Source organism: Neolamprologus multifasciatus, chromosome 9 (genome assembly GCF_963576455.1).
Source record: "Neolamprologus multifasciatus chromosome 9, fNeoMul1.2, whole genome shotgun sequence".
In the NCBI taxonomy this organism is placed as follows: domain Eukaryota; kingdom Metazoa; phylum Chordata; class Actinopteri; order Cichliformes; family Cichlidae; genus Neolamprologus; species Neolamprologus multifasciatus.
Window position 1 is genome coordinate 24,546,544 of NC_140447.1, and position 288,358 is coordinate 24,834,901.

Here is a 288,358-nt window from a genome sequence, read left to right on the forward strand (position 1 = left end):
GGGGCAATAAAATGTCCCCAAGCTCTAAAAACTCTATATTTGGACAATTTCCTCTGTGTGTTCCTCAGTCTGTTCCTCTCAATCTTTTCCTGACCTAAAATGTAAAACAAACAAAAAAATGTAAAAACAGAAAGAAATGAGAAAAAATACACATTTTGGTTATGAATGAATGAAAAGCATTTAATATTTTCTGCAGTATTTCTGTCTTTATTTCAGTGACACAGTGGTGCAGAAGGTAACAGCAAAAATATTCTGGAGTTGAACTTTCATGAGATCTTCAGTCTCCCTGCGACCCTATGCATGTCCAAAGCCTTGCATGGTATGCATACTCAAGACATCACTGAATGCACACATTAATAAGGCAGGTAGACACACCTATCATTCGCATTGGCATGCAGTAGAATCAAATGTGAGATCAGAAAACCTTTGAAGCTTTGGTTAAAATTAAAGAAGTGCTACGCAAATACCAGTTCACATCTGAATAAATAACAAATATATGTAATACATAGATTAATGTGTCCCCCTGCCTCTAATTTTCACCACTTTTTAAGAGCATTGAATATGGTACAAAATTTCCACCAGAGGTTCAAGTGCAAATAAGCATCCTACAATAGTAGTGCTTTAGCATGTAACACCCCAGCTGCATCTCTAAATATATAATTAGGTGCTTCATTTTATGAGAGAATAAGTTATCTTTTTTTGCAACATATTGTTTTTTTTTCTATAAATTCTAATAAAAACTAGTGTTAGACATGTAAAAGTGCACTAACAGATGTGGGATTTTACTACACAGGAAAAAGAGGAACATGATGAGTTTTTTTATGTTATCTCCAATCCCTCTTCTTATCAGTTGATGCTCTTACATACACCCACACTCTCTCCATCTCTGCCTTCGTCCTGGGTGTAGGGCCATCTCATGTCATGCTGTGCAGCCCAGAGGCATCTCGCCTAGGAAGCAGGGCGAGGGAAGACAGGCATGACGGAGGGTGACAGAGCTGTGCAGCAGCCATGAAAGATGCAGAAAGTTAAAACCAGAAGACTTTTCTTTTTTTTTTTGGGGGGGGGGGGGGGGGGGGTTAAGTTCTACTTAGAGTAAAGCTGAATCCAAGGCTCCTTACTTCTCTTCCTCTTTGTTAAACTCTTCATATCTGCAAGTAAAGAGCCGACAGCAAGACACCGGCAGCTACCGTTGCAGCACCGCTGTACACAAAACACTTGATCCTAAGCAACCTGATTAGCATTCACTCTGCATTACCCTAGAGTGGAAAAAGCAGTAAGAACCACTTTATTCAGTTTATCTGTCCCAATTCAGTGTGTTGTTTTATTCTTTGGAAAGTCTTCAAATAAGAATACTCACAATTTACATTCTAATATTTAAAGTCTATATGCACACTAAATGTTAACCTATCTACAGCAACAAGCATAAAGCATATCTATAATGAAGTTATTATTATTATTTCCTTTCTGTTTTCCTTTAGAAGGTCTCCAGCGGTTTATAGTTCTGTGCAAAATGCTACAAATGAATGCAACTGAAACAATAGAAAAATTCTAAACATCAGTCATGATCACAAGGATGGTGGTGGTAGCTTTGGTGGACATAACGCTTCCTTTTGAGGTGTGAGCCATCTGTATGGGTTCTTGTTTTTAATGCGCTGCCAGTTGGAGGCCATTATGATGAATATGCCACCAACACCACTTCCTGAAACTGAGAAATTGTGGTGCAGCTTAATTATGGACAGTTTGGAATAATGTGACATTTGAATGGCAGCTTTGCAATTGTTTTTGAGTCCCGATTGCTTCTGAAATCTATGTAATGGTATTTTAGGGCACTACTCAAAGCCACATACTGGCAGCGGTGGCTCAGGAGTTAGAGTCATCCACTAATCAGCTCCTCCAGTCTGCATGGTGAAGTTTCCTGAAGCAAGAAACTAAACCCCAGATTGTCCGTGATGTATCTATCGATGTGTGAGTGTGATAAATAAAGGTCTGTATGAATGAGTGGGTGAAAGGGGCTTGTAGTATAAAGCCCTTCGAGTGGTTAATAAGAGGGAAAAAGCACAATATAAATGCCACTCGTTATTGTCTAACCAGGCAGTGATAAAAAGAGTAGAAAATAGACATTCACGTTAGTAATTCATAAACATTCATTTAACTTTTGCAGCGATTTATCCAGATAAAAGCCATCTTATCTCTCTGATTATCTTAATGCAAATAATGGCATTAAGATAACTATCAGGATTTCCTTAACTGGTAGATTTTAGACAACATCATACATTCACCTGCCTTAATTCTTCATGGCATATTCAAGGTGCTGGAAACATTCCTTGGAGACTTTGGTCCATACTGACATGATATCATAATACAGTTTGATTTGCTGGCTGCGTATGATCCATCATAGAACTCTTCTATTCCTTTACATCCCAAACAAGTGTCTTTGTGAGTTACTTTTGCCTTCCTCAATTTTAGACAAACCATAAACAATGCAAAGTTTTTGTCTCAAGATTTTTTTTAAATTACATCTTCTCACTAAATGCAGCAAACATATTTTAAAAAAAAACATAAAACTAGTTTGGTTTATCAATTAGTAAAATTACAAAAATAAAATAGTCTCTATAATGACGTTTCTAACGTAAAATAACTCTTCTATGGAAACATTTTATTTACTTTTACACAGAAAAAAATGTAAACATAATATGCTGAGATGCCTTCTTTATTTAAAAGATATAACTACTGAAAACTAGCTTTATGCTGTACAAACATATCAAAAATGTGATGAAATTAGTGTAAAATAACACAAAAAATGACAGAAGAAAAAGGAATTTTACTGTAATTTTACATTGGTTTGTTTATTCATTAACAGACATGTTGTGAAATTACAGAGGTTATCACCACAAAAATGGTGGAAAAATTGTATCAATGTTTTTTTATGAGTGTATAAAATCTGCAAGTATCGTATCAAAAGCTATCATTACCCTAATTTCACAGTTGATGTATTTCATATTACCAAAATTGGTAAAAGTTTAGTAAAATAATAACAATAGAAACTACTGAACCAAATCTTCCCTCTCATGATATTAAGAGGCGAGCGGACTTGCTAGCAATGCTAATGGCTGTGGTGATGTTAGCAGTTTTAGCTTTTCAGCTACCTGTACAAAATAATTAGCATTAAGTAGTATGCCTCTTTGGATTTAGACAGATTTATCTATTTACCTATTTAAGTGCCCCCTGTTCCCACATTTGTTATTCTTTCTCTCGGCAGATTCATTATGAATTGTTGAGAGCTAGTGAAAAGGTGAGTTTGCACCATATGCGTTTTAGGGATGTTCAGAAATTACACTTATATTTACATGAAAACCCTGAAAGATTTTATATATATATATAAAATGAAATTTGAAAATATAGAATGAAACACTTGAATATATAGAATGAATGAACCTCATGTTTAGAGTTGAGGTTTTTCTGAATTTTCTGCCTTTACAAAATGGCATCAGCTGAACTATTTCAGTATTTTGTAGATTTTGAGTCTATATTGCGTCAACTTGAAGATCATATTTTCATTATTGCAACATTTCTAGCTCCCAGAATATTTTTTAAGGATTTTTTTGTTAAATCTTTTTTTTTCTTTTTTTTTTTACGGTGCACATTGTGAGATTTTGTTTTAATAGTTCAAGACCTTATTATGCAGGGGGGTGGCTGTGGCTCAGGTAGAGCAGTTTGTGTGCTAATTGGAAGGTTGGCGGTTCAGTCGCTGCTGCTCCAGATACTGAACCCCGAGTTGTACCCGATGCATACACAGCAGTGTGAATGTGTGTGAATGTTAGACAGAAGGCACTTGGACATAAAATAACATGCTTGCGTGAATGGGTGTGTGAATGGATGAATCCGATATGTTGTATTAAGCGCTTTAAGCGCTCAAGTAGACATAAAAGTGCGAAGAAAAGCATTATATTAGAACCAGTCTGTTCACCATTTATCATGCACCCAACAGTAGTGAGATGCATACTGTTTGCTGGAATGTGCACGCATGGGACACTGTAACAGCATAAGGATCCCACAATGCAATGCAGACAAAACACATAATGCACTGAAAAATATTCACTGTAGCTGAGATCCAATGTCAATAAGACTTTAGTTTAAGTGTTCATACTTGATTTATTGTTTACATTTGTCAATAAATCAGTGGAGCATCTCGGTTGTTTTAGCCACTGGCAATGTGTCTAAAACAAGAATAAATAAACTGGGAGGGGCACTGTGTCAGATTTTGGAGTTCTAATTTAGACAATACAACACATTCATAAATGAATATCTTACATCATAAAGTCTAAATTATTTTCACTTGTAAGGTTGTTATTTAAATAAATCTAACTTATACTCACTTACTTTCAAAGCAGCTGTTCTAATATCATCTAAAATTGAATCTGACTAAAAGTCCTTACTGTAGCCCCTTTGGTTATAGTTTGGTGACTTTCATAGTGTTCTCTTTGCTCTTATCCTTTTCTGACCTGCGTGTGAATATTGTCAGGATTACTGGGATGAAAACAAGGCCGTGAACCATCCCGATAAACACGACAAGAAAAAAAATCTTAAAAAATGTTCTAAAGGTGTTAAACTTTGATACAGACAACACTGACACCCCAAAGATGGTGGACAAGCCACCTTGGAGGACGGGGAACCCCAGATGTGTGAGAGCATCCACAGCCTTTGCATTAGGGTCCGTCTTTTTGCTGGAGACGAAGGCGTAAGACACGTGAGCGGAGAAATCGACAGTGAAGCCAATGCAGACGGTGAAAATGATCACGGATATGGAATCCAGGCTGATGTCCCAGAGCGCCATGAAGCCGATCACGCCTACAGTCACTGAACCAATCGAACAAGTCAACAGAAATGAGCAGACAGGGTTAGGAATGAGGAGGAGAGAGACGATGAACATCACACCTGCGATCACACCAACATTTTTGATCGTGCTGCTCACTACAACATCATACTGGTCAAAGAAGATGAATTTCTGGTTATAGACTAATAAAGAAGCTGCTCTGCAATCAGCTGAGGTGGACTGAAGTGCTTTAAGTGCATAAAGTTCCATGCTGCCACTGTCAATATCAACCATCTGTACGAAAACTCGGGAGGTGTGGATGACATCTCCGGTGATGTTCACATCTTGCTGGTAGAAAGGGAATAATTCAAAAAAATGAGGGAGATTTTTGAGGAAGGCATCTTTATCATTAAGGGTTAAATTATTTGCCTGCCCATACAACAAATAAGAGTCCAGCCAGGATGAAAAAATGTCTTTATCCACAATGTGGAGCCCTTTAAAGTCCTCAATGCATGCCTGGAGTTCGTGCCGCTTGGTTTCATCCCAGTATGGAAAAGGCTCACTGATAATAACCATCACAGATGGGCCATAATCATAGAAATAATGCCGATCCATCCTGTTGAATGTGTTGACAAGGGAGTCATCAGCTGCCAGGTCGTGAAGCTCAAACCCCTGCTGTACATGGAGGCATCCATAAATGCTTACAGCTAAATATGCCACAAAGAAGATGATTACCATTCCCTTGACCCAGGGTTTGATCAAAAACGGGCCGTAGTAATCCTTAAAGATATAGCTGACTGGTTGCATCTTCTCTGCTCCAGTGCTCTTATCAAAGTCACCTCCCACGCAGCAGATGCTGTATAGCTCAGAGCGATTTTTAGGTCTGTCTGATGGGATTTGCTTGCAGGTCAGCCAGTGCCTGTTGCTGCCTTCCCGCCGCCCATTTAAAGCCAAGAAGGCTCCAAAGAAGGTGATGGTGTAGATGTAACAGAATATGATTGAGGTGCTGGTGTACAAGCAGAAGGCCTGCATGGATGGGAAGTAAGACTTGACACCTATGAAGAACTTGAGAACATCGGTCACAGCGGTGATGGTGATGGGCATGATGGCTTCTTTGTAAGTGTGAGCCATCCTCTTTGGGACCGGGTCATTCACATGTGTGTGCTGCCAGTCAGACACCATTATGAACATGTTGTTCAGACCAATTCCTGGAAAAAAGTGATAACAGTTCGTGATAGTTTTACGGTACTCACATGACTCACATGCTTATAAATGAATGAAGTCACCACCTTATAAAACACCACTGAAACATTTTTATGTTGTCACCTTTATTACTTTTATTACACTTTTAATTACTTGGCTGGTTTTGCACTTCCAGCTAAAAGCTAAAACTAAAGTGTGGAAAGAAAGAAGCCAAGAGTGAATTTTTCTCACCAAGTAAAAGGAAAACAGCGTTTGTGACGGTGATAACAAACGGCACTCCGATGTAAAGCAGCAGGCCAAAGCCAGACAGAACTGCCAGCACAGCGGAGAGGATACCGAAGACAGCCACCCACACCTTGTTCCTCACATTGTCCAGTCTGCCAAGGAGAAATAAATTGTATTTAATTCCATACAGATGATAAAGATAACAGTGAACTGAGGGCAAGGTCCAGTTTTTCTGAGCAGCCGGTAAAGGATCATTGTTGGATGTTTTATAACAAAACAACTTCCTAAATATGACCTTTTATTGTGGATGTTCTTACAATTTGTAAAGTGAAGCTTGTAAAAAAAAAAGCCTCTTGTTCATAGTTAATACAGAGGTAGCAACAGCTGACACAATCTGAGCCATAAACCTGATAAACAATAGCTATCACACGTTCTGAAAATGTCCCGTCATAAAAAGAGAAACAGAAGGTAAATATATTGACCCGATTGTTAATTATTATCTTTCCCTGTTACCCAAGTTATATGTTATATTCCCTGTTGTTAATTATTACCTGGTTAAATATCCAAGAAAAAAGATATGTGCCGCCTTAAAAATCTGTGGAATAAGATTATAAAAAATCTACATTTAAGCTAAATATAGAAATGTAGTTTTTTTAAGAAAAATATGGAGGATTTGGACAGTTGTGTGTTAACCTAACATGTAAGTTTGTTCTAATAATATTTTTATGTAAATTGAAAAGTAAGTAAGAATTTTACGGATTAAGTGCACAGCGTGTTGTTGATTAATTGAAGTTGTTAGTGATAATAAGTCAAGAAACTTTTAAAGACTCTACAATAATACAGAGAAAATCCCTTTGAGAAGGCACTTGGTGACAGTGGGAAGAAAAAACTCCCTTTTCACAGAAAGAAACCTCTGACAGAACCAGGATGAGGGAGGGGAGGCCATCTGCTGTTACCAGATGGGGGTGATGGGAAGAAGACAAAGACGAACTGCGGAAGAGAGTCAGAGTAATATTACCAATGATTAAATGCAGTGTTGTGTATAAACACAGAGTGATTGAGTAAAGATTAAATATTTGGATGCATCATGGGAGCCTAGAACTATTGCAGTGTGACTAAAGGAGGATTCAGGGACACCTGATCAAGTCCTGCCTATACGTGTTGTCAAAAAGGAAAGTTATAACCTAATCTTAAAAGTGGGGAGGGTGTCAGGCTCAGAAAATAGACGACATTTCATGTGACATGAACTGTTTTTAAAAGCACTGTTCACCATACGTTCGTCTGTCTTCAAACAGTTTGAAGATAGAGGCATCAGCTGCTTTAAAAATGAAAAATGGAAACAATGTTTGGCTCTGATAAAGGTAAAAAAAAAATGCCTCCGATGTGTAACTCTGAAGCTCTTGAGCTCAGTAATTGAGATTGTGTTTCTTCAGTTGGATCATAAATCAAAGCGCAATAACAACTTTTCCAAGTACAAAAGATTTAAGTGAGATATTATTACTCTTTACCTCAAGACAAAACTAGGCCAGCAGCTTCTCTCTTTGTCTAAGCTTCTGGCTGTAGCTTGATTTTCAACAACAAAAGCATGTGAGTCTTATCAGTGTTTAATAGGAGTGGTGATAATTTCCACTTGTTTTACAGCAACAGGAGCTCGGCACCTTGTAGTAATCGACTCAGTCATTAACTCCTCTATATAACGAAAGTATTCTAGAGTCAAACGTGAGGCCATCTAACAGCTAAAACTGAAACTAGATCAGGAGACATCCAGATCCAGGCCTCAACCTGACTGAAATGGTGGGACTGAGCTGAAGCAACGCTGTAAAACATTGCTCACGTTACTTCAGATTATTAAGGCTAAAGGTGGTTTTACAAGCTTCTGAATCATGGGGGTGTAGTTAGGTTTCCACACATTGCTTCAGATTCAACTTCAGCTTTTTGTTTGTTAAATTAATGAAGACACTGTTATACATTGATATAGATCCTCGTTATTCTTCACCTCAGGCTGTATTTCAATAACTTTTAAGGACCAGATTAGTTTTATTGTCCTTAGAATTTAAAGAAGGTCTATTTCTTTTTACTAGAACTGTACCTATGAATTCAAACTTCTTAATCTACATGAAAATAGCTCAAAACAAAAAAAAAGTTAATTGTACTGCACTACATGTAACCTGACCTGGGTCAGACAAGCACTCTGCATCCTGGATTTTGCCACTTACTGCGTGCCGGTTGCTGATCACTTCTTACCTCAGGCAGGCTATCACAGAGACGATGACAGCACAGGCATAAGCGATGAGGAATAGGGGGAAGCCATCTGTGGTGTGGCTGTCAATCTCATCCTGCTTGGATTTCGAGGTGTAGTAAGACACCTACAAAAGAGCACAGCAGAAGGAAGTCAGCTTGAGCGTTTAAGTCACAAAAAATGATTGCACATGGAAGTCCTGGCAGCTGTTACATCAGTGTTACTCAACAGTTTGGATTTAAAAGGGCAGTTCACCCATAAAAGTCAAATATTTAGATGTTTCCTCTGGCCTGTAATGCTTGCCTGTTCCTCCACTTAGACTTTTCTACAGTTTACTTCCAAAAATTGGGCAATTCAATCCAAACCGTCTATCTTCTCATGAATATAATGGCGCTATGTGATAGCAGTACAGTACTTTTAAAAGAAACCCAGCAGAAATGTTTCTTGTTCTTCAAATCATACAATGTTAGTTCAACAAGGAAATCTTCAGACTATGTTATGAGCATGTTTAATGTTGGAACACATCTGCCAACTAAAAGAAATGTGTGCATACTTCACATTACAACCATTTTCAGGTTATAAATGACTCTATTATTCAGGAATACTTTCTTAATGGCTCAGTTTGTGATTATTCCATTTTTGTAGTTTCCTTTCATCATGAGATCAAGAGCTTGGTCCGCATAGCCGGCAATAAGTCAGACTCGTTTCCAGTGCATGATGGACTCTGCCAGGGCTGCCTCTTTGTCACTGATTCTGTTAGTAAATTTTATGGACAGAATTTCTAGGCCTATCCAAGTGGTGGGAGGCTTTCACTTGGGTGGTCTGAGAATCTCATCTCTGCTTTTCGCAGATGATGTGGTTCTGTTGGCTTTATCGGGTGATGGCCTCCAGCTCACACTGGAATGGTTCGTGGCCAAGTGTGAAACGGTGGGAATGAGAATAAACACCTCCAAATCTGAGGCGATGGTCCTCAGGTGGAGTGCCCACTCCGGGTCAAGGATGAGATCCTGCCCCAAGTGGAGGAGTTTAAATATCTCAGGGTCTTGTTCATGAGTGACAGGAGAAGGAAGCGGGAGATTGACAGATGGATTGGTGCTCCGGCTGCAGTGACGCTGTACCGGTCCGTTGTGGTGAAGAGAGAGAACCCAAAGTAAAAGCAATGCTCTCAATTTACCAGTCAATCTACGTCCCTACCCTCACCTATTGTCACGAGCTGTGGGTAGTGACCGAAAGAACGAGATCACAGATACAAGCAGCAGAAAAGGGCTTCATCTAAGAGAGGACTCCGCTTGGCCCACTGAAGATTTAAAAAGTTATTTTCCCAAAAAATACAGGGGGAAGACATGAACTAGTTTGTGCATAAAGTTAGAGAATATCAGTGTCAAACAACATAAAAGTAAAGTAGTTATTCCTAAATCATATTTTGTTTAACTAAATAAAATGAGGCTTAAAACTAGAATTACATTACAATAAGCTGTTAAACCATCACTGTAACGTGAAGTTTTGTGGGGGTGTTTTTGCATGACTTTGGTATTTTTATGGAGTTTTTCCATGCTGTTGGTAAAGAGAACAAACAACATAAAAAAGGACAATAAAAAAAGAAACAACCACTCAGTGTGGCTGGTAGTTTTCCACTGCTGATGGCACGTACTTGACCTTCATCCAAATTGTCTTTAACTCAAGTAGAACATTAAACCGCACAATGCTTCCAAAATTTACAACTGACTCCGAGCTTTTTTGTCAAAAAGCTTTTGGTGGCACATTCCAATGAAGAAAATGTTTGTAGATTCAAACTCCTTTGAAATCTTTCTGTAGTTGGTCTGTGGTCAAATGTATCTTTCTGTGATCATTTTATGTCGTTTTATTTTTGTGATTGAGGTCATTGTTTTTGCCCCAATTCTTGCAACCGGGTGACTAGAAGAGTTTGGGCTAGAAGCACAAGTCTGCTAACACATTTACTGCAAAAACTTTATGAAAGATTTATTAAAAAATAATAATACTCATTATCAAACACAAAAAGCATCATTTGATGGCATTGTTAAAAGCATTTGTGACTTTTGCAAAGCATTTCATCAGTCATGTGAAAAACAGTTAATCGTAAATGCACATCGAATAAATACACCCAAGAATCTCTGTTTGCATTCAAGCATTCAAAGAGGTTATGTTACTTGCTTCAACTTTAAAGTTTAAAAAAGAAAATGAATAATAAAAACATGAGTAATGATGTGATACTCACATAAATGTGTTCGCTGTCTGTGTTGTCTGATAGGAGCTTTTTAAATTCTCTCAGCCATAATTTTGAGGCTTCAGCTGTGTTTTCCCGATCATCTAAGTAGTAGAAAAGTTTGACAGCTTCAGCATTTCTGACTGAGTCGCTATCATCTGTAATAACACCACCCAGCTCTGCACCTAGAAAGAGTGGAGTAGCTTTGTGCATGTGGACTGGATAGGTGATGCTGGTCTGATTGGTTAGACTGTAGCTGAGGATTTCCAGGATGATGTTTGAAACACACTCTCCGTTGGCTCTGGCACACAGTTCATTGAAGCCCAGTCTCCTATTGTCCACAGTGATATCAAGGATCTTATTGTTAAGTGAGATGATGTCCTCGAAAACAAGTGTGTCCAGTAGATTACGGCTGTTCCTGGCCACAGCAATGAGGGATGCAAAGCTGCCCTTGTCATACTGCCTGTCTTCAGAAAACATGGAGTAATCGTAGGGAAAGTTTTTTTTCACAAAGGCTCTGGTTGCCTTTGAGGGTCCTTTAGTTGGTGTAAACTGGTGCTCAAGACTATTGTCCTGTCTTACCTCGAGAAAAATGAAGCCCCCGCTGAGTGCTGCTGAGAGTAACACAGGAACAATGAAAAAATATAATGGATAGGATCCTACTTTTGATCCAAGATTTTCAAAAAGCCGTGACAGAGGCTTTGTCAGGCTGCCAGTGTGTCTAGAATCCATCCTTAGTGTTGCAGGGCAGTGACACGGATCTGGTGTGACTGCACACTTATAAAGGGTGTCAAGATAAGCTTAATCCTAATACTTATTGCTTCTGGGAAGAGCTACCCTTATTCCAGGAAAAACAAGATGACATGCAAATTATTCAGTGTTCGGTTTTTATTCTGCGACAGTAAAACGATAAGGCAAGCTTTTAAAATGATAAAAGGAAACAAGCTAATTAGTGACCCTAGACAAGGATTACCAAATGCTGACCTTGCTCTGACTTAATGAAAATAACAAGGGCGGTGAAAAATCCGATTTTATGACATTATGTTGCAACTATACCTGTAAAACTGTGTTATAGCTATGTGACTTTATAACTAAATTACTTTGTAGTTGTGTCATGTCACTAAAATTACTTAAGAAGGCTCAATGCTGAAGACAAACAAGCTTATAAAAAATTAGATTACTTCTTAAATTAGTTAGTCATATTAAGGATCAAAGTATCCCTTTCTGTGAAGACTCTTTTGACATTTTGGAATTTAAAAGGAGTGGTCAAAGCATTTCTGTTACCAAGCTGTAGCATGTAGCTCCTCTCCCTTAGCTTCCCTGCTTAGCCTCTTATGTCCTTGTCTAGTCTCGTGTTTTTTGTATTACTTTTCCCTGGAACACTCTCTCACAGTCTGTTCTCTAAAACCTAAAAGAGAATTATGGATTTGATCAACTGGTCCCTGAATGCAATTGACACCCCTTTCTCAACAAGAAGTTTGGGCTTGGGTGAGCCTGAGTGCTGAAGATATCGACCTATTCGGAACCATGGTAACAGGGTTCTTGCTGATCGGAGCTGGCTTGGCCCTGACTTATCGAAGAATTAAGAAAGCGGAACTGGCTGTTCAAACCCCCACAAGGCTGCCCGCTGGGATTGAAACGATGGGAAGAGGTGAATAAAGCCTTGATTGATTTGATTGATTAAAGTTAACTCCCTGTGAACTACTTGGACCTTCCATTGCTGCTGCTATGATGCAACCTGAATCTCCTGTTATGACCATTTGTACCCACTGACCTTAGGGAACATCAACTTCTATGTCAAACTGTCCAGATGCTGGAAATCCCCAGAATTATATTCTCACTGAAATGTTGCAATTTTGCCACATTGGAGAAAATCCAGATCATTGCAAGCACCTCCAGGTAGTCAGAACAGGACATTCAGAGAGGGTATAAAAGTAGTAGAAGAGCTGTCAGAGACCAGAAGTTAAGCCTTTCTTAAGCTTATACACAGTTACAGGTAAAATGTTGTGTTTAGTCTGTTTAGATCTAACTCTGGTTCATTTTGCCCCTTGGTGCGGTTTGTTTCTCCAGGTATGAACACAATGACAGCACTCTGGTTTGTGGTACTCTGGTCTATAGTACACTTCTACAATACATTTTGTATCTCAAAATGTACTATAGGTGTATGAAGGCTTGCAATTAGCTGTGAAATTAACATAAATTCACACTTTTCTCACACAGTACCTTTGTCATGTACTTACATTTGTTGCTCCCAACCCAAACACATCTGGCCAGTGACCAGACTGAATATTATCACGTGGTTTGTAGTGACACATTTTGGTTCACTTGGAGTTTTTGTGACCACACAGACTCGTTCTCTGAGAATTTTTAATTGATTGTAATTCATTATAATATATTTATAATTCAACTGCACGTGCACCCCCGGCAGTGTACTTCAAGTCAACATCATAGAACTATAACAGGAATGACTATTCGGTCATTGGATCTCCAGCTAACCACACCTGATTGTAACCTAAGCTTCACACTAAATTTACTGTCTTTGCCTACAGAGAGTAATTCTCAACCAATGCAAACATGCTTCCATGCAGTCCAAATGCACGTCACTCGACGTGGATGGCACTGGGCATCAGTCAACAGGAAACAGTTAAGGAATTGACAATGAAGTTCACCAGGAATCGGAAAATTGTAAAAAAAAAACCCAAACAATTGATGGTCAAAAATGTTCTGCGAACAACGTGCAGGCAGTGTTTCAGTCAGTTTCCTTCCGGCTCTTTGTGTCTTCTAACCTTGCTCTTCTCCATGATGGACCAACAACAGCACTTAAATTCAATAGTTGCACCATAAACAGTGTTTTAGATGCTGCCTTCATCTGACAACAGATGTTCAGCAGGTAGACAGGCAGTTCCTAGCTGGGCACAAAATGCCGTGGACTGCCAACGTGCTACCACCACTGAACTATAATTTCCCCCATAATGTTTCAAGGGACAACTGAAGGTCAGTTAGAAAAATGTGTTTGGACTTTAGCAACACTTGGGCTCTACAAGGTGTGAAAATCCAGGAGGATTAGTTTTACACTTCCAAGCTTGTCTCCATTGATATCATTTAACCCCTGTCATTCAGCTGTCAGTCAGAGCCCTGCCTTCGAGCCACAGCTCATATCTCATCTTGCAGAGGTCCTTCATGGGGTCGTCAATTTCTCATTCTCTTGGTGATTCTAGCAGACAGCTGGCAGAAGACTGGTGGAGACATCGGTTAAGTCAAATCTTTTCTTCAATTTGCCTTTTGTCTTTAAGGCTATTAAAGACCGTAAACAATAGACAAACACTGGTGTCTGTTCTTTAGCTCTCAGTTTGCATCAGCATGCAAATGAGTTCCACTCCAAAAGCTACCATCTTCAGGTGTGTGAGTAAAAGTTGACACTTTCATTAGCTTTTCTCTCCCTCCTGTGTTAGGGAATGTGTTGTAGAAAACCAGGAAAACCTGGCTTCATTTGATGTTGACGAGCAATGGTTCTACTCTGAGCTCCTCACCCTACCTCTAAGGGAGAGCACAGGCACCCTTCAAAGAAAAAACATTTCTAAACCAGTCATGACGACCTTTGTAATATCATAATCGTATCATTGACGAAAATCAAATGACGAAGATGAAAACCCAAACCTCCTAAACCCATACAATGTTTATATTAAACTTTATTATTAACGGCTTTCCACCCAAACACTCTCACCAAAGCACGCGGCCAGCTGCCAAGAATTTAACTCAGATCTTTGCAATGGTGGGCGAGTGTTTTTACCTTTGCTTCAGTACCAATATTTAGTGCCAGAATTATATGCCAATGCTTTCCTTTTTTTAATGTGCCAAGATGGACAAGGATTAACTGTTCCCCCTGTGGGCTTTATTCTTGGCAGAGTGGAGAAGACTCTGAAATAGCATTTATTCAAAGCATCAAGGGACAGTAAAATGACGCTGAACCAATGCTAATGACTTTCTGTGGGGATGTTTGAAGCTGCAGTTCATTTATACAACAAATGAGTGTAAAATTTGAAAAGACAGGGGAAACATTCTATATTTTTACACACATTAAACTTAACCACAGAAAGGCTTGCAGTTTTAATTTGACTGTGCCACATTGCCAGCCACTTCATTAGAATTGCTATTGTAAATATCATATCAGCCAATTACATGGCCTCAAGAGAACATGCTAAAGTTCAAACCAAGCATCAGAATGTGGAAGAAGGATCTCTTAACTGGCTTTGAACCTGGCATGGTTGCTGAATCCAGATGGGCTGGTCTGAATATTTCAGGAACTGCTGATCTACTGGAATTTTTTACACGCAATACTTTCTATGGTTTACAGGGAATGGTCATAAAAAGAGAAAACACTCAGTGGGTGGTAAAAACACCTTGTTGATGCAGTAGGTCAGGAGAGAGTGACTAGATAGCTCACAGCTGACAGTAAGGCAACAGTAACTGAAATAAACACTTGTTACAGCAAAGGTATGCAGAAGAGCATCTCTGAATGCACAACATGTTGATCCTTGATGCAGAAGACCACACAGAGTGTCACTTCTGTCACCTAAGAACAGAAAACTGAGCCTACAATTTGCACCATCTTACTTGAATTAAATTGAATTAGCTGAATATTATTGCTGACCACAGTGTACACATCTTCTGATCGCTGTGTCAGACTGGTTTCTTAAACATAAGAATGAGTTCACTCTATTCAGATGACCTCAACAGTCATCAGATAGCAATCCAACAGAGCACCTTTGGGATGTCTGGGAAAGGAAGATTTGAATCGTAGATGTGGAGCCGACAAAGCAGCGACTGTGTGATACTGATCACGTGAAAAGGGAACAAATGTCTGAGGAAGGTTTTTAACACCTCGTTGAGTCTGTGCCATTAAGAATTCAGGCAGCTCTGAAGGCAAAAGGACAACATCACTGCTGATCTGTCTGGCCTGGCCCTGCTGAGATCCTCCTTGAAGTGTTTTTTTTTTTTTTTTAGTAGCTCCAGTGCTTCACCAATCGTATTCTATCGTTTTTAGTTGTGTTTAGTTTAGTATGTATTCTTTTTTTTGGTGGGGAAAAATCCCAGTTCTCAAACTGAATACAGCTGACTGCAGTCGTACAACACTTCTTCATAAACACCACAGGTTAATAAATTACCTGGCAGTGCTGTTGTTTTATAGGTTATATAAAGAATCTTTATAAAAGCAAGCAGCTAAAAGCAGAAGCACAATCTCAACATGGTCCACTGGATTTTCTTTTTAAACTCCTGCGATGCATTCATTTCTTCTTCTCTTTTCTATTTCCTTTCACTGTTAAAGAGGAGTTTCCATTATGCCAGTGGTTCACATTAAGGAGATGGGAACAGGCTGCTACCTGCAATTATCCTTGCTCACCCAGCCGTGGGTCACTAGGTGCTGAGCGACAGCTGGCTGTCTCGTTCCCTCCACCACTCACACACACTAACAGTCACACACCTGCACACCACACTCATGTGGTTCCAGACTCCTTCCCACCCATTCTTTACATTCACCTGCCAAGCAGCTTGATTTATAAGGCCAATGTTCAGAGCGATACAAACCGCAGACACATAGGTGACGCACAGAATCAGTGCAGTGTGTTCTGTAATATATTCATGCATAGAAAAGCGATCAGTCATCCTGTAAGTGTGGAAGAACAAACACACACAATGTAAGCAGCGACAAAGTGATTGTTAAGGAACAATACTGACTCAGTTAGACTTTTCTGATTGAAAAACAGTGGGATCAAGTTAGGAACTCCAATGCAAGACTAAATGTTCTAATAATGAATTACGACATTCCCTTAAATAACAAAAGAATAAATAAAAATAAAGGTTTTATTGATGTATGATGTTTGATACAAATTTGAATGGGGAATACAGTTAGGGCCTTTAAATTTGTGTGTTTTGCCCCTTTTTTTATACACTCTCAAAGTAGGAGTGTAGGAAGTACAAGACAGAGTCATAAACATGACTGTGCTAAAAAATACAAACAATAGCAACTACAGTTAATGGATAATAAAAAGGCAATCAAATGAGCTGATAAACCTTAGATCTAGAAGACCTAATAGGTACTACACAGCCACCTGTGATATTAAAGTGTTAACCAGATTACCAGTTACTATTACAGAAAACACTTCTTCTCACTTCCTGCAAAGAGAGAAAGTGATCCAGATCAGAGGGCATGCTAGCAAAGTGCTTTGTCAAATCCGGCCTGACTTTCCATCTATTTTAACAACTGCAGCCATAAGCAATCCTGCAGATCTATGAAACGTATCTTCCCCCTTCCTCTTGCCACAGCTGCTGAGGCAGCACCTGGATTTAAATTACTAGACTCCTTTCTGAATGCCTGATGGTGACAGCTGAGGATGGAGAAATTACCCACAGACCTGTTTTTATTCTTTCTCATGTGAGAGGCATCTGGGAAGAATAACTGTAAATTGTTTAATTCCTACATAACCAGCACCTTAACAAGTTCACGTGCTAATTCTTATCATGGAAATCCACAACGATACCATACAGTACAAAAGTCTTTGACCACTTGTAGTTTGGTGATATTTTGTTAAGGAAATAGGAAACTTTAGGTAACTTTAGGCCTTCATGAATAGTTCACAAGGACATTCGCAGCTCTTCTTTGGATGTTGGCTGCCTTTTGTTTCTGTTCTCAGTCAAGATGATTGGGCCCTGAGGACACCAGTTAATGATTGATGGCGCTCCATTGTTCTTTCTTCTGTCCAGGTACGTTTTTACTGCACTGGCAGTGTGTTTGGGACCAATGTCGTGCTGATAAATTAAGCCGTTGATAATTAGACACTATTCAGATCCATGGTGGATCAAAATCTGAGAAAATCTGACAAATCAGTTTTGACAAGTGGCCACCTTTGACTGAAATGCTAACTCCAAACCATGACAGAGCCACCATCATGTTTTACAGATGCCTGTAGACATTCTGAAAAGGGTCATGTTCAAGGACTGGACTGAAAATGGGTGAAAAAGCAGTCAATTACCAAAGATCTTAGAAAGCCCTTCAGAAAGGTTGGAGGACTATTGCTCAAGACCACTTTTAAAACAACTGCAAAAAAGTCTAGCTCCTTGGAATTAACAAATTTAAGAATCAAGCAATGGATTAAGACTTTTACACGGTGCTATGTATGTCAGAAGTCTGGTTTTTATGACAAAAAAAGCATTTTCTAGCTTATCGAGCAACTATTAAACTCCTCCAGGTTTACACGGTCAATACTGGAAAAAACGCAAATTACTAAGAAAAGATGAGGTGAATAAAACATCACTTTATAATTAAAAAGTGATTTAACAGTCAGATTTTATTACTGCAGAAATGTGTGATTAAAGTAACAATATTGACTTTACACCATATTTTACACCATATTTTACTTATTTTACTTCCCCCTGCATCTACATCCATATACTGTTAATGAAACGCAGCAGTAGCCAAGGGGTAGACATCCCCAACTAGTGAGCTTGTTGCATAATCAATAAAATGAGTAATAAAGCTGTTTAAAGCTCTATTAGAGTATAATTTGTGTAAAATATGTTCATTTTTCTCAATCCTGGGGGCTCAGACAGATTTACCTTTTTAATTTGTCTTTAAATGCATTTTCACGAGGTTGCTCGCTCATTTCTTTCCCTTTTTTGACATGTTAATCAAGATTTTAGGTTTTTTCTTTTGTAATGTGCAGGGGTGCACATAAGTGGTCCGCAGGTGCGCATTTGCTGTCAAAATAAAAGACGCGCACCAGATAAGAAGTTGCAACGCGTGTTTGCGTACATATAAAAGGCACTGTTTTTGTCCGCTAGAGTGGGATTTTCACGGCATATTCTGCACCACATCTCTGTGCGTTCATCATTTGTTTGAAGCCAGCTCACCTTCTGCAACCACTTTTCCGAGAATACGCGCTTCTTTTTCGGTTCGGACTCCTGACATTTCTTTGGAGGTGGAGGAACACCAATGTATTTGCTTAAAGGAGCTTGCTTCTTCAACATCTTTAAGAGTTCGAAACAAACGTCTGTCCTCCTCCAGAAAATCTTATGTACGCAAATGCATGTTGCAACTTCTTATTTGGTGCGCGTCTTTTATTTTGACAGCGAATGCGCACCTGCAGACCACTTATGTGCAGCCCTGGTAATGTGTTCTGTTTGCAGTAAAAATCAAGTGGATGAAACAACAAGGACAAAGAAAAAGAGTACTTTTGTAATTTCTGGCTAATTATTTGAAGCTGGACATCAACAAAAGCTGGGATCATTTTACATAACTTTTAAGAAGGAGTCCTGTATCATGCTCTCCACCTGGTCTACCAGCACACTGTACTCTGCTTCACAAATGCTGTGTTTCCTCTTGGCACTTTCTTTCAGGCATTTTATCATCTCTCTGTGCATTTCTGGTCTGGATGCAATAAATTCCAGCTTCTTGAGCTGCTCACCGGGATCCTCTGGAATATTTGGGATTTGCAAAGCTTTGAACACAGCGGGAGCAAATTTCCCATAGTGAGCCGTGGAACAAAACACTACGGGACACGAGCCATCCTGCAGCCTATCAGCGACGACTTTAGCCACAGCCGTGTGTGTGTCCATGACGTAGCCCGTCTGTGCGTGAACACTCTGGATGGCGGCCAAGCAGTCATCCTCAGAGCACCAGCCAGACAGCACTTCCTGCTGAATCGTGCCAAGAAGAGGCTCGGGAACCTGAAAGTGCTGCTGTCTGTCTAAGCGTGTGAAAAGGTCCTTGACAAGATGGCTGTTTCCGTCGGAGACGTGGTAGATAAATCTCTCGAGGTTGGAGGACTTCAGGATATCTATAGCGGGGGAGTGGGAGAGCATCAGAGACCGTCCCCGAAGATCGTACTGGCCTGTCTTGATAAAGTCAGTGATGACACGGTTGTGGTTGGATGCACAGATAACTTTTCTTATCGGGATGCCCATTTGTTTGGCGTACACAGCTGACATGGCATTGCCAAAGTTGCCAGTAGGGATGCAAACATCAATGGGATCGCCGAATTTGATGACACCATCCCTGCACAGATCCAGATAGGCTGATGAATGATAGACCACCTGAAAGAGGAAAAAAAGTTTGCTTAGTGTTGCAAAATAATACTGCCCTTGTGACTGACTAAAAATCACAGACTTTTAGCAAGTAAGTGAATTCCTGAAGGACAGCAAAACACCTGGATCAAACGTTTGGTGTTTTCACAACAACAGAATGGGAAACACAATAAAATTTCACTTTACAATAACGTTGTATTCCTGTTTCTGCATTTTAAAGAAAGACTGCTTCGTTCACAAACATACTGGGGTCATAGTTTGAAGTTTAGTTCCACTTCCTTGCAGCACAAACCAGAAATGGACACCACTCACCTTCAAAATAAAAGTTTTTTAAAACATGTTGGCTGCAGCTCTGAAACAACTTTTTTTTGGTAACCATGGAAGTCTGCTGGCAACCAAAGCAATCACAATGTTGGCTACAAAAAAAGCTTATTAAATTGTAATGTTATAATTAAATGCTTATATTTACAAAAATCTTGCAGCAACACTCTGTGATCATCAACCTACCTGTGGCAACAGCCGTGCCCAGTTGATGGAGTTGCCGGTGCTGAGGACTGTGCCGTACTCTACAGCGAGATGCCCTGTCAGCCCCGCCTGCCCAAACATCCTCTTGATATTTCTCTGGCAGAAGTCAAAGTCTGACAGGACGCTGACAGCCCTGGCATTGCCCTCCCTGTAGCTCATCATCTGGAGCTTCTGAATCTCACTCACTCCTCCCTCCGGATAGAACACCAGGACGCCGGTACGGTGTCTGTCAGTGCCGCTCAGCCTGCTGAAGCCACTGAGCACTGCACTGCCAGTGTCTCCAGATGTGGCTACCAGGATGAGGAAGTTGCACATGGGTGGGAGGCAGTAGGCGAAGAGCTGAGGCATCAGCTGCAAAGCGAGGTCCTTGAAGGAGGCGGTGGGGCCGTGAAAAAGCTCCTGAATGTACTGATTGTGGGCGAGGTGTTTTACAGGTGCGACAGCCTTGCTGGCAAAGTTTGACCCATATGCCTTGAATATCATTGTTCTGAGATCCAAAGCAGAGACGTCCAGAGGGTGGATGCACTTTTCAAGTAAAACTAACGCTCGCTCTGGGTATGACATCTCAACTAACCTCTGCCATTCGCGTGTGCCTATCTTTGGGAAGCCATTTTTGGGAACATAAAGCCCTCCATCTGGAGCCAGACCCTCCACAACCACATCACTAAAGTATATTTTCTGCTTGGACAATCCTGCGCTATCACATCGGGTTGAAATGAATGTTTCTTCATCACTTTTCTGGTATCTCTCCACAGCTTTCAGCACCTTCTCTGCTACCTCCTCCACTGTGTCTCCTGTTCCACACAGCACCCTCACATCAGGCCATTTCTCATAAAACTGTTTCCTGTAAACCAAAATGTCCCTCATGGATACCCCTTCCTCCTGGCCCACTATCCTGTTCACCTTCATGCTGGTGAGTCTCTGTAAGATGTCCTCACTGTCCACATCCAGGTAGAAGACCAGCCCGCTCTGTTTGACATGCTGCATTGCTTCAGCATGAAGAGGATTAGAGCCCGTCAGGGAAACAACACACCCAGAGGCAGAGAAGTTACACAAAGCTCGACCTTCTTCCTCCAAGAAACACCTTCCGCCAACTGCTGCCAACTTAGCGGCAACAGGCATCTTCCATGCCGTCTCCAAGACGTCATCATCAACATCTATGACAGGGAGTCCTAGTTTGTGGGCTACTATCTTCCCCACCGTAGATTTTCCTGCTCCCGGAGGACCCATGAGCAGGATGTTCTTGTCTCCCAGGCAGGTGGATCTGGCGGAAAGCCATGATTTTTGTGTAGACAGTGAACTCAGGCACCATTTGGCAGCTCTTATTGGAAGCTGGCTTGTATTCAGTAAACCCATTCAGGAATTAAATGACAACTGCCCTTACCCCTGTGAAAAAGAACATATTTCAGTTTTCTTTCTTTTTTTTAGAACAATGGTATTCTAAGATTATAGTACACCTAAATTTACAAGTCAGCATGTTAGCTTTTTGACAGACCTTGAAAAGTATTATATAATCTTGTCACACACCCTAACATCTTAAAGATAAGAAGACACTGTTCTAAAATCATTATCTCTACCATTTAGACAATAACTCTTGTTGCTTTTAGATTGGCCCTAAAAAGCCATACCAAAGCTGTAAATATAAACAGAATTTTTTCCAATTACATAAGATGGGTAATAATAGACCTATCAAGCATATATGCAGTTACATGGCAAGTACATTTAAGTGCACTGACAGGCACACCTCCCCTTTTTTAGTCACATGCACTGATGTCCAAATATGGTGAAAACTGTCCCACTTTAGGCACAGCATTTCTATGCCTTCTCCCTCATTGTACACAGCGAGAGGCTCCAATTTACACTGGCAGGGAGATGATTATCAGGCAGAAGAAAAGATAATATCTGCTGAAGATATCAGTATCTGACTACTGGGAAGGTGGGGTTAACAAAATATCAGGTAACATCATAAAAACAAACCTCCGCTTTGATTTTATACAAGTTGGTAAGCTTGTATAAAACAAGATCAAGTGCATCTGTCCTTCAGATGCCTGATGTGAGAGTTTTAACCTTCAAACTTCACACGCAAACATGTGCTTTACCCCATATGCAGTCTGAGGGGGACAAACTAGAAAACTCGAATTCATTGCAAGGACTTTTTTTTTACATAATTCGTACAGTTCAATAGTGTTCAACAGCAGCATAAAAAGTTTTTTTTTTTTTAACGTAGGTCAGTTTGTTTCATTTAAATTGACCGTTAAGGTATAATTACAGATATCAGTAGCATGATTTCTGCTTTCGAAGTTTAGAGAGGAAGTTAGCCGAGGAATTTAAAGTCAGCTGCAGTTGTAATTACCAAGCTCATAAGCTTTGATAAAATATCGTAAAAGGCTGGGATAACTTCTCGGCTTATTCAGGACACTCACAGATGACCGTAAATGAAATTGAATGAGCAATACACTTACGCAAATAACGACTTTCCATAAGCTCCACCTGCTAATAAATGACTTTGTAAATTACGTAATTATGTGATTTTGTTAGTTCACACAAGAAAATGAACTCTTTACGGCAACAGTCTCCACTACAGTCGCCATAAATAACTACGGTGAGCCTAAAGGGACAAAATTATATTTATCACTGGAAGCAAAAAAAAGAAAAAGAGAAAAATTGCTTAACTATATATAAATTCAGCGACATTTTAAACTGTAACCAAATAGCTTAGCAGTTGTAACAATGAATGCGAAGTTCTAGCAAACATCTAGAAAAATCGACAAAACAAAGAGAAAATCTGAAGGCAAAGCAGAACTCTTTGCTGCTTTCAAGTCTGCCTCGAAAATCCCTACCTCTAAACGCCAAACAAACTTCACGCGAAAATACCATATAGCCCTAGTAATCTTAAAGCAAGAAGACAAGAATATATTTTTGCAATTTAATGGATAACGGGAAACATTTTACATTTGCAACTTTCAAAAATAACAAGATGTAACCCTAAATGTGACACTTTCCGACCGCTCATGAACGCAACATCTGCTGTTCTTGTTTCCTAGCAACCAGCCGGTGTCAAACAAATTTGGAGAATTTAAGGCTATTAGCCTTCAAAAGAAGCTACGGCACTCTTTCGTTAATCGCCTCTTTATTCATGATGTCTGAATATGTTCATCTTCCAGAAAGTGCCTTCAATCTCCTTCCAGTGGAAGACAAAAAGAAGGAAAAAGCGCCCAGGTAAATTGCTTCAACTTAGCTCAAAGTACGCAGTTAGCTTTAAACTATTATTTGGGGTAAACAAAACAAAACCACGACATCAGTTTGACATTTTACAAAGTCATTGGTGTTTTTGTTTGTTTGTTTGCTTGTTTTGTTTTCCAGAAATAACTAATAAACTTGGGGTAAATAGTAAATTGTAGTTTTACAGAGAATTTTTTATTAAAATAAAGAGAAAAGAAAAACAATCCTATAGCTTTGTTTTTATTTGCGTTTTTAAATGTTTGCTTTTAGTTTTATTGAGATTGTTTTTAGAGTATGTTTGCTCATTTTTATTGAAACGTTTTGGTGTCTGTTAAAGGTTTCTTTTTTTCCTTTTAGGTATGTAAAGAGTTAATTAGAGAGATTTTATACTTGTTTGATGTTTTAGTAAAGACCCTGGATTCGTTCCTTGTAAGCTTTTACTGTGTGTAACTGAGGAGACATTACATGCAAGTAGCTTGACTCCGGGGGTGGGAACCCATTCCTGTGTTAGACATTTTTACTGCGTGCATGCGCAGTGAACTGTTCGCTTCGAACAGGTATGGTAAACCCCCACTGATCACGAGAACACTAGTCAGATGTTCTACACTACTGCAAATTTAGATTAGGTCGTAAAACAGATACGCAGCTTTTGGACGGTATTTTAAAAAATAGTATAGGGGGAAAAAATCTAGAATTGTGTAATAATGTAGTTGATTTAATGTTCTTTCAATTTGTTATGTAAATTAAAATGAAAAACTAAAAAAACTCATCACTACCTATTTTGTTGACGAGTTTGACTTAAAAATAACAGCAGAAAAGACTAAAAATAGTGATTTATAATATTACATTTTGTGAGTACAGTATATCAATTCAGTTTTCTTTTATTGTAAAGCATGGTTTTCATTTGTTTTTAATTAAAAAATAATAATTTTGTTTTTAATTTTTTTTTAGTGATTGCTTCAACTAATGTGTTGCTTTTTCTTTTTTTCAAGGTATGTATCAAAATTCAGGCCTGCAGTTGTGTTGGAGAGAAAACTGGTGAAGGAGCCGATAAGGACAATGGGACCTGCCAGAGTGGAGTTGCCATCTCCAGAGAATTTCCTCAAGAAGCATTCGAAAGAGCCCAAACTGCCTGAACGTGAGTTCATCTGTCAGACCGTTTTATTAGCGTGTGGGTTTGCCTTGAGATGGTAAATATGAGCTTCTTGGAATTGCATGTTTCAGAGACGCAGAGCGCCAAAGATGTTCATAAAACCTGCTCTTTCACTGAGAGGAAACCTCCGGTCCCCAGAAGGAATGACAAACCACTGATGGGAATTTACACCAAGAGGGACTTTGTAAAGGATACACCTGAACTGGTGCCAATGAAACCACAGCCTGCATGCGTAGACACCAGCAAGGGGCACAAACAGGTGCTGGAAAACTCAGGGCTTGTCCCAAAGTTCATCACACGAAAGGTATTTTCCTACAGTTGCTACTTTCAGTCTTTTAAATATCAAAATAAAGCATGCTAGAATAATATCATGTTTATATTTGCTCATAAAACACACCCTGCATGAAGGACTTTGGTAGAGTACCAGCGTACCTCCAGCAGCGCAGCGAAGCAGAGAGGAGGGCTCGAGAGGAGTATGAAAACTTTGTAAGAGCAGAGCGGGAGCAGAGGGCCATGAAACACATGACAGAGGAGGAGAGACAAGCCATCCTGAAGGTAAATAAATGCAGGGGAACCATGCTGGATCTTACAATTTAGTGGATTTAACTTGAGTTATACAGGGTTTTGAACTTCAGTTACTCACATGCATTAACACAGTGAAGCTGTAGGATGACAGTTAGATTGTTCTCAGTTAAAGTAAATGTTGACGGTTCTTTGTCAGAGTACAGTTTTTCATTTAAACTTGATTTTTCTATATAAGGACTTACAGTAAGAAGTCAGAAGACTAGCGGGACCATCGATATTTAACTTTAGATCCTTGATTTCTCAATGTGGGCATCATTATTTTGTGTTTAAGCTTTGCCTCGTGTGAATGGGTGATATGGTATCCAGTGATTCATATGGCACAGAACAATGTTAATGTTTAGCCATTAACACAACACAGTGTCTGTCCCTGTGCGGGATATGAGGCACAAAAACTGAGATCTCTGAGATCATTCCAGCAACATTTTCTGAGTTTACTTATAAAAATGTTCACAACTAAACTTGTATAAAGTGCATGTAACATCAAATTAATTAGAGCTCTCATACTTGTGTATACTGTTTTTTAGTTCAAGAGATTTCTCCTCCTTAACTGCTGCACATGCAAAAATGTACAACAATACACCAAAGCCAACTCTGGCTGCAAAATACCAGTTTTCCTTCCTTACTCAGCAGGATTTCTTAGATAATTACCCTCTGTAACATCTCTGACTGATGCCTGTTTACTCAGAAAAGCCTTGAATACAGATAGTCTGTCTTGTGGCATTGATGCATTTCCTTCCCCAAATCTTCTGTCCAGCGCCTGAAGGAAACCTGGGATAAGCTGCATCACGAGTACCAGGCCCTTCCCCTCATCATCGACACTATGTCACAGAGGGCCACCAAGGACTGCCTCGAAAAGCAAATGAAGCAGCTGGAGGACGACATCGATTTATTCGAGAGGTTCAAAATCATCTACATACCTAAAGATGATTAAACTCAGCAGTGATGAGATGCAGTGTAGTGAATGTTGTTATTTGCCCCATTCATGAGGAAAATAAACTGGTTGATTTACTGTATTTTTTTTTGCAGTGTCAGTTCATTTTTTTTACAAAGCTAATACAAAATACAACTTTTTTTTTCAGACAAACAACACTCACATGAATTTATGACTTGGGCCACTTCCATATGTAGTCCAAAAACATAAATTTGTTGTGCTGTGTCATGACATGAGAGAAAGTTTTGGCTGATGATGACGAACCCTGCTGTTTAGTTCCCTTGAGATTTTAACAGAGGAAGAAAAGCTCAAAACATAAATCAGGTTACAAGCTCAACACAGACTTCCTTTAACCCTCTTGCTCTTTTAAAGCTATCAGGGGAAAGTAGATTACAAGGTTGTTGTTGTTTTCCAGCACGATCTCAGTTTAAACTGAGTTTTGTGGATGAGTGCTGGCAGAAGATCAACCCTTAAAATACTGAAACTATGACTGTTACCTCCTGCGCTCATGTCCCCTCCAACGGTTGGCCTTTTGAGTTTGAAGGTTGTTTCATGACTAAAGCCCAAATGATGCAGGATTTTTAAGAGCAATACTAAATTCACTATTTTGGCCATTTAAAATTCTGATATATCAGCCAATACATTTTTTTTCTTTCAGTCACATGTAAGATAAACATCTTTTTCTTTCATTTGTTGTTTAGCTGCCAAGAGGGAACTTGCAGAGTGTCCTCTTTGGGGGAAATGATGCAATGTCAACACTCATATCATGGTTGAACGGTGTTTCTCTGATGTTGTCATTACTTTCTAAATTTTCACTTGTCGCCCATTATAAATAGCTAATATCCAAAACCTTCAGACTCTATTCACAAGTTTTCTTTCATGTTATTTCCATTACTCACAGTTCCAGTTAAATTACTGGAGGACAGTCGACAGTTACAACGTGACACTTTAATACAAATGAAAGTGTTAAATAAGTCAAAGTGGCACATGAATTTGCAAAATAAATGGAAAATATTTTACAATAAATCTAAATGTTTGCTTTCGTCTGCCATGTTTTTGAGCCTGATGTGACGTCAAAAAACTTGGCAAGTCATGTACTAAAATTTTCCTCAGACTTTCTGATTTGTTTTTCAGACTTGAGCTGACACTTGTGCAGGACTGTGCTGTTAACCGAAGTTTTTATTTCAGTTACAATTTTGGCTCCTGGGCAGCACAGCAGTGGAGTGGCTAGAACAGTTTTTTCATAGCAAGGAGGTCTCGAGTTTAAATCTATCAGTCACTTGGTGCCTTTCTGTGTGGGTTTTCTTTGGTTCTCCAGCTTCCTCCCACAGTCCAATGACATGCTTGTTAAATGAAATTTGGCCTTCATTTGAATGGTGATCTGTCTCTTGCTGTTAGCCTTTTGATGGATTGGCAAGCTGTTCAAGGTGCACCCCAAATTTAACTTTATATAGGCTGTGGCTGTGTTTACTTCAAGTCACAGTTCTCATTTTGTTTTTTTCTGATGAATTACCCACTATTTTCCAAAAGTAATCACATTACATTGTTGTGATCTCAATATCGACCAAAGTAATTGCAATTACATTTTTTGCTGTCACTGAGCAGCCCTTCATTCAAGTGGATTTTCAAGTCTAGCTCTTCTTTTCTCTTTCTGTGAATACATAAATCCAGAGCTAAAATTTAAGCATTTATTAAATGACAAATAATTTCTTCTTGTGTTCCTTAAAAAGTATAATCCCTCAGAAAACTGAATAAAATTTACTGCTTACATACTGAACCAATCATTTGTTGTTAGATTTCTTTCCCCCTTCCCCCGTCCGCAGTGGCCTGCGATGCGGCCACGAGCCAGCACAGCATCACATGAAGCTGATTATCCATGTAAATCTCCACAACCAAAACAACGCTTTCCTTTTGCACAAATGACTCAAGCGTGATCGCGCGGCCCATGAGGCTGGCCGGGACTCGTCTGGATGCCTCGCCTTCCTATTTTCCCTCTTTGCTTTGTGAGTGGGCGCTGAAAAGAAGGCAACAGTAACAGTAAGTGATGATTTGTTAACAACAGATTAGAGATGTTGCTCTGGATGTTAGTGAAGTTCGTATTTGAAGAAATGTTTCTTTACGTGTTACCGCTTTTGTCTTATTCAGAAGGAAGTAAGCTGTTTTTGTGTGTTTCCACTTAAGGTCACTTTCACGTGAATTCGCCTATAAGTTGTGTCACAATGTCAGCACTGCTACAGATGGACAATGCAGGGATAAAAAGAAGAATTGTGGTATGTTTAACACCACGTTTAAACATCTATGCTAAAGTAGTGTTTGGTAGTTACTTTTACGGCTATTAGAGGCTATTATTCCCCTTTTTGCTACTTAATATCTTTTGTGGTTTTGTAATAAAGCAGTAAAGACAACTGCCTGCTTTCAATTTTAGTTGTTTTTTTTTAAATTCAGAGATTTAAAAAAATATATAACTTCCAAAGTTTTTTGTTTATCAACACACACACAAGTCAACTAAATGAAACTAGAATGAAAAAGCAAAGAAATTTTATAGTAATGTAAATTAAATAAATATAAATAATTGATTAAAACAAACATCATTACACTATAATGATTGTAGCATATGCATGTATGTATTTTTGTATCTTCCCAGCATATGTTTATACTGCCAATAATCAGTCCTGACAATAATTTGTCTGTCCTAGATAAAAGATGATTGGCCAGGCTACAGTCTGGACCTGTTCACCTACCCCGAGCACTACCATGATGACATCGAGAGTATTTACATTCCACATGGGGTAATCATGAATAGGTAAGAAAGGCCTACAACATCACAATGATGTCATAAAATTTTGTAAAATCACACGCTGCGTGAATATATGTTAAAATGTCACGTTTTTACAGCTTATTGACAACAAAAGATTTCTGCCACTTCTGCTCCAATCGTATGGTAAATGGCCTGTATTTGTATAGCTCTTTTCAAGTCCCTAAGGACCCCAAAGCCCTTTACACAACCAGTCATCCACTCATTCACACACTGTTGATGGCAAGCTACATTGTAGCCACAGCCACTCATATGAGTAAAGAAAATAAAATACACTATTTCAGAATGTAGCGTTCAACATCACAGGTCAAAGGAGGACAATCTTTGTTTGAGCTTATTATTTTCCCAATACAACATTATGTTACTTTACAATGACAAGAAAACATTATATGCTATCCTAGATTTCTATATTTACAATGCTGACAGCATAAAACATCAAACTAAAAGGCATGAAACATCAAAGGGCTCTTGCCCTTAGGAGGGGGTTGCGATCTCCGAGTGTTCTCATTAGTAGTATGATTTGATTTGCTCTTGCAGGACAGAACGCCTGGCCCACTACATCATGGATGACTTTCGGGATGACAACATAATGGTCCTGTGTGTTTTGAAGGGAGGCTACAAATTCTGTGCAGATCTGGTGGAGTTCATCAAGATTCTCGGCCGGAACTCCAACAAGTACCTGGAGACTCGAGTAGAGTTCATCCGTCTGAAGAGCTACCTGGTGGGTAGTGCAGAAAAACTTTGAAAAAAACTTTCATAAATTGCCTCAAAGGGCATTTTGCCCAGCATCTCCACCCTATGGTGTGACAGGTACGCTGTTAGATTTTTACATTTAATTAATGCTTTAAGTTAGGAATGTTTCACGTAGCTTTAAGCTCTCCATCAAGTCTCAGAACTGGACCTCTTAATTTTAATTGAGGTGTAGGTGCCTATTGGAGTAATTATCTGCCAAATCATGTGGCAAGAAGTCTGTAAATGAGTAAAGGTGTAGTATTTTAGCCATATGCTGCTATCACAAATGACAAGACATCTCTGTCTGTGCAATGAACCCATAACGTTTATGGATGCACCTTGTTAACCAAGCTTGCCACTGTGGGCTGATAAATTGGAACTCCATCATTTCATCCAGATGTGGTCACTTCTGAAAAACAACATAGCAGTAGGTAAACTGAGGATTTACAAACTAATGAACACATGGCAAATGTCAAAACATTACAAAATATTACATGCTTTAATCACATCGTCCCGTTTTTCTCCTTCTTATACACTCCAGCTCAAATATTAGTGAAATATTCTTGGTTCTAGCTTTCCACCTGGGAGGACTTCCTTTGCAGTTTTATATCAGTCAATTGACTGAATATGTTGTGTAAACAGACGAAGGTAGCAATGTGAGGATTCCAATCTCCTATCAGGAAGTGGGACATGCATTTTTACTGTGCTTTTATGTTATTTTAACCTTAAATAAAAGTAAAACAAAATCTTAAATGATAATGACCGCAATTTTTGCTGAAGCCCTGCTTTCAACGCAGACTTTAGCCAGAGCCACCAGATGTCACTGTTGTTCATGTATAATGTGAAACATTCACACAGGGCAACTCAAGGACGACTCAATGTGGAGTGACTGCATAGCTCAGGTCAAGAAAATAGCAGTCTGCTAATTGGTGCAGCTGTTGCTGCCAAGAAAAACTGCTCATGTCATGATGGAGTCCAACACCTGGAATGCATAAACTGTGGAACGACACAGCAATGGTAACAATTATATCAACTGTCGGCAAAGTCACTTGTTTTATTGTGGTGTGTTTTGGCAAGCAGCACATCTGAAAGGATGTGATTTGTTTTTCTCTACATGTGGTCACATTTTTTTAGTCCCTTTTGAGCACGGGGGAGGATTCACTGGCTTTCGTGGAGGTTAAAGCAGCGAGGACAGCCTAACGATGCTGTGATGTTCCACGATATTAAGAAAAGAAGGTTTTTATTTTTAGGGCAAGGTTGAATGAGTTATTTAAATAATACCAAAATAAGTTCAACTAGAGCTTTATTTAACTCTGTGAAGGCTACAGAAAATTAAGACAAAATTTAAAAAACTGGCAGAAATCAACCTTAAATCTGAAAAGATATGATGACAAGTATAGTCTTATATTAAAGTTCATCTGATTCCTGATGATTGTATTTTGATGTCAACAACATGGCGTGGGGTAGCGGTTGCTGTTACTGCACTGTAGGACTGTGTGTTTGAGTGATAATGTTGTTAGTCAATCTCGCAGCTCATGATGGAGACATGTGACCTGCCCCAGGCCAGGATTTTGTCCACGTCACTGCTGCTCTTATCCGAGTGATGAATCTATAGCAGCCCAAGTTTAACTTCAAAGCCTTCATTCTTAAAAGCTTTAAATACCATGCTTCCTCAGAGTTCATGTCTTTGTTTATGTTCAGGACATTTTATCTCAAAGACTTTGTGAAATATGTCTCCCTATGTGCAGTTATGTTCCACATAGTGGTAACTATATATATATATATATATATATATATATATATATATATATATATATATACCCCTGTATCACTATATCTTCTTTTCTGATGTTCCCATGGTGGCCTGTCTGATGAAGTAAAAACACCTTCATGTTTAAATCCAAGTTCAGCCAGTTCGAGTTCAACCGATCTTGGATTACAATTGAAATTTTTGAAACCACCCATAGCGTTCCTATTATATTGGCAAGAACAGTATTTTCTTTTTAGTGTTCTTACTTCCCTGTTTTTGCAGGTGCTTCATATAATAGTGATACATTTCATTAAGCTTACTGATCAAGCATTCATTATTTTCTTTCCTAACAATTTTGTTTGTAGCATTAGCTAGCAATTTTAGCTGTTGATTCATACCATTAGCTAGCAGTTAGCTGTTGATTCATACCATTAGTTAGCATATAGCTGCTAGTCTATTTAGAAAAAAAGCTTTTTATTCATAGTTTTAAGAAATTACTGCATTTCAAACATCTGTGTGAATGTTTAGATAATTTTTTACCTAGTGTTAGCTGTTAGCTAATAATTATAACTGTTAGCAAAATATTTAGTGAGATTTTACAATCATTTAATCACTTTAATATACCATATAATTTTATCATTAATGTTTATTTCTTTTCGATGGATATTCTCTACTGCTTATCCATTACTTTTACTAAATTTTTATATTTTCTGACCCTTTTTCAAGCCTGTCAGGATCTGTTTGCTTTTTTAACACAGTGGTTCCTAAATAGTGTGCCTTAGATTTTGTGTCAACTAATCATTTGTGTTGTCACTGTACAAAAAGTAACAAATGTAATTTAGATGCACTATATTAGAACACATAAAATTCCCTGATTAGAGGCCCTGGTTATTGAAGTCAAATAATCACTATCATGTGTGGAGAAAACCCCGCAAAAGAAACTGTCAAAAGAAACTACTGCAAAAGCTATGCTTCACCTTGACCGGGGTTGACAGCCTTCTGCTCAAGTGTATCATTTGCTGAGAGGAGTTATTAAGATACACTCATTCACGCATTCAGACACCAAAAAAGTGTCTGATAACAAGATGGATGCAAGTTATATACAAGTGGAGTTTATTGCAGATGTAAGGATCTGTATTCCTGCAAGTTCCTTCATCTGACAATAGCAGCAAATGAAGAACTGCTGATATTCCAGATGACTTAGAGGCCATTTTCTGCAATTATGAGAATGGGTGTGCCTTGAAATTTTGGATTGAACTTCAGTGTGGCTTGAGCAAAAACAAATTTTGAAAACCAATGCAGTTAACTGAGGTTGCTGCACATATCCCTGACTGTAAATCACAGTTAAAGGCAATTTATTGTAATTAACAGAAACCATGGAGTAACAAAAAGGGCAAAAATTACAATTGCTGGGTTGCAAAATAAAAATTAACTGCCCTCTTTTCATCCTTTCACCAGAATGACCAGTCAACAGAGGACCTGCACATCATAGGATGCCAAGATCTGTCTTTTCTGCGTGGAAAGGTGTGTGTTTGTAATTAAGCAAAGTCAGGATAATGACATGGGATAAGGATATTCTTACATGCTGTTTTAAAAGAAACTACCCTAGCCTCAAGAGGGAGCTGTCAGCTAATCTGTCTTTAGGTAGAATTTTTTCCCAAGTGATCAAAGTCACACAGTTACATTTGTTAGACTTAGTCTTAGACAAGACCACACCGTTATGCTCTGACTTTTGAGGCTTGCTCACCATATCGTCCTACAGTCTCCAGGCTGGCCATGAATCAGAGATTTCAGGCAAATGAAGAAGGCAGATTTATTGACTGTTTGTCCCTGCTAATCCCTGGCAGGGAGGACTGAGGAGCCTGTAAGGACAGTCTGTGGCATTGTGAGGAATTACCCTGGAGTAAAAAAAAACACTGATGTTGAATTCTTTAAAGTTAGCTGTCAAAATGTGCTTTAGCTACAATGTATTTTCACTTCGGTTAAGAAGGTCAGAGGGAATGAAAACAGAAAATCTGACAGGCACCTTACACAGAAAGCATGAATCATTTGGGGGGAAAAAAAATGTTGGTGCTCTTGTCATAATTCTTCCTCTGGATGGAAATGTTACACACCAGCCTCCCACAAGTCTCATACATTATCAACAAAACTAATCATGAGTCATCATCATTTCCTCGGCGAAATGTTTCTGAGGCTCAGTTCCAATTCGAGTATGAGTTTCTTCGTGATGATGCCAGCACAATGTCAGCTCAGTGATGTAAATGTTATGTTAATCTGTGAGGTGACATGAACACAGAGCTGTGCCTGAGATGACCATATTAATGATACTACTACTACTCTGATTCGCATCACAGGGGGAATCTGCACAAAGTTTGGTGCACAGGATGACTCACAGCCAATTAAGTTTCTGAATTTTCCTCTGGCGCCATCACCGGGTCACTATTTCAGTGATAAATTAACATTTATTCCTTCTAGTGGTAATTAAAAGGTGTTACAATATTTAAAGAGTAAACTAAGAAAGGTAAAATTGCAGTGGGTCTAAATCAGGAAAATATAGCTCTCCTCCTTCAGGTTAAATCGGGGATGTCAAACTAATTTTTTTATCTTGAGTCACATACAGCTCAGTTTGATCTTAAGTGGATCGTACAAGTGGAATACCTCTTTTGTCACACATTTAATCCCTGAGATATCGAAATATAAGAAAAGGCACAATTTCAACAGCATATCTCAGTTTTTCAAAACCAAAAAGTATAAAAATATAAAAATACCTTAAAAGTTCAAAAGTGTATGCCCTCTTTCACATTTTCCAAAGCCATCCAGTGGGCAAAATTGGAGTCTTTGCACGGCCAGTCAAGGTCCACGGGCCGTATGTTTGACACAACTGGGATGGATTTTCAAAAGCCTGAAAACAGAGACTTGAGGAGGTGCAGACAACTAGTTCCCTCTTAGATCACTCGAATCACAAAACGTTAAAAGTTGGATAACCTGAAAGCCTCGTTTGTCCCAACTGACCATGTACTGAATGCATGCCTCACTGTAGTAAAACAAAAACAAACCTTCTAATGTTTACCAGCTTTAATGTGGTAAACATTACAAGTGATTCCCAAGGTTCCCAAAAATGTAATTACAAAAACAAGTCAAAACATCTCATTTGCAGATCCTAGGAGAATCATAAAATCCCAGCCAATGATGCCATACACAGTGAAATAATTGCCAGTGCATATTTGTTGCCCAACTGGCTCCATAGTTTGCAGCAGGCAGTAAGACAGGTTTGTTGTGCAGTAGTTCTTGTGTTCTTTACTTGTTCCTATTAAGCGTTATGCAAGAGTGTTCAGGTGTAGACAGGGAACACTGGCCAGGCGCCCGCATTCTCTGCGATCACTCTCCCCAAAACCATAGATACTCTCCACCGCTCTCACAAAGAGTCCCATACACCCAGCCAAGGAAACAAGAATTCATTTGAAAGTGTGCAGCAGTGAAAGTGTGCAGCCACGAAGTGACTTTTGCTCACTGTAGACACAGATGTTCATTACTGAAGAGAAGAGAATGAGTCGTCTGTGTTTTTGTTCAGGCGCTAAAGATACTGCCAACATCGCTGCTATAGATACCATCTCTATGAAATTCAAAGACACAACACCACCTTTATTTTTGCTTTGCTTGAACAGTATTAAAATTCAAAGGTGACCGTTCTCTAATCTTTTTCTTTCCTTGTTTTTCACATGTTACCAAGAGTGTGCTCATTGTTGAGGTGAGTGTGTGTGTATGTTTTTCTATGTTTGTCGGATAAATCCCTTCAATTAGAACCATTTTTGCCCCCTTTGAGACATCATTTACTTTTGAAAAGTCGTTGTTGTTGTTGTTGTGGTTTATGTCAACGCAGGGGGAAAAACTCATTCTGTTCCTCTTTATGATCATGTTCCAGTTGTGAAGGTTTCTGGACTAGGTTCAGACACGCATAAGAACATAGTTACATGGGCCATGCAGGATAAAAAGCATGCTCTGATAGCTTCAGATGCAAAACAACGAACAGCTGCTCAAGCTCAATGTAATCTTTCTCAGTTATACGATGTCTTAGCTCTTAAATGAATGTAACAGAAAAGTTTTAAGTAACTGGAAATCCTCTCTCAGATGCCACTCGTGCATTCATTAATCGCATTTACCTATTTCAGTTGATCAATATCTGTGCAAAAGTCTTGAGCAACCCCTCATTCCTTTTTATATTTCTGGGAAAATGGGAAATAGGTGCAGAAATCTATTGAGATTTGTGTAAGCATAAATAAAAAATACACAAAAACAGTCTTTGTACAGTTCTAACAAGCTTGAAAGTCAATATTTGTTTTTCATTCTTCAACACAGTCTGAACTTTCTTGAGCAAGCTTTCTTTTCATTTCTTTAAGTAGTCTTCAAGAATATTTCTCCAGGCTTCGGGAAGCTATTCAAAGACCCCACACTGCTTCTATAATATTGCTAGTGTTCCCCATTCAACCAAGACCATTTCTGACAAGGTTTTAACAAACGCATGGATCAATAGAAGGGTCACATGGATCTCTAAGGTCTTGTGTCAGGTCTTTGCTGGATTTTCTTCCTAATTCTTAATAACATGACTTTCAGATTCTGTCCATCTGCTGAATATAGCTTTTTGAGACCTGCTTCTTCTTCTTTTGTCCACTTATCAGGTTGGTGTCCTCCTAAGAGTTCTTTGGGAAACACCTCAATTGCATTAGCTTTGGCATTTTTCATAGTGAAAAGTGTTTTTGTGACAGGCTGCTCATAAATTGTCTCAGAATTCCTCTGATGGACGGGTGCAAGGACTGAACACATGAAAACCAGTCAATGTCCAAAGGCAAAGTTTAAAAGACCTTCATAAAGCCTGAAAAACTTTAAAAGTACAAAAAAAAAAAATCTGCCTCCTCCTGGCAAGCAAAATATAAAGAAATCAGTTGTGGCTCAAGACTTTTGCATAGTACTGTATCTTGATCTTTTTTTTCTCTCATATATCCCACGTTCTTTCCTCCAAATCTCTTCCTCTCTTCCTTTGCTCTTCCCTCCCCTCAGGCCATAGTTGACACAGGAAAGACCATGAAGTCCCTTCTGAAGCATGTGGAGACCTTTGAACCCAAGATGGTCAAGGTCGCAGGGTGAGCCAGTTTTTTAGTCGTCTGTGTTTTCCCCTGTAAAGGAAATGCCAAGCGTGTGACAAGCACAAGAAGATATCACTTGTCCACAGTCGCTGCTATCTCGTGTCTGTGGGCTGTTCCTATGCATTCCCGAGATCACAGAAACACGATAAACATCTCTCACACATGGTTCATGTTGAAAGTTTATTTCCTCTGGATTGTGAAAACACTCCAAAAATGTACATTTTTAAAAATATTCAAGTCTTTGTCTTATCACCATGGTTTTTGGACCAATAAATGTCTTGAAATTAAACTGAAAAAGTCAACTTTTTGATATTGCATACATAATTTAACATTTGAGGGTAATTAACGTTATTATTTTGTATTTCAGGCTGCTTGTGAAGAGGCTCCCTAACATGGCTGAAAGTCTGACAGACTGTAACTATGCTCTTTCTTTTAACCTTCGTAGCACCCACACCGTACCCTACTTGCCAGTCTTTTTCATTCATTCTTATTCTTTCACTTTTTTCAAAGTTGAGATAATTTAGCAAATTGTTTGTTATTAGGGAAGTGTCCTGACCTGATAGTCCTCCCATAATTAATCCCAAAATACAAAAGAAGTGTGTATTCAAGGTGCCTTGCCACATGACACAAGTAAGTGACCTCCTGGAGTTCAGGAAGTCAGTTTTTGAACAAATTAAACAAACAAGATATAGCTTTAGGTTACAAATATTAACTACTGGCTGCAGACATGGGAAAAAGAAAGTATACTCTTGTTGAACTCTGAAGCCTTGCATATCAGGACGTAATCAAAATGATCTAGTCTTTAGCAGGTTCTGAAATGACCTAAATACAACCTCATATGAACAATCATACATGATCTACATGATCTTTATGTGTAATAGAAAAACTAAGCCAAAATGCAGCAACAGTAGGTTAAAACTAAGTACACTCCATGATTTTTTAGCTTGTAAAACCATCTTTAGCAAGTTATCATTTTATGTGGGATTTTATCAGTCTTTTACTTTGTTGTGGAGGAATTTCAACCCACTCTTCTTTACAGTGTTGCTAATGTTGTTTATTAGGATTCGCAGTAATTCGCTTATGCACAGCTCTCTTAAGGTTCTATCGCAGCAAAACATGCTTTACTACATGCCTCATTCACATGCATATTCATATAAGCACTTTTTCCTATACCTAAGCGCTGTGTCTAACATTCTCACACACACACTAACACACTAAAATAGAAGCACTGGAAACACAAAAAGCATCAAAGACAGTCCTTTTATGTCCAACTCAAATGAAAAAACAATTTTTTGAACCAAGCTTTGAACTGTGAACTGGCCTCCTGTGGCTAGTGGAGCAGATTTTCTCACATCATCTTTAGCTTAACTTTTCAGCTCTAGATACTGGCATTTTAAAAAAAAAAAAGTTTACAGCAGCTTACAGCAGGGTACTCAGAAGTATTAGCACAAATTTAAAAGTCTGCTACATTAAAAAAGTCACATACCTAGTTTTCTCTTTTCATTTAAATTTATCTTTGAGTTTAAGCTCTGGGTGTTAGATTTTCCTCCTAACACGTGTCACTTGTTTCTCTTGTTCGCTTAATCAGATGTGATGATTCAGGTGAGACTGCTTCATCAACACCTATCAGTCATCTTTAATTTGAGCTGAAATTTATTTGTCACACCTCATATAATTAGTTCAAATAAAGGCATCAAAATGTGTATTTCTAGCTCATATGTACAATATCACAGCCACTCACTCCTGGTTTATTCAAAAGACTAACATGGAATTTTTGTTTAATGTTAAACAAATCAGGATACTTAACATTCATGTCTGTGTTTGCATTGTCAGATGTTGGATTTGAAATTCCCAACCGGTTTGTTGTTGGCTATGCCCTTGACTACAATGAATACTTCCGTGACCTGAATGTAAGTCTGACACTCCAAAGAGCTGAGAGAAAGGGATGAAAGAGACAGGAGGGGAGAGTAAACATAGTAAATCAAAGACGACATTTCTTTTGCCTGAAACCTAAACTCACCCAACAGGTATGCTCCCCACCACGAGGAGATTTTACATGTAGGCAAAGTAGCTCAGAGCAGGTGGTTTCTGTCTGTGTTCACAAGGAGGTCTGTATCACCCAGGACAGGAGTCACTGAATGATATAGATAATAGATTTTTTTACATGTAAGATAAAAATGAATGAAGTATTGTGTCTATTTTTCCAGTTCCTGATAAACCATAAATGGTGAGTTTACTGGGTTGTATGAAGATGTAGCCAACAGACTTGATGTACTAACCCCCCAAAATCATCTCAAACAACGCTCATTAACCAATTTGTGAGGTACATTAGTTCAACTGCTTGTTAAAACAAATATCTAATTCGCCAATCACATGGTGGCAACTTAGTGCATTTAGCCATGAAGCCATGGTCAAGACAACCCGTTCAAACCAAATCGGGAGGAAAGTGTTCTTAGGTGACTTCGAACATGAACATTTTTTCTTGGCACACTTTGGCCCACAGCTCTTTTCTGACACAGTGTACCCACCTTGTGATGACTCCTTTCAGCAGGATAAAATCACCATAGTATAGAGTTTAAATCACATCAAACTTGTTTCATGAACATGACAGTGACCTCACTGTACTCAAGTAGCCTCCACAGTCACCAAATCTGAATCCAAGTTTTGGATTTGGTGGAACGCAATAGCGTCCACATGGAAGTGCAGCTGTCTAGTTCTGGAGCAACTGTGTAATGCTATCATGCCAGTACGGCCCCAAATCTCTGAGGAATGTTTCCAGGAACTTGTTGAATCTGTGTCATGAAGAATCAAGGCACTTCTAAAGGCAAAAGAGGTCCAACCCAGTACTAGCAAGAGGTACCAAATACAGTGTACAGTGAGCGTACGTTGTTGTTGAGTCAAGATTCAAACTGTAGCACAAATATTAATCTGAAAAATTGTTCTAAAGTGCTTTAAGTTGAACAAAAAAACACAGATTTATCCACTGCTTCTAAATGTTAGGATTAAGAAGACTGCTGTTTTATTTTAAGCTAAGTAAAAGTTCCTCTGGAGAATAGAGTGGACTGCACAGCACCAATGGCAGCAGTTATTACCAATGAACTAATATCACAGTGCTTCACTTTACGCAGGGGATCTAGGCAAGGATAGCTTCTTTGCCCTCCTTTGTTTGCCATTATTATTTGCATTAAAATGAGCGCTATACCTGCAAAGCCTTCCTCTTCAACATCCAAATCCATACACTATTCACACTTTACAAATATCATCTATCTTTTGCACATTGTTAAATGCACATTTTTAATAGTCACCAAACTACAACCCAGTCTTAATCCTTAATGTTGAATTAGTCTATACCTATGATAAACTACCTATTTCCAAGCCCCCATCCACTTGGTTCAAATTCCAAGAAACTCCAACCTCCAAATGGCATTACACCACTAAGAGCAGGACACATGGTTACTTATGTTTAAAAAAAAGACAATGGCAACTTTGTTCGTCTTGCACATTTCATCACATGTAAGCACAATGTGCTTAACACAGAAGGTAAAAAATATTAAACCCTGTGTAGGTAACAATGCGTTAAGGTAGTGAAATAAGCAAAATAAATAAGCACTGGTCAGAACTCAAATAATAATGTACATGCATTTTATTTTTGTTCCATGTTTTAATTTGAGAAGGATTACCTCTTCCTGTGCTTTTATATCATTATTCTTTCTGCTGAAGCTCAGCACATGACTCACAATTTATAACTACTCTGTATTTTCCTTGCTTTTTTAAAATTACTACACAAGCATTTGCGCAATCTTTTTCTATCGGTTTATTTCTGTTTACTTTTAGTGGAACTATAGCAAAACATATGGATTATTTAGATTAGTTTTTTTTTATTTAGGCTGTTGTTCCTCTGTAAATATTCTCACTTTCTTTTTGATATGAATTCAGTTTAATTCAAGTCTTTCTGAAAGCGATAAGTTCAAATCTATATGGACCCTGCTGTTTTTAATCTGTGAAACGTGACCTCGAATTTACCTCTTACTCATGTGAAACACTAAGCTTGACTCCCACAGTCACGTACAGTATGTGCAGCACGCACTGTTTGTACTGTATGGTTGTGTGTGTGGCTCTTGTCCATGTTTGAGGGGGGTGGTATTCGTTATGAAAGTTTGAAGGCGTGTGACCTGTGGAATGTAGAGGTTAGGCTCTGATAATCAGACAGAGTTAAAGCTTACCCTCTTATCTGTCCTCATCCCACAGAAGAAATATGAGTTGAATCCCCAGGACACCCGAAGCTAGATTAATGAATGAGTCATATCTTTGGAGATTACTTTCTTCTCTTTTCAAATTTGCTGGTTTTTATGGTTTCGTGCTGCAAGTGGAATTTAAAGTTTGTAAAAATGATCGCAAAGCTAATAGTTTTGTTTTTTTTATCACCCCTTCTCATTTCAGCATATCTGTGTCCTCAGCAGAACAGGAAAGATGAAGTACAAGATATGAGAAGACATGAAGCCATTAGTTATACTCAGTTTTACAGCAGCACATATTTCTCTCCCATTGCTGTAACAATTTGGAGGGTTTTTTTTGGTCTTCATTACAATTCAGTGCTGGATGGACACTGTGAAATGTTTTTATGTGTGAATTAAAAGGCATTTAATTCAGTTATTGCCTCATTCTTTATTTACGTGTTGATGAGATTCACACAGCAACAAAGAAAGTGTTAAATAAAAGAAAGACAAGCCGCCCACCAGGACAGGACGCTGGTGACAGATGGAGAGAGCTTATGGACGTTGGCATCCTCGTACCCGGATGACGCCCACAGCACACAGTGGGTACTGCATCTCCACACCACGCTGTATCTGCTCGTTTCTGTCAGCGTGGGGTTTTTTTCCTTTGTAAGTTTGACCTTCTCTATATAGGATGATGTATGTGTAGCGTTTGACAGTAGATGATTTTACTTTCACTTGCTAAAAGCTGCAATACCTTTGAGCGTAAGGCAAAGATGCACAAGCCTGACTAATTAGAAAAAATAATTGTGGGAGTCCACGTGGCCTTGACAAAAGTGCCGTGAAAGCTGGAAACTACAAAATTGTAATTTCAGTGTTACGTTACTTGAGTGACTTTTAAAACAAAAATTCTTTAGCTAAAAGAAAAAATAATTTTTGTTTTCTTAATCTATAAGTAAATATGTGTATTTGTATTTAAGTCATATCTGACATTTACATTACTCTCAAGCCAAAACACATTAGCGGGAAACTGTATGTGGCCAACACCAATGAGAAATTTGACCTAACCACATAAAGATTACAGTACCATAACATGTGGAATATTTGTGCTAAAATACTAAAACCATTCAATTCATTTTGATTTGTATAGCGCCATATCACAACCAAAGTCACCTCGAGGTGCTTGATATTGTAAGGTAAAGGTCCTACAATGATAGAGAGAAAACCCCAACAATTATTGATGACCCCCTGTGAGCAAACACTTGGCAACAGTGGGAAGAAAAAAATACCTTTTAACAGGAAGAAACCTCCAACAGAAGCAGGTTCAGAGAGGGTTTGCCATCTCCCTTGACCGGTTGGGCGTGAGAGAAGGCAAACAGGACAGAAGACACAAGGGGAAGAGAGCCCAAGATGAATTATAACTAATGAATAACTACAATAATAAATGAGGAGTGGTGTATAAACTCATAGTAAGTCAAAGAGAAACACACAGTGCATCATGGGAAGCCACCAGCACTCTCATTTTAAATAAAGTAAATTTTAGTAAAAAAAAAAAAAATATATATATATATATAATATATATATAATATATATATAAATTATATATATATATATATATATATATATATATATTATATATATATATATATATATATATATATATATATATTATATATATATATATATATATATTATATATATATATATTATATATATATATATATATATATATTATATATATATATATATATTATATATATATATATATATATATTATATATATATATATATATTATATATATATATATATATATATATATATATTATATATATATAATATATATATATATATATATATATATATATATATATATATAATATATATAAAATATATATAATATATATAAAATATATATAATATATATATAATATATATAATATATATATATATATATAGGAAATGCCCTTAGCTTTAGTGTTTAGTAGCTTGGTCAAATTAAAAAAAAAAGCTAAACTAAACTAAAAGGAGCAACACACTCAGGAAACGAACTGAGACAAACCTGAATTGAAAGCAAAAGTTCAAAACTAAAGAATAACAAGTCATAAAAAATAGTCCTCAGCCAGTCATAGTTGAAGTGCAAAGCAGCCTTGCTTTCATAAAGGAATTTAACCAAATTATAACCATTTGGCAACCAGATGAGTCGAGTCCCTTACTGAAAAGAGACTCAAATTGTTGTGTTGGGAATCCACCTGCATTTAAAAATGAGACAACAATTATTTGCAAACCTTTGCCACTCTGTCTGAGAATGATTGCAGTCAGTCTGAGTCATACCATAATCAATGGAGACACTTTGTCTCTCACCAGGCAAACTCTGTAATCACCTTCTGATTGAAACTGGTTGCCCAGAAGTTGAACGACCAACAAGCTCAACATCTGGGCAACGCGGGTACTTGTAATCGATGTCTGACGTCTGACATCAAAAATAAAATCAGGTAACCATCAATTTTTCCTACTCATGTGGCCTTTTACTTTAGTGTAATTGAGCCGCAAAGAATCACTGCATATTTATATTATGTATGTATGTTGACTGTCTGAGCTCCTGATTTCTGGGAAAAAGGCTTGCTCTACACTCGCCACATTAAAATACCTGCAGTCTAGAGGAACCTTCTCTACAAACAAACACGCACTCATAGTGAGGTTTAAGTCTAAGGTAGTCAATTGTGCGTATCGACAGACAGACCAGAGCACACTTCACTGCATAGCAAGCACTCGGGGAGTGTTATCATGTGGCTAAGCGCTCTTGATTCTCAATCACCTGAAACTGCAAACAGCCGTCACATCACATAACAGGAATGCATGTATACACGGAGGTATCATTCGAAAGATCTGAAAAGATTTCTTGAAAAAACCGTGGTGGGGTCGCATCTCAGCTAAAAGAAGATGAAATAATTAGTGTGTTTATGTTTACTCTTAGTCTGTGTCTTCATCACTTAATGCCGATAACTTGTGACTGCGTTCGCTGTTTCACGTAGAGGCCACCAAGATGTGAAGTGATTCTTGGCTTGAAATAATATATTAAAATGAAATTCATTTTTTTCTCATCGTCTCTCTGTAGTAATTCAAAAATCAAATGTGTGTTTTTCTCACATTTTAAAAACATGTTTCCAAGCCAAAGGTAATGATGCGTCTCCAGCTACAAGGCCTCTCCGCATTAAATGACCTGTTAAATGAGTTGCTATTTGGATAATATGAATGAGTGCAAACAAAGGAGTTCTGGGAGGTTTGGAGCACTCAGCTCCTGCATTAGAAAACACTCTCAGGTTTCACAGCACCTTAGCTATTATATTTAGGGGAACCCTGGATTTAGTCAGATTTCAGCTCTTGTTTGTGAATCTTGCAGAGGTGTGAGATAAGAAATAGGAAAAACTTACAAATAAATCACACAGCTGTCTGGTTTTGAGCTCTGTGCAGTCTGAGCTACAAATACCCCCATTGTACTGCCGTGTATCCTTATCATAAGACATCAGCACTTGGAGGTAGTTGTTAACTTATCCCAGCGCTAATGCCCCCCTGTGCTGCCCTGGGAACTCGCAGGCCATTGTCCTTCACCTCCATGCAGAGTTTGGTGAAAGGAAGAAGGGACAAAAAGCCTTGTAGGGTTCACATGCTGCAGCTTTGTAGCGCTTCGTCGAGGGAACAGAGGTTGGGGACGACCGCAGAAAGTAGGCTACAGGTAAACTGCGATCAGTACAAAAGGAACAAAATGGGAATTGTGTGTTTGAATGGCCACACATCCCTGCATCTGACATATGAAGCCTGTAGTTAGAAACAGCCAGCTGGATAGATTTACATCTCACCAGCACAGCAGATGAGGCATATTTTTTTCCTGATGGCAATTATTTGGCTCTTCTACCATTAGAGGAGAGGTTGACATTTCATGTCTGTTAAATAGATAAATACACAGGCAGCAGTCTGTTAGACTAGCTCTGCATAGGGAATGGAAGAACACAAACATATGCTAATTTTGATGACAAATAAATAAGATACCAGAATTTAACTCACCAAAACCAGAGTACAAGCTTCTCTGTATCATTTTTAGCACATTTAAACAAACAAAAAAGCATTTTATTTATGATAATAATAACATGTAGCCAATAATGCACAGCAGTAAGCATTATGTACATTTAAACAGGTAAGTCATAAAAAAAACCCTGCACAGTTGTGATTACACACCTAACATGTTTCTTATTGAGGATGGTGTGTCTTGGCTGACTTAGCTGGGTATCTCTGCTAAAGCGTAATTTGTGGTCCTGTACCCCACAACCATTTTTTTTTTAATGAAATCAGACAGCAAGGAGAGGGGTTTCCACCCACCATTTCCACCCACTATCCAACATATGCTCACATGTAGTCCTCCAAAATCCCAAGTGCACATTGCCAAGTAGGCCAGAAAAGGGAAGCAAGTGACACCAGACACATAACTTGACCCTCAAGAGTGTTTTTTCCACATACGTTGTACACTGCCTCCATCAACAACAAAGCTCTCCTCAGGTAGATGGACTGTACCTGGACTGCCAGCAGACTGCAAACACACAACCTCCCTAATGAACAATAAATCCACTTTAGATAGCAACCCCGTGGACCTGGATAAGTGGCAGAACACAGATGAGCAGAAAATTGTAATTACGGCTAAAATTACAGGCTTTAAAGGTGTTTATTTCTGCTGTAAAGTTGGGTATTTTAACACAGGAGTCAGTGGAGCCCGACTCACTTTTGAAACCAACGTCAAGTGGCCATTAGATGAATTGCAGTTTTTGGCTCTGCCACACTGTCTTCATTTTTTTCACACATCAGCTTTGGCTTAACAAAAAACCAAAAGAGAACAGAAATTTTGTGAAATACAATCATTGCACAACCTTCTGTTTCTGAGAGCTTGATTAGAAAAATATGTTTGAAACTTTCAATTTCACTAATTAACACAAAAATCTTGTTATTTCTTTATGTTTGCAGATTCAGCTTTAAAATAAATTATTATGTACTACCCATTTATTATATATATGCATAATATTAATTAACAGAATTTGGATCTTAATAAAATACTGCTTCACTTTTACTGACGTGTCTCAGTACACAAATAGAAAGAACATCCTCTCCGCTTCTGTATTCCACTCAGTGACTGGCTGTCCAGTGTGCTTCATAGATTGACTGCCGCTGACTTTCGTCCAGTCATCAAACTATGTGCCAGATCCACTTACACAACCTGGAGTAGGGAGTGATCCTCATCCTCTTAAACTCTCAAACTCTGCTACAGCTTAAAAAAATTCTTAATGAAGTTATATATGCCATGTCTGATGAATGTAAACCTTGCCCAAAGATTGTTTATGCCGCATGGGTTGTTGAGAACCTATTTTACATACACTCAGCATGGTGTGCTGGAAAGGCGTTTCCACCTGTCCTAATCCTAACGCTGCTGGGCTTTGAACTTGGGCTTCATGTGATGTACTAATCCAGCCAAGCATTTTGCTTCCACGAGAGAGCTGGTAATCTCCTCTCTGCTGAATGTCTGAGTCAGTCTGACTCTGCAGTGTTTGGCACGATGGAATCAGCAGTGAAAGTATTTTCGAATGTTTAAACAAAGTTTGAAACCCTGGAAAAATGCAGGGGAGATTTGTCTGCTTCAGTGAGATATGAAAGAGGTTTCACCCACTCAAATACAGCAGCCTGCAGACTTTCTACAAGCTCTCAATGAGCTTTGTTCATTGATCTAAAATCCTCTGTCCTCACCATTCATAAAAACAGAACTGCGTGCACTCAATGTGTTGTGAACATCAAAGTCTGCAGTGTTGAAGTAACTGAAGTGGAGGGAAAGCCCCACGTAAACAGAAACCAGTAAAACGTTTTATTTTATAGTTTTCTGGAGAATTTTTATGCACACGTGTGATTCATGGAGAAGCAGATTGTGGGTTGTTTGTGTGGGAAAATACTCCACCTCCAGCTGAGTTTTGTCTCTGATGCAGAATAACACTTGATGTCAACTGCATTGAATAATGTGGCACGGGTTCAGTAAACAAATTAAATGAATATGAACCTCATGTTTACCATCACATAATGCAAGAGTCTCACTTGAATCATTTTAAAGTTCCCCATTGTCTGAATGAGGGTGCACCGGCTCTTTAGACAATAGAGATGCTCTCTGAAACCGGGGAAACCTCACCACGGTATGGGTGAAAAGAGTCCTATTGTCCTATCTTCTATTGTGCTGCTGGAGTAGCCTGCAAACAGAACACTGTCAGTCTTTGTCTTTGTCCGGATCAGCTGGGCATCACTGTTTTTTCATGCTCTGCGGAGCCCCATGTGGCTGCCATGCCCTACATGTCACCGTAATAAAGTTAAGGACACTGCTGTTACAGTTGATAATGGAAAGGCAAATATGTTTCACCGGCTGAATGTTAGAAGCTCGGCATATGTGTAGCCCTTAAGGCTTTTTTCCCCCCCTCAGTATTTACAATGATGTTCTTGTGATTTCATTTGCTGGCTTTAAAAGGCTTAAATGGCTTATTGACACAGTATAGGAATAAAGTGCTGATTAGCAAATGACTAGCTGTTTATTCTGTGAGTGTATAGTTGTCCCTGTCATTGTCACGAATGCCGATCATTAGTCATCAGTATTGGAAGATGAATTTAAAAAGGGGTGGGAGGGTAAGGAGTTCAGTACTTCAGTAATTTTCAGATAAGCAGATTTACAATACGTATAAAGCACTAAAGCAAAAATAAAGTGCTAAAGTACTTAAGATTAGGAAACCACTTGAGAAGCCCCTCTTTTATTTATTGATTCATTTATTTATTTAAATTTTCCATTACTGAATTTAAAAGGACAATCTCAGTCATGTAAAAACATGAAGCTGTATTTGAATATAAAAGTGGTAACATAGTACACAGCAAATTCAAAAGTGTTAAATGTTTTGGTGTTAGTAGTCTTAGAGTTAATTTTACTCTAAGTAGAGTCACATTATTTTAATGTAACTCTGAGGTGTAAAATAATAGTAGTTAAAATCGAGTGTTAAAAATGAGTGTTTCTATTTCAAATCTGGAGGTGTTACAATGGAAACATTAACTCTTGACCTCTTAACTCTGAACTCCTACAGGGGCTATGACACCAATAGAGTAAATTCACAGACTCCGCCCCCAGCACGGCTCCAATCGAAGCTGAAGTGAAGCCGTTTCAGAACATTTTGCTCTACATATTTGAGTTGTTTGCCATGCTTGGTAAGTCATGTTTTCAAAGATTGTTTCAATTATTGTTATTAGCTTTTACTTCTGTGGCTCTTTGGAGTTGAGACAAAGCTGTGTGAAAGGCATTAGCCATGTTGCTCGGTGATAGCATAATATTCTGTTTTAGCTAGCTGAAAGGTATTGTTTGCGGGCAAATACCACAGCCTTGAAAAAAAGCTTGCATGTGAATTTTCAGTCAAATTTCTTGGTCAAATACACTTAAAACAATGTCTAGAATGTGAAATGTTGATATAATGGTGCTACTTGAAGCCTGAAAACGATCTCCCATAAAAAACGAGCAAACAGCAGTAGCAGATGTCCTGAGTCCCGACTGAGTTCTACGTTAGCACTTAGATTCCTCCAGAGTTTTGTGCACACGGTTTAGGTAAAAATGAAAAAGGTTGAGGTTTTACATTTAGTTCAGTATTACCTGTTGTCTGTGTCCTTGTCTTTTGGGAAAATACTTTACACAAGTAATGGCTCAAAGGATTCCTTTTTTTTTTTTTACTGTGCTGCAATTGATTTGTGCCATTAATTAGTGTCAACTAATTTTTATTCAATCTCCACATAGGATATGCTTGTGAAGATGGAATATGGGGGAGAGCAGAAGTGCATTGAAGTTCCACAAAGTGATGAATGAAGGACATGCATATTGTATTTTGTATTTATTGAAATAAGTGATGAGAATGCTGTTATTTGCATTTACCAGCTCACCTATGTCAGACCTTTTGATAAACGAAATTCTAATGAAAGTGAGAACATGTACACTGTTACATCTTTCAGAAAATGTTTTGAAATTGTGGTGCACAGTTCAGAATAAATGTTTTTCAAAAACCATTGCGTCTTTTTAGTAAATGTTTATTTCCAAAAGAAATTTCTAGAAGTTCAGAACAGTAAAATTCCCGTTTTTTAGAATTAATTAGAAGATAACTCTTATGTAGTTAAACTAAAATACTCTTTGAGAGTTAATATATAAACTCTTAACACCAAGTGTTAAATTATCAACTCCAGAGAGATTTGGTGTTTAACACTAAATCAGAGTTAACATACCAACTCTCCAAAAAGAGTTAAATTAACACTCTCTGGTGTGGACCCATATAGACACTTTAAAAGTGTTGAAATCAAATCTGACAGTGTTAATTTGGACATGCTGGATTTGCTGTGTAACAAGCCTATTCTAACAAAGAGTAAAGCTTCTGCTCTCAAATTTATTTTGAGTTTAAATGAAAAAGTGTTATCAGAAAAACTACATCAGAAGATTTATAAGGAGTATGTATAGTACTTTGAAATTATTTTTCAGTGTGTACAACATGTTATGCTTTAAAAAAAATTAACTGGAAAATTAATTAGAAAAAAATTATATGGGTAAAAAATATATTTTGTTCATAGACTGGGGTAAGAAATACCGTACATACCGGAATATAAACTTAGTGTAACATAAAATACTATAGTAACAATGTAGCAAATAATAGTTTTCATCCAGTAACCAGAATGAACCAGCTTCTACCTTTTACTGAAATTGTTATGTAACAATGCTTTCCATTGGCCCGCTTTAAAATTCCAAATTTAAACTGATCACCTGATTGGGTTTCCACCAGCGGGAAGGCATGCCAAGGGGCGGAGCTTTGTGCTGGTCCGGAGATTCGTCAATCTATGTACAGATTGTCGCGCCGCCAACCGGGACCACATAGGAGTACACGTTACTTTTTTGTCTGTATTTGGAGAAATTTAACATCGAAGTGAAACACGCAAATGAGTGGAAATGAATGAGGTTTAATTTCGTCAGGTCTCCCTGACGGAGAAATGTACACTGAAGGGCGTTTTCCGTATTTTTTCCAGCGTGTTTTTCCTAACAGGTAGTGAGCCTGAGCGCTCAGTCAGTGCAGCTCTGTAAGGAGACTGAATATCCCGCTTTGTAATCTCTTGACAGCCTTTTTAACCCATCTTTGGCTCGACGGAGGCTTATCTACTATCAACAGAAATATGGACTGTGTGTTTTTTTTGGATATTTTTGGGCGTTATTTTCTGAATTTGTAATAGGTATGGGTTTCTTCTTTTTCTCTTTTTTTCCCAATGTTCGCATTTATGGCAACAACCTGTCGTCCGCCTGGTTAGTATTTGGCAACAGGGAACCGTATTCATAGCCACAGGGGAGGATTTTGTTGTTTAAAGTAGCCGAAAAATAACAAAAATGTTGCCTTTTCTGCAGCCTTTGTGTCATGTGTGAGAGAGAGTGAGCAGCGTATAGTATTATACACGGTGGCTGATGTATTGCCTTTACACCGCAGTGGCATACGTGGGGCTTGATGTGCACTTTCCTCCCCATGGAGTCACGAATGACGCTTTTATTTAACGCGCATATATTTGTGCAGATTATTATTTCAGGTGTGTCTTTAATTAAAAGCATTCGTATAAAGAAAACAAACCCACTCCCCCTATGCACCTGCCACCGCTCACTTTTAGTTCTCCCTCAATTGAACTAGAGCTAGATCTTAGACAGGTGCTGACTGATTTCCCACTTTGGCATCTGTGTGCTACGATATCACTGTCATATTACTAATTCTGTAAGAATTTAAGGCGGTATAAAGTCTATTAGAGACGTGTTGTTTTCTATCAATAATAATGCAAGGATGTGGCGTTCAGTGGCTGTAGTAATTTTCTAAAGGCTTGCAAAAGTCTGCAAAAGCTTGACTTAGTTTAACTTTTTTTTTAAAAATCATTTGTGTGTAGGTTTGAGCCACTGATGGACATGAAGAAGGAAGACGGTGTGGATTAGGATCTTCCCCTACCCATTTTTTCTTTTCTTTTTCCTTTCTTTCTTTCTTTCTTTCTATCTTTCTTTCTTTGGTTTAATCCCCCCTCCTCTCGTCCTAAATGTGGGCTCTAAAGGACTTCTTCCCCCTCTGCGGTTTGGAATGAAATGATGGCAGCACGTTGGAGTGATTCACCCCAGGACAATGAGGAGCGTAAACACAGAGCCATAACTCCATGTGGCAAGGTAGGACTAGCTGCAGGATGGTGGCAGCTGATCATATAACTGTTTATTGAGTGCATCAGAGTTCATTTAGGGCATTTTTTTCCTTCCATATGGACCATCTGTTTTTGACACAATGTGAGTTCTGTTGTGCAAGGTGCTTGCATGTGGATTCACTTGTCAGAACTCATCACCTAAAACCTCCAAAGTACCTAACATCATCAGCGCTGTCATATAGAGGTATCATCACTTGCACAAAACCTGGGGCAAAATTTAAGAAGAGGGCAAACAAGGGAGTGTGAGCGCACAGCCCATCTTTCAGTGTTCGGGCTGACAGGGTTCATCTTTTTTTCTTCACTCTTGCAACTGTTTAAGTGCACAAAGAGAGTTTTATACTTGCGGCACTAATCTTACTGGGTCCTTTGTGTGTCTGCATGCCAAACTCTGATAAATGGCACATTGTGGAGCTCATCCTTTTCCTCTTGTGCGCCAGAGCTTCAGCGGTTACATCATCATAATCATCATCTCGGACCAGCTAGGCTTGAAGCATGTCATAACAGCATTGGACTGGTGGCATGTTTTGGATTAATCCATCATCAGAAAATGGCAACAGCGCTCTCTCTCTCTCTGTTTGTGTGTGTGTGTGACTCTAATCCTCTTACTGTGTCAGTACTAGCTGAGGATGGAGGACATAAATCTTTGGGAATGGAGTAACTCAGCATCCTAGCAGAGCTGGACTGTTTTTGCAGTGGTTGATGGGGTTAAAAAGGAGGTGTCTGCTAATGCTTTTGGTTTAAAGTGAATCTTAATGAGGCCATCAGGCTGGATTGTCAGCAAACATAGTTTCATGTTGTCTGTAAAAACAAACTGCCATGAGGCAAAACCTTTTCCTTGTGTCTCAGCGGTGAAGTTTTCCACTTGCCTGTTTCTGCAATCTAATAAATGCTTGCCACAACATCACTTAACTCTCCCACACTGCGGAAAACTCCAATCACCATATCCCAGCAAGCTCCCAGCTTCCTTTTTCACTGGAAGTCCGATACTTTGAGCTTTTAATCAGCTGAGAACCACAGCTGATACTCGTAACATGCTCAGGGACAGCCCACTGAATCTGCAGGTTGATACAATTGAAATCTGACTCTCCATCACACCTCTGCTTCGCTGCCGAAGCCGTGACTCACCCATGAGTCAGTGCCTGTGTTTAACCTGAATATTTGCAGCCCGGGGCCTCACATATGAGCGAAGCAGGTGTTTTTATCCACCTGATGCCTGCCGCAGACAAACGCCCAATTTTAAAGCTTGGCTGCTTATGAACTGCTGTCTCCCCCCAGGGGTCTAGTGAGAGTGCTCCCGCTCTTCCTTCTCCAGCTTCCCACCCCCACCTCCATCATCTTGGCTTGTTAATGAGGGAGAATCCAGGGGGTGGCTTCTCTAAACCTGCCCCCACCAAACCCCATCCTGCTACTGCCAAAGCAATGGCAGCAACTCTGTGATAATTTAGACACAGCTGCCTGGGTCATTAGGAGAAAAACACCCCACACTGTCTGTCTGTCTTATTTGTGTTCTTTTCCTTAGTCGACCTACTGTCACGTTCAGGCTAGCAGGGCAGCTATAAGGCAGCTGAGGCCCGGAGTTGTTTACATCTCAAAGTTCCAGTAAAAATATATTGAAAACCAAAAGCTACACTATCTGTGAATGTTGTTTTTTTACTATGGAGTCAGAGTGTGTGTCCTAAATAACCTTTTGTTTGAAGAACAAAACATATCAGACCAAAAAGAATATAAGCAGGTTAGCTCTTGGTTGCAGCTCATGTGTGCATGCATTATTAAATAATACCATATTAGATGCTTCTGTTATGTCCTGTGGACAGACAAATGAAGCAGTTCTCCACCTGTTGTGGGTTCTGGTTAGACCCTCCAGTTTGTGGTGGATCTCTAGAGCAGAACAAGGACTACTGTTCAAAGACCATCTGTATCCATCTGTAGAGTGTGAGCCTCACAGTCAGCACATGAGCGTCTCTGGGCATTGACTTACTTTTGCTCCCAACCTCAATTGTCCACCATAACAGGTTTTTGGCACTACTGTGCTGACTTTTATTCGGACTCAGAGGTTGCTGTCTGATTAGCAACAACCGAACTTTCAAACTAAGAACGAAGGGGTTGTGCTGTAGACGATTAGTCATGGATGGCCTTGCTTTTCTGGGACACATGAGGCAAAAAAGGGAAGAAAGGCTAAAATGGCCATTTTTGTATAATTGGTCCACACGATGACTACTACTGGGAAAAACCTTTCTCTCTCCAAAGCCCTAAATTTCGGTTTCATTGTTACTTTTGGTGAAGAAAGAATTTGGGTTTCCAAACTAAAGGAGAATGAGAAATTGTTTGTAAAGGATTGGAAACATGTATGAAACTCTCCAGCTCTCCATTGATCGCATCCCTTGTTGAGGAGGAGGAGACCAGTGATGGTGCTCTAAGCAGTGGTGATGCTCTCTTTCTTGGACTAAATATAGCCCTTACTAATTCTGTAAACCCCTGCGCTTTTTTTTCTTCTTCCTCACCCGTCCACATGCTTGTCTTTCACCCGTCCTCTATTCCCGCGTGTTTTCTACGATGCTATATTTAACCCGTGGAAAGACGAATGCTGAGAGGGGAAAAATGGAGTCACTGTACTGGAATCGCTGCCTTTTTTCTCCCGAATGCCGTTAAAAGCAGCAAACACGTGAATGTTGGTCAGCACAGTATCATTTTAGGGTTTAGGGAATGCGACACTGATCAGTTTCTGTGGAAATTACAGAAAGAGTCAGGGTTTTTTTTTTTCCAAACAGATACCCAGCTGGACACGTCTTCAGTGTCACCTCCCAACCCTAATATAATTTCATGAAAATGACATATCTAGCTATGGAGTGCAAAGTCTCCAAAGGATCTAACCGTGTTTGGGCCGTGATGTTTTATCAGTCAAAGCAGCGACAAAGGGATGTCGATTTACATACATCTGAAAAGCAAATGTGTCTCGTTGCAGTACATCAGGCCGCTTTTATGTTCTGCAAACAAGGCATTGACTTGGACATGACCTGGCTTCTGATTTAGCACACACATGCACGCACACACACGCACGCACACACAGAAGGTGTCATGGGAATAACCAGGAGCACGCTCTTTGAAGGGTTTTCCCATTTGAGAACGCCACTTCTCCCTCGCTCTGGCGATCAAACTGAAAGTGGAGTGCATGTGTGTATATTTTGGCATCTCTTATCGGAATCAAGCTTCCCAGCTATTTTTTTTTTCCTGGAAAAGACAAAAAAGGAAATCTGCATGCATGCTGCACTCAAATCAAGGTCACCCGGGATATGTGTGCATATGTGTGTCGGACCGCACCCGTATCTTTTCCTCTCGTGGAGGGGGTGACATTAACGCTCGGTAAGGCTTCTCCGCTCGGCCACACAGGCCGCAGTCACGCTGGACGCTATTTTTCCATTAGTTAGAAGCACAGACAGATGATTGATGGATGTGTAGGGGGGAAACAAATGGGTGGGAGCAGGAAGCGGGAAGATGAGAGTTTATCCAGTGGAAAAAAAAATACCCCCCTTTCCTCATCTTTTATTTATTTATTTATTTTTTGTTGTTGTTGCCAATTGGCTCAGTGTCACAGCCTCTTCTGCCTGGATGCCCCCGCCCCTATGTAAGATTAAGGGAGGGCAGGGGGTAGGGGGTGGTAGGAGTTTGGGTGGGGGGGTTGCACATGTAGGCAAACAGGCAGAGCAGAACCAGTCTAATGCTCACTGAGCATGATACACTATCCATTACACATGCCCAAGGCACCTCCATCAACACTTGCCCCCTATCTGGCTCTGTCTTTGGCTCCCAGGGCATGACATACACTGCTCAGATGTGTGCTCAGTTGATCTGCATAGCACATTTCTTAAGGCGGTATTCACACTCCTCCTCCTTCATCCTGTCATATTCTACACCCTGCACGCTTCATGAACCACAGATTATGTAATGCACTGCGCTGTGGCTGCTGGTAGATAATGAATATGTGGAACACATACATCGAAAAAGGGCAAACATTTCATATGACCTTTTCTTACATTTATTATTTATTTTGGAAGTGAAGCATATACTATATAGCTGTTATGCATTAGCAGTGTCTGCGTAGGTTCTCAGTCATCCAGGTCATGGTAATCTAATGAGCTTGAAGTTTCTTGAAGACGTTTCACCTCTCATCTGAGAAACTTCTTCAGTTCAGCGCATTAGCAGTGTTTGTTTTTGAAAGGACCTTATGTAACAGGCTGTTATCAGAATACATATCGTAACCTGTGGTGTTAGTCTGGATTCTGAGGTCTTGGCAGGAAACCACATTATTTCCTGTTAGCATCAGCAGTGGAAGTGAACAAGGGCACTCTGATGAAGGAATGATTTCATGAATGGATGGCAGAGAAGCCGCTGGAAGCTTTTGGAGGTTTATTTAATATGGCCTTTAAAGTGTACAACACCAAACTGAACACAGCTTCTTGATCGCAGTCTGGCAGTTGTTCACAGAAAAATAAGTGGAGCTGGTGAGGTCAGCGTGAGTATATTTAATGTTGCACATACTGGAGCGCTCTCGATCTGCTATAATGCTAACTGAGTGACACAAGACAAATAGGTGAGCTGTGCAAGTGCTGTTCTGCATGCACATGGTGGGTGAGAGGAGAGACATGGAAGCATGTCAACTGAACAGGCAAATAAGTATGAAGTCATAATATTTGCCTGTTGTTTTCTATGTTTTTTTTAAAGTTTCTTTATAGTTCTTTTGAGTTATTGTTGCAGGTGATCAGGCCTGCCAGACTGTCGGGATGCACGCTGCTGGTAGAAACTCTTGACCACAGTTACTAAATGACAAGCTAACAGTTAATGCTAGAAAACCTCTGCGATTTAATACTCTAATTTACAGTTGGGGTAATATGGGATGTTTTTGATTTGTTGAAGCCTTAAATATAATTTTAATCAGAGCTAGGCCACACGGGAACCTTTTACACCATGGGTCTTTGGTGGAAAAAAGTGGTCCCAGTGGGTTGTGGCATCCCCAGGTGAAGCTGGGAATGACCCTTTGGCTGCTGGGGATGCCTTAGTCATGACTGATGAAAAGGTGGAGCATGAGCTGGGCTGGCGGATTGGTGTAATGTCATCATTAATAAAAGCATTGTACCGGACTGTTTTAGTTAAGAGAGGATTGAACGGAACGTGTCTTTTTCGATTTTACCAGAGTTCCAGCCGTCACCTATGTTTGTGAGAGCTGAGTGATGACCGAAAGCATAAAGTTGCAAATACAAAGGTCCGAAGTTTGGCTAGCCTTTGCCTTAGAGACAGGGTGGGGAGGTCAGATAGAAGTCTCAGAGCAGAGCTCAGGCCCTTCATGTTGAAAGGAGATAGTAAGGTGGTTAAGGCATCTGGTTTGGATGCCTCCTGGGCACCTCCTTTTGGAAGTTTTCCAGGCACGCCCAACTGGGAGGAGACCCCGGGGTAGACCCAGAACCTACTGAAGAGATTATATATATATATATCATTTGACCTGAGAACGCCTCAAGTTCCCCTGGTGGAACTGGAAAGTGTTGCTGGGGAATAGGATGTCAGGAATACCCTGCTAAGCTTGCTGCCACCATGACCTGGCTTCAGAAAGGGAAAGAGGACAGCTGGATGGATTTTTAGGTAGCAAGATAGTGGATTGATCAGCTATTTGTTTTGACAAAAATGTAATAATAATCAATGAAACCATTTTTCACATTATACAAACAAACAATAGCAAATGTATTTCTAAATTAGTCTTAAAACGTTAGGTTGACAGAACAAGCAGTCTGAAGTCATTACACAGGGTAAAATCGGCTGCATTTAGGCAGTGCTTTTCCAGACTTATTCATTTCTCACAGCACAAGTCATAATCCGATTATTCTGGTCACCATTGACGTCATGTTTATTTAACACAATAACTCAATAACTTTTGAAAGAGCTTAACAAAACAAATTGATTTGCAGCTGTTTTTTCTTGTTTGGCTTCTTGAAACTAAGGTTACCAAATGGCTTAATTTGTCGTAGCCTTCTTGTTCAATAATGACTTTCTTACTGTCATCTTGGTCCAAGCAGAACTAAACCTGAGCCAGCATGCTGGCGTCTGAGGTTTGAGTTTGAACACATAGTACAGAAAGTACAGTTTTCAAATATCACTCACATACACAAATTAATGACACATAGCGCAAAGGCACTTCCACCTATTTTCCTATTAGCGGATCGCCGGCTCCACCTCCTTGGGATTTCTTTACCTGCATTTTCTGTTGAGCAGTTATAAAAATTAGCTATCTGGATGGATTTGGACTGAATAAAAATGCTAATTTTGATGTGTATTAACTCTTCTCCACTGATGTTAATAACCCACCTCATCCATCTGCTGTCTCAATAAGCCTCATGTCCTTTCGTGACTTTCATGGCGTTCTCTTCCTGATGGCCTCATCTATTTTCCGTCAGTGAACTGAGGTAACGTGGACATCCGTGGAACACACATGCGCTGTGTGTTGTTTTGAACGCGAGGTCGTGTGGCACTGCCTGCGCGAGAGCGCCACGAGATCCATAACTCACAATTGATTGGATTATATTGGCTTCATCGTGGGGGGAGGGCACATGCTTTTGCTCTTTACCAGACTATTCCTGGCGTGTGACGGAGGGAGTTTTGGAGCCACATGGTGCTGCATGATGTCACAGCGGTTTACTGTCTAGATGTTATGTAGACAGTTGTGTGTCAGTAATTCAGCATTTTATGCTTTAAATTATTCCAGCATGAGATAATTTGGATTTACGTGATGTCTTTAATTTCCAGAAATCTAAAACAAATTCTGCTATTATAAGGAAACCTGAACTGATGCAAAGTCCTCTCTCACAAACTGCTTTCAGAATATTTTTCAGAAACATTTTGATGCCTTTTAAGAGGTAATTTCACTTTTTTGAAATATCGTCAAGGAATGACGCACTTTATTAGATTTGCCTGGCCTAGATTTAGATATTGTGGGAACAGTGAGTTCTTGTTGAAGATATTGGTTGAAGATTTGTTTGTATTAATCCCCCTGACTTCTTAAGCATTTTGTTGTGTTTTGTTTTAAATGTAAGATGTCAAAACATCGGCTTTGACGTGCTTAATCTCGCCAGGAAGTCTGCAGACAGCTGGACGGTTTGACCGACATCATGTTTTGACTTATTCTATGTGATGTTTTGGCTTGTCTTGCTGAGCATCTTGACAGAAGCCCCCTCCACCCATGTGGTTATTTTTTTAAGCTAATCAGACATATTTGGTGTCTATCCTCTGGAGGTAAAGTTAGCCGTAAGTTTAAAGAAGCAATTTCACAGTAAAATCAAATATGCATGTTTTAATTCCAGTCTGCAGGCTTCACACCAAACATCTACATTTACATCTTGTCACTCCCATGAATGTCAGCCTCTCCTCACAGCTATATGCCATCGACTGCCTATAAAAGATAGAGATAGCCACTGTGACTTCATCCTTATTTACAGATTAGCTTTTTGTTCTGAAAGTGACCATATTTGGATGAGAGGGTGAGGTACTAAGTTAACTACTAGAGTCACTGCAACTGGTTAAAAATGTACATTTATAAATAGTACGGGTGCAGTGTATAGACACAGATAGAGGTCATTAATGGTAAGTAACAGACTAAGAAATTCACGGGAACTGAAGCAAATTTTTTTGGATGAATGTTACGACTCAAGAAGCTGTAATGTTTGTCACATAATTACAATAAAATTCTCTAAAAGGCACAGACTGTGCAAACACAGTGTACTGAGACCTAGGACACTGTGCTGGCACACACTGGCCACACTTTATAAATGCTTAAAGCTAGGCTTAAAATCCACATGGATTATTATAAGTAAATTCACATGTTGCATAGTTGTTACAGTACGGAGCTATCCATATAGATCTAAACAGTTTTTCATACATGCTTTGGTGTAACGTTGAGCATTTTAACATGCGAGACCATAGTGACTGAAGCAAGCATCAAGTGGCCAGGTGAGGAACTGCAGTTTCAGGTACTTACTGTGTCTGCACTGTGGTACAGGTTGATTTTGTAGTTTGATTGAATGAAAATAGTTCCTATATGAAATTGCTCACCACAAGCTCCCACAGTGAACACCCCTTTAGACATCTCTATAGATGATATCCCTGAAAAAGGGAAACTCATATCAGAGCAATCTAGGTGGGTAAATAGCACTACAGCCCAGAGAAGAGCCAGTGAGTGTTCATCTCCCGAGCTGGTGAGCACTGAGTTTTGGGTAGCCATGTCTGGTCTCCGGTCAAGTTTGGGGACTTGGCTGACCTTTTGGGCCAGACTGTGTTTGTAGCCTCCTGACCTGACACAGTCTCATGTCTGCATGATTACTCAAGCTGTCTCACTCTTCTTTTAAAAATATGAAAGGAGTAAAATGGTAAATGGTAAATGACCTGTATTTATATAGCGCTTTACTAGTCTCTAAGGACCCCAAAGCGCTTTACATATCCAGTCATCCACCCATTCACACACACATTCACACACTGGTGATGGTAAGCTACATTGTAGCCACAGCCACCCTGGGGCGCACTGACAGAGTACTGCTGCTGTTGGTGCCAGTTCACTGTTGTCCCCTTGTGTGTGTGCAGATGTCACTCAAAAGTTGAACATTTTCAAATTAGGGCACGATAATTTTATGGATTACATATTCTAAATTTTGCACACGTTTAATTACAATTCCTGCTCAGGCTTTGCAATCTTTAGAGAAGGAAAAAAACAGGAGCTTTTATTAAAAATGTATCAGTATTTTAAATCCCACCTCAGGCTGCTTTGTAGTTATGGCGTTTCTCATTTGAAGTGGATTTAATGCATCTCCCTGATGAAGCAGGCTGTCACAGTCACAAGCATCTGGACATCATAGAGCATCAAAGGAGTGGAAGAAACATAAGTAGTCCCAGGCAGCTGTTTACTGGCATCCAGTAGTTTGCAGATTCTGTCTTCTCACATATTAAAATGATTCACTGCATACTTTTTCTTTCTTTTAAAAGCTTGATTTCTTTGATATCCCACAGCGAGAGGAAGTCTTAAACTGGACGCTCATTTACTTAAGAGAGCAAGGTGGGACTTTGCTCTGTGATGGTGGGGGCTGCGGCACTCCTCTTGGCTTTTGTCAGGGAGTCTGAAGAGTTTTTTGCAGAGTAATGAAATAAATAACTCAGGCTGCACAGCGTCCCGCATTGCCGGCAAAGTGCAGCATCACTCAGGTTTTCAGATTGAGGCAGAGCGCCTGCATAGCGCCTCCCTACTATACTTTCTTGCAGGATATCTTGAGCCCCGTTTAGGTATTACAAGCATTTAATTGAGCTCCAGTATGAGACTGCAGAGGAAGATATGGATCAAGTCAAAGACAGAGACTTTTAAGGAGGCAGAGGAAGAGAGGAGGGTAATCATTTGGTTGTCCTGCATTGTGGCCTGATGCATGTAGATTAAGAGTGATCCTGTGCCGCTCTCAATCTCAAGCTGCCTGTGCCTGGTACCACTGCAGAGACGAGCACCGGGAGGCACAGCCAGCCTGGAAGAGAGACAGAGAACATCAAAAAGAGCCTAGCAAAACGCAGAGGCGCATAGCAAGGAGAGGCGCATCCTTCTGCGTTGTCTTTTAGGCGTCGCCGCTGCCGGTCAGCATGCTGTTAACTCCTCTCTCTTTTTTCTTTCTTTTAAATGCTAAGATAATCCCCCGAGTTTCTGTGCAGCCTGAATCATTAACATATTGTTCATTAAGCGTGTCTGGGGCGATGGCCACAGCTGACAGGGTACCTGCTGGGCTTGCAGATGGGCACGTGGACGTACCCTTCTGCTGATGCTTCTCTCTCGCCTCCTCGAACTCGTCTCTCCGGGGTGGAGAAGAAGTAGCGACGGTGCCAGCAGGGTGCCGCTGGGCACAGCGGGGTATGGTACACACAGCTGAGGGGCAGGTGTCTGGGCGGCTCATGTTTCTTCAGTGATAATGGCTCATCTTAAAGTTCTCGACTGTATGATTAACAACAACTGGAGTTTGATCTGTGATCTGTACTGCGCCTGGAGCAATCAGGTCAGTCTTCTCTTTTCTTTTTTCTTTGGTATTATAACAATATTTAGAGCCATCTTGCTGTAAGGCTGTTTTTAGCTATCAGACTAACATAGTTCCCTTACGCGAGTCATTCCTATTGCAGCAGTCATGCAGCAGCATTACTTTGACCTGCAGATATCAGTCACCTCTCCTTACTCTTCTTTACCAACTCGCCTTCCTCCCTGGCCCCTGTTTCTCTCTGGAGTTCTCCAGCAAAGGCATCCCTGACATTTCGGGTATTAATAGCCAGCATTCATTCAGAAGTGCAGTGTGGAATTAGAGACTGTGGAGTGCTTGGCATGCTGACCTCTGAGTGTCCCCGTTCTTGCAGACAGAGTGCCTCGTGTAGCCTCAGGTGGCTCGACGCTAAACTTGATTTTATAAAATCAGTCTTACAAAGTGATTTAATAAGAAGTATTCTCTGTCCAGCACAACTTACTGGAAGGACTGGAGGAGAAACTAGATTGAATACGATAAGAGCGATAAGAGAAATACTGACCCAGTTGGGAGCAGTGGTACATTTTTTGCATCAATTAGTGTTTGGCTAGCTATGATGATGAGTGTTTTTTTGCATTGGTTTGCATTTTTTTTTTTTAAATTTAATTTTTGTAGATTCTATAAATTCAGGTGGAAAGATAATGCTGCACATATTTTAAAGCAAAGGTGTTGGGATAATGTGAATATCACTGTTATATAGCTATTGGGGAAAGCAAAATAACCTTAAAATTATAGGAAAAGACTGAAAAAATGCTGAACAACTTTTTTTTGATACTTTTTTTTTTTTTAAATTAGCTTGAAGCAGCAAATGAAACAGGCATTTTTCAAATTTATGGCAACGTTATCATGCAGACTGAGCTTACAAGCTATCTGAGAGAACATGCCAGGTGTTTAGCTGCGTCTGTGTGCTGCTAGCTCTGTCGGCAGTTACCGTTGGGCGGTGGCCATCGATTCGGGCTCATTTGTAAATGCAAAAAATACTCTTGATTGGTGTTCAAAAGTGAAGAATAAACTTATCGGGTTAGCTTAGGATCAAAGCCTGGCTGCTGAAATCTAGAGGAAGTTGTACTTTTACTCTTTAATGGGGGTGGGATGTCTAGTAAAGGGTGAAATCGTCCTATGTTGAGAGAATGATGTAAGCGCCAGGACATCCAAGTATATGAATATGGATGTCTCGTCCATACAATGCTGTTTTCTGTGTTATCTAGTTTGGATCCATCTGTCTTTACATGCAGAGAAGTCAACTTGGCACCATAACAAACCCTTCATATCTCTGACATGCCTCTTAGGCTTTTTCACTGGATACCCACACAGACAGCTCATTGTTTCATGCATTTTTCCCCTCTCCCTTTTTTCATTTTGCCATGGAATGCCTGATGTGAGGACTAAAGAAGTCTTGCCGTGTTGAGCAATGTGGCAGCTCTGCTCTCTGGCTTGCCCCTTCCCCTAATTTAATTTTAGCTGCGCTGAAAATTGTTTGCGTCCCAAGCCGAACTGATAGGCCTCTGTTTCCAGAGAGCCGCTGCTGTCCAGAGCGCTGAAAACAGCCTTTGTGTGCCAGTAGCACAGCACCGAGGCTCCATAAAATATTTACAGGCTCACACCTGGTGTGAAACTACGAGAGAGAGGCCAGGGAATCAACAACACTGCCACCAATAACTGCGAGGCCCTGGCACTATTAATATTCAAGTTAAACAAATAATCAAAGACTATCTCAAAGTTATTATTTGGTTGGGGGATTGCTTTATTCTTAACAGGTTTGAATTAAACACTTGTACATCAGATAACACTTGAAATTAATGTCATGTTGTTTAAACATTGTGTTTTATCAGTCACATGTCTAAATAAAGAAGTGAAAGGAAGTTTTTCAGGCACCAGATGGGGTTAAGTTAAAGCTGTTAGATCTACTCATAATTTTGGAAACTCCTTCAACCTCCCCTCTATACTGCATTGGATACGGGAGCGACATCTGTAACCCTCTGAAACCAACGGTTGACCAGCTGTGTGACAGTGAGAGTAGTTGGTAATATAGCCTACTTTTGGTTCTTTTTGTTTCCATATATTACTTATTACTGGAGTGTTATGTATATGAAAACCCCCTGAGAGGCCATTACTTGGACCTTTGTACAAGTGCTGTAACCTTTGTGATGGACATTTAGAAATAGAATTTCTCCAGCAGATCTATGGTTGTTTGCCGTTTTTATTCCACGAATGCCATTTTTTTCACCAAACAATGCACCTTAACTCCAACTAGGACTAGGCCAATTAATCACATTTTATTTTCACATTACAATTGGCTTCCTGGGGTCCAACTATCATGGAAAAAAGATTGATTACTCTCCTTCGTGAGGCCCGCCCTTTTGAGATTCACTTCAGCCAAGATGAAGAAAAGAGAGTCTTTGGTTATCAGAGCTGTTAGAAGATTAAAAAGTTGTATCAGTGTTTTTGAAGATGAACATAATCACTGCTGCTGTAAACCTTCTGTGGCTCGCAAGATGCAAGATTCACAGTAAAAAACACATCCTGGTTTTGGCCAAACTCCCATTTGTATCCCGGGAGTGTCCCACTGTCCATCTGTCCACAGTTCACATGCATTGCTACTCCTCCTACAGTATTGGGAAGGATTTAGTCAAACTTGCATGCAAAGATCACCCAGTGGGTCCTCATCCAGATTGGACTCTAGGTCAAGGTCATATATGTTGTTTTGAGATTATGTTTTTTTTATACTACTAGAAAAAAATCTGATGCCTAACAAATATGTTTCATGCAGCACTGTAATAAAATCATTTCCAGATTTTTTTAAGCACGGTTTAATTTTTCTGTCATCTTTGCATGCATAATTATACCCCAAAGGCCAATTAGGCAACAGAAAGAAACCTTCATTATAATTTTCTTTTGTTCTGAGCAGCCTCACCTCCAATAGTTAAATCAAAGATTTACTGTAGCTTGTGTTATGCTAATAGTGGCTAACAGACTGGTAGATTATTAGCATCATGCAGATGTGTTGATGTTGATAAAAAAGCAAAACAAAACAAAAAACTTCATCAAACAGCATAGTGTTATTTTTTTATGTGTTTTCAGTTTCACTGTTTTAAAAACTTGTTATGAGTAAAAACTGTTACTCTTGTCTTTGGGTTTAAGTCTCTTTTAATATGCATACAAACTAAAGCAACTACCAGTCGTAGGTAGCATCAGTTCCACCTTGGCTGGTTGGATGTTTCACCTCACTTTGGTCTGAGGAGTACTTCTGACATGGCACTCAGGGGTTAAACATGAGAGTGTATGTGTCATGGGGGCACACTGTCACGACCTTACGCTGTCAAAAGACCTCAAAGAGCAACTAGAATTAATAATTCATCGATGAGGAAAGCAATTATACAGGGCCTTGCTTGCATCGGGGGGTGGGGGGACCCTGGGGACTCTAATTGGCCCACCTGCTCTCTTTTCTCTAAGGGGTTGGTGAGGTGGTTGGCTGGATGTAAGGGCGCTGTGTGTATCTGCACTGTCTTTGTTTGGATGCCTCTGGCTCTGAGCTGTACACGTGGGGGGATGGCTTTTCTTGTTGGTGTGTTGGAAGCTATCTCTGGCATCCCCATATTGATGGACCACACCCAAAACCAGAGGAAGGGCTTCCCAAGTGCTCCATGAAGCTTTATTAGTATTTTTATTGTTATTTTAGTAGTATTAGTAAAATGATTTTCCTAAACAGTAGATCCTTGTGTATATTGATAATAAGTTAAATGCGATGGTTTATTTCAAAGTGTTGGGCATGTTAATGCACTTTGACTACTTCTTGGGGCTGAGGTTTTAATTAATTAATGGCAGCAGGAAGCTGCAGATTAGTTAATAGCTCTAAACATAATTAAACTGGCATACACTTGAGCAGAAAACCTTTTTTTTTGGCTTCGTGTGGTCTTGCAGTAAACCCCTTTTCAGCGTCTGATGTGTGTCGGCCCACTGTCGGCTGGTCTTTCTCTCTGTCCGTCTGTCCCTTTCTCTCCTTTCTCCTTCCATCTCCATTTCTCCTTTGTGGAGAGGAATTCCAGGCTGTTGGCCCGCACAATTGCCCGTCCATTAGCATATGAAAGCAGCCGAGGGGCAGTGAGATGAGGCGGGAAAAAGGGAGGGAAGGGGAGTCATAAAACTTTCAAATCAGTTCCGAGCAGACTTCAGAACTTTAATCAGCCCCATGCTAGCACATGTGCCTCTGTGGCATGCATTTTCCTCGGGGAAATCTTTATGTTTGTTAATGAAAAAGCGCATAGTTGTCTGCTCATTTGGTTTGATGCTTGAGGTTTTACTCTTGAATTATGTTGAACTGTTATGCTTGACAATTTGAGCATGTCAGTAAAAAAAAAGAAGAAAAAAAAAGAGAGACTTGTTTATCTGTTAAACTACGTTTTTTCAGCCTGAAATGTCCAAACACTCATGATGATATAGTCTGATCATGTGCTTGTCTCAGGCATAAAATCAGTCATTCATAAGAATTTGATTCCTTGAACTTAGATCACAAGGTGGAGGATACATCTAATCACTTGTTTTCTGAGACTTTCTAGCATTCTGTCATCAACACTAGAAGAAGAAAATACTTTGAAGATGTGAAAATATTGACATTTTCAGTATTTGATGATTTTTATATAATTTCTGTTTTTTGGAAGTGATACAGATTTGATTGACAGAGAATCCATAAATCACTGGTGTGTGTCGGTCCCCCTCTCCATGAAACCCTTGTTCCTCAGTGGCTCATTTAGATAAGATGGATTGATGAATAAGTTGAGATGATTTTTTTTCCTCTTAGTAAGTAATTTAAAGAATTAAAACCTCCATCATGGGGTATCTAGGGTTTCCAGCACCTGGGCTGCATTCAGTCTCAAGAAAAAAAAATAGGAAAACATTAAATTAAATTAAACAGCACTTAAGTTATGCAAACAAGGCTCTACTGGGAGCTAATCCCCTTTACTTCTAGGTTAATATCTGTGGGTTTATATATATATATATATATGTGTGTGTGTGTGTATACGTCGCTGCCGATTGGGTAACACTTCTGACACTCCCACGAAAGAAGAAAAAAATAAATCCTCAAATGTTGCTGCACAGCATTGCAACACATTTGAAGGAAACATGTTGTTCAACCAAAGTTTTTTGTTTTGAATGTGCCCTTCTGTGGTGGACTGACTGTACTTGGTATTCATAATAACACTAAAAGAGAGGGTGGGAGGGTTGTTGACATTACTGCTACACATAATTTTGTAAGAGTGGATTTTCATACTCATCCCCAGCAGAGAACATTTTTCATGGCTCTAACTGAGGAGCTAGAAGCTAGAAAAGGAAAATATTCTGGTAGTAGGCTGTAGCAGCACTCAGGCAGAACTGTACACCACAAAAATGCTTTGTTTTTGTCTTATTAAACTGATATAAATGTCAGTTCAATTAATTTCAATTATATTCTTTTATAGCACAATATCACCTCAAGGCGCTTTATACTGTAAGTTAAAGACCCTACAAAAGTAGAGAGAAAACCCCAACAATCAGATGACCACCTATGAGCAAGTACTTGGAGACAGTGAGAAGGAAAAACTCCCCTTTATAGGAAGAAACATCCAGCAGATTCAGGCTCATGGAGGGGCAATCATCTTGTGGATGGAAGATAGGATAAAAGACACTGTGGAAGACAACATCGTGTATTAAAGTGATGTGTTTAGCCTAGTGCAGTCCACATGCCACCATAGGAGTCTCTGCTGGGGTTTCAATAGTCCGCTGAGCTCAGTGAGCTGTGAAAGATGTTGACTTGAAGTGGTAAAACATGTTGCTTTTTCTGTTTGATAAAGGTGAGCAAGCTGAAACTGACAGTTTTGTGCTTTGAAAAAGTTAGGGCCAAAAGGGTAATATTTCAAACTATTGCTTAAATCAATAATTAATCAACAGTAAGTGCTGCTCAACAAGTGGTAGTGGACATTTCCAGTAAAAAAATCAGATTTGATTTTCACTGAAAACTATTCAGCTATTCTTCAAAGATTACCTCCAACCCCAAACTGCTCACTTATAGTTTTGGACCACATTGGGCATACTGAGGCATGAAACCATTAGGCAATGCCTCCCACTGAGACAGGTTAATGTTCACATACTATAAGCCACTTTTGGCTGTTTCCTTATTCACAAGGGGTTGCCATAGCAGGTAGTTCTGGGTGTGTGATTTAACAGAGGATGCCCTTCCTGAAACAACCCCAAAGGGATATGTGTCTCCTCCCAGAACTGAAGCGAGGATCTTTTGCTTGTTAGGCAAATGTGTAAACCACTATACTATGGAGCCACTTGGTTAATGTTTACATGCAAAGGGCACTGCTTGTAACAAAACCCTGTGTGTGAAAATAGTTTATCTATGGGTGCATGGACCTTGGAGATGACACTAGAAGCATTTTAACAGGGTTTTGTTACGAGCAGTGCTCGCTGGAGGCACACAATTGTGCTCATTTGAGCACAAAACACAGCTAAACAGCCTAGCAACATCAAATCATTCCTAAAGTAACAGAATATCATGAATCGACTTATACTTTTTTTGTTCTCGCACAAAATTAGGTCACGTTTGATACCAAGAAAGGAAACATTTGCATCCTTTGGTGTTACTCCTGCTGCATCAAACTGCCGCAAATTTGGTTTTGAGTCCTCAGCAGCTGTAGTGAAAAGCGGCGTGAACAGAATGCTGATTCACCCCTTACTGCCACAATAACCCCCTCACTCACTCCCCCTCCGCACGCAACCACACAGACGCATAATCCTGCCGACATATGTACTTAGTGCTGCCGTAAAAACAAACAGGGATGCTGTTTCTACGGGTCTCTGCGGAGCTGAAAAAAATCAGCAAAACCAGCAAACGCCTCATCCTTGAAAGCGTAGACCATTTTTCTTCTTTTGAGTTTAATCAAGAGCAACAGTCTCCTAGAGGCAGAGTGCAGGATGCGAATAGGACGTGTTTGGATGCTGCTAAAACTCCTTGGCTTGGGTGAAAAACCTGCTTGGACAAGATGCAGCTCTCTTTGGTGCAATGCAGACAGGGCTGGGAGGAGCGTCGCCAGTGGGTGGAGCTGTGTGAGCATGCATGTATGTGCGATCGTGTGATTGTGGGAAGGTGTTGTTTTGTTTACACACTGCACACTGGCCTTTTTGCCCGCCCCTCAGGATCTGTTGAGGTGATGTTGTTAATATCACCCATATAATGGAGAAAAAATGCTGAAATACTGATTTTTATTTGTGTGGGTTTGTTTTCTGTAAATGCACACTGTATATTTAAACTCAGGCAGCCTGCTAAGAGCAGTTACGTCATACAAGACGGGCAGAGGAAGAGTGATAATCCATCTGACAGAGAATCTATAGATCACTGGTGTGTGTCGGTCACCCTCTCCATGAAACCCTTGTTCCTCAGTGGCTGATTTAGCTGAGATGGATAAATTAATAAGTTGAGATGATTTTTTTCCTTCTCAGTATGTAATTTAAAACATTAAAACCCCCACCATGTCCTCCTTCTCTCCTCTTCCATAAAATGGTGAGCCCAGCATATTTTTGTGTTTTCCTCACACAACCCTGAGGCATCGCAGTAAACGAAGCGCTAATTGGCTGCCGGTCCAAAGCCAGAGCACGTGATTGGCAGGCAGCACAAACAGTGCAGGCTTTACAGTGATAATGATGCCCTCTGTCCCCTATCACTCAGCCTGTGAGCACAGCTTTGTTCTCATGCTGATGAGATGATACTGCATTAGCATTCAGAGCACTTCCACACCTATGGTCATTTTGATAGCATGTCAGAGATTGGCTGATCCCTGATTTATTAATCAGCAGTGATGAATTGCAACCAAAACCAATTTGACAGTGTCATAGGGGAGGTCACAAGAGGAAGATGGGGCTAAATTTGCTATTTTCTGGCAGTCTGAAATCTATTTCACTGCCATTGTTTGTCTTCATCGCGCAAACGACATCCATCTGTTTCTCGCTCTGTGTTTTCTTTTCTTTTTCTTTTTTTTAAAGAGGCCTGTGCATGCCAGAGAGGGTGGCTCACTGGTTGACTATGTGTTTACTGTGGTGATGGAGAATGCAGTGGACACTCCCGCTCTGTAATATGGGGCCCACAAATGATTGGAAAACCATCCGATGCGAGCAGACAAAAGGAATGGAAGTGCAAAGGGAAAGAGACACAAAATTAGAGATTGAGATCTAAAGTTGCTGTCAGGAGCAGCGAGAAGGGGCAATAATACAGGACCAGAGATGGAGTGAAAGAGATGAGGAGCACGAGGCTTTATCGTTTCCAGCTGGGCCCGGGTGTGGCCATCATGGCCTGGAGACCTGCTGCGTTTACTTCTGCTCCTTCACAGTCCCTGATCCATCTGCCAAATGGCTTCTCTGTGTGTTGTTTTGTTGCTGCAGATGATCCTGCATGTGTTTGACCTAATAGTGATTTAATTCCGCTGTTGTGTGACATTATTTCTCATTGAAATTGTTGAATTTTAGGGATTTACGTGCAGATTGTAAACGTGCAGCAGCAGTGTTTGGCTGCAGTCGGTGCCGGTTCTTTGACAGAGTGATTTGTTGAAATGCACGGAAACCCAGGAACTCCAGATATGTGTCTGCAGCCTGTAAATCAAACTAGATGCTGCTGTGACATGTTTTATTATTTGTTCAGGGTCAGCTGAGGTAAAAACTGACAAGGCTGCAACTTTGTCAGCACTTCCTGTCCTGTCAGGTTACTGTGTATTCTCATTGTCATCACTGTTGTCTTGTCTTTCATGACAGGTTGATAGACTATTATATGTACATGAATACTGTACATTGTATACGAGGTAGTGTTTTCCCACCATAGTTTACTTAGCCAGGCCTTTGAGGTGTATTAGTGGCTGCCTAAATAGATTTTGCAAGTCACTTTGTTGTGATTTGGCCCTATATAAATAAAATTGAATCGAAATTGAATTGAATTGAAAAAAATGTAAGCATCTCAGTGTCTTGTTCACAAGTGAAGGGAGACTGACAAGTGGATTGGTGCAGTGTAAGTTGTGTGCCTGTTTGTTGTGGTGGGGTTGCAAAAGGCAAACTGTTAATTTACTGGTTAATCTGCGTTGCTATCCTCACCTGTGGCTACGAGCTCTGGTAGTCACTAGAAGGATGAGTTTGTGGGTAGAAGACGCAGAAATAAGCTTTCTTTTAAGCACAATGTAGGTCTCCCTCAGAGTTAGGTTGAAGAGACTCAGAATACAGCTGCTACTCCTCGACATCAACATGAGCCAGTTTAGGTGGTTCAGGCATCTGATTAGGATGCGTCCTGGAAAACCCTGGACATGAGTGAGGCATTATATGTCTCCGTTGGCTTGGGAATGCCTCTGTCTCCTCTGAGGAGGTGGAGGCGGCCATGGAGAGGGAAACCTGGGCTTTTCTGCTTAGACTGCTCCCCCCTGTAACCTGGACCAGGTAAGTGGTAGAAAATGGATGGATAGATGGGTAAATTTTAGCATTTTAAATAAATTTTCCATTTGGTCCAAAAGAGTGACCCACAATTCAGTTGCTGCTAAATGCTAACCAGGTAGCACCTGCTAGCAGCCTGACTTGGTTGCTGTTTTACTGGGTTCCTTGATGTTGGTAGTAACAGTCATTTTCTTAGAGTATCTTGATCCTGGTTGCATGAACTCCTACTCCAGTGTCATGGAGTGCAGCTGGTGAGGGCGATCCTCAATTTGCTCTGGAGTCTCTTTAACCATAGCATGCAAAAAATCAAATAGGATTTTGCATTTCACATCACATTTTTCTTTTCCTTTTTTGTAGTTTATGTTATATATTAAGCAGACCCCTCTTGTTTATGCTGGCATGCTTTTGCTTCTCACTCAGCAGCCAGACCCTGAACTTCAACAGGTAACAAACTGATGAACAATCAGGCTGCAGCCTCCATTTCCACCTATTCAAGTCGAATCATTGTGGCGATTGCTTTAAAGTCTCTCTGTGCTGGTTTTCATTTTTGCTTTTTGCTGTTGTCTTTGGGTTCTTACCAATGTACCAGGACAAAGATCATATGCATGTCCTCATTAGCATAGGGACTTATGTTGATTTGTGGAACTGTAGCCTAGATGTTTATATTGTTAAATGGTAATTGTGAGACAATGCTTTTTGTGTCATTTTATGGAGAAACATGAAAGTAACATAACTTTTGCATTACTTTTAAGAAAATCGTTCTGTGTAATGTGCATAATACATTATTTAATGTAATGGCCACAACACTGATCACAACAAACAGGGACAATAACTCCAACTTGCCCAAACCATTATCTTTTAATGGTTAGTGATGATTAATTAAACATTTTCCAATTTTATTTATATAGCATGAAATCACAATACCAGTTTCCTCTAGGTGCTTTATATTGGAAGGTAAAGACTGTTCAATAATATAAAGAAAAGAGAGAAAACTGCAACAAGCATATGACCCCCTATGATAAAGCGCTTTGGCAACAGTGGGAAGGAAAAACTCCCTTTTAACAGGAAGAATAGCTCTGTTTTATGTTGTTATGATATATGCTTTATTCAGCATTTGATATTTAATTTAAAAATGCATGATTGGGCTTCATCCTGCTACCATAAATGAAATTTTAATCTATGTGAAACACTGACGAGGAATGTTTTCATTAGAGTGAAAAATGCTTTGGTTTTCTGTGTTCCAGTTTCCAGAAAAGTTAAGAAACACCTGCAGCTTCATTGTTTCATTATTCACTGAAAATTGTGTGGAGACACTGTGTACAGATAGGATGGAAAAAAAAAAGAAAAGAAAGTCAAGCATCCAAACAGTTACGGGAAGAAAACAGGCAGCCAGATGGACGGTAAAAAAAACCCATTAGCGAAAAACATGGCTTGAATTGACTTATATTAGGCAAACTAAATTAGAAAGCATGGATTCAATTAAATATCATAATGGAAGACTTAAAACAGTTGCTTTTGTGATCACTTTGATGGATGGCCTGTGACAGAGGGCTGTGGGGTGGTCAGTTTTGGTGCTCTGTGCAGGATTCAGTTTTAGTGAGATAATGAAAGTGTCGCTGACAAGTCGTACAGCCACAGCGGTTATGAAAACACCGCTTTTAAACCAAAGTATTCGTCTCTCACCGCACAATCCTCCTCTGGCAGCTTTTTGGTGCAGATCTCGGTCGTGTGGTTTTTCCTCCTCTCTCATCGCTTCATTATTCAATTAAGCCGTAAAACACATGTTAAGCTTGACATTAACCGCATGGAGGAGCCCCTATTGGGACGAGAGCAGTAAAGCTCAACCGTGGGCTCTTATATCATGCTCTAGCGGCTGCCATGAGACTCTCGGCCTGGTTTCCATTTCGACTAGGGTGATGCTGCTCAACGGGTGCTGCTAGTAAATGCTCGTGGCTTGAAGGGTGTAGAAAGCCAGGTTGGCAGGTCTGGGGTGGATGAGGAGCAGATGGTTAGGTAGAAAAAGTGAATGCAGAGGCAGGAAAAACACTTCAGTCTATGTGGAAGGAGACTTTTAGTTTCTGTTGATGGAGGTCAATGGACATAATCCTAAACACTGGATGTGCAGGAGCCATTATGTGTAGGCTAACAGGGTCAAGGAACAGTAAGGCACAGAGCTGTGATTCTGGTGCAGAGATGCTCCCATTCAGCCAGCCCATCAGTCCCAGAGGGGCATCCATCCATCAGCTGAGCTCAGGGCCCCTTCGTCTCAGATTTGATTGATTGCTGTTGACTGGCACTAATGGACGCAAGGCTGCTCACAGATGTGTGATTCAAATGTTCTAATGGATGCATAGACACACAGAAAGCACATTGAATATCACATACACATTTTTATGAATTTACACACCTCTTAGACACACTTATTCTGGGCCTTTTCTACAGTCTCCACATTCCACTGACCGTATCTCACTGAAGGCCCCAACTGCTTTTAATCAGCCAGGTCACGAGGCACTCCAGATGGGCCTCAGCGTTGGGTGGGACCGCCGCGGACGTGGTGGAGAAGCAGGAGGAGGGGAGGGGGTTTCAGCTCGTAATAGTCAACATACTTCAGCCCCCTCTCCTCTCTCCTCAACATCCCCTCCCGTCCTGTATTGCGTCACCCTCCTCAGAGACCTGTGTTGGACAGCACGCACTACACTGGCCCTACGGTCTTCAGCTCATGTATTTCTAAGGCTCACACTTTTCCAGCGGTTTAAAAGCAAACATTTTCCATCATCAGACTGCATGTTCAGAGTGTTTTGAAAGGAGCACTGTGTGCCTTTGGAGAACATCATCACAGGATTTGCTTTTATAGCCTCAGCAATGATGTAGGTGTACATTGAAATGTAGTTGCTGAGTTCAATGAGTGCAGAATATCTTGATTTTGAAGACAGAATATGTGCAGAATGTGGCTTGAGTCTCTTTAGTCCAGGAATCCGTGTCCTTCGTTAGCTCAATATCAAATAAAGTTCTGTCTGTCTGTCTCTTTTTTTTCTTTGCACAGTCGAGGAGCGTATCAGGTCACATTTCACTGCGTGTTATACCTGTTATAACCATGCACGTGACAAATAAAGAATCTTGAGTCTTGAATTGAATGAATATCAAAGGAAGAAGTTGGCTAAAGAACTTTTGTGAAGCAAAGTGCAGATCAGTAGCCAAAAAGTGGCTGAATGAACGATTCTACTGGCAGGTGTAATATTCACTTTCCGCCTAGCAGACGAGCCATAACGACATACAGCAAAGCACGCAAACACAGTGAGTAATTTTATCCATTCAGTTGGTTAACTACCACAAAAGCTGGTCTTTGTCAGCGTATCATTATGCGGTCCAGGGCTTTGATTCGCTCCGAGTTCAGTTGTGCTTTGGCACTGTTTATGACTGTTACCTGGATACTGTAGTACTAATCTCCCATTTCCTCTCTCCCTTGATGTTGAGGTGTCACGTTACGGGGACTGTTGTTGTCTCATTCTCAGCTCAGGCCTATCGGGCTGAAGACGTGCACTCTGGCTGAAGGTCACAACACATCCGCGCTACAGGAAACGTCTGGGACGGTCACACACACACAGGTTGTTCCTCAAAGCTCACCCCAAGCAGAGCAGTTCATAACCTCATACAGAGAATGTGGGTTCAATTTACAAAATGTGGTGTGACACTGAGCTCAGTAGCAGTGATTGTTACCCTTCACTTTATGTAATTTTTGCCAACTTAGCAACTTTGTCACTGATATTTCCCAATTTTCACACGCCTTCAGTGGTTTAAAAAATGTCTGAGGGATTAGGATTAGTCTTTGTTGTGTTTTTTGAGGGACAGAGCAAGCAATGTTTTTATTTTCCTGGCCTAAAATAGACCTTTTTATGTAGTCGGGTCACTACACAAATATGCGTGAATCGTCCATGTGTGATTAAAGCAGTCATTCAACATTTTATTTTAAGCTTGAGTAAATTAAAAGCCCACGTGTAAGAAATTTTACATTTTTGAGGAAAGCCCAAAGCTCTTTGGTGCTCTTCATCAAAATCCTTTACATGCAGGAAGAAGACTTCTGACTTGTATGGTGATTGTTGTCTGACTCTTTGTTGCTCACCCCACTTGGTTAGGTGATGTTTTGATCATTAGCTATTGTCTGCAAACGAAGTTTTGGGAGTTAAAAGTGGTATTTTCCCGGCAAGTGACAAAGCCATATGGCTATTGTATAATTAGGGCAGATGCAAACAGGGAAGTCCATTTACGCAGAAATGCAGAATGTTAAAAAACCCCCTAAAACATCCCACTTCCAACCATGAACATAATTGTTTTCTTACCTTATTTAAACATAATAATTATGATGGTGCAAAAGAGCATCTAACCTTATGTCATAAAGTAATGCAGTACTTGTTCACTCTCTGGCCCTTTGATTGGAGAATGGTTGCTTCAGCTTTTGCAGCCAGTTTATTGCAGTAAAGTCCTGACGCAGCAACGCAGGGCTATAAAGTGTCTCCTGCCACTATTCCTGATGTGATTGGTGGAACATTCCTGTCAATGGGATTGACTGGGTGAGGTTTACTCTGTTTAGCAGCTGATCTCAGCTCTCCTAAATGGATTAGGAGTTGTTGTGCGTACAGAGTAGATGTTAGGTATTCTTTGACGGCTGATACTGTTACTTAAAGTTATCTGTGGCTGTATTGCTGCCAGTCTTATCTCACTCTTACCTGCTCGATTGGTCCATGCCAATTTAGATGTCCAAGGTGCTAAATTAATGAGGTCTGGATTTAGCTGCTTTGCCTTTGTCTTTGCACTTCTTCCTTGAGAGCTATTTAATTGTAGCTTTTTGCTTTTACAGCAATCCACAGCCCTGTTAGTATCACTACGTGGCAGTTTCCTACTATAAACAGGTTAAGGGTACCATTGCTACGTTTTGAACTACTTTCTCTGCTTTTCCCTTTTCTTTTTCCTCCAGAGATTAACCTTAGATTTTTTTTCTCATGTCAGTTTAGATGGATTAAGCTTCCCGTAAGCTTTTTTGCATTTGCATTAATGTAAAAAATAACCTCCAGACAGAAGACTACCACAACAATGACCCGTTTAAGTTGTTGTTTAAGTATCAAAACACTGTAGGTTTGTGAAATAAACAAAGACTGTCTGAAGCCTTCCCACCTCGCTTGACTCGGTGCCTTTGTCTCTCGGCGTCTCCACTAAGACTAAGTGTCTTGTGTGCTGCTCTCCTATAACCCTTGACCTTTAGCCTTAACCTTGAAACCTTACACCATTTTACATGCCAGTGAAAGCTCAGTGTGTTTGTATATGTCAGTGTTTTCGGCACTGTTTTCTCTTTAGTTTTAATATGTGTGAGAGCTGCACAAAAGTCCTCTCTGTCTCCTATAGAAATCACCCGCCAGCAGATTAGAAACAGATTTAATACTTAATCACTTAACCACCATCACTGACTTCTTCTTGTACATACAAACACACCCGTACACACACATACACACAGGCCCTCTCCCTCCTCCCATGGTGGTGGCACAAGCAAGTGGCAGTCAGAGTGGTTTGCTTGTGAAGCCGTCTGGCCTTCAATCTGGACATGCAGTAGCACCAACAGCCCTTTCTCTTTCCCTTTTACAGTAGCACATAAGCTCACACATGTGCCTTATCCAAGTATAAACAATGGATGCTGCTGAGTCACAGTTTTTGACACCTTTTATTCATGTGGACATGCAATTGTTTGTATTGTTGGGCCCCTCTTTTATATTCTTGAGTTTCGTTTTCCTTCCACTAATTCTGCTAGCCTGCTAGTCCTTTTTTTTCAGGAATGGTTTATGCTCATTTGTATATATTTGTACACATTATTTATGCATGGCATGTTTGGTTGAATATTTTATGGTTGCTGCAAACCGAGTTTTCTTTGAGGGGAGATAGTTAATAAGCACAAAGGAGACTCTCCCTGAACTGGTTGTAAATACTAAGGATGTTGACACGAGAAGAACGCAGCTGAAATAATGATGCTCACAAATAAATTAACCAAAATGCCAGTTTTAAAATAACTAGGCAGCAGTGTTTGCTATTATAAGCTTTAGTTGAAAGCTAAAAATGCAGAGTAACAAGCACTGATCTATTTTAATTCATGTTTCGATTGTATATTAATGCTTAGGTCGTGTGAACAGCCCCAAGTGGAGAGTAAGGAAATTTGTGACAGTGAGACAATATATTTAGATTTTAAGTTCTACGACTGTGCATGGCAGCTGGCACATATGTTAACAATTACTGTTGATCCACACTTTCTTCCTCAGTCGTTCTGGTTAGCAGTCACACTTCAGATCCTTTAGATAATCTGAGTATGAGCCAACAGATGAGGACTCTGAGCACAACTGTCAGAGCAGCTGGATGTTTTCCTCTAAAGTTTAGTAAAGTGAGTATAAAACTGACATCTCATTTTATGCCAAAAGAAAACTGTAACAAGCTTAACAGGCTACAAACCACAATTTGCTAAGAGAACATCCTGAAACCTTTTGTGATCCAGGCTCCTCTACGTGGCCATGTTGAAGGGATTTTACAAAGCTTCTTCAGGAACTTGAGTTGTTTGATCAGTGTGATATGTCCAAATTATTATAGAAAATGTGCAACGTTGTTCCTTTATTTCATAAATGGCTACATTCATTATTTTAGCAGAGGAGGAGTCACGGTTAGAAGATAAGCCTTGTATCAAAGTGCAGGTAGAAATGAGATGACTTGCTTCAAGACTCTCAGAAATGTACCAAAAACAGACTTATTCAGTTCAGTTGAATAAGTTTAAATAATTCCAAATTCAATTAAAAGTAGTGCTGTCAGCGTTAATCTCATGAGATTAACGTTGACAGCACTAGTTAAAAGTAAAATTAGAATTGCATCATGCTTGATATTCATTTTGCTACCAAAACAAAATTAGTATCACATATGCTTAAATTTTAAATCCCGAACATAGTGGCATTAGACAGTTTATTTGAAATGTTAACATTGACTGAAATTGTAGGATGGTTGCGAAGTAGTCTGCATAACGTTATTAAAAAGGTAGTTGCATGAGCATAACCTTTTATTTGCAAACATTTTATCTTGTGCACGGATAGTATAAAACATTTTCATCTGGGTCAGAAAAAAAAGTGTCTTTAACATGCATTTTACATGGAGGCCACCAGATGGCGATAGCTGTGGTTGCAAAAATTGTTCCGGGTCCTTTAGAAGTCTGCGGGAAAACGACTTTCTGTCTTTACCTCCGTAAACACTTTCTTGATAAGCTCACTCACTCATTTGAGGTAAATTTGAATTAAAATGGTGATGGTGATTACAGAAGTTCTTATCTTAAGGCTTCAAAATGGGACTTCAGTAAGAAATAGATGACATCAAAGTAGCCACCTCCGTGTTTTCTACTGTCTGTGAGTCAATGCTAGTTGTTCTTAAGCAAAATGGTAACATGGAGAAGGATGTAAAGTACTTCCACACCAAATTTTTACTGCACTAGTCACCATCTTTCCATTTTGCTGGAAATCTTCTGCTTCTTCTTCTTCAGCAGGTAAGACTTAACACTTATAGGTGTCTGCTGCCTCCGGAAGAATTGTATCCTAGGTATGTACACTGCTTACAGTACCAGCAGTGCTTCAGAAAACCAAGTACTGGCATGTTTTCTGGGTTTATTAGAAAGATCTCTTATTGTTTCCTAGTGTCATTCCTATTCTGATCCACTACATCCTTGACATTAAAATAACCCAATTTTTGTTGAAACTATGATATTAATTTTGATATAAAGAAGAAACTAACAAAAAAACCCCTTCTAAGTTCTTGGGGGATTTGCCCACATAACTCATTATCATAGACTCTGGACATGTTTGATATGAGCAAGGCAGATTAAAAAGTGTTTAAACATGTCTAAGAAAAGCTATTGTTTAAGTGGTTCCTGTAAAAGGTTACTCATCAGTCAGAGTGGTCTCATTTACTCCAGATTAAAAAAGGACAGTCACACAAACATACGTGGTGCTGATTTGTCGACTGTGTGGCTTCAGAGCTTTTGTCCTTCTGGACAAACATGGGAGGAAAACATTCCACTGAATAATGGCTTGAGCTGCTCCGTGCTGTAGGGAGGGAGGTGGAAAGCTAAATAGTCTTTTCTTCAGCTCAGCTGGCCTAGGTCCTTATTACATAACTGGGTTTTGTTGGATAGACTCACAGAGAGCAGAATAGAACAGGTCTAAGAAAAGCAGGGACCTGTGTAGCTGCAAAGAGCCTGTGATGTCAGCTGAATACATGGATGCTGTTTGTGTAAATACTCTGCATTAAAAGAATGCTTTGATTCAGTATTTGTGTGGTGGTCCTTCTTTGAATGAAACGAGACAACCTTTAGACTCGAGCGGATGCGAGATGTTGGTCAATAATTCAAACGCGCTTGTTAAAACCCAGACGGACATCAAACAGCATCAGTCAGGGAACTGTTCTCCTCCAGGTGACGTCAGCGCTCAGCTGAAAGACAACATTCTTGTCTCCACAGCTAATACAGGACATTACTGTTCGGCCACACCTGCCCCGCCCCGTACAAATCCAATGTCTGTCTCTCTTTCTGCAGCAGGTCACACGAACCCTCATGAACTCCACCCTGAGCGGCAGTGCTGGCTGACGTTAGCAACAGCTATGCACGGTCCAGACCATTTTTCAGTTGAGTCCATCATCTCTTGGGGCTCTTAGTTTATCTGCAATCCCTTATTTCACCCTGAATTCATGGCCTTATCTCACTGATGTCTCCTGGCCCTCCTTTTTCTTCCGAAGACACTAACTTGGAACGTCCAGTTTCTGAACTGTTCCCTCTGTTTTTCACTGCCGCTTACGTCACATCCTCATTCCGATCTTTTCTGGAATGACATTGCAAGAAGTAAGTCCTGACTTCCACCTGTGATTAAAGTCATGGCAAAATCAGACAAAAATCACATTTGATCTTTCAAAACACTGGCAGAAATCCCTAGGAGATACAAAACTACTACATCCATTCATCCATCCGCCCACTTCCTTTCACTTATCTGACAGACTGGCCTAAAAGAGTGCAGTAAAAAACAAAAAGAACCAGACAGATGTTATGACTTAATTCTGCTCATTCACTTCCAGTTGTTCAGCTCATATCACTCCATTTATATTTCCAAATTACACTAGGTTAATTCAATCTGTTCTCTCCTGCTTTCTCCCTCCTAGCAGGAGGCAGTTTATCCAGACTGTCAAATTCATAGACTTCACAACTGCTGGCATGCAATGCTCTTTGGGTTCACATAACCTGTGACCAACACACCAAACATAAACCATTGCCATGTGGCTGTTCCTAACTTGCAACAACATATGTGGTAATGCAAATACAAAGTGATCAATTAACCCCAGCAGCGCTTTGTCTAACAATGTTTCTGGTGCTGATGTAGCTTTAGGTCTTGTGCCATTAAGGAGACAAAATATTGAATTTGTTTTAATATTTGATTATATAATTGAATCTGGAATATTTGTTGCTTTAATGTTGATCCATCATAAATCAGACCCGGATCATATGCCACCCAGCGAGCTGAGAAGCAATACTTTTTCCCAGCACCTGAACCCAATCAGCTATTAATACATATATATGTTTTCTCATAAAGCTGAAATTAGACAGTATAATTCTGTCCCAGAGATTCTGTTTGTTTGTTTGTTTTTTTTTGTTTTATTTTTACATATTACATCACATCTTCATAGTGGCACAGGCTCATGTGCTATGTCGGACTGTTACTGTGCAACAACTGTGGTTTTGCAGAGCGGTCATTTTGATTGAATGCAACATGATGTCACTGAGTGACTTGCTGGGCGTGCATGTCAACGTTTAAACTGATGAAGCTTCTGCGGCTAAACTCGGCGGTCTGATGAAGTGCAGCAAAGGGCGTCCGGAGAAGAGGACACGCCCGTTGGCAGAAAAATGAGGGATGAAAGGAAGTGGATGAAGGAGGAGGGGAGATCTGCAGTACTGTATGTTCTCCAAGTCAGGCCATGTGTATGCAGGGAAAGCACCATGGTGTTTTCCAAGGACCATCATTCCTTTCTCACACACTCTGGGCTTCCACACTCAGAGTGCTCATTTTCTTTAACTCTTCCTCTCTGTTTCTCTCATATTCTGTCTCACCATTCTCCATCACACAGTCCCTCGCTTCCTGGGTCTTAATAGTGGTGTAATTTACAGCTCTTGGTCAGACCAGCACTGTGTGTGTGTGTTTTAAAGGGCGTGTCCCACAGCCCTCATCAGTGTTGGCTCGAGTTCAGAGTGCCTCTTGTCATAACCAGTACCAGATCTGTCACATACCAGATCTATTACAGTCCACCAAATGCAGAAATGCATTACAGATTAAATTATCTTTTATATGTTGGCGTTAGCATTAGCCAAATACCCATAAATGTTTTGTTACCAGGACGCATCTATTAGTGAAAAGAAGCCCCTCAGCTGTTATTTTCATTATTAGGTAATGAATTCAATGTTAAATTACTAAAATGACAGGGCATCAGGGCTGGGTATTAATATTATTTAAATCTCAAGTATGATTTTGGTTTCCAGTGATTATGAAAACACGATAATTGAGATAAAATGAACTAATTTCTGTTATAAAGCTCTCATTTTGCCTGGTGTTATAATTCAAGCACACGCCTTTACTTTACAGAGGTATGCCAAAATTATGGAAATTCAACCTTTAGTCTATGTGGTCTGTCCAGTGCCATGTAGATGAACCTATGGAAAGCTGTCTTAGTCTCCAATCACCAATGGTTTCTGCTGTCAGTTGGCTGACATTGCTCCATTGCTCTACTGGTTGCTGCTGCCTGAGAGTCTTTTTGCACCCATCTGAACCTGCAGACTTCCTGCAATGGAGCCTCGGGCTATACAGTCCTCGCAGCAGGAACAGTGAGGCATTTTATTTGATAAAATTGGAATTAATGACTAATTTTCACATTTTACAAACCCATCCAGTGGGCTGGATCAAGCCTTTAGCAGGCCACTTTGACGATCCTCCTTTAGCAAGTGAATTGAAATTGTATTTGTAACTACATGTTAAACATGTCATAGTTGGTTACATTTCAAAGAAAACATGAAAAATTCATATTAGGAAGCCAAAAGCCTGAAAAGTAGTGACACAATCCTGTATGCAGGCTCACTCCTGTTCTGCAGAGCTGTGTGGCAGTCTTCTCTAAAGTAGATGGCTCTCAGCAGTAATAATTGCAATCAAGAGAATATTTTCTGCTGCTTTCAGCAATGTGCTGCACGTGACAGAAGTAAACATGAGACATTGCCAGACAAGCTGAAAGTGTTCATATCAAGATGAATATTTCATATTCTGTTATGTAGTAAAGGGTATTTTTAGAGCTTGATAGCATCTCTCCAGTAGCTTATGAATTTTGAATGGCAGCTTTGAATATTTCACCAGTCGACTAGAATAGCCGGGGCTGCATGCAAGATATGACAGGCTGGGTATTTACTGAGTGGTGCAGTGACAGGTGATCACGCGCTTCATTCTGCCTTGTCTTCTTATTAATGGTTGTCTTCTCCAATCATTCACTAATCGTCTTCCTGTAGCAGTTAAGTGTTGTTTTGATGGCATCACATGATATGATTTGCTCTAAATTAAATAACAGATGAGTTGTAGATTAAATGTAAAGCATGCGATTAGAGCTGAAAAGAATATCAAATTTATCAATTAGCCAATTAACAAGAAAAACTATTTGGCAACTTTTCAGTTACCAGTATTTGTTGTAGTGATTTTAACAAATAAAAAAGTAAAATATTCTCTGGCTCTAGTGTCTTTGGATGTGAGGATTTGATGTTACTTGATGTTACTTAGTAAGGATGGTCTGAATTAGGTATGCACCAATCAGGTCCAATCAATTCTGGGCTTATATGAATAGTGATTAAAATGGTAATTTGGATGGTTAGTGCTGCACATTATTTTTTTTTTTACATTGGTTAATCTCTCAAATTGTGCCAGGATAACAAAAAAATCTTCAATGTGCATCCATTCTGAAGTATTTCAGCTCTTCATTGCGCCATAAAATTGATAATATTAGCTAAATACGCTCACACTTTGTTAGGCATACCTTTCTAATTCCAGCTTGGATCCTCGTTTGCCTCTTGAATTGCCTCAGTTCTTCTTTGCATAAGTTCAACATGGTGCTGGAAGGATTCCTGAGAGATTTTGGTTCGTACATATGATAGCTTCAAACAGTTGCTGAAGTTTTGTCAGCTCCACATTCATGATGCCAATCTCCTGGTCCACCATATCCCAAAGGTGCTCTTTTTTCACACCATTGTCTGTAAACCCCAGAGATGATTATGTGGGAAAATCCAGGTAGATCAGCAATTTCTGAAATACTCAGACCAGCCTGTCTGACACCAACAAACCAATGCCATTTGACAGTTAACATTTGAATTGGTATACCTGATAAAGTAGCCAGTGACTATAGGTTGATAGTCATTATTTCATTTCCTATAGTAATGACAAACACACATGTGAAACAGGGTTTTGAAATCCCGATAATCCCTTATTTAATTATTAAAGTAGTTTTAAAAAGGTGCTAAGTCGGGCATTCTGCTCCCATTCTCACAGGCCGTCATCAGCCCCCTGTTAATCCTACATGGTTTATGTGTCATTATACGCCGCTTGAACTCCTGCTGCACCAGTTAAACCACAGTGACAGCCTGCACTACATTATCTTTGCTTTAATGAATCAACATTTTATTAAATGAAATTTCTTTATGCTGAGCCAAGTGTGTCTGCCTGGCTGGGCGCTGTTCTCCATGTGTTGTCACCCATTACACCATCATTATGCATCCATTAGGCATGCGTCTGGAATGAGTGGACCCTCCACTCCTATCCTCCCTCCAGCAGTGTAGCCTCAAACCTCAGCTTTTGGAATTCCAAGATCAGCTTACACCGTTACTATATGCTCTCTTTATGAAGCGCATGGTGGCAAATAGGAGTGATACAACTTCTCAAAGGAGCCTTTCAGACAGCTCCAAAGCCAGAGTTTACATTCAGGGTGGACAGCTTAGCCTATGTACCATATTCCCACATTTCTGACTCAGGTGTTTGTCTGCACGTGCCAGTGACTGATTGATGATGTCTGTGCTCAGTTTCCACATGCGGGTGGGTTATGGCATTCTGGATGAATAGTGGTATCTTAAGTACGATGAATCCTGTTTCATTTTCATCTGGTTTTTTTTGGTTTCTGAAGCTTAAACAGACCCTATAGAACCGCATTTAATCACAAATCCTGTGTATGATGTGTTAAATCTGACCCAGTCACATCAAACTGCTCCCACAGTTAATCCCTGGCAGCATCTGCTACTGCTGTGGAGTCATTCACACCTTTGCCATGCTACATGGTTAAAAATATATTGCTTAAATGAGATTTCTTCATGTCAGGTTCATCAGTACTGGTTGCAGTTGTACTGGAAATGGAACAAAGCAGATATGTGTGAGGTGGTGCATTATTCTGCATTATCCATCCATAATCTATATCCTCTTTGCCCTCCAGTGGGTCACGGGGGGTTAGTAGAAATCCCAGGTGACATTGGAATTATGTGTAGGTATTTATTTATTTATTTTAAGGAATTTTGAGAATCACGTGGTTTGAGGACCATCTGTCCCAAAATCAGTGACAGAATGGTCATTGTTAAGGATAACAGGACAAACTGGGTTGACTGTGAATGAACATCCAGTCTTCTCACAATTCACTTTTTAGTTCTTTAGAAGCAAATGTCAGCTGCATGTTATGGATTTTTTGCAAGCAATTTGAACAGCTGCAACTTGCGAATGTTTAGCGGCTCTGCATGATTATTTATCACTGCAAACAAATTCTGCACATTCATCTGCAACTGGAAGCTTTTTGCTTTCTGTCTGAAGGCCTCGAGTAGTACGAGTTCTGTTCAACACTTAGATTTGAGTAGATTTTCTTTGCACAAATGAAAACTTATGATGGTTTAGCTCTTTATTAGCCCATTAATAGTTTTTGGCTACACAGGAAGTCTTGAAAAATTGACCAGTGTCCACAGAGGCAGTCAGCAGGCTCCCATGTTGCTTGAAACATTAGCTGATCTGTCTGATCATTTTAACGCTTTTTTGTTATTGTCCCAACTCGTTAAGATCATCACCTTGGTGCTCAACTCGTATTCTGTAAATCTGGATAGTCCTAGACTGAAAAAAGCAATAGTATAGTGTCAAGAGTTGAGAAACCCACCCTTTTATTATTTGCAGATAGTCAGCCTTAAAATCTTTATGATAATGCAACACAAAAACAGGGTTGTCAGAATCTGTAGATGTAGCTGTTACTTTCTGGGATCTTATTATTGCGGTGTTGTGTATGACTTTCAGCTGGAGCTAAGAGGCTCAGAAGAGAGCTTGACGCACACATTGTCTGTTTCAGCTGTGTCTAATTGGTAGATATGTGTGTCCTTCTGCATTTTGTGTGAAGCTTGTAGTGATTACTGTGCGCCTGTCTGATAAATTATTAAGTTATAACCAGTCAACCTTCTCATCCCAGTCCCTTTAACTGGTGAGCTCCACAAACCCAGTGGAAAACACCCAGTGGTCTACCCATCTGCTTGTCTTTATTGCTTTATAGCTTTTATTGCAACCAAGTGACGTGACTGAAACACATATCCTGATTGCCCTGATTTTCCTAAAAAATAAAAAGTATATAGCTTGATTGTGTCTTACACGCTTGAGGTTACACAATCATTTACAAACGTGGAATTCAGAAGAGCCAAAAATAGGGACATAAGTCTGAGATATCTGAGAGCTAAGCAGGGCCATGTCAGACCTGCTTTGTTTGCATAGTAGCAGCGGCGGGTAAGATGATGCATGTTGACCCAGTGAGGCGGACTTCAAACAAAGGTTTATCGCACATCTCTGTCAGTCCGACAGGAGCATTGCTGTGTCTTCATTAACGCTCTGAGATGATCTGGGCCTCTTTGTCATCTCACCTCTCCTGAACCATATGGTTTCTCCCTGAGAGAAACTGCCTGAGTGAGAAGGAGAGATGCAATAATTAAACATCGGCAGCGATTTTTCTTTTTCATTCGAGAGGTGTGGGTCGGGCTGTCATCAGAAACATATTTGCTGCTTTTCTTGCTGTGTGAGAGCAGCTGCTGAGGAGTGAATGTGCAGACTACTGAATGCTTGATTGGCAGAAACATTTGTCTGAAGGTGCCTGGGGACAATTGTCCAGATCAAGCAGGGCTCCTTCACAGGGGAGCTTGCTAATACACCAAGCTTATGCAAAGCCCCCCACCCACACCCCTGCCACCCTCCTCCTCCTCCTCCTGGACCCAGGCTTTTGTCTTCAACTGTTAGTTTTTCCGTGAGTGTCCAACACATACTTCTCACTGCAGCCGACCTGAAGGAAATCCCCTCTGTTTTTTTTTCTTTCCTGGAAGTTTGAGGCTGTCATGCCATTTCTTCTCTGCTCCACACAGATGGTCTCCATAGCAAACTGTGGATTTTGATAATTGTTTTTGCCAGTGGAAGAGACGCGATGCACTGGTTCATAAATACGTCGTCGGCATGACTCACAGGGAGTTGGACTGGTAGATTTTGAGATGTTGCATCATGGCTTATGTTTGAGTTGGATGCTTTTTAACATGAAAAGAAAGAAAGCTTGTGCTAACTTCCTCCTCATGACCAAAGCATGCATGAGAAAAGTCCGCTGTTGTGTTTTTAGAGGAATTTTTTAGCTTGAGGCTTCTGACTTTTGAAAATCGATTGCAAATGTATCGGCTTTTTAGCAGTCATGGACATGAATTGCCAGGTATTTATCATGTCAGTAAGCTCAAATTCACACATAATGTTTTTTGATAGGAAGTGGGTAGAAGTGAGGCGTTACCATGGCAAACAAGGAAACAAAGATTAACAAAATGCATCTATTGATGTATGTGAACACAAACTTAAGCAATAAAAAGACGCTTATTTATGTTTTTGTGCAAGCTTCTCCTATTGTATGTTCTTATTTAACTCACTAAAGTATTTCTGATTTTTACTGCTTTAAGGACACTGTTTATACTATTTCTAACTGCAACAGCTTCCCTCAATTTCTTGCTTTGTCTTTATTTACTATCCCTTCCCTCCAGGAGAAAGAGGCTGGTTGTGCATGTACACCCAAACTCTGTCCTCCCTGGAGGATAGAGTGCAGTAAAATTATATTATAACCCCTTATAAACAATTATGGCCTCATACACTCAGATTTGGGTACTTAACTGAGCTTAAAACAAGCTCAGTCTGCTTGGATATCTGCCTGAGCAGCTGAGCAGCCTGTTACCTCCCCACAGTAGCAACTTGCAGGGTTCATACCCCTTCTGTACCCCTCTGAGAGCATTATGAAGAAGGGCTTTATGGGTGTGCAACAGTGTGGCTGCAGTCTGTCCCCTGTCCCTCATTAGCCAGTCCTTTGTTACAGTAAGCCATACCGCACGGATCCCAGATGCAGCATGTCCAGATTAGATCTTACACCCGCCAGGAGTCTTGAAAAGCTACCCCTGAATCGAGCCTAATCCTCCTGCAAGACTTTCTCTTTTTTCTGGCTCTCTGCACCACACACAGACACAAAAACACACACATTCGCAGCCACAGATACATAATGGGTAACACGCACACATACACACACCAATTGGAGACTTCAAAATTACTTATTGTAGTTTTTGGAGCCTGGTCGGTGCCTTGTGTCTTTAATCCCCATCCAGAGATCCTGTCAGCTGCGCACAGACCACAGGCCTTTTCTCCTTTGTTATACAAATAAGAGCTGCAGATAATCATCTAATAAATCCGAGACTCCAAGATTTGAGTGGATTAAAATGAAGCAGCAATTCGTTTCCATTGTGTTGTGTCCCTTAGAAATATAAACATCTGATATGAGTTTAACAACCGACAAAACACAACTTTGGCTGTTAGATTTTGAGGATATTTCTGTTGTAAGAGCTAGCGTATTCCTTTACAAGTAAAAGAACAGGACGAGCTCCAGCTTGTTTTAGGCTATCCAAATCCAGAAATCCAAACTGGACTTGATCTGGTCTGGTCTGGTGTATAAGCATGTCACTACCTCATAAGACTCATAAGTGGTCTTTAAAAATCCAGCACTAGTCCCTAAAACGCTTGGTTGTTTCTTCATCTATGCCTTTATTTCACCACAGCTGCAGTCTTTGAGTTGTCTTTGGCCTTACAAGTGATGTTGTGTGACACCACAAGGCCATTTGTAGAATTATCAGCAGGGGAGACTCCAGTACCTAATTTTCACCAGTATGGTGCCACTGCCAATGGTGAGCCAGTTTTTGTCCTTTTAGAACACCGCAGCATTTCAGGAATGTGTAGAACTGAGCATTATGTAGCAGAGACTGGGCTTAACGCCGCCGCAGTTGTCAGAATAACAGCAAAGCTCTTGCTTTAGTCGAAACATCTTGTGCCAGTCTTCTCAGCAACACAACACCAGCACTAGATCCAGTTTTGGTGCTTTTTGAGAACCAGCCCAAGATGGCGTTAGATAATTAGATTAGATGGTACTCTGCAAACATGCAAAGCTATAGACGACTACAGCTGTCAAAATCCAGAGTGAACTCTACCGTGTAACACTAACATGTCACAAGTGTGCCACAACAATGCAGAGTTATTATTTATTTATTTATTTATTTATTTTTAGAGGATATGACTGTGGAAAGATCTTTGAACCAAACATTTCAAACTCTATAGAAGTCATAGCAGTTTTCATGGGTGGATAACCAAAATGGACAAAATATACTTGCTCCTTAGTTTCATGGTACCACTTTTAGGACTAGCCTTTTGTTTTGTTTCAGAACGGGTTTTAGATTAAGCAACAACACCAGACTGGTTAAAAATATGACCAGAACTAGTCTTTTTTTCTGTGTAATGGATGGATGCATGGAGTTCATGAATGGGCAACAACTCTGCAAGTCCAAACTGCAGTGTGTTGGGTTTAGGCAACAACCCTCTGTCTGATGGTCGGTTTTTCACAGTGCCACCCTCCACACCCACTGATAGAATTTCACAACCATCCGTGACTGGCCTCGGGTTGTTTCTGTCAGCTGGTCCAGGCTCGGGTTGTTGTTACTGCTTTTCTTGGGTTGACAGCATTGGACAATTTACACATTTGTGTTGTCTCATAAATTTCTTCAAAGTATTTTCGTGGTTGGTGTTAAAGAGCTGTTTTATTATGTGTTTGAACATAGGCAGTGCCCCATTAACCTGTTGCAGCTCTTCTCTGTTTAAGAAACTGAATACTTTTGGTTTTTTGGCTGTCTGAAAGACACGATAAGGTTGACAGTTTTTCAGATTTCATGATATTTTATGAAGTTTATTTAGTGTTAAAGTTAATGACATTTATTGTATTTCACTTTCTTTATAAACTAACAAAAACATAGGCTGTGAGCTACACAAAAGCCTGAGAAAGACTTGAGTCTTTAAGGCCTTGTAGCATTAATGTTTTTTGTTGTTGTTGTTGTTGTATTAGACGGCAAAGGTTTGAGCTAAGTGTATTTTATACAGTTAAGTTACAACTACACAAACATGGAAAACACTGAATTAGTTCTTTTTTCTGAATAGATTTTTTTCTTTGGTTGGGCGCCAGATGAATGTTGCCATGAAATGTCTCTGTAGACACAGCAATTATGGTAATTCACTAATATGCCCTGAATTATCCCAGAAGCTGTGAATATTTCAGCAATCCTATAATCCAATTTCCCCTAATAATGAAAAAAAAAACCAACCCACAGCCAAATCCACAACTCAGTACTTTTTAAAGTTTTTACTACTCCTGTGTCAAACTTTTATATCCATATAAAAAGTTATACCTGTTATGGTCTTCCTTATTTTCTGTCAAATATTTGATTATAATGCTGCACGCTCATATTGAAGATAACCAAAATTTCAAATGCTGAGTTAGGTGTATGTGCAAATAATCCCTGTGAGACAGTAAACACACATTTTGAGGCAGCCGTTTATTATACTCTTGGCTCTGCATGAAGACAATAAAGGCAGATATTCTCTGTGGTCGAGTCAGTCACACAGCTCTAGGCGTGACCTTAGAAACCCCACCCACCTACCGTTAAGACGTTTTGTTTGCAAGTGGGAGACAGTCAAACAAAAGTTTGATAAAAGGGAGAGGAACTAAAACAGCTTGCACTGAGGTTCACGGTAAGTATTTATAACTGTAACTATAAATACTGTAAAGCTACTTGAACTGAGTTCAATAAAAACATTTAGCTAGAAATTAGCATATCAGATCCCTTTTAAGTCCAATGTGAAGCAAATGATGATTTTTAACATCAAAGAAAGTCAAAGGAAATGATAAACAAACAGTTTTCATAGCTCAAGACGCAAAAAAGAAAAAGTGCTAGAAAGATGAAGTTGATTTTATTTCAGCTTTATTTGATAGACACAGTTTAGAAAAGATAGAAAAGTGAGGGCAGAGATGCAGCAAAGGGCCGTAGGTTGGATTCGAACCTGGGCTGGCCACTCTCAGTCGCATGGCATGTGGTTGCCTGCTCCACGCAATGAGCTAAACCAGCACCAAGACAATTAATTAATTAATTTTTTGACCATCCATGTAGAGATTGTTTGCAAAAAACAAACTTGCAACCAAAAAAAAAAAGAAAACAAAAAGTGCTGATCAAAATGAACAGGATGGGAAAGAAAGCATGTAAAAGGACACTGTTGTAATTATTACGATGTATGAAAGTTGTCATGTATACTTAATAATATCCTTAAACATAACATCCTATTTTTACACAACGATTCTACTCAACGATTTTAACTCAACTGCTAAACTCTGCAAAAGTTGAAAAAATAAAGTAACTTCCTGAGGCTGGAAAAGAGAATCTGTTACCATAACTGCACAAAAACACACAAAGAGAACAATTATGTAGTTATTTAAACAGCTAAAATGGATTATTTCAGTGGAAGAATGCAGGGGCTGCACCAAAGCCTAGTAAAGGAGAGATAATAATTATTCTTTTAACTGTGAATCATGCACAGCTGTAACACATGACCCCTTTAGGTCCAGTTTGTGGCAAATCATCACCTTCTGTGTGTGTTAACATTAAAAGACGTCAGGAGAAATGAGACGGACAGCCAGCGTCAAGCCTCAAATCAGCACTAGTTGCTGTTCCTCTTGATCACGGACACACACAAACCATGAAATCACACTGAGAACACCCGTTTCCAGTGGATGGCATTGTTGTGGTCAGGTATATTGCCGGGGTAACGGCATAATATTTCTGTGTGGCGTGTCTGGTTCTTTCTGTTTGCTTGGCACCAAGCGTAATTCCCAGCCAACACAAATTCATTTTTCTTATCATGTGTTTTAGATTTACAGGAATTCAGATACATATGATGTGGTTTGAAACCCTATAACATCCTGAAATGCATTAATAGAGGTAAGAAGTCTTGTTTGGCTTGAGACACAAGTGGTACCTCATGACTTTGCCCCCATGTGTGTAACACACTGTATGCATCTTGTACATAACCATTCTTGTGAGACTTAATCCTTGTTTTGGCTTCCTCAAGTCAAGTGTCTCAGCTGCCTGTGTTTGGCGACTTCTATTTCTGCCGTCTTTTCCATACAGCATACCACATGCTATATCGAGCCGAGTGAATGTGGTAACAAGATGCTCATAACCAAACGCGGAGAAGGAACATTCCACGACTGGGTTCCTGATGTTGTTTTCATGGTCGCTGCTGTCTCGGATGGCAAATATTCCTCAGAATCAAAATAGGCCTGTATTTACATTTTCTCTCTCATTCAAAACGACTTTACAAACCACGCCGGCTGTTCACTGATATGCATTAGCTGTAGCTAGAAGTGAACTGCTAATTTGTCCAGTCATAATGCCTCACTCTGGAGACACGCCGGGCTATTAAAGATGGCACCACTTTGTGTAAAGCGCACTCATTGAACACCGGAATCCTGAAGTTGCTGTTAAAGCGGCACAAATGCTCCAGAGAGCGCTTGGATGAAAAATTTGATTAAATATTAAATTGATCTTTGGGCCGTGCTCTCTTCCGGAGAGATTTACTAAAAGGTATGAGAGCTGAGGTCATCCCAGACATCTCACCGCTCCTAAAATAAAAGGCAGTTGCTGAGCCTCTGTGGAGCTTGAGAGGTGGAAGGATTTGAGAGGTGTTCCCTTGGGGACGTATGAAGGCGTTGGCTGTAGGGCTGCAGAGTTTGGAGTTGAGGGTCTAATTGAGAACAAATTGTTCTGGGCAAAGAGGTGGGGTATCGCTGTCATGCTCAAGGTTATTTGGGGGTTTTCTGGAACGCAGCTAATGTTGAAAAGCTCAAATGCAGTTAGTGGTTCTTGTACCAGTTGTGTCCCCTCGTGTCTGCAGAGAGAGTTTAAAATACCAGAGTGTGCATCCAAAAAGACGTCACAGGTGAAGGTAGATAACCTTCTGTGACCTGTAAGACCTCAAATTGTGTTTTTGTGGGATTTGTTTTGTCTGCACGCCTTTATTTATTGTGCTAAAGGTGCCTCACAGATGTTCTCAATGACTTGCTACTTCCAAGACGTCACGTGAAGTAATAATGGATTACGAGACTACCCGACAGTCCCTGGTTGAATTCCAGTCTAATCTGAGTGCATCTAATTCCCCTGCTGTCTTTCCCCACACTTTTCAGGAGGAAGCAGCTACAATGCTAACGCTGTAAAGTGATCTAAGAATCCCACAAACCTCTTGCTGCCCATTTCCTGGAATGAGTTGAAAGCTATATAATAACAGATGGGAAAGAGATCCATGCTTTTTGTTCAGTATATAAATTAATTCTAAAGTTCATCTGATTATTTCAGCAGTGGGAGAAGTCAGATAAAAGGGAATTTTAGAAATGACACTTGCTTGCTCTGTTTCCTCAGGTTCTGTTTCTTTATTCATGGAATAGTAGCAACAGAAACACCACATTTAAAAAGGTTTTCTAAAGACACCTGTTATACTTTCACACATCACCTCTTATTATTTCCTGTTGTAACAGTGGATGCTCTTATTAAAGATGGTCAGCATTTGTACTAGTAAACACTGAGCCTAAGGCTTAGGCTTAAGACTGCAGTAAACACTGTGGTTCAGACAGGTTTTTTTTCTTAGTCTTGGCTGTGTATGAACAATCCCTGAAAATCTTAAACTCTATTAACTTTATTCCGGCATCTGTCTTTTGGCTTTGGACAACAGCTGCTAACTCAGCCAGATTGTAGGCAAAATGTGGCCAGAAGCCTAACAGGGACATGCTGCAGATTAACATTCGCTTTGTAGCTCTGCTTAACTGTATGGTTTCTGTTAAATAAGCAAATAAATAAAGGGGAAATATGCAGCAGTCACCGTGTGTTTGTGCAACTTCTGGTATTCTCTCCGACCACCGTGTGTGCCACCCAGGCATCAGCTCTTTGTAGTTGCCAGATGAGCTGCAGGCATGTAAAGGTGGGTGGATTATTATTAGTACATTTTTGTGGGTTATAGATTTCTCTGGACTATATATATTTCCTTATCTGCCTTAGGCCCACTTGCCTCCTTCCAAAGATGAAGTTGTTCATTTTTCCTGTCAGATAACTTGAAAAACTTTCAGAAACTTTAAATTTGAGAACATTTTTTCTTACCTTTGACTTGTGTGCGCCTTTTGTTTTCTCCTTTTATTTGTTCTTATGATTTATTGATTACCCTCGGCACGTGTTGGTGCATGCGCGAGTTGGCAAGCGCACAACTAAAAGTTTTAAAGGGGTTTGCTGTGGGAGAGAAGAGTGAGAGAGAGAGATGAAGGAGACTGGAAAGGAGGAGAATTCACTTCAGGCTGCCTGAAAGTGTGTGTGTGTCTGTGTGTGTGTGCATACTTCAAGGAGAGTTTTGTGTGGTAAGTGGGTGGGTGCGTCAGTTAGTCGGCCTGGGCTCTCTGCAGTGCGCTCAGCCGCTGTGCTCTCCTCTCGGCTGACTGGAAACATCATGTATCTCTTGGACACTTATAGGAACAGCCTTGTTTCTCCAGACTGAGACCAGAACAGACTGAGGAAGAGAGACGCAGCAAAATGAGCTTTGCCAGAAACTTGAAGTAGAATATCCAGAAGAAAAGAAGAGGTAACAGACACACAAACAGGGGCATTTTTTGAAGGCAGTTTTCATCTATTCGGTCTTGGCTATGCCATGCTGGCCCAGAGGAACGGGCTCCCTCCAGGCTGTAAGCCAGCTCACCTGAAGGATCACCCTGATCTACGGGATGTGGATGTGAAATCCCAGGGTTGTTGTTCTCTCTCTCCTTCCCCATCTTCCGGAGGATGCCCTTGGGCTCGACTAGCGGGTGTGGATGGCTGCTTGTCAGAGCCATACTGTCTTTGGTTCCAGCTTTTGGCCAGAGCCTACTGGGGCGAAGTGGAATTGGGGCTCACCAGTCCCAACCGCAACGTGTCCTGGGCTCGGCTTCGAGAAGCCTCCAGGAAGAACTGCGTCCGATCTCGGGTAAGGAGTGGGTGTGCATGTGCATGAGAGCATCCTGGAGAGCATCTTGGCAATTTGAGATTGTGAAGAGTGGAGCTGTGCTCGAGTTTTGAGGCGCTGGGGGATAACCAAACTCCCTAAAAAAATGTGTTTAAGGCATATCTGGCAGAGGCATATAGGTTTACATAGGAAGCATCTGAGCGGGGAGGAGAAGTTAGGGGCAGCTACACTTTGTTGTGCTGTCTGAGGAATTTTGTGTGCGTCATCCTGCTCCCCAACAGCAGGGTAGTCCTGTTTCACTGACCGATATCTCTGGTAATGTGAGTGTGTCTGTGTGTGTTTGGGTTAGGTTTCGTTTATTGTTATTGGTCCCTAGGGTAGATTCAGAATGACATTGTCAGGGGACAATATTGTTTTTGGTTCCATCTGCACCTCATATTTCCACGATTATTTTCTTAAATACAACCATGACAGCAGCCATTCTTTATTTTCTGTGGAGTGGGCTAAACCTTAGTGGAGTGAAGTCAGCCGTTGCGCTGCCAAATTAGGGAATTAAAGGCATATTTTCCTATGATAGAGTGAATAAGGATTACTAATGTTAGAGCCTGCGGGGAGAGAAGTTTGGAAAGAAAACGAAGACAGTATGAAAGCTGCAGAGTGTGACTCACACACTTTTTTTTAAGAAAAGGAAAGAAAACTGTAATGCCATTTAGATTCGGTCAAACTGCATATACATAAAAAAGTGGGAACAGGTTTAGAAATGTACTTTGATGTCTGTGTCACCATATGGTACCAGAGCCTGCAGCAAACCCTCAGCGTGCACATAATGGTGACTGTTTTGATGAAAAGATTGCATGCATAATTGATTAGTATTTATCAGGTAATTGCGACTGTGAGCTTGTTTAGAACAGATTTATAGCATTAAACATTTCAAATATCTAGACAGTAATAGTTTCCCTTCTATCCTGCTTCTTATTTTTCTATAATTCAGTAGTAAGAAAAATAAAGCTTTGCCATAGGCATTTAAGCCTAATAGCTCAACTATTGCATAATGCGAATTTAAATTTTAAACACGAAATCAAAACAAACAGCTGAGTTGCACTGCGTCAGCTCTTTCCCCTCTTCTCCTCTGGTTACATTATGGACTGTGGCTTACATCCAGCTCCACACCACTGGATATTGGTGGTGATTTCACCAGTCATACCATTAGGCCCACACCCATCCCACTCTCTGGAGGTTTCTACATGTGCTGCTCCCAGGCAGAGAGGCAGGAGAGAGGAAAGAGGAACCAGAGAAACAATGTCTTTGTTTTGGATCCATACCTAAGCCGTATTTTGGTAGGAGAAGAGCCTGTGGAGAGATCTGGGTTGAGGCTGAAACTCTTGGCAGGCTCCCGCATCCTGGAACGACTATGGTAGTGTTAGCAGTAACCGCTAACGCACGCCCTGTGGTGCAGTGGTTCAGCTCCATCGTTACTTTGGTGATGGATGTGACAGGAGTCTCGCTGCTCAGACAGCACCAGGAAAGATCGCTTATGCCGTCACACTGAGTCGCTGTGATTGAGATGATAAAATATTTCCTATTGCTTGAACAAGGTGCAATGTTAGTACTGTTGTAAAGGTTACAAAAATAGTTTGAAAATGTAGTTTGGACTAAGCAAAAGATCATTACTTGTGATTTAATGCTTCGTAGTTGATTTTAACACACCAAGCATTGGAAGAGAAGCTCATTTGTACTCTTTTACTCAAAAGTGCGGCTATTTCCTCCTCCATCAGTACTTTATTAATGGTATTGTGGGAAAATTTGAAAGGTGAAAGGCTGATCGCTCGTGGTGTTCACCCACTTCGGGTGTCTGCATCTCTTTCAGTGGAAGGATGAGGAGAATAATTGACCTCCATCTCCTTTGTTTTTTTGATGGAGGCAGTCTTCAATCAGTCTAACACCTAAATCCAGTCCGCTGCTCGTATTAGATGAGAAATAAATTACTTCACCCCTCCAGTATGTTGTGGTACTTTCTGCCACCAAATCTTCGTCAGTCCTCAATGGTTATTTTGCTATGTGGGCATGTAAATAAAGTTTTTCTAAAGCTGTGCATCCAAGAATTCTTACAAAAACTCTTGCATCAGACGAAATGATCTTATATCAGATAGACTTCTCTTGTAGATTAGAAATAACAGAAGTTCCAGCAATGTTGCAGCATGAACAGATGGCAGTAAGATAATTAAGCCTTATTTCCTTCCTGTAATGTGGCTATTCATTATGAACACAGTATCGATTCAGCCAAACACCGTGTGATATACTTAGTCGCTACTTTGGTTTCAATTGAGTCAAAATTGGAAAACAAGTAAATACTACTCAAATTTTCCCAGTAATATTCTCAGTGCTCCAAAAACCTTCACTTAATAGTCCAAAAGTTTAGGAATGGTTAAGGAATCGCAATAGATTACTAATTATTGAGTAATTAACTAATAATAACAATAATACTAACTAATAATGCACAAGGACTTTGCTGTATGTTATGTTCATCTATATACATGCATATCTCCTTTTTTTCCACATAATGCTCTTGAAGAATTGATTGGATCACATTTCATCAACCTGCAACCCCAGATCTATAAGCCCAGATATGAACAACCACACAGCCTTTCTGCACATACACATTTTTAATTTTCATCTTCAGAAAATGAGCATGGTGTGCAGTGACGCACCGTGTTGTCATCTCGGCAACAGTTTTTTTTTGTCTTTATACAACGATTAAAATGAGAGTTCTGCAGCTCATGTGCCACATGTGTTGTGTTACGTAGGCATAACTGTAATGTTACGCAACATGAGAGCTGCCAGCATTTAAAAAGGTTGTTTTTTTTTTATTATCTTGTGCTAGTCACAGTTGGTATGTAGAAGATAAGTCTGTCATCACGCAAGTATGCCAAATAGCCCTGCAAAGCCCCGAATGTGCAATAACTGAAGCCATATGTACTGTATGGCTGTGTGGAGGTCGAGGAAGCAGAAAAAGGCTTAAATGACAGTCCTGATTATTTTGACAGATACTGTGATCGCTGACATTAACCACAACCCAAGAACAAAATCTTTTTACTGTTTTTAGTCAGAATTTCAACTGTTTTATACAAAAACATGTGCCCAAAATCAGGTCATAATCAACAGCTTTCAGAGAGTTTGATGAATTTCTCACCATTTTGGCAGATTGTATTGATAATTTTATATTTAAGACATTTTGAGCTGGAGTGCAAAATGTCAATGAAGTCAAAGTTCAGAAAAGTCCAGAAAACAAAACCAAAGTAATGCCCTTACGAGCTTCAGGTGCTTTGGTGGAAGTAATCATAAAAATATGTAGCTGTTTGACTTCCCACAGATGTTATATTACAGATTTACTGAATGTTAATCATCCACTGCGATGGTGTTAATCTTCCAAAGTGTTTGTGATGAGAGGAACAAAAAAAGATATTCAACAGCTCTTTTTTCAGGTGGCAGTTATTTATGAAGTATTACTTAACATGAAAACACACTGAACTAACAGTGAACCCTCTTGTTGACTCTATCTTCCTGTTTATGAAACCACAAAATGACCCGGTGTTATTCAGCTGGAACAACCTGCTCCTGATACCTGTGAAGAATCGCCAACAAGGGATTTCTTGTGTTTTTACATCAAGTTGATGAATAAGATCTGTGCATAGCCATGGGCAGTTTTTTTTTAAAGTAAAAACACACTTCTCTTTGTTTGACCAAAACCACTTTGCTTTACACAATTATCAGAGGTGTTGTTAGCGGAGTGAGTGCTCTTTTATGTGGCTCTTAGTTTGTTCTGACTCTGAAATAGCAGATTTCATATCTGATAATGCAGAACAACGTCTGCAGCAGGGATTTCCACTCATTTTTAGGGGTGAGGTTATGATCAATTATGCAATTTTTTTTGTTTAGTTTTCATGTTAAAAAAAAATTCTCAGTCAAGCTATACTTACAATCTTAGACATTTAAAGGGACACTATTATCCTAATACGTGCCTGTTTTTATTTTTGCACTCTACTAGTCTAGTTTTCTACTAGTGTAGTTTTCTATTAGTGTAGTTTTGCATGGTCAAAATAATCTTTGTCTATTTTATACCAGGCCTTGGTGTATCCCCTCAGCTCATTAACTGTTTGAAATGCTGCCATGCTGTTTTAGTTCCTCTTCCTTTAAGCACCTTTGTAGTGATTGGCTGGAGTAAGTAAACAGCTCATTAATGACCTCGAAAAAAGCGAAACCAGTGGTGCTGACATCAGCTACTGAGAAAATTCCTATTTTAAGAAGAAAGTGAAACCATATCATTAACCTAACACTAGAAAATTAGTTTGTAAAACGTCAAGCTAATGTTTTAAAGACCTCCTTTCTAGTATTTATGTCCGGCTTCCATCTGCACTTTCTGATCTGAAGATAAACACTCAAGTTCCTGTTTGTTTTTCCTCTTTTCAGGCCAAGCAGAAGGATGGGCGGGATCAGAGCGAGGCTTCTGCCGCCGCTTCTCCCGGAGTGGACGACGAGCCTTTTTCCTGGCCGGGGCCCAAGACGCTTCGCCTGCGCCGGACATCCCAGGGCTTTGGCTTCACACTGCGACACTTTATCGTCTACCCGCCTGAGTCTGCCGTCCACAACTCACTAAAGGTCAATGAATATCTCTGACCTCTCTGGTGACATTAATATATTTAAAAAAACTCCCAATACAACCAACCGAAGAAGGATCTCACTTAATTTAAAATAAAGATGCCTCCATAAAAGGTTATTGGTTGATCAAACTTGGGGATCTGATATCAGGCCTTTGGTATTTTTGAGGCATGTTAAACTTGGTTTCATATATAAACATTCAGGAGATCTTTTAGACTTTGTTTTAGCCTCTGTTATACTGCATCCACATTTTATTGGACAATATTGATATTAAAGACATTTTTAAAGTTTTATTCTTGGAGGAACTTCAACTTCAGTGTTTTCATCCTTTTATTAGTCTTTTTTTTATCTTTCTTTTACGTTAAATAGCTTTATGGTAGCCACACTGATTAGTGATCATCAAATTTGCGTGAGACTAGAAAAAATTATTTTAACTGCCAAGAAAATGCAGCTGGGTTTGTTTTAGCACAGTCATATATGCAAATGATAGCACATTCTCTTTAAATTCAAAAGTTTTACATATTAGTAGATAAGAAAAAAATATGTGATTCCTAGCAAATCTTAAATTTATGGCATTACAACATCAGAAGAACAACACTACAGGATGTATCACACCCTGCCAAGCCAAAATGCAGTTTTATGTGGAAGGTGCAATAAGTAGCTGCCAGGTGTATTCAGGTGTGTAAACACAGTGCTGAGAGAGAAAGACATCTTAAAAACTAATTTGAAAGAATTAACCTTTGCTGCTCACCAACCTGGGAAGGCTTATGAGGCCATTTCCATATAATTTTAAGTCCATCATTCTACAGATGTAGGATAGAAATTCAACATTTAATACAGTTAGCAAATTTTCCCAAGATTGGGCGTCCTGACATATTCACCCCAATGCTCAAAGAAACTACAAAAAACCCTAAAGCTGCATGTCAGACTCTGCAGGGCTCACTTTGGACAGCACACTGAACAAGTACGGCTTGTTTGGAAGTGGCCAGAAGAAAACCTCTTCTCTCTAAAGAGAACATGGCACAGCTTAGGTTTGCAAATTTGCTTCTGAGGAGACCACAAGACCTCTTGAACAATGTGGAGACAAAGCTCCGCGTTTGGGGAAAACCAAAGGCAACATATCAACACAAATGCCTCATACCAATTGTCAAGCACAGAGGTGGAGAGGTGATGATTTAAGCTTGTTTTGCAGCCACAGGACCTGGATACTATTAAAAACTCCACGAAGCCCAACTCAGGCCATATTAAAAGATTCTCCCAAGTCTTTTTTTAACTGGCACAGATGAAAAATGTGATACTTTCCCTCCAAAACGTCTGCTCTGGCCTTCTCCAAAATATAGATTAAGGGTTAAAGTTAGAGGTGCCAAATACGATGACTTAAACCTCAGAGGGCTAATCTTGTTCTTTTTAAAAAAATAATCAAATTCATAAAAATGTAACATTTTTGTTATTCTCCTGAAAGTTGTTGAATATTTTCTTTATCCAAGCCATAAAAGTGTTCCAGCTGTGTTAAGAGGAAAACATTTATTGGATTTATAACTGTAACGACAGTGTCTAAAATAAAAATGTGAAAAACAGTGTCCAGAAATGGCATGCTAAAAATAAAGCACATATCTTTCATACCAACTTTTGCCCCTTTTAAAGTATGGACAAAAGTCAAAGAGCTGCTTGCAATCAGTTTGCAGTTCGGCATCTGCTTTTGTAAGAGCGTTATGGAAAACTGGAAGCTCCGCCATCACAGACACCAACCTCACTGTGTTTTAGTTAAACTCTAATGTTAATATTCCTGTGTAGTGTTAGTTATGTTCAACACCAGGGGTTTTAGCCATGCCACACTTCTTTGATCCCACCTGGGAACTCTGCCAGCCATCCTCTAGATAACATCAGGACCAATCTGCCCTTTGGTATTAATCCAGTTGTTGCAGTGCTTCCGGCTCTGAATGGGCACAGAGTAACATGGGGTAAAGGGCTCTGGCTGCACACGATAGGTCTCCTTTAATGGGAAAATGCGCTGATGTTTTGAGTCAGTTCACTGAAAGCTTATCATAGCATGCCTCTTATTAGTTTTTGTAAGTGATAATTCTGGATAAGTTGCGTTTACTTTCCTCTGAAGTCTATTTTGACAACCTCTTGTGTTTGCACAGAAGGATTTCCTACAAAGTCAGCATAGCATGTTCTGTTTATAGCTTTTGGCTTCGGTTCTGCATGTTGAAAGAGAAACTGTGGCACGACAGTTAGGATTTTCAGACTTTTGTGAAACCAGAGAGATAGACAGATTCTCCCAGAGGTCTTCTTGGGTATCACAGTGTTGTTTCGGGCACTTTCAAGTCCAGTCTGGGTCTACTTGTTTTTTCTGTGATCTTGCTGTAACATTTTCAATATGGAGCTGGCATTAGAAAGAAAAACTCGAGGCACTAATGTCGTCTCCCACACTTGGCAATTAGCACTTTTCTCTCTATTCTTTTAGTTATGTCGGTGTAAAGAATTACAAGCTGTTTCGCAAGATTTCTCTTCCTTTTAGCTCAGTGAAAAAGCAACGAGCTCTGCTATTACATAACCTTAGCCGACAAGAGGACAGTTAAAAAGGAGTTCATCCCTGTACATCCATCACTTCTTCTCATTGTAATTACTTCTAGAGTCTTGGATTCGAGCTCTTGACTAATCGCAATGTGAGGATATTGGAGTTAGTTTAAAGAAGGTCAGGCCGTCTTAAGCAAAGCCTTGGGAGAGCAGGGTGACTTGGAGGGTACATGCAGAACATGTGTGTCACAGAGCGGAGGTGGATTAAAGCAGAAGTGTGTGGGCTCTGAATGAAATAACAGTTTTATGTGTTAAATAAATGGAAAAACACAAGCATGGCTATAAAGTGTGTTTCCTTCAGACTAAACTGTTTAAGAGATTGTTGTTGTATTCTTCACTTTCATTGGCAATCACTGTAGTCACTTGACTAAAACTTCAGAAAAGGAAATGCTTCGACCGTGCACATAGCGTAAGACGTACCTGCACGCTTACTTTGGTTTCTCAGCTCTTGAGTGTATCATAGTAAGATTTGCCAGCGTTTTTGTGCTTCACAAGTAGTTCATTTTTGTTACTTTCACTTTTGGAAACGTTTGTGAGTAAACATGGGGTGTGGTGATAAGTTTTCCGAGCACCTGCTATAAGTCCAACAACCACAGTTTGATGCTACGCTTGCGTTCCCCACAACCCGCATGATATCTGTGTACACATTTCCATTTTAGCGTCACAGAACAAAAACAAAAAGGCACCATCGTATGGTGGTATTCAGCTCTGTGCTTCATTACACAAAACTGTATTTATAAGCTGAATTCTCATGAAAGCATATTAACATATTAACATAAGATGGGTATTGATGATTGACATGAGAAATGATCTGCATTTGTGTTTACAGAGTCTTTCTTGGCTTCTCCGAATGAAATGCAGTGGATATATATGCCAATATAAAAGAATATAAAGACATAATCAGCAGAGGAAAATGCTGATGCTTATTTTCTCTTTTTTCTTTCCTCTACTAGGATGAAGAAAATGGCAGCAGAGGTAAGTCAGAGAGTATATTATCACATTCTGCATGCATTAGATGTGCACTGTGAGCTGGACCTCAGGTGTTGCATGAGGGAGATGCACACAAACCATTTCCTTGCAGCTCTCCATCACAAGCCCCCTTGAATGATTATCTAATTAGGATTGACAGTCCATTACTCTAATGTGTTCTTGCTTTGCGTGGATAGAATTAATGCATTTTCAAGTCTTTGTTAGAGCATCACATTAACACTAGGAGTTGAATCTCATTGAGTGCCTTATAAAAGCCCAGTTTTCACCCAGGAGTGGTTGTAAAACATTTAGGAAAACAACACGTTAAAGGCGAAGGTTTCTTTCCTGCACGCTGTGTGGCAGTAGGGTGGCTTTGTGCTGCACTTTTGCATTTCAAGCCCTCACTCTTTAGAGAGGCAGTCAGAGCTGCCTGTGCCGTTGGCTTGGCAAGGCCTCAGCATTCCTTGGAGCATCCGGCTTGTCATTCCAGTGCCTCAGTATGCTGCTCACGTCTGCAGCCCAGCATGAATGCAGGAGGGTCGCTCTGCTGCTCTTCATCAAAAGCCTTCCTAAGCAGGCCTTGTCTGTATATAGAAACACAATGCTTGTTTACATGGACTCCTATTGTTACACACAGACAGGACAGCTACGGCGCACTCTTAAAGAAATAATCCAAAGCATTTGTATTGCTGTACATATCTGTGTTTTTCTAAGACATCAGTTTATTTAGTCTTCTGTATTTACTCATCTAAGATTTCCTTTTAAAAACAAAGTTGTGTATTTTTAAACTGAAGTAAACATGGAAAATTGAGAAGATAACCACAATTAGGTGTTTGTTTAGCTTGCAGTGACCCTAAAGCCTTGCCAGACGTGTTTCAGTAAACCATTAAGGCATGAGCGGAAAGAGAAAGTGAAAAATCCAGGGTTAGGCTTTCTATAAATATGACTCTTAAATGCTTCTTAGTGGGAAATTGTGAGATTCCTGCAAGCGGCCTTCATCATCTCTCTTTGCCCGTGGTGTCACATTCCTCATGCTACCCCCTCCCTACCCAGTTTAAGCACTACATGCTTATCCATCCTCATTTAAAGCAGGCCTCCAAGTATTTAACACGCACGTGGGGTCCTCGCTTTGGCAAAAGGAAACCCCTTAGGGAGTAAGTGTCTGCACATTCTTTGCATGGCAGTATTATAGTTTATGAACTTTAATTTCTTTGTGTGAATTTGGCTCAAGTGCATGAGAGCAATTCCTGTTAAAACTCACTAGATGAAGAATAATGATTCTGGTCTTGAGAGCCTCTCTCCTGCTGAGCAGGAAGCCTCTTAGCTCCTCATGCTAAATTCCTTTTTGCGTCTCAGAGGGCAGTGTTGATGATGCTGAAGGGTCCTAGATGTATGATATCAGGGACATCAGGGACCTCCCTGTGAGGCCTCTACAATAAGCACATAATGACTCATAAAATATTGATGTTGTGGGTTCTTAGACTGTAGTTACATACTTAAAGGCAATTTCTTCTTCTTATTATTATCACTATTATTACCAGTTGTAGGAATAGTAGTAGAAATTGCCTATTATGTGTTTCTATCCGAGGTCTGACATTGACTTGATGAACAGCAATCATTGTAATGCACCAATCCGAAAGTGTTTTTTTGAAGCTGCCGCATGCTAGTGTTTGTTTGTGGATTTGATTTCTTGTTGACGTGTTTGAACACTTCTCGCTACCGTGACAGACAGAGCAGCCTTTGATGGTCCTGTTTTAGAGCCAGTAAGAAGCTGAATAAGATGAAAGAAGCAAAGGTAAAAGCTTTTAAGCTGACTGAGAAATTGCTTCTCGACATGGAGTTAGATATTTGAATGATAAAAGCTGACTGTGTTCAAACGGTGGAGGAGACCGGCAGTTAATTATAAGGTTGGTTATGTGTGTCACCAGATACTCTCTGTTGAAGTGTCTTGAAGCAAGACGCTGAACACTATACTGGTGTGGACAACAGGACCCAAATTTATTGTAATGACTTCCTCTCAAATGCAGAGTTGTTGGGACTGTTTATATCAGAAGCTTGTTTAAATTTTACACATGGGTGGGAAAAAAAGTCATTTAGCAAAAACTAGGCTTCATAAAATTATGTTAAATTCCAACTTTAGTTAGTTTCATAATAAACTGTAATGTTGAACATCTACACTAGTCTAGTTTTTTGCTAATAAAACAGTCTCCACATCAGGATGTCTGTGGAGTCTCAAAATGTAATGTCTTGTTAGCCTACAATTGAATATTACTGTTTGGATAAAAAAATATTTAAAATGCCACAGACCTTGCTATGACGCTAAATACTGTGATGATAAATTAGATTTCTTGCATTTCTCAGTCTTTGTAAAGAACTGGTCTGGTAAACCGTCTCCAATTGAGTTTTATAATGAACAGTTAGTCCCCAGTTAGTCTCTTGTCCCACAGATGTACTCCATCTGCAACTAAATGTCCTTTTACGTCCCAGTCACATAGGCCTAGAAACTGGTTAACGCAGTGTTTCCCAACCTTTTGGAGCCACGGCACATATTTCACATTAGAAAAATCACCAAACAAAAATGTCACAAAAAGCATATTGATAATTTTCCCCCACGCACCAGACAGCGGTACCTTTTTGAGCTTTTTTTCTGACCACTACTCATGCTAGGGCCTTCATCTGGGTGGGAATTTTCTCCAGGGCCCAGGCCAGATTGACTACTTTTTCATTTCAAATAATTATCCCTTGCTATTATGCGCTGTGTCCTCTCATAAAAGAATGACTATTATGTAATTTCTTCTTCCTCTTCTTCTGTGTTACTGGCAGTTGACAACCCATTTAATTAGAGCAGGTAGTTGTACTGCCCTCTAGTGGAAGACAATATAATTGTTTTGCCCGTTACTCTCGCCAATCGCTTAGAATACTAATCAGGTGGAACCAGATACTCTTCCATGGCACACTTGATCATTTCTCGCAGCACTCACAGCAATGTTTTCAACTGGTAACAACTGACAGGGTCCAGGAACCATCCAGATTATACATTTTTCCCTAGCAACCAGGTTGTCACCAACCGGTCTGTAGGCTTGTGGGATTAAAACTGCTCTTATAAAAATAACAAACGATCTTCTTATGGCAGCTGATTCTGGTCTCCTCTCCATCCTTATTCTCCTTGATCTGAGTGCAGCCTTTGACACCATCTCTCATCCCATTCTTCTTAGCTGATTAGCTTCTATTGGTCTCTCTCATACTCCATTAGCCTGGTTTAAATCATACCTGTCTGACCGCATTCAGTTCATTCAATTAAAATCCTTCACTTCTCAGCCTTCTCCTCTATCTACTTGGGTGCCCCAGGGATCTGTCCTCGGGCCCCTCCTTTTCATCATTTACCTTCTTCCACTCTGACACATTTTTCGGAAATATAATATTCAGTTCCACTGCTATGCTGATGACACCCAGCTTTACCTCTCTACCAAACCCGATTCTACTCTTCCTCCACCCTCCCTCACCCTCTGCTTAGCTGAACTCAATTCCTGGTTCTCCCCTAACTTCCTTAAACTCAACAGCAATAAATCAGAACTTCTCCTGGTCGGCACTAAACAATTGCTATCCAGAATTAACGATTTCTCTCTCACCATCAATAATTCGTTGGTCCCTATCTCTTCCTCTGTGAAAAGCTTGGGTGTCATTCTCGATAGCACATTATCGTTTAATTCACATATCAATAATGTCACACGTGCAGCATATTTTCAACTCCGTAAAATCAATCGCCTCCACCCTTTCCTCACTCCTCATGCCACTGCCATTCTCGTCCATAATCTTGTTATCTCTCGAATTGATTACTGTAATTCACTATTATTTGGCCTTACACAAAAATCCATTAACAAGCTCCAACGTGTCCAGAACTCTGCCGCCCATATTATTACTAGGACTTCCTCTACCCACCACATCTCCCCAATCCTGAAGCAGCTACACTGGCTCCCGGTTAAATTTCGCATCCATTTTAAAATAATCCTTTATACATTTAAGGCTATTCATTCTTTCGCTCCACCATACCTCTCTGATTTAATACAGATGAACTTCCCATACCGGTGCCTCAGATCTTCATCTTCTCTTTTTCTCCTTCCGCTCGTCTGATTACAATGGGGAGCGGGGCTTTTAGTTGCTCTGCCCCTCGACTTTGGAATTCCTTTCCCCCTTGACCTCAGAAACATTAGTTCATTCCCTCTTTTTAAGTCCACCCTCAAAACTCATCTGTTTAAAATTGCTTATGTTTAAACCTCTGTATGCTCTTAACTTATCTGTTATTCTTATTATTGTGTATATTTCCAGTTTTTGTGTTTTTATTTGTTGTACAGTGTCCTTGGGTGCTTTGAAAGGCACTATTTTTAAATAAAACGTATTATTATTGTTATTATTATTGAGGCCTTATGCTCTGTAACCTCAGTTAATTTGGCTTACAGTGGATCTCCAGAGCAGAAAAAAGAATAAAGACAATCATTGTCATCTGCACCGTAGTTGGGTCTTCAGGACTATTAGAGACTCAAGCAGCTCGATTATATCAATGTTGTATTTGGGACCTGGTAAGCGACTGACGCCACATTCCAGATATCTTGGAATTTGGATGCCGGAACTTGGTAGTGACATCACACCTGAGTTAGTCCGTTCCAGAAAAAGAAAGGATAAACAGGATTTGTAGTAGTTCTTAGCAAGTTCACTAGCAATTAATCAGTGAGTCAAATAACACTAGCATACCTATTAAAAGTTTGACATTTTTACTACTGTTTTTAGTTTTAGTGCCTGGTTTATTTTAAAAGTAACCCTTTAAAATAAAGTAGAGGGCATTGTTCACTGTTTAAGTAAGTCTTGGATGGCTTGGCTTTCTTTGACAAAACAAAATAAATAAAATGCTGAAATGAGTCACTAAATGACATCTATTGTCAAAGCCTATATTTTAGCTTTTGATCCTACAAAATAATACACAGTCTTTTCCAGAAGGAGATGTTTCCTCAATTTCCTAATAATCTGTTATTTGTTGTATGTCATAAAATAGCATGCAGGCATGAGTGCAATAAAAGACTTTGGCTTGTGTTTAAGCTTCTAAACATTTGGCTTTGGAATTATTACTCACTGATGTGTTCAAATTGTGGATGTTGCTATGTGACAACCACTGATCACTATCATAGCAAACGACATACGCTCAAAAACACTCATAGCATCATCGAAAAACCATGTGAAACCCAGACAGATAATCCGTCCCATGTGCTTGGTTGTTTTAATGTTTCGAGAAAAAAAAAAGATAGAATGAAAAAAAGTTGCATTCAGCTCGAGTCAGGTCTGCGAGGTTCACTGCGGCCTCCCCATCGCGCTGCACTGGAGTTTATTTGCTTGATTCCGGGCCAGGGCGTGTGATGAGTCTATTGGTGTTTAGTGGAGGAGGGAGGGGGGGAGCTGACCGCATGTCGACTAGCTGGGTGTTGCCGCTGGAAACACTTCAAACTTCTAGAAAGCAGAAACATACGCTGATGTAGATTTAGAGATACGTAAACCCCGACGTACAGAGACATAAAAACAACATGGATATTCCTTACTGTGCCTGTCTCAAATGTGGATGTGTTTATTTCCCTTCACAGCGCTTGTGTACATACCGAGCGGCTGTTATCCCAAATCGTCCTCTCTATCTCACTTCCTCACTTCTTCCCTCCCTCTTCTGCCTGTCTCTCCCTTTCCTGTATGTCTTTTCTCTTCAGTTGTGTGTTTTAGCGAGCTGTTGAAGGGTGAAATCTGAATGAGGCGTAGTGTGCAATGCTTATGAAACTGCACAGCGAGAGAAGCAACACAAAAATTTCTCCATCTGTTCAAATATTTGTTTTTCATTCAATGTGAAACTCTTTTCTCTGCAGCTTTATTTTCTCTGCAGCTTTATTTTAAAAGTCAAATTTCTGATTGTTCCCATAAATTCTGCAGAGGGAATGTAATGCAGCACAAGCAAACAGAATTCCCCTGTATTCTCCAGTGGGCTTTTTGATGCCCCACCTTTTTTAACAAAGCTACATCCAAAGTTTAATCTTTTCTCCCTCTTTTTGCTTCTCATACTGCCTTTCTTTTGATTGCTCTTTCACTTTCTCCCCCTCTGTCTTTCCCTTTCTTTCTCTGTTTTCTCAATTCCCATAGTCACTTCTTTCCTCTGCAACTCTAGTTTCTTACAAATAGTTTTCCTGTCATGTCCTTCTTTCACCCCATTGAGCTCTCAATCAGTGTTTTTCTGCACCGACTCCACAGGCATGTATGAGTAATGGTAAATCTAACATATTATCGGTATTATTTAGCTCATACACCCACTCAAACTGAAAATGTGACATTAATAATCAGGACGATTCTTAATTGTCGAACATGAATGGTTGCCTGTCTGTGTGTGTTAGCCCTGTGACAGGCTGGTGAGCTGTCCAGGGTGTACCGCACCTCTTGCACCTGGGTAGGGCTCCAGCCCCCCGCAACCCTGAACTGGATAACCAGAAGAGATTGGATCGATGGTTGAACATATTAGATATTTTGAGTATAAAAGCTGGGAAATTTAATAGGAAAAAAGGTTCTAAAAACAAGATTTTCTTGTAATTTGCCTTTTTGTCTCAAGAATTTGTTTTTTACCTTTCAGAAATGTTCCTATTTTTTAAAAATGCAAATTTAAATGTAATGTAAGTCTTTATTCTTAAAAATGTTGTTTGTTGGCCAGCCACAAATTTCTTTTTTATCCATCATAATATGTTATTGAAGAATCCCATGGAGAGCCTCTGTAAACTGAAATGCAAAGCTTTGTAATTGTATCTAGCTAGTTCACAGTGCTAATGCAATAACCATTAGTCTGCCTGTGTGGACTTATGCTGTTTGGTTGTTTTCTTAGCTGTGAAAATACATGTACTGAAGTATCACCCCACCCCCAACGCCAACTCCCCCAAATGATTTATCAGGTCCAGGTCCAATATAAACAGCCTGGTTTCACTTGTGATGATAGAGCAATGCAGACCCACCAGTGCTCAATTATAAATGCAAACAACGAACATCACTTACTGCATTATGTCAGCTCTGCAACGATTCAACATACTACTGTAAATTGATCTTTGCTGTGACTGTCTAGCTTTCTGTTGCAACAGAGAACACGCAGAGCAATTGGTCTACAGGCTAATCATTTCTACCTGGCAAACATCACTTTTCCTGAAACAACAATTGTCGGTTGCAGATATAGTGAGTGAGGGAAGTTACAAATGTTCTTGGCTGACTGGTTCTAAAGTCAGGATTTTGTAAAAACAACTCTTAAATATGCACTTGATGGCTGCTTAAGCCTATTTAGGACTTCTGGGTGAATCTATGTAGAGCCTGCTACATTGCGTACGCACGTGGCTAAGGTCCTTGCTTGTGGAAGGTCCTTAGCTTTGTGCGCGGTATGTCAAGCATTCCTCTGCAACTTTGCCATTGCAACTTAAGTTGCCAATGAGGTTTGGCTCATCAGGTTGATCCTCTCTCTTTCAGTCAGCTTGAAAAGTGGCAGCAGAAGAAGAGCTAGCCAGAAATGCACCAGTGCAACTAGACTGGCCAATCACAGTTGTTGTAGGCTGAAGTGACATGAGATTATGCTACATTCACATCAGGTTATGGCATAAGTTGTGATGTAGGAAAGATTAGATTTAATGCAAAAATATAAATCCCCCATTACTTACATTGTTGTGTGTAAAAAGTGATGCAAACATTAAACAACCCAGGCAAAATCATCTGACCAGATGGCTCTGAGTCAAATGAAAAAAAAATTCCACAGAAAAGGGAAATACAAAAACAAAACAACCCCCCTTAAAAACATCAGTACATTGGTTGCCTAACAAACAGAATTAAATAAGATACTTTAAAAGCTGAATTTTACAAACTACTAACTATTTCACACTGGTAACTACAGCCAAACTCACCTCAAGAGGTAATAAAGTATATGAAAATGTCACATTTCAACCCACATGACAACTAAATCAGTAGTTTTGATGTCACGGTGCTCCATGAGTAACACCTTACCTTTGTACAAAATGTGCACGGTGTGATCAGTTTGCTTGGCATGTGTTTGAAAGGAGCACGACACTGAGCAGGAATTTCAAAACTGAAGCTGTTTTGAAATTCATTCTAAATGGATGAATTTCAAAACAGCTTCAGTCATTATAAAGCTGTGATGGTAAGATAAAATTAACTACACCTAAATGGACAAAAAGTATTATTAAACTGAATGACTCAAGCATAGATTACACTGTAATCCACCTATAAAATTGCACGTTCATGTAAAAAGAACAATTAACAGCCAACGCGAATAGCACGTTATTTGGGCTTTGCCACTCCTTCGATGTTTGATTTGGTATTAGTTACGAAAAGGCAACGAAAGCAACGATTCACACTACAGACCCATGAACACAGCTTCAACATGTGTGAAGTAATTAGAAGCTCGACAGGCCTGGTTACTGTTGTTGAGCTGCAAGTGGAAAATCCGTGTTAAGGGTACAGGTTTAGCTCATTTTCCAAGAGACCGGAGACAACATTTTAGACTAAAATCACCCCATGTGTCTCCAGATGTTTGTCACTTGCTCCCTCACTTGAACTTGAACTCCCCTGGTGGATAGTTTGGCTTGTTTCACAGAAAGAAAACAAAATACTGATTTTTTTTTTTCTTTTTGCTGTGCATGTCAGTGTAATGTCAATACATATCCGCTTTCCCCTCAGTGGATTGTGGTATGTGTGATTCTTAAAAAAAAAGTGATGGAAAGTACTCCACCACCTTCCTGCCCTGGTGAGAAAAAACACCAGACATGTTTGTGTGTAAATCTGATGTGATGAGTGGACATATGCACACAGTACTGTTAGGCATGTGTTTCTACCTCGGCATGTGTCCCAGGTTAGGAATGCTGGAGTCCTGGAAGTAACTTATATTCTAATGATCCCGGAACTGCAGGAATCCAGCCCTGCTGGGTGTTACACATACATATTAGGTTACATTTCTTACTACATATTGTGTTGATGATATCATTACTTGGATTGTGAATAATAGTAGTATTGTATGTGGGGTGGCCAAATTTACAAGGAATTTGTATTTGATGTATTTTAGAATCTGTTTGACGAAAACATGGTACTTCAGGGCCCATAAATGCTCTGTTTTTCTTGCTCAACCAATAGCATGTGGTCAGTCTTCATTATTCATATGTTGAAGAGGTGCAGTTTCTTTATTACAAATTAGATTTCCAGTGAAATGAACAGTAGAGAATGTTATTACTTTTATATATAGTAAATACAGTAGGTCCCTTTTGAGATGTCTACATTTTAGGTTTTGATTAATATTTATGTGAAAACTTTCCCTTTTAGATTTACAGAGAGAAACTCCCTTTGCCAACTAGTGTCTTGGCAAAATTGCATAAAAGTTCAGGCGTATGGATACAAGTATAAATACTTGCAACAGCGTCAGACACTTGCATTTGCTCTACATGGATTAAAGGCAGAAGTAGAAATTGATCTTGAGACTTGGAATTAGAAGCTGACCAATCACAGCTTGTTTGTTCCTGACAAGCCACAACTTCAGTCAACATTCGAAATCTTAACAGTTTTCACCACTGGCCTCAAAAATGCAGCAACACTCTGGCCTGTGTAGAGGTGCCACAAACACAGCTGACTCCCTCCTGAGTTAACTCGAATGGTGATGACAGGGGTTTCAAGACGTATTGACATGCCCTGCTCCAGTGTGTGTTTATGTTACTGTCAGAAAGCTGTGTGGCTGTTAACAAAATCCAGTGTTTAGTGAAATAAGACTGGCCCTTCTGATGTCGGCAGCTACGAGTCGCCGCATCATTGTTGATGCAGTTTGTAAGGATGTGGGTTTGTTCAGTATTTCAGAGAGGTCGGGGCTCGGGTACACAGGTGTTTCAGCAGAGTTTAGGCTTTCACAGTAGAGTTGTGTTTGGACTGGCTTGTGTGAACTGTGTATGTTGTTTCTTTATGGAAACTGAAGAAGAAAGGGCAGAATTACAGTATTTATTTTCATGATCTTCTGCCTTGAAGCAATTCAGTTTCTTTGAGCGCATGTTTGGCCTTAAAACAAGCTCTGCTTTTCGAGGAAGTTAGAGTTTATGGATTTATGTGCAGTGTACTTGTGCTTTGACCTTCCTGCACTATGGGGGGACTGCTTTGTGTCAGGGTCAGGCACCTCCCATTTTGATATTTCCCCAATGGAGCGGACCTGTCATAGATAACCATCTAAACTCCAGCACAGACCTTCTTATTAGTATTTGAAATGCTTACAAATGCACGAGTGACACAAGTGGTAGAGAACAGCGAGATGGACAGAGAGGCATTACGCCAGGGTTAATCCAGGGAGTGGGCAGCGGGCCCAGCCCTCTGTAGAATAACATTATCTAACCCAAAACAACGGGGGAGCGGGGAGCTGGCCCACGCAACCAGGCCCAGCTGTGCAGCCAGGGACCTGAGCCAGACACAAGCTTGTTGAAGTCAGGAAGCAGTGCTGAAGCCTTTGACTGTAAAATTCTAGATTGGACCATAAATACAAAGGAAGAAATACAGATAAATACTGCTGCATATGTGCAAGCCGTAATACAGACGTAATGAATACAAAGCATCTAGCTGGAGCTAATTTGCAGCATCCATTAAGCATTTAAATCTAGGTTCAAAAAGTCAAGTGAATTACCTGATAAAACTGATTCAGACTGAAAACAACATAAAAAACAGACTGAACGCACGTATGTCTGCTTTCCTCTTCTCACTGATTTTGTTTCAGTTATGGAGGAAATGAACAAAAATGCATGGTATTTGGTATTTGGAGACTATTTGAACAGTGCCAAAAGGCCTCGATAAGAAGCTGTCTCGGGTTTTGAATAGATTAAGATGTGTCAACATTGGGTTTCAGTTTTACATTTGTGGAACCAAAAGTACATCTGAAAGAATTGCTTCTCTAATCAAGTCAAAATAATAATATGTTAGTAATGGATTAGTCATTTAAGGACCTTTTTTCAAGCAAATGAGCTCATCCCATTCGATGTTTTCCCTTGCCTTTACATGGATAAACAGAATACCTGAAGTCATTTTTGATAATGTCTTCTAATGGCTGCTTGAGGCTGGCTCCACCACGGAGTCAACTGTAAAATTCTAATTTTTAAAGATAAAATAAACATGTTTATTGCCTGTTATAGATCTTTTGTCTATAAGTAGTATTTTTCTTTTTAGCAGGTCAACCATTTCAGCTATACAGTATCTTAAAGCGTGGCTGCTTTAGGATTCAGACTGATTTATAGTTTAATCCAACCACCTATCTAGGATTATAGAAACCATATTCTATAAGTTAATAGGTGATGATATGGCTTCTAATCCCATCTTTTATATACAGTCTGTGGTTTATATACTCTATATGTACTGGGCCACACCTATTAAATGTTTTCAGTTCATTTGGTGCATAAAATGAAAGCAGTCTGCCTTTACAAACCTTTTTGAACCAGTGGGTAATGTTGCATCAAGTATGTTAGTGAGTTTTTTTTCCCTCTTAGATATTTCACAATCAGCTGCTAGTGGTATTATTGCAATCTGGAAGTATTAAGAAACCACAGCAACTCAGCTATGAAGTGCCAGGCCAGGTAAAGTTAAAGAGCGAGGTCACCAAGTGCAAAGGCCTAGTGTGTAAAAACTGCCAATGCTCTGCTGACTCAGTAACTCCTGGCATTACCAGCAGCACAAAACTGTACGCCAGGAGCTTCTTGGCATGGGTGTCCATAGTAGAGCAGATCATGGGTAGGTGGTAGAGTGTAGGTGGCTCAGTACCTTTGACATTATAGTGTATATACCTATGCTGGCACCTTACAGGTTGCACATGCTTTCTTTGCCACAGTTTGCTTTTCATATGCCTTTTTACTGTGACGTAAAAGGGTGACGCGAGCTGGTTCATAAGTGTCATTTGTGAAAGATTTTCCCGCCAAAAATCACTGCGGTTATTCAGCTGTCCATCTGTGTTTCAGATGAGCTGAAATCATTTTGAGGCGGACTGATGTATTTCATTAATCCACATAATAGTTTCTGCTTTAAGACAGTTGGGAGCATTAAATCTATCCAAAGCTTTCCATATTTAATCCCGTTCATCCAGCTGCAGCGCATGGAAACTTCCACAATCCAATTTCTGCTGCAGAGCTGGAGCCTGCTGAGGTTGGCTAATAGCGGAGGGGGAACCTGCTTAGTACACACACTGGGAGGGGGGAGGGAGGGGAGAGTATTTGTTGACATCTGTAGCTACGGCATGGGTCAGTCACGTCCTTAAATGTGCCTGTAACATCAGGCCCTAATGCATCAGTGCAGCTTTCATCGCTTGTTTTGGAGTGCTGAAAAAGAGCCACAACGTCAGCATGCCAAGGTTTTGGTAACTGTTTAGTCACCAGATAATTCAATGACATCATATCAGCATGAAGAGTGAAAAGCTGCTCTTAACAGTTTTACGCTATACCTGGGTGGTGAGTCATTTTACAGCCTCTGCTGCCCTCTGCTGGATCAGAAACAACCCTGCAGCTGCTCTCAGTCAAACTCTGAAGTGCATTTAATGTTGACATCAGAGTAATAAACTGACTTTTGTATACCTAAAGCTTACATATGAAATCTGTGACATTATAGCTTCCTGAACTAACATGGTTGAGATAATGGTATTGTCATTGTGAGGATTAAATAAACCAGAACATACAAGGGACAACATTTATCAGCAGATGCTGTTCCTATTATCTGACATCCTAGTTGGTCAAACCTCCAGTATCCATCCATCCATTCGCTTCCGCTTACCCTTTTCAGGGCCGCGGTGGGCGCCGGAGCCTATCCCAGCTGTCATAGGGCGAGAAGCGGTGTACATCCTGGACAGGTCGCCTGTCTGTCGCAGGGAACCTCCAGTATAATAAATGTTAATTTCCTGCAGTAACACATTCAGCCACAGGAGGGAGGCAGTGGTATAAACATTGAACATGCCGGCTTGCAGGGAAAGAGGACGACTAAGGTGACACACTTGCATTACAACGGGCTCTTCTGGAAACATTTCTGTGGTTCCTCCCAGCAGGAATTCGACATTAAATGCATGCAGTCTGGATGTAGTCATGATTTTAGGAAAAAAGGGACAAAGTGTTACAAGGTTGGATCCCAGACCAACATGTGTAAACTCAGTGAATGTTTCCTCACCTTTGAAGTTTTTCTTTAGCAACATCTGCTCCGGTCCAGCTGTTCAGAGCTCTGAAACACACCGACTGTCAGAGTAACCTCTGGCTAGTAAATGCATGTGTGAACTCAAAGCAGGGCACGGTCGTCAGCGTTCCCTGAGGGAAGAACAGTGGGGATGCTCTGATGTTGCACTTCCTCAAAGCCCGTGGGCTCTCAAAGGCAGCCGATGTTAACTGAGATTGTGGCTTAATGGGCTCAGTTAAAGACAGTTATTATCTTCATTACACACAAGGATAACTGCTGGCTATACCTTTAGATAGATGCTGTCTGAATATGTTTGAAATATGATAGTATTGATCCTTAATCAGCTATGTTTTCTCCACTAGCCTGCCTCACTGTACGTCACATGGCATGCTGTGCTAGCTTTCCCTCTGCCATATGAAAGTGACCTCCTTTGTGGCTTGTTCGCGTGCAGCCATGTCAGCATCCTGTGACCTCCCCTCTCTGTCCTCAGCCAGTGAAAGGATGTGAACTGATGCACAGTGTTTGGATGTTATGATGATGACATATTTTGAGATGTGTGGTTCTGCTAAAGAAGTCGGTGTGCATTAAGTTTGAAAATGCAACACTGATCAGAACTGAAAATAAGGCGTCATTCAGTGTTAGCTAATGTAATAAAATTAACCCGTTTGGCTATTTTCTGAGCAGATATCAAACATTTTAGCTATTTAATCCTAGCTTGTAATATGGTTTTCATTGTTTTAATTTAATGCAATGCATTTCCTTTTGTTTTTTGAATTGCTGATAAGAAAAACAACAAAAGATCTGACCCTGGACTTTAAGGACAATTGAAACCGTCGGTGACAGTGCATATGACAATGAAAAGTTTTTCTCATTCACCAAACAGCTGACTAACTGTTAGCTGCAGCATATCAGCGTTTAGTAAGATAGTGAAAAACACCCAAAATACAACATCTGGTGACAGCAGGCAACTTGATTATATATTAACAGCACTTATTTTGTTGCATTTCGACTTTTAAAGTAAAGAAAGAGCAAAATAAATCTCTGCTGCTTTAAACTGACTGAAAACCCAGGTGTTTCCTTTGGACAAGAGGAAAAATGAAAATGGCTGAGCATTTTTGCCAAATATTTAGTTCTGATGGAAGTGATTTTTATCACTACTGAACCTTCCAACTTTATTCATCGGATTCTTTTTATATTTTTGTAAGCTGTTTTTCCTGAATAAAGTTATCTTTACTAAATAGGTATTCTCACAAATAACAGGAGAATGCACAGACTATCCTTTGCCCTAACTATACTCAATATGAACATATTGGGGTATAAATCTTAAACTTTTTCCAAAGAGCTCATTGAATTTGAGCGTGGTGCTGTAACAGGATGCCACCATTGCAACAAGTCAGTTCTTAAAATGTATTCTCCGCTAGCTTTTCATTCATCAACTGTAAGTGGTATTATTGCAAAGGGGAAGTGTTTAGGAACCACAGCAACTCAGCCATGAAGTGGCAGACCGCATAAAGTTGCAGAGCGGGAATTGCAGAGTGTTAAAAGTGTGTAAAAGCTGCTAAATGAATAACTGTAGCGCTCCAAACCTCCTCTGGCATTGACATCAGCACAAAAACGGTTCACCAGAACCTTTGTAGTATCAGTTTCCCAAGCTTAGCAGCTCCCAGTACAGGTGGCCCAGTACATTTATCCATAAAGTGTATGTGTAGCAGCCATACACATGTGCACAATCACCTTCAAAAAATAACTCTTTGAGACAGGAAAAAAACCTCTGCAAGTCATCATCTATCAACAGTCTAAAATTTATAGACTCTCCTTTTTCTATACTTTCCTTGGACTTCGTGTTTTTGCTACAAACTGTCTGCATTTACATCATTTCAGGGCTTCAAAGGGGAAATATGCAATAATCAGCATCATCAGCAGAATATTGAAGCTGTTAAATTCTCCCAATGCAATTTGGCCTAGTTATGACTCCACTGCTGCTGCTTTTCCTAACTGTGTGACCAATCGCCATTCTGCATCTGTGCTCACTCTCTCTCACTCTCTGGTTGCCAGGGAGACAGAGGAATCGTCTGGAGCCAATGGACACGATTTTCGTCAAGCAAGTGAAGGAGGGAGGTCCCGCCCACGGAGCTGGACTCTGTACAGGTACACACACACACACACACAGTCACATTAACACACACACAGTGTAATAACCGGCAGATCTGATTAACTCTGCCTGTCTCATATCTGACCTCAAAGTGCTTTTGTATGCCAAGATTTCTTCACGTCTGTACTGTAGGTAACTCACTTCCTTGTAAACTGCCAGGCAAAACAGATATGAGGTTACAAAATAACAGATGGCTCCTTCGTGGGGGGTTGAGCAAAGTGTAATATGCACGCTGTTATTCTGACCTCTCTTTAAATTTGTCTTTGTACATCTCCCACTTTTTTTCTTGTCTTATCAAAACAGGAATCAGTTCTAATTTTAATCAGCGAACATAAAAATATCCCCTTTTTGGTGAAAGCATGGATCAGCTCCTGCTCTTGACAGTTTCCCTGGAATTTAGGTGATGGCTTACTGCTGCCAGAATTACTGCCAGGTTAGCACGTTGTTTTACAGGAAATGTAAAGCGATCCAGACAAGCCGTCTAAAGCTGCCTGCCTTTATCTGTTCGCTCTCCTCCTGGGACAAGCGAGTGGTATTTTCCCACAATTATTTAGTTTCACTCCTAAACTCACCTCCCCTCTCTTCCTGTATGATGGCCATCTTCAGAAAACTTGGAGATAGGTCCTAACATGGGGTCTTTACATACATAAACATGCGCTGGTATTACGGTTCTCCTTTTGATCTGAACACAAATGTGTGTTTGTGCTGGAAGGAGTCACTCCATTGTGGTTTCTTCGGTCAATAATCACGTTGACTGTGGTTTCAGATCATTTTTCAGAGCACAAACACGTGCTGCTCTTTCATCTATTCTTTTTCTTTTCTGCCCAGGGGATCGGATAGTGAAGGTGAATGGAGAGAGCATCATTGGGAAAACATACTCTCAAGTCATAGCCTTGATCCAGAACAGGTAAGATTGCACGTTTCAGTTAATGATTCATTTTGAGGGAAAACAAAAAGCCTGAATGACTCACAAGATCTAATCCTTTCATAAATGTTTGTGGCTTATTGATGGGAAAGGAGTTAGAGATGTTGGGAAACATGTTCATTTTTAGCAGAAAGTTTCCTTCTCAGAGAAAGCTCACATGCTTTCACATCCACGTGTTACATTTAGCTGTGAAAAGATGTACAGAGACGTGACAAAAGAATACCAGGATAAATCAAAGTCTGACTCTTTTATCCTCTTTGGTGCACTTTGATTGGAGCACTGTGTTGTGGATCTTTTTCATGATCTCCATTTATGATGAAGACGTGATCTGACCCCAGTCTGGCCCACCTAGTCTAAGTGAAATGTTTCCTGTCGTCATGCACCGAGGTGCGTGTGCACAAAAGGATCCAGAAGGAGACTCAAGTGCTAGCAGGAAAGGACACTTTATTGTAAATAACAAAAGGCAGCCCGGGAAAACCAGAGGAGAAAATAAGGAACTAAAAAACCCGGGGAAACAAATGACACGGGGAAGCCGGAATCGGGACTGTGGGAGGCTGCAACAGAAAGGGGAGAAGATTACTAGTGAGCCGGGAAGCTGGGGAGCACAACAAGACAAGGTTAGAGTAGCGGGCTTACAATCGGAGTGGGACTGTGGGGCTCGGGAGGGAAGTGGGAAGGTTCGTGAGAAGGGAATCCGTGGAGTTAGTGACGAGGCCAGATGAAGCACCGGGCAGGTGGCAGACACTGGACGCTGGATCGAAATCTTAAACACAAGAAGGCAGGTTTAACGCAGTTCCAATAAAACATTAGCGTAACGCTTTCGCGGGAGTCTAGTTACCACAGAGAGGTGAATAACGGACTGGCGTGGAGCATCCGTCAGCACAGGGTTAAGTAGTCCTCCAGGTAATTGCCCCAAGTATGCTGAGTATGATAACCTTGGCAACTGGCCATAAATTTAAAGAGCTCGCTTAGACAAGCAACAAGGTACGCTTCCATATTGATTGATTTTTGTTTCTTCCGTCTCCGACACATGTGGCCAATAAGCGGACTCAACATTCTCACGTAGTTTTTATTGTTAGTGTTATTAAAAGAAACCAAAAAATGGGAAACATCTAGAGTTTTACAAATTTATCAGCTGATTCAGACCAAAGTAAACGAACTACAGGTGGGAAAATGCCAATTTCTGTTACTCTGTGGCAACACCGTTATAATTTTGGAGAGTGCTGCCTCATGCAGAATTTGAGGCCCTGCATTTGTGTTTGCTTGCATGACTTTTTGGTTGCACTTAGAGAGAGAAAGACTGTAATAATGTAACCAATGCAGATGCTTTGGAAAAACACTTGCATGCAGTCCTCCCAAGAATTTTGAATGTTTGAAACGGAACAGGAAAGAGAATGATAGCAGGCTTCACCAGGGAGAGGAAGAAATGTGGAAAAAACAATCTAAATAGCAGCACATGTTGTTTTTAACATTCGGTTTCACGTCATTCTTAATAGACCAATCCCAGTGCCCAGCTTAACAGCCTCACACACTTTGAGACACTTTCCAGCTAAGCCCATGAGTGCTTCCTGGCAGATGTTTTGACGTTTACGCACACTTTCTCTTAGTCAAAGGGACTTTCAGTGTGGTGCTTTGAAAAAACAAAAAAAGGACAATGTTGTACAAACAAGCACGGGAGGTGAACCAGAAAAAAGAAGAACGGGAATGTGAAACATAAGGCCCGTAGCCCAGAAAAGACTCCAATCCAGACATTTTCTTTGAATCAACATAAACTTAAGATCAAAGTGGGGTGTATGTGGCTCATAAAGTGAAATGAGTTTAACATCCCTGCTTCAGAAATAACAACACAAGTAAGAGTAGCCCTCATATTTTTGACTCTTCCTTCTGGTGACAGTGCACAGCTACAGCAGACCTGAGTCATCCACGCATCAGCACATGCAGACATGGCGAGACCTTAATCTGATGAGTCCAACATCTCCCAGAGATGTTCAGTTGGGTTGAGATCTCATTTAACATTTGCTTTGTAACTTTAGTCATTAAGCCCTTTAATGTATGTCCTGTTGGTGTGGCCTGGCCCAGGTTCTCATCCTAGACCAAATTTCCCAGAGGAACCCACCCGAGGGATTAATAAAGTTTAATCTAATCTAATCTAGAAGATACCAATCACATTACAATCCAAAGTTTGCCATTGAAATGCCCCCAATGGCATAACAGAGACACCCAACCCTGTCACTGCAGTGGTTAAGAGTCAAGTTTTTTTCCCTTTAATATGTCACCTGGCCATTTCTTACGAGAAATGTTCACACGTCCTTAATTTGAGCTCTATGTTATAACTGTTCCTCTCTCTGTCTTTCTCTCTCTCTTATGTTTATCATCCATCAGTGATGCCTTGCTGGAACTCTGTGTGATGCCAAAGGATGAGGACATTTTGCAGCTGGTAAGCATTTGTTTATCTGTAAATACCACAAGTGCACAAACATGTAAAGAGATAATCCCCAGTTGTAAAACTGGAGAGCAGCTTTTAAGACTCTAGGATTAGGTTATGAATGGCTATAATTAATTTTCACTTATGTTGACATTAAAATGTCTGTCTCTTCATTCCATCCATCGTGCAGTACGTGTGCAGGCATACTAAAACTTAAGCTGTTAATCTTTTGAAATTACATTAAATAATCACCTTTGTTCTGCTGAAGAAAAATGCTCTGGATGTGTCAAACAAACCATACATTTCAATTTTATTCTCAAATGAGATACTTTACAGTATGTTACTTTGTTCGCTGTCACTGTTTTGCTTGTGATTGTGTCAAACAGTCGGGTATATACAGTAACGTAGAGTCAGCTAACCTGTGTAGCAATATACAAAAGCATGACCTTGGTTGCACCTGGTAATGCTCAATGAACAAATATGACTCAGTAAGGAATTTTTTTATCCAACAATAGTCACATTCATCATCCCTTTCAAAATGCTGGCTACAGACAAGATCATTCTTGAAGTTTGCTTTTAGATTCATTTTCTGTGGCTCTCCACTGTGCAGCTGGAGCCAGTGAAAACTTTTCTTGTCAGATTTTTCTTGCAGCAGCTCCACAGATGCTTGCCATGTAGCCAAACAGTTGCTTTAAATTGTCAGTTTGGTGTCCAGACTCCAAAGCAGACAACTTGTGTTACTAGCTGCAAATTATGCTGTTTTGCCTAACCCTCTGAGGTCTGTGACTCTAAAGTGGGATCTAAGCTTCTGAGTAAAATCTATGCCGGAGGTACGCTGTGACCACAAACCCTTCTGAAACCCGATGCCGTGACTTAGAGACTAACTGCGTCGCATCAGAGCAACCTGTAAAGACTGTGATTGGCCTGTTCAGTACCATCATCATTTTATCTTTATTTTCCACCTTGACTGGAATACAATGGATCCATTCAAATAGAGAAACTCCAGAACCAACTAGTGTGTTGGTGGCACAATGCTGGCAACAGCACTGGCCACTTGCATAGGTTACTTGGTGGCCTCTACATGGATTCAGCATAGATGTAAATCATGCATAACCCAGGCAAACAGAATACACAAGTTTTGTTTTCATTAAAATATTCTGCTAGTCTTTGCAATCAACAAACAACTAAAATAATCATTCTGACTGGCACGCATCAAAAACTATTCACATTTTATCTAAAAGAGTCTGTTTCACCTTTCTCCAAATGAAAGGGTTAGGGTTGTGTTAGGGTTACCAAGTATGATGACCTCAGATGTCATATGGCGCCACAGTACAGTATTAATGACAATTACACCATAATTCAGGTTTTTATCATTTTATTTACGTTTTTAAATAAAACAAATATTTACACAAATTTGAGCATCGGGAGAAAACGTCTTATGATGAGAAAAATGTGTCGTTAACGTCTGATTATGGCTAGCTAGTCAAGACTAGCAGGGATTTACAGGCTGCAGTTTGTAGTCACATGATTAATCCACTGTGGAAGAACTCTAGTAATCATTCCAGTGTTGAGTCAATGTTTAACCACCCACTCTATGCAATGTTTCTTAAGGGTTGTTCTTATACTTAAAGCTTGTATTGATTGTCCCATGTGGGTGGGCTAGTTTTTAAAAGGCCGGGAGTAAAACCAGCAAATAGGAACGCCGCCTAGCCGGGTTTCATGCCGCAGCTCCGCGAGTTTATACCGATCAACCTGAGGAGCTCAGCGACGCAAACAACCAGCATACGGCATCAGTCAGGGTCCAGAGCAACTCAGACGATAACAGCGCAAAGCCGTGTCAAACCAGTCGCCACACGTTTCTCACCTCTGCTTGGGAAAATCACAGTTAAAGCAGAGAGCTGAGTCAGATCCCACTGTGTTGCTAAATTCCTCACATAGCTTGTTAGTTTGGCCTCAGCTCACCAAAAAGCCACAGAAAGTTGCTTTTGGCCTTTTGGAATGAATCAGAGCTCACAAGGGATTCAAAGGAAGCAATTAGCTGTTTCTCCTCATGGAGGAAAACAACAATCAGAGTTAATTTCACCATTTTAATGTACAGTTCGCAACAATCTGACCTATTTAAAATCCAGAATGAACACCCACATAAAAGTGAAATGTGAATAAACAAGCTAATAGTTCTCATTCCATATTTAATATTTGATCTTGTGCATTAGATTATATCCCATAAAAAGGAAATATATGAAATTTCTGGTATTCATGTGGAGCTCATATTGACAAGATTGAGAAGACTCGATCTAATATTGTTTCCATAAGATAAAAGGAGCTTGAAGCGGCAACACGAGTATCAGTAAATATGTATGTGTCTCTTTTTAAATGTCTGTTTTGGGAGATACTAACCGGAGGGAGTGCAGCTGCAGTCAGCTGACTCCCCTCAGTGCTCTGTTTACAAGGCAGAAGCTGGTGCAGATCAGGCAAGTAAGGGTGCTCACCCAAAAGAGCAAAAAAAATCAAAAAAAATCTGACAGTGCAGCATCTGACAGATCAGAGGGAAGACGAGGAAAGACGCAAGTGTGGAGAGAGTGTAAGGGCGACGAAATGCTCCAGGAGCCGGCGAGGAAGGGCAAGGGAGGGGCGTTACCACAGTGAGCAGGTGAGAGTGACAGAGCAAAGGGAAGAAATGCAGAGTATGTAGAAGGAGAAAAAGCCAGCAGAATATATTTGCCAGTGTGTTCTGACAGCGACTGTGCTGTGTGGTGGAGGCGGAGGAAGGTGAGGGGACAAAATAATGGGGACAAACAACGAGACTCAGGAAGGTATTCAGGTCTAAGACGAACACCAAATGGGCAGCTGTGCTCTTTTTGATTGTTATTTTTCCACTTTGACTGACCGCGATGCCTCTGTTCAGCCTTCCCACAGCGAGATGTATTTTTAGCTTTTGCCGAAGTCTATCGTTGGTACCTCTTTATCTCTTTATTCTTACCTGTTTACTTCTCTTTATTTCCTTTTTTCTCTCTCTGCTTCCATTTATCTAACCTGTGGACTGCAGTTTTCCAGGGATATCACTGCTCTGGTAAGAAGGGAAATCATACTAATCTTCTCATCTTCCACTTTCCTTCATCCCTTATGAAAGATCTCCCCTTGTCTTGAGATAGTGTTTGCAGTGGTAGGACTGGTAGAGCAGGGTGTTTTTCTCTTATGCTGATAAGTAGGTTAAGGGAAAGACGGGAAAGATGTGTTTAAAGGATAAACAAATGCCCTGAAATCGTCTGTCAACAGACCTTCTAAATTTCCCTCTGTGCTTTCCACGATGAGGAAGTTGAGTTCTCTTGGATTGAACGTAGTTTCAGAGGGAGGCACCCGGCAGCTGAGGTAGTGCTGTTACTGTTAATGCAGCTGTAATCTGACACCTCAGGTAGAGTGCTATCGATTAAAGTCCAACGACGCAACTCTCTCCCTTTCATTTTCTCAAGAACGTCTGTGCTGAAAGGATGTGGAAATACAGTCTGTTCAGTATGTGGCCAGGAGTTTTTTTCTGACGCCATCTGTGGCAAAACAAAGTGTTTTTCTTTAACTTTTTATCACGGAAAGTACCTCGGTGGCTTCAGTGACTGTAGAATTGTGAAGCCATGCTGACAGAAGTAACGTTAGCTGCCAGCAGCAGACCGAGGAGACCCCCGTTCACCCTCTCCTCATGCCTCAGGGCACACTCTTCGGTACCAAAGGTGGGTAAGCCCCTGCCAGACTAATCCTCACTCTGACTCTGAGGGTTTATTCTGGATTTTCCAGCTTTCTTTCTCTACTTATTGCCCTCTCTGGCAGCCTTCTTTTCCCACTTGTGTTTCTTTTTTTTACAGAGGAGTTTAGGCTGCAACATTTGTTTGCCGTCTCCTAGAAAAAGAATTGAGAAACTTTGAGCAGAGCTCTGTTTGATTTGAAGAAATGGCGTGCTATTCATTTAGTGGTATAGACGGGATCAATCCAGTTGTCCCATCTGTCACGTCCAGTTTGCTGTGGGTATGCAGCAGTGTTTGACTTGCTGATAATCTTGTCAGCTCATACAAAGACTCCTGTCAATAAATGACACTTGTGGATTACGAGCCCTTCTCCAGTTTTGTAACTTGAGCTACAATGAACAGCAGATGCAGATGTAGTATTTCTATAGGAACATGCTATTGTGGCTGAAATGGCAGTGGAGGTGTAATATGAGATGTGGTTGTAAATGCATCTTTAGCAGTACTGCTTGAGAAATGAGATGACAGGGCAAAAATAGATATCCCACTCTTTGTATTCTTGGATATTTTTGGAAATGCGTCTGCACCGGTTATATTTGTGTCAAGTGTTGTTGTGTCAACTCTACAGCACTTCCCACTCCATGCTTGTCCTTTAGGAGAGTTTAAAATATCTGTTCTCTGGTTAGGTTGATCTCTGTGGATGTGATGGGATTGGTTTAGCTCTTAAACCTCTCTGCAACCAAAGTGATATAATTTCTTATAATCTCTTGCAGGCGTATTCCCAGGATGCATACCTCAAAGGAAATGAGGCATACAGCGGAAATGCCCAGAATATCCCTGAGCCCCCTCCCATATGTTACCCACGGATAGAAGTCAAGGCTGCAGGCATGGCTCAGTCATCAGAGCCTGTCACTGTCACTGAGACTCCCAGAGGGCCAGTTCAAGGACCAGGGAGGCGAGGGGGCGCCACAGAGAAGAGCTATCGGGTGGAAATCCCTGTTCCTCCTTCTCCTCCCCAGCAGACGTCAAAGTCTCAGACAGTGGCGTGTGTCTGTAATGACAATGTGAGGACAGTGCCCCCTGATCAGATTGAGAGGGGGTCTCGGGTGGCTCGGGCTGGACCCAGCCACAGGACTGAGGAAAACCGGTATGGTCCTACAACAGATTCTGGCTCGGCCCGACCAAGACCCCTTATTCCCTCAGTCCCTGGGAGCGCTCAGTTACAGTACCCCTCCTCACGCACCACAGAAATGCCAGTCTACCCCCCTTCCTCAACTTCTAGACCTGGAATCTATCCTGACACCTTATCTCCACCTGGACGGGCCTCGCAGGACACGTTCTCCACTGCCATCTCACCCAGCGCCAACCACTACTCACCCTCTCCCACAGCTCCCTCCACCTCCCCTCACCAGAACATTGACTGGAAAAACTACACCACCTATAAGGACTATATTGATGCCAAAAGACTGCACAGTTATGGCTGCCGCACCATCCAGGAACGCTTGGACACCTTGCGTGCAGCTTCCAGTTCTAGTTCTGTCTACACCCAGCAACGAACAACATCTCCTCCCGTTGCCAGTCAGAGAGGGGCACTGGAATCCCAGGTTAGACGCAGGAGTGCATCCAATGACCGTGGGGTGGATACAGGTAGTCAAGGTGCTGCAGTGACAGCTCCTTTGCGCAGCGCCTCCCAGGAGAGGCTAGGAGGCGGGGCAGAGAGGACGATAACAACTAGGAACTGGCCTCGTAGCGCTTCACAGGATGCTCTGCCTTTCTCAACCCCAACAGGAGTCACCAAACCTCGTGCTCGGTCTTGTGATTACCTGGGTCAGCATCCTGGAGAGCTAGGCGGGCTTCTCTCTGGAGACAGGTTGGGAGTGGAGGACAGGCTTCAGCTGGGTCAGGGAGAGGAAGCCAGGGCTAGCAGGCAGGGATCTGAGTTGAGGGCTTTACCTCATCTAAACAGGAGTCTCACTGGACAAGAGGAAGAAGGGCAGGGCTTTTCCAACTCGCCTCTAGCAGCTCCTGTGTTTACTAAAGGTACATCAGATTCTGCACTACCATCGAGGACAGATGGCATCATAATGAGGCCGTCACGTCTGCCTGTCAAAAATGCCATCTCAGACGCCTCACCTGCCTTACTTTCCACTAAACCCACGGACCCTCTAAAAGACCAAAGAGCTAACATCATGGGCAACCATATGGGCTACTCCTCCCCTCTGCACCTGCAGCTCAGGTCCAGGGCTGACAGTCTGAAAATAGAGAGCAGGTCAGAGGCGGGGCTAGCAGCCAGATCCTCCTCTTGCTCTGGTCCTTCGTCTAAACTGCCCACGCAGAGACAACTACAAAGTGCTGGCAGTGCTTCTACCAGTAATGGAGCTGTCACCCAAAAGCCAAAGGTCAAAGAAACCTCTAGTTCCACTAATTCTCTTGTATGGACTAACGGCAGTCTTGCAGAGGGTGTTGAAGGACCTGATGCTACCGTTGTGGTCCTTAGAAGGGACAAAAACTCTGGAACTGCTCATGTTCGCCCTCCGTCCTATGTAATAGCTGTTAACGACAACCAGAGAGGAGTGACTCATAAGTCACCACACTTAGTGAAGGCAGGCTCTGCAGATGCAGCGATGTGCTGGACGTCTAGTGACAGCTACAGGGAGATGCATCTGAGAAGGCTGGGAGACACACGGCAAAAGTCCGGATCCAACAACTTGGATGACTCTCTGGATTCAATCCCCTTCATAGGTAAGACATCCTTATCTTTATATGTTCTTTCTATAGCAACAAATTTGACACAAGAACAGTCTGTTTGGTCAAAGTACTGCTGGAATTAATTTTAAGCTTCAACTATCAGAAAGCTGCCATCAAATCATCAGGCACAATCTTGCTTTCATGTCTACTTATTAGGTAAAACTGTATTTCCTCATCCAGAACTTGGAAGCAGAAAATTCAGACTGCAGTTAATTTGAGGACGGTTGTTGGCACCTGTTGGCACTAAGCATAGAGTTTAGCATAGTATTAGTATAGGCAGTCCAGACAGATCAAATGATCTTAGTGTGAGTTCACATCAGCTAATGATTTGGCTGATTTTACATAGGGTGAGCTATATAAGCTGCTTTACCGCTGCTGTGCATCTGCAAGCCGCTTTGCTCCCCAACTCTTCAATTTATGCTGTGTTTAACTTAAATAATGTCTGTGGGCATTGATGCCTGCTCCTTTTTATACGAGGACCTTGCTGCTACTCTCCCGTCTTAGGTTTTCAACATATGAATGCATCAAGGAAAGATGGAAAGGTGAAAGACTAGAACCATGTCATCAAATATAAATAACTGGGGATGCGAAGAACTGTCTTCTTTTGACTTAAGTGACTAAAATTAATTGTCATAAATGATCAAGTTCATTTTTAAATAAAAAGAGGTTTTACATAAAATAAATACTTGCATGCTTCAGTGTTGAAATAATATATGGTAAAATGGTCTGTATTTGTATAGCGCTTTGCTTGGTCCTAAGGACCCCAAAGCGCTTTACACTACACACAATCATCCACCCATTCACACACACATTCACACACTGGTGATGGCAAGCTACAGCATAGCCACAGCCACCCACACTGACAGAGGCGAGTGCCTGACACTGGCGCCACCGGGCCCTCTGACCAGCACCAGTAGGCAACGGGTGAAGTGTCTTGCCCAAGGACACAACGACCGAGACTGTTGGAGCCGGGGCTTGAACCGGCAACCTTCTGATTACAAGATGAACGTCCAACTCTTGAGCCACGATCGCCCCGTATATATGTGTAAATACTGAGTCTAGATAAAAGGCTTTGTATCAAAAAGTTGAATGCTACTGTTAGCCATGCATGACAATGGGCATTAATCTTGCAGGACAGGTAGAACTTCACAGTAAAAACACAATCAGTAGTTTAACACACTCTTATAGATCAATAGATGAAGAACTGTACTTACCTTGACAGAAAGACTCATGACATATTTAATTCTCTGTAGGTAAAATGATCATGCAGTGATGGGCTGTTGAGTTCACACTCTGGTTTGCTCATAGCTATATTTCAGGGGTTCCTTGGGTTTTTATAAAATCTTTTAAAAAATCTATAATACCCAGTGATACCTTCTCATGCATGTTTTGGTTATGTTTGTAATTTATTAAATGTTAAAAAAAGAGTAATTAATTCATAATTATTTCACATGTAATTTCCATATTTAGCAGTTAGAAACCCAAGGTTAAAGTGACATCAAATGAAAAGTGAGAAACATATTTTCCTTCAGGTCTTGACATGACACTCCCATCTCAAAATCCACAGTTTATGGTGGTGAGAGTGATATTCTCCACTGTTGGTTGCCTGAGGACAAAAATGTAGACACGCCTTCAGTATCTTCCTGTTTAAAGGAAATAAAAATCACCATGACCAAAAACCATGGAAGCCAAATAATTATAATAAAAAATTAGTCTGAACTTCCTGTTTCAGTAAACCAGAAAAATGCATTAAAAATCCATTTTAAGCTTGTCCGTTGTTGCCCCACTTTTGCTGCTACAATGAAATACATTGTGTCTAAATGTCATCATGGATATACTATTGCATAATCAGGTGGGGGAATTCCCTGCAAAGTTTGCTCAGTGTGAATAAGAATGAATCCAGTTAACCTGTGTTTTGGTGGTAAACTGTCTTTTAAAGGACACTGTTCAGTATAGAAATTACAATTTTTAAAAAGTTTTGCTGCTGTTAAGCAATGTTTGTGTTCAGCATTTTGAACTTGGGATGATGTAGTGTTACGCGTGTGTTACAACGTGACACCGTACTGCCAGTAAGCATGACATATTCAGACAATCCTTTGGCATCTGAAAGGGCAGCACAGAAAAAGTACACAGAGTGCACACTACGCACACGTACGCACTCACAGAGCTGCTTTCCAAGTCAATAAACGCACACACACTCCCTGAAAATCTCATATTTCCACCAGTGTTGCACAGAGAAAGAAACCTAAGCGTATCGTCCTAATGGACTATGACATAGTGGAGAAATGAGAGCATTCCTGCAGCAATCTGCTTCAATTACATTTCATAGTAAGCTTCCAAACAATAAGTGGAACAACTGCTGTACATTATCTGCCTGCCAAAAGTTTATTTTATTTCATGTTTTTTTTTTTGCAGGGAACAGAATGTAACATACAGTACTAGAAAAACATGCGATATGTCACGTCTGCTCATGTTTTTGATGATTCTTTTTTTTCTGTGTTTTTCCTCATGAACTGAAGCTGAGAGCTGCATTTACACATTGAGGTGTTTATAGAATGAAGTTATTGAGTAATGTTTGAAGCATCTTCTGTCTTTCCAAATCTCGTACAACTCTAAGAGTCTGACAAGCTTGAACTCGACCTTGCATCCTCAGTTGTGTCTTTATTGATGACTCATTACCATCCATTGAGAGCAGCTCTTGTGTCTGTCTGGTGTCCTAGAACCTGCAGGGATTAATCACATCCTCTCCCAGGAGCACTTCACAGAGGCAGCCCTCACATCTCATGGTCTCGTTCACAGCATTTCAATCAAGATTAGATGGAGATCTTGGTGCTATAGCAGTAATGTGCCTTAAATCAGAACAATCTGGGGTTGGTTTTTTTTTATCATGTTATGAGACGGCAGTGTGATATTGCTTATACTCTCATGGCAGTCTGCTGTATATTAAGCAACAGCATGGAGTTAGTTTAGCTGAGAATAGAGGATGGAAAGAGGTTTAGCGTGGTTTTTACCCAAAGATAACAAAATCAACCAACAAGTAACTTTGAAGCTCATTAATTTACTGTTTACGTGTTATTTACTTGATGTGAAGCATCTGGAGCCTGCATGCTGGACTCTTTCCTCTTGCATTGATTTTCCCAGAGTCCCTCATGGATGAGTGCCAAAACATAAAAAATCCACATGTAATAATTTTTAGACAAGATCTAGGTTAGTTGGATCCCCTCTGACTAAACTTCATGCTAATCTAGAGAAACTGATGGCAGTGTGTAAATCTTGCTATGAAAGTTGGAGGGTAGTTTGTTTATTTATCCCATTTCCTCTCACTTTAAATTACTCCAAGCAACAGCAGACTTGCCCCAGACTCCAGTGTATTTACTTGGTAGATCCACTTGGTAGTCCAAGCATTTATTTTGAAAATCAGAACTACAACATATTTCCAAGATTCAGAGGAAGAAATGAGCCTCATTTAAAATACTAGCTTTATTGCTGACAAGTCAAAAAGTTGAGCTCAGTTTGCAGTCCTGTTACTTGATAACAACAGAGCTACCTACCATGGGAAGGTAGGGACCCCCCAGAAAAGAGCAATACTGCCTAATGTTTGGAGACCGCAGCATGTGCAATGAACATGGCATCTTGTTGACTTTGAGCTAGTTGCTTGGAAGTCAGCTGTTGTCTTCAAAGCAACTTTGGTGCATCGACAATGGCAATTAAACGGCAATAAGGTGGAGTCAGTCAGCTGTCAGTCAATTTGGGGTCAAGTTGGCGTTAACGTGCAATCTGTTTGTGATAATTAGTGGTTAGCTGTGAGAAATTGGTGAAAATCCAAAAACTGTGTGCATGCAGAGAAATTTACATTAAACAGAAATGTATGTTGCTGTAAATTGATTGCTGTGTTGGCAATCTGTCTGCATCAATAAATTAGCTATTAGTAAGCCTTTGACAGTCTGTCTATAAGTGATTGCAGTCGGTCCAAGCTGTACTGCAATTATTTGGAGACAGGTTGCCTCCCATTAGGCAACCTGTCCAATTGCCTTGCAGTCATTAGTGGTGACCCAATCGCTTGCCATCGGTGTGTGACAGCAGAGAAATTCAATGCAGTTACCAGGCAACCACCGATTTTTCCTAGTCACAAGGCGGTAGAGGCTTATTTGTACTTCAGTTGTGATTGAAGCATAATATGAATTACTGCAGACTGAAATACAGTAACAGGCTTTTTTTCACTACAGTGGTTCTGACTGAATTGGAGTCACCATTTGCTTTTATGTAGTGTGCCTATATTCTAACAATTTTGGTAAATATATTGGAACAGATCTGGAAGGTTAATGAGTTTATGCTGTTATTTTCCACATGAAACACAAATAAAACCATATGAAAGTCATATCTGTAGAGATGTTTTATGAGAACTTTATTGTACCCACAGAAACGACGTACACTTGTATTTACTATATTGACCAGAAACAAAAAAACACCAAACATGTTGTCTAGATGTGGATAGGTGCATGTTCTCCTGCTTAAAGCCAAATCAGTCTTGATGTATGAAAGTGAAATAAATAAATTGTAATTGTACGTGTCAAAACTCGCTGGCTACCACCATCTTCCCAGAAACAGAGTTAGAGGTATATAAACAAGTGATTAAAGCAAATAGGCATCTGGCTTGCTTGCAGAAATGAGGTTTGCAGTGTCATGGGAGATGTCTTTGCGGTTTGAGGAAAGAGAGGTTTCACAGCAGTAATCTGTACCCTACAATAAGCACATGTTTCACGTTAAATTAAGTAAACAGTTTGCAAGGGAATTGTGTCTTTTAGATCTTTTCGCTGTTGTTCTTTTTAGCGGTTTGTCTTTTGTAGTCAGGGCACTTTTCAAGTTAAATAACAGCGACAGTTACGTTTCTGGAGATGAATTTGTAAGAATTTGAAAAAGGTATTCTCTCCTCGTGCCACGGTTACCTGACAAGTTTGAAGTCTCTGGTTGAACCATTTACTTGTGCTCTGCACTATTATAAAGAGAGCTTTCAGTAACAATATCCGCTGTGTGGTCTCGCCCTACTTTCTGCATCACCATATTCGCTGATAAGATTCATTTCTGCATCTACTTGTTCGCTGTACCTGTCTCCTAATTTGTTTTTAGGGTTTGCCGCTTTGCAGATATTGCATATCACACGTTATGACACAGTCTCGCCTGTGATGATATAATGCAAGCTGACTGTACTGCATCTGTGTATTTAAAGGAAAGGGGTTGTAGCAGCTTATCTGGACTGAAGTGCTTATCAGCTGACTGACTGAGTCTCTGTCTGCATCATGTAGTCTTCTCTCCATACGTCTTATCGCTGCTTTTTATTGCTGTTCGCTGCAATGTTTATTCAAGTTGAGACAGCAGACATGACGTAGACCTTGGTTAATGTTGCTCTAATTTGCAGTATTATGGCTCCTATTGAGTTAAGTTGAATACATTTCAAAGGTGTGGTATGATTAGCATCGCCAGCAGATTAACCGTGTTGGGAAAATACATATTTGGATCATGATTATGCCATGGTTGGAATTGTTGGTTTGTCACAGCTCTCTTCCCTTTAAGTGACAGCGTCAGCTTATCTGCACACTTTATGGCCGTGTACCATTAATAGTATTCACTTTCCTGTGGTTGTGCAACCTCTGTCATACACTGGAAGAGCCTCATGTTTTTGACTTGAACAGTTTGAAACTGAATTGTGAACTTTTGAGGACTTAATGTAATTATTGATTTGTTGTCAGGTCTTCCTGAATCATCACCATGTCTGTCTTTTCTGAGCCTCGGTCTCAGGCTGCTTCATAACAATAAGTGGCCTGTGTCTGTACTCATAGATGTGCCTGCCATTTGTGACAAGCCTGATTGAATCACAGTAGTTTATTAACTTCATGATGATTTTTGTCTTCGATGTTTTTTCTTATGCTGTATAAATCATTGACTTTTATTCATATTAGTTTTGCAAATGTTGTTCTTTACTTCTCACCCTAATATAATAGTGATTTTAAACAATCTTTTAAAATCTTATTATAAACTTAGTGGAAATCTATGATGAAGTTCCTAATTTAAATACAACTTTCACTGAATCTTTGCATAATTTATAAGAGATGGACTTCAGTGAAAAACTAGAAAGTAGCAAGTTTGACTCTATGCAAAGCTGGCCAGTGACCGTTTTGCATGCAGGTTCTGACCATCTGCTCTACCAGGTGAGCTACCAGGTTCCCTACAATACAAGCCCCATGCACAGGGCGCTAGTAGGAATCTGGTTACGACTGCTACGATACGTTTGCACATTTACTTTGGTTACATGCACACAGTTTTTCACGTTGTTTAAAGCCAATCCTAATTACAGTTCTGGATCAGGTGTTGTGTTACATGTATAAAAGTGAGGAATATCTCCTGTCAGCGGCACTCTTTGAGCTTACATTTTAAGAATGAAATGTGTAAAACTACAGAAATCTGTAACTTAATTATTTTGGTGTAGCATGAATTTAAATGGGGGAGATCTTTATTAGTAGAAAAAGCTGTGAAACTTAGAAATACAATTAAAAGTCCATCATTTATGCTCGCATTTTACGTTTTCCAAAGCCAGCCTGGTCCTTATGTTGGACACTTTACTCTGTAGCCAAGCAACCAACCCGAGGGACCCACCCAGTGAAATAGTCAAATATATGAAAAGTTGAATATTTGGGTAAAATCCTAGCTAACATGTTGTAATTTTACTACAGTTTGTTTAAGAAACTTTTTAAAACCAGCTAGAGTGTTCATGTGATCCTATTTTAAGTATGTTTAAGCTTTTAGCTGATATATTCTGACTATTATACTTCATGTTCAGGGGAGTGTTTTATGATTTTCTTGCCTTGCTGAACTCAGTTTCCTCTTTTCTGTCCTCAGATGAACCGTCCAGTCCGAGCATCGACCTGGAGAGTGCGCACATCCCCGCCTCAGCCGTGATATCTGGAACGCCCGTCATCACCACCATCCCAGCCAGCCCCCCTTCTCCGTCCCCTCTCATTCGCCGCCAGCTGTCACATGACCAAGGTGTGTTTTCCATATCAAAGGGTTAGTTAGCTGCTGAATTTGGCGCAGAAAGGGACAGTTTCAAATAATTATGTGACCCTCTTTTAATAGATTCTCTCCGTCTCACAATTATTGAGTCAGATTCTGGTACTAAAACTGAGCGCTCCAAGTCGTACGATGAAGGCCTCGATAACTACCGGGAAGAAGGCAAAGGGTAAGATGCTCTCACAACAGTGCATGTAAAAACTTGTGAAAACAGCCACTATCAGTCTTGTATTAAAAAAACAGGACAAACAAAGGCAGGTTTTAGTAGATTATTTACAGTGTAGTAGTAAAAACATGGCGCTGCACAAAAAGTGAAACATACCTCTGCGTTTAACTCCGATGCGGGTCAATCAGCTGTGTGCAGAGTTTAAACAATTTACTGATCACTTGTGAGGTCACATTTCTGGAAAGCTTATTGGCAGTGGATGGATTTATGGGTAGCTTACTCCTGTGACTGATCAATTTTGCTTTTACACAATGCTTTTACACTCTTAAGAAAGAGAGGGTGTTGTCTTTCCTAAGCAGTAAGTCAGAGGTTGTTTTGGTTCTGTTTTACTCCAAAACCAAAGAGAACGAGCACATTTTGTTTGAAGCAATCCCACTGAAGCAGGTTTTATTATTTGATGTAGTTTTAAACGCTTATTCTCACACACATCTCATACTTTCTGCTGCCCTCTAGGCGGTCCTTGATACCGGGTCTGAAAAGTCTTATGAAGGTAAGTTTTTTTATGAGCTCACTGTCGGCTCTTTGTTTTATCAGCGTTTCCTGCTCAGATATTTATGCAACCTTTGTTTCACACCCACATTATAAACTTCTCTCACCGTAATGTGAATGAATTGTGGAAAACTGGGAGAGCCGTGGGAGTTGCGTCATGCTGCTTTTGTAAATGATTCATTTAAAAGGAGTTTTTAATTTACTGTCTATCACTGGTGCACTTTCGCCTCGTCTTGCACTTGAAAACCTTTCGGGCTTTCATGTGTTTGCATTGGTTTCGTCTCCGTTTCAGGCTGTGGACAGGTCATCGGATGATTCAGGGTCAAGGAGAGATTCCTCATCAGACGTCTTCTGTGACGCCACCAAGGAGGGATTGCTGCATTTTAAGCAGCTTCATACAGAAAAGGCCAAGGTGTGCACCGTCTCTGTTTAAAACCCACACAGTGCCACAGAAATCATGCCTCACGCACTTTTATATCCGTTGACCTGCTCGAAATTTGGTTTATTAACCATAACAGCTCCTTCTTGATGATATCTTATCTATATTTCCTCTGCTGTTTGTTTTACTTGCTTGAGCAGTTTAGATTTTCTTGTCTCATATTGTCCACAACACAGTGATTATAAAGCAATAGTAGTGCTTTTAAGATTGGTTGAATTCCTGCTATTTTGCTTTGTAAACTATTCTCTTCTTCATGACGTGTTTTATGTAGCGTGTCGGAGGAGGCATGCGGCCGTGGAAACAGATGTACGCCGTGTTGAGAGGAAACTACCTCTGCCTATACAAAGACAAAAAGGAGGGCCAAGCACACGCCAACTGCCAAGCAGTGGATGAGCCGCTGCCGATCAGCATCAAGTCCTGCCTGATTGACATCTCCTACAGCGACACGAAGCGGAAGAACGTCCTGAGGCTGACCACGTCGGACTGCGAGTACCTGTTCCAGGCTGAGGACCGGGAGGACATGCTGGCCTGGATCAGAGTCATACAGGAGAACAGCAACTTGGATGACGAGGTGCGAGTCTTGGGTTCAAACTGTTGGGACAGTCATTATACAAAAAGCAGTCACAAGACCCAAACTTTCATAATGTGTTCAGATGTGATAACGTCATCAAAACAGATACCAATATTATCATGTTCGTCACGGGTTGAATAAGCGGTTTGGCATTTTTAATTTTACGATTTTTACTGATATATTTGGCAGCTTGCAGCTCAGTAGTTCTCAGGAAGAGTGTCCTCGGGGGCTTTCATGCGCATTAGCTTTCATCTCCTTTGATTGAGCAAAGCTTTTAAAGCATGTAACCTTCTTGCGAGGCAAGTTTAGACATTTTCCTCAACCCATAGCTGTGAGATCTGTTTATTTGTTGAAACTTTATGAAGTACAGTGCATGGGTTACAGGCTGACATATGCGAGTACACTGGGGGTTTAAAAAGCAGATAAACAGGAATTTGATTTATATAAATTGTAAAAGACGGACAAAGGAGCTTGCAAAGAAAAGCGTCTGGACTTCTTTAAGTTACTTGAAGACGTTTCACCTCTCATCCGAGAGGCTTCTTCAGTTCTAAGGTCAAATGGTGGAGAGTCCCAGATATAACCCTAGTGGGAGTGTCCCCCCACAGAGGGACAAAAGGACCCCCTGATGATCCTCTAATTGCCTGAGCCAAGGTGTGGAACTGGGTGTGGGTCCCAATCAGCCAGAGTTTCGGGTGATTTCATTGTGAAACCTGGCCCCACCTTATCATGCGAATTCCTGAGGTCAGAGAATTGGGACCCACACCCAGTTCCACACCTTGGCTCAGGCGATTAGAGGATCATCAGGGGGTCCTTTTGTCCCTCTGTGGGGGGACACTCCCACTAGGGTTATATCTGGGACTCTCCACCATTTGACCTTAGAACTGAAGAAGCCTCTCGGATGAGAGGTGAAACGTCTTCAAGTAACTTAAAGAAGTCCAGACGCTTTTCTTTGCAAGCTCCTTTGACTACGATGACCTGGATGACTGAGAACCTTCACAGACATAAAAGACGGACAGAATTCATAATGTTTAGCACAGTAAACAGCTTCCAGATTCAGCGAGAACATGTGTTGTACAGCTCTAATCTAAACAAAGATTTACAACTTTCTTCTTAAACAGATGAGCTGTTGGAATATTTTTACTCAAGTTATTGAATTAAAATATTAATGGAAAATACCCAATTAGTGATCCATAAGCCACCCTCTTCTCTCACATACAGTGCTGCTCTAATTTTCCGCTCAGTTATTGATATTTTCTAATAATTTGGGGCTTTCTAAAAGCCACTGAGGCAGCGACAATCTTTGCTACAGAAATGCAGAGTTTCCGCATGGCGTTTCATCAAAACTCCCCACACCAGTTAGTTTTTCTTCAAATTTGTATTCACTTGTTTCCTCAATTGTGCTCTTTCCGCGTTCTTTCGATTGTAAACATTCATGTGATTCTTGGTACTGTCGGCTGCTCCCTTATTTCCCAGGGGGTCGCCCCAGTGGATAGATCCGCATATTTGATTTAGCACAGATTTTATTCTAGTTTCGTGACGCAATCCTCCCATTTAGCCGAGCTTGGGATCAGGACTAGGAGTACGCCAGCTTGTGACTCCATGGTGTTTATTATTGTGCTTATTCTAGTTCTAATTATTTGTTTTAAATATGCGGGATTTCAAAATAAATGTTCCAGTTAAGGATGACACAGTTACATTTCAGTTGCACAGGGACAATAAAATAGCTGAATTTGTGTGTTCATCTGCAGATTTCTGTCAGCAGGACTCGCTGTGTTCATTTCTTTTTCTGGACTTCTGGGTAACATTTATGTGACTAAAACTGAATAAACTGAATCTCTTTGAGTTTTGGTTGGATGAAACTTTTTGGAATGTTTTGTGACATTTTGGAGATGAAATGAAGAACAAAGTAGGTACATTTCCCCGTATTTGAAATATAAACTCTTTTGAGGACCTAACCAGCCAAATGTTTTGTTCTAACAGTCCTCCCTGTGCTACCTGAGAGCTGCAGGTTATATAACGATCTGTCATAGTCTGTAAGGCCGGGCTGAAGGACACAATTGCACCAGATTCCCGTAAACATTTGTTATCACGTCTCATATCATGCTCTGTCGTTTTTTCCGTCTTCCCTTTTTTTAGAATGCCGACTTCACTAGCCACGACCTCATCAGCAGGAAGATCAAAGAGTACAACACCTTGATGAGGTAAGGGTGAGATGAAAGCAGGTGAGCGGGGAAGGGAAGTGTCTCATAGCTCATGGGAAAGCTCTGAAAGTTTCGTGTCCATGTCTCATGCAGCCCGACTGGCATCAAGACGGAGCCGTCTCCCAGAACTTCACGCCAGTCGCTAAGGCAGACGCTGCTGGGAGGGAAAGGAGAGACCAAAGCAACAAGCCCACACTCACCCAAAGCTGAGCAGGAGAGGAAGAACATGCACAAAGGTATGAAAAGAAAGAACATTTTATATCTGATAAATAATAAAATTAAATACTAATGCTTCCTTCATTTGTTATGTATAAGTAGTATATAAACATTTACTGGGGTGGCTGTAGCTCAGGAGGCAGAGTAGGTCATCTACAAATCAGAAGGGTGGCAGTTTGATCACTGGTTTTCATTTTGAGTACACGGTGCCTCTGCTTTATGCAGCCTTTACATATTTAGATCAGGCAGCGTGACTATATGGTTAATACAATGCTTTGTAGTTAAACTCTTACAGGCTGTTTTTAAAGGGGTACAAATGGTTAAAGGAAATGAATCATAAATGCTCACAGAGCAAACTGCACAGTGCGTTGAAGGTGTTTTGATGATGATGATGGGAGGTATCACTTCTGGAAGTAATAACTCATTGTTTTACAGTTAATGTTACTTTAATGCAAGTAAGTACACGTTCAATGAGCTGTGCCTCAAGTACAACACCCGTAGAGCTTGCTTCGCGCCTGTTAAAGGTAATAAACTTGAAGATTGTTGCACCTTGTGCCAGAAACTGCTCAGTGTAGCAGTACTAAAGGTATTAGAGTGGCAAGAAGACTGCAAGAAAGCAGTCAGTATAGTTCTGTATTCATATCTGGAGCATCACGATAATCCTGACAGTCGAATCCATTCTGCGCTTAATAAATCCTGTATTTGACAGCATTTGGATCCAGATAAGAATAAAAGCAGAAGTGCTCAGGATTTACACGCAGTAGCTAAACATCAATCATATAAAAGGAGTTATTGGATTTTACTACTTATCCTTAACTTATCATTCTCAGACATGTTGTAATTAGAAGCTACTATTCACGGTATCCTGTGTGTTGTCCTGTGTGTGCAGATGACACCAGCCCTCCCAAGGATAAAGGGACATGGCGAAAGGGCATCCCAGGACTGATGAGGAAACCTTTCGAGAAGAAGCCATCTCCTGGAGTCACGTTTGGAGTGAGACTGGACGACTGTCCGCCTGCACAGAACAACAAGGTTCGGGCTGGTATTATTAAGTGCACAAACCCAGTGTTCTGGTCTGGGATGGGCCTTTTAAACCACGGTCCTCATTCCTCTGTGTTTCAGTTTGTGCCTCTGATTGTGGAGGTTTGCTGTAAGCTGGTGGAAGAGAGGGGGCTGGAGTACACGGGCATTTACAGAGTTCCTGGAAACAATGCTGCGATCTCCAACATGCAGGAGGAGCTCAATAACAAGGGCATGAATGATATCGACATCCAAGACGATGTGAGTGTCCTCTCATTGATCTGCTGCTGCTTTAATTAAACTCTCCTTGAAGTGCGTTTCCCTAATGGCCTGGAGTATTTTTAAAAGCTGCAGACTGACAGGTCTCTTTCCTACATCTTTGTACTCTGGCCAGTGATGGGGCTTTTAACAATCTTTAAAATGTCATATCTATTTATTGCAGAAGCTGGGTAAGCTTGTATTTCTGGATCACAAACATTATGCAGCAGCAGTGGAAGCTGCAGAAAACCATCACACTTGTTTTCCCAAACGAGCCTTTTGCTAAATTAATTGTGTTTTTGTGCAGAAATGGAGGGACCTCAATGTGATCAGTAGTTTACTCAAGTCCTTCTTTCGGAAACTCCCCGAGCCCCTGTTCACCAATGGTAAGTTGATTCTTCTTGCCATCTAGTGGTTAAAAAGGAGAACTGTCATCTGTTAAAGTACTTTTACTTCTTCTTTTTTCATCCTGCAGAGAGGTACACAGATTTTATAGAGGCCAACAGGATAGAGGACCCAGTGGAGAGACTCAAAGTGCTGAAGAGACTGGTGAGTAGAAGTAGTTTTGTAACATTTAACCTCATTAAAATTGCACAAAATGCAACAAAAAATGCAAGAAACACAAATATTCAATTTGTGTTTTGTGTAATTTCTCTTTTCCTTACAGCTTCACGAGTTACCGGCTCATCATTACGAGACCCTCAAGTTCCTCTCAGCTCACCTGAAAACTGTGGCTGACAACTCTGAGAAAAATAAGGTATTTGTTGTTGTTGTCATTGTTGCTTTTGTTGTTTACATATTTTTGTTCTTGTCTGTAGTCTTATTTATACAATTATGTAGACCACTCTGTTCTGAGTTACTCAGTTTGGAGACAAACAAAAAACAGAAAAAACAACTTTTTTTAAAAATGTCAGATGGAACCGAGGAACCTGGCCATCGTGTTCGGCCCCACCCTGGTGCGCACCACCGAGGACAACATGACCCATATGGTGACGCACATGCCCGACCAGTACAAGATAGTGGAGACCCTCATTCAAAATGTGAGTTTCAGTGTTGGGTCACTGATTCAAACATGCACGCAAATTTTTATTTTCTCACGTTTATTTTGTGTCTTGCAGTACGATTGGTTCTTCACTGAAGATGGAAATGGAGAGCCAGTGGTGGGTACAGACGTTACTACAATAACATTGTTTTCTTCTCTAAATACTAAAACAAAAAAGGCAGTTTTGGTGAAGTGAGTTGGCAAAAAATGTAGATGGCAAAGAGAAAAAATACTGAATCAGTTCGAAAGCATTGATCAGTTTTTACTCAGTGAAAACAAAAACATTGCAGTTCAAAAACATGATTGGTGTTACTACCCAGCTCTGTTAGGAAGGAGGGAAGTAACAAAAAACCAGATGGACGTGGCTCAGCCAAGGTATTTATTGCTTAGAGGTTTTCCAAAGGTGAAGAAAAGAGGCAGACTGCAAGGGAAAGGAGGGTTTGTGGGTGCTGCTAAATCAAGTAGAAAAGCAAAAAGTGGTAGGACAAAACTTTAGTGGTTTTTTTCTTCCACCACCAAAAATCGCTGGTGCCATTCTGTGGCTATTGGATGTGATTTTCAGTTGCATCCTGCAGAATATGCCCACCATGATTTTCCTAAAAGAAACACTTTCATCTTTGAAATGCTCCGTTCTCCTATTGGTTGAAATGTGGAACCTCATCAGTGTGAAAAGAAGTAACAGTACAACTGCAGCAATTCTTCCTACCCCAACTAAAACACTCTAGTAGCAACACCACTGTCCCTTGTGGTGTTTCCGAGTATTTCCCATGTGCTGTGTGCTACATGTGAGAAAGGACAGCTTTAGAAGTGCAATTCTCCTGATGTTGTTCAGAGTACATGTTTGAAAATTGGTTTCAACTAACTTATGCAGCACCCAAGAAGTTAAGTATGTGTTCTTTCAAAGGAGAGTTCACAGTTACAACAGCAAAGTTAATGGAAGAATGAGGTGCCCAACACCGAGCTGCATTCACTGAACATTGCTATGAAGTTGACCTGCTTTTTGATTGGACGTTGAATGAAGAAAATTAACAAACCAGCGAAAAACTATTTTACCTTTTATGATGAAAGATACCCAAATCAAATCATTAACTTCTCCTTCCTCCCTTCAGACTGTGTCCCAGGAGGAAAGTGCAGTGGAGTCTCAGCCCCTCCCCAACATCGATCACCTGCTTACCAACATCGGCCGTACGGGCACATCGCAGGGTGAAGTATCAGGTAACACGCTGCATTTTGGCAGGCCAACTCTGTGGTGGGTTAACCTTTCTCTACCCTTTCACCGCTGAGCACTGTGGTCAAAGCTGGGACGGACCGGTTGTGTTTAAGATTAGAAACAAATGTTGATGATGCTGCTTCTTCCCCAGGCCAAGCTTCCCCTTTTGCTCCTTTGGCTGTTGCCATTAGGAAGAATGGCTAACACTGAGTCCAAACAATGAATTCTCATTCTGGGACGTTACATAATGCCCTTTTGTCAGGTGTCTTTTGGCCCTGCTTTTGCAGTTCTATTAACTTATTAGGTGTTAGGAATTAGGACATCGGTAAGGGTGGCAGTGTCAGAAGTTACAAGCTTAACAGCACGATTATTGTGGTTGATGCGACTGTGGTTCGCATCCTGTTTTGAGCTTAGAAGACTTTTTATCACCTCAAACTGGGATTTTGGGGGCCACATATTACATAACAAAAGTCCGAATTTTCATCTTAATTCTGACCATTTCAAGAACTTAACTTCTGTAAATGAAACCCCACCTGGTAAAAAAACATCTTTATTCCAATTCTGGGAAGGCCGAAACCTTTCTGGGGAATTAAGTTTTGTGCACAGGGAAAAATCATGGATTGTCTTAATTTTTATTCCCTGGTTAAGTTTACACCTCTTTAAAGATCAGTTTCGTTGATTCTATAACCCGGCGTGTTATGCACTCTAGTGCGAAAGGACACCTTCTGCTGAGACATGCCAGCAGCTTTGACAAAACGGCATTATCTGACAGCCCAGATATGAGAACGGGCCGGTCCAAATCCCTGTGTGGGATTCAGTGGGCAATTTTTTGCATCCCCAAAAGGATGCAAAAAATTGCCTCCCTCCTTCATTTGCTTTAAAATCTATTCCTCCTTTTCGGTATATGCTAGCCTTTTAAGCAGTTCTTTTTAAACAACCTTCTTCCCTTTTTGGTACCCCCATTTCCCCCTCTTTTTCCTGCCTACTGTTGCACTAATACGGCATGTTCTTTGGCACGCCAGAACTAGATGTTTTTACAGTAAAAGGCGACCTCTGATTCCTCTGTCTCTAGTGAGGCTCTGTCGGGTGTCCTAACGGCTTTCCCAGCATTCACACATACTGATCTTGACACAGGCCAAGTGGGAGGAGTCTATCACACCATGATGTCACTGATGGACTCTATAATGTCTGTGATGGACAGCTGGAACTGTAGGAAGAAGGAGGATTGTTGCCCGCAGTGTAGCTGCCTAGTCTGCAGGAACCCGCAGCTCTATTAAGAAATGCCAAAGAGAGAGAAGAAAACAAAACAAACAAACAAACAAAAAAGTTAATCAAAGAAAGCTTGATGAAAAGGGGAAGCGAAGCGGCAACACGGTACTGTACGGCGTCCGGTTTTCTATCAGAGTATACCTAACACAGGCCGGTGCTACTGTCTGAAAGGCTCTCCGCTGTCTCTCCTCACTGTCTCGCAAGCTTGCCAACAGGAGAGATAGCATGGTACGGTTTCTACGTCACTGGTCAGTGTGCACCTGCATATTGTGCCTCCATCTGTATTGTAAGGGGTGTATAGGGGGGCTTGGCTATGTCACAAACACAAATTTTAGCTAAGGGACGCTATGAGTGACAGATTGCAGAGCAGGTGAGGACTGATTATAGGTTTTCCTTGCTGACACACTCATTCTCATGTAGTGTCCTCTCTTCTCATATAGCTAGCCCCTCTGTGACCCCCCCGTCACCTTCATTTCTTTTTTTCTTTATTTGGTTTCTTCCATAGATGTTTTTTGTCATCACTGTGTCAACGTGTCTGAGACCTCATATCATCTCACATTGCTTCATTGGCAAATTTGGTATCAACCTGTTTTGACAGAAATGGATCGGTAACATTGATCTCCAGTTAGAAGCTTAAACCATATTTGGTATTTTAATACTGAAGTTTAATTTGAGGCTTTTTTTTAAATAAGGTTGACAGTTACAAAAAAACATGGCTAGGAAAAGGGCTGTCACATCATTAGATTGTCACTGTACAAATATTTGTGCTAAAAAGCTTCATGACAACATTATTGCAATATCTGGAAAATCAGAAAAAGAATATTCAGATCATTCAAATTATTTGCAACTTTGTTTATTATGTGTTTATCTCCTTTCTGGCAAACAAATCTTAGTCAGAAAAAAGAAGCTATGACGACATGTCTCCAAAATCTCTATATACTGTGTTTTTATCATAGACTGTATGTAAAAGATGGAAGCAACCACTGTGAGAATAACTGTTGACTTTTAAAGTTCTGTGTAAAACATGAGCTGGGAATTTAGACTTTCACCTTAAACTTGACATGACGAGAGGTTTGGATCTCACTGAGGAACTGAAAATACTGCCCACTCATAAAATAGTGACCAGTCAGTCAAAATGAAGCCAGACTCTCTATTGTCCATTTTACGCTACATGAAATCATAATTTACTGTATGAACATCAGCTGAACACTGACTTTTTAAAGAAGCAATCTCAGTCTGTGCTTGCTATTTTAAAAGTACAGGTAATAGAAGCCTTTTTGGTGGCTCTTGCATTTTTTATATACAGTCTATGGGTTGTAGCTAGCTAGCAGTTACTGTGTCATCAGGAGGCAATCAACATTAATGTGCAGTGCTCCTAGCTGATATTCTAGCATGTGAATGATACAGTAACAAATTACATGCTTTTTGGACAGTTTCACCTCTTCATGGCTTTGAAAATGATAGTAAACTCAAGTGTTTCTTAACCTAAAGAAACTTTTTAAAACCTAGTTGGATGATCTGAAAAGTAGCACAAACCACAGAGATTAAGACACGTGAGAGGTTGACACTTGCAGTGACAATTACAATAGAAGCATTTGTTCATAATTATTACAGTGCAGCCCAAGAAATTGTTGAAAGTATCAGGAGAAATCCTCATGTGTGGCCACTACCAATTTTTTTTTTTCCAATCAGAAAATGCTACCACAGGGCCGCGGCTTCATTCCTGGATAACAAATCGATCACCATCCTCGTGTTGCATGGCACATCATCTGCCCCGCTGCTGTTCATTGCAAAAGTTGCACTCAGAATCACCGAGAGGAGCTTTGATGGAAATAGCCGTCAGCATCTTCTGTGGGTTTTCTGACACCCTCTGGTCTACACTTAATTAGGAAACAATGTCATGTCACATGTCATGTCACATGTCACACATACAGACGTGGACCTGAGTGTAACGCTGAGCTCATCTGTCCCCGTGTGCAGCATGGCCTGTTGTCCGCTTGTGTTTGCTCTCACCTCTCATCGGTCTCGTCTGGTGTTTTTCATCATGCTTCTTCTCATCAACATGGTTCTTTCTCCTCCTTTGTTTCCTGTCACACTCATTTCCACACGTTTAACCCCCTCTGTGTGCTCACCTGTGTTGTTAAATCATCTAACGTGTCTCTCTTTTTCTCTTTTACCTACAGATTCCCCAACTAGTGACTCAGCTAAATCAAAGGTGAGTGTGTGTCTCCAGTGTCTGATGGTGTGGGATGAGAGGAGGTAGGAAGAGAACAGATGATATAAACTTACCGCTTAAGGCATTTTCACCTAATTTAATTTAGAGCAGCATCTTGTTTACTTGTTCTGATTTTCTGCCTTATTCCCGAACAGTGAAAAAGACTAATCTGTGGTACTCACAACACTACTAGAATACATATAAGAAATTAAACAGCAACATCTGCAATGTTCTCATTAAGAGACAGATGTGGTGCTGGACTTTGTTTTATGGTTCAAAGACAGCCTGTCAAAAAATAAGGAACATTAAAAGGATAATTTGGTGTTAAATACCAGAGATCAGAAAGAAAGATTGTAAACACAAAACTTAAACAAATGACTGACCACAAAATTTGTTCTATTTGGCATTTGAAAACATGCACGACTGCTGTCACAGGGTGCAGGGATTTTGTACTTCGAAAAACCCACAGACCTCACTGTGAACAGTTTTCACTCATCTGTTGCTACACACTGGGCCTCATTCACAAAAATTAAAGGATCACGTGGTCCCTGTCCTCCACCTGCTTCTTTCATTTTCTTCTAGTTGTGGTTCAAAGGGCTCTGCATCTGTTATTGCAGCCCAGCTCTCTCAGTTTACCCGAGGAGGAGGTGTGCCGCTTCCGGCTTTCATTCACGAAAGTCTTCCTTTTTTGCATTTTGCAAGTGTTCCGTTTTACAGCAACTTCATTGCTTTCTCGGTAGCTTCTGGGAAAATCTTTGTCCTAGTCAATAACAAAAAAGTTCACTATGAATCTGATGGTAATTCAGAACATTTGTCTGGACATACAAGTGATTGAGGCCCATCGTGTATTCTCAGTGCTGTGACCACACATAATTTGACCCTCACATCCACAGTGAAAACAAAACAATTTCCATGGTTAGATGGTTAGCGAGTTGGAGCCATAAAGGCTGCTGTGCATCAAGTCTTTCGTGATTTTAAAGGTTCATAGAAGTCCTTCTTGGGGACACCCTGAATTTAAAACTTGTGGCTGAGGAACTTGGGAGTGTTCAACAGCTTGTTAGGATGTAGGAGGGAAAAAAAAGGCAGATGCTTTCCATCATTGCACTGCTGTTCCCGGCTCCTCCTCTTCAGCTTCAGCCGCGCTTCAGTTCATGCTGTGCTGCTGCTGCTGCTTCTGCTTTAAAGCCGGCATGAATCAGTACTGTGCTCCCTGTTTATGATGCTGCTAATGTCCCTCTTTCTGTCTACTTGTTTGTCTGGTGCTTCATGGGAACAGGTGGAGTACAGACTTGAGGAAGGGGATTGGGGTTAAATGTTTCTGTGTTGTCTTTTGTGTTTCTTAGATTCAGCAGTGCTCATTTTGTTCTTCTTGTGCTCTCTCTTTCTGTTCCCCTCTCCTCTGTGCAGGGTTCCTCAGGGAAGGATCAGTGCAGCAGAGACCTCCTGGTCTCCTCCATCTTTGCTGTAGCCAGCCGCAAAAGAAAGAAGTCAAGGGAGAAGCCGCAGCCTAGCAGCTCAGACGATGATCTGGATTCTGTATTCCTCAAGAAGGAAATCCTTGGCCAGAAGCCAAACCAGCAGACCGAGGCACAGGGCGAGACTCGTCCCAGCCCTAACACCAAACCCAGCACGAAGCAGCAAGCACGGACAGAAGAGAGGAAGGAGAACGGGAGGACAGTGGAGCTCACACCTAAAGCTAAGAGAGAGCACCGAAACTCTTTATTCCTGAGGGAGAAGATTACCCCCAGACGCTCCTCGCCTTCACCTTTACCTTCCCCAAAGATTTCCAACTCTCCCAACATCAGCTACCAAACAGCTCCTCAGGGAAAATCCTCATTGTCAGACCCTCCGTCCCAGCTTGATGAAAACACCTCAGACCTTGGGACCATGAGCTCTGGAGCATCAGTGCCACGATCCAGACCGAAAAAGTGGATTGCGGGAGTGTCCCCTGATCTGCCAGCAGGAGCCGCTCTGGGAGCAGGTGCAGGGGCGTCCGCTGGCGCAGAGGTGAGCTCTATCACCTCTGACTACTCCACCACCTCCTCTATCACGTTCCTGACTGGAGCGGAGTCAAGCGCGCTGAGTCCAGAGCTGCAGGGTGGCGAGGAGGCAGATGATGAGCGCAGTGAGCTCATCAGCGAGGGACGACCGATGGAGACAGACAGCGAGAGCGACTTTCCAGTTTTCGCTCCAGGCGGCGGCAGCAGCCAGTCCACACCCTGCCCAGCGCAAAGTCAAGAAAAGGCAGAAGCCAAAGGGGGCAGTGCTATCGAAGGGGGCACCTCACCAAAACTGGAAGCACGGCGGCTCTTCCCAACACACCGCATGATCGAATGCGATACCCTCTCAAGAAGGTGGTCCCTGAAACAGAAAACAGACAGTGAATCATCAGTCGAAGGGGCTGCTGGCAGCGGGGAGCGAAGCGAGGGCAGGGCGGAGTCTTCCAGCCGGTTGTCTCGAGTCCTGGAGGTGATGAAAAAGGGACGATCCACGAGCAGCCTCAGCTCTTCTTCGCGCAGTGAGTCGGAGCGATCCGAACCAGCCTGGCACCTTAAGATCACAGAGAGGCTCAAGTTTAGGCTACGAACGTCCGCTGATGACATGTTTACTCAGAAGAACCGATCTCCCGACGGTCGCAGTAAGAAAAAGAACATCCGACGGAGGCACACCATGGGCGGGCAGAGAGACTTCGCAGAGCTGGCAATCATCAACGACTGGCGGGAGCAGGGTGGGGTGGACCAGGCGGCCGAACTCTCAGCTCTAGAACCCCTGAAGCCTAGATGCTCCTCTCAGGACTTATCCATTCGGGACTGGATTGCGAGGGAGCAAAGCAGAGGCTCCGAGCAAAGCAGAGGCCCCGAGCCAAGCGTCGAGGTTGCGCCCAAAGCGGTGCCTGAGGATGATCACGCAGAAGTGCATGAAGAAAGACCTCCCGAAAGACCTCCACCGCCTTCGGATTCCCCTGGGGCTCAGCCTCCAGCCGGGGAGCACATTAACGGCAGAGGGCTGCAAAGCAAAAACAAAGGCTCCTTAGGGGACGACGCTCACCCACACAAACTCTCTGGAGCGCAAGTTGTCCGCTCACGGTTCTACCAGTATCTGTGAAACGGAAAACAAAAAACAAAACCGGGATGAATGTGTACGTGTATGAATGTGGGTATTTTAGCTGAGGTTACTGCACAATATTTTTTCTACAAAGTATACTTTATGTATCTACTGTACATACTTATTATGATTGTTACTGGAATTCGACTGAAGAGATGTCTAACACAGACTTTTCTCCTGTAAGATCGAACCCAACGAGTGCAAGAATCTGACTTTAATAGGACACGATGACAAATATAAGGGTCAACTCCAGTATTACTGAAGAAAGCAGGTGCAAGAGTTTTTTTTAATAAGGAATCATGACTCAGTTCTTCCTCTTTGGAGCGGTATGAAGAATGTATTACACTTTTTGGACTAACATGAGTTGCTTGTGACAATAATGTCTTTCAAAACGGCATGTCTGTGTTTTTCTCGGCTGTACTTGAAGTACGTGGAAGTAACTGAGGGCTGCTTTCTGAGCTGAGTGCTGTGGGAAGTTAATTTTTTTCTTTTTATGTTTCTTGTTGTTTTATTTTGTATTTTCACAGCACACTCACAACAGCCAGATATTAGCTTGAGGAACTGGGGGATTATTATAGTTTTATGAAATAAAAGACTGAGAAAACAGTAATAAAAGCTGATACTACAGTATGTAATGCTTGGTACAGTAGTTTTGTGAAGGTATAGTCCAAAAAGTGAGTTTTTACATACGAAAAAAAAGTGCCTCTTTTATTTGTTTTGTTTTTAAACTGTTTTTATGGATGGTTGGAAACACAAGGAGGGTTGTTTTTTTTTTCTTTTAACCTCACAGGCATTCCAGATTTTATCCTGTTTTTAGTTAAACTCACAGCAGCATCGGAGCAACATCAGATTTTTATCGCGGTAATGTTTCATTATAGTTTTATTTCAGTTTTCCACCCCCCCCGGGTTTTGCAGTAAAATGGAACGGGTGCTTTAAAAAGCTGGGAGAAAAAAAATTATGTTTGAAACTGCATGAGACAATGTTTGCTGAAGAGTGAACATCTCGCCCGTGTTTACAGAAAAACATGGGCCCAACATCACCTCCTCCCCTCAACAAACACTGGAAATAAATAACCTTTATTTAGACCCTCGTCTCTTTGGCGTCATTGTTATTATTCTCAGAAAACATCTGGGAAGAATAATAGACCAGATTTTTTTTTTGTCCAAACAAATATATTTATTACAATAAATCGCATATGTTTTTATCAAAGCGTTGTGTTGCTCTTCAGATTTGTATGCTTGCATCACGTTGAAATATTACAACAGCCTGATTTAAATCACAACAATCATGACAGCTGTTGTAATGCAACACCAGCTTCAAAGCTCAGGAATATACAATGATCTCTTGGCTTACTTTCCTGCTTTAAACAGATGGGGTGAAACTGACAGGGATCGTAGACAAATGTTTCTTAATTTTGATGCCTTCAGGATATAAAATTCTGCCTCATTCCAAGAAGTTTAAATAGAAATCGAGAATCTGTGATTCCAGCAGTTCATGTGCTGCAAACAATATGAAGCATAAATAGTTGCAGAAATAAACAAATTATAAATAACTGACACAAAAAACTTACTGCTCTTGTAATTTACAGCCAAAGTTTGTAGATTTTCCTGTTTTATAACAAAAGTCATAATTAGGGTGGCAAACCAGATGCTCAGGGTCCAGAAGCAGCCCACAGAAAGAAAGGCTTTGGAAAACGTGAAGGAGGGTTCCTACTGATGAAGACCTCATCATTGGCCAAAGGTTCCTGTTTTTCCACCATGTGAACTACCGGAACTTTTTCCTGTAGTTTTATAAATTGATTCAATATATTAAATGTCAAAGAGCCATGCTGACAGATTGCTTTCATTTTCTACAGTAACTTTTCTTAAAAATGCAGAAAACCTGAGACGTATGCTGAAATTCAGTTAAATAATTAGCACCATGAATTATTATCATATTAAAGATTGTATCTTTTAAAAACAGGAATGTACATTTTTATTCTCGACTCTTTTATATGACTTAATCCTACAGAATAAAACAGAATGAAATTGTAGGATAAGTTGCACAGTAAACCAAAAGGATCTGATGAATTTTAATTCCTTTGATTTTTCTATTTTTTCTCCTGAAAAGAACTACTTTCTTTTCTGGCCCATCTTTTGTTTTCTCTTCCATTATTAGTTGGGAAGAACTAATTTGGAAAGTGAAGCTGTTCGCGGAGCATGAATTTCAACAAGTAAAACACCAGAAGAGCTAAATGAATAAATGAAAACACAAAGGATACTGTAGAATGACCACTCGGTAGAGTTCCTTATAACCTTGCTTTACTGAACATGTGCTCAGCATCCATCACTTAGAACAACACAACAACGGGTACGACAGCTAGGAATAAACTACTAGACAGCCCTGCCGCAAAAGCATATCATATGGCGTAAATCCACAATACCCCACGGCTCAATGTAGGCACTAACATAACCCAGTATATGACAGATACTACTTAGTATCATTACTTTTGTAATGATCAGAGCTGATCAGAGTAAAGGTTTGAATGGGTGTCATTACCCTGTCTTACTTGGCTAGTTAAAAATCTACTTATGTGGTTAAAATCAGAATAAAGTTATATTAACAAATACAGCATGAAAACTGGTTTAGAGGATTAAACTGGTCCTGAAGAATTTCTTTTTTTATTTTAGTCATTTTTACTAGAGTGAGATGGAGTTTTTTTTCATTATGAAGAACATTTTCATTCACTATATTTATGCCTCACGATTGTTTTTTTTTTTTCCTTTCTTCTTTTTTTAAACCTAGAATTAGAAGAACCTAGAAGGCTGGAGTTTAGGACGCAGATAAAAATGACGCAAATCTCGCTCATTTCTTGATATGTGTTATAAATAAATAATAAAATAAATAACGGCTTATTAAATGTAGTTTCCCATCACAGTACGACAGTACTCACGGTATCCATGGCAACTCTATACTTCCTGTTTCCGGGTGACATACTGACGAGCCTCACACTTCCGTAATCAGCATACATAAGCGTGTTGAACAATTCAAAATACATAAAAGTAAACTCCATTATGAGGAAGAAGCGAATCAGAGCTGACAACATCAACCCTGTGGGGTCTGAATGGATCCTTTACTACACTGACACAGCAAGACAATTAGCATATTTTGCTTTATTATTATTGATTTTATGTTTTGCAAAAGACGGAGCCTTGCCCTGTCATTGCATCAAATCATCAAAAGCTGCAATAACCATGAACCAAGATGCACAATTGTCACGGTCCTTCCACATAAAGCACACGACTTGTACTTTCTGCCGAGAAAGTAAAAGCTCTGCTTCGCGTGACGTAACGTAAAGGCGAGCCCGTGTTTTCCCGCAGAGCTGGAGACATTCACTTTATGCAAGCCTCCAACTGACCGGACACTTGTGGACAGCTCAGGTAAGACAGACTTATTTACTTTAATAAACGACACGAAAAGAGCACCGAATGAACACCTATCTGAAAGTGGAAGATGGCATGCGTTTATTTGGCAAGGTTTTTTTGGTTTTGTTTTGTTTTATTTATTCAATTTTTAGATAACAAAACAAAAGATTATTTTCTACGGTTTGATCTTCTTTTCTTCTCGTTGGTTTAACCGTCCGTTGTCTTAGATGAGAGTTTACTGTGATTTTTCTTTAACAATATTCTGGAGTCCCGTCTTTGGATATATTTCAAATATTTGCATTCTTGTTACATAGCACTGAGAAGAAGCAGCACCTGAGTCCCACGGGAATTTGTTACGTGACACCAGAAGAACAGGTGTAACAAGTGAACAGGTGCGACAAACAACCTGTTTGCTTTCCGAAACAAAAACACCAAGCAGCAGAGATTTTCTCAAGTAAAATAAAGTAAAACAATGCAAACAATTACAAAAAAGCAGGTATTGTGTATACATGGTGTCTTCCCCCCGTACCACTGAAAGTTAAATTCTTTTTACAAAACACTCATGTTTAAAACATTTACTTAACTTTGAAAGCTTTTAAACTACTAAAAACAGCCCTGCTGTTTTGTGTTAAAACAATACCCTGAACCTGACATGGACTGGACTCTCACTAATACTACTTTCTGTTTTTAAACCACATTAAGTCAAGGTAACATTCAATCCTGCCCTGACTCTTACATGACACATCCCTGCTTTATTTAAGCAAACCCAGTTCTTGTAAAAATCAAGCACACATACTAGTAGAATACTACGAAAGCGTAGAGCTGCCACCCAGGCAAAAGAAAAATAGAAGTGTATCACGTTATAACGTGAAAGGTTTATTGTTCTAACAAGATACTTTTCCTGTTTGTACAATATACTATCATGTTTGTACAATATACTTTTCACGTTTGAACAACATAATATCACGTTATTACAATATACATAATTATCACGTTCGTACAATATAATTATCCCGTTCGTACAATATAATTATCCCGTTCGTACAATATTGTACGATAAGGTCAAAAGTTGCTGATACAGTTACAAAAAAAAAGTCTGGACAAAAATAGCATCCATGAGAGACTTCCAAGGCAGAAATTACTGCTGAACAAAAAAGAACACATTTACCCCCCCCCAAAAACCCATCATGATTCCCAAAACTTTTAGGAAAATATTCTGTCCACTGACAAGACAAAAAATGAACTTTTTGGAAGTCTTGTGCCTTGTTATGTCAGATATAAAACTAACAAAGCTTTCTAACCCAATTCTGCTCTCTAGCAGAAAATCCCGAAGGATAATGTCTGACCATCAGTTTGTGCCCTGAAGCTCAAAAACACTTGGGTTATGCTTAAGACAATCATCTGAAACAAACCAGCAAGTCCACCTCTGAATGGCTCAAAAATATAAAGAAATAAATAAATGAAGGTTTTGGAATGGGCTACTTAAAATCTGACTGAGATGCTTTGGCATGACCCTAAACAGGGCTGTTTGCGCTCAAAACTCTCCAGTGTGGCTGAATATAAAAAAATTCTGCAAAGAAGAGTGGGCCAAAATCCTTCCAAAGTGTATGAAAGACTCATTGCCAGTTATCACAAACACTTGATATGCAGTTCTTGCTGCCAAGGGTGGCACAATCCGTTCTTAGGTTAGTGTTAGAGAGTTATCTCTGGGATGCTGGTGTGATAACTCCCTCAGGACAAGGACTCCAATCAGAGAGTGGGGCCCAGAGAGTGCTTTCCAGGTATACTTTAATGAACATTAACTGATTCAACAGCAGGCCAGTAGTACAGCAATTGGCATACTCAGTGAGAGTATGTGAGTGGTTCTAAATAACAAGAAAACAGGGAGAGAATTACTTTTTAACATAGAGCCAGATAGATCTGAACATTTTTTTCCCTTAATAAATTAAATTACCATTTAAAAAATGGATTTTGGTATTTCCTGCAAATACTGCACTGTACAGCCTGCTGTATTAAACTGCCAGTGGACAAAATGGATGAGCTGTAGGTGCAACTCTTGTGTAACATACCTTATCATATCCTAAAGGAACCATGTCTGCTGTCTACCTTCTCCTCCTGCTGGTCCCCACAATCTCGGCTCAGACTTTTCGCTTTGGTGCCTGCCCTACTCCGAAGGTGCAGTCTAACTTCAGCCTTCAGCTGGTGAGCACAAACAGTATTCTGTATACATACATGCAAAGTAAGCAAAGAGCTGTACAGAAATGATGGCTCATCTTTATTTACAGTACCTGGATAAGTGGTATGAGATTGAGAAGCTGCCTGCTTCTTTTGCCAGAGGACAGTGCATTGAAGCGAATTATTCCGTAAGGAAAGATGGGACCATCCGAGTGTTGAACTCTCAGGTTGTGTAAGTAGTAAGCAACTTGTGGTTTGCTAAAGGAAAACACCACTTTAATTGTAACAGGTGATAACATGGCAATTGATTTTCATTATGCTTTTGCACGGACGATTGAATTTCTCTCGTAGATCCTATTAATCTTACAATATATTAGAGTCCTCACAAGTATCATATTTTGCATTATAAATATAATAGAATAGCCCTTCCTTTATTGTTATTGTACATGTACTACAAACTTATGGAATATGAATGAATCAAGTACTAAACTTGATACATTCATATTCAAAACTACGGATATCAACTACAGAATTAAACAGTTGTCAGCCACCTCCTGTACATGGATGGCATCAAGTTGTATGCCAAGAGTGAATCGGAATGTCGTTCAGACTGGAGAAATATAGTCGGATGATAACAAAGAGAGGGAAGGTAGTCAGAACTGAGAGGATCGAACTACCAGAAGGCAACATTGAAGCCACTGACATAAAGACAAGAAAGCTCCTGACCATGCATGGAGTGTTTCACCCCAAGTCCAGCTTCCTGAGGCCGTATGCTAAGCGGAAGGAAGGAGGGACTGGTGAGTGTCAGAACCACAGTCCAGGATGAGACAAGAACCATCCACGAATACATCACGAAGATGACCCCAACTGACAGCGTGCTCAGTGAATACCTCAGGCAGCAGAAACCCAAGAAAAGAGGAGGAAGGCGAGAAACCATCATGGAAGGACAGGCCCCTGCACGTTATGTACCACCGCCAGATAGAGGAAGGGGCTGATATCCAGAAATCCTACCATTGGCTGGACAGAGCCAGACTGAAAGCAGCACGGAGACACTAATCATGGCAGCACAGGAACAAGCTCTGAGCACAAGATCCATAGAGGCTGAGGTCTATCACACCAGGCAAGACCACAGCTGCAGGCTGTATAAAGATGCCCCTCAGACAATCCAGCACATAACAGCAGGGTGCAAGATGCTAGCAGGCAAGGCATACATGGAACGCCATAACCAAGTGGCCGGCAAAGTGTACAGGAACATCTGTGACACATCTGTGATAAAGACAGACAAAATGGTGGTGGTATATATATATGTTAGGGCTGTCAGCGTTAATCGCGTTAAAGTGACGTTAACGCCAAAACCCCGTTAACGCGGCATATCTCCGTTAACGAGTCACCCTTTGCGTGGGGCTTGACGGTGTCAACATGTTAATGCGGGTAGCTCGATTAACGCATTAGAGCTGTCCAGCCCCAAGCAATATATATATATATATATATATATATATATATATATATATATATATATATATATATATATTGTTGAAATCTCCCAGTTCTTTGAATCTTTGGGCTGAAGGAAGGACAATACTCGGTGTATAAATGCTCAATCAACAATCCTTTATTTCCATACAATTTTCACACAATGAGCATAAACCATCCGGATGGGGAGAGATGCATGAGAGGGTCACAGCAAGTCTCAAAATGGTGATGTGTTACACAGCTTTTTATACTTTCCTCTGGCCCCCACCTGGTCGTAAACCTAAACATTCACACTCTCTTATCTGTCGTGGCGCCTAAGTTATGACCTCGGGCTCCCTGTCTTTCTACCCCCTACAAGGGTGGGGGCACAGAATGTTGTCTGCTTTTGCTATCACTGGACCAAGGTCCTTCGCACGCAACCTTCTCAGAGAATGATTTAAGCAGTCTGACATGACAAGAAAACAGTGTAAAACATTCACAGCAGATAAATGGTGGCGCCCACCTGTCTAACAGAACCCAAAGGATGGTCACATTCTTTTAATCCCCAAAGATATACTTGAACTTTTGTCTAACATACTATAAGAATATTGTTAGGAGTTGGTGGGGTTTCTCTGGTGTGGTGTCACGGGGTCTGCTTCTGTTTTCAGCTCAGGTAGGCGGGGTGGTGTGTCACGGGATGCTGACACACCGGCGGTGCATCAGACGTCATTTGATGGAGAGTTACTTAGGAGCAGCGCGACTGACGTCTGGTGTCGGAGTATTGCCACCTCCTCGAGTGGTAACGTGTTTAATTCTCCGCGGTGTGCATTACGGCCAACCTATGTCTGGGATTTTGTTTGCTTACCTGTTGTCTTGTATCTTCAGCCGGATCCATCACCCGCTTACCTGTCAGCTGTTTGTGAAGCCGCATTTCCGGGATCACTACGGAGATCATTTACAGCGTTTCTCCCACATCCCGAGAATCCCCGCCCGAGCCCGTACAGCCAGTGTGACAAGTGAGCTCTCCAACTCTCCCCATGTTTGTTGCTGTTTCTTACCGGTGGTTTGGCATCTCCCTCTAAAGTTTCGTTTTTCTTTTTCTTATAGATCCACCCTGCGTGCGCGGGTAACCCCTTTCCCTCCGAATACGTGTCAGCGTCCTCCCCTGGTTTCCCTCTGTTTGTCCCTTTGTATAATTTCATATAATTTTGACACCACAAATAAAGAGCACTCCTTGCATTTTCTGCGCTTCTGTGTGTTCTGCCATAGAGTCCGTTCACTCAGCATAACAAATATACTGCGAAGGGGGTCATGTTCTTTAACCTAAAAATATAAGGAAACTAAGTTACATATTTTGCACACATCTTAAACTAAGGAACATATTTATGTTCTACAACTGTTTAACATACTTCATCTACCTTGACTATGGGTATAAGATAATCCTAATTTAAAATACTGATTTCACAATATACATATATATATATTGCAGCTTGCAAACAAAGACAAAAAAACTTTCACCAAACAAACCTCAATATTGGCAACTATAACGGGTATTTTTTTTCCCCCTGCAGGGTGCAGTTCAGGGTGTGGATTTAACGTGTACACTAAGCACCTTTCTTCTTATGTATTTTACGAGGAGAATGAAAACAAACCTGAGTGACATGATGTCAACGTGACATTTTGACTCTGAACTGTTGACTGAAGGCTCGGTGTTGGCACACCTCATGTGGCGTCACTGAAAAAACGAACATAGACAATAAAACTTTTACCAAACAAACCTCAATATTGGCAACAATGACGGGTTTTTTTTTTCCCTGCAGGGTGCAGTTCAGGGTGTGGATTTAATATGTACACTAAGCACCTTTCTTCTTATGTATTTTACGAGGAGAATGAAAACAAACCTGAGTGACATGATGTCAACGTGACATTTTGACTCTGAACTGTTGACTGAAGGCTCGGTGTTGGCACACCTCATGTGGCGTCACTGAAAAAACGAACATAGACAATAAAACTTTTACCAAACAAACCTCAATATTGGCAACAATGACGGGTTTTTTTTTTTCCCTGCAGGGTGCAGTTCAGGGTGTGGATTTAACGTGTACACTAAGCACCTTTCTTCTTATGTATTTTACGAGGAGAATGAAAACAAACCTGAGTGACATGATGTCAACGTGACATTTTGACTCTGAACTGTTGACTGAAGGCTCGGTGTTGGCACACCTCATGTGGCGTTTGCTGTAATGACACAGGGTGCTTGCTTGTGCTGAATGTTGTTGACAGAAGTTTAATTCTTGGAGGGTTTGGGGGTGTGTCAGGATGAACAACTGGTGTAAAAACCTGCCAAATGAGACATGTGGAACCAGCTGCTGTGGGAGCCCTTTGTGAACAAGGGAACAGCTGGAAGTAGTTTCAGTCCCAGTGACCTCTCAGAAACAATTTGGTGCCCCTTATTTATGGCTTTGAGAATGCCAGCAACCAAGAGATGGCAATGTCACGCAGCTGACCAAAAACTGAATATTAAAGATGGAAGGAGTAATCAAATGTAGTGGTATACCATTTCACAACCTCAAGTTTGGCTGGCAAATTCATGTTTAAAAAAAAAAAAAAAAAAAAAAACTAACAAACTCATTCACCTTTTGGATCTGATGATAGCGCAGATCTGCAATTTGCAGCCAAGGTGCTAAGTGTCATCCATAACACTTCACACTAGGACACACACCACTTTAGTGCAAGCTGGAGATCATTAGTCAACAAGTCAGCAGGATAACAAATTCAAATCGGAGACATGATCCTGAGATGACCAAAGGTGTCACTGTATGCTCTGTTTGATATCTAAATGCAGCAAAGGGGCAATGTGGACCAAGATCTCACTGCAGCTGTATGGATCATTACACCTCATATATAGTGGCTTTGTCATTTTACTTTTTATGCCTTTGTATTTGGAGTAATGTATATCATGTTGCATCAATTCTGCTTTTCAAATCTAAATCATTTGCAAACTCACCCATATAAAAGTTTGCTATTGTCTGTATTTTATCTTTCTGTGGCTGTGCTTTCTGTTACCAGTTACACCCTATGGCCCATACTGGGTGCTGGAGACAAACTACACCAACTACACCATTGTGTACTCCTGCACAGACATTCTGCGCATATTCCATGTTTACTACGCCTGGATTCTCGCACGGTCACCCTCCCTGCCTCCAGAGACGGTGCATTACGCCAAGCAGTTGCTGACTGATAAAGGAATCGATATTTCCAAGATGACTCCCACATATCAGAGCTGTGGAAATATTTAGGAACTGACAGAGAGGTTCATTCATTAAAGAGTTTTTCTGTTTGTAGAACTAATTATTTATCCTACCAGCCATGAAATCACAGTACATCTGTTACATTGTTTCTTTTTATTTCATTTATTTCTTTGTTTCATCATTGTTTTGTCATTTGATTACAAAGTGAATGGATTAAAGTAATATTTTGAGATAAAGTTCATTTGATAATTAAAACATTTATATAGTACATATTCTTGCAAAGAATTAAATACTACATCTGTAAAAAAGTGATTGTTTTGCATACTAATTAGTCAATGAAAATAGCAACATCCTTTTTATATTCTATCTATAGTGCATCTTTTATTATTTACAACAATGAGCAAATCAAGCTGTTCTTGGTGATGGAGCAAAAAAGAAACTGTGGATCTGTTCTACTTAAATTAGAGCTGTTTTTTTTTTCATTTGAACTGGAAACAATCCATTGAACATACAGTCCTGTCTCACAGTGATGTAATAAATGATTCTATGTGCAACTTTAAATACTGATGAAATTAATCAGAATTCACTGATGAGTGGGTGACAACATCAACACTGTGCAGTGAAAAAGAAGGTGAAAAACTAGGTAGGTAACTAGTCTTCTCAGGAGTGGACATTGCAGCAAATTCACTCCAAAGCCAGGCTGTGCATTGCTCAGAGAAACTGCAAAAAACCCAAGAGCTACTCTTCAAATTCTACAGGCCTCATTTAGCGTTATGGTCCTGGGTCGGTGACCCGGTGTTTTGAGTCTTGTACTTTTGTTTTCTTAGGATGGTTGTGTTTTGAGTTTTTGGTTTCCTGTCCTGTTTCTGTGCCCTTTCCTGTGTTCCACACGTTCGTTTTATTTTGATAGCTCTGTCCTATCTGCAGTGTGTCTAGTTTTGGTTTTCCTCATCTCGTTTTTTGTCTGATTAGTCCCAGCTGTGTTTCCACCTGTTTCCTATCTCTTCGTCTTCCACCCTGTGTATTTTAGTTCTCAGTCTTTACCCGCTGTGCTGTGTGTTTTGTCGGCAAGCCTGTCTGTTTACTTTTCAGTTTAGTTATGGTATTCAGCAATAAAGTCTCTGAGAGTCGGCACTTTGGGTCCTATCTGCACACAGCCCTCATATGTTAAACGTTAATGTTCATGACAGAAAAAAAAAGACTGAACTAATAGGACTTTTTGGGAACGGGTGCTAGGAGAAAGCCTCTTCTCTTTAAAAACAACATGGCAGCATGGCTTAGGTTTGCAAAGTTGAATCTGCAAAGCTCAAGACTCCTGAACAATGTCGTTTGGACACACAAGACTGTAATGAAGATGTTTGGTCCTAAACCCACCACTCCACATTTGGAGAAAACCAAATACAACATATCAGCACAAACACCTTATACAAACTGCAAAGCAAACTGGTGATGGAGGGATGATGATGTGAGTGGGCTCAAACTCTGCACAAGCAACTGATAAAATCAAATGGAAAATAATTACTCAAGGCATTTCTGCCAAAGATGGTTCTACAAGTGACTAAATCGCAAGATGAAGTTTTCACATGACTCAGTGACTCATGGGCAGTGTTGGTCAAGTTACTTGAAAAAAGTAATCACTAACTAATTACTGATTACTTCCCCAAAAAAGTAATCCTGTTACTTTACTGATTACTTATTTTCAAAAGTAATTAATTACTTAGTTACTTAGTTACTTTTTAAAAACACGATTTACAACCTGAATAGGTGATAAAGCGATAGATCTTTCAGCCCAATTCTACTTTTTCTGCATAATCCATCATACAAAATGTAATCAAATAGAAAAGTCTCCTTTTTTAAAACTTGTTTTATCAGTTTTCATCGTTTAACTTTATGCATCAAGCAAAAATTTAATTATATGCAACATTCTCTGACTTGAAGAAATTAGTTTAACATTTAAACCTATTTTCTGCACATTCCAGCACATAAAATAAAATATTTTTTGTGTTTACACTCAGTCTTTCAAATAGATACAAGAAAAAACAAAGCAGAAAATAAATAAAATCAAAGACTAGCGGTCCTGTTGCTCTATTTTCACCTGTAAAGCAGGAGTGAGACAGGCGGAGGTTTACCCTGGTGCAGGTGTGCCGCAGCGGTCAGTGGAAGAATCCGCGAGTTTCTCTGTGAATTTCCCATTCGGTCGTTGTGCACTTGGTGCTTGTTTAGGGTTTTTTTCGCTTTAAAAATAAGTTTTCTTCCCATGCACAACGGACGCTAATGTTTTTGTCACTTTTTATGGAATCAAACTCAAAAAAAGGTCAGAACTTCCACGCTTTAAATGCTGCATGCTCATACTCTCTCTTGCACTCGATATATGATCCATTGTTGATCTGCACACAGCTGTTGTCACGAACGTCACACTCGCTTACGTCATTGTCATTAGACATTCTCGCAAAAAAATGCTGGCATGTGATCCGTGCATCACAGTTAGTGATGTAATGTGAATTCTATCTTGTATTTTTCCATAGACTGTTTATGAAAGGTTTGACCATAGAGCTCACTCACTCAGCTCATACCTCTATTAGATATCCGAGTGCCTTTATTGTAATCTCGGGCGACTTCAACCATGTATCACTGGACAATACACTACCAACATTCAGACAATATGTGGACTGTCCGACCAGGGGAGAAAAAATTCTAGACCTACTGTATGCTAATGTCAAGGATGCATACAGCTCCTCCTCCCTCCCCCCACTTGGTAGGTCAGATCATAACCTGATTCACCTCACCCCCCGCTATGTGCCAATTGTGAGGAGGGAACCTGTGACCACGAGGAGCATTAGGAGGTGGTCAGAGGAGGCCTTAGTGGAACTACAGGGCTGTTTCGAGGTGACCAACTGGGAAACACTCTGTGAGCCTCACGCCGAGGACATCAATGGGCTTACTGAGTGTATCACAGACTACATAACTTTCTGCACCAACTCCATTGTTCCAGCTCAGACTGTTCATTGTTACCCAAATAACAAGCCGTGGGTGACTAAGGACATCAAAGCCCTCCTCAACAACAAGAAGAGGGCTTTCAGAGGGGGCAATAAAGAGGAGGTGAGGAAGGTCCAGGTGTTACTAAAGGACAAGATCAGAGAGGCTAAGGACAATTACAGGAGGAAGCTGGAGTGGAAACTCCAGCAGAATAGCATGAGAGAGGTGTGGAGGGGCATGAAGACCATCACTGGATTCAGGCCAACCAACAGCAGGGGAGCTGAGGGAGGTGAGAATAGAGCTAACAAGTTGAATGTGTTTTTCAATTGATTCGACACCACAGTGTCTGCTTCCACCCCCACAACCTCACCTGTAGTCAGCCTGGAATCCAGAGCCACACCACTGTGCCAGCCTCTCTCTTCACATGGCGCTGTTGCCTCCTGTGAGATTCCTGACACCCCTCCCCCACCCATAATCTTAACTCAATACCAGGTTGAGATGCAAATGAGGAGACTTCACTCAGGCAAGTCTGCTGGCCCAGATGGAGTGAGTCCCCTCGTCCTCATGACCTGTGCCCCCCAGATGTGTGGAGTCTTTCATAAACTGTTTATGCTGAGTCTGAGTCTGCAGAGGGTACCAGTGAGGTGGAAGACATCATGCCTCGTCCCTGTACCAAAGACGCCACGTCCCAGTGGCCCCCAGGATCAGGCACGTGCAGAGGGGTGGGCTAGAGGGGCTTGAGCACCCTTTCCTGATGGGTGCCCAAAGTGCCCTTTTGTTGAGGCAACTTTTAAAAAAAATATATATTTTTTTAATGTGTGTGTGCGTGTGGAGTCCTGTCTGTGCCCCTCAACAATAATATTTAACTCTTAATCACAGTTTTGCTAAATAAAAGGATCTGGCTTGCATCAGTCACATGATCACATTTAACCAATGATCGCCCTTGACGGCAGAACACGCTGGTTACGAGCCGGGAACGAGCTCACAAAGAGCACGCGCATTTTTTGCGGTCCGGAGCTGTAGGAGAAACACAAGTTAACTCAGAGACACAGACTGATGCGACAAAACCAGTAAGTAGGTGTACAGCGTACACTGTAGTGTATAGCATTCAGGAGTATTAGCTTATTATGTACACGTTGGTAAGTTGTCTTGTGGCAACTGACGAACTGAAATAAATGAGCGTGCTGTGTGTGCAACAGCGCGACAAACATTACCTGTCCTTTTATTAACTGCACAAGTAGCGCTGGTCATAGCTGCTGGCTACCTGTGTAAGGCTGCCATGGGTCTGTAGCTCTGTCCACCGTTTTAGGGAACATATTTAGTTTTAAAGTAAGTTTCCGGGCTTTTCCTGCCTTTCTGGAGGGATTATATTTCACTAAAAAACTATCTAATATGCATGTCCACATAATTATGCATTATTATAATTATAATATATTAAAAAACACACGCTGTATTTTAAAGAACATACATTAAGAAGCAGATTATATTAGATTTATATTTTAAATAAGACAAAATTTGGTTTTTACAGCAGTAAAATTATTGTATCTCTACAGTTTAAAAATGTAATAAGCTTTGCCCCTGCACAGAGTGGATAGTGAATCAAATGGAATCATCATAAATACATTATTTCATATTTATTACTTCCCCCTCCTCATTGCTTTATTATTGTAGCTCTAGTAATAAATAATAATGTAAGGATTCTGGATCAGCACCATGATGCCCATAGTATATACAGTATTCTAAAGAAGGTCTAAAATGTCACTGTGTGTGTGAGTGCATGTGTGTGTTTTATTCAGATGGATTTTAAAAAGAAAATATTACTCATGATATAACAATGTCCAGACATGCCTTGTAAGGACATGAGGAGGAAACAGTAGGAGCTGTGTGAGGCTACTAAAGGCAGTGCTATAGCATTTTTCTGTCATCATTAAGTGCAAGAGTTGTTAGGTGTGGATAATTAGATTATAGTTTATTGCAATAACAAGTTGTGCCTTGTTTTCAGATAGACAGCAAGTGGAGAGTGATATATGAAATGATGGGATGGAAGGAAGAAGAGAAGCAAAGAGTGATTCACAGGCAGAGCCTAAATTATTTCTCACAGTTTTTTGTTGCCTTATGGTTCCAAGCGCTGTCACCAATCTTTGCATTTTGTTATTATCTCATGACACTTGTTTAATCAGCTACCATCTCTCCTATGGACTTTTTAATGTCTACAGTCTCAGATCAACACAGCCCTGCCCTCCAGCACTATCCACAGCAACCCCTCTACAGCAACATTGTACCCATCAGGTAAAACATCGGCTACGTTTGCTTTGCCTTGTTGCCCATATTTGATTCTTGATGAATGTGTGTTGTTGTTATTCAGCCTGGTTCAATGTGCCCCTTTTTAACTTTGAGCACCCTCCCCTTTAAACCTCTCTGCACGGCCCTGCCCAGGATTACAAGCCCGCGGCACTGACTTCCCACATTATGAAGACCAGGCACGTGCAGAGGGGGGGGGGGGGGGGGGGGGGGGGGGGTAGAGGGGCTTGAGCACCCGCCCCTTTCCTGATGGGTGCCCAAAGTGCCCTTTTGTTGAGGCAACTTTTTAAAAAAAATATTATTATTATTTTTTTTTATGTGTGTGTGCATGCGGAGTCCTGTCTGTGCCCCTCAACAATAATATTTAACTATTAATCACAGTTTTGCTAAATAAAAGGATCTGGCTTGCATCAGTCACATGATCGCATTTAACCAATGATCGCCCTTGACGGCAGAACGCGCTGGTTACGAGCCGGGAACGAGCTCACAAAGAGCACGCGCATTTTTTGCGGTCCGGAGCTGTAGGAGAAACACAAGTTAACTCAGAGACACAGACCAATGCGACAAAATCAGTAAGTAGGTGTACAGCGTACACTGTAGTGTATAGCACACAGGAGTATTAGCTTATTATGTACACGTTGGTAAGCTGTCTTGTTGCAACTGACGAACTGAAATAAATGAGCGTGCTGTGTGTGCAACAGCGCGACAAACATTACCTGTCCTTTTATTAACTGCACAAGTAGTGCTGGTCATAGCTGCTGGCTACCTGTGTAAGGCTGCCATGGGTCTGTAGCTCTGTCACCGTTTTAGGGAACATATTTAGTTTTAAAGTAAGTTTCCGGGCTTTTCCTGCCTTTCTGGTGGGAATATATTTCACTAAAAAACGATCTAATATGCATGTCCACATAATTATGCAGTATTATAATTATAATATATTAAAAAACACACGCTGTATTTTAAAGAACATACATTAAGAAGCAGATTATATTAGATTTATATTTTAAATAAGACAAAATTTGGTTTTTACAGCAGTAAAATTATTGTATCTCTACAGTTTAAAAATGTAATAAGCTTTGCCCCTGCACAGAGTGGATAGTGAAACAAATGGAATAATCATAAATACATTATTTCATATTTATTACTTCCCCCTCCCCATTGCTTTATTATTGTAGCTCTAGTAATAAATAATAATGTAAGGATTCTGGATCAGCACCATGATGCCCATAGTATATACAGTATTCTAAAGAAGGTCTAAAATGTCACTGTGCGTGCATGTGTGTGTTTTATTTAGATGGATTTAAAAAAAAATATTACTCATGATATAACAATGTCCAGACATGCCTGGTAAGGACATGAGGAGGAAACAGTAGGAGCTGTGTGAGGCTACTAAAGGCAGTGCTATAACATTTTTCTGTCATCATTTTATTATAGATTAAGTGCAAGAGTTGTTAGGTGTGGATAATTAGATTATAGTTTATTGCAATAACAAGTTGTGCCTTGTTCTCAGATAGACAGCAAGTGGAGAGTGATATATGAAATGATGGGATGGAAGGAAGAAGAGAAGCAAAGAGTGATTCACAGGCAGAGCCTAAATTATTTCTCACAGTTTTTTGTTGCTTTATGGTTCCAAGCGCTGTCACCAATCTTTGCATTTTGTTATTATCTCATGACACTTGTTTAATCAGCTACCATCTCTCCTATGGACTTTTTAATGTCTACAGTCTCAGATCAACACAGCCCTGCCCTTCCCATATTAGGTTCTTGATGAATGTGTGTTGTTGTTATTCAGCCTGGTTCAATGTGCCCCTTTTTAACTTTGAGCACCTGCCCCTTTAAACCTCTCTGCACGGCCCTGATGAAGACCCTGGAAAGGCTCAACCTGGACCAGCTGCGACCCATAGTAAGACCACATCTGGATCCCCTTCAATTCGCTTATCAGCCTCGTCTCGGAACTGAGGACGCCATCATCTACCTGCTCAATCGTGTCTACACCCATCTGGACCAGCCGGCGAGCACTCTGAGGGTCATGGTTTTTGACTTTTCTAGTGCTTTCAATACCATCAGGCCGACCCTCCTGGGTGATAAGTTAGCAGCGATGCAGGTGGATGCTTCTATGGTGTCCTGGATTGTTGATAACCTGACAGGAAGACCACAATATGTACGTCTCCCACAGTGTGTGTCTGACAAGGTAATCAGCAACACAGGGGCACCACAGGGGACTGTCCTCTCCCCCTTCCTCTTCACCCTCTACGCCACAGACTTCAGCCACTGCACAGAGACCTGCCATCTTCAGAAGTTTTCTGATGACTCTGCGGTGGTTGAATGCATCAGCAGGGGTGATGAGACAGAGCACCGGGCTGTGGTCGACTCCTTTGTCACGTGGTGTGAGCAGAATCATCTGCAGCTCAACGTGGCAAAGACCAAGGAATTGATAGTGGACTTCAGGAAGACCAGGAAACACTTGACCCCTGTTTCAATCCAGGGGGTCAGTGTTGACATTGTGGAGGACTATAAATACCTTGGAGTACACATTGACAATAAACTGGACTGGGCTAAAAACACCACAGCACTTTACAGAAAGGGCCAGAGTCGTCTCTATTTTTTGAGGCGACCGAGGTCCTTCAACATCTGCCAGAAAATGCTCAGGATTTTCTACGAGTCTGTTGTCCTCTATGCTGTTGCATGCTGGGGGAGCAGGCTGAGGGTAGCAGATGCCAACAGACTCGATAAACTAATCCGTAAGGCCAGTAATGTTGTGGGGATGGAGCTGGACTCCCTCAAGGTGGTGTCGGAGAGGCGGATGTTGTCCAAGATAAAGACAATGTTGGATAACACCTCCCACCCACTCCATGACATGCTGGTCAGTCACAGGAGCACGTTCAGTGAGAGACTGAGATTACAACACATGTGTGTTTTTCAGCTATTTATTAATAAGTGACTTTATACATATATATATATATATATATATATATATATATATATATATATACATGTATATGTGTGTGTGTGTGTGTGTGTATATGTGTATAAATAAATATATATATATACATATATATATATATATATATATATATATATATGTATGTATATATATATATATGTATGTATGTGTGTATATTTTGTACTATTCTTATTTAGCGTATTGTCTGTCTTGTTAATGTTTGTTTATAATGGAGCACTGTAACAAAAAAATTATTCTGAGGTAATAATTTGTTTTTTCCTTTGATCCTCTCTTGTCCTAAATAGGAATTTACCAATGTTTTTACAGGTTTTTCTTTCCTTCTAACCTGAAATTCCGATTTAAATATTTTGAGCTTTGTTATTTACATAATGCTGAACATAAGGAGAACCTTCAAAGCTTTCGTGTGAAACAGAAGAACTGGTGTAGCATTGTGTGATTTTCTGCAAAGATTGAAAACCCACACAGAGATTAAGAGATTCCTAATATTTCACATTACCTTCAAGTAATTACTTAAACGACTACAGGCATAAAAACATTATTCAGTAACTCACATCATAAAATAACTCTGAGAATAATGTGGGGTGTTTTGTAACCCTTAAACCCTTGCAACCCTTGTTGCTTGTGTATAGTGTATCATTTCTCTAAAAAAAGGCGATTCCTCTTATTTCATGTCAGAATCGAGGATGTTGTGTTTTGTTTGAAAACTTGTTGAGTGACATATATATGTTTAATTGGTGTGCCACAACGGTTGCCAGATCAGTACTGACGTGCACATGAGCCCCACCTTGTTAATAACACAGTGGACACAAACGATGAGCTTTAAGCACACCCGTGCAGCATAACATCAAGTAATCTTTCCCGATCTCCTGAAGGAACCATGTCTCCTGTCTACTTTCTCCTCCTGCTGGTCCCTGTGATCTCGGCTCAGACTTTTCACTGGGGTCCCTGCCCTACTCCAAAGGTGCAATCCGACTTCATCCTTGAACCGGTGAGCACAAATAGCATAATATTTTTGGTTTACTGTCTATGTATACTCAGTATATAAAGAGTTTGATTGAACTAATGGCTTGTCTTTGTTTACAGTACCTGGGAGAGTGGTACGAGATTGAGAAGCTGCCTGCTTACTTTGCAATAGGAGAGTGCGTCCGGGCAAACTATTCTATGAGGGAAGATGGGACTGTGCGAGTACTGACCTCTCAGGTGTTAAAAGTACGGTAAGTGATGAAGGATTGGGCCATATGCTGATTCAGCAGGGCAAAATTAATCTTTAACTTCACATATTCTGTCTGTCTGCTGGTGTAGCAGATTAGATAAGGAGACTCGTACCACTGTGTTGTCTGTGTGGTAGACTTAAAATTCTGGGAAATAATTAGTCTTTTAATATATAATGTTGTACACATGTTTGTATGTCTCAGGAATGTCGGTAGGTGGGTTGTAGAGGGGACAGCCAAAGTCATGGAACCAAAAGAACCAGCCAAGCTTGGAGTCCAGTTCACATCTTGTAAGTACCCATCTTATCATCTTCTTTTATAACAGTGTTTTTCTTTACCTGTTTTTGCTTCTTTTCTTTTTTTTCGCTTGCCTTTTATTCTCATAAGGATGATCAGGCTCTTAAAAGTTGTATGGCATGTCTGTATTGGTTTAATTTTTCTTTTGGAAATTGTTGCTTGGTTTAGGCTATAACAAGCTTACTTTTGCACTTTTTAGGACAAGGTGTTGAATAAATAATCTAACACTGCTCGTATGTTAGCATGCTAACAGTAGTATTTACGTTAAAAAACCTTGACACCAAACACGTGATCACTATTCTTACTGTAGCCTGTTTAAAAAAAAAAATCTAATGAATGCCCAAATCATCATCATGTAGATTATACTGCCATTTTGACATGAAATCTTCCTGAAAATGTTGTCATGTAATCAAAGTATTATAGTCTATGCTGCCCAAAGAGAGGAGCAAATATGCCTACATAAAAATATACAATATGTATTGAAGACATGTCTCTCTTTACAGAGTGTCAAAATTGTATTGTTTTTTTCATCTTTGTCTGAGTATCTTTGATTTTTCTTTGGTTTCCAGTTCTTCCCTACTCTCCATACTGGGTTGTGTCGACTGACTACACCACCTATTCTGTAGTGTACTCCTGCACAGAAATCTTTAAGAGATTCCATTTCAACTACGCCTGGATTTTCTCACGGTCGCCCACCTTGCCCTGCGTAATTGTGAATTATGCTAAAAAGCTGCTGATTGAAGAAGGAATCAACATTTCCAAGATGACCACCAGATCACAACTGTGTATTGTGTAACTGAGGTCTAATACAGATGTTCATTAGAGTTTTCCTTCCTGAATATTTTATATAAACTACTCAGTTTACCTGTATTACTCTGTGGCCTTTTAATCCTTTGAATTCTTTAGGGCCAGAGAATTTTGTCACAATTTTAGTACATTTTTCACTTAAATGATAAGTTACATCTAAAATATTCATTTGGTTCTTTAAAAAGGGGAACCTATATCAGCACGTTAAGGTATTCATTTAAGATATTATTTGATTAACAGAACAATGTTTATTTCCTTACAATAATCAGTGAAACAAGCTATTTTTGGTAATTAAAAAACTATAAAGCTTCTGTATAAATTAAAGTTGCATCCATCATTCAATTGTTTCATCTCTTTTCATTCTTCTGCTGAACATTTTTATGACTGATCGTTGTAATTGGTTGCTAGGGGTTCACTGACCGGTCTCTAGGCTGACAAAGAAAAAAAAAACAAACAAACTAAGAAAAAGCAAAAAATGCAAAAACAAAAGCCTGACAAATACTATCTGATTATTTGGAGGTGAAAAGCCAACAAGGTTAGAAGGTATTTAATGTGGCAGATGACAGAAATGTTAGACAAACTTATAGTCACTAATATTTAGAACACTCATTTGTTCCAAAGTTTGCAAATTTAAAATAATCAATTAAAATGTAGGTTTTCACTGAATGTTTTGGTTCATAGAAGAAGAAAAATGTATGCTTGTTAGATAAGGAATGTATTTGTTTCATGTTGTTATGCATGCACGACTATGAGAAATAACAATTCAAAACTATAATGTGCAGCAAACTGAAAGGTTGTCATTGACAGACAGTGCAAGTTCTCTACCAGCAATAACACCGATGCATAACCAAAACATGCTGGTATTTACTGTTATGTTAAAGGTGTTAGAATCACAATATTATAAATATCACACCTTGTGTGTGTGTGCATGCGTATTTTTTCGCAATGCTCGTACTTTGTGATTACTCACCTGATCCACTGACTTTATCTTCTGATCATGTGAAGAGAGTTAGCAGTGGGAGACTTTGTACACGGTCTGTAGGCTGCTCACCCAATCAGAAAATGGGCATAGTAGAGCCTTATCTAGAGCCAGTCAACAGCCAGTCATCCTTGTGTTTTTTCAAGATATTTATATGAATCTAATCAAACCAGATAATGATTAAGAAGCAGAAACACATGGGATCTGGATAAATTAAATATGTTATTGCTTGTCATAGTTACAGTGTTTTCATAATTTGGCACGTCAGCTGCTATGTAACAGGAGCTCATACACTCAGTGCCTACCAGCGTCAGACCACCATATGACATCGGTGAACAGTTTAGGCAAGAAAACTTTAATAGCTTCAATCAAAGGGAAATACATCAAACTGCAATCTTAAAAGTTTGATGTTATTTATTTAAATATGTTTTAAAACACGTACAAGTATTTTCTGAATATCAACAGGTGTTTCATGTAATTGAATGATTCATAATTGTTCTTTTTTAGTTTTTTTTTTTTTTTTTTTTTTAATTGTTACACAGTATAGAATAGTGATTGTGAAACCACAAGCTCTGGCGTGGCAACATGTGGTATGCAAAACACCCAAAAGGAAACACAGACCTGAACAAAGGAAAGATTTCTGACATTTTTACTGGAATCTAAGTTCACAAAAACAAGACCCACGTAACTACAATGCGTCATAACTATTATATCTTAATAGGGAACAAGTGACGCAAAAATGTTGCAAATCAACATTCATAACTTTGTAATATAACTTCTGGTCCCTGTGATCTCAGCTCAGACGCATTAATGGAGTCCCTTTCCTACTACTTCACAGTTGAATTAATAGTACTCTATTTGTGTTTCTCAGGAGTGATGATACGTGGTCCATAAAAGGTATAGCCAAAGTTGTGGATCCCAGCAAAACTTGGAGTCAACTTCTCACCTTGTATGTAGTTTTCTTATCACCCCTCTTTACAGCTGTAAATATACTGCTTTTGGCACCTTTTTACTTCTTCTTGCTAATTGTCCTTTTTTTGGTCATTATTACTCTTTTTGTTTTTCTTCTTCGTTTCCTAAGGATAATTAGGCTCTTAAGATCATTACAAACTGATGAAAAAAGACAACAACAAAACAACTAAAACAATATTTTGCTTCACTTATAGGAACTTTGTTTACCTTGTAACCATTCAATAAGCTTTTCTGAACTCATCTTGATTGAAGGCACACACAACAATAACAACATCAGTTAACATGTAACGCAGTAGTTTGTAATGTTTGTAATGCCACTGATATTAAGGGGCTCTGTCACAGCCTTGTATCATTTATGTATATTTATATATATATGTAGCATATGCATTATGCTGGTATTTGCCAATGTATTTTGAGACTAGGTTCAAGTCTGACTTTGGAGGAACAATTCGTACATGGAAAATCATGAGATCTAGAGATCAACAAAAGTCACACCCTTTGGCTGCACCTAGAAATTATTTTTATGAAACGTTTTAAACAGAAGTGAGAAACAGTGAGAGAGGGCGGCCTTAGCAGAGTTAATTGCCCTCGGGTAACACGACTGTCTTGTTGTTAGCTATGAACTAGTTCTGTTGTTTAGGGCTGAACAGCCCAGTTAGTAGACATTTGAGGTTGTGCTGAAAAGAATTACACAAAGAATTACACAGTTTTTACTGTTGAACTGTAAAAACTGTGGAGAGATTATATCTCTCGGCTGGCCTGGGAACGCCTTGGTATTCCCCCGGATAAGCTGGAGGAGGTGGCTGGGGAGAGGGAGGTCTGGGCCTCTTTGCTTAGGCTGCTGCCCCCGCGACCCGGCCTCGGATAAAGCGGAGGAAGATGGATGGATGTAAAAACTGTGCCATGAACAAAACTTGTGGTTGTACAGTGACTGAATTTCCAATAACAAGGGGCCCGATAACCCAAACTCCCAAAACACGTTTCACAAAAACAAAAATTCTTTCTTTTAGTAAATTTCCATGCACCCTTGAGCATCCTCAAGAGGCTCAAGAGCTGGTTTAGTGTTCTGCAACCAAGACGAATCAGAATTTTTAAGGAATATGAGGAGAATTGGCCACAGAGATGGGCAAATTTTAGTATATTAGCGTATAAGTATATGTTCATGACATTGTCCCTGCCTTTTTTGCACCTTAAATGAAATATGAGAAACTAATGATAGTGAAAGATGTCACCACAGTTTTCACTTATTTGATCAATATTTCAATAAATGATTAAGATACTTAAATTTTGGGAAGGAGCTGATAAACTATAAAATATATTGTTGTAAAACATCACCATATACTTTGAGTTCCATCAGCATCTAAACATAAATCATCCTGACAGTGTTACTGTTCCTCAAATCAAAGTGCGGTGATGTAGATATGGAAAGTTTTCAAGTTCCTTTTGGAAATTCTTTTAGACATTGTCATTGTGTTAAAGGACATTGACAAAGGGAGAGTTGTTAAGGTGATAGATGATTGCTAGCAGGCTCTATTTGACTAGGTAAAGCTCTAATGTATTTACTACCTTGCCATAAGTCAGTCACTGGTATCCTGCTCTCTCATTTGTAGGCGCCTAAATTGCTGATCTCAAAGTTGAGGAAAGTTGCCTTGGGATCTGCTCACTTTGTGTTGCAAGTAATATTTCCATCTGTAATCACTACTGAATGTCACTGATTTTGACTTACTGGGAATCGTTTCCTTTGTGGATGAAGCTTTAGTTGTTTAGTCAATATAAAGATGAAGCAACCGACATTAGAAAAGTCTTCAGTTAAGACATGAACTATTTTCTGAACATGAGAATGTCTGCTGTAATCATTTATTTCATATTGTAATCTTAAATCCTGCTAAAAAAGGCTCAGGTGATGTAAGTTCTCTTATTCTAAGGTGAGGACAATATCTTAGGACATTTTTCTAATAATTAAAAAAACCCGATAGAAAGGTTTTGTTTGTGTTCAGTTTATCATTTTTCTTTAAAAAACAAAAAGGCGATCAATTTATTCTGCAGTAGATATTGCCATTTTAATCCTCAGTTTTATTTTGTAAAGCTAGCTCAAATTCGTACAGCATGCTTCTCTTGATTGATCAGTGTGTGCTAAGCGTTATCCAGTAAATAAATATTGACTGTGTACCTAAACACAGATGTAATAAAAAGAAAGTGGGTATACTGAAGCTATAAGAAGCGCTAGGTGCAGCTCTTACACAACATAACTTTTGTAATCGAACAAAGAAAGCATGCCTGCTGTCTAACTTCTCTTCCTGCTGCTCCCTGGGATCTCAGTTCAACTTTGAAGGTGCAGCCCGGATCAAAACCTGTATGAACACAAATTAAAAAACAAAGTAAACAAAGCTGTTGTAAAGGCTCACCTTTCAGCTCATTCACTTCACCAGATGCACCTTGTTTCTTTTCCTCGCCTTTGATTGGGTGTGGTGCTTGGCCTTAATTGCACTCACCTGTCACTCGTTGGGGGCGGCAGCTGAGGTGAGTATCTCTTTGAGTCTCCTGAGTTCATGTATTGTTTCGAGTTACTTAAATCATACTTTATGTCCTTTTTAGAGATAGCAGTCCATGTGTGTCTTTCCTTCCTTTACCCATTATTCAATAAAACGACAAAACCTGTAAATGATTGACTGCTTATTCTCATTTTAATCGAATGAGCCCATGATGACTTAAACCCTGAATCTTCCTTCCTCCAAAACATGGTCCTCCGAGCCGGAGTAGCGTTAGCGTCATGGATTCACAGCAGCCATTGACTGAAGATTTGAGACGTTCCGGTCGTGAAAGGCGACCTCCTGCCCACCTGCAGCAGTATGACGTTCAGTATCCTGGAAGTAGAAGTGCTAGATGTGATACAGAGAGTCAAACAGAATGCCAGGATAGTGACACAGACACACATGGGCTGCAGGATCCTGACGGGGAGTCAGGAAGTCTACCAGAGACATCCCCTGCTCCTTTACCCACCAATCAAGATGAGGTGATGAGGGAACTCCTGATGACAATGAGGGAGATTAGGCAACTCATGATTCAGTTATCTCCTCCCCATTCTCGCAGTTCCTCCAGATCTTCAATTCACACTGTCTCATCTGATGAAAGCAAATCCTCTGTATGCGGTTTACAAGCCATTCCCCAAACACATCAGCAACATGAGCAGTTCCCAGTGATTGATCCAGCAACATGTCAATCACCCTCTCAGCCCCCACAGGTTAGCCGTCACTCTGGTGCAGTTCTGGCTGCTAGCCCTCCTGTCCCTAATTCAACAATATTAGATGCTGCAGTTCCTTCAAGTGGTTTGCCTAGACCAGTTTTTCCTACACCAGATGAGACTCCTTTTAATTTCCTGGCCACACCACTGCAAGGTCCGCACCAGATTTCCTGTGTTCAACCTGCTGTTCATCTAGATGAAGACCCCGCTCAACCTCTTGTTTGCATTCCAGAACCAAGGCAGCACCCTCCTCAAATCAGCAACCAGCTACATCTGATGGTTTGCATGCACAAAAACCTTCGGTACCCATTACTGCTAGTTCTAGTCACCCTGTTAGCACTAGAACACATGTGTATAAGCTTGAGGGTCCTTCTTTCCCAGACCTTACCAGAGAAGATGAAATCCAGTATAGGCTGTTACGAATGGCCCTTACTAACCTGCTTGACCCTCATGAGACGGAGCACTTTAAATATCATGTCCTTCTCGATCATCTGAAAGTAGACCAATTTTTCCTGACCTACACAGATCATAACTGTGAATAGGCAAGAAAACTTTAATAGCTTCAATCAAAGGGAAATACACCAAACTGCAATCTTAAAAGTTTGATGTTATTTATTTAAATATGTTATAAAACACATACAAGTATTTTCTGAATATCAACAGGTGTTTCATGTAATTGAATGATTCATAATTGTTCTTTTTTATTTATTTTTTTTGTTTTTTTTTAAATTGTTACACAGTATAGAATAGTGATTGTGAAACCACAAGATCTGGCGTGGCAACATGTGGTATGCAAAACACCCAAAAGGAAACACAGACCTGAACAAAGGAAAGATTTCTGACATTTTTACTGGAATCTAAGTTCACAAAAACAAGACCCACGTAACTACAATGCGTCATAACTATTATATCTTAATAGGGAACAAGTGACGCAAAAATGTTGCAAATCAACATTCATAACTTTGTAATATAACTTCTGGTCACTGTGATCTCAGCTCAGACGCATTAATGGAGTCCCTTTCCTACTACTTCACAGTTGAATTAATAGTACTCTATTTGTGTTTCTCAGGAGTGATGATACGTGGTCCATAAAAGGTATAGCCAAAGTTGTGGATCTCAGCAAAACTTGGAGTCAACTTCTCACCTTGTATGTAGTTTTCTTATCACCCCTCTTTACAGCTGTAAATATACTACTTTTGGCACCGTTTTATTTCTTCTTGCCAATTGTCCTTTTTTGGGTCATTATTACTCTTTTTGTTTTTCTTCTTCATTTCCTAAGGATAATTAGGCTCTTAAGATCATTAGAAATTGATGAAAAAAGACAACAACAAAACAACTAAAATAATATTTTGCTTCACTTATAGGACCTTTGTTTACTTTGTAACCATTCAATAAGCTTTAGTTGTTTAGTCAATATAAAGATGAAGCAACCGACATTAGAAAAGTCTTCAGTTAAGACATGAACTATTTTCTGAACATGAGAATGTCTGCTAGGGCTGCACAATTAATCGTTAGAAAATCGCGATCTCAATTCATACTTATGTGCGATCTCATTTCCAAATGACAACGATTTAAAAAAAAAAAAAAAAAAGACGACGAAGATTGTACCGCATTTTGATCCGGGACGTAATCTGCATGAAAACAAGCCCTCACTCTTCCTGCTCAACAAATGTCAAGGGCGAGCCTTATACAACGTGATACAGAAGCGGGCTGCTAAAATTGGCAGGGAAAAAACAACAGAGAGCACGTCAGGGATGACGAGAAAGTGACAGGAGAAAATCCGTCCTGGTCAACCACCCAAACATCAATAACGGGAACCTTATACAGCGCTTCCCTATACCCGTCGAACTCCCGCAGGCACAAAGAAATTACGGAGGCTATTACTTATCACCTGACCAAAGATATGTGTATAAAAGGCTCTGGGATTTTATGTCTATGTTCTGCAATATTGTGTGGGTGGAGTCGTAGGAAATGACGTAGGCAGAAGTTGGGTGTAACGCGATGCTACTTGAGAAGGGGAGATTGTTTTCCGTGTTAGTTCTGTTTACCTGAAAGAAGAGGAATCAAATGTAGTAAAAGAACTTATGAATCTTTATGGCAAATTGAATTGGACTGAGGAAGAAAAAGGAAAAATTAATAATTTACAATCTAAATTGGATGAAATGTACCTTTATAGAGCCAAGGCTGCTTATTTGCGATCCAAAGCCAAGTGGATAGAAGAGGGTGAAAAGAACACTGCCTATTTTTGCAATCTAGAAAAATGTAGACAAGAATATAATTCAATATGTAACCTAATAATCAACGGAGAGGAATGTACAGACACTAAACGCATTTCAAATGAAGTATTTACTTTTTACAGTAACCTTTATAAGTCTTCATACTCAGAACAAAATGTCACCTCCTTCTTTGACAAAATCAGTAATTGGATTCCAGTAATTGATGATAATTTTAGAGAAATTTGTGATGAAGACCTAACTATAGAAGAATTTGATTTTGCTATTAAGAGCATGGCATCTGATCGCTCACCGGGACCAGATGGCATAACAACTAATTTCTATAAGCACTTTTGGGAAGACCTAAAATTATTATTATTCAGTGCGTTAAATGAATGTATAAATCAAAAGGAGCTAATGGCAACAATGAAACAAGGAGTTATAAAATTAATTCCAAAACCGGGGAAAGATAAGAAAAAACTAAGTAATCTAAGACCTATAACACTTTTAAATACAGCCTACAAAATTTTTACAAAAGTTTTAGCAACAAGACTAAAAACAGGTATTTCTGAAATAATTAGCCCAACACAATCAGGATTTCTCAAAGGACGGTCGATCCAAAATAATATCCGCTTGGTTTTGGACCTTATCGATTACAATTACCTAATTAAGGATGATGGTTTTATGTTGTTCTTGGACTTCCATAAAGCATTTGATTCTATCGAACACACTTTTATTATTAAGACATTTAAACATTTTGGGTTTGGAGATGCATTTCTGGATATGATCACTATGTTATACACTGATATTAATAGTTGTGTTTCTCTTTCAGAAGACACATGTCCCAGGTTCAGGGTGGAGAGAGGTATCAGGCAGGGCTGCAGCATCTCACCTCTTTTATTCATTGTAGCCACTGAATTACTTGCTATTACTTTCATAAATTCAAACATCAAAGGATTAGACATAAATAACCACAAATTAATAATAAGTCAGCTTGCTGATGATACAACTATCTTTCTAAAAAATAAAGAACAAATTCCATTGGCCTTAGATACAATAAAGGTCTTTTCTGATGCTTCTGGACTACGCCTGAACCTGGACAAATGTGAACTCATGAGTATCCACAATTGTTCTCACTCTTCTTTGTACAATATACCTGTCAAAAATGAAATCACATATCTTGGAATCTGGATTACTAAATGCATGGCTGATAGTGAAGAAAAGAATATTCAGAATACAATTGACAAATGCAAAAAAACTCTAAACCATTGGCTACAGAGAGATTTAACGTTGTTCGGAAGGATAATGTTGACCAAGGTTGAATCTTTGTCCAGATTAATCTATCCAGCTTATTCCCTAGCCATCCCACCAAGAATTATAAAAGACGTCAATAAGGTGAATTTTAATTTCATATGGAAAAATAAACATCATTATATCAGTAACAGGGACTTGATAAAAGACTATGAAGAGGGGGGTTTAAAAGCAATTGATTTTGAAATAATGAATGGCATTTTAAAGATTAATTGGCTCCGATCTTTCTTGAAAAATGATAATGAGATCTGGTTCTTGATACCATCTCTTATTTTCAACAAAGTTGGGGGGATCCAATTCCTTTTAGTATGTGATTTTGAAATTTCTAAACTACCCATAAAACTTTCCAAATTTCATCAACAAGTTTTGTTAAATTGTAAATTAATGTTTAAACATAACTTTAGTCCCCACAACGTTCCATTATGGAATAATAGGGTGATATTGAATCGGGGGAAATCTATGTTTGTGGAAGAATGGATGACAAAACAAATTTGGTCTGTGGCACATATAATGGATGAAAATGGAGATATACTTGAATTAAACAGGCTTAATGAGAAATATGACATGAGTTGCTCGCTCGAGCTCTATAAAAAGGTTTCACAGAATATCCCAATAGTCCTTGTAAATATGATAAAGAACAATTTTTCAAATATACCGACTCCAAATTTACATAAAATTAAACTAGATGGTCTTGACTTGGTTAATGAAAAATGCAATAATCAGTTTTTGAGGAGGTATTTGGTTAACACCTTATATCCAGGTAGGACAAGACATTCATTCATCTTTAAAGATTATAACAAATCTGAGATCTCGTTGATCAGAACCAAATATTTAAAACTTCCAATTCCCCACAAATTTAAAGAAGTCCATTTTAGAACTATAAAAAATATTTACCCCTCCAATGAATTTTTGAGAGACAGATTAAAATTTGTGTTAGACAACTGTTATATTTGTAAAACAACTTCGGAAACAACAGAGCACATGTTCTATGGGTGTGTGACAATCCAGGATTTATGGAAATCTCTCCATGTCCTAATATTGTCCCAGTATGGAAATATTGATTATTGGTCTTTTCAAAATACTCAAATTGGAGTAATCCTTAAGGATAAAAGTAGTGAGTTTTTAGTTAACAATCTCATTATTATAACAAAGTATTACATTCATAAATGCCGATATGCTAAATCCCCCCCTTCATGGCCTGCTCTTAAAAACGAACTCTCCCTGTTCCGTAAATCTCTTAAGCTCATAAATAAGCCCCAAGCAATCAAATTGCATAGATTTTTAGAAGAGTTTGATTTTTCTTAGCCCCTTATTTAAATTATGTGTCTTGTTTATGGAACCTCACTTTTAGAGATTTTATGATCCCCCTTGTCCCCTTTATTTCTGTTCCTTGTTTTTCATTCTTTTTTATTGTTATTTATTTATTTTTGTATTGGTTATTCATCTTTTTATATTATTATTATTATTATGTAGATGTGTGTGTATAGATGTGTGCGTATGCATGTGTATATGCATATATATATACATGTATATATATGTATGTATGTATGTATGTATGTATGTATGTTTACTTTCAGTTATTGTCGATTTCATTGTGGTATACCAACTGCACTGTGGCAGTGATGTGTATTCCTCTAATTGGGAGAAAAGAAAAAGGAGGTGTGATTCTGTTCTGAATGATTCAATATGTCGCTTGTCTCTTTGAGATTGTCATTGTTATTGTTCTAAATAAAGTTCATGTAAAAAAAAAAAAAGTTCTGTTTACCTCGTAAGCTTTGTTCCTGGTTTCCATCCTTCACGGTGATGCTCCGAGTGTTAAGTTCATGACTGGAAGTAAGTTTCCTTAAATATGTTTATTTTCCGATTCTGATGTTGGCCGCGGCTTTAGTTACATTCTGCACCGCATTTTTCATCTCGTGACTAGAGGCATGTGCCGCTGGCCGCCGCCATTATGTAGTAATTTTATTCGGCCACAGGATGGCGCCAAAGTCCCCTTGTTTACAGTTAGAGTGGATGTTTCGGCTATGTATGACATTCTCAGTGTGTTTATTGTGTCCTTTCTGTGTTTGGAGCAAGAGATGTAAGATTGGCATAGTTCAAATCATATATGTTGTGTTATGTGTATATTCAGATGGATGTGTTGGTTTATTTCATTTAATTCTTTATGTTTATCTTAGTGAAGCTGTTGCTGTATATATTTATATACAACTTGTTTGTTACTACAGACTGCTGGCAACACTGAGCATCTAGGTGGCAATAAAACAGCTGGCGGTGACAATCCAGCAAAGTGGAAGCCTGTTGTCCTCCTTCCTGTATCCTGACCGATACACCATCTTGTTAGCTGCTGAACCTAAAAGAACTAGCCCTCACCACGTAGTCCTCAACAATATGGCTCCCATCAACACTGTGCAAAACGAGGGATTTAGGAAAATGATCAACACCCTAGACAAACGCTACACAGTAGTAGTAGTATTTTTCTATTGTTGCACTACCTGCTCTATACACGCAGTGTTGAGCAACGGTGGAGATGGAATTTCAAGTAGTACAACATTTTGCGGCAACGACAAAATTTGAGACATTTGTTGTTTTTATGTTTATTTATTGTTTTTATGTTCAGTCTCAACTGTTACGAAGTTGCGGTTAATAAGTGCAATAAATATTTATATTGGAAAAGAAAATCATGAGATAATCGTGATCTCAATTCTAAGCAAAAAAAATCGTGATTCTCATTTTATGCAAAATCGTGCAGCCCTAATGTCTGCTGTAATAATATATTTCATATTGTAATCTTATCTCCTGCTAAAAAAGGCTCAGGTGATGTAAGTTCTGTTATTCTAAGGCAGGGGTCGGCAACCCGCGGCTCCGGAGCCGCATGCGGCTCTTTAGTCTTTATTTTGCGGCTCTGGGTGGTTTGGGAAAATAAATGAGAAGTATTTAGCTGAAGTGTAATTTATTTATGTTAGTTCTTTTTTTAACTTGTAGTTCTAAATTGGAAGATTATCGTGATTTTGAAATATAAAAATAAAATTATATCTTATTATTTTTTTCATCGCTCAAAATAAGCGTTACACTCGTGGAAGCCGCTATACCCGCCGAAACGCTGTGCATTTATCGAGACTTTCGACCCCAGGTAGGCCAGTTATGGATCTTCGGATCCACATTATGTCAGCAGCTGCACCGTGAACTATGTTAAAACGAACACCGCTCACGCCTCACAGACGACAGCCTACAGTCCTGCTAAAGATGAAAGCCCCGATTTGCAGATGCTGTGCGCAGAGGTTCGGGACGATAAGTCTTATTGTAAACATATCACGGCAGACCCGACGATGTTTCCATGAAGATGCTTTTCAGCATCTCTTTACTGACCACTTTTCACACATGGTTGCTGTACGCATACAGCCGGCTGTAGCTTTTCAGCTCACAGCCCGACACACACCAACAACAGCAGAGAGAGCACAGAGTTTAAGGCAGCGAGGCGCGATTGCGGGTGCTGCTCAGATGTGTCTGCCTCCCATACAGCGGAGTTGCAGACCACGCCCCGCCACACACATTAACCAGGTAAAATACATATTTAGGCAGAATTTTGCAAATATCTATTTTTCATCTTTTAGCAGCATAGTGCTTTTTTCCAATTATTTTTTAAAAGTCAGGTCAAGGCTCTAAAAGTCCAAAGGCGATATAAGGGTGGCGGCTCACAGCAGTTTTTGTTTGCTGGATCATTTTAGTTCAGCTGGGTGTCTTTCCTTTTGTTACATTTCTTTAAGAGTTCAAAATGTGTTATTTACATAAATAAAATGTCATTTTCTCTGTAGCACTTCATGGAGTTCATAAGCAACATACCTTAGTTGCTCTGTGGATTCTTTTAAAAAGCAGTTAAAAGCTTTTCTGTTCAAACAAGCCTTTTGTTGATCTACGTATTTTATATTCTTTACACTTTTTACATTTGATCTTTTGCATTGTGTATAATGTCTATTGATTGTATTGTTTATTTTAATCTTTGTGTACAGCGCTTTGTGACTGCCTGTCTGTGAAAAGTGCTTAATAAATAAACTTTACTTACTTACTTGAGTTGTTCACACAAAGCATAAAGGTAAAAAAAACAATATATACAGTGTTATCTTCATTTTAGATATCAAAAAGTATTTGCGGCTCCCAGTGTTTTCTTTTGCGTGGAAACCGGGTCCAAGTGGTTCTTTGGGTGTTAACCTCTTAAGCCCCAACGCCCCCTGATACGGGGGCAAAAAGCAGTAGATCAAGTAGGCTTGGGGCTTAAGAGATTAAAGGTTGCAGACCCCTGTTCTAAGGTGAGGAAAATATCTTGAGAAATTTTTCTAATAATTAAAAAAACCCAATAGAAAGGTTTTGCTTGTGCAGAATCATCTGCAGCTCAACGTGGCAAAGACTAAGGAATTGATAGTGGACTTCAGGAAGACCAGGAAACACTTGACCCCTGTTTCAATCCGGGGGGTCAGTGTTGACATTGTGGAGGACTATAAATACCTTGGAGTACACATTGACAATAAACTGGACTGGGCTAAAAACACCACAGCACTTTACAGAAAGGGCCAGAGTCGTCTCTATTTTTTGAGGCGACTGAGGTCCTTCAACATCTGCCAGAAAATGCTCAGGATTTTCTACGAGTCTGTTGTCCTCTATGCTGTTGCATGCTGGGGGAGCAGGCTGAGGGTAGCAGATGCCAACAGACTCGATAAACTAATCCGTAAGGCCAGTAATGTTGTGGGGATGGAGCTGGACTCCCTCAAGGTGGTGTCGGAGAGGCGGATGTTGTCCAAGATAAAGACAATGTTGGATAACACCTCCCACCCACTCCATGAGATGCTGGTCAGTCACAGGAGCACGTTCAGTGAGAGACTGAGAGTACCGAAAAGCACCACTGAACGACTCAGGAAATCTTTCCTGCCTGTGGCCATCTCCCTGTACAACGCATCCACTTAACACACTGTTTACTGCTATAGCTACACGTTTGTTTTTCAGCTATTTATTAATAAGTGACTTTATGTATATATATATATATATATATATATATATATATATATATATATATATATATATATATATATATATATATATAGAGAGAGAGAGAGAGAGAGTACTATTCTTATTTAGCGTATTGTCTGTCTTGTTAATGTTTGTTTATAATGGAGCACTGTAACAAAAAAATTATTTCCCCCAGGGATCAATAAAGTATTCTGATTCTGATATCTGCACACAGCTCAGTTAAGAAAGCCTTCATTACTTTAACCAAAGGGAAGTGCACTAAAACTACACCGTAAAGAACCTTCAAAGCGTTCGTGTGAAACAGAAGAACAGGTGTAGCATTGTGTGATTTTCTGCAAAGATTGAAAACCCACACACAGAGATGAAGAGATTCCTAATATTTCACATTACCTTCAAGTAATTACTTAAATGACTACAGGCATAAAAACATTATTCAGCAACTCACATCATAAAATAACTCTGAGAATAATGTGGGGTGTTTTGTAACCCTTAAACCCTTGCAACCCTTGTTGCTTGTGTATAGTGTATCATTTCTCTAAAAAAAGGCGATTCCTCTTATTTCATGTCAGAATCGAGGATGTTGTGTTTTGTCTGAAAACTTGTTGAGTGACATATATATGTTTAATTGGTGTGCCACAACGGTTGCCGCATCAGTACTGACGTGCACATGAGCCCCACCTTGTTAATAACACAGTGGACACAAACGATGAGCTTTAAGCACACGCGTGCAGCATAACGTCAAGTAATCTTCCCCGATCTCCTGAAGGAACCATGTCTCCTGTCTACTTTCTCCTCCTGCTGGTCCCTGTGATCTCGGCTCAGACTTTTCACTGGGGTCCCTGCCCTACTCCAAAGGTGCAATCCGACTTCATCCTTGAACCGGTGAGCACAAATAGCATAATATTTTTGGTTTACTGTCTATGTATACTCAGTATATAAAGAGTTTGATTGAACTAATGGCTTGTCTTTGTTTACAGTACCTGGGAGAGTGGTACGAGATTGAGAAGCTGCCTGCTTACTTTGCAATAGGAGAGTGCGTCCGGGCAAACTATTCTATGAGGGAAGATGGGACTGTGCGAGTACTGACCTCTCAGGTGTTAAAAGTACGGTAAGTGATGAAGGATTGGGCCATATGCTGATTCAGCAGGGCAAAATTAATCTTTAACTTCACATATTCTGTCTGTGCTGGTGTGGCAGATTAGATAAGGAGACTCGTACCACTGTGTTGTCTGTGTGGTAGACTTAAAATTCTGGGAAATAATTAGTCTTTTAATATATAATGTTGTGCACATGTTTGTATGTCTCAGGAATGGCGGTAGGTGGGTTGTAGAGGGGACAGCCAAAGTCATGGAACCAAAAGAACCAGCCAAGCTTGGAGTCCAGTTCACATCTTGTAAGTACCCATCTTATCATCTTCTTTTATAACAGTGTTTTTCTTTACCTGTTTTTGCTTCTTTTCTTTTTTTTCGCTTGCCTTTTATTCTCATAAGGATGACCAGGCTCTTAAAAGTTGTATGGCATGTCTGTATTGGTTTAATTTTTCTTTTAGAAATTGTTGCTTGGTTTAGGCTATAACAAGCTTACTTATGCACTTTTTAGGACAAGGTGTTGAATAAATAATCTAACACTGCTCGTATGTTAGCATGCTAACAGTAGTATTTACGTTAAAAAACTGTGAAACCAAACACGTGATCTCTATTCTTACTGTAGCCTGTTAAAAAAAAAAAAAATCAAATGAATGCCCAAATCATCATCATGTAGATTATAGTGATGGGATTTCCGGCTCTTTTTAGAGATCCGGCTCTTTCGGCTCGGCTCACTAAAAAGAGCCGGCTCTTTCGGCTCCGAACCGGCTCTTCAGGTTGTTTTGTTGCTTTAATTATTTAATCATTTACAATAATATAAAATTATGCAGAAAAGGAATTACTAATGTAAAAAAAAGTGGTTTTATTTATATATGTTTATATATGGCCCCTAGAGACAAAGCACGTACAAACTCTAAAGCATATACAAACTCCAAAAAGCACGTACAAACTCCAAAACACATTTCTAGCGTTTACTGAACTTCCAAAACAGAGCTACCCAGATCACTTAAATTACACAATTGAAAACGTGTGTATTGTTTGTGTATTTATAGACAAGCACTCATATTTATTCTAATAATTTAAAAAAAAAGTTCATTTACCTGTTACTACCACACACCAAATCCGGTTGTTGATACTTCCTGGCTTGTGTAGCCACTAGGTAACAAAAGCTCAACACTGCACCCGAGCATCCTGGAGCACTTCTGTTGTCTTTTGTACGTGTTTTGGAGTTTTTACGTGTTTTGGAGTTTTTACGTGTTTTGGAGTTTTTACATGTTTTAGAGTTTTTACGCATTTTGGAGTTTGTACGTGCTTTGTCTCTAAGGTCCACCATAAATATATTTTATTTATTCACTCCACATAAAATGTAATAAATAAATCATATAATACAAAAAACAACTATTTACATTTTAAACTTTTAACTATTTAAATTTTCAGCTTTTTCCTTTTAAATAAATTTAACGTGAAACAACACAAAACACTGCAAACCACAACACAATTAAATATAAATTAAAATATTAAAACAAAAAGAAGATGCACATTCTCTGTCATATGGGCCTGCATGATTTCTGAATCCTTTATCATCTGCAACTGAAAATAGCGGATGATTACTATACCTTTCTAATGTGACATTGTTGTCCCTCGCTCTCTTTCTCTCTGGCTCTGTTCCTGTGCTACTGTGAGTGTAACTAACGCCCCTCCCCCCTCTGCCCAGCGCAAAGTACAGGCCGCGCATGCGGAGTTTAGCGGAAAAAAGGGCGAGAGAGAGGGTGAGAGAAAGAAAAAAAAAAAAAAAACCCTCACGGCTCCCAATAAGGAGCCGGCTCGCGTCGTTCACTTCAAAGAGTCGGCTCTAAGAGCCATTTCGTTCGCGAACGACCCATCACTAGTAGATTATACTGCCACTTATATAAGCAAAAATTTGACATGAAATCTTCCTGAAAATGTTGTCATTTAATCAAAGTATTATAGTCTATGCTGCCCAAAGAGAGGAGCAAATATGCCTACATAAAAATGTACAATATGTATTGAAGACATCTCTCTCTTTACAGCCTGTCAAAATTGTATTGTTTTGTTCATTTTTGTCTGAGTATCTTTGATTTTTTTGGTTTCCAGTTCTTCCCTACTCTCCATACTGGGTTGTGTCGACTGACTACACCACCTATTCTGTAGTGTACTCCTGCACAGAAATCTTTAAGAGATTCCATTTCAACTACGCCTGGATTTTCTCACGGTCGACCACCTTGCCCTGCGTAATTGTGAATTATGCTAAAAAGCTGCTGATTGAAGAAGGAATCAACATTTCCAAGATGACCTACACAGATCATGAGTGTGAATTGTGTAACTGAGGTCTAATACAGATGTTCATTAGAGTTTTCCTTCCTGAATATTTTATATAAACTACTCAGTTTACCTGTATTACTCTGTGGCCTTTTAATCCTTTGAATTCTTTAGGGCCAGAGAATTTTGTCACAATTTTAGTACATTTTTCACTTAAATGATAAGTTACATCTAAAATATTCATTTGGTACTTTAAAAAGGGGAACCTATATCAGCACGTTAAGGTATTCATTTAAGATATTATTTGATTAACAGAACAATGTTTATTTCCTTACAATAATCAGTGAAACAAGCTATTTTTGGTAATTAAAAAACTATAAAGCTTCTGTATAAATTAAAGTGACATCCATCATTCAATTGTTTCATCTCTTTTCATTCTTCTGCTGAACATTTTTATGACTGATCGTTGTAATTGGTTGCTAGGGGTTCACTGACCGGTCTCTAGGCCGACAAAGAAAAAAAAACAACAAACTAAGAAAAAGCAAAAAATGCAAAACCAAAAGCCTGACAAATACTATCTGATTATTTGGAGGTGAAAAGCCAACAAGGTTAGAAGGTATTTAATGTGGCAGATAACAGAAGTGTTAGACTGTCAGACCCAGGATCCCTGAGCAGTTATGAATTATATTATTATTAGTGTGTGTGTGTGTGTGTGTATGTATATGTGTTTCAGCGGGCGCCTTCATGCCTGGTGGGTGTGGCCCTGCTGACGGTCTGGCCATACCCGAAGCCACACACCTGCTTAGGAGAGTCTTGGAGCTCCCACTGACGCGGGATCATTGCTTGAGACTCCACGTTAGTCACCCAGTTGTGCTTGGTTAGTGTGTGTGTGTGTGTGTGTGTGTGAGTGTGTATGCCCGCGGTTGTATGTGTCCTGACAGCTGCTTCTATTGTGTCCCCAGGAGAGGGGTGGAGTGCCAGACAGCAGCCAGCACGGGGAGTGCTGGGAGAAGAATCGACACGGAAGTCTGGGGAAAGCACGGGGATTTATTGTTTCATACACTGTAAATAAATGCACTGTTTACACACAGAGCACCGCGCCTGGGTCCTCCTTCCCTACACCCCCACAGTCTGCCAGCCAGACCGTGACATAGACAAACTTATAGTCACTAATATTTAGAACACTCATTTGTTCCAAAGTTTGCAAATTTAAAATAATCAATTAAAATGTGGGTTTTCACTGAATGTTTTGGTTCATAGAAGAAGAAAAATGTATGCTTGTTAGATAAGGAATGTATTTGTTTCATGTTGTTATGCATGCACGACTATGAGAAATAACAATTCAAAACTATAATGTGCAGCAAACTGAAAGGTTGTCATTGACAGACAGTGCAAGTTCTCTACCAGCAATAACACCGATGCATAACCAAAACATGCTGGTATTTACTGTTATGTTAAAGGTGTTAGAATCACAATATTATAAATATCACACCTTGTGTGTGTGTGCATGCGTATTTTTTTCGCAATGCTCGTACTTTGTGATTACTCACCTGATCCACTGACTTTATCTTCTGATCATGTGAAGAGAGTTAGCAGTGGGAGACTTTGTACACGGTCTGTAGGCTGCTCACCCAATCAGAAAATGGGCATAGTAGAGCCTTATCTAGAGCCAGTCAACAGCCAGTCATCCTCGTGTTTTTTCGATATATTTATATGAATCTAATCAAACCAGATAATGATTAAGAAGCAGAAACACATGGGATCTGGATAAATTAAATATTTTATTGCTTGTCATAGTTACAGTGTTTTCATAATTTGGGCACGTCAGCTGCTATGTAACAGGAGCTCATACACTCAGTGCCTACCAGCGTCAGACCACCATATGACATCGGTGAACAGTTTAGGCAAGAAAACTTTAATAGCTTCAATCAAAGGGAAATACACCAAACTGCAATCTTAAAAGTTTGATGTTATTTATTTAAATATGTTATAAAACACGTACAAGTATTTTCTGAATATCAACAGGTGTTTCATGTAATTGAATGATTCATAATTGTTCTTTTTTAGTTTTTTTTTTTTTTTTAATTGTTACACAGTATAGAATAGTGATTGTGAAACCACAAGATCTGGTGTGGCAACATGTGGTATGCAGGAGTGATTCTCAGGAGTGATGATACGTGGTCCATAAAAGGTATAGCCAAAGTTGTGGATCCCAGCAAAACTTGGAGTCAACTTCTCACCTTGTATGTAGTTTTCTTATCACCCCTCTTTACAGCTGTAAATATACTGCTTTTGGCACCTTTTTATTTCTTCTTGCTAATTGTCCTTTTTTTGGTCATTATTACTCTTTTTGTTTTTCTTCTTCGTTTCCTAAGGATAATTAGGCTCTTAAGATCATTACAAACTGATGAAAAAAGACAACAACAAAACAACTAAAACAATATTTTGCTTCACTTATAGGACCTTTGTTTACCTTGTAACCATTCAATAAGCTTTTCTGAACTCATCTTGATTGAAGGCACACACAATAATAACAACACCAGTTAACATGTAACGCAGTAGTTTGTAATGTTTGTAATGCCACTGATATTAAGGGGCTCTGTCACAGCCTTGTATCATTTATGTATATTTATATATATATGTAGCATATGCATTATGCTGGTATTTGCCAATGTATTTTGAGACTAGGTTCAAGTCTGACTTTGGAGGAACAATTCGTACATGGAAAATTATGAGATCTAGAGATCAACAAAAGTCACACCCTTTGGCTGCACCTAGAAATTATTTTTATGAAAAGTTTTAAACAGAAGTGAGAAACAGTGAGAGAGGGCGGCCTTAGCAGAGTTAATTGCCCTCGGGTAACGCGACTGTCTTGTTGTTAGCTATGAACTAGTTCTGTTGTTTAGGGCTGAACAGCCCAGTTAGTAGACATTTGAGGTTGTGCTGAAAATAATTACACAAAGAATTACACAGTTTTTACTGTTGAACTGTAAAAACTGTGCCATGAACAAAACTTGTGGTTGTACAGTGACTGAATTTCCAATAACAAGGGGCCCGATAACCCAAACTCCCAAAACACGTTTCACAAAAACAAAAATTCTTTCTTTTAGTAGATTTCCATGCACCCTTGAGCATCCTCAAGAGGCTCAAGAGCTGGTTTAGTGTTCTGCAACCAAGATGAATCAGAATTTTTAAGGAATATGAGGAGAATTGGCCACAGAGATGGGCAAATTTTAGTATATTAGCGTATAAGTATATGTTCATGACATTGTCCCTGCCTTTTTTGCACCTTAAATGAAATATGAGAAACTAATGATAGTGAAAGATGTCACCACAGTTTTCACTTATTTGATCAATATTTCAATAAATGATTAAGATAGGGGAGACCGGGGATAGTTGTAACATTTTTGACATTTCTGTCTGTAAATTAGAGCTCTTTTAAGGTAGTGGATTCAAAATGTAATGCAAAGTATTTACATGTCTCGGCTATTAAATAGTGCAGCTATTTTCTCTGCAGTACAATTACCCATTGCATGGTATGGTCGCAAACACAAAGAGTGAAATGTTACAATTAACCCCATAGTCTGGGTTAGTTGTAACATATCCTGGGGTGAAATGTAACACAATGAAATAAGGGTACTAACAAAACATTAACATGTAATCTTTGTTAATTCAACACATGAATGCACTTAGAGCCATTTATGTAGCTATGTGTGTGTGTGTGACAGAATGCAGAAATCTAGCTTTTGAACATATGCCAACCCCCCAAAAAAGACAAATTATGGAATTTTCTGCAACTGAATATTTCATTAATTTTGGTTGGTCTTCCTTGAGTTTGGCCTCATTGGCTCAGTGGGCATTATAACCTACAACGCTTGCACCAATTTTAAACATAACAATGAAGCTGAAAAAATGTAGTTGTTCACCAGCATCGCAATTCCATTACTTTTTATCATGGCTTACCTTGGTGTGGTTTGCAAAGTGCTTCAGATAGAGGAGGAAATCTGTTTCTTGCACCCATCCTGATTTATTTCCACTACCAATACTTCCTACTGGTCCATCTCTGACACAGTGGTCTGCATAATGTATGTGTGGGAACACAAACAGTGGAGGAATTGTGTTGCCAATGGCATTAACCGCATATACAAAAGCGACCAGTGAACCTCTCTCTGCTGATGTCGTTGCCCCAACTTGTTTAATATATAAGTTAAAGTTAATATATAAATAAGTTAAAGTAATAGTGTGGTAAGTTGTAACATCTGCATTATTGTTACAACTAACCCAGACTGTTGCTGTTACAACTGACCCAGACTCCTATAGCCATGAACTAGCTAACATTGCAGCCAACAGCTAAAACATTAGCACTAAAGACCTACACAGAATATATCCCCATAGACATACAAATAACATAATTTAAGTTTGATGAGTTTAACTGCAAAGCAGATAATGCTATTAGAAATTGAAATAAAGTAGAAAAACTTACTTTTTGGCATACAAATTACTTTTTTTTGTGTTAAATTGTCTGTGTTTGACAAAATGTGCTGATTTTTCACATGTGATAGCAGAACTGAATTGGGCATGCACAGGATGAGTCACATCATTTGAAACTTAGCCCTGATTGGAGAAATTGGAAGTGTTATAACTGACCCACGTTACAACTATCCCCGGTCTCCCCTACTTAAATTTTGGGAAGGAGCTGATAAACTATAAAATATATTGTTGTAAAACATCACCATATACTTTGAGTTCCATCAGCATCTAAACATAAATCATCCTGACATCCTGAGTAGTGAAAGAGCGGGGTTCTGAAAACGATGAAGCCGGGAGTCCGCTGCTCTCGCCGGCTGGAGTGACCATTGAACCCCCCGGCTTGCTGTCGAGCCGGTGGGTGACAGACGTCTCCGAAAACGTCGGCACACAAATATGCGATGTCTTGATAAACCAAGCAGATATTTGTAATTTACACCGTTACTTTCTCGCCTTAAAATATGTTAAAAGTTTATTTTGTGGCCCAGAAAGATTAATAAGAGTAATTTTAAAACTTAGTAGCGGCTGTCATTGTTGGCAGCTGAAATTTGGCTGGGCCTCGCTATGAATTCTGGGATATGGTGGGCCACGAAGGACACACCCAACCCATCCTTCAAATTTGGGGAAATGGAGGACGCATTTGTCGGCGAATTTGAAGGAGTCGACGAATTGGGACAGCCTTCGTCGCCTGGCTGTGACTTAATCGGCCTTCAAATGCGGCCTCCGGAGGATGCAGCCAACGTTTTGGGACACAGCCGGGGAGAAAAAGAGTCACGTGCCTGTGCCGGTGTTTGTGTTGTGGGTTAATTAACAGAAGGGAGAGAGAGAGTGAGGATAAAACACATAATATAAGAATAATAACATCTCTTAACAAGAAGTTTTTTTTAATTAATTAATTTTAGTTTTTTAGTTAAATTTTAAGAACTGTTTAACAAACACTTGTTTGTGCAGGTTGTTTTTTTTAAAATAAAACCTACACCTGCAGCTCTGTTTAACTTCTGACTTTGTAAAAAATTAATGAAATATAAAAAAGTCCACCTTCAAATAAATAAAATGCAGCAGTGCACCATTAATATTATAAATATGATATGTAGATATTTAAAACAACAGCATATTAAATGATACTAAATGATACTGTGTGCAGGTGATAATATTTTTAGGAAGCAGAATTTGAATGCAGACCAACTCAAATGTTGAAGCCTACAAATATATCACCCAAGCTTTCATGTATGATTGTTCATGCTCTGAAATTGTGATGTCTGAATTTGATAAAGTGTGCATTGCTAGGTGTAGCAAATCATTGCTTATTAAATCGACTGTGTTATCTATTAGCACCAAACTAATAGAGCTATCACATAACTGAGAAACGTGTGTGGCTTATTACAAATGGATGAAACCACATTTTACCTTAATAAAGACAGTAATCTTTAATAAGGTGTAGAAAAAAGAGGTGAGTTGTTTGTTGCTGTGGTAAACAAAGAAGTGTACTGAATCTTTTGGACTACACAGAGTGATGTAGTATTGACTGTGATGCTGATTTGAGTTGTCTCATTCTGTATTTTTGTGCTTTGTCTTTTGTTACACAGAGTGAAAGAGATTTTTGGTTTTGCCTTTGCTGGTAAGTAAACAGTGATTGTAACTGAAGCAGTATGAACCTGGCATTGCATAGCACATTTGGCAACTTACATACAGTAGTATGACTTTTTGTGATATGTTTCCATTTACTGATGGGCAAAAACACAAAGTCAGGATTTATTACGTGTAGCAGCAAAGCCCCCACACAGGACCTCTGACTGTCCCTGAAAATGTCCCTGAAGTTTAATAGACCATTTATGTATGATTTCAATTTCTTATGGCTTATCAAATCCAAACATAGCTAAATGTCAGTTGTTCATTTTCTCCTTATGTTTGTGGATTTAAGTAGCAGACAAAACAATGAAAGTGTTTTAGGGGAGTCAGTATAAGTGGTTGCTCAAACACTTAAGAGCTGCAGAGGTATTGATCTATATTGTCTCTCAAATTCTGCTGATGTATTACATTAAAGTCAGAACACTGTAGAAGTATTTTGCCTGACTCGGTATAAGTAATAGCTTTAACAGTTAAGCAATAATAAAAACAAAGAGAACCAGAGGTGTGAGTGAACATTGTTAGGTACATTACAGCCATTATGTCGAATTAGTTTATTACTTATTTAGTGAATATAATGTGTTTTAAAATTAAATAGAAATGTTGCCAAAAAGGGACATTGCAACATACATAATTATTCCTAGCAACTGGTACAATGAAAGGAATTTTAAGTTTAATATTTTAAGACATTTAATTTCACAAAACATTCTGCACCTCTTTTATTGTAACATGTCAGTATTTACATGTATTTTAGGATTTGCATATTCATATCAGACTAACCAAAACATGATGAGGTTTTCTGTTGCTTCTGATTAAAAGAATTACTTTGTATTTAATGTTTTTAACCTGAAAGGACATTAAAAGTTTTGGTTTTTCAGACTTTATTAGCTCTGACCTGTTGTAGGAGCCACAAGGCTTCTGTGTAGGAAATATTTGGTGTGTCCTGCACTTGTGCCAACAAATATTGGTGCCTGTTCTTTGCATTTCTGTAGTAATAATGCTTTTATTACACATGCTATAGCCATGTGAGGCACTGCAGTTCAATGATCTCCTCTTTAGACTAAAGTAAACTTAAAAAAGCTTAAAGTAATTGAGGATTTTACTAGTTAATTTGTGTCACAGTAAATTGGATTGTGTGAAGAGGCTCAACAGTCTGAATCATCAAACAGTGATCTGATGAATTGTTTACTTTCTCTAGACTGCTGATCTGATCGTCTCAAGTCTGGTAAGTAAAGGTTTGTCTGAGGTGCAATGCTGGGAAATGTTTCTCATTATAGGAGATTCAGTTTAGTGCAGTGAGTCAGCACAGCTCTTGGCAATCAATCTCTTATCATCATACTACATTTTTAATTAGGCCCTAATATCGGCCATGCTAAGTTTATTGTAGATTTAGCGGAGTGTGTATTAAACATGCCCCATATTTGACTGAAAAAATGTAGAAACTGCTGTATAGGAGTCATCTGTCTCCAAATTTTTCATTTTGCCAAAAGTCATACTGAGTAAATTATTTTTTACTTTTATGTTAACGGCTCCCCAGACATTATGATATACTGTTGTACCAGGTAAGTAAACACAGAAACGGGAATTTGAGACCTTTGGGCATTTAGGAACATGTGAGTTGAGTGCATGTGAAGTGTTTAAAGCAGGTGGTCTGAAACTGTCTGCTCTAACTTCATTCTGTGGGTTTAGCTTGACCATATAATGTTTATAGTAAGTTACTGTAGCACCACATCTTGGTTTACAGACTCTGTTTGTTTTTATTGTGTTAATAGAATGCAAAAATGTCCTTAGAAATGTTCCACCACCATATGTTAAACATTTTCATTCAGTTGAATCTAATAATGTACTGTACAACTCATCAGTGTGTAATGATATATATGTTCTGTATTTTTCGGACTGTAAGGCGCACTAAATTCTAAGGCACATGAAGCCAAACAAAACAGATAAGTCAAACTTTATTCAACTCATTTACAATAACTCTCAAAATTGTTCAGTTGTAAGACATAAAATACAGAACAATACACTAACTTTTCAGGATTTGTGGATTGATGAATGTGGATTGATCAGTTTGAAATCTGCTTCATAAGCATGGCTCTCAACAGGTGCCAGGCCCTTATACACACACACACCATATTATGTTGAAGCACAATACGAATTACTCTACGAGGGTGTTGACTATGGTAGCCATGCTCCAACAATACATCAAGTGGTGCTGCTTTGTAGCTTACCAAAGTCATACTAAAACATTTGACAGATTTTTGAGTGCCGTGTACCACATAGAATTGGTTTGAAATCAGTAAGCACAACCATACATAAGGTGCACTGTCTATTTTTGAGAAAATTAAAGGCTTTTAAATGTGCCTTATAGTCTGAAAAATACGGTAAAGCCAGGTTTATTGGAAGTGTGTCTAATTCCACTTTCTTTCTGTCTTACAGGTGACCTGCTGGCGAAAACCCTCTCCCTCTATCATTAACAAGCAATTCAGTCTGTCCTATCACTCTCCCTCTCCCTGCTCCATCTTTTTTGACAAGCCATTCTATCTTCTATCATTCTCCGCCATGAGCTCTATCTAATTTGACAAGCTTGAACCTGAGTTGAAACGCAATCCTGTGACTTGAAATCAAGTTTTACCAGAATCTAAGTTTTTGGAATTGAAGTTACCAGAACTTCGTCAATCTGTATTCAGAATTCTGAGAGATCTCCGCTCTCACTGCTCCATCTTTCCTGTCGTTAAACTCTCTCACATCCAGTCATTTTGCTGGAAATCACAAGTAGAAAGTTAAAATTACAGTAGTAGAATTACAGTACAGTAGAACTCACAGTAGAAACTACTTACAAAGCCCTACATTTGTCATTTTAATTTTGCATTACACTTTGGAATAAACATTGATTGGCTGTTTGGCTTAGAGGTGCAATTACTTTGATAAATTATATAAAATATACACCTCTTCTTAAAGGTTTATTTGTAATAAGACAATCTGGTTATTTTGTAATTTATACATACAGACTGCTGTATTTACATAAATATTAAATTAGATTCAAATACATTTTTCAAGTCTGTTTCATTGACTATAGCATTTGACTACAAGTTTAAACTATTATTATTTAAGGACAAACCCTTTTTTTCTCACTCAGTGTAAGTATTCAGTTACAATTGTCATCTAGAGGCTGCCCTGAGAATCCAGACTTCCTGTTTCCTGACTGCTGCAGAACATCCAGCTGAAGAATCCTCATCGCCTGTCATCTGATCACCACACCATCACAGCTCCTTATATTTGCTTTAAATTTTAGATATCTGAAAGATTTACACAAATTCTACTTAAAAGCTAAGAATTTTATTATACCCTGTTTATTGTTGAGATTTATTCTGCATATTACTTTACAGAAGTATAGACCTATTCATTAACCAGTCTGGTTAAAAAAATAGAAGTAATAATATACAGTTTTTGAAAAAGCTACAATAAAACTGTTTTTAAAGAACTTTCAATAACCTTTATATTGAGTTTGTATTTAAGTCAGCCTTTTACATTAATTACATAGTTATAAGAACACTTTACCATTTGTATAGTTTTACATTTCTCCATTTCATAGAAACTTGAGTAGTCATTCGTTTTTCAGTGTTAACTGGTTGAGTTTTGTTTACATTTGTGTATAAATACATATAAGGGCCAGTTTGTACTTGCACAAAATGCCAAGGAAAGGTCAAAGGTCACAGTCCCAGAAGCTTAGATGGCAAAAGGAGAAGGAACAGGTAAATGTTTCTCAGATTGGTGAGCAGGTAAAGGTGTCTGTTACAACTATTCCCAGTCCAGAAGTGCAGAGCAGCGTTCAGACAGCCGCAGTGTCTTATGCAGATGTGGTAAAGAGAGGTGTTCGCTCAGTATCTGTGCCAAACGCTAAAGTACAGCAGCTAATCCAGACTGAACCCCAGGTAACTGTGCAAACGCAGCATGATGGAGAAGCTCCAGGACCGTCTCATGTACAGGTTACAAACAGTGAAAGTCGTCCATGAGTGAGTAGCATCTGTGCCTCCCGAAGCCAGGCTTCTCCTAGGTATGGAAAGTACCGGAATCAGCAATGCATGGCTAACAGTTTGGTTTTCCTGTCATTCTTGCACGAGGATGAATTCATTACCAGAGCAGATCTAAACCGTGTGTTGGACAAAGGCCATGCCGTGTATTCAGATGCCAGAAAGAGGTTTGTGAACAGCGTGTTTCTAGCCTGTGATGAGCTTCCCACAGTGGTCACCAGCCGCAGACACGAGTATCAAGTGGACATGTCTCAGTTTGCTCGTTATGGCACATTTGATGGTACAGATCATCTTCCGAGCCTTGAACGGGGACTACAGTGTTTGGCTTCAGAGTTTCGCTACGCTTTGCTAGTCATGGGAGGAACAGTCATCGCAGTTTGCAGGCTGACTTCAGGTGAATATGCATACTTTGACCCTCACCCACGTAAGTCTACAGGAATGCCATTGTCGCTAGGTGTAAGTGGTGGAACTGCAGTTATGTTAAAATTCACACGTCTTAACGACATGATTGACAGGATCAAACATTTGTACCGAATGTTAAGCATCGCACCAACCTGCACTTATGAGCTACAGCCTGTTGAGTTCCACAGTGAAAACGTTGCTGACCAAAGAAATGCTGATGAAAACAGAGAAACAGCTACAACTGTTCCAGCACCAGCTTTAAATGAACCTGAATTTGAAAGAGTGGATTATTCAAATGAGCCAGCTGCTGAGCTGAACAATCGTCCTTCTGATTATTTAGAAATAGAAACCTCTGCATCTTCTGTAAGAGACACTCAGGTAACAAAAGATTCTGTTCCTCAGAATGATTTAAACACTGCCTCCTGTTTAACTAAGACAACAGAGGAACTCTCACATAAACTGTTGAAGCTTAATAAACAGGAAAGGAGAAAGATTAGGAGACGACTATTGGTCCAAGAAAACCTACCACAGAGAAAGGAAAATGAGAAAAAGAAAGAAAGACAGATGTACACTTTTGATGAAAGCTTTAAGGCAAATAAAAAAGATTCTAGTAGAAAGTCTCATGATTCTGATCACAGTAAGAAAAAGAGTGTGTACAAAAATAATCTGTATAAACTCAATGCTACATATAGAGAGAAACAGAGAGAACATTTTAGAAAAATCTATAGAGATAGTGCTAAAATTAGAGAGAGAAAAAGAGAACGTGTCATAAGGATGTATAAAGAAGATTCTTCATTCAGAGAAAAGCAGAAGGAACGTATAACAAGAACATATAGAGAATCTCCCATTTTTCGAGAAAAGCAGAAGGAACGTATGAGAAAAACATATAAAGAATCTTATAGTCAATCTCCTATGTTCAAAGAACAGCAGAAGGAACGTATAAGAAGAAATTACAGAACTTGTGCTGGATTCAGAGAGAAACATAAAGCTTACATGAGGTCATATGTTTCTAACCTATATAAAGAAAGTGTAGAATTTAGACAGAAAAAACAATGTTACATCACTAAACGTTATGGAGAAGAGAGACAATTTCAGCAGCAACACAAGGACAATATGAGAGAACGAATGAGAGTAAAATATTGGAACAGTTTTTCTTTTAGACAGATGCATAATATCAGATGTGCAATGAACATAAAAAGAAAATATTGTCAGATGCATCGACCAGCTGAAAGTTTACAGTGTTATCCAGATAACAGTTTAATGAATGAGGCCATATCTCGTTTCAGATCAAACATTAAATCAGCACCATCTTATGTTTGTACTGTTTGTCTAAAAGCTTCTTTTCCTAATCAGGTGAAAATCTGCAAAAGAGAAAATTACTCAAAACACCAAACTGTAGCTCAGCAGTGTCTAACTGGTAAATTTGTTCATATGTGTGATGAAGCATGTCATGATCACTGCAGCTTTCCTGTTGAGAGAAAAAAGGAGTATATCTGTCACACGTGTCACAGCTACCTCAAAAGTGGACGCATGCCCAGGCTTGCTACTGTCAATGGTTTAGAACTGCAGAACTAATGTGGTGTATGCCGTACAGTGCAGCGAGGAATGCCCAGACCTCTACATTGGAGAGACCAAACAGCCACTTCACAAGCGCATGGCACAACACAGAAGAGCGACCTCCACAGGACAAGATTCAGCTGTCCATCTGCATCTTAAGGATAAAGGTCACTCTTTCGAGGATGCCAATGTTCACATTTTGGACAGAGAGGACAGATGGTTTGAAAGAGGAGTGAAAGAAGCCATTTATGTCCACTGTGAGCGACCATCTTTGAACAGAGGTGGTGGTTTACGACACCAACTCTCTGCCATCTATAATCCAGTTTTGAGATCCCTTCCCAGACGCCTTAAGGCCCACTCACACCCTGGGCCATCTGACCTCAGGAATTCGCATGATAAGGTGGGGCCAGGTTTCACAATGAAATCACCCGAAACTCTGGCTGATTGGGACCCACACCCAGTTCCACACCTTGGCTCAGGCGATTAGAGGATCATCAGGGGGTCCTTTTGTCCCTCTGTGGGGGGACACTCCCACTAGGGTTATATCTGGGACTCTCCACCATTTGACCTTAGAACTGAAGAAGCCTCTCGGATGAGAGGTGAAACGTCTTCAAGGAACTTAAAGAAGTCCAGACGCTTTTCTTTGCAAGCTCCTTTGACTTTAGAACTGCAGGATATTCCAGCTGAACTGTGTGATCTCAACATTCTGGAGAGACATCTGATTGCCAAATGCATACCTTTTGCTAAGATTATTCCACTTCCAAAGGGCAGACAAAGACTCATACGTGGTAATGTGGTGTGTGTACCATCTGAAGTCCAACAAACAGTTGACTGTTTACCGAGGCTCAGAAGCCATTCACAGATAATGAGGGTGAAATTGAAAAGACGACTGTGCTACAAAGGCCATCAGCTGTTCCAGACTGTCACCTGGTCTAAACTCATTGAAGCCCTGCGTAAACTCAAACAGATTCACCCACAGTACACAGATGTTGTTATCAGAGATGATGCATTGCTTTGTGATCCAACGTTACCTGATGATGACAGCAGTGATGAAGCTAGCATGGGAAGTGATGATTATGATGAAGCAGATTTAATGGAAATTGACAACTATGAAAAAGATGCCCTTTTGTGCGAAGGTGAGTCTGAAAGTGAACAAGATATTAATATGCAATCCTGTGATGAACAACCAGAGGAAATCAATCCAGAGGAACCAGAAAGTGATTTGAACAATGGAGGTTTTGCTCTAGAAAGTTGTCTGCAGCCTGTAGACATTTCAGAAGAGATTCTCTGTTTCAGTGATAACACATATTGTGTGGCTCCTGCAGAAAGAAACAATCCTGTTAGCTTCTTCAGAACTCCTCATTTGGAAGCCATGGCATTTCCTGTGCAGTTTCCTACTGGTCAGAATACACTGGATGAAAAGAGACGTCTCAAGCTCACACCGAGTGCTTACTTCAAGTCAAGGCTTTTCAACATTGATGCAAGATTTGCTAAAGATACAAATTACCTGTTTTTCTCACAGTTTGTCACTGAAATACACTTGGCTAATTCCAGCATGACAATACAGCTAAGGAAAGGTAAAACTATGACCAAAGATGGACGCAAAATCACATCAGGAATGTTACAAAGTAAGACAGAAGTAGAGAAGCTGGTAAGAAATAAAGATGCAATCAGATTTATGCAGCCACTCAGAGGAACTCCAGCTTACTGGCAGAAAACTACCAAAGATCTATTCAGTATGGTTCGTCAAATAGGAACACCTCAGTTCTTTGTCACTTTCTCTGCTGCTGAGATGAGATGGCCTGAAGTGATTCAAGCAATAAAGAGACAGCAAGGTGAAGAGGTTGATTTTGAAGCCCTGGACTGGTCAGAAAAGTGTGAAATTCTAAGATCAAATCCAGTAACCACCATGCGAATGTTTGATAAACGTGTTGAGGCTTTGTTCAGAGATTTGCTTTTTTCTCCTGCACAGCCCCTTGGTGAAATCATTGATTACTTTTACAGAGTTGAGTTCCAGCACAGAGGTAGTCCGCATATACACATGTTGCTGTGGATTCGAGAAAAGGTAGAAGTAGATGTGGACGATGACCAAACGGTCTGTGACTTTGTGGACAGATACATACAACTCCCTGATCCAGAAAAACAACCTGAACTGCACAAAAAAGTCACTGAACTACAAAAGCACAGCAAAAACCACACAAAAACATGCTTTAAGAGTGTGAACTCTGGTTGTAGATTTGGGTTTCCAAAACCACCAGCCACAAGAACAATGATTGTGAGACAGGATGAGGATTCAGACACTGAAGCAGCAAAAGCCAAACTCAGACCTTTGATGAACCTGCTGAAGGAACCTGAAGCTGCTTCTCTCACCATAGAGCAGATTCTGTCACGATGCAACTTGACAATGAATGAGTATGAACAATGCCTCCAGGACATAAACAAGAAAACAGCGCTGATTCTGAAACGTGACCCAAAGGACTGTTGGATCAACAATTACAACCCTCACCTGCTTGAAGCCTGGAATGCAAATATAGATGTCTCATTAATTTTGAATGCCTATTCATGTATAGAATACCTCTGTAAATATATAACGAAGAAAGAATCTGGCCTCTCTGAATACCTGAAGACAGTTATTGATAACTCTGCAAAGAACACGGTCAATGAATGTGATGAAATGAGAGCTGTGATGCAGGCTTACTCAAAAAAGAGAGAAATCAGTGCACAGGAGTGTGTGACTCGAGTCTGTGGCCTAAAAATGAAAAAATGTTCCCGCAGTGTTGTATTTGTACCAACAGATGATAACCCGGTAAAAATGAGTCGCCCCATGAGCTATCTGGAAACCACAACACATGACAGTTGTAATATTTGGATGACAAGTTTGAGTGATAAATACAAATGCAGACCTGAGACACCAGAATATGAGGAAATGTCACTGGCTGATTTTGCTGCCCTGTGCCGGTTGGTGAGTGGCCCAAATGAAGGAAAAGATGTGCTTCCTCTTCTAAACCAGCTTGGATTTGTACAAAAGCGAAAGAATGATAAACCAGCTATAATCAGGTATTACCACTGTTCACAGGAAAAAGATCCTGAGCAATATTATGGACGACTGTTGAGACTTTACCTTCCACATAGATCAGAGCAGGAACTGAAACCACAAGGGTTCCAAACCTATCAGTCCTTCTACAACTCGGGTTTTGTGCGACTTCCATGTTCAGACCACAGTGAGTCTGTTAAACGGATTGTGAAAAGAAATAAAGACAAGTATGAGAAGAACTCTGAGGATATTGAGAGTGCACTGGAAGAATTTGAACAAAATAGGGATGTTGTGATCGATGAATGGTGTAATCTGGCTCCTGAATCTGAAGTTGTGAGGCTGCAATGTGATGAGAATCTTCCTGAGAGACATTCTGATGATGAGAACGAACAGGAGAATGTCCCTGACTACAGTCGTCAGTCTAATGCTGTAACAGAGATCAGAGCCGTCAGAGAACAACCTGCAGTAGATCCAGCTGTGGTACGTGTAATGTATCAGAATCTGAACCAGAAGCAGGCCTGCGTGTTCTATGCTATAAGAGACTGGTGTATTCAGCGAGTTTGTGGTTTGAACCCAGATCCATTTTTCTTCTATATCAACGGTGGTGCAGGAACTGGAAAGTCACATCTGATTAAATGTATTCACTCTGAAGCATCAAAGATCCTGAGCAGACTGCCTGCTAATGCAGAAGAAGCTGACATATCAAATCCAACTGTTTTACTGACTTCATTTACCGGGACAGCAGCTTTTTCTATCAATGGCTCTACGTTACATTCCCTACTCAAACTACCCAGGAGTCTGAAACCACCCATTCAAGGACTTGGTAACCAACTGGATGAAGTCAGATCTGAGTTGATGAATGCTGAAATTATTGTTATTGATGAGATTTCGATGGTTTCAAAACCCCTTTTTGCTTATGTGGATGCAAGACTGAAACAAATCAAAGGCACTCAGAGACCTTTTGGTGGAATGTCAGTTTTAGCTGTTGGAGATTTTTACCAGCTGCCACCAGTGCGACAGTCTAAACCTCTCTGTGTTTACGATCCAGAACAGATTGACCTATGGCAGGAACATTTTCAGATGATCACTCTAACCGAGATCATGCGTCAGAAAGATGATGTTGCCTTTGCAGAGATGTTGAACAGGATTAGAGTGAAAGAAAAGACAGATGAGCTTTCTCAGTGCGACAGAGATTTGTTGTCACAGGCTGTGACTGCACCAGAAGAATGTCCAACTGAGGTCTTACACATTTATGCCACCAACAAGAATGTGGAATCCCATAACACAGATACCCTGAAGAAGCTTCATTCAAACATCATAATCATCACTGCAGATGATTTCCAGAAGGATAAACGTACAGGCAGAATGGCACGAAGAGACAAACCATTTACAGGTGGGCGAAATGATTTACCCGACACTCTGAACGTTGCTGAAGGAGCTCGAGTGATGCTGACCAGAAACTTGGACACACTAAACGGTTTGGTCAACGGTGCTTTTGGTATACTGGTAAAGGTGGTGAGATCTGAAAATGATGGACACATAATTAAACTGGGGCTCAGAATGGACAACCGGCAGCCTATGAGACACAACCGCAGTTCTAATGCAGCATCCGATGATCTGGTTTACATTGAGAGAGCAGAGGAGAGTCTGAAGTTTAAAGGAGCGGTACGCAGACAGTTTCCTGTAAAGCTAGCATTCGCCTGCACAATTCACAAAACCCAGGGTCTTACAACACAGACAGCTGTAGTTTCAATGAAGAACATTTTTGAACCAGGTATGGCTTATGTTGCTCTCAGCAGGGTGACATCTCTCAGTGGACTCTATTTGCAGGACTTGGATGAGAAAAAGATTTACGCCAATCCCGAGGTAACTGCAGCGCTCCAAACCATGAGACAAGCCAGCGTTGAGGAAATGATGCCTCTTCTTCAGGTCAGAGAAACAGCCAGCAGACCTGACACTCTTACACTGATCCATCACAATACGGAGGGTTTGCCATCTCACATCAGTGACATCAAGAGTCATCATGAAATGTGCTTAGCAGATGTTTTGTGTCTCACTGAGTCTCACCTCCAAGGCTCCTTTGTTGCAGATAGTCTTCATTTGGACGGCTACACCATGTTCAAACGCAACAGACATGTGTCCTACACAAACTTTCCTCACATGGCCAGCAGAAGTGGTGGTGGAGTTGTTGTGTATTTGAGGAATCATTTTCAGGTTCAGGTAAAACAGTATCTGCATAATGTCACTGATCTTGAGTTTTTAGTGTTGAAGGTTCAGGCTCCATTCCCTGCGCTCATTGCGGTTGTGTACAGACCCCCTGACTACAGTTTGACACCGTTCATGCAAAACCTGGTAAGTCTTTTAGATTCACTTGAAATAATGGACTGTCACCCAATAATTGTGTGTGGAGATTTTAATGAAAACCAGTTGCAGAGTGGAAGAAAACAGATTCTGGAGCAGTTTCAGTCGAGAGGGTATTCACAGCTGATCACTTCTGCCACTACAGACAAGAACACCCTGCTTGACCTCATTTTTCTTTCTCAGCCACAGAAAAGCCTCCATTCAGGTGTTCTGAGAACATATTACAGTTACCACAACCCTGTGTTTTGTGTCCTGTCCTCAAGCCAATCATGAAGTCGTGTGGTGAGTTTTGAAACAATTACAGATCATGTTTGTTACAGAGTTTACTGATTGTAGAACATGAAAAAGATTTTTCATTGAAAAAATTGTCTTCCCTACTCTGTTTGTAAGAAGACCCTTTATTATTGCAATGTTATTAATCATTTCACCAAATCATGGCTGTACTTCATGCAGAGCCGGGAGATCTGCTTTCTGTTATCATGCACCTCAGATCTGAAATATGCTGCAAAAAGTATTAAACGGACATAATTTATTTTTTATTCTCATGTTTTAAATGACTAAATCTACTAATGCATTTTTTCATGGATGTTAATTGTCATCTCCTTTTTTGATACTTTTTTTTACTCTGACGTATGTATCTCAACAAACAAGATCTTCCCCTCCAAGGGCTTTCAAATATGAAATAGTAAATAAATAAATCCCAGATAAATGCAGGTATTTATTATGGGTCACATGAATAAATACAGACAATTATATTTTCTTGATTAAAGTAGATTTTGTAGAATCAAATGTTTTTGGGATGAATGAGGTTTTGCTTATCATGTTTTACAGGTAAAAAAAATTCAAAGTTTTAAACTATCTTTAGGCTACCAGAGATGTCTATAATGATACATTATGTAGAGAAAAAAACATTAGTACAGCTTACAGAATATGTATAAAAACTGATTTAGAAGTACATGGAAAGTTTGTGCATCCATTTTCTGACTTGGCCTTTATCTGGGTGGGTTTGGGTTTGGGTGGATAAAGGCCAAGTCAGAATTCTCTGAGCAGCTGGAAAAAGCTGCTAATAAACAAAGACATCAGAAAGTGGGGGCTTTAGGTGTAGCCCCCGCTTTCTGACGCACTAATTAGATTTAGTAACTGACACCCCATACCAGCATTACATAGACACTTGGGGGCTGAGATGGGTGGGTGGGGAGGGTGGGTGGTGTTAAAAGCACTTTACGTTTTGTAGATGTATTTTTTTCAGACAGGGCACACACAGTCCTGTTTCCTTTGTGGGAAAACCTTCAAACATCACCATCCTCAGCTGAAACAACAACATCTTAACACCATCTTCATGAACTGCTGAGCCAAACCTGATCCATCACTGCTGGACTGCACAGATAACTACATGCCACACAGAGACTGCTGTTTTATGAACTGCCATACCAGTGTGTCTTCAATGGAGAAGATGACACACCCATCACCTGACCTCCTGCCTGATCTGGAGACCATCATCATGCTGCCACACTACACACCTCTGAGACCATCAATGATGACTCATACTGAGGAAACTGTATTTCCTGTCAGAGATGCTCAGTGATCCTCAGAGCAGAGAGAGGTATGATTCTTTATCTTTGATAAAAATGTCAGTGTTTTTAATTCAATTAATTAATTTAAATCCTGTTTATTGCACAAATAATTTCACACTCAAATGATTATACTTGTTGACACTTTTTGAGTTTTAATTCACATTATGGATTACAAATCTATGCTTTTTCTACTCTGTCTCTCTGTGCAGGTATTGCTGTCTTCTGAGTTCTTCAGTGTCCCAACTGAGACATTCAAACCTCATTGCAGAGCTCATGTCTTTCCTCACCATCATGTGAGTGTGAGATTGCTCTGGATTCTGGTTATGTGGCCTGCAGCACCTATAAGGTATTTCAAAATTGTTCATTGTATAACTTATTTGTAGTTTTTAGGCCTTAACACAAATAAAATGTTCATTTTTCTGTATTTTTTAGAACAAGCTCGTCCTGCATGCCTGCATTCCAGCTTCTTAGACTTTACACAAGTGGACAGAGTATCAGTGTTTGACCGCTCTTATAGACACCGACTTCTGTCAACTCACTGCTACTGATCTGGCACATCACTCCAGGAAGACAGGGCTGCAAGCCTGTCATCGTTTCCAGTGTGACTTTGCATTCTTGGGATAGCATCAGATTTTTCCCACAAATATTCAAAGGTAACACTTATTTTGAGCTTATTTATTAAATGTCTTCCATTGTGTAAATTATACTTGATATGTTTTTGTCTTCTTTTAGATTTAGATGCAGTGATCGGATGTGCTGCAGCTTTGTTAACTGTTTGGAAAACATCTGTTTGTGATGGTATTTAAAATTACGCTTTAAGGTGACAGTTTCCATGTAATTTCAGTCCTTTTTCTAAACAAAAACATTTTTTAATTAACATATTTTTTATTTGTTTTACCAGCACATCATTGGTCAAAGTTAAAAAGAGCCACATGTTGCACCAACAATGAATTTTTGACTCGGTTTGTGTCACCAGATTTAACAAACAATATCAGACCTATGAAATAAGTAATTGCACCATTTTTGGATAAATGTGCAATTATATTGTGCAATGTGCAATTATAATTATATGTTTTGTATTTTCAATTGTTGAATAATTATGTTGTAGAACAAACCCAATCTGTTTAACCAAACAACATAACTTGTTTGGTTAAATAGTGGATTTGTATAATTTTAGTCTATAAGTATAGCAAGCTGAATTCATACAAACACACAGCTCTAAATCTTGAATTGTAGGATGCACAATAATGATCATTTAATTATTATGGACATTTAAATCAGAATCTATTGAACCATTACACGTATTCTTTATAGAGATTACACAACCTCAAAATGCGAAAAAACAAGAGTGTTTAAGAGGATAAATAAAAACAGCTCAAAGTGTGTTTGTATGAATACTGCCTTAGTATGGGGTGTCAGTAAGTACATGAGTATAGAATAGGTGTAACAGTGGTTTTCCACATCTGTGCTTAGACCGCTCTAATATATATAGATAATGGGTCAGACATATAGTTTGACCCATTAAGTCTATTTGAAAAGTTTATGAAGTTCATGAAGATCACATCCAGTCATATGTGTTTCTGTTTATCATTTTATGAGGTCACACAGCTGACATGAGTTTTGATCACAGTAGAACCATAACATTCATGTTAATGAGTCTACTGTTTACAGCTACTTTATGATAAATTTCATCCTGGTCACAGCACTATGTGAAAAGCTGTAAGAGGTAAAGTTAACCCAATTAATACCTGATCATAAATCACTCTCTAACACAGGGCAGTGATTATCTTTCAATGTAATTTATTCCACAGCAATGTTCTTTATTTGATCCCTGTTTCTTTAAATATGTGCATCAATTGTTCAGCTGTGTGACTTGCCATACCTGAAATATATCACAATGTGAACTTCATTTCAACAGTATTCTGTAGTTTATCATCAAATCAGGAAAGCTAATCTAAAACTAAACTAAATGAAAAAAAGAAGCTCTTGAGAGTTGTAATTAAGTAGTTGTAATGTTGTTTATCCTTGCCATACGGGATGTGCACAAAACTCCAGCAAATCAGAGAATATATTTTGTCTCTCATTTCCTGTTTATATATGTATATATTTTTGCAGTTAATAGCCTATCATGTGTCTGTGCATCTTAGGGCCATAAATGTAAACATGGCAAACAAGGATGTATTCACAATTCCAACGGATGCTTCAATTGTTTGTATAGATTTTAGATTAATTTGTAATGTAATTAATGTAAATTAATGTAACTATGTAAAAATCGTGTTTCTGTTCTGTGTCCTGTTCTGTTTGTATATGTGTGTGTGTGTGTTTTCTTTTTTTTGTGCTGCTGATACAACCAAATTTCCCCTTGTGGGACAATTAAAGGATTATTCTATTCTATTCTATTCTCATTGATATCATGTCCACCCAGAAATCTCAAGTTCATCATTTTGCTCTTCCACAATTATTTGAATAAAAAATTAAAAGAGCAGGAATGTTAAAATGAATAATGAAAGGAATTTTTTGGGTTTTTTCAAAAGGTAAAAATCAAATATTGTTGATAGACCTGCCCCCTTTATTATGTACAAAATACAACATTAAGCCTTGATCTCTTCTGTTATTCTTCTTTAAAAAAAACCCAAATATTTATAGCCTTCCCGTGTTCAAAACATTTTAAATATAAATATATTAGTAACAAGGGGGCAAAGGGGGGGGGAGGGGGGGGGGAGAGTGAGTGTCCAGGGTGACAGGGGTCCTTGATGATGATGCTGGCTTTTCGCTGAAGTCTGTCTAATCTCTGAGGGGAGTTAGTGAAGTGCCAATTGCCTGCTCTGCTGCCCTCACCACCTGCTGCAGTTTGCTTTTGTCTTCCACAGTACAGCAGTTGCACCAGTGTAGAGTAGTAGGTCAGAAGGCTGTCAATGGTGGAACGGTAGGTGTTAAGTAGAAGTATTTGAGTTATTTGGGCCTGACACAGCTTCCTGAGAAAATGCAACCTTTGTTGTGCTTTCCCTGCCTGGTGGGAAATGTTTGTGGACCTGGTAAAGTTGGCCAAGATGTGGGCCCTGAGAAACTTATAGCTTTCTACCCTTTCTACCTCCTCATCAAGGTAAAGTGCTCAGATCACCTTGTTCTCCTGAAGTCGATTACCATCTCCTTTCCTTGGTCTTGACTGTGTTCAGATGTAGGATGTTGTTATCACACAAAGAATGTTTTAGTAACCATATTTTCAGCTTCATTTAATAGACACAAGACTGCTTTATGTATTTCCAGCTATTTATTTGATTTATTAGATTTTTCAATCTTTTTTTCAATCAAGTTAAAGTTAAAACAGTTAACTATGGTACATTGCTAGATTCTAATGAACAGTCTCTACTTGATAATAATAATAATAACTGTTTTCCTGACAGCACGTCCTTTACTGCAGAAAACTGAAAAGTAAATTGAAATAAAATATCAGTAATAGTTAGTGTATTGATATGTGATAGGTTTTTATAACTTTAGTAGGATTTTTAGATTATATTATTGCTGTTATTAAGTATTATTCATTGAATTTATCAGAAGCAGTTTATTAGGATGTTTTTCATGATTATGAAACAGCTTGAAGGAAATCTTTCTACAAACAATACATTTGTAACTTAGTTGGATTCTTAAGTGACAGCAACATAAATGAAAAGTTTGCCAGTTTACAAATTCTAGTTGGTGTCCATTATGCCCAATTCAGGGTAATTTTGCCAGTTTCCATTGTATCTGCTTCTATTTTTATTATAAAGTATATATTAAGATGAAGACCTTTGTATAAATTTATATACACAGGTATATAAAATAATTATTTTGTTTGTTTTTATTATCAAGTAGAGACTGTTCATTAGAATCTAGCCCTTACAATACAAATGTATGTAGACACAATGCAAATTGGCTGCATAAATACCAGAAACGGTCTTAGGAAAATATTTGTAAAAAATTGTGCTTAACAATCTTAAGAGAATTTAGTCTCTGCTTGACAGCAAAAATTATTTTAAACTGTAAAAAATACACGCAATAATGGGTTATTTGGAAACCTAAAGCCATGTAAATTCTGATGGAACCACAAATACTTACCTCCACCACCTCCCCTTGGACTGTGATGAGCCCGCCATTTGTGGAGCTCATCTTCAGCGGTGTGAGTGGAGCAGGAGGATGCAGAAGATGGTCTGCTTCTGTGACACGATCTTCACTCACAGTTAGGGTGGGTGCCCTAAAAAATTGTGTTCGCGCAGTTATATTTATATTGTATGGTGGGGCCATGCCCCTGAGTTCGTGCCCTCTCATTATGTAACACCCCCCCTGCTGGATTTTAGAGGAAAACTCCTCGAATAAAGTGACCTTGGTCACTGTCTGGCCATCTGTGATGGCTGCCACTATGTTCTTTTTGGTAATCAGGGGTTTAGCTGTACCATCTTTGAAATCCCAGCTGGTGACCCTCAGCTGGTCGCATGATCTTAACACTTTAGAGTGCAGTGGGGGTGGCCGGAAATACGGCGTCTCAGGGCGGGTGTTAAGAAGCTTCATCAAAGCCATTCTGAAAAAAAGGCAACACAAAAAATATTAAGAAGTTAATACATTTCTGTTACAACCAAGGGTCATATAATATGGTAACACCTGTAGATTTTGTGCAGTCTCTTTGCTTTCTGATGTCAAACAAAACTCAAAAATACCTTTCTGAGGTTCCTGCTTAAAAATGACAGGCCAAAAAACCCAGGCCTGTCTAAAAGTATTTTTCTGATATTAAATACAATGTTGGTTTTAAAATAAAGCTAATAGTTCTAAGAGTTCATTGAATTAATGCAAATATTACAGCAAAGAGAGTTGGTCAAAGTAACTGAAGACTGAACGCATACTCATAGAACCAATGAGATGTTTTTTCTTACCAAATTTTTATTCATTTATTTTTTGTATTTTCTAGCATATAATGTCCTTTGAAAATATGCTGGCAATACACTCCAGAAAATAAGGAATCATCACATGAATATTATCTGTGCAAAGATTGATGCCACTGAAGTGAAACACAGTGAAACAACAGTTTTAGTGAAGACAAAGCTGGGTATTCATAATTTGTGAATACCTTCTTTGGCTTTAAATTTGTGAACAAGAAATTATTTAACTTTATTTAAATGCCTAAAATATTTGTTGTTTGTTGGAGATTCCCCCCCCCCCCCCCCCCCCCAACACACACACACACACGCGCGCGTGCGCGAGAACGTAATGCACTTGTATAGTTCCTGTGGCTGTGGCTCTTTCTATTGGTCCCCCTTGTTAATCATTTGAGCCAATAGAATGACAGTCAGTCAGTCACAACCTCTGTAACCGCAGATAATGGCCTTTTTTTGATGAGTAATGGCTCTGAGGCATTGTGGGAAATGAAGTTATTCAGAATATGGTTTCCATTAGGTTTTTGTTTAAGTCTTTTAGCTTAACTCCTATTGGTTATTCAGTTTTTGCATAGCTTAATTGAGAAAGTGCTAGAAAGTGTTGTTGCCAGGGCAGAGTGCCAGCCTTAAGCAAATTTAGAGACTCACAGCTCAAACTTAACATCTTAAAGTTTATAAAACTGTTATAGATCTTGAAGATTTGTCAAATTCGTTAAGATCTTAATATTTCATATAAAAAATTAGGACTGAAATTATTTTTCATTAATACATTTAGATCTTTTTTCAATTAAATACCCATGAGACAATAAGTTCATCAACTATGACACCCACTACTACATTACTGTCAATAGTAAATGTAAATTTATCGATAATGAATTTCTCTGCAACAGAAACGTAACATAGGAAAAAGAAAGAAAAGTCAGATTAAATTTTGGTACTTTGACAGTCTTTATATTGACAGCAAGTTAAATGGCAAGATCTTGTGTCTTGCCCTATATTGTATTATACATATTATAAAGGTAGTAAAAGAAAAAAACCCTCAAAATTCAATACTTACGTTATCCGAAGTTGTTAAGAACAGTAGTCCCTCGAAGTCTCTTAGAAAAATCAAGAAAGATCAAATAAGGTTCCCGCCGGTCTTTAAATTGCAACTTGTGACGTAATCTGTTGTCACCCGCCCTGATTGGCTAACTACGATTGTGTTTCGTGATTGGACTGCCTTGTGTTGATTTTATGTTATCACTGTTTTGGTTTTTTTTTTTTTTTGTTATTGTTTAACTCGTCTAATTTTAATCATGGAATTATCATTACTATTTTATAAGTCTCAAACGTAAAATTTGAGATTTATAAAATCAGTTATAGGGCTTTGGAGTTGACGTCACGCCGCAATGCATTGTGGGAGCATGCCACCATTTTATCAGGCCATGAATCAAAACAAACACACTCGTTTGGAAGGAAGATACAAACCGTACTTAAAAGCAGCTCAAAACAAAAAGAACTTTATAGACTCAGATTGTGTCGGATGCGAAGAGACGGTACCTGCAAAAAATAGCGTGCATTGGAAACGTGGACCCGTATGAAAAAACGGCAGTGGAGCAGAAACCCCGAAGCCTGATATATTTCCGTACCTGTGGAGTCAGTGCATACACAGCAAACCAGTTTTGCAATTATAAATGTCTGGAGGCGCATATCCGATTAACCAATGGTTGGTTACAAGATTTGGCTATTTTTAGACTCCACGTTGTGAATACGTCGTCATTCAAACAAAGGTAAGTCAGCTTGAGTACTGCCAGTAAAATGTGTTTGATTTCCCTCCAAACATTCAGATTAGTGCAGCATAAATTCATTCATGAGGGGAAATTACAGTGAGAACATGTTGAGGCTCTGTTAGAATAGAATAATCCTTTAATTGTCCCACAAATTTGGAAATTTGGTTGTAACAGCAGCCAAAAAGACAAATATACAAACAAACAGTACACAGGACACGGAACAGAAACATACACAATTTTTCTTACATATTTACATTAAGGACAATGGTTACTATAAACAGAGAGTACTGTACAGTTATTATATTAAATAAAAATAATTACAGGTAAGAGGCAAACCAGGTTGTAGTGCGAATTGGTTAATTAACTAACTTATTGCAGTTACAGCATCGATGTAAACATCTATGTTTGTTGGGAGTTTGAGTGCCATCATCTAGCCCTCTTTGTACCTGGTGGATGTCACAGGCCTCTGCCTCTGAATTATTGTATAGCCATTGTGTGTAAGACTGCCTCTCTATGTGCTTTAGTGCAGACAGAGCAGAGGTTCGGGACCCTGTTGTCCTTATTTCTGATCGGTGTTGGTGTGTAGCTGGCAATGTGTTGTCTGGGCTTACACTGTGCGATTTTTTTTTTTTTTTTTTTTTTGCCCATTTTGAGCCGATTTTTGAGTCGTGCGACCGTTTTGGCGATGGCCCGATTTTGGCCTTCATCGTGCGTCGTGTAGTATACGTGGGGTAACGAGAAGCGATTAACACCTCACGACCAGCTCCCGATCATCAATCGCTTGGTCCTGAGGATTTCAAACCTGTTTGTAAAACTTTGGAAAGCTCATCCGAGCCTTTTCGATGTGGCCTCACAAAATTATCACGACCACAACAACCATGAAAATAGTTGGATAGACATTGCTGCTCAATCACAGCTGCCTGATCAGTGTTTTTCATTAGCAATTTAGCAAAGTTGATGGCGGTGGTGTGCGTGTCTGTGTGAGTGAAAGACAGAGAGGGAGAGCGAGCGACAGAATTTCTGTTATAACCTTCATTTTATGGACGCACAGTGTGAGCACTCAGGTCGCATCAGAGCATCGGGTCGTATAGTGTGAGACCCTGCATCGTGACCTACGAACTTCTAACCCCTGCGAGTCAATCGTACAGTTTGAGCAGGAGCTGAATCGCGCGACTGACAAAATCGCACAGTGTGAGCCTTGCTCTTTCAATCAGAAATGAAGCTGCAGGTTGTCTCTTCACACCTACACCGAGACAGAGCAACAGTGGGACAAACCCAAACAGCACTGAGATTCATATTCAGGCCTGACCCTTTAATGTTCTTTTCTAACCTGCAATAAATAATATGTTATATGCTTGTTCGAGAAGTATTTAAAAAAAAAAAAAAAATTGTTATTGCTTTTTTTTCAGGGGTTGGAACCAGGGCCAGCTATTAAAATGGTCATCACCAGACCAAGGCTCGATCGAGTCATGGAAGGAGGAATCAGGTGAGATAGTAAGCTGCTGTTATATACAATATTAGTGTACAACAGTCAGGTAACATGCTCCAAGCACAATAGAAAGTGCAATGTTTAAATATAATTAATATAATTATATATACATCCTATAGCAGCTATTCACAAAAGTAAAGACAAACAAACATAAACAGTAAAACTTGTAAACAGACCAAAAACTGTCAGACAATCCAGTTAAAAGTGATTTAAGTGATGAATAAAGTGCTCTAACTTTAAGTGCTCAGGTGAAAAACTATTGTGTGTGGGGTAGTTTTTAAGTGTATATATTGTTGTTGTTATTATTATTATTATTGATATTATTATTATTGTCATTATTGCACAGATGACTTTCACAGTGCCTCATTTTACCCTCATATTATTATGTGCTATGTGAAATTTCAGCTAACAGAAATAAACTGTACAACAACTTGGCTGGTGACCCACTTCACATCTCCTTGCTAAACACTGGAGAATCATGCAAAGACTTTGATGTAACAGATTGACCTCTAATAGCAACCATGGGCATTAGTGATGAGAAAACCTGTGTTGAGACAGCATTGGTGAGTGTGCTTTCTTACCAGCAGCCCAAATTAGCCACAACATCTGTAAACATTTCCCAAGATCCTCCTCTTTACCTGCCACTGCTACACTACACTGTGAGTACAGGCTGGACCCCACAGAGTGTGTGCATGTCTGCAGTGAGGATGAACTCTTCCACCTTGAAAGCACAGACGACATGGTAAATAAGATTGAGACAGCAATAGGAGAACAGGCAGCTGACCAGGAGTGGCATCAGCTCCACAGGCCAAGATTACATCTTCATGTTTAAGAGGTATGTTATATGAGGGGTGAAACTGTGCAGAGAGAATCCTCAAAGGAACGAGACAGACTGCAGACGTGAGCACATGGACAGACATGGAGTTTAACGCAGCTGGAGAAAACTGCAAATTGAAAAACTTTAACTATAGGCCTCATGGCCTCGTTGTCCACCCTGACACTCCCTGGCTTGGTTCCTCACCAGATGGGTTGATCTTTGATCCATCTGCACAGCCACCGTTTGGACTGCTTGAGATAAAGTGTCTTTATGTGAGGAATTATGTTCACTTCAGATACCTTCAACTAAGAATGGCACCCTGTCTCTCTGTAAAAGTCACTTGTAACAACTATGTTGACACAAAGTTAACAGCAGCATCAGAGAGAGCGTGGACTGGTGTTACTTTCATGTTCACACACTGATGCATTTCTCTCTTAAAAATAATTTGATTTCTATTGTGTGGTCTTAAAAGAGTACAGGTGATTTAAAGATGCCAAGTTAAATGTTCAGTATGTTGGTCACACCGCACACATGCACTCTACAGTTTCTTCTTCTCATCTAATGCAATCTTAATGGTAAATCAACAGGGTGCTTGGTTGGATAATTAGCTGTGCATATGTTGAAATAAATGTAGGTTTTCTTTATTCTTGGCAGGAAAAACATATATCCAAGTGTAAATCAGTGCAATTCATAAATGTGATTATGTAAACATTACTAAAATAGCCAAAGCATAGTTCCAATATTTACATTTGAGGGGCTACAATCACTAAAATCTGAATTTTATTAAAACCATTTTTTACATTTACTTGTTAAAAATTGTTGTTTGTTATCAATAATTAGAGCTCTAATCATTTACATCATATATAATCTACCTGAACCAATATAAAACTATTTACTATAAAAATAGTGCAGTTACAAGCACTGGTCTGAGCGGTGCAGCTTTTTAAAACATTTTGTTGAATTCAATCAGTGGAATAAATACAAGACTACAGCTGCTGCAGAGGTCTCGTAGCTTTAGTATATGAGGTGCCCTATCTACCAGATGAGCAATCTAAATGCCAAGTGAACTGTGCAACTTCACTGACAGTGAAATCTTTAGCCAAAGTTTTAACCAGGGGTTTGTTTTGATAATACTTAGGAAGCAGACGTGTGCACTGCCAGCACCGTTCAGAGGGATAATGGTGTCAAATATTTTGATCGCCTTGATGCTTCTAATTGCTCTCGACACATGTATCATTAGACGTGAAATCTTCTAAGTGAATAGTGTGTGGTAATAAATCTTATCATTCGATTCAGGGTAGTGTGGGATTTGTACTGATGAAAACATTTTGTCCCGGTATTCAGACATGGGTGTTAGAACACTGAAAATACACTTGGAATCATGGTTCCAATCATCTCAGGAGAAATGCATATCCCAATTGCATTGAGTAAGGTGCACCAATTTTATGATGATTTTTTTTTTAAGAAAATAAATGTGTTGACATGGTTTTTCTGCCAATTTTTAGTAATGTAGTATTTATGCTTAATCATACTATTTCTATACATTTCTGCCAGGTCCCCAGGCAGCCAATCCTCTGTGAGGACTGACACATTCAAATTTATATATCAGGGCCTGCACAGCTTCCCAGCCAGCCAATCATATCTGAGGTCTGCCGTTTCTTCTCTCGTCATATCTCAGCGACAGTTGTACAAAGAGCAATGAAAATAGCTAATTCTGACTGCTCATGACCCTGTTTTCCAGGGGCCTGCTCTCTTCCCCAGTGGCACAGTTGGTAATGACACGGGTCTGCAAGCCAAAGGTCGTGGGTTCAATCCCACCTTGGTCAACATGTTTTTTTTCCCTACAAATTAATACACTATCACAGACCAGTAATTCATATTCATCATTTATTATAATTCTGCAAACTTTTATCATTTTACCAGCTTTTGTAATATGAACCTCATATTCTTGTTAAAACTCTATGGCACAAATACTGTTTCCTTTAGGCTCTGTGTATGTGTGTGTGTATCAATATTTCTCCCATTTTAAAGTATTACTCCTCCATAATTGTATTTCTGTTAAATCAAAGTACTTTTACTACATCTTAGTACTTCTGCTCAATCATAGTATTTTTGCCAAATCATGGTTTTTGTGCCAAATCATAACATTTGTGTTATGTTATAGTATTACTACTAAGTGGAGGAATTTCTGTCATGTTACAGTATATGTGCTGATTACAGTATTTCTGCTAAATCATACTATTTCTACTATATTATATTTTTCTTTCTAAATATAGCATTTCTGCTATATAATTGTATTTCTGCTATGTTATAATATTTGTGCTAAACCAGAGGATTTGTGCTGAAACATAGTATTAATTTAAAATTACAATATTCATAGTTCATCACAGTGTCTCTGGTAAATCACAGTATTTCTGCTATGTTGTACTATTTTTCTAAATCATAGTGTTTCCGTAATGTTTAAGTATTTTTGGCTAAATATATTCTTTCTGTTATCTTATACTATTTCTCCTAAATTCTTGTATATTTGAGAAGTTATCATGTTTCTGGTAAGTTACAATATTTCTGCCAAGTTCTGCTATGCTAAGTTATTACTTTTGAGCAAAGTTCCTTTGCTTCTGCAAAGTTTTTACAATTTCTGCAACTTTTCAGCTTTTTCAGCTAGTTTTTGCAGACAGCTTCAGCTTTAAAGCATCCACACTGCATTTTCGCAGGAAATGCAAATTTTTCTAGTTTACATCTAGTCAAAAGTGTTGGTAATAGTGTTTTAATCACACTAATTTTGTGATTCTGACAATGTCTCAGCTTGCAGTGATGGAAGCATTTTATTTTAAAAACGGCACAAAATGGCAATTTCTTCTGAATGGGCAATTTCAACCTTTTCACAAGCGTTTCGTTTAATCAAACCACTAGTTTTAGTTTAACTAGTTTTTTACGCATCTACTGGGGTTTCTTTCACGGGTTGATGCGATCATTTTATTTAAAAATTGGGATTTCGGGATGTTGAACTAAGATGGAGACCGAGCCAGCTAGTTGTTTTTTTTAAACACAAAATGTTTTTTGTTTTGTTTTTTAAAATAAATGTTGATGTTGTAGCGATAAAACAGATCATCACATTTATTCTTGTAAAGGGTTTTCTAAAAAGTTGAATTTCATGTAAAGCGTTTCCAAGGCTGTTAGCCGCATTGCCCTGTATTGAACTTATTTACAGTGTGTCAGTAAAGGGTGACATGCACTTCTGGCCCCTGTGTTGAATGAGCCCATGTTGGGTTTGTGAATTTGACCCCTTAAGGTTTTGAAGGTGGGGATACATGCTCCTGGTGAGCATAAGATGTCTGATAACAGCTTGACATCTCAGTTATAAATGGAATTCAAAATGTTTTTGGAAGTATGACTAATGTATAATCTGACTTCTAAGGTACGCACAACAAGGCCTAGAAGACTATGGGGGACAGTTTACTTCGTGCTATAAAAACACAAACCTTAATCTTTGATCTTCCAACGTTATCTTTCTGTTTTGGTTTTAGTCTCTGTTTATTGAGTCGTACTTTGGGAATCACCCTGTTGTGAGACAAGGGTACGCTGGGAGAGAATATGGCATTATATATGCAGAGTGTTTTGACTGTATCACTAGATCTAAGAAATACACCTGTTATTGGTTATTAAAAAGTGTTAGCTGTGGTGCAGGTTTAATTTATAATTTTTGCATGAACTGTTCAAAAATTACAGACATCTTTATATATTGATAGTGCAGGCATTTTTTACTTAAGTAGACGTATAGCTGCTAACGTCAGAAATACTCAAGTAAAAGTTTGATAATGTATGTGCTCAAAGTAAGAAAGTCAAAGTAGTAACCTAGCTGAATATTGTGCTATAATAAAATAATATTAGTAGGTGAGACTACAAACTTAGTCTGGTGGTTGCGCCTGATAAAAAACAAAACAAAACAAACAAAAACCTATAAACTAACCCCTTGTTTAGAGGTGATTGTCAGTTTGCTGGGTTTTTAGACACACTGAGAGTGAGAGAGATCATGTTCTACATTACTTTAAAAGTGATTTTCAGAACTGTTGATGTATGAAACAGTGTCCATAGAGACATGGATCAACTCTGTTTATGGCATTGAGTGTTAAATTGTGACAGTTTCAATAAAGCCTGCAAAATTCTTGCATTTATACTGGGGAGCAAAGAAAAGTTAGACGTTGGTTGTACTATTGAAAATCAGTTTCACAAAAACCATGTAAACAGACATGAAGAAGAATGTGTTTGTAAAACTAGCGGTAAAGTATGGGAACTATAAGACAGACTGTTTCTGCTATCAAAACAGTTTGTGTTGTTAATCCTGAATGATTCTTGGTCACAACATTTTACTCCACACACATTTGGAAAATTGCATAGTTTGACAATAAATATCCCAGTAAAGACACTTCATTTCTTATGAAATATGCAGAGGGAGTGATCTTTATCAAAAGTAGAAGTTATATCTGTAGCTAAACCATTGTACACAAGAACTTTAAAAATCTATAGTGTGTGAGGTTGTGTAAGTAAGGGGTGGCTTGCCCTTCTCGCCCGCGTATGACAAACCATCTGTTGGATCATGGATTTGACACCTCAGCATTGTGAAAGTGGGGAAACATACTCCTGGCTGAGCATAAGATTTCTGCTTAGAACTTAGAATCTCAGTTCTAAATGAACACACGCACACACACACAAGAACAACATCAACACAGAGAAGAAGAAGAGGGGGTAGTTTACTACGAATCATAAAAAAAAATGCAATCATTAATCTTCCAACTGTATATTTGTGTTCTGAATTTAGAGACCTTGTTCGTTTACTGAGCCGTACTTTGGAATTTTTTCCTACAGTGCAGCCATACTCGTGACCTTGTGGTTGTTAGTTCACATTCATTGGCCGATGCTTAGCGTCATGTTATCATGTGTCCCAACATCCACGGCATGTCACATTGTTTTCATGGCCACACCCTCACCCCAGGTGCAGAGGCCTAAATCTGTTCAGGAATGTTGTGAATACTTTGAGATTTATATTAATTGCAATTCCTACCTCTACATTTATTTTTAAAAATATATAATTAGCACAGCGTGGCCGTGCAATGTTTTATATGTTTTCTTTATTAAGTTTTTATTCCTATTAATGATATTTTCACTTGTTACCTCTGAATTATTGAATCAGACCTAGATGACATGAAATTTTCAGCGCAATTATAATTCAAATACTCCTTTAATTATTGATTATTCTCATTAATTTTCGATCATTTTATATATTTTTCCATAGTATTACATTTGAATTTAACAGATTATTCTCTCACATAACAGACAAATATTTGTGAAATTATGATACATTTCTGAATGTATTTTTACAATCTAAATATGCATATGTACAAAAAAATATATTTTAAAAACAAGTAAATTGTGTTTTACTATATTTACAGTGATGTTATGTTATTTTACCTTTGACATGTAAAATGTTACTTATGTAAATTTAATGATATTCTAGAAAGACAGTACAAAACTGTAAAATATACAGTAAGATACTTCGACATTCCTATTTTTTGGAACAGTGTACACTTCTTGTAAATAAAAAAAAAAAAAAAGCTGATTGGAAATGCATTAAAAAAACCCTCCTGCCTTGACCTTCGTTCTGTGAGCACACGCACACACACACACACACACGCACACACACACACACACACACACATCATTAATACAAAGGATTGCAGCAGCTTTTTGGATTTTCACTCTTTGATGGATTTAATATGAACAGCCACATAAAATTCATTCCAATTTTTTGCCTTTGCTTCAATGAAGATGTGTCTTTAAATCTACGATACCTGCCTTGTTCAAAAAGTTTACTGACATATTAAAGAAGTAGCTAGGGAACTCAGTAAGTATGAGCAGCAATACCTTAGGGACAATTTCTCAAATAAAGAGGATTTCATCATCTGCAGTTTGTGGAAAAAAAAGTGCCACATTAAAAACTAATCAATAGATCCACAAATTATGGATGCAGACTCTTTTCAGCTATAGAGGTAAAGGTATACTTCATTCACTTAGCATACAGTTTAAAGGCTTGCATTAGAGTGCATGCTCAAGAGTCTATCATATGTTTGACATCCAGCTAAAAATTCGAAAATATATATTTTTAAATCAGTAATTTTGCAAATTTAGAGGAAATGTTTTTTGGACAACAAATGAGTCACGTTTTAAAAACAGTTTGAATAATCTGCGCTGCCAAACAGACATTTATGAAGCGCCAGCTATAACACACATGCTTACCGTGTGAAAGGGCCCGGGATGTCTTGGAGCAGAGAACCGCGTTGTATTGTTGCTTTTCTCTTATGCATAAGCAACGCCAGCCTGTCAGAAACGCTCTGTGTGGTAGAAAATGGTCTGCACCGGTGTTGTGCCAAAAACCGATTTCCAATGTTTCCGTGTATTTTTTTTAATGTGTAATATCTTGATGTATGTTGGTAAATAGACTTCGGTGAACAGCGTTTACAAAGGGGTTATATATAGAATTAAAAAATTATCTGTTTTTTCAAGTATCTTTACAGCTCTGTGTTATTGTACTTACATTATAACCAATCCGGTCCTTTATTCTCGTTTAAAATATTTTTACAGAACTATTGTCATATTTGCTGCCATTTCTGCTGTCCTCTTGGCCAGCTTACTCTGACAAAATACATTTTTAATGTTAATGAGATTTTTTTTAACTGCATAAATAAAGGTTATATAAAAGTCACTGCCAAAAACTGATTGCGGCTTCTACCTTGTTACATAAATGTTGTTTGTGGCTCAATATGACTTTATGTCATCCATGAGGGATGCATTTAACATATGTTTCACATATTATTGCCCAACAAGTTACTTATAGCAGTTTAAATACGAGCAATCAGTTTTTGGCAAATACCGGAAATCACTTTTTGGCAGACAATCACTTTTTGGCACAACACCGGCGCTGGTCCTGACGCGAAATGGCGAGGGTCTCACGCTCTCAGGAAAGCTTCATATAGGACCGGGTGCTTCCAAAAACAATAGATGGGGTGTCGATAAGTCTGTGCAAGTTTAAAACAATGAGGGTGGGGCACGCAGTTGCTGAGCTCCGGTGTAACTGGCCAAGATAGGCCTAAGGGTCCGCTGTTGCTGGCTACTTCTGAAAATAGGCGAGACCCTGCTCGACTGGTAAATCATCTGACTGCGGGGCTTTTACCTTCTCGAAGAATTACAAAAAGAGCTTACCACTTTAAACAACTAGCTGGCTCTGTCTCCATCTAGTTCAACATCCCGAAATCCCGATTTTTAAATAAAATGATCGCATCAACCCGTGAAAGAAACCCCAGTAGATGCGTAAAAAAACTAGTTAAACTAAAACTAGTGGTTTGATTACGAAACGCTTGTGAAAAGGCTGAAATTGCCCATTCAGAAGAAATTGCCATTTTGTGCCGTTTGTAAAATAAAATGCTTCCATCACTGCAAGCTGAGACATTGTCAGAATCACAAAATTAGTGTGATTAAAACATTATTACCAACACTTTTGACTAGATGTAAATAAGAAGCATTCCCGCTTTGTTAATGCGCACTGTGAACCAAAACGGCTTCCACCCCTCCACATTAAAACAAAGAATTGCTTTTAAGAACACATATGTCTGCATAACTGAATGTTGAGACACGCCAAAGCGATAAAAGTAGTTGAATTAAAAACCCTATGATTTGATTAAAAACCCAGTTAAAAACACATGAACTCATATTACCTCTCTGAGCCCTCTGTGTTTCCACACATGAACTCGCATACCCCCAGCACACCTGAACGCGCATGCGCACACGCACAAAACCGGTCAAACAGGTTGTCAAACGGGATTGGTTGGCCGCTATATTGGACTAGTGCCATCGTATTACTACTAGCAGCCATACTGTAAAGAATGTATTCCTGCAAAAGTGACTTTGACATATTCCATTTCTACTACCCAGGGATTTTTGTACAATTGCCCTAACAGCCAACAGAGATGGTCGATCATGCCAAACAACTCATGACTGACGAAGGAATTGACATTTCCAAGATGACACACAAATCAGAACTGCAGAAATAGGGAATAACTGATGTAAGTAATTTTATCTTTTCAGATTTCAGATCTGTACCTGTTTTACTTTGTTGCTGTCTTTTAATGTTTTATCAGTGTTGGGGAGTAACGGAATACATGTACCGCCGTTACGTATTTAAAATACAAAATATGAGTAACTGTATTCCGTTACAGTTACCGTTTAAAAAGGTGGTATTTAGAATACAGTTACTTTGTTGAAATAAATGGATTACACGCGGTACTTCCCTGTTTCATATTGTGGCGGGTCAGGACTGTTTGGGTTTTGTTTGACAGCTACGTTCTGTTGTTCCAGGCGGCAGCGTTACGGTTGCCATGGTTACAGGGTGACGCTCTCTCTCTGCGTGTTTCCTGGGTGAGAGAGGCCTTTTTGTTGTTGTTGTGCTAAGCTAACAGGCAGAATGCTACAGGTATAGCTCTAAAGAATGTAGCATCATAGGCAGCATAGTCCGTGCTGCAGGGAGAATGGACTGTCATACACGTTATGTGTCTGTGAGCGAGGGAGGGAGAAAAAGGAAAAGTACGAGCTGTCATCGAGCAAAAACGGGAGCTGGAAGCATGTAAATATAATAATAACCACTGCAGCCAAGAAGAGAGCCTGACGAGCCCAGTTGTAAGTAAGCTATTAAGACTCGACTGTACACCGTGTTCGTGTTTTCCTCCAAAAACAATAAGCTCCGTTGGAGCAGCCTTTCAACGCCTCTCTCTGTCTCTCACTAGCAAAGTTGACCCAGACAACAAAGTAAAGCTAGTTTTCGGATACGAGCCCGACACAGAACCCACCGTATTAGCCAGAGGTCCCTTTACTACGGTTCGGAGCCGCGGACCTTCAGTAACAGTAATAAATCACAGCAATAGTACATTCATGTAGTTGTAAACAGCATGATAATATATTAAGTAATCCAAAGTATTCAGAATACGTTACTCTCATTGAGTAACGTAACGGAATACGTTACAGAATACATTTTGGGGCATGTATTCTGTATTCTGTAATGGAATACATTTTAAAAGTAACCTTCCCAACACTGTGTTTTATGATATCCTGAGAATTTAATAGAGTTTCCACTTAAATGACCAAATTGCATCTTCATCATATCCTCCCGAGAACCAGCCTGCTCATTTACGTCCTTTGTATTGGACATTTGCTTTTAGCTTCTTACTAACTCTGGATATTATAGATTGAACATGACATTGGTTTCATTGTCTAATAGTGTATTTATTATTATTGACAACAACTACAACAAGTCAAATGAGTTGTTCTTGAGATTGAAAAACTTTATTAAGGTTCAGTATAGATTAAAATTTCTTGCACATTAAACAGCAGCTTGGTTTATTTTTATGTTAACTGTTATTAACCTTGCGAGTGACAGTGAACTATGATTTATGTAAAGAAGAGAAATGTCAGCTTCAAATAGTTAAAGCTGACAGTTTATCTATCATGTAATTTACCTAAAAAAAGGGTAAATTTTTCAATAATAGCAAAAAACACATTGCATAATGACAAAGCAAATCTGAGATAAAGTGAGCATTAACACGAGGCCTGAATGAAAAAAATGTAATCAATAATATTTAACCCTTAACCCAGTGACATTTCACAACCATAGAATATTCTTATGACTAGCGATAAGGAGCTGGTGAGTGCTGTTTGACGTGTTTGTTTTGGAGGCCAACCTCTGTTGTTCTGTGAACTGTATATAAAATGTTTGTTCCTAGAGCTCACACACTTTCTCCCAGCCTTCACCTGACATTTGCACACAGCTCAGGTAAGATCTTAAATTACTTTGTTTTTTTTTAACAGAAAAAACACCAAACTCAATTGAAAATTTGTACTGTTTTAGCAATGTTGATATTTTTAAATACAGTTTTCTGTAATACTAACTCCAGCATTAATTTTCACTCATTTTTATCATTTTTTTGTGTTATCCTAAATCAGAATGTATTCTGATATCTTTACAGATTGCATTTACCATATGCTTGTTGTCCGTATTAACATATATATTTTTAATGATTATGACATGGTGCTTCGCAGTGTCTCACAGAAAGCATTTGTGAAACCAGGAAAACAGGTGTGACAATATTTGCTACAATAGTTAACCCTCACAGGAAGGCGAAACTTTGTTCTGTCGCTTTCTTCTATCTAATTTAATAAATCTGTGACCTTCTAACCAACCATTTCACAACTAAATGGGGAACTTGCTTCAAATCTTAAGAGTGAAGAAAAAATGTATTGTATTTAGTTTCCGTTAACCTTTCAGTATAAAAGGTGATGACATTTTTCAACTTTAGAAATAGAGATAGAGTGAAACACACTCTCTACATGTATTAAAAAGGCTGGATGAACTGAGACAGGTATAACTGCTGCATAACATAACTTCTGCAACCCCCCCTTTATCTTCTAAAGGAACTATGTCTGCTGCTTACCTTCTTCTCCTGCTGGTCCCCGTGATCTCAGCTCAGACTCTTCACTGGGGTGCCTGCCCTATTCCAGAGGTGCAATCTAACTTCACCCTTCAACCGGTGAGCAAAGAGATATATGCATCCAGAGTAAACATTTTTTAGTGCAGAACTCATAGCTGGGTGGTTTTTTTTGTTTGTTATAGTACATGGGTAAGTGGTATGAGATTGAAAAGCTGCCCGATATTTTTGGAAGAGGACAGTGCATCAGGGAGGAAAACACCATGATGGAAGATGGGTCTGTTCAAGTGTCGTACTCACAGGTGTGGGACCCCCAGAACCAGTAAGTACTGAAGGATCAGGTCGATGGATTGATGACTGGAATATAGGTTAGATGGACTGATACTAGGGCTGGGTATCGTCACTGATTTCTAGAATTGATTCAATTCCGATTCACAAGGTCCAGAATCGATTCGATCCACGATTCGATTTAATTAGATTCAATTCGATTCACTTCGATTTGAATCTGGGAAATTTTGACAGTCAGAAATATTATAATTCAGATCAGTACATTTACATATTTTTGTATCTATAAAAAGGAAGCTGACACACGCAAGACTTTATCAAAGGTGTGAGCGTCACAGCAGATGCCTTTGTGTCAAAGTAGCTGAAGATAAAACACAGAAACACATGAAGGTGATTTTTCCTGGCCTGGGATTTTATAAAAATATTCTGCAGTACATCAAAAACGAAAGAAAACCATTAATCAACATATGAACATTACCTCTGAAGTTATAGCTGTTTTATTAGAGACATGGCTAAGCATTTTGCATTTTGCATAATTTTAAAAAGTTTAAATTTGTTCAGCATTGAACGGCAGAAATTAGGTTTTCTTTTCGGAAGTATATAAAACGGAAAGAAAAAAAAGTCGGCCGATAGCGCTGTAAACAAAGGTAGACTTGTGCGTAACAAGCAAGCGAATAATGCAGAAAACCATACAGAGAGAGAGAGAGGGGGGGGGGGGGGGGGGAGAGAGAGAGAGAGAGAGAGAGAGAGCTGTGCATCATGGTAGAAGCAAAACAGTAAAAGTCAGAGTGAGTTCATGACGATGTTTATGTGAAGCGTAGTTTGGATCTTCTTTTGCTGCTGGTTCGGTCAATATTGTTTGGAGAGACATCAAACTAACAGCTTTAGAATCAGCGCATAAAGGGCGTGAACACAAAGCGCGGACCCGCCGACAGATCAGAATCAGCGGGCTGCTGGCTTTCAGCCCCGACTGTGAGAAATTCGACATCTGATTCTGATCCGCGGGCTGCGCTGTGTGTTTAAGTCTTTGTGCAGAATCCGTGTTCCTGCTCTCATTTACTGTTTTAGCTGTTTGGTGGTTGTTGAAGTTTTGTGAGATTTCACCTGAGATTCTGGCATTTCGGGCAAAATAAATTTATATTAAAAATCGATTCAGGATTTTAATGAATCGATTTTACGTAATCCAAGCCAGAATCGATTTTAATCGATAAATCGATTATAAAAACCCACCCCTAACTGATACTATTCATTTGTCAGTAGAGTTAGATAAGCTTAGCATAAAGGAGAATAACGCAGGGAAAAGCTAGTATAGTTCCGCCCGCAGATATCAAAAAATCCTTTTAACTATAACAACAAAGAAAAAAAGTCTAGTTTCTTGCAGTAGCGTTAATGTTGTTGACGCAATTGGCCGCTGGTAATAGATGGCTAATAATGGATGTGTTTGTCTGCAGGGTGAAACCTTGAACTTTACTTCTAGTGACTTTTCTTTGGATTTGTTCCGAGTGTTGATTTAATGTTTGCACAAGTATTTTTCTTCTGAAGAGCTGGGTTGAGTAAGAAAAAATGTCATGTAATCTATGTTGACAAAAGGCTTAGTGGTGACACACCTCAAGTGAAGTTTTTTTGATTAGGAGCAAATGCACTAGAGACAGACCTTTGTATGATAAGAGATATGACACAATGAATAGATTGATGAAATTGCATATTTGTCTCTCTCAGTCAGGGTAAAAGGTGGTACCTGGAAGGGACAGCCAAGGTTATAGACCCACAAGAACCAGCCAAGCTTGGAGTCAACTTCTTGTCTTGTAGGTACCTCCTTTATCATCTATATATGTATATATATTGTTTTAACTGTTACAACACTCATTTTAACATTTTATTTCTCTTTCTGATCTTTATTCCCAGTTCTTCCTTACACCCCATACTGGGTTCTGTCAACCGACTACACCAACTATAGCATTGTGTACTCCTGCAAAGATGTCTTTGGGATCTTCTACTTTGATTTCGCCTGGATTCTTGCGCGGTCGCCTTCTTTGCCTCCACAGATGGTGGATCAGGCCAAGCGGATGCTGATCAGCGGGGGGATCGACATTTCCAATATGACTCCCACAGATCAGAGCTGTAGCGTTTAGCAAGAACTGGCAGAGACGTTCAGTTATGGTAGAGTGTGTTTTTTCTCTCTGAAGGTTTTTTCCTTGATTACCTACGCCTGTAACTTTTTACATGAGCCATTGTTTTTAAAAAGTACATTATTTTTGTGTTTTAATATGTTTTGCACATGAACACAGAAATGGTTTGAACTCTGTGTGAGCCGCCTGATGGTTGGAAACTATTCAGTAAAAGCTGTCCTATTTTTAAAGGTTTTGGATTTAATCAACTAAGCAGTGTTTGCATATCCTTGATTGCATGTAATAATCCATGAAACATGCTGTACTTGGTGTAGGAAAAACTTTGCTAAGATTCTGCTGACATTAAAGATGAACCGATTAAACACTGGCTTGGCTTACATTCATTATAACTGTCATTAAATGAAGAAAATGCTATACGATCCTGACCCACAGTGAAATAATAGAGGGGCATTTTATTTTTAATAAAGAAAAAAGTATTTGCAATTTCACTGTAATAAAGTGGAAGAAATATCACACATAAATCATCTTTGTTCTTAGCCTCAAATCACGATAAAGCGGTACAACTGAAGAGCCATCAGTACTGATTTTTCAGCTAGTTATTTTATCTGTAAACAATTTAAAGGTGATGAAGAATAATATCATTTATATAATTTCCCTCATTCCAAGGTGGTATCTTCAGGTGTATGACAAACAATTCAAATGAAAATGATAAAGAAATATATCAGAGCTTAATTCGGAGATGAACCCAGCATTAACACAGCGGTTCCTGAATGAATAACGACATTCATCCTTTCTCACAGTGACAGCACTTTCACCATACAGGAATGTGCGCATGATTACAATTAGTTAAACAGATGTCCTTATGCTGTCCGAGTGACGTAATGCGAAGGGTGACCTGTGTTTGTCTGGAGAGCTCAGACAGTGACCGAGAGCTCAGCCTCTAACTTCCACCTGACATCTGTACAGAGCTCAGGTAAGAACGCTTTAATAACTTTAATAAAATGGAAATACAACAAACATCTTGAGCATAAAGATTTATGTTTTAATACCCATAGTGTATCTCTTTACTGAAATTCTAAGTATATTATTAATGCAGCTCTTGCATTATTGCTACTGAAAATATACACTCCTGCAATAGCTCTTGTCTAATGTAACTTCTACCCTAATCTCCTGAAGGAACAATGTCTGGTGTGTGCTTTCTCCTTCTGATGCTCCCTCTGCTATCAGCTCAGACTTATCACTGGGGTCCCTGTCCTACTCCGAAGGTGCAGCCCAACTTTAACCTTCAGCAGGTGAGTACAAACTAAGACACACACTCCTATAATGGCTTTCCTTCACCGCCTTTCAGTGAAATCAATTTAAAAAAAATTGTAACATAAAAAGACCTCCTAAATATAAAGGCTCCTAAATATATATATAGCTGAGCTACTGGGACCTTATAACTACAGTCGTCCTCTCTGATCATCTGATTGGGCTCTTTTACACCCTCTCACACACCCTCTTCTTTTAAATCTAGATGCTATTGCAATTCTAAACATTGGATCAGCCTTAGCCTTCTGAAAATAATTTCTATAGGTTAGCATTTCCTCAAACTTTTTCCCAATATTTTTGGCTTTTGTTCTTCTAATATGTATTTATGTGAGTGCGTATGCAAGAATAAGTGTAAGACCACATGTCTGACCGTGTTTTTTGTGTGCTTGGATATGTACACCTATCTTCAATGTGTGATTTTATGCAAACTGTGAAGCATTTTCTAACTGTGTTTTATTTAATGATATACAAGTGAAATAATAATAATTATTAAACAAAGAGTTGCACAGATCTGATGACTTGCCTATGGTTGTTTCAGTACCTGGGTAAATGGTATGAGATTGAGAAGCTGCCTGCTTCCTTTGCAAGAGGAAAGTGCATTGAGATAAACTACTCCATTAGGAGAGATGGGACCATCCAGCTGTTGACCTCGCAGATCTAGTAAGTACTATAGCAAAGGATTCTTATTGTTGGTTCGCTTGACACCACATTTCTCTGCAACTTCCATTTTTCTTTTAGCATATACTCTTTTCATGGAATATTGATACCACTGAAAAGCTTGATATCACTCTCATTTGTATGGTTGATATGATGCTGGAGACAAAAATAATTCTACTGTTTCTGGCATAAAAACTGTTGTCTGTGTACAGAATCAGAAAGAATGCTTTGTTTCAAAACTCATTGTACCAAAAATCCTGTTCTTCTCTGTGTATGAAATATGTCTGTATATAGTCCCAGATTCAAAAAAGTAAACAGCGTAAAAGTGCTTTAAATCTAAATCCTTTGTTATGATCAGCAATGGGCAACTCCTCTTGTTTGAAAAAAGATTCTTGTTTGAATTAACGTTGCACAGGACTTTATTAGTTTGCCATGTTGCCACGGTGACAGGCTGGATGGTTGGAAGCTTGTCCCAGGGTAAACTGGTGCAAGTGATGAAAAAGACAACCAATAGGAGCACAGTATATTGGTGACTCACAGATGACAGGATACAATATAAATTTAAGGATTACTTTCAGAGATTACATCCAGAGCCTGGAATGACAAACAGTTAACTGTCGGCTTTAAGTGACAAGTGATGAAAAGGTAAGCCAACCCTGAAAAGGAATGCTATTTACATCAAAGCACAAGTGAGTGTTAAACATAGGCAAAAGGCAAGTGATCAAACAAGTAAAACAAAGGTGATAAGGTCTAAGAGTCAAACATTCCAGGGGATAGGCAACTGCCATCGGGTTATAGGTATTATGACCAGGATGTTAAAAGCAAAAGATTCCACAAATAGTGAGTCTGTCTCAGTTTCTAGCTTGGTTAGGAAGATACATCTATGTTCAAATCAAAGGGCTTACAGCAGTAGCTCAAAGCACACCTTGGTCCAAGCCGTGATGATGGGTGATTTGATTTTTTTGTGAGTTTTTTTAGACTCCTTCAGGGTGCGTATTGTATGATGAGCAAAAAGTAATAAAGCTGACACTGACCATGGACAACTGACCTAAAGCTGATTGCCGGCACACCCTAGGTGGAGTTTGCCTACATAAGGGATTCTGTCTTTCTGATTCCTGCTGTTTTATAATTAGTTGAATTAATAGTTAGTCTGTTTGAAATCGTTGACATATTTTTTCATTTCAGTAAAGATAAGAAGAGGCACGCAGAAGGGACAGGTGTAGTTTCAGACCCACGAGAACCGGCCAAACTGGGAGTCAGTTTCTCATATTGTAAGTACTTATTATCCTTATTTTATCAACTATTTGATGAAACATTGTTGCAGTATTCCTGCTTTACTGAGATCAAATTGTACAAAGTCTGGTGGTCCTTTGAAATTACATCTTGACATTTGTATTTTTTCACTCAAACACCTTCTGTTGGCTATAATTTGGAGCTGTCCAGTACTTTAGTTGATGACAATATAGTGTGAGATTGTGAGTATATTGACAAGCTGATACAAGCATTTGCCTTAAAGCACTGTGATACTGTACAGTTTTACTGTCATGGATGTAGCCGGTCTTATTTATTGAACCCGTTGTATCATCATGATGTTTTAATTTTGTAATTACCTTGACTAATTTATCAGTGGGCTGATTTTATCAACTCATATTACATATTTGCTGATCTATCAGTATCAGCATTTTAGCCAATAAAAGAAAAAGAAAAATTAGAGTAAACAAGAGACGGTAGAAACACCCTTCGGACTTGCTATGAATGTTGATGTTGCTTGTTTCTTCCACCAGAAGGCACTATGCTATGTCCCTGTTTGAAACAAACTGGAAAGCCACAAATAAATCAACCAGCTGATCAGAGCAGAGGCAAAGCATAAATAGTTCAATAAAAAGACTACACAAAATCTGTTTATGTTTCATTTGTCTGAGAAAAATAAAACCAAAAGCAGATTTTTAAGTCACTAAAAATCATATATTTGTCAGGCTCCATAATATTACACATTTAAGTTGAATCAGTTTTATTCAGAAAATCAATATAGAGATTCTCCTTTGGAAAAAAATTTGTTTTCTATACATTTTTTTCTCTTTGTTCTCAGTCACTCCATATGTGCCATACTGGGTTCTGACTACTGACTACACCAGCTTGTCTGTCGTGTACTCCTGCACAGACATCCTTCGCATATTCCATTTCAGCTACAGCTGGATTCTTGCCCGGTCGCCCTATCTGCCTCCAGAGACTGTGCATTACGCCAAACAGCTGCTAATTGATGAAGGAATCGACATTTTCAGGATGACACACACAGATCAGAACTGCAAGGATAAATAATAACCAATAGACACGTTCAGTTATTCCTCTCTTATGAACTCATCCCATTTCAATATATCTGTTTTTAACTGTTGCTGCCTTTTGAAAAGACATGTAAATTCTAAATAAAATGATCACTAAGTTAAAGTGTTAAAATTGTACAAAGGAGTTAAGTAACCCATTATTTATTAATTATTCCATTATTTATTAATTATTCCATTATTTATTAATTATTCCAAGAAAAAAATCTATCTATCTATCTATCTATCTATCTATCTATCTATCTATCTATATATATATATATATATATATAGAGAGAGAGAGAGAGAGAGAGATAGATAGATAGATAGATAGATATTCCATTATTTATTAATTATTCCGAGAAAAAATCTATCTATCTATCTATCTATCTATCTATCTATCTATCTATCTATCTATCTATCTATCTATATATATATATATATATATATATATATATATATATATATATATATATATATAGACAAATATGAAGGAAAAAAAGGTTGAGGAAAAGGTAAAACAAAGACAGGAACATGAAAAAGTGCCTAAAAGACAAATAACTACAAGACTGAGGAAAAAAGATAGAGGAGATGATAGAAAGATGATATCATGATGTACATTATTCTCTGAACTTCATGTTTGCATATTGACACTAGAGTGGATCATTTTCCTTGGTGATGAAAAGAAGGTTCTGTATATATTACAGTTACTCTTTACAACCATCATTAATATATTTATCATTCTATTCTGATTCACACTGATTGTGGAAATGCAGTATTTTAAATTAATTTCTAGTTTTTAAGGGTTACCGCTGACATGATTTATATAAAGGGGGAAAGTATCACTTTATATAGTCGACAGATTATTCTTGCAGCACAGTGATGCAGTGGTTTCTTTGTGGTATGAAAACATCACAAAGATGTTGCTTTGTAGACATTTTAAATGAATGCGCATGTGAATGCCTGCCTGTTTCTCTGTGTCAGTCCTGGGATTGAGTGGCAACCAGAACTAGCCAACTCAGAACTGGCAGCTGAGACATGGACTGAGAGTTGTGTCTGGATTAGTGAAGAAGGCACCAGACGCGTAGCTTGTGGGGCTGTGAGGATGCCATTTAATTTTAATGGTGACAATTTTATTTGTCAAGTTTAAGAATGTGGAACCAGCAAATATTTGGCTTCATCCTTAAAAATGTGACTAAAATAAAATAAAATAAAATGTTTGCAGATCACCAGTTCATTGACTATTTATACAGGGAACTAAATATTTATTATGGGGAACTAAATGTTACTGTCTACTAAAAGAGTCAGGAGAGATTTACACTTGTGGCCATTCATGCTGCTTTTTCTCTTTCCCAGTTTTTGTTTGGGTGTTTTAATCAGAATTTACATCTCAGTTTACATTACAGTTGCTGCAGTAAAATGTTTATCTGTTTATCAAAAAATGCTTGTCTGTTTATTTCTATAAACAAAGAATAAACATTTAAAAATAATAAAAGCCATTCAGCTCAGCTCTACTTTATCAGAAGTAAAACTGTTTTACAGCATTAACTATTAGACTCGATCAGTAGCAGATAGACAGTGGTGGTCCAGAAGGACCAACTTGCTACTGTGTGCAATTTTTTACTTTCCTTCCAAATTAAACAGTTATAAATGAGCCTGAAATTCAAAACAAATCAAACTACTTCTTCTTTTTCTTTTTTTTAGTAGGTGCGATGTGTACACAACTGAGAGAAATATTTGTGAAAATATGAGGACAGTTCCCCTCTGAGTACACAGGGTACATTATAATCTGGGCAAGGCCTGGCGGGGTTATGTGCTTGCATGTGTGTGTTTGCTTAAGTGAGTGTTTGGAGGTCGGATGCCTCTTCCTCCACTGAGACCCTCACACCACAGACCTCAGTGAACCAGCAGAAGATCAGCAGCATCTCATTGCACGGCTTCACAGACTATTCACAGGTAAACAGCTGCAGAGTTTGATTCTGGTTTCAGAAGATTTCTAGTATATATATCAATATATTGTGAATAGTTTGACATATTATTCATTTTATTTATTGTTTAAGAGATTTCACTTTTGCAACATAGACAAAAAAAAAAAAAACTACAGCATTGGTGGGCATTTTCTTCATTTAGGAGGGAGACATGAAGCTGCTGGTGTTGCTCGGTATTGTCTTCTGCCTCTTTGCCTGTCATCTCAGTGGTGAGTTTTTCTTTTTTTAATCCACAGAAAATATGTTCCCTTGAATTCAAGAGTTGGTGTGTTGAGTTTGTTCATGCAGTGCAAACATTAATACGTTTTAAGACTAAGTTTGATATATGTACATGTAGAAATGTCGGTGAAAATAACTGGAAATCATGTGATGTGACAGTGCTGCTGGAGAGGATTTGTTTTGTGTACAAAGAGGACTCTGACTGAGTCTCCATCATGAATTCCTTCTGGTTTAGTCTGTTTGTGCGTGTGTGTGCGAATAGTTAACAATAATATTTGAGGAGGGAGCAGGTATTTGTAGTCCCCTAGGAAAAAGCTCTCTTTTCCAGACCTGAATCCCATCTTTGTGCTCAAGGAATGCCTGAAATGTTAACTCCCCCCCCCCCCCCCCCCCCCTTCTCCCTCTCTCCCTTCCCCCCTTCCTTCTCCATCTCCTCATTGCAGAGGCCAGAATCATCCCAGAAGGAGGTAACTTTTCAAACTTCTTTTAGATGTCTTCAGACATATAAAAAAGCTCAATGAACTTTGCATACATGCTGTACATCAGAAGTAGCCAAATGCGGCCGGTGAATCAAACCCTGCATTCTCTTTGAAATATATGTCCTATCATTATTATTATTATTATTATTATTATTATTATTATTATTATATCTGCATCAAAACGTTTCTATAACCTTTCATGACTCTTCTGTAGATAACATTACAAGTACATGGCATGTAATGTTTACAAATAGGAAAATGAACTGCTACATTTTTTATTTCAAATAAATATTGGGAAGCATTGTCATCCATAAATTAGTCATGTTTTCTGGTCAAATGAGTCATGTGGACTCAACACCAGGTTCATCGGGAGGGTTATTTGAAGACATTCAGTTTTTTTCCACAGCCTTTTATAGCACTGAGCTCGACTCGCACAAAGGAAAGCCATTCATATATATTTGAATTTCCTCCCCACACACTGTTATCAGAATACAAGAATACAAAGGAGAAAGGGCGCGTCAGCTATGCTTGTCCTTAAATACTGACTCACATGACAGATGGTAAGTCGTTATAGGCTCCAACAGCGGTGAGTGACCTCTGAGACTCTTGTGACCCTACCTAGGAAAAGAATTTCTCCACAGTGATATAAGCCTTGCTTATAAATGGGTGGATGGGGTGGTAACAGTCTTCAAATGGAATCTTAAAGCAACTTTAATAAACTAGAACACTTTTAATGCTAAGAAAAGTCAGGATGCATAGATCAGGTATTTATTTAGAGAGAAATACTAGAGACAAATCACAATAGTTAATAATTTGGTCTTTTTAGTCTTTAAAAGGAGCGTTGATATGACATGCACATTTTTTCGTTTATAATAATCTCTTCAACTCATGACTTGTAGGAATTTATTCTACAAACTAACATTCAATTTTCATTTTAAACAGGCTTCTACCTGGACACATGAATTAACGTTTGCATTTAGCAGCAAGAGCAAATATATGATTTTAAATGAAATAAAGATGTTTCTAATGAGCTAATGTTGGTTGTGTCTCTCTGAGAGTGGTAAACACCAGTTCTTCCTTCCCACTATCACCTGTTATTTTTGCTCAGAGGGGGTCATCTGATTGTTGGGGGTTTTGCTCTATTATTGTAATGATAATAATAATAATGGATTGGATTTATATAGCTCTTTTCAAGGCACCCAAAGTGCTTTACAATGCCACTATTCACACTTCACACATTGTAGGGTTTTTTGTTTTGTTTTTTACTTTAAAATATGAGGCAACTATTGTTGTTATGATTTGCCAGTGTTTAGCTGTCAAAATAAAGCTTTTACACTTAGGATTACCTAATACAATACCATTGTTCTGTGATTGAGTTGGGACAGCAACAAAACCCTTTGCTGATCTAAATACCTTGTGGAAATGAAAGGCATACAAAAGCATTGTAAGAACCACATTTTTCATAGAATATGATAAATAAGTCAACAAAGGCAATGCCCATGCAGGGCTGTGGTTCACTTTGTTCACTGTAGAAAATAAATAGCCATTGCCTCTCTTTTCACTTTCATATGTGGGAAACGGTGCCTGTGATATATCAGGAGTTAAAAACACCTGGTGCTTTTCTGAATGTGTGAATATGAACTACTACCAAAAACTATATTTACTGCAAAATATCATCAGTAAATCCCTAACATGATACTTTATGGTCTGTAACAGCATCTCACTGTTTGAGACCGGATGTACCCTGTCCCTTCTGACATGCCATGTGTCTTTCAGTGCCTTATGATGAACCACCAGCTGTTCCCTACTGGCCGTACACTACCTCTGACTTCTGGAACTACATTGAGTACTTCAGATCCATCGGTGCCTACAACTACATCAATGAGATGGCCCGGGCCTTCTTCGCCCACCAGCCCATAGGAGACACTCTAGGATATGAGACCAATGCAGGACATGAACACTAAGAGAGGTGCTAGACCCAAAAGAGAGAAAAAGTAAAAAGAGAATGACATGAAAAAAAAAATGTTATGAGGGTTTATTAAAGGGAAATAAGGAAATTATTATAAATATGAAACAAAAGGGGGATGTGAAAAGGAACAGATATTTTTAGTAGCTTAGTCACATATATACAATAGAATTAGAAATAAATAGCCCTCTTATTGTCATATAAAGTGCCACAAATAAATAAACAAACCATTCTTCAAATATGTAATGGAGTCTGAGAAATGATTTATTTTAGTCTTTTGAGATCTTAAAAGTATTTTCTCTATACTATTGTTGTTATTATTATTATTATTATTATTATTATTATTATTATTATTATCTATTTATTTGTTTTTATTGTTGTTGCCATTTTGCTTTAACAAGAGGCTTACAAAAAGACTGTCAAAACTTGCGATCACTATTTATAGTATATTTTGCAGGCTGTCAAAACAGGACTTAAATGGAGCAAACCGTACTCTTCACGTTGGCTATCTAGTTTAACTTTACTAGCTTAACTTTTTTCACTTTAAAAAACGTTTAACTTAAAGAGACATGAACTTTAATTTGATCTATTAATTTATTAGAAATGATTTAACGTGCTTTGCGCCTGGTCATATTGAGGAATATTATAATCACCCATATTTTGCTGAGGGCGGATCGAAAGCGGCAAGTCAGCAGCGAAAGCCGGGCACGAATTAGTGTTGCACACGGTTGTTTTGTTTACCACCTAAGCCTCGACAACTGCTAACGCAAACGCACCGTTTGACCTAATTGCGGCGGAACTGCTTTTAGAATAACATGAAGCCTGCAGTGGATGAAATGTTTCCTGAAGGAGCTGGTCCCTATGTGGACCTGGACGAGGTAGGTTCACAGATTTAGAGCTTTAAATTAACCGGCGTCTAGATGTGCTAACGCTAACTGGCTCCATATGTTTGAAATGACATGAAACGGAAGCGATGAATATAATTGCCTAGCTTGTTTTTTTTTTTTTTTTACATTTAACTGCGTTAATACGTTACATTTTGGGTTATTCAGTATTCTTGATAGAAACACATCAGCTCATCCCGTTAAATGCGTCCATGTCTATGCTGTTGCCTCAGCAAGAAGTCTGATTTTGAGTTCACCATCTTTCTGTGTGGAGTTTTCATGTTAACCCCGTGTTTGCGTGGGCTTTCCCGGGTACTCCGGCTTCCCCCACCGTCCACAGACATATAGTTAATGGGGTTAGGTTAACTGATGATTTTAAATTGCCCATTAGTGTCAGTAGGAAGTTATCTTTTTCTATGTGTTAGCCCTGCTATTGACTGTCAACCTGCTCATGGTGTACCCCGTCTCTCACCCTACGATTGCTGGGATAGGCTCCAGCTTTCATATGTTTTGTTTTTTTTTAATGGAGAGATTCTCTCTTCCAATTTCCTCCCACATCCTAAAGACATGTGTGTTAGGTTAACTGGAGATTTTAAACTAACGTAAGAGTGAGACTGTCTGGTGATCTGTGCTGGGTATAAACCGCCTCTTGCCCTCTGAAAGCTGAGACTTCAGTCCTAAAATATTGTTGTTGTTGTTTTTAATTAGTTTTAATTGCTATAACAACGGTATTTTACAACTTTCGCATAGATAAGATTTGTCTTATCTCCCTTTATATTGGGCCTGTTATCTTTAGTCTTTAAATATGCAGTAAGTGTAGCAGTTGGTGTATATGTATTTGTTAGATTTTTCTCATGTGGTATGACTGGTTGCACTGTTGTGTGTTTGCAGGCAGGAGGCAGCAGCGGTCTGCTCATGGACCTGGCAGCCAATGAAAAAGCTGTGCACTCCGATTTCTTTAATGGTAAAGGACAGGTTTCTGCATCTCTTCCCAAATTATTAAATTTGATGAGGATTAAATTTACTTCACTGTTTCAATTTAATGAGGTTAGGGCTTACACAGTCGAGCTGGAATTAAACATAAATCTTGTTTTCATATGGCACGGCTAAGCTACGATTCCTTAATTTGTCTCATGAGGCAAACAAATGTGATTAAAACACATGGTATAACATTCCAAAAATAAGCAACGGCATGCTCCTTTCTCTATTTATTGATCACAGCTAATAGAAAAACGTGTGATGTTAACAAGTAAAAACCCATTTAAGAGTCCCCAGTTTGTAAATTTGCCTAGTTTAAGCAAGATTGTGTTTGCATGCAGAGGAAGGTTCTTTAATGTTCAAGGGAATAACAGAAAACTGGTAAACATCTAGATTTCTAATAGGACAAGCAGACATTTTGCCTTTTCAAAACCTTCATTTAAAGTTTAAAAGACATTAAAAGTGTAACTTTAGGTGCAAATATGAACAACTCAAACAAACATAAAAAGTCAGCAAATAAACTTTCAAAGACGTGAAATAAACCCTATATGTTCCAGTATATTATTTCAGTAATTTGAAAGGCTGTGGCTGAGAAAGCCCTAAACCTGTTACCCATTTTCTTCCTTTAACCACGTTATCTTCTCACATTAACCCTCAGCAATCCCATTGTTCCCCTGTAAACACCAGTTTATGTGCAAACACAGACACAGAAGACACACTATAAAACACCGAGCAAATCTGTTTTGTGCTGGCTGCCGGTGGAACAATTTTTGGCTCAGCAGCACATGACCTAGATAGAAAAGAGCTGATTGTTAAAAAGAGAGCGTGGGGGAAATGAGAGAGAAAGAGGATTGTAAAGTGAGTTTATAGCTGCTGTCAGACCGAAACTCAGCGGGACACCTCGCCAGTCAGCTGCACACACACATCGGCACTCATCACCTGGGTCGTTAACACTGCTAGAACTGGTTCCCCTCTACCTAATAAGCTCTGTACTAAGAGTATTGTAAAACTATAGATATCATCATATTTTAAAGCTCTTTTTAAAAGTTGTTAGTTTTTTCCTGTAATTAAAGAAGGGGTTGTGCTGACTTGAAAAAGGCAAAGGTCCCCAGATCACATTTAACCGTGACAGGGTGAGTGCAGTTATATTACGTCTCATGCACATGTAATAGAGGCTTTAGTCCTTGTATTTTGAAGCCCATTGCAGCATTAACACCTTTAAGCTCCGCTATAACTTGCTGTTCACACTTTGACATAAAAGTTTGGTTTGGAGCCAGAACCTCTTTTCAGGTAGTTGTAGTTGACTCTTTTGCCTCTTTTTCACTTTGTTTGGCTTGACTTGATTAGACTCTAGTCAGTTTCTGACGTTTTCCATTAAAATTGGGTACCATCTCAGTGTGGGTGAAGTCATTATAGCAATGTAGCTCAAAAGTGCTGTGATGTAATTTGTACGTGACACAAACACAACAACAACAACAGAGGATATCAAGTTACTCGTATCTCTGGTGCTAAACTGACCGTAAGTGTCTGCACCTCTTCACTGGGCCATGGTGTTGCTCTGTGTGTAACCGTTCCTTGTTGCCAGGAATAGTGAATTTAATTGTTGTGAAGGAGTCACTCACATGACTGAATCAGTGATGTCACTCCCTGGCTAATCAGTGGCATGCAGTTTGTTGACGTCACATTTTTGGTTTAGCTCAGTCTGCTTGGAATCCCTGCCTACTGGGTATTAAAAAGTACCTGGTACTAGGGCTGGGCCATATCATACCGTTCACGGTAATACCGGTATAATGTTGGGCAACAATAATATGGGTAAAACGCGCATGCACAGTGCCTTTGTTTTCATACGCACATGGCAGAAAAAGCAAGGCAGCAATGGAGAATGAGAAGGGCAAAAGCAGATTGTTGAATGAAACAGATGAACTAGAATTGGTTGGTAAAAATGCTGCAATGTCAGTGGTGTGGAACTGGTTTAGCTTTCGTCCGTCAGATACACAACAAAGCACTATTTTTGGTAGAGCATGCGAGCGGGCCGTCGTTATTACCGTGTTTTTTTTTGGAAAATACGGCACACCTAAAATCAATCCTTTGATTTTTCTGAAAAATCAACAGTGCCCCTTATAATGCCGTGTGCCTTGTGTATGAATTCTGGTTGTGTTTAGTGAAACGAAACGATTTTATGTGGTACACGGCGCTCAAAAATCTGTCAAATGTTTCAGTACGACTTTGCTAAGCTACGAACCCGCACCACTTGATGGTTTGTCGGAGCATTACGGCTATTGTAGGCAGGAGCCTCGCGGAGTGATACGTACTGTGCTTCAGCATAATATTACTGTATTGTGTGTGTAGAAACTCTTTAAGTTTTGTGGATATTCTACATGGTTATGCTGAGGATATGTCGGCCAATTTCCACTGGAAATGCCTTTTGGTTAAACTGTCAGCGAGGAATTTGCATTTGCACTGTTACATTTTTATATAACTTTAATGCACATAAAAAACAGCTGCTTCTTTAAGTGAAAATACATTGATTTTTTTTTTTTTTTTTGCACTAATAAAGTTGTGGAGTTGTAAAGTATTTTTGTCTAGTGTCAATTATATCGTCAGTTATATTGTTATCGCAAATTTTCAAATGTATATCGTGATAAATATTTTTGGTCATATTGCCCTGCCCTACCTGGTACCAGGTATTGTCCCCAATATGGAAAACCCTAATATCCGAGTCGAATCGAGCCAAGTCACATCATGCTAATTAAAAATGAGGCCATTGTTCTGGAGATTTCACTTTACTCTTATGGTCAGTGAATACTGGCTTTGTTTATAGAAGCTGGATGACCATGCAGAACTGCTGGTTTATTTCAGAGACTCTGCCCTTTGACAGGGCTCTGTAAGTGTGGTAGTATAAGGTCAATGCAACAGTGTGAAACATGAGATCTTTTTTTCTTTTGAAAACAGATTGTGAAAGTGAGGTGTGTCAAGGAAGCTTTGGCTTTTATGCTGTGTTTTTACACCACTGAAAGTAATTACAGGTAGCCAGAGGGCAAACAGTGCCTCATTACTGAAGACTGAAGAATGTTCATTTTGTCAAACAGTTTCTCAAGCCTGCTGTGGCGAATCGTAGCCATCCTTTGGATATTTTGACAAATTAAATTTAGTCTGCAAACCTTCTTACATATGACTGGCATCAGTGGTTGCACAGTTGTATCAGTATTTTCTGTCTCACTACGTGGGTGCAGATTTCTTAAAAACTTGGAAGGTCAGAGTGCAGTTTAGACTAGAGATGGCACGATACCACTTTTTTTATGTCCGATACCGATATCATAAATTTGGATATCTGCCGATACCGATATGAATCCGATATAGTGTATTTTTTATTCAACAAAACTGTTTTTTAATATCTTAGTTTAAAAAAATACACTAAAGCTATTCTGTTAAACCTGTATGCAAAAAATACACTGCACCCAAAATATTTTATAGTTCATCAATACTGAGCTAATAACCCTACACCATCCTCCCTATTCTGGTATTTTAAAGAGTACTTAGAAGAAATATTAAGCAACCTAACTAATAGGGTTGCAAACTCAGAGCAAAACAAAAATAGGGAACCACCCTCTGCCTCGTGATGCTTAATCAATGTAATCAACTTTAATTTAATGCACGTGTAAAATAAATAAATAAATAAATATGCACAGAAATCAATTATTTTTCTACAATAATTAAATAGTACATAGTACAAGTACATTTTACATCAGATTAAAACTTTGGGTGTAAGATTCAGACAATTATTTATTAAAAGCTAGACATTTTAAATGAGAATAAGAAAGAAAAGTATTTCTTGGTACCCCCCTTTTCCCTGTTAATGCCCCACCTGGCCCCCTGGCTAAACTTTGCTAGATCCGCCCCTGCACAGTTACCAGCCGTCAGATTCGTAGAAAAGGATCCTGGTGTACAAAGTAATATTAAATAAATTCTAACAACAGCTTATCAAGCTTAAACGTGCTGCTGTTGTTTAGCCGCTGGCTTTCTCTCTCTAGTGCAAAGTGGGCCAAAAACAAAGAAGAGAGACGGGAGTCGCGACAGAAAAGCCAATCAGCTGATCATTAATCAGTTTCATGATTGAAGTAGCAACAGGAGAGGGAGGGAGAGAGAAGAGGCAGTCGCTCCATATATTGGCTGTTAAACTTAACGTGGGAATGCTTTACAAACATTCAGAGATGAACTTACACATTTGCTTTACTTCTCTCGGGGATAACTTTCTCGGAGATGAAATGCCGGTTTGGTAGCGAGGCTCCAAATGCTCAACCAGACCACCGACAGGTCTCGCACGCCACAGCCGCTCTATCACGTGACGCACACTGCTCCGACGTGCTAAGGTGATGAGCTGAGTTACGCCATGTCGCAAGTTTTGTGAGCTGCTTTTGTGATATTTAATGGATCGGATTACATTTTTTATTTCTCTCCGATATCCGATCCAGTAATTTAGGTCAGTATCGGACCGATACGTAATATCGGATCGGTCCATCCCTAGTTTACACCAAACAAAAACTCACAGCTTTGCATCCAAGAGCAGTTAGTATGCGGCAGTATGAGCACTGAGAGAGACGGATAATGGTCATAATTGTCGTAACTGAAAATTCATCACTTAAGGAAGAAATGCTTGATTCATGCTTATGTAAGCAGGTTCAAATTTGTGCATTTGCATCTTAATGTATGTGTAAAATAGTGTCACATCTAAGGCAGTTTTAGGAAAGTTCCACCTTGATTAGAGGGAATGTAACTGATATTAATAGACAGTCCCCCATTCACTTGATAAGTTTCTGGTGACTTTCTCCTTCTGGCCAGTAGTAGTGGCACATGGCAACACTAGAGCGAACATACTGCCTCGTTTTGTTCCCTAAAAATTCCAGTTATTGACCCTGGATGAGAAATCACTTGTGTGCTATTTTAACCTTTTAATATCGAGCTGTCAGAGCCAGTTAGATCCTTTTCACATCAGTAAGACTGTTAAGTTTGCTAACTGGCCTGTTAGAGTTTTGTCAAAGTGGGGAAAAAGTCTCAGAAGAACCTCATAATGTCTTCTAATGAAGTCATCTGTAGTGGTTTAGACACCATGCTGCCAGTTCTCCAGATGTGAAAATACTGTGTTTTTAGTAGTATTATTATTTATTTTCAACCTCTAGGGTTGCGACTAACAAATTTTGTCATTAACTTGTTTGTTTTTTTTCCATTATGTCATTAATTAATAAAACAATCCATTGGCCAATTATTTGTTCCTCTTCCTTCTGGGGTTCTAAGTATATTTAAGTGGTTTCCATCTACCCAACACTCATGTCCCAAGATAATAAAATAGAAATCACGAAAAATTTAATATTTGCACCTGTGATGCTCAGACCAGTCATATAACTTTATTAACTCGTTGTGTGAACAGATATGTAAATAAAGAGTTTTCCTTGTCTTTTTAAGGCCACAGTTACACAGACCTAGAGAGCAGTCAGTGAAATCGACTCTTTTCAAAAGACATAAATTTTGCTTTGAATCTTTTTGCTCACACTCACAGATCAATTACTGCTTAGTGGGCAAGTGTTTGCAGATATGTCGGCATCTTCTGTGGAACTGCTCATCAACTTGTTGGCGAATACCTATTTTTTTTTCTTAACAACCAGTGTTTGCCAGGCAGTCACCAACTAGTGTGTAGGTCTGCGTCACTGGGGTATAAGATAATTATTTATTTACGTATGTGTTGTGTTGGTGGTGCACAAAAAAAGTATCTACAGAGCAGCATGAATTGTGACCAATATATAAAGTAGATTTAAACTCTGTAATTATTTCCATGTCTTTGTTCTCCTGTTTCTTTTTGCAGATTTTGAGGATCTGTTTGATGACGATGACCTGCAGTGATGACACCTGTTTGAGCTGCTGAACATGTACATAAAAGGAATGAAGAAATCGCCCCATTCTCTCTACAAGTCTCTTATTTGTACAGCTTCCCTCGTGTAAATCACTCAGCCCAATATTGAAATAAAACCTTTTTGTTTTTACAAAAAAAGTGGTGGTGAACCAGGTGTCTGAATTCTGAGAATCTCTTACATTCCTGCTGAAGAGAAAATTATGAGTATGGTTTTGGTGTCGTCTTGTTTGAATCTGCTCCTGCCTGGATTGTAGGCTTGTTTCTCCTGAGAACCACCTGTTAGCAGACGTAATTACATATGTGTTAACGTGATCACTCAATGATCAGCGGGAGCGTGATGGGACAGGAATAAGGCTGGAAAAATGTGGAAATGCTGAAAAAAACCAACAACTCCAGAACAAATAAAGATGAAAGAAATAAAAAGCCAGTGTGCAATAATTAAGGTATGACTATGCAGGAACAGCAAAGTACTGTAAACAGAGAAAATGGAAAAAAGATGTTTCTCCTTGTCCACCCTCTTTTTAATGGCCGACTATACTAAAACCTCAAAGGCCAACTTCTTCCAAGTACTTTGGTGACAATTGTGAATTTTCCAGCATGACTGAGCAACATGTCTCAAGACAAAGCAATAACTTAATTGCACCAGATCAGAGTTTGGATTCATGGCCAGGAAAACTCCAAATCTTAATGAAACTGAAAATCTGTTGTGAAGCTTTAAAAACAGGTGGATGGAAAGATTTACATTCTGTACAGGATAAAGAAAATAATGAAGTTTGTATGTTATATTTTACAAGTAGCATGCTGTCAAGAGTATTTACCCAATGCTTCATAAAAAGTTTAATTTTACTTTACTAAAGGCAGATTTTGACAGAAGAATCTGGTCTCGGATTATGGAAAGTTTCAGACTACAGCAGGTCATCAAGTGGAAAACCTGCTATGGGAAACATTTTACAATTTAACGTCAGATTACAACCAATGAGGTCAAACACTAAGGTTACTAAAAGAAAGCTCTTCTGCATATCAGATAAATGAGATATACAGTAGATGCATGTGAAAGATTTAGTGTTTTATTGTAAAATGACAATTACACAGGTGATACTGTCAATAAAATAACATTTGTAATGAATAGTTACATTACCAGTTAAAGCGCAGTGGTATTTCTGACATATATAGTCACGTGGGCTCTATGTAGGCCTGCAAAAAACTAGCTTGATCCTTACAGCTTTAAAAGTTAGGAGGGTACTAAGCATCCAAGTGCTGCACTTATCCCTTTACCACATCTATAAATCAGAGATTTTGCATTCAGGTGTGTCAGTGTCAAAATCTTCCCAGGAGTGCACGTTCCAGCAGATTCATCACATAGACCATGCAACACTCAGAGAAACCCAAGAGCTCCATCTCAGACTACGCAGGCCTCAGTTAGAATTTTAAATGTTAAACTTCATGACAGTGCAGTAAGATAAAGACTGAACAAGTATTGTTTATGGCAGCACAGCTTAGGTTTGCAAAAATTCAGTGGAACAAACCTTAAAGTCTGGAACAATGCCGTTTGGACAGGCAAAACTACATTGGAGATGTTATGCACTAACACCTCATACCAGCTGTTAAGCACTTTGGTTGAGGGCTAATGATTTGGGTTTGTTTTGCAGGCAAAGGACATGGACAACTTAAACCCATTAGGCTGATGGTGAAATTCTCTGTATATCAAAGTGTTCTAGAGTCAGAAGTAAGGCCATAAGTCTGACAACTAACATTTGGCCCAATTTAGGCCATGCAATGGGGCAATGATCCCAAGCACAGAAGCAAATCTCCATCAGACTGTTTGGAAAAAAGAAAAAGTGTTGCAATGGTCCAGTCACACTCCAGATCTCAACCAAAAATGAATTGAAGCAACGCTGTAAAGAAGAGCAGGCCTCTTCCTTTTGCTCTACAAGGACTTGCAGTTTTCTCTAATGGTGACCAAACTAAAACACCTCAAGCTATTCAAAATCCTCTAACTGTAGTTCAGTCTTTAGCTATTTCACAATCAGTCATTTAAGCACCGTGTTCAAAATCTTATACTTCCATCAATGTTAAACGTATTCTCTCTGGAATAAGACAATGTTTAAAACTGATTTTCTCTTAAAAGTTATATTTGTTTTAAATTAAATTAAATTTAGTGTCAAAAATATTTTCAGTAAAAGAACCAAAAACAATAAAACCCCTCTGCAGCTATTCTGGACATAAACCTGATAACATTACTGAATGGCCTAAATGAATTATAGGCTTATATAGTCAGATGTGGTGATATTGCATCTTATATCTCAGATACATAGTTTTTCTACTAAAATCATTGTGTGTGTGTTTATGTACCTGTGTGTGTCTTACGTGGCTGGCATGCCTGAACACAGTTAAACTCAGGAGGAAACTGTAGATTATCAAATTCCTCATGTGTGGACCAGCTGTGCTTGCATGTTGTGTGTTCAGACAGAAGCTGTGGTTTGGCCCTCATTGAGGTCTCTGAGAAGTGCTTATGTGGCACCTCAACGCCCCTTTATTTTACAGCCCTGTGTCTTTCCTCTGCCTCCTCTGTGGTCTTTATTTTACTTTACATGAGTTATTGTTGCATCTCTGAAACAGATGTGATTTCTTACATTTAATATAATTAAATAGCTTAAATTAACAACTTGAGGTTTCTTCTTTTCACCCAATACTCCACGTCTTCATCTTTACTCCAAGCTCTCCCACCGTCTCTGCTTTTCTGTCTTTAATTACATGCCTCCAATTGGCTGAAAGTTCCAGCCAATCAGGCATGTTCTTGGGGTGGCCCTTGACCCCCCTCAGGTAATCATGCTGAGCCTTTTTTAGTGCGTGTCAGAGATGATGGGCTCACTTTAAAACGTTGCTGGATCCTTTTGTCAGATCAGTCTGTAAGAAGAGCTGCAGGGCAGGCAAGGAGTCCCTAACACACACACAAACACCTCCCACGTACACACCTGGTGGACTGAGCTTCATCCGAGTCCACTTTGGATCCTCTGGAAGGAAACTCTGAAGTCAAACAACCGCAGGTAAGAGACCAAACAGTGCAGTCTGTGTTTACTTTTGGTAGAATCAGGTACTTTCCAAGGCTTAAAATTCTGCTGAAAAACACCTGGTTCTGTTTTACTATGACAAACCAGTAGATTGAACTCAGCCAGGAGCCGTTGTGGCAACATGTTTGTTTCAAGAGTTCAATTCCAAGCCACAGGCAGAGGTCACTTCTCCAACTGTTGAGACTTTTGATAGAGCTTTAAAGGTTTTGTAAAGTTATTTTGAGCTTTAAAATGCATCTTTGTGGGAAAAATAGTGACTAGTGGCTAAAATATTACTACTATGGCTGGTTGGACCTTATTTTTGGAGCCAGTGATCAAAGTATATGTGAAAAAAAGGATTTTGCATCATGTGAAGTGTCAAACAGGTACAGGCACAGAAAGGATCAAAGTGACAGTGGTTTTCAAGATTGTGTTTTTGTTGAGGTCCAGTCATGGCTGAAAGAAGACGGGCCAGTTTCTCCGGTGTGTTGATCACCATTGTGCTGGCTGTGATGCTGCTGCCTGGTGAGTACCCAGCAGACATGAGACATTACAGACGGCGTCAGATAACAAGGCCAGATTGTCAGCTATACATTATATTATAGCGAATTATGGAAATGATGACAGGTAGCTAAATTATAATGTTGATTAGTAATCTCACAATGTAAAATATGCATATTATATATTACTGCAGATTGAAATCTCTATTGGAAGAAACAATCACAATAACACAATCAGAAGTGCACAATTAGGAGCCCAATAAATTAAAGAATTATTTAAAAATATTTGCAAGAAAGAGTTTGGAGGTTAGTCTGCTTTATGGGTTCATTCCAAGCTCGGTGACAGTGTTAGGATCTCAAATGAAAAAGTGTTAGTGGTGGAAAGATGGAGCTTTTTCTTTTCTTTTTATTATATACATTGCTTGGGTTTTTGGTAGGTCTGCAACAAATATTTTCTTAATCAAACTTGAGGGTTTTGTTTCTAAGTGCCTCCAACAAAGTCTGAGATAATGTCATCAGATATCTTAGATGCGACCCCAAACCTAAAGATAATCACTTTGAAATTGTATTAAAGGCACAAAAGCACTAAAACCTCACATTCCAAAACCAGCAACCCATCATATCTTTCATCAGAACAAAATTGATCAATATCTTAAACTCTTATCTAATACTTCAGTGTATACAAAGGTATAACTAATTAAAAATCTGTCTAAACTCATATTATTCAAACAGGCTTCAGCAACTTTCAACTACTTTTCCAGCTCCACTTTAAAGCAAAGGTACCTGTAAAACACGGTGCCTCTATGACGCGCGGATACTCTGAAAGATAAGCACACTCCCCAAAAGTCTTCAGTGCTGAGATGGTGCAATTTAAAGTGAAAAAACATCCCTGAAAGACTGCAGTTTCCGGTGAATGCTCACTTCTCGCACTGCAAATCTGTTCTTAGATACAGTCCTTGAGCAAATAAGAGTCCATTCATGTCCCAACTGATGGGTAGAACAAAAGAACAATGATGACATAAAAGCATGTTTCCAGTTTTACGAGTTGAAAAACTGAATTGAACTGAACTGAATTGAAGAGTAAATCATGAGGTGAAGAGTAGACTTTACTGTGGGCAAGAATGAGTCATTCAAGTCCACATTGATGACGAATGTCAGCCATTATTTCTTAATGATAGCAGGGACACAGCAGTGATGAGTGACTTTCTTTCTTTGTCTGTTTTTAAAAAAATTAAATATTCATAAATCAGAGCTTTTACCTTTTGCATTTAGGTTGACATGCAGTTATTTTAAACCATTAAAAACACACAGCTGGCTATAGATTAGTGTGATACTATTAAAGCTATTCAGAGCCAGAGGATCTAGCTTTTAGACTTACATTTTTGATTTTGTGAATCAGTTTAGCAGCTTATCTTTCCTTTGATTGTTTGAGCCTCCTTAAAATATATTTGCCTTGAGCTATTGCTTCATTTCAAGGTTCAGTTTGTTAAAGCTAAAGTTTAGTTGCAGTACGTGTGATGAGTTCATGAGCACTGGGTTTCGCATATATCATCATAACACGTCTGTGATGCTCATATATCACCAGCGATGTTGCAACATGGAGACAGGTTGTTCCCCTACCACCTGTTTCCAGTTCTCTCTCTTCTTGATTGACATGCTTTCTTTTCAAATTGGTTTTCAAAGTTACGCTCCCTGATGGATAAAGGGGAAAAAATACAGTAACGAGGAAGAGGAGGAGTTACTTTGATCAGTAAAAAAAATTATTACCTGTCAGCATCACCTCCTCTATGCCCTCTTAAAGTGCTGCTGTTTCCAGATGTGCCTGCCATTTTTTACAGGCTTGTTAAAAGAAAGGAAGAGAGAAATAGAGCGGATATACTGAGGCAGCATCATTCAGCCCACCCTCCTCCTAAACATCACCATGGGTCACCTTCCCACCTTCTCCTTTAATTCTGTTGTGTACTTTAGGATCCATACCTTTAGTTTAACCTCACAGGCGACAGTGCATAGCCATTCTTCCAATCCAAACTTTAAAAAAGAAGAAAAGAAGAAGAAAAATCAAGAGATTAATGTTTTTTTCCACTTAAAACACTCGCCACGTAACCTTAATTTATCCCCTGTGGATCTTTTTAAGGCTGTCATCTGTTCCTCTCTTCTTTTTCCCCCTTCTCCTCTTCCACCCCTTCTGTGAGGGACTAACACCTTCTCCCTGCAGAGATGAAAGGAACCCGGAGCAGAGCCGAATCTGAATCTGCTGTTCCTTCGACTTCAAACTGTGCACACGTGTGCATGTATGTGCATACAGATACACACTGCCCTTTGAAAGCACAGCGTGGGGCTCCGTGTTACAAGCGCCCCTATAAAAATCTACAAAGAACTGCAGTAACCAGTGCTTCAGGCAGTGCCAATTACCCCAGCCCTATTTAATGAAAACTATCAGCCCGTAAGCATTTGAGGTTTAATGTCATGTTATTGCTTGGATATTACAGACAAATTAGATTAGATTAGATTAGATTAGAAAGAATCAGCAACTTTGACTTCAGCAACATCTGTTTTTACTTTTCTCTGTTTGCAGCATTCTTGTCTGCTGGACCAATTGTGCAAAAGCCCAGAGGAGATGGTAAGTATGTGGTTTTTACCTTTAAAGATACTTCAACGTGTGTGTTTGTTTCTAAAGAGTGCACGGTGACCGAGTTTTTGAAAAGTTTGTCCAAGGAAGAGGTTTGTGATTGGAAAGTAAACACAGATTTATGACTTCCACCTCACCTGGCTTCTGTGTAGCTTCAACACTTGACCCTGTGATTGAGAGCTAATGTGAGATGGAAGCTGTTTTTTAGCGAATACAAAAAAAAAAGGGGTTTGAGTCCTTGAATGTTTTGTTGGAAACTTTAAAAGTCACTAGAAAGTCCTTGAATATGATGTCAGCGTGGAAGCCTTTGGATCAGCCGTGTCTTCGTTTTTTCCCCTCATCTCCTGCCCTCAGCGGGGGAAAGCATCCAGGAGAAGGCGGCTGCTGCAGCAGCACACAGGAGGCTGATCCGCAACCGCAGGAACATCAGCTGGTACAAACAGCACTCTGACTTCTGGGCATGGTACAAGTACTTTACTGACAACGGCAACCAGGAGGCAGTGAGTGAACACTTTGTTTTCGACATGAAATGAAAGTTTCCATGTAACACTTCAGCTGTTTAATATGAAACAAAACTCTTTAGTATTGACAAGTTGTTAATGCGATGATTGGTTCTCTTATATTTAAAGCTGCTCTAATTAATGTTTTTATATTAACCCTTTAAAGCCTGAACCATGAAATAATTCAAATGGATTTTTAATATATTAATGTACATGCCAGTTTATTTGTATTGTATTTGCCAAATCTGGCATTTGTTTTGCAATGTATTGCTTAAAAATGTGTTGTGCAGTTTATTTAGGTTTTTTGTGGGGGAAATAATCATGCTGATGATGTAGAAGTTGCCATAACTCACAAAAACTGTATGTATCAAATGTGAGGTATTACAGGTATTACAGGCTTGAGTCTTTTGCGGTGACCAAACCATAAATTATAATGTGACTGGATGTAATAAAAGCTGAAAGCACCTTTTAGCACAGTTTTTGGTTTCTTTCTGCTTCACTGCTTTGATTTATTGTTGCTGCCCTTGTTTTTTAGACATGACAAGGGGGCAAGGAAGGACTCGGAATTTGGATTCAGGAAAAAGGAGTGGAGTCAGAAGTTGCAAATATTATAATCATCCTAAACCTGAATATATCACTAACAACTCTCACATATAAAGTTAATGAGCCAGTAAAATCAGGAGTAGTTTGACAAGTTGCGTGATTTTCTGCTGGGAGTGAGTTTTATCAAACAGGAATTAAAGCACACACACAATCAAATGTCCTTTCAAAGGACTCGGCAGCAGCCACCAGATCTACAGAGGCCTGTCCAGCTTCTTTCACCAGAAGGTTCAGTTCACCTAAACAGCTAAACTAAAGATTCACACCTGCTACAAAACACAATAAAACAAAAGAAACAAACAAAAATTACATTTTTCTTACATGTCAACATTATAATCGATAAAACAGGGTTACCAACAAAAACAAGACCAATCTGCTAATGTATGCTGATTGGTCAGTTACTTCCTTGATAGCACCAGTTTTCAAAAACACAGGCTAGGAGGACAGTCGTGTTTATGAATAGGAAGAAGCTGGTTATTACTGCTGTTTTACAGTCTCATACTCTTATATTAAAAAAGCATAATTAAAATAGCCAGAGTACAAATGTTGACCACACAGAGTTTATAATTTTGGCCAGAGATAGTTTCTTTCTGAGCGCCTCCCTGTAAAACTGGATGTTCAGACAGTGGTGGTTCTCTGAGAAGCCTTTTACTTTTATTGATGTTACATGTCATCAGATCAGTGAAAAAACAATAAACCCTTACTCCCTTCAGATTCAGGAGATGGATCGCATCTTCCTCGCCTACCTCCAGAACAAGAACCGTGCTGAGGGACGTCGCTCCTACAAGGCCTACTTGAGACACCTGGGAGATGTTTACAAATCCTGCTCCGATACTGAAGACCCCAACTGCGTGGCTTCCTACACCAGCAGGGCCAGTCCTAAAGCGGAACCCCCCAAACCTGCCCCAGTAAAAACCTGTGACCCCACCAAGGACCCCTACTGCATGTACATGGCTTTAGTCCAGGGAAAGAGCCCTTACAAGCCATTGGTGCTCGCGGCTGCCAGCCCTGCTCCTCAGTACGTCCACTCTCCTGCTCCAGCCAAGGACCCTCAGTCAGGGTACTACTACTCTCCGTCCACGATGCCTTTCCTGACCATGGTATGCTATAGTATTTTTTGTGCATAGTATACATGTATATTTACTGTATTTTAATTAATTAATTATTCATTGCACGTTTTGTATCATGCCATACAAAATATCACAATTTTTCAAACTGTTTACAACTGAAAAACTGATTATTGTTTAAAGTGAAGGTAATTTTGAGTTTTTAGAGTTCTTTATTTAGAATTTATAGTTCATGTTAAAACGTATGTTATTATTAGATAATAGAACCTTAGACTGCTGGGCATGGGTAAGATTTGCAAACCTATATCTATAATTTTTTTCCCAAGATGGATGCATTCAGCAGGAGCAATAATTTAATTGCTTACAAATGTTTTCGATGAGAAAAAATTTGCACCCATCTCATAATATGGATCCTTGTTTCTCGTGCTTCAGGACCAGAAGGTAGAGTTGCTGCGGATCTGTGGCTCTGATGATGTGGAGTGTCTGCAGTACCATCTGAAAGCTGCTTTTGGGTATTCTGGTGGGTCCCGTCCATCATATGCCCACCTTGGCTGTGACCCCAAGAAAGATCCTGCCTGCAAAATGGTACAGAAAGCTCCTGCTGGTCTCTACATGAATGCCTATTCTGCCTCCAGTACGGTACGTCTTATTCGTCATACTAATTTCCTTCAACAGCTTTCTGCATTACTATATTTTAATTTTACTCTATCCCTCCAGGCTCCCCAAGCTGCACCAGGATCCTGCAATCCTCTTTTTGAAGACGGTTGCAACCCTCTTACCGCCACCAGATTTGCCACTCCTCCAGAGTCATACAAAAGTAACGAGAGAGATCAGGCCGCGTCCATCCGTGCTGCCCCTCCTGCTGAGCAGTATGACCCCTATTCCATGTATAGGGATTCTTATTCTAATGTTAACAGAGTCACTGATCCTTATGCTATGTATCGCCAGGCCAGTGCCCCAACTTCTCCTCCAGCTACTGATCTCTTTGCTGTACTGCGCCAATACATGGCCCAAGCTCACGCTAATGACCCATATGCTCCACGTATGGGGGCTGCTTCTGAGTCAAACTCCAACGATCCTTACTCTACTATGCGTGATGCAGCAGGCGCTATGCACCTGCACACCCCTCCCTCCCCCAGGCAGCAGCACCCTTATTCCTATCCCAGTTATGAGGAACCTGCCCAGGAGGAACGCCACCCTCTGGGTCCCCCAGGCAAAACCAAGGAGGGCTACGACTGTTTCATTGGCTATGACCGTGAATGCTATCCCGTGAAGCCCAGCGCACCTCGCTCTGGAGTTCAACGTCGCATCCCTTACCCTGCTGAGGCCTATGAGCCCCACCTGAATTCTGACGGCACCCGCAACGGCGTCCTGGAGCCTGAAAACCCACACTGTGACCCCGAGTATGACCGTGACTGCCGCCTGCGTCGCTATGAGACCGAGCAGCCTCAAAGCCAGCCTGAACGTCATGCAGCAGAGGACCACAGCCAGACGGCAGCCGAGAGAGAGCAGGTTAATCAGGACCAGTATGAAGCAGAGCCCTACCAGAGCGGTCAGGAGGAATCTCACACACCCTACACGCCTCTCACACAAGGCATGCCCAGCCTCCAGGACATACTGAGGCGCTATGGAGACCAGTATCCCGGGCAGGATGATCACAGAGCTTATGCAGACAACTACCGCAAGAAGTAAACAGGCTAACACGCACAAAAGCATGCAGATGGACATGAATGCACAGTCCAATGCGTTCCTGTAGTTCAGCCCTTGAACGCCTCATGCCCCGAGAAACCAGTTCTATCTGGACCAGAGGTGGGACACAGGTGAATTTGATGGACCCAGAGAGCAAGTACATGCATGTACATCCCAAACACAGCTTCTTGCTTTGGGAGCCTGCTAAAAACATTCCTGGAACGCCTTCCTATAACTTTAGTTGCTTCGGGCCTGATGCTTTGATTTATTGCTTTTTACTTTCTACCTTAAACTCTCCTCTGTGCTTTCAAGTGTGTAATGACCTCACAGCTCTCAGCTTTGCTTCTGTATCTGTGCATTATTTTTAAAATGAAATATTGTTTATTGCTTTTTGACACAGATGGATTGTCATTTTTTCATTTTAATTATTCTAATAAAAAATACAGAAATATGTTTGTTGGCTTTGATTAGTTTGTTTTGCATTTTACTGCACCATGACATACTGACTAGCTACTATAATCTGGAACAAACGGATCCACTCAGAAAGAAAAAAACATAATATGGGTATTTGGGGGTTACATCTATGATATAAAAGCTGAAGTAGAGTTTTAAGAAATATAAGCATCCACTGACTTTTGGTTTTTCATTTCTTTTGAATGAATGCGAAGGGGGAAAAGAAATCCTGACTTGTATTATATGTCCCAAATCTCCAGATTCTTTGGCAAATAAAAGCAAACTTTAATTAGAATCAAGCATTTCTTAGGTATTGCACGCTGTCTGCCAAAATCTTGAAGTCTTCTAAACAGAAATATATATTCTGGTCCAGGGTTATCATTTGAATAAACACTGGACAGATTAGCGGGCTTTACTCAAATGAAAATTTGCACTCACATACCGTGTACAAAACTTTAAATATACTTCACTTACACAGACTATAGGGTTTATCATTTAGTGTAAAATTATTATTATTTCTACTGATGCCCTTGAGTAAATGCAAAAAGTGTAAATTTCTTTTGTCAATTATTCCCTTTCTCTGTCTCATTAACACACAGGGGTGGCTGTAGCTCAGGAGGTAGCGCACGTCAGCCACTAATTGGAAGGTTGGTGGTTTAGTCCCTGGCTGTCCCATTCTGCATGCCAAAGTAAAGTATCATTAGCGTGCAACCCTCAGGTTTTTTTCTGAATTGTTTATTGGACTGTGAATGTGAAGCAGAAAGAAGAAGAAAGAAGAAAAAAATACTTGAATGAGGACTGTTGTATAAAGCCGTTTGAATGCCCCAGTCAAGTAGAAAATACTACGAACGAGAGTTTACCATTAACATTAATTCATGAATCTCATTGCTTTTTGAGAAACACTCACATGGGATTTTAATAGTCTTCCTTTAAAAACCAAAAAACCTATGTGAGTACTCTATGTTACACGGTGTACACCAAATGTTCGGGGCCCAACACCTGCTGTGAAGGAGGAAAAAGAGTTCAGCTGTTCCACGAAACAGAATTTTTTTTTAGCAATGTGCTTGTTAGTTTTCTTAAAAATGTGGTTTTGCTATTGCTGTGGTGGTGGGGTGTGGTTTTGGCTCAGCTGTGGGGAGTAGAGGTGGAACAGGAGATTCAGGGCTCAGTGCCAATCAGAGTGGCACAGCTGTGGCACATTGTTTAATCAGTCTCTCCTATTTATGCAGCAGCATGCTAGAACCCCCGGTATGCACTGATGGTGGCCGGTGTGATAGAAGCCATCAGATGACTGAGCGACCTGACACTGAGTGCGTGCGGCCGTGCCAAAGTGCCTGAGCATATGAACGCCCACGCTGGAGTGTGAACTGTTGTTGTAAATGAAGGCACAAGGAGACAGAGCTGTACTACACTTCCAGCAGTGTTACGGTCATCCAGGAAAGAACTGCGTGATTCACACCAAACGATCGATTTACTTAAAGTAAACGATTTACTTATTCGTATGTCCTAAACTAGATTATTTTTATGTTGGTCGAGTCAGTCACTACTTGCGCTTCCTCTAAGTGAGGACTGATGGTTTTTTCTTTTTTTAAATTTGAGGTTTCTTCTGCTCTATTCTTATCCAAACTCTGACTCCATTGTTTTCCATGCTGGATCTCTCAGTTAGCTCCAAAAGACACAGTAAGAGGAGGGTGAGAGACCCGACTTTCATTGATCCAGGAGCCGTCAAACACATTAACGCTACATGCCTTCAGCAGACTGGAGTGAAGCTCTTGTAGGCCTCAAAGTTCAGCTGAAAACTTTGCCATTCAGTTGCAAACAAAAGGATGAAGGGTATGCAGGATTTAGGTAGGTAATAATAGGTAATAGGTAATAAAAATCAGGGGATATGGTGCAAGTTGTGATGAATATATGATGAGAATTTATTTTATAAAAACAGAGATGAACTCCTTTGAGTCATCACATATTGGTGTTAATTAAAAGAAGGATGGTTGTAAAAGGGATCCAGCAGGGTAGCATTTATCGATTTGAAAAGGAGGAACATTGTCAAACAACATGCTCAAAAGCAAAGACAGACCCGATTCACTGGATGATCATTGTAAAGGCTGGTTAGGTAATTTTCTAAGATTGGAATGAAGAATGAGGACCTAAATCTGGAAGCAACACATCATGGACTTGTAATATGCGTCGGATGATTCCCTGTCAGGTATGAGTAGAAGAAAATGATGATACTTGCACTGATAAAGCTGGATCAGCCTCTTTTTTGGAATACTTATTTACTGTGGACACAGTTAAAAAAAATAAATTAAATGAAGTGGGAAGTTTTAGTTGAAATGTGATTGCATTTAGCCAGATGAATAAACATTAAGAGAAAAGCAGTAGGAAGTAAAACAAGAAGCGGTCTTCTATCATCAGAGTTACAAATATTGGCTCAGTTTTTTGAGTAACTGAGATAAAAACATAAAAACAAACTGACAGGAGAGCTTCTAAAAATTTGAAAATCAACTCAAACGTTTTAAAAATGTTTTATCTAACAAAACAGAGGTGCTGTGGGAAGAAAAACACAATTTGCATCACTAACAAATTAATAAAATTTTGACTCTATTTTGTGAAATATAAAAGAGTGGGAAAAAAAAAATCCTGTCACATTGGCACATCTTCAGTCCTCTCCTGCTGAGTGGATTCACAGCTGTGCAGCGAGTAAAAGGCTTCGCCTAAAATAACATGACCTTTTACGTCTGAACTAAAGACATCCGAGAAAAATAACTGGACCAGAAATCCAGGTACTGATAACAAATCAAAGCTTCTCTTCTACTAAATCTACCCAACGTGAACAAGACAACAAATGAGTTAAGGAGCAAAGAATCTCTTTTCAAAGTATGTTCACAAGTTATTGCATTCAGAAGATTTTTTCAGAAAACTTGACCTCTAACCTTGAGGTCAAGGTCACTGAGATTCCAACTTTTTAGTAGATACACCTATGGCATCAATATGAAGCTCCTACGTTGCTTCGTTCTCGAGTTATGCCATTCAGGTTTCTCAACTTTTGCTTTAGGTTTGATCAATAAAGGGTGGAAGACCACACCAACAAAGTCCCAGCAAAATATCTTAATATAATAACATAAATACAAGAGCTCCAGAAGATCATCCTCCTTGGCATTGCTCATTTACTGTGGAGGATTTTAAACATTAACTGAGCTATTGCATGTTCAAAAGAACCCTGTGTTCAAGGGATGGGCTTAGCATCATGAGTGAACAGAGCAGAATTTAAGGATACATGAAAGTAAAGAGAGGAAGCAGCAGGAGGAGGAGAAGATGCATCATGTGGATAGTGAAACATGCAAAGCTACAACATGACTCAATGACTCAATCTCAGTGACCATCTTAGTAGACAAAAATCCTGTCCAAAGAAACGCTGTACAGACTAAACCAGAGTCCTTTAATTATTCTGCCGTCATCAAGCTAATTCGTACTCCTCTTTGAACTATTTCTTAAATGTCTGCCAGTTAGAAATCATTCATTGCTCATTCAAAGCCAGCGTCATAAATCTGCTCTAACTTTCTTCTGGAAGTGAGGTCATGTCTGTAACTGTTTATTCACAAGGCTGGTTATCGTCTCCGTGTCCTCTGCTTTATCTGATTTTTTTTTTCCATCCTAAGGATATTGTGCTTCTATGAAATTAACTATGTGATAATATCAATATAGACACATGCACAGTTTATCTTGAAAATATTAGATGCAGCTTGGATGTTCTGAGAGGTCAACACTGAAAAAATAAACCTTTTTTCATATTTCTCTGGCTTCTGTCACAACAACATTGATCTTTACTTACGGATTATTCCAAAGCAATTTAGATTTTTAGTGTCAGTGTCCAATGCACAAAAGTACTATTTTTCACGCAGGGGAAGAAATAAAAATGAGATGTGATATGAGTGATGTTGGGGTTGGCAGCTACTAATCCATGTAGGGCAATCAAATTATCCATCCATGCACCAATATGTGAAGTCCAAGAAATCTTCTATGAGTGATTTTGCAATTTTATGAATAATTTATTAGCAATGATTTCAAATCTATTGATTTCTAATCTGGAACATAGCTAGCTCTGGAGCAGGTTAGGTTTGCAGCACAACTTACCATAGTTATGTACCCTAGTAAAAAGAGAACCACCTTCATAATACTGACCATCAAAGGTTGAACTTAAATGTATAAAACACTCTTGAAAACAAAGTTACAAAGTGTTGAATAGTAATGAAAGCAACAGCTATGAAAAGTTAAAGTTTAAATAACTACAATGAAATAAAAAAAATTAAAAAGAAAAAGAAAAACCAATACAGAGAGCTCTCTAAAAGAGGTTAGAGAGCTCTCTGAGATCCTCAGACAGGGAATTCCAAAGTCATGGAACCCCAATTGCAAAGGCTTGATCAGCTTTTACTAGACAAACTTTAGTGCCCTCCACAAATCATGCCAACAGATCTCACCCAACTTACTAAGCACTTAGTCCCTCCTACCCCGCCGGCATCGGACAGCTAACGATCTCCATCGATGCCGGTCAGCGGCAATTGCCTCGGCTTTGTCCCAGGCGATGTTGACGGTTTTCAGATCATCCATAAACGTTCGACACCATGTGATCTTTGGTCAGCCTTGCTTTCGCTGCCCAGTGCGCAGGAACTATGTAATGGCGATCTTGGCTGGGCGATAAGGGGGTAGACGTAGAATATGGCCCGCAAAGCGGAAGTGCCTTTCTCCAACAACGTCAGCTAAAGGGCAGGTGCCTTCCTCGTTGTTCGTTATCTGGTCCCGGTAAGAAATTCTCACAATTCGCTGCAGGCCACATTGTTGAAGCAAGTTCAGGCGTTAAGTGATCGCATTTGTTGAGCGCCAGGTTTCGCTAGCGTACAGTGCAGTCGGAATGACGATAGGATCAAGATCAGATTATTGAAGTCTAACATTCAGGGAGGTCGAGTCAAAAATAGGTTGGAGACGTCAGAGGACACCGGCCGCCTTCCCTACTCTGACGTCGACATCTCATATGGAGTCAGCATCTTGCTTATATAGAAATGGGCCAGACCGTGGAGGACTTAAAAAACTGCAATGTAGTGCTAAAATCAGTTCTCATACTAATACATAATCAGTGACGGGTCAGAAGGACTGGTGTGGTTAAACTTCTAGTTACCTTGATAGCCCCAAATTCTGTTTTGTATTAGAGCCCTCTGATTAGCTGTCTACATGTGTGTGAGCGCCTGGTGTTCCATCTGAAAGCCACGGACATTCCTCTGTGTGGGGTGAAATTACTTTCTGGATTTCAAAGTCAGGCTTTTCCCACATTGCGGCACCAACAATGGTCCATAAACATCTGAGAGCACATAATGTAGTTTAAGAGTTGCTGCGGGCGCACACAGACCTGTCTCTGTGTGTGTGCTCATTTCAGCTCTTGTTCCATTTCCTGTGTTTACTGTTTTGCTTCGTCTCTATGTTTATGTCCATGTCCTCACCTCCACCTGGACTCCTGATTGCTCATTAGCCTTCACACCTGTCTTCCATTTACTCATCAGCAAAACATTGTAAAGGTGCTAATTCATTTCTGTTCTGTGCTTCAGCCAGTTAATTGTTGCATAATCTTGCCAAAGTAGACTCCACAGAAATAGGCTGCACCTTTAAAACTCAATTTTAAAAGATTTCCTATCATGCGCCCCAGGGCAGCTGTTGCTACAATGTAGCTTGCCATCACCAGTGTGTGAATGGGTGGATGACTGAATGTGTAAAGCGCTTTGGGGTCCTTAGGGTCTAGTAAAGCGCTATACAAATACAGGCCATTTTTTTTACCATGTCATCTGCGTGGCAGCCAAAATAAGAGCTGGATGAATTCTGTAGGCATACGAAGGATTGGGTCACATTAGGAAAATAAAATAGTATTTTAAATTGTAGTTTAATCTTGAAAGTCTTAATTACAGTTAGGTCCTGCGCTGGATCGTATCTTCACAGAAGATGAAATATGAACAACAAATTAAAAGCTCATTTCACTTGTTTTCCATTTTTCTTCTAAATTCCAGCCTTGGTTATGAAGTGAAATTCTTTACCAGCATGTTTCCATTTATGCAGCTTCAGTGTCGGCAACAGAGCACATGAACTGAACTGAATGGGGAACTAACTTTGACATTGGAGCATTCAGCTCAAGTCAATTTGCTATTCTACACTCACATAACATATTCAGAATTGCCACCATAGAAGAAGAAAGACACACTTAGAAAAGTGCAAAAATACCTGTTTCAGATTTTAGGGTCAAAGCAGGAACAGACAGTTGAGATGTTCTTTCCAGGTGCAGAAGTGGATCAATGAACTCACCACACACACAAGGACAGCTAACTGTGAGTCTATCTCCCCAACACATTTCCATTTGTTTTGAAAAGTTTAAGTAGGGTAATGCTTCAAAACTAGCTGCACAAGATGACGTAGGATCTCTTTTTAGTTTCAAAGAGACACGAGGGGTGAACACTCAGTGTTGATCTGAGTCATGCTGGTTACCACAATTTCTGCAGAAGCACTAAACTACTCTAAACTGAATAATTAAACTGAGTTTGCACTGCAATAACTTATAGTCAAAATGGGTGTTTAAGGTTTTCCTAACCAATTTGTATGAATTAGAGTCAAAGTGTCTCAGTAGAATTCAGCTGAGAGGGCACAGTGACTTTATCGAGCAAGCCTGGACCCCCGAGGCTTGTCCATAATGTCGATGCTGTGTAGCCTGCATGAAACAACATGCTAAGAATGCACTTTTTTTGTAGCTCATTTTAGGGTCATTGTAGTTTAAACATGATAGAGTATTAAGCACTATATTAGAGGTACAGTCAGGTTTTTGCTACAGTTCACCTCAGTGCTCCAAGTCTCCTCTTACATCTTTTCTGGACCTCATGACGTTTTCCATCAAGTCCAAGGAAAAGTGATTACAAAAACACATAGGAGGTAATTTTTTCAACTATTCGACTCCAGCCACAGTCTCAAAAAGCCATCTCTAGCCAAGGAATCCTCCTGGGTCGGCACAACCAGCTGCTCCGGAGTCTGGTGGAGTATGCCCAGACGCTGTTTGACAACATGTCTTGGATCACTAACTACATGTGCCTATAACTCAATCGTAGTCTGAACCCCTGCCAATCCAGACTTATTTCTCCTCCTTCTCACCCAGCACGCTGCACCATGTAGATGCTAAAACTTCTTACCCAGAGATTCTTTGTGTTTAATTAACTTCATTATTGAAAGAGGACTTTTCCACACAGACTGTGATACAATTCTCACACCTGTAAAGTGGGGAAGAGTCTCTCAAGAAATGTATTTTTATCAAAGATCTCACTAACCGAGATCCTGCTGAGGAAGCTGAGATTAACAAGGGACAAAATTTCTGCACAGTAAGTTCTTCCTCTCCTGCAGACAGGACGACAACACCGGAAGAGCTAACGAAGGAGTTTGCATGTTAAATACATCAGTAAATATTTCCTTGCAGTACTGTGTTTGTATCCTTCATCTGGGTTCAAAGGGTTGATGCAACAAAACAATACAATGAAGCAAATCATAAAGTAGATGGTGTGAGACAAACTCCAGCTGAATGGAGAAGTAAATAGTGGCACATTTCTCATTTGCATGCAACAGAAAAAGCATCCTCAGCCTCCTGATGCTGAGAGTTTCATATTCCCTGCACACAAACAAAACTGCAACAAAAGCCTAATTTTCATCACTTAAGAAATCAGAGCAGTGAAAAATTGTGTTTTGTAATCACGCTCGTCTGTTAGTCAGAGCACACACACATGCTGGAGCTGGGACTCCCTCTTGTTTCTAGGAGGCGACTCCACTGATGCTGTCAACAAGTCCAAACTGATTAGTTGTTAAAGACTAACAATAGATCGCACTGTCAAATCAATTACAGACTATCCTCAACACCCTCAATCCTGTCAGCAGCTATTAATGGGAAATTTACATTAGAATAGGACAGAAAGCCTTTACTGTCATTGTATTCAGGATACAAGATTAGCGGAACCACATACTGACATCACAATATTAAAACGTTTATATTAAAAGTCTCATAAAAGAATGCAAAAAATGTTACTAACAGGGACCACAGCTTACTTATGAATAGACAAGGTTAACTGAAATAGCAAGGCAGACAGAATGCACAAATATCTGAGGCTGAGACTGCAGTTTGGAAGGACATCCATGAGGATTGGTGATTTTTCCCAGGTCAGACAAAGAAAGGAATCTAAAGAAAATAAGCAGGAACCTTCAGGATCTAAGTGTGTGCCGCTGATCGGATCCATACTGTTGGCATCAATATCAAAGAACTGTAAAAGATGCCAAAAGAAAACACTTATCTGACATTATTTTGTCAAACTGCCACAACCCGCGTGTTTTATTTAAAACTATTAACTCTGTTCTTAGTATACCATATGCTGACTGTATCGAGCCCTCATCAGAAGCCTGTGAAAATTTTATACACTTTTTTTATTGAGAAGGTCTCCTCCACAAGGGCTCAAATCTCTCCTTGTGCTTATGACCTCTCAGTCTCTGTTTCCTGCTCTGCTGTCTTTGACAGGTTTGAGCCTGTGACTCTGTCCTTTTTAAAGGAGACTGTTGGTCATCTTAAGCCTGCAGGGTCTCCAAATGATGCTGTCCCTCCTCGACTTTTAAAAGAGGTGTTACCTACAGTTGGTCCTTTGGTTCTTGAGCTGGTAAACCATAGTCTGATGTCAGGTGTTGTCCCTAAAGATTTTAAACATGCAGTAGTCAAACCCCTGATTAAAAAAACTGCTCTTGATCCTACGGTTCTTGCAAATTACAGGTCTATCTCCAAAATTCTTGAAAAGGTAGTTTACAGCCAAATAACGGCCTTCCTGGAAAAGCAAAATGTGTTAGAGGTTTTCCAATCTGGTTTTAAACCCTTTCATAGCACTGAATCAGCCCTTTTAAAAGTTTTTAATAACATATTTTTAGCGACTGATGCTGGGGACTGTGTTGTTCTTGTGCTTTTAGATTTGACAGCTGCGTTTGATACCGTGGATTATGCCATTTTATTCTCTCGTTTGGAGCACTGGGTGGGCATTAGCGGCACAGCACTGGAGTGGTTCAGGTCCTACTTGGCGGGGTGAACTTTTTGTGTCAGCCTCGGTGACTATGTGTCGTCCTCCGCTCCCCTCTTGTGTGGTGTCCCACAGGGCTCCGTTCTAGGCCCCCTCCTCTTCTCTTTATATCTGCTTCCTCTTGGTTCTGTACTGAGAAAGCACGGCATTGCTTTCCACTTTTATGCTGATGACTGTCAGATCTATGTCCCTCTAAAGAAAAAAGGCAGATACCTTACACAGCCATTACTTCAGTGTCTCGATGACATTAAGACTTGGATGTCTGTTAACTTTTTAAAATTCAGTGATAAAAAGACAGTGTTGATGGTTTTTGGTAGCCCCACTGAGACCCCCAATGTGTATGTAGATTCCCTGGCCCAGTATGTTAAGCCAACTGTCACAAACCTGGGGGTCAAAGTGGACTGTGATCTGAAGTTTAATAATCAAATTAAGGCAGTGGTAAAATCTAGCTTCTTTCACCTCAGGCAGCTGGCAAAAATAAAGCCAATTCTTTTACGGCACTTTGAGACAGTGATCCACGCCTTTGTTAGCACTCGGCTGGATTACTGTAATGCACTTTATATTGGGGTCAGCGCATCATATATTAGTCATCTACAGAGGGTACAAAATGCCGCAGCTCGTCTTTTAACTGGCACTCGAAGGTTTGAGCACATTTCCCCTGTTTTAGCTTCACTTCACTGGCTGCCCATTTCTTTTTAGGATTCATTTTAAAATTCTTTTATTTACTTTTAAAGCTGCTACAGCCTTATACACCCACCCGCTCTCTCAGGTCAGCTGATCAGCTGCTCCTGAATGTACCCAGGACTGGGCGTAAACTTAGAGGGGATCGTGCTTTTGCTGTAGCAGCTCCAAAAGTCACTCTTGAAAACCCACCTCTTTACCCTGGCCTTTGACACCACGTGAATTTGGTTTTTATTTTTATTTCAGTTGTTTTTAGGTGATTCAATGCTGTTTTATCTTGTTTTTGTTTTAATATAGGGCTGTTTTAATTTTATGTTTTATGTGTTTTATTTATTTATTTTGCTGTTTTCTGTTATTCTATTGTTTTAACTTATTTTCTGTACAGCACTTTGTTCCTGTGCTGGGTATTTTAAAGTGCTTTATAAATAAAATTGGATTGGATATTTTATCTGGAGTGTAACGAGAAAAGCAATTCCAAGTACAAACATCCATGGACAGTGTTTGGAGCGATGCTTTAAATCCGAAATATTGCAGCTGTGATCAGATATTTCAGATATATCAGATATTTTTTTAAAAGCAAAGGTGATTTAAAAAAAAAGTAATTTGTTTCATATTCTGAGATGTGGATATTGCCCTGTTCTTAATTGAAACTGCAAAAATGATACAGTAGAGGACAAGTCTACAACCTTGTTCTCCTTACCCTTGTTAAATTGAAATCAAAATTTTGAGTAAAATAGATAAAAGAAATGGGAACAATGTGTGAAAACATTACATTAAAAGAAAATGAAAAGGCAGTGAGATAAACAGAGCCAAGGTTGACAAGAGAAAAAAATTACTTAATCAACCTTTAATTCAAACCTTCATTAAAAATAAAGAAGGTGCCATGCTCTGAAATAAGATTAGGAGGGAGGGTAAAAAAGGTCTTCCACCTGATGGACAGCTAGAAATGAGTAGATCTGTCAGCCTGCTGCATCACCTAGAATAATAAAAGAAAAAAGGTGTGATATCGCTCACCTTATGTATAGAGCTGGGAAGTAGTGCCAGGTAGAAAGAAACATTAGGGGGTCCAGCTTTCCAATTAGTGACCCAAAGCAAGAATGAGGGAGAAAAATAGGTGAAACAAAGAAAAGAGAGGAGAGAAGCAAGGTGATGACAAGGTGTGAAAAAAGAGGGAGACAGGTGTGTGGCTAAAAAGGCTGAATTCACAGTGCCCGGAAGTGCAAAAATATTCCAGCCCACATTACTGATTACAATGCGGATGAGAGATGTTCTGTATTCCTGCACTGAACTGTCACCTTCCCTCTTTTCTTCCTCTTGGCTGTAGAAATATAACTGTCGTGCCGGAACATCTTCTGATAAGTCGGCCAAATATAGCAATGGAGGTTGATAAAGGTCATACATGACTCATTGCCCTTTAAAATCATGGTTGAACAAAGAAAGCTTGTAATGAGTCTTTTCTGATAACTTTCATTAATTATTGTACTTTGTTCAGCAGTACAATACTTTAAATTACAAGGTGACGAGTCGTGCCATATAAAGTATGTGCGTAATTAGACTGATTCTTTTAAGCAGCAGGGGTAGTTTTATTGAAATGTGCTTTCAAAACAAATATTTTTTTGTTGGAGCTAATAAGAGGGTGTCGTGTTGTCTACAGTCTAATTGTTTGCTTCAAAAACATAATCACGCACTTGCAGCTTGAGCAGCAGGGCAGCTCTGTTTTATTCCTAAAGACCAATGCTTTAAAGAAAAATGGTGCAAAAACAACCCTATATTCACCTCAGGAAAGCAGAACATGATATATATGTGATATAGGAGTCATATTTGTGACTTTAATTCAAATACACACTCAACAGTCAGTTCATTTTCCTTCCCTGCAGGGGTTAAAGTGGAAAGGTCTGGAACGGCATTCTGACTCCTTCAGTTAATGAGCATTTAACTCACACACAGGTTAATGCATATTATACATGTGTATTTTTTTTTAAGTGGCAGGACATTTCAAATGGAACTTTTCAAATATTTCAACAAATATCAGCAAACACACAAATGTTTCTGTGCAGTTTGTCACAAAGTGTGTCTGTGAGCTAAATGTACAGCTGCTGTGTTTTCCAGGGAGAGGGTAAAAAAAGTTACTGTGCACTGACAGATGAGGGAAATTTTAAGAAAGATGGAATGAGAAGTTGCTGAATTATTTTAATTTAAAATTTTTTTGCGTTACTTAAACACGTTAACTTGGACTACTGCAGTGAAGTTTACATTGATGCCACTATGTTTGACTGGTGCAGAGCAGGCTGTGGTGTTCATGGTCAGTGATAGGTTACATCAAGGCTGACATAAATATATACAGATGATTTTTAATTACATTTGCTCACCGAAATTTACCTCTTTACACTTGCTTTACAGTGATAAATAAAAAATAAAAATATGTACTTATATCTTGTTGACTAAATCCACAAAGATAGTTGAATATCAGGGCAGCAGCACGATCACAGCTTGTGCACAACAAAAACAAAAAGTCTGTTTGTGCTGCCAAAAATGTTATGTGACCTATGTAGGAAAGAGCAGTGAGAATGAGCAGAACATCTTTCACATACAAAGTAGACAAACACATTTTTTCATTCTGGACTAAAATCCTATTTTAACCGGTTAAGCTTTTCTGTCACCGGTGGCCCGGGTTACATTTACATTTACATAAACATACAGACCCTCATCTCAAAGCTCAAGGTCAATCCCATACAGTATTATAGAAAGCAAGGGAGTCATACTGTATGTTTGCATCATCTCTGCACTTTACGACAAGATAAAGAGGTCAAAGCAAGACAGAGTCAGCGTTTTCCAGAGGCAGATTACACAGGCCCCTATAGCTGCAGGATTACACACAAGAAGGGGCCACAATATTAATATTGAAGGGATTTAAAGGAAAACTTTGCCCTGTGTGTTATACAGTGTTTTCATTCATTCGTTGTCCTCAGATTTTCAAGCTTTATGGCAGTTTGAATTTGCCTCCGTCCTTGGTTAAGGTCATCAGAGAGCCTGGTTTTCCTGATTGCCAAAATTAAAGACAGTCAATGTCGGCAACCCCCCCCAAACAAACAAACAAACAAAAAAAAACAAAAAAACAAAAAACAAAAACAAAAATCACTGTTTTCAAGGTGAGGAATGAACTTACTGTAAGCTGTTTAGACATTAATAAATGTAACACCAATAGCAGTTAATTGTGATTGTACTGTTTGTTTGCAGTGGAGGCACTGGATCACTTCTCTTTATAGTTCAGTCATTAAGGTTCCCCGTGTTCCCTAGGGAAACAGAAATGGTTCTAACAAGGACGAGGAAGAGAGACAGAAAGGGAAACGCAGTGTGGGGTTGTCTTATCATTGTGGAGCAGGGTCGCTCGGAGACTAAATACCATGAACTAATTTCATACCAAATTTACATGAAAATTGCTATTAATTAGTTGGAGATATTAGGTATGTTGGAAACAATTATTCGATCCACATACAAACATTATTATGGAAATGTAATTTTGTTTGTGTTCCCTGTGCGAGGCTGTAAGCTGGCACTTAAAGAAAAAAGCCTAGTTTTTCAAGGCTGTGTGTGTGTGTGTGTGTGTGTGTGTGTGTGTGTGTGTGTTGGGGGGGGGATCCACTCAAAAGTTTCCCCCTTTTGTTTGCTCTGATTTGTTGGATTCTGCGTCGTGTGATGCTCCAGGGACACGATCCTTAGAAGCGAGCAGCATGAAGCGGTCGCATGGCGACAACCGGCGACAGGTTGCCACGACAACAACTGTTGTGATAGATGTCCCAGCCTTCTATTGTCTCTTGGCAATGCTGCGGTGTTTGTCTTACTATCCTTCGCCATGAGCGCTCATTCATCATCCTGCAGCTCAAAGCGGGCACATCCCTTGCTAACAGCGGACCTAATTAATATTTAATCGCTTTTTAAAACATTGCCAGATGTGTGTGTGTGTGTTCTTTTTTTGTTTTTTTCCCCCCCCAAACTTGGCTCTCTCTGTAGAGAACAAAAGTAACATTTGCTCCACTTCCCACTGCGTATCACCTCTGACACATTTTAAGTAATGAAACACTCCGGAAATTAAATCTGAAGGGCCACAAAAGTGGGGCAGCCACCAGCTCAGCGTGACAGTCCATTCTAATAAAATTTGTCTGAATATGTAAGCGTGTGTGTTTCATTGCTGCCAGCCTGCCTCTTTCTGTGTACATCCTCCAAAGTTTCCATGTTCGGCCATGAAGCACCACCATCTGGAGCGTTGATGCCTCAGGTTTGTGTGTGTGTGCACATCAGAAGTGGAGAGCAGCTGTTTGAAGCCACAGCAGATGGCTCCTCCTCCGCTCTCCTGAAGCCCATCACATCTAACCCTTTGAGAACATAGACCTTCACATCAGAGACAATAAGATCAGTGTTCATCTGTGCAGCATTTATATATTTACTGTGGGTTGTCTAAAAACAGCCTTGAGGCCTGCATTTAGTCACTGCTAATAACATGATTTGTTTTTACCTGCTTAATAAAACAGTTAACTACTTTCATCTTTATTGTATTTATCTATACCAGTATTTTTAGACTTTGTGGGATGTGGTGCAATGTTGGGAAAAATGGTACCCTTTAAACCCCTGAGTACAAAAAGTACATTTTGGTTTGGTGTAGACTGCAAAAGCAGTCCTTTTCCCACATAAACATGCTGTTCATAACACAAAAAAACAACAAAAAAAAGCCTTTTTCTGTTCATTTACATGTAAAATAGTTCAGTGCATGCAGTCATTGAATATTATTGATTTATTTTATTTGAAGAAAAAACAGAGTGAGCTACAGGGCTGTGTCAATACATGATTTAATATTTAACAAAAATATAGTGTTAGACTTTTTCTTAATGAAACTGAATCTTAAAGTAGGTTTTTAAATGTGTGATGAACTTTATTTAGTTTTTTCTCTAAGCTACTAGGGTCAGATGCCCCCTTTAACCTCTTGATGTCTCCCATTATCTTCCTATCTCCTCACTCGCTTCATCATCATGCTCAAATCCATGTCCCTTTTGGTTTTCTTTAGATTCCTACGTTGCTGAAAGTTTATCAACAAATCTCAATTAGGATTGCCACCCTAGTGACTTAATTCAAGGATTCCTTCACCTTCTCTCTGTAGTTCAAATTCTATTTCAAGATAAACTCACTCCTATCCACTTGAGCCGCTAACCCATTACCCTCAGTTCTGGAAATCCCAGCATGCTTCTCTTCAAACCTTGGTTGTTTGTTACTGCATGAAGCCACATATCGGTCCCAGACTGGATTCTTATACCCACTTCCATCAAGTTACCCCCAACTGGTCGCAGCAGATGGCCGCCCCTCCCTGAGCCTGTTCTGCAAGAGGTTTCTTCCTGTTGAAAGGGAGTTTTTCCTTCCTATTGTCACCAAGATCCTGCTCAAGGACGGTTGTTTAATTGTTAGTGTCACGGCTGGCGGGGTGAGCCGTGTGGTGTGGAGGAAAAGGAGGACCCAAAATGCAGACAGCCGATATGATGATATGAGTGAGGGTTTTATTTACAGTGCACAAATAACAGAACTGAGGGCAGGACAGAACATAAACCTAAACTGGGTGAGCTAAATAACAAACCGGAGATCATACGAACGGGGTGGGAGGCAGAGAGACGCAGACGAGGAACAGGACACCATGAAACACAGACGAGCCGACAATGAACACAGACCGACACCCACTATATATACACACACACGGTAATCGGGTAATGGCAGACAGGCGGGGACACAGCTGGAACTAATGGACATAACGAGACACAACCCTACAAAGTAAAACGGGAAACACACAGACTGTTTTACATAACAACACGGGAAAATGAACAGAGCACCGAGGGAGACGCAGGTAGGGAAAATAAACACTACAACCAAACCCCAACAACCAATACAAGATCAGAATAAACTAGAAGTGACAATAATGAACTGAAAGCGCTGGGTCACCGACCCAGGACCATGACAGTTAGGGTTTTCTCTATATTATTGTAGGCCTATTATTGTAGCACCTTGAGGCAATTGCGAATGTAATACTGAATCATACATCCACAGCAACCTCCAAAATCTTTGTAAATCTCAATCAGTGCTGCTTCCTGCTCTCTGGGGATCTAACTGGCCTTGGAGCTGTTGCCAGTCCTCACTTAAATTTTCCCCTAAACTGCAGTTTCAAGCTCAAACATCTGCCGTTCTCTTTCAATAAATACTTTCTAATCATAATTGAGGTACTGTCGCTGCTAGTGAATTTAACAGCTACGCTTTTAAATATGTTATCACTTCAGACCTTCTATAAAAATGCACTTCATTGCTGCAACAATGAAATAAAATTAGCCAGACAAGGCTACATCTGTCAAACAATTAACTTTTTTTTTTAATCTTTCTTAATAAACTTCAACCTTGACTGAATTTCTTTCCTTTCTCTTAAAAATATATACAATTTCTTATCTCAAACTGGCTCTGAGAAACTGGTCCATGCATTCATGTCAAACAGGTTACTGTGACACTCTTTTTTGCAGAATTGTGATTTCATCTTTTTCAGAATGCAACAACCAGAGTCAATACATGGAAATGTTTGAACATATTACATCAGTATTGAAATCATTTGCTGCCAGTTCAACACAAAGTTACTTTAAAATCCTTCTATTAGTTTATAAAGAACTCAGTTGTTTGGCACCCCAGAACATCTATGACTTGCTCAGTGTCTATACCAAGACACTAAACCTCTCAGAGCATCAGGTACAGCTCTTCTAACTGTTCCCAGAATTAGATCTAGTGGTCATCTTCTTTGGAACACGCCTCTGATCTGAGGTCAGTTGCATCTGTGTCTACTTCAAAAACAGTAAATGTTTTTATTCTTGCAGGTTTATGTTTTTATCTGTTATAGTAAGCACATTACGTTTACGTGCAATATGCTATATACATGAAATATGGCATGTAAATAAATCTGGCGTTGACATTTAAAAACTAACCACTGTAACTTAAAGTTACAGTGGTTAGTTTTTTACCACTAGATGTCAATAAATTGCAGAATGCAGTCAAATTATAATATTAGCTTTGATCGCTGCCATAATCATGTTTTAGTCAGCCAGAATAGATTTAAAACTGTACGTCATAAAGGTCATGGCTGCTCGGTGGCTTTCTACTACTTTTTGAACTGGATCCAGATGCACCTGTGGAAGGCTGTTTACTGTTTATCTCAGCTGTCAATGCTGGGTGAGAAGTATCTACCCCTATTTGCTCTGGAAGAGGCTGCATGGCTTTGTGAAAGGAGTCTGATATGGGTCAATGAGTCAGAGAAGCTCACTTCTGACCAATGACAGCCATGCCGAGGTGAGTTGTTGAGGATATGCAGAACTGCTAGTAGGCCTGCTGTGTTTGCCACTGTCAGCCGCTGTTTGCTGTTGTTAGTGAAACTGTCTTTGAATTCAACTTTGCTGAACTCACAGGCTTAGTGAATAAACTGTCATATGACACAACATTCAAGCCTAACATTAGCTGGCATAGTTCTTGTTGGTATTTAACCAGCTCTTGCTGGCTATCCCGATACGGGAAGGTCACATGTCTAATCTGTTATTTATATGAGAATGAATTAGTGTGTTAGAAGATGTAATTATGCACTATTGTATCTATTTTCATGAATATACTTTTTTTCTATTAAGTAACCTCAAAAATGACTGGCTGTACTTTTTAGATACTATACCTTTTTGTTCTGGATTTCCTGGAATTTCTCTTCCATTTGAACAAAAAACTTTGGTAGAACTGCGAATATAAATGCAGCAGTGAATAGCTTCTATGTTTGTCTCAACTTACCGTCATCTGAGAAATTTCCAAACTGACAAGTAAGGGAAAGCCTCATTTATTTTGAGTTTGCTTGTGAAGCAATAAAACCAACAAAATTTGTGGGAGAAGTCTGTTTCTTTGACGTGCATCTTTCTCTTTTCTCAGTTCTCATCCATGTTTTTGTTCCCAGATGAGCTGACAAGCATCTGGTGGTGAAAATGCAGTGACACATCAGTGTGCCAGTGTTTCTCAGAATTAAATTTACTGGCATGAGTGTATGACAAATTATTCAGATATATTCATGCAGTTTTCACAATTATTCCCAAGTGGCCTTGTTAAATAGTTTGTTCACAAAATATTTACTTTTATGTTTTTTAGTGTTGACATCAACATAAATTCTTTTAAATCATTAAGTGTACTTTGTTGCCCAATCGGAAAAACATGAAAACAGATTTTTTGCTCTGTTTATGTCAGATTTTCAGCAAGACCTGGTTTGTCCCCCATTCAATTTCAGTGTTGCTGTGTTTCAGGTCATCCTTCAACCCTCAGCAACCATTGTTAACATTTCTAGTCACAATATTTTGAACATTTATCTAGGTGATGTTTTGTTTTGGTCTGAACCTCCGGTGCTCTATGTAATATTCAAAATCTGAATATCACATAAGGCAGCTGATAAACGCTGTCATCATCCTGCATGTCACATGCTGCCAGCAATAGAAATAACACTGTCCAGGAAACAAGTTAGACCTGGTTTTTGTCTGATATAGCACTTGGCATTCAATAAAGAAAGTTTAGCTTTTGTTTTATTAAATGACAGACTTCGATGAAGACATGCTTCTTGAAAAACCCCAGTAGAGGCTGTCATTATCATTTACCTAGAAGTGCCACAGAACTAGTTCTTCCATCTCTCCAGCAGAAATCTCAGTTTCAGTTCAGGCCTTCTGAGATAACCCCATATTTTGTGAACGTGAAGCAATTAAATATCTATCTATTGAAATATTGTCTAAAAAACATATGTAAAAGTCACACTAGGTTGTACAGTGCAACATGGCACAGAATTGAATATATTCACATCAAGTGATTGTGGTTGAAAAACAAGTTGATGCAAGGAGTTTTTTGTTGAAGTTAAACTCTGAAACCAAAGGATGAGGTGATTTCACCTGAAGCACTGGTTCTGACTGAAGGCAGAATTTGTGTTTGCTATAAAAACATTAAATATCTGCAGTGGACCATCTAAGATTAATGGCAGATAAGCTGGTAGAAGAGGTTTGCTGTTTCATCTCCCAGCCCTCCTGTCCCTCCTTGTCCACACATGCTGAAGTGTCCTTGGAGAAGACACTGGTCCCAGGTTTGCACCAGTGGCAGGCTAGTGCCTTTGTAATATGGGAGAGATAATCAAGCAGCTTAACTCCCAACTACCTGCACTAACAAGGATGCATATGTCCGCTTTAAGACCGCTAAATCAAGGTGATAATATCTGACTTTGCCCTGGGAGATTGGAAAACAATCCTTCAGTGCTGCTTTACAGGCTGTGTTCTATAAAGCAGGATTTATGAGCTTTAACTTGAAATTTAAAAAAAATGATCCAGTGAAGGCCCAGGTGCCAGTAATTAGTTATCAATGTGGCCACGTTTTGGAATACACATAACCTACACATGACAAATAACAAAGTGTAAATAAAAGGGTAAAATAAGATAAACCTTTATTAGTCCCACACATGGGGCATGTAAAGTTTCACAGAAACTCTCAAAAGTTACTTTAAAAGCTCTTTCCATAACCTGCATAAACGTTGTCCCCCACATACTGTTAAGTTACATGGTAGTATTTTGCACTACTTAAATATGATGGGCTAACTCTTCAACTCCAATCAGATTTGCATCTAAAGTTTCTAAAGGCAAAAGCCTGGATTTCCCAGTGTCACACATCCTAGCCAACCTTCAAATAGTAGGAATGGAAAGTAAAATTGTGGGCTTCAGAAAGACAACACATTGCAACTGCCTTGCATATGTGTATGAGACCCAAATCAAAAACCCAAGAAGTAGAGGCCTTCATCAAAAACATCAACTCAACGGACAGAAACATCACTATCACTGTGAGGTAGCTTGCTGGAAAGCAGAAAGACTGGCAATCTGAAAAAATACAATTAAATCAAACACAGAGAGAAGAGTGGTTTGCACAGGGGAGCGGGAATTAAAAGCCACCTGGGTGTTTGCATGAGAAGGAGAGTGAGTGTCTTCTGAAGTGGGACAGAAGCACATTCTCACACACTCAGGCTTGATCACAACCTCTTCAGCAACACTTTTCAAAATACAGGCTAGTGCTCAGCTTTCGGGTTCAAGTATGACATTGGTCTGACATTTCTTTTGTTTTCACTTGCTATTTAGTTTGATTTCAACATTGGGTTTATAGGGAAATAACCCATGATCTGTTGTAGTCTGAAGTGTTTGCTTATCCGTCCAGAAAGTGCACAGTAATGAGCCAAAACATTGTGGTTAATAACACAGGCGTGCACTCAGCTACCTAACAGAAGCCTGTGGTATACTGGTGTGAACATGTTATTGCCCTCAAGTCCAGTTAGCTGCAGACTGGAGCTGATGATCAGCCGAGGATGATTTATACTCCTTCTGAAGTCTCCACTTCAGATTGTTTCTTGTAGATGGATGAGCCCGTATAGGCCGCCTTCTTTCTGAAAGAGAAGACACCGGATTTTAAGCCTGGGTTGGCAGCTAACAGCCCTGTAGCGGAGCCACCACTTCTATTCCTTCAGGAATACTGCTGCTTTGTGTTCCTTTTTGTGTTACTGTTTGTATCAGTTTTGCTATGCTTTTTGCTATGTTTCTCTAAGAAGACAAAGAAAAAGAGTTCTAAGAACTTAAAAAGAGAGTGGGATCAGAAGAGCAGGTAGCATGTAATAGACAGGCTGGTCCACTGTCCACAAATGCAGATGTGGGATTACTGCATGCAGAAGTTGCATAACCAGGAGGAGGAGAGTGAATGTTTTTTATTCACTACCGACTTCTTGCCTTAAAATGTATGAAGTGCTTTCCAGGGTGCTTAAATGCCAGATATGATTAAGCTAGTCAGCTAACATGTATGTCTATGTAAATGTGTTAATAACACCTGTTTAAGCGATTTACCATGATTATTGTCATGTAAAATCAATTATCTCCCCCTGCTGTTACTACAACTTACTCCAACTTCTGCATGTGTGTCTGTCCTCTTCATATTTTGGAGAGGCAAAGCATGGCACGGTGGACCGGCATGCCTATTACACATTTAGCAGTAATATCGGGTTGCATCACAATTATGGAGGTGAAGAATACTTGAATGACTTAGTTTTCCCCCACAGGATCCATCACAGTCAGTGGAGTGGAGCTTAGCTCGCCTCATCATCTCATTGTTTTAGTTTTTCCAAGCCGTTTATAGCATGCAAGCATTTAACTAACAATAAACTCATTATTATTATATGTAGTATTTCACATAAAATGAGAAATTGTGGCATTTTTTGTTGTCCTTAATAATGTGAAACTGTAAACGTGAAATGGAAATGTAACAGTGTGTGAATCATGTGACTTAAAGGTCAGAGACAAAGGTTTCCAGGCATTTTTGTCCATTCCTGGATGACCAATTGGCCCTTTTTTTCTACTTAAGCACTAAATGTGGCTAAATATGTCTTTCTTTTTGTATGAAAGTCACACAGTGTGGCAGTGTTACATCTACTTTCCCTCAAGGTGAACTAACAAGATGAAGAGTAGTGCAAAAGGTCACAGAGAGTTGAAACAGCTGCATTTAACCAGAGCCCACTGAGGTGAAGAATATCGGTGAGCATGTTTTTAGGGAGCTGAGGCTGAGCTGCAGCATTTGTCTTCATCGCTGTGATCAGCCGCAGGATGGAGAGAAAGAAAAAGGATGGAGATGATGAATGGTATTAAATGGCAAGATAACAAACAAGCATCACATGGCTGTGTGCTCATGTTGCATGTGTGCGTGCACCCAGGTGTAAATCAGACGACGGGCATGTGTGGGTGCATCTGTTTGAGAGTAATTTGCTGTGATGAATATTCTCATTACTCAACGTGTCCTTTGACATTTCCTTTGGCAACCATTCACAGCTCCTAAGAAGAAAAGACAAACACAGTGATTGAATGGATGTGAATAATGTGTTTAAAATATTTACAATATCACATAAAAAGCACGTGGCTACAATAAGAAAAGACCCCCCCCCCCTTTAAAATAATAGCTCATTAATTATGATGTAAAAAAAACCACAAATAAATGAAAACTTGCAGGCAGGATGGAATTACAGTTTAGTTTTATTATTTTTTCATGAATGCTTGACTTTTCATGTGAAGATCTCTTAGTTTCGGCTCTTTCCCTGAAATTTTCATTTGCACTGTTCTTCTAGTGCCTGTGACTTTAGAGTGTACAGACATTTTTATTAATAAGACCTCAAACTGCACATTTGTTCCACACAAAAATGGAGTAATCAGATTAAAAAGGCTTAACACCTTAGAATTATGTGACGAAGACAAAGGACAAGTTACCAGAGGAAGGGAAGCAGGAATAATTATTGCGAGAGAGACAGATGCACAGACGGGAGGGTTGAAAAGGAGTGAAGCATGCTGAGTGCAAATTATCACACTGGGAGGTCAGAAATGTATGGTGAGCTTATGAACTGACAAGATAGTACAGAAGGTGTCTAATAAACTGGGCTTGGGTGGGACATTTGTTTTGATCGATGTCCTCCTAGATGTCTTCATGATAACAGTTTTAGATCTTACAGCTGCGGGTGAAAGGGCTCACTTGTTCCCACTTTTCACTACACCCATTCCCCAGATATTAGTGTGGAGTGCCGTCAGGTATCTTCAATGAATTAATTAAATTTTAACCTTTTTTTTTTTGGATGTTCTCCTTCTCATAACCTGCCAACCTGGCAGCTACCCTGGTGCCAACTTCTGCCACTTTCTGAGAAGGCTGGTGTAAGCTGTGAGAAATCCCTGTGGGTTTAGAGGAGACTTGGAGGTAGTGGGGGAAGGGAAGGCAGGGGAGTCCTTGTCCTTCCCCTTGAATATTTTGAATCTGCCAAAGGAGTTTACTTCATTCTCGGTACAGGTGAGAAGGATCTTACTTTCATACTAAATACTAAATATTCTAATGGTTTGAGCTTCGACCTTCGTAGGACCTCCATTTATAACACAGGTAGATTCAAATCTTGGATTATATGGGGGTCAGTGAATTTAAAAAAGAATGATTTATAGTCCTATTCAACTGGGAGCCACACTGGGAAGCCTAAAGTAGCCCTGTTAAAAGTTTAATCAAAGCAGACATCTGTGCATACAATGACTTTAAACTGATGAAGAAAGGCCTGAGCCTTAATTGATGCTGAGAAGCAGAGGATTAAGGAAAAACATGGGTATTAGGTCATTAAATTGGTCAATAAAAGGCCCCAAAAGAGTTATCATGGATAAACAACATTATAGGCTGTAAGCAAATAGACAGCTAGAAAATAAACAACACTTTAAGCAGATCCCCAACACAAATCATCATCTAGTCCAAGGAAATTAGAAGACAATAGACAAAAGTCCATACTGTACCTGTAAAGCAGAGGAACCTCTTAAGGACTAAGGACCTGCTTAGACTGTTGTATCTGCTGCCCAAGATCTATAAAGCAAGCGCTTTATGGACCATCTCACCTGACCAACAAAGCTATGTGAAGGACACCAGGACTCCAAGAAGGATATCACTTCTTGGAGATTATCCACCTAGCAGCCATGCCCCTAAGAAAACCCTCCTCTTGACAAGTGATGCTAATACTCAAATGGCTTTGAGGCCTGTTTTCAGACGATGTCCCAATGTCAAAAGACTGGATTAGGGAATCTGAAAAAAGCCATGAGGGGAGAGATGTTCACAATCATATGCGAGCATATATATGAGCGAGTTAGAGAGGGGTACACTGGCTTTGTGCTCTCAACACCAATCTTTTACTTTAGGTTCTTGGATAATATGGGCTCAAGGCTATGAGCGACTTTGAGGCTTTGCATACATACCCAGTGTGTATGCAAAGGCACTTTACTAGGCACTGTGGTGTAGTTTGAGCAGATTCAGGGAAGAAACTAAAACAGGATGTTGACAAAGGTCTGCTTCAAGTAGAATAATATGCATGCACTCTTGCATAGGTCCACCTAATATCCTGCACACACATTTAGGGGTATAGTGAAATTACAAATGATCTACTTCCACAGAACCTCCTCTAATAAGAGTAATTTACATCAGGTGGCAGGAACCCTGTTTCAGAGTCTCAAACGGAGAGGATTTCTGTTCCAGAAACAAATTTGCAGGGAAATTCTGCCATTCTTCTCTTACACCTCTGACACAAACCCTCAGACACATGTCCTGTCGTCAAGAATGGAGAAACTGTAGTTCATGTCCTTCAGAAGCCCCAGACACGCAAGAAAACTATTTTTGCCCTTCGTGAGTACTTTCAACACTACATTCCCTTTCAATAAATCCTAGAGACAAGCTTTGAAAACATTCAGGTGGAGGTATATGCCTCATAGATGTAAGGGGTCATGAGGGCATAAAAAAACATAGACCGATAGAAGGGTGGTGGGGGGTGGGTTTTGCACTCTTTTGCTTAACTATTGTCAGCAACATCCTGTCACCGCCTGGGGTGGTTGACTGGTGGTTGTAGATTCAGAAAGTAGGTACTTATGTTGAACATTTTTCATTTTCAGTGTGTAAGCCACAACAGATGTAAAGTTCCCCTCTTTACACAGTGTTTTGTAGCATACATTTACCTCTTCCAGCTTATTTCTTCTCACTCTGCCGCTGTCTAGTTATGTACTATAATGGATGATCCTTAATATCCCAGGGGTGGCTGTAGCTCAGGAAGTAGAGCGGGTTATCTACTAGTCGGAAGGTTGGTGGTTAGATCCCTGGCTGCTCCATGTCAAATAACCTTGAGCAAGATACTAACCCCAAGTTGCTCTCCAGTGCATTCATCAGAGTGTGAATATTAGATAGAAAGCACTTAAGTTTAGAAAAAAGTCCTTGTATGAATGGGTGAATGACGCATGTTGTAAAAAAGTGTTTTAAGTGCTCAGGTAGAAAAACATTACATAAGAACAAGTCCATAACCTCTCCATCATTGGTGGATAGTCACAGGAGCACATTTCTGGAAAAAATCTCCATTGATGCAACACAGGAAGTCATCCCAACCAGCAGTCATCTAACATCACAGCTCCTCCCTATTTACTTATTTACTTTTGCCATATTGGCTCTTGAATGGCCTTAGTTTTTATAGAGTTGTATATGTCTGTGAAGGTTCTCAGTTGTATATGGTTTTGATATTTTTCCTGTCTTCATATTTTCTATCTTCAGTATTTACTTTTCAGTTGTCTGCAACCAGTTTCCTTTTGGGTTAATACAATATTCTGATTGTAACAGAACTGTGTCATTTCATAACTCACATTAGATGAGTGGGTTGACAAGTCCAAAAAGGGGTTGTTTTCTAATAAGGTCCTGCTTGTCGCATTTAATGCATCCCATCTCCAGTTGAACTGATTTGGCCATCACATGTAAGTCACCGGTTAACTGAACAGAGCAGCTCTGATCACACTGCAGACATATCTGACATCAGGTCTTTAGGATGGTGTCCTTTGTCATTTATACATAATTATGCCAATGTGGATCCAAAACCACACTTCATGGTGTTGGGAAATATAGACTTCTGAAAATAAACCCCAGCAGTTTGTGAAAACAGAATGTCAGGATTTTGTTGTCAGTGAACATGTTTTTTAAAAACATGTTTTTAAATAAGTGGCAACATTGTATCCAACACATGATATTTTTCTAAACCTAACAAAGTAGTTTTCAATGCCTAATGTTGGCAAATTCACACTGAGGAACACGCACACACACAAAAGTGAAAATTTGTGTCCATCTACATGAAACAAGATCAAAGGTTGTGACTGTATCATGACCTGCCATGAGACAGAGTTGTTGACTTATTCCTCATGCTCCATATTTGGTTTCTGTTTAAAAACAGGTGGCGTGATCAAATGCCAAGTTTTAATACCACAGATTTCTGGAAATCTGATACAAACAAACAAACAAACACCAACTTTCTTAACATTTAGAAGAACTATTAAACTGTATGTTGTACGGGTTTCATTAACTTGCCACTGCTAGTTTTGATGTGGGGATAAGAGGGGGCAAAAACAATCAATATTCCAAATTTTGGAAGAATACTGAAGTTTGAAATGCTCTAGGTCACTGCTGATTGGGCAGATGTAATAACATCACTGCTACTTTCAGGTGTTCTTTTGCAACGAGTGGTCGGCACTGCAGGTCTGTGAGTTTTGCTCCAGATGTCCTTTCTGCAACAACTCCAAAGGTAATTTGTGTCTCTCCAATCGAACCTTTCACTTGCCAACCAACAGTGTTCACCACTACACTTTTAGTCACATCTGCCAGACAAATTTTTTTTTAAAATTTTTCATGAACCATTGGGTGACATTTATCAGCACCACTATTTAGAACTTAAAACTGCATTTCTTTGTTGAAATTAAATGTGTCTTCTTTGCAGAAAATCTCAGAGAATTCAAAGTAATTGATACATTTTTAGTCCACCATAGTCAGACTGATGTGTATTAATTTCTTTCTCCCCCCCCCCCCGAAAAAATAATTTATTTGCCATAAATAGCCACATTTACCATTGCATTAATCAAAAACTAATATACACAGCCAGGAAAAATCAATTGTCTGGCTTGACGTATAAATCATCAAAATGTAACTGCAGCGCTGTTTGAGTGAGCTGCTGCTTTGTAATGGACTTTGCCTGATAAGAGGTTTGTGTGCATTTTTGGTAGCCTTGGCTCAGGTGAAGTGACAGGACATCTCTCTATTGAGAGTTAATAGTACCGCTGCCCTGAAAGAGGCTCCTTTTGTCAGCTGAAGATGAAAACTTTTTATGACATTTCTGGAATTTTTCTGCCAACAAAATTTCTGTGGTGAGGAAAAAATGTTTGATTGAATTTTCAAAATTATACATGAAACTACAGGTTAGCAGACGTTCTTTTAACATCTGGGTAAACTCGATCTACTGAGGAGGATCATGTGACAAGTTGAAAGCAGAGAGAGTGGTTTGCCAACTACAAATTCAAAGTCAACAACAAAGCTTTGGTCTGTGAATAAAATGTCATCAGCTCATTTCCAAGAACAACATGTAACGTTATGATCTGTCCAATTTGGTTATAAAACAATTGTTTTCAAATCAGGCCAAAATACAAATAATAAGATGTAACATTATGTAATTACTTAGACCAATGTTTCTTGGTCAGAGGGCCCGGTGGCGCCAGTGTCCGGCAGCCTCGCCTCTGTCAGTGCGCTCCAGGGTGGCTGTGGCTACAATGTAGCTTGCCATCACCAGTGTGTGAATGTGTGTGTGAATGGGTGGATGACTGGCTATGTAAAGCGCTTTGGGGTCCTTAGGGACTAGTAAAGCGCTATATAAATACAGGCTATTTACCATTTACCAACTAAGCACCGCTTTCCAATTTACTTGGTAAAATCCACCAGTCTGCCACAATAAAGAAAGTGACTGCTATAATTCTAAAAGCAATGTTGACAGATGCTTATGACTTTATCGAACAGATGAGCTTGTCCCTCTCCCCACACCATCCCACAATTGATTGCCACTGGTGCACTTACCCATATGGAAAAGAAATAGTAAAAACATATATGATTTACTCATGAAAGTGGCCACTTTCTCATTACTTTCATATATTTTTTTTAGTAAGTATCCAAAACATACAAGTTTCATTATATAATTTTTCAAGGGATCTTATATGTGTTTTCACTCAAGTTTCATACAAGACAGATACAAACTTTATAAGATTTATATATATCTTTTCCATATGGGTAAGTAGAACCGCAGACAAAACATTTAAAACTCTTCAAAATAGAGAAAGATTTACCTGCATGCACAATCAGCATTGTATATGCTCTAGTTGGGCAAGGGTCAGACTGCTGCAGATGTTTATATATAGGGAATTTTAAGTTCCTAAATCAGAAAGAGGACAGGTAAAGCTAAAAAAGAAATTATCCAAAATAAGAGCTGAAAAAAACAATTTGCAGAACATTCAATCTAAAGTTCCAATCTTTCAATCGTTACGAGGTATTTCACTCACCAAACTAACGTGAGCATTTATCCTGAATGTGTAGTGAATATAAATTGAAATTACAAAGCCTCCGTCTCTCTTTATCAAGCTGGTAATGTGGATCCATGTAGTGATTTAGCTGAGACAGTAGAGATATTCACCCACCTTTTCAGTAGTACTCCCAGTGAGATTGGATTTGCTTCAGTTGCAAACAAGAGAGATATGATGAGTGGAAGTTTCTGCTCAATCCAATTAAAACTGCGTCGGAGGAAGGACAGGCTGAGGACGTCAAACCATCGTTTGTTAGTAATGAAAGTGTTTTTCTAAAGAAAAAAAAGGAAATTAGCTCATCTATCATTTATGACTCTTTTTGTGTGTGTGTGTTTTGTGTTTAAACTGTTTTTGGCCACATTTGCCATAATCCCTGTGTTAACATTAATAGTCCAGAGAGTACTTTCGAGTGAAAGACCAGTTAATCTCATTTAAATCTGCTGATTATAAATATCAACGTCACAGCTGTGCCTCTCTATCATTTGCATGCCACAGGGATTAGTGTAGGCTGAATGCCACTTCTGACCAAGCTACAGAATCAATCTACCAAACAAAAAGGGTTATTTCACTGTTCCTTTCAATGTGTCTTCTGGCTTCTGCAGAAAATGGTGAAGCCATGCCAGATTTAGCATATTTGAAGATGTGGAGTCAAAGTCTTGGACCTTACCCTTCAACTTGAATTTAATTTGGGTGAAAAGGAGGGATGAACTTTCAGGGAGCCAAATCAGGCTTGTAGGGCAGTAAGTAATGACGGTGTTTGTGTGGCCAAAAGTCATAATACACATGTAGTAGTGTAGCATGCTCCTGGTCACACGCTTGACCTGATATGGTGCTTGGGTTTGGATCCTATTGACTCACCCAAGGGAAATGGCTGTTAACTGACCCAGCTTTCATAAGTGAAGACTATGGGAGGGTTTCCAGCTATGAAAATTGGTTTGCTTTTCACTGTGTAGGAAGCAAACATCACTTATACTCCTCTGTTTTCCCTTTTTTATTATCTCTGGTGGATTTTCTCATAAAAAACAAAGAATCCCAACAAAATAACAGGGGTAAAACATTACAACATTGCTGCCTTAGCTGAGAGTGTTTGCTAGTGCTGCAAATTTCCTTCTAAAAAAAAAAAAAAAAAAAAAGAACAAGTAAAAAAGAAAAATACCTGGGATTCCCATGAGGGTACATTGTGTAAACCTCTGCCTGTTTTGAAAGTGGCAGGGGTGCAAGCACACAGGGCTCCAGCAGACATCAAACAAGCAAACCAAACCCACAGTCATGTGACAAGAGACTTAAACCTTTGTCCAGTTCTTCCACAGTTGAAACATGCAAGCTGTGACCTAAAGCATGAGATCATTCCCTCCTACACATCACAACAAGCCACAGTACAGATACCAGGCTGCACTGTTTAGTATTCACGATAAAAACTTGCTAACAATTACATATTTCTACTGCTAGACTGCCACTTAGTAATAGATGGAACTCTTTTTTTCCTCCTTTTTTTCCTGTGTGGGAAGGAAGGTAGACTGATGTAAATCAACACAGCGTGCATGAACTATAATAAGCTGACAATAATAAGCAATAATAAAAGGGCACCCAGCTGTGAAGTGTCTCTTCAGAATAATGAAATTGGAGGCTACCTCCGTCACCGGCACGACTGTCACTGAAACCATGTTGATGATTATCCCATCATATCCTGTGGTACTTCATCAACTGGTTATCTCAAGCGAAAAAGTGAGTCAAAGGTGGCTGACAAAATTATTTTCAGGAGAAATTGAACACGTGCTTCAAAAGCACAAAGACGTGTAAGACGTGTGTCACATACAGAATATGGAGATGAACGTCACTCATTTATTTGCTTACTTCCCAGATACTGTGCTTCACATTTTTTGGCAACCACCTCTTTAGCTTTCCTGTATTTGGTTCTTTTTTTTAAAAATTGTGTGTGTCGAAATATCTTTCAGTGCATTTTGCTCAGAAATATAAACAAAGAGCTCTTTTTTTAAAAAAAATCTTAAGCTCTCAATTTGACTTATTGCAATTGTCAAACATTTTCTGACTCACCAATTACTTAATATGGCTCTTGTAATACAAAACATTATATAACCTACTGGTACTGTTATTTCAATTTGTAACATTCAGTGCCTGCAACTTCTCAGTATAATTTGATTAAAATGCAAGCGCTGTGTTATGACACTCCATCACAACAGAGTAACTGTTTATGATCTAGTGTGATATAAAGGGCACTGCGGTTAGTTGGAGATGTCTGGAGCTGATAATCTGCAACCATCTAATCTTTCTGATTATGTAACTGGTGTCTCTGCAAGTGATGAGGCCATGCTGCACAGTTTATGATTACATTCCAGACAGATAGATTTAACACAACCTTATATGTACATGCAGGAAGAAAACCTACTGTGAAATATTATATTCATGTTGAAAAAAGGCCCAAGCAACTTCATATTTAAAAAAAAAAAAATCTATTTAAAAAATTAATTCTACATGTTTTTCTGTAGTATTTATGCTGTTCCTTTTATAATATTTTAATAGAACTGGGTTGTCCTTGTAAATAAGCTTGAAATAACTTCAAGCAAGTGTGATTCTCAAATGCACACCAGAACCACTTCTTCAGGGGATTCAATCATTTTGGTTTATAAGCCTTCATCCATTTCTAGCCTAGCACAGCATGGTGCTAATTCCAAAAGGAAGCATAGGTCCGTGCAGCAAAACATTTTTAATTGGCTAAACTATTTATGCAACATAGTGCAACATCATCACTCAAAAAGCATCCTTAGATTACCTCACATGTGCAAGCGTGCATCCAGTGTAATATATTGAATAAGTTGTGATATTGAACACACAGTTCTGTGTGTTAGTATTATAAATCTGTGAGACTTGGACCTTTAAACAAATGGATTTCCTGTACTACCATCTCACTGTACCTTCTATCTACCTGACACATCACTAGCATGTCAGAAAATGGGGCTCCCCTCTAACACAGCAGTATCTGACACTCATGTACAAATAGTGACTTTGCTATACCTCTTGTACTAAACCTCTCTACTACCTCAAAGTTAGAAAATGATTTGCATTTCACTGAGATAAGTATTTGATCCCGAACCAAAACATGGCCTATAACACAGCGGTGAGATGTTTCTTGTAGTCTGTTACCAGTTGGTTACTCAGGATAGATTATGGCCCACTCCTCTTCACAGGAACTCTTTAAATCCTTTAGGTTTCTTGCCTGCTGTTTGTCAACGAAAAGCTTCATCTCCCAACTTTCTTGCTGATGGTTGTGTAGCCCATTCCACCTTTGTGTAGGCTCACAATCTTATCCCTGATGTCCTTTGACAGCTCTTTGGTGTTACCCATGGTAGTGGGGTGTGTGGAGTGGAAGAAATAGATTTTGCAGACAGGTGTTATGCGAGCTGAGATCAGTAGTACAGGGAATTGACTGATTATAATCTGTGTACCGCATTTCTCTCCCACTGTAACACCTTTTTATACCTTCTAATTTCACTCCTCAAAAGTGGATCAGAAACCTTTTGGACAAGCTATGCCATCACAGCAGACCATATTATTTTTTATTTTATTCGATTAAAATACTTCAAATGATACCAGCAGTACAAATATAGTGGAAAGGTTCAGTTCAGTGACTTTAATTAGAGTAAGGGAGGGCTAGCAGATGATATATCCAAATGAATAAACATTACCAAAAGACTTCTATATAACCTTAAAGTCTGCTGGCTGTTTGATAATAAACAAGATAAAGGTGTCACTTTTCATTCTGGAGGAACTATTTCTTTACACTTTTTGGGGCCAACTTTAAGCGGCAGTTAAAACTGTTTTTTGGTACTTCTCCACTGATGAGGTAGTCACCTAGTGGTAACATGTATGAAACTAAAAATCCCTGATAAAAGTGTTTTCAGTGTTTTCAGTGTAATGTAACTGAAACTGTGTGGAGCCACACTTAATTCCTGCAGCACACCGTCCTCCAAAAGATGAGATCAAGTAATCCACTGTGAAAACTCTGCTATTGACTGAGTGTGTTTGCAGCCGTCAGCTCATTACATATTCATGGCCGTCATTTTGTGATATTCCATTCGAATGCTCCAAATACTGTTTGCTTCTCAAAGAGGCCAAGACTGGTAATCTGTTTTTCTCCCTGTAATAATGCCTGTGTTAATAATTCATGGATTAATCACCGCATGTGAATATGGAGAAAGTAAACTGACACAGTAACAGTGAGCTAAAGCTTCTCAGGAAAGAGACAAAAAAAACTTTCAATGAAGGAAAAATACTGAGACATCCCAATCTGTTTCGGACATTATTTCATTTATGTTACATAAGCAAAGGAAAGTACATTAGGAGACAACACAAAACCACACTGCCACCAAACAGAGAGACGCAGCAGTTTTAGAAATAACAGCAAATCAAAACACTGAAATACCTTACATGTCCCATGTAACATGGTGAAAGGTCCCTTTAATGGCTTTTGTAACAGTCCCAGCTCTGGTGAAAGGAGACTTCTATGCAGCAAAGTGTAAATAAAGATCTAATAAAAACCATCTCAGTACTAAATTGCATGAAATTACTCAACAAATCCTTAATACTCTGTATCAAATCCTCTAATAGCCTACTGGTTTGGAAATTGGGTCAGGAAAAAATGCTTACCCTCCTTCTTCAACCAAATTGATGTTGGAAAAAAATCCTGCTACAGTATCTGCAAACATAGTTTTAGACAAAACATCAAAACCATCATCCAGGTAAGGAAATTCCAAAAAGTTGATTCTGCTTATCTGGACGTAGCGTTTTCATCTAAATGACTTCTTCAGTCTCAGCTGACTGCAGGTTTCTGCAACCTTATAAACAGTGCATGTGCATTATGAATGAAACTAGCACAACTGACAAACAATGGGCCGTGATATCAGTTTCTTGATCACAAATGATCAACAACCACTGATCAAAGACCATTGATTAATGACAATTGACAAATGGTCATGAGTAACAATTTACAGAGAGTTCAGGAATGGCTACAATCACAGCATTGTAAGATGAGGAAAGATGTACCCTTAGGTCCCCTCCTCGATTCAGAGATGGTCTTTCCTTTTTCACATAAATGGCCTTCTCGACTCCTTGATCAAACCAGCGTTCCTCCCTGTCCAGGATGTGTACATGTGTACTCGTCATTGAAAGAGTGTCCATGGCCTGTAGATAGGCTAAGGAGTCTTGGTCTGACAAGTTTGCTCTTCTGTGTTTTGCATTTCACTTATCCACAGGTTGTCTGGTTTCCCCGATGTATAAATCATGGCACTCCTCCTGGCACTTGACAGCGTACACTATATTACTATATTACTCTGTTTGTGTCGGGGAACAGGGTCCTTGGAGTGGACCAATTTTTGGTGCAGCAGGTTTTGGGGTTTGAAAGCCATGGAGATGCTGTGTTTATAGAAAATGCATCTTAGCTGTTCTGATACTTCTG

The 288,358-nt window shown here is 39.6% G+C and overlaps 13 protein-coding genes and 5 long non-coding RNA genes across 29 annotated transcripts; 16 read left to right on the forward strand and 2 right to left on the reverse strand.

The window, feature by feature from the left end:
• Positions 1-2,676: 2,676 nt before the first annotated feature.
• Positions 2,677-12,894, reverse strand: LOC146511634 (patched domain-containing protein 3-like). The gene is made up of 4 exons (XM_085173096.1): positions 10,717-12,894; positions 8,486-8,607; positions 6,248-6,393; positions 2,677-6,021 (listed from the first exon to the last, which is right to left on the reverse strand). The coding sequence occupies exons 1-4, from the start codon at positions 11,434-11,436 to the stop codon at positions 4,451-4,453; spliced, it is 2,559 nt and encodes an 852-aa protein (XP_085029222.1). The 5' UTR covers positions 11,437-12,894; the 3' UTR covers positions 2,677-4,450.
• Positions 12,895-13,244: 350 nt separating this feature from the next.
• On the reverse strand, positions 13,245-23,148 carry thnsl1 (threonine synthase like 1). The gene is made up of 3 exons (XM_085173097.1): positions 22,773-23,148; positions 20,293-21,696; positions 13,245-19,794 (listed from the first exon to the last, which is right to left on the reverse strand). The coding sequence occupies exons 2-3, from the start codon at positions 21,664-21,666 to the stop codon at positions 18,991-18,993; spliced, it is 2,178 nt and encodes a 725-aa protein (XP_085029223.1). The 5' UTR covers positions 21,667-21,696; positions 22,773-23,148; the 3' UTR covers positions 13,245-18,990.
• enkur (enkurin, TRPC channel interacting protein) lies at positions 22,136-26,283 on the forward strand. 2 transcript variants are annotated; one of them, XM_085173099.1, is made up of 6 exons: positions 22,136-22,267; positions 23,475-23,529; positions 24,525-24,670; positions 24,757-24,989; positions 25,094-25,240; positions 26,025-26,283. In XM_085173099.1, exons 3-6 carry the CDS (start codon positions 24,592-24,594, stop codon positions 26,199-26,201), a joined length of 636 nt encoding a protein of 211 aa, XP_085029225.1. In that variant the 5' UTR covers positions 22,136-22,267; positions 23,475-23,529; positions 24,525-24,591; the 3' UTR covers positions 26,202-26,283. The 2 variants fall into 2 exon arrangements, with proteins under 2 accessions (XP_085029225.1, XP_085029224.1); XM_085173098.1 differs by lacking the exon at positions 22,136-22,267 and having other exon boundaries at positions 23,352-23,529.
• Positions 26,284-26,394: 111 nt separating this feature from the next.
• On the forward strand, positions 26,395-41,288 carry LOC146511637 (hypoxanthine-guanine phosphoribosyltransferase-like). Of its 2 annotated transcripts, XM_085173101.1 has the most exons (10): positions 26,395-28,238; positions 28,383-28,471; positions 28,898-29,004; positions 29,554-29,737; positions 32,957-33,022; positions 35,229-35,246; positions 36,554-36,636; positions 37,007-37,053; positions 38,473-38,549; positions 41,080-41,288. In XM_085173101.1, the coding sequence occupies exons 2-10, from the start codon at positions 28,421-28,423 to the stop codon at positions 41,125-41,127; spliced, it is 681 nt and encodes a 226-aa protein (XP_085029227.1). In that variant the 5' UTR covers positions 26,395-28,238; positions 28,383-28,420; the 3' UTR covers positions 41,128-41,288. The 2 variants fall into 2 exon arrangements, with proteins under 2 accessions (XP_085029227.1, XP_085029226.1); XM_085173100.1 differs by lacking the exon at positions 38,473-38,549.
• Positions 41,289-47,791: 6,503 nt separating this feature from the next.
• Positions 47,792-48,963, forward strand: LOC146511638 (uncharacterized). Its single transcript, XR_014875994.1, has 2 exons — positions 47,792-48,120; positions 48,698-48,963. It is a non-coding gene; the product is annotated as an uncharacterized LOC146511638 (long non-coding RNA).
• An 800-nt stretch (positions 48,964-49,763) lies between these two features.
• arhgap21a (Rho GTPase activating protein 21a) lies at positions 49,764-153,479 on the forward strand. 5 transcript variants are annotated; one of them, XM_085172117.1, is made up of 27 exons: positions 49,764-50,166; positions 50,857-51,124; positions 98,633-98,821; positions 102,355-102,376; positions 117,650-117,742; positions 118,575-118,653; positions 121,054-121,108; positions 124,143-124,166; positions 125,601-127,569; positions 134,470-134,616; positions 134,707-134,809; positions 135,320-135,356; positions 135,648-135,767; positions 136,066-136,365; positions 138,502-138,566; positions 138,660-138,802; positions 139,672-139,814; positions 139,905-140,063; positions 140,368-140,446; positions 140,536-140,609; positions 140,728-140,817; positions 140,975-141,100; positions 141,179-141,220; positions 142,212-142,317; positions 145,765-145,796; positions 147,204-152,321; positions 152,621-153,479. In XM_085172117.1, the coding sequence occupies exons 2-26, from the start codon at positions 51,047-51,049 to the stop codon at positions 148,899-148,901; spliced, it is 5,973 nt and encodes a 1,990-aa protein (XP_085028243.1). In that variant the 5' UTR covers positions 49,764-50,166; positions 50,857-51,046; the 3' UTR covers positions 148,902-152,321; positions 152,621-153,479. The 5 variants fall into 5 exon arrangements, with proteins under 5 accessions (XP_085028243.1, XP_085028240.1, XP_085028242.1 ...); XM_085172114.1 differs by lacking the exons at positions 49,764-50,166; positions 50,857-51,124 and adding an exon at positions 61,221-94,186; XM_085172116.1 differs by lacking the exons at positions 49,764-50,166; positions 50,857-51,124 and adding an exon at positions 61,221-94,186 and having other exon boundaries at positions 134,737-134,809.
• A 119-nt stretch (positions 153,480-153,598) lies between these two features.
• On the forward strand, positions 153,599-161,000 carry LOC146511640 (apolipoprotein D-like). The gene is made up of 3 exons (XM_085173615.1): positions 153,599-154,508; positions 154,592-154,713; positions 158,926-161,000. Exons 1-3 carry the CDS (start codon positions 154,398-154,400, stop codon positions 159,227-159,229), a joined length of 537 nt encoding a protein of 178 aa, XP_085029741.1. The 5' UTR covers positions 153,599-154,397; the 3' UTR covers positions 159,230-161,000.
• On the forward strand, positions 154,719-157,403 carry LOC146511641 (uncharacterized). Its single transcript, XR_014875993.1, has 3 exons — positions 154,719-156,732; positions 156,819-156,949; positions 157,041-157,403. It is a non-coding gene; the product is annotated as an uncharacterized LOC146511641 (long non-coding RNA).
• A 6,611-nt stretch (positions 161,001-167,611) lies between the features above and the next one.
• On the forward strand, positions 167,612-169,903 carry LOC146511642 (apolipoprotein D-like). The gene is made up of 4 exons (XM_085173228.1): positions 167,612-168,408; positions 168,504-168,634; positions 168,836-168,921; positions 169,498-169,903. The coding sequence occupies exons 1-4, from the start codon at positions 168,298-168,300 to the stop codon at positions 169,722-169,724; spliced, it is 555 nt and encodes a 184-aa protein (XP_085029354.1). The 5' UTR covers positions 167,612-168,297; the 3' UTR covers positions 169,725-169,903.
• A 9,620-nt stretch (positions 169,904-179,523) lies between these two features.
• Positions 179,524-180,744, forward strand: LOC146511643 (uncharacterized). The gene is made up of 2 exons (XR_014876207.1): positions 179,524-180,284; positions 180,677-180,744. It is a non-coding gene; the product is annotated as an uncharacterized LOC146511643 (long non-coding RNA).
• Positions 180,745-183,761: 3,017 nt separating this feature from the next.
• On the forward strand, positions 183,762-187,252 carry LOC146511644 (apolipoprotein D-like). Its single transcript, XM_085173081.1, has 4 exons — positions 183,762-184,352; positions 184,448-184,578; positions 184,778-184,863; positions 186,671-187,252. The coding sequence occupies exons 1-4, from the start codon at positions 184,242-184,244 to the stop codon at positions 186,901-186,903; spliced, it is 561 nt and encodes a 186-aa protein (XP_085029207.1). The 5' UTR covers positions 183,762-184,241; the 3' UTR covers positions 186,904-187,252.
• An 18,326-nt stretch (positions 187,253-205,578) lies between these two features.
• On the forward strand, positions 205,579-207,812 carry LOC146511645 (uncharacterized). 3 transcript variants are annotated; one of them, XR_014876161.1, is made up of 5 exons: positions 205,579-205,976; positions 206,157-206,293; positions 206,380-206,600; positions 206,680-206,745; positions 206,849-207,809. It is a non-coding gene; the product is annotated as an uncharacterized LOC146511645 (long non-coding RNA). The 3 variants fall into 3 exon arrangements; XR_014876160.1 differs by having other exon boundaries at positions 205,581-205,976; positions 206,680-207,810; XR_014876162.1 differs by having other exon boundaries at positions 205,582-205,976; positions 206,465-206,600; positions 206,680-207,812.
• Positions 207,813-212,504: 4,692 nt separating this feature from the next.
• Positions 212,505-217,516, forward strand: LOC146511646 (uncharacterized). 2 transcript variants are annotated; one of them, XR_014876238.1, is made up of 4 exons: positions 212,505-212,620; positions 214,030-214,106; positions 214,515-214,672; positions 214,779-217,516. It is a non-coding gene; the product is annotated as an uncharacterized LOC146511646 (long non-coding RNA). The 2 variants fall into 2 exon arrangements; XR_014876237.1 differs by having other exon boundaries at positions 214,515-217,516.
• A 7,162-nt stretch (positions 217,517-224,678) lies between these two features.
• LOC146511647 (apolipoprotein D-like) lies at positions 224,679-228,236 on the forward strand. Its single transcript, XM_085172119.1, has 5 exons — positions 224,679-224,803; positions 225,442-225,557; positions 225,641-225,777; positions 227,460-227,545; positions 227,646-228,236. Exons 1-5 carry the CDS (start codon positions 224,740-224,742, stop codon positions 227,870-227,872), a joined length of 630 nt encoding a protein of 209 aa, XP_085028245.1. The 5' UTR covers positions 224,679-224,739; the 3' UTR covers positions 227,873-228,236.
• Positions 228,237-228,325: 89 nt separating this feature from the next.
• Positions 228,326-232,354, forward strand: LOC146511648 (apolipoprotein D-like). The gene is made up of 5 exons (XM_085172120.1): positions 228,326-228,842; positions 229,046-229,161; positions 229,719-229,840; positions 231,023-231,108; positions 231,927-232,354. The coding sequence occupies exons 2-5, from the start codon at positions 229,051-229,053 to the stop codon at positions 232,154-232,156; spliced, it is 549 nt and encodes a 182-aa protein (XP_085028246.1). The 5' UTR covers positions 228,326-228,842; positions 229,046-229,050; the 3' UTR covers positions 232,157-232,354.
• Positions 232,355-232,660: 306 nt separating this feature from the next.
• On the forward strand, positions 232,661-237,082 carry otos (otospiralin). The gene is made up of 4 exons (XM_085173142.1): positions 232,661-234,111; positions 234,286-234,352; positions 234,806-234,829; positions 236,618-237,082. The coding sequence occupies exons 2-4, from the start codon at positions 234,295-234,297 to the stop codon at positions 236,803-236,805; spliced, it is 270 nt and encodes an 89-aa protein (XP_085029268.1). The 5' UTR covers positions 232,661-234,111; positions 234,286-234,294; the 3' UTR covers positions 236,806-237,082.
• Positions 237,083-237,497: 415 nt separating this feature from the next.
• On the forward strand, positions 237,498-244,712 carry cops9 (COP9 signalosome subunit 9). Its single transcript, XM_085173143.1, has 3 exons — positions 237,498-237,685; positions 238,583-238,655; positions 244,527-244,712. The coding sequence occupies exons 1-3, from the start codon at positions 237,623-237,625 to the stop codon at positions 244,562-244,564; spliced, it is 174 nt and encodes a 57-aa protein (XP_085029269.1). The 5' UTR covers positions 237,498-237,622; the 3' UTR covers positions 244,565-244,712.
• A 125-nt stretch (positions 244,713-244,837) lies between these two features.
• and1 (actinodin1) lies at positions 244,838-255,080 on the forward strand. Of its 3 annotated transcripts, XM_085173141.1 has the most exons (7): positions 244,838-247,621; positions 248,069-248,149; positions 250,700-250,744; positions 251,108-251,253; positions 252,567-252,953; positions 253,353-253,559; positions 253,638-255,056. In XM_085173141.1, the coding sequence occupies exons 2-7, from the start codon at positions 248,077-248,079 to the stop codon at positions 254,610-254,612; spliced, it is 1,833 nt and encodes a 610-aa protein (XP_085029267.1). In that variant the 5' UTR covers positions 244,838-247,621; positions 248,069-248,076; the 3' UTR covers positions 254,613-255,056. The 3 variants fall into 3 exon arrangements, with proteins under 3 accessions (XP_085029267.1, XP_085029266.1, XP_085029265.1); XM_085173140.1 differs by having other exon boundaries at positions 248,075-248,149; positions 253,353-255,080; XM_085173139.1 differs by having other exon boundaries at positions 253,353-255,079.
• Positions 255,081-288,358: the final 33,278 nt, after the last annotated feature.

Bases quoted from the DNA above. Each gene is read 5' to 3' on its own strand.
- LOC146511634 (XM_085173096.1), bottom strand. From the start codon at position 11,436: ATGGATTCTAGACACACTGGCAGCCTGACAAAGCCTCTGTCACGGCTT. The intron at 8,608-10,716 runs GTGAGTATCACA...GCTCTTTTGTAG, and splicing joins CAGACAGCGAACACATTTAT to GTGTCTTACTACACCTCGAA. The intron at 6,022-6,247 runs GTGAGAAAAATT...ACTTTTTTCCAG, and splicing joins CGCTGTTTTCCTTTTACTTG to GAATTGGTCTGAACAACATG.
- thnsl1 (XM_085173097.1), bottom strand. From the start codon at position 21,666: ATGGGTTTACTGAATACAAGCCAGCTTCCAATAAGAGCTGCCAAATGG. The intron at 19,795-20,292 runs GTAGGTTGATGA...TTCCTCTTTCAG, and splicing joins GGGCACGGCTGTTGCCACAG to GTGGTCTATCATTCATCAGC.
- enkur (XM_085173098.1), top strand. From the start codon at position 23,447: ATGATGTCTGAATATGTTCATCTTCCAGAAAGTGCCTTCAATCTCCTT. The intron at 23,530-24,524 runs GTAAATTGCTTC...CTTTTTTTCAAG, and splicing joins AAGAAGGAAAAAGCGCCCAG to GTATGTATCAAAATTCAGGC. The intron at 24,990-25,093 runs GTATTTTCCTAC...CCCTGCATGAAG, and splicing joins CAAAGTTCATCACACGAAAG to GACTTTGGTAGAGTACCAGC.
- LOC146511637 (XM_085173100.1), top strand. From the start codon at position 28,421: ATGTCAGCACTGCTACAGATGGACAATGCAGGGATAAAAAGAAGAATT. The intron at 28,472-28,897 runs GTATGTTTAACA...TGTCTGTCCTAG, and splicing joins GGATAAAAAGAAGAATTGTG to ATAAAAGATGATTGGCCAGG. The intron at 29,005-29,553 runs GTAAGAAAGGCC...TTGCTCTTGCAG, and splicing joins CATGGGGTAATCATGAATAG to GACAGAACGCCTGGCCCACT.
- arhgap21a (XM_085172114.1), top strand. From the start codon at position 93,875: ATGCTGGCCCAGAGGAACGGGCTCCCTCCAGGCTGTAAGCCAGCTCAC. The intron at 94,187-98,632 runs GTAAGGAGTGGG...TCCTCTTTTCAG, and splicing joins AGAACTGCGTCCGATCTCGG to GCCAAGCAGAAGGATGGGCG. The intron at 121,109-124,142 runs GTAAGCATTTGT...TGTGGACTGCAG, and splicing joins ATGAGGACATTTTGCAGCTG to TTTTCCAGGGATATCACTGC.
- LOC146511640 (XM_085173615.1), top strand. From the start codon at position 154,398: ATGTCTGCTGTCTACCTTCTCCTCCTGCTGGTCCCCACAATCTCGGCT. The intron at 154,509-154,591 runs GTGAGCACAAAC...CTTTATTTACAG, and splicing joins CTAACTTCAGCCTTCAGCTG to TACCTGGATAAGTGGTATGA. The intron at 154,714-158,925 runs GTAAGTAGTAAG...AATCTAAATCAT, and splicing joins GTGTTGAACTCTCAGGTTGT to TTGCAAACTCACCCATATAA.
- LOC146511642 (XM_085173228.1), top strand. From the start codon at position 168,298: ATGTCTCCTGTCTACTTTCTCCTCCTGCTGGTCCCTGTGATCTCGGCT. The intron at 168,635-168,835 runs GTAAGTGATGAA...TGTATGTCTCAG, and splicing joins TCTCAGGTGTTAAAAGTACG to GAATGTCGGTAGGTGGGTTG. The intron at 168,922-169,497 runs GTAAGTACCCAT...TTTGGTTTCCAG, and splicing joins TGGAGTCCAGTTCACATCTT to TTCTTCCCTACTCTCCATAC.
- LOC146511644 (XM_085173081.1), top strand. From the start codon at position 184,242: ATGTCTCCTGTCTACTTTCTCCTCCTGCTGGTCCCTGTGATCTCGGCT. The intron at 184,579-184,777 runs GTAAGTGATGAA...TGTATGTCTCAG, and splicing joins TCTCAGGTGTTAAAAGTACG to GAATGGCGGTAGGTGGGTTG. The intron at 184,864-186,670 runs GTAAGTACCCAT...TTTGGTTTCCAG, and splicing joins TGGAGTCCAGTTCACATCTT to TTCTTCCCTACTCTCCATAC.
- LOC146511647 (XM_085172119.1), top strand. From the start codon at position 224,740: ATGTTTGTTCCTAGAGCTCACACACTTTCTCCCAGCCTTCACCTGACA. The intron at 224,804-225,441 runs GTAAGATCTTAA...TATCTTCTAAAG, and splicing joins GACATTTGCACACAGCTCAG to GAACTATGTCTGCTGCTTAC. The intron at 225,558-225,640 runs GTGAGCAAAGAG...TGTTTGTTATAG, and splicing joins CTAACTTCACCCTTCAACCG to TACATGGGTAAGTGGTATGA.
- LOC146511648 (XM_085172120.1), top strand. From the start codon at position 229,051: ATGTCTGGTGTGTGCTTTCTCCTTCTGATGCTCCCTCTGCTATCAGCT. The intron at 229,162-229,718 runs GTGAGTACAAAC...TGGTTGTTTCAG, and splicing joins CCAACTTTAACCTTCAGCAG to TACCTGGGTAAATGGTATGA. The intron at 231,109-231,926 runs GTAAGTACTTAT...CTTTGTTCTCAG, and splicing joins GGGAGTCAGTTTCTCATATT to TCACTCCATATGTGCCATAC.
- otos (XM_085173142.1), top strand. From the start codon at position 234,295: ATGAAGCTGCTGGTGTTGCTCGGTATTGTCTTCTGCCTCTTTGCCTGT. The intron at 234,353-234,805 runs GTGAGTTTTTCT...TCCTCATTGCAG, and splicing joins CTTTGCCTGTCATCTCAGTG to AGGCCAGAATCATCCCAGAA. The intron at 234,830-236,617 runs GTAACTTTTCAA...TGTGTCTTTCAG, and splicing joins CAGAATCATCCCAGAAGGAG to TGCCTTATGATGAACCACCA.
- cops9 (XM_085173143.1), top strand. From the start codon at position 237,623: ATGAAGCCTGCAGTGGATGAAATGTTTCCTGAAGGAGCTGGTCCCTAT. The intron at 237,686-238,582 runs GTAGGTTCACAG...GTGTGTTTGCAG, and splicing joins CCTATGTGGACCTGGACGAG to GCAGGAGGCAGCAGCGGTCT. The intron at 238,656-244,526 runs GTAAAGGACAGG...TTCTTTTTGCAG, and splicing joins GCACTCCGATTTCTTTAATG to ATTTTGAGGATCTGTTTGAT.
- and1 (XM_085173140.1), top strand. From the start codon at position 248,077: ATGGCTGAAAGAAGACGGGCCAGTTTCTCCGGTGTGTTGATCACCATT. The intron at 248,150-250,699 runs GTGAGTACCCAG...CTCTGTTTGCAG, and splicing joins GGCTGTGATGCTGCTGCCTG to CATTCTTGTCTGCTGGACCA. The intron at 252,954-253,352 runs GTATGCTATAGT...CTCGTGCTTCAG, and splicing joins CGATGCCTTTCCTGACCATG to GACCAGAAGGTAGAGTTGCT.